The 208,390-nt window shown below is 39.0% G+C and overlaps 4 protein-coding genes and 1 long non-coding RNA gene across 9 annotated transcripts; 3 read left to right on the forward strand and 2 right to left on the reverse strand.

Annotated features, from left to right (window-relative positions):
- Positions 1-625: 625 nt before the first annotated feature.
- LOC124260729 (sodium/calcium exchanger 3-like) lies at positions 626-110,436 on the forward strand. The gene is given in 11 exon segments (XM_046695047.1): positions 626-2,721; positions 2,723-3,216; positions 68,090-68,190; positions 85,026-85,061; positions 86,988-87,112; positions 97,556-97,655; positions 103,352-103,363; positions 104,466-104,582; positions 106,298-106,456; positions 107,008-107,312; positions 107,314-110,436. Coding segments are annotated over 11 exon segments (2,823 nt in total). The 5' UTR covers positions 626-1,419; the 3' UTR covers positions 107,386-110,436.
- A 123-nt stretch (positions 110,437-110,559) lies between these two features.
- Positions 110,560-115,725, forward strand: LOC124260751. Its single transcript, XR_006894158.1, has 2 exons — positions 110,560-113,042; positions 115,240-115,725. It is a non-coding gene; the product is annotated as an uncharacterized LOC124260751 (long non-coding RNA).
- On the reverse strand, positions 115,678-124,415 carry LOC124260739 (trans-L-3-hydroxyproline dehydratase-like). Its single transcript, XM_046695056.1, is given in 6 exon segments — positions 115,678-116,229; positions 117,630-117,676; positions 117,679-117,768; positions 117,998-118,150; positions 118,908-119,427; positions 124,261-124,415. Coding segments are annotated over 5 exon segments (1,059 nt in total). The 5' UTR covers positions 119,413-119,427; positions 124,261-124,415; the 3' UTR covers positions 115,678-115,965.
- Positions 124,416-150,506: 26,091 nt separating this feature from the next.
- Positions 150,507-191,682, forward strand: LOC124260758. Of its 5 annotated transcripts, none has more exons than XM_046695081.1 (2): positions 150,507-151,141; positions 189,215-191,682. In XM_046695081.1, the coding sequence occupies exon 2, from the start codon at positions 189,282-189,284 to the stop codon at positions 189,903-189,905; it is 624 nt and encodes a 207-aa protein (XP_046551037.1). In that variant the 5' UTR covers positions 150,507-151,141; positions 189,215-189,281; the 3' UTR covers positions 189,906-191,682. The 5 variants fall into 5 exon arrangements, with proteins under 5 accessions (XP_046551037.1, XP_046551042.1, XP_046551050.1 ...); XM_046695086.1 differs by lacking the exon at positions 150,507-151,141 and adding an exon at positions 159,747-159,868; XM_046695094.1 differs by lacking the exon at positions 150,507-151,141 and adding an exon at positions 172,748-172,898.
- A 12,343-nt stretch (positions 191,683-204,025) lies between these two features.
- LOC124260790 lies at positions 204,026-207,310 on the reverse strand. Its single transcript, XM_046695111.1, has one exon. The coding sequence runs from the start codon at positions 206,617-206,619 to the stop codon at positions 205,336-205,338; it is 1,284 nt and encodes a 427-aa protein (XP_046551067.1). The 5' UTR covers positions 206,620-207,310; the 3' UTR covers positions 204,026-205,335.
- Positions 207,311-208,390: the final 1,080 nt, after the last annotated feature.

Raw genomic sequence — 208,390 nt, forward strand, 5'->3', positions numbered from 1 at the left:
TCCGTGGTACTTCTATTTTAGAGAAAGAAAACAAACAAATTACATGAACCTAAGATAATACTAACATCGAACGAATTTAGTTCTTTCAAAGCGTACTTCAGTCCAATATTGTTTAGATTAATACGCGTTATTACAAATATTACATACAATGCGTACTGCACTTTGAAGTCACCCCATGCTGCAACTTGTTGTTCGGACACACGCGCGCACGCACGCACGCACGCACGCACGCACGCAACATACACAACGTCCGAATGCACACATTACAAAACACCGCATTTAACACAAGGCGCAACAACCATGACACTCATTAACATATTTCCAACCAAATTTATAAGTTTAATAATCCATTACTCAAACGAACACAACGACGTTACATAATGCTGTCGATTATCCAAAATTAACAGTCAGTAATGTATAGCTCTTGTGAGTTTTACCATTCGTTACGTCACCTGGCTGAACGACATCTGGACTTCGGTAAATGCGATACCACATTTCCTGACAATAGGAGTTATCGTTCTTTGGCAAACCACCGCTAGGTGCAGATACACGATCGTCTGCACTCAAGGAATCGGTGGTGTAAGCGAGGGAAGAAGTAAGAGACACACGGCTGCTTCAAATGCCGTGGAACGGTAACGACGGGAATGCACAGTTTCTTCAAAGGATGAGTGGTGGATAGACACAGTGTGAACGTTCATAGCTTATAGATCGATGTTGTAGTTTACTCGTCAAGTTTCGTCTGCTACAGCTAGTAGTTGGAATATCATTCCTGTGTGCGCTATGTGTTTTTGACATCGAATTTATCGTCGACAGCCAGCGTTAACCCGCCAGTGTACTAGATGTTCACGATACAGACTCGTACACAAACGGACCCCAGCTTTGCTTGTACCAACGACTGCGGAGTGTTTTCCATGAACATGTAAATAGTAAGGCATGAGGTGTCGACTTGGTTACAACAGCTTGTGAAGGAGTGAGGCAGGTCTGTCTGCTGCAATATAACTGGAGTGGCGGCAAGTCGCCTGTGCCAAACTCTTCGCTACCTTACACGGTAGCTAGCGCCTTTGACTCGAGCTGTCTTTCTAAAGATAGATTTTCGCGTAGTATTACATGTGTAGTCTTACTAGTAAAGAGAAATCAGGACCTTGTGCTTTGGTCTCATTACTACTGATACCTGTGTATTGATTAAATTGACTTTTCATAAGAACGATAGGTACACACCAGCTTTTTCCCTTGGATAAAAACCAAATGTGCAAACCCAGCTATCGGACCTACTGAGAGTGGAAAACATACACACATGTTGTATATATATATATCAGTTTTTTGACTGAATGGATACTTGTGTTGTGTATTCTAAAGAGAAGCTCACTTAAGTATTTTTTTCTTTCTTACCAGAATTTCAACCATTCCAAACCTCTAATCATGGGTTTTATGAAATATTTGTCTGGATTTACGAGGAGCAAGGGTTCCTTGCAAGCAGGTATTGGGGTTGCATTTGTTTTCGCATTACTGCTAGACCTCACTTCAGTGTCTCTAGCTCAGTCATCTTCAACTACATCCCCAACTGCGCCTACATCTACAGCTACAGTTAATGTTACTGAAAAGGTATGTGACAGGGCAGCAACACCCTGCAAAAAAGGTGTTCTAATTCCTCTGTGGTCGCCAACTGGAGACCTAAGTGTTGGAGACAAAGCTGCCAGGGCAACAGTTTATATGACCGCAATTATTTACATGTTTTTGGGAGTATCCATTATTGCCGATCGCTTCATGGCTGCCATTGAAGTCATCACATCCAAAGAGAAAGAAGTGGTCATCAAGAAACCCAATGATGTGACCGCTGTTGTTAATGTTCGAATTTGGAATGAAACTGTCTCTAACTTGACTCTCATGGCTTTAGGATCATCAGCTCCTGAAATTTTGCTATCTATTATTGAAATATGTGGAAACCAATTCAAAGCAGGAGAGTTAGGTCCAAGTACAATTGTAGGAAGTGCTGCATTTAATTTATTTGTTATTATAGGTTTATGTGTATATTGTATCCCAAATGATGAAGTTCGGCGCATCAAACATCTGCGTGTATTTTTCATCACTGCAACATGGAGTGTGTTTGCGTATCTCTGGTTGTACTTCATCATTTCAATTTCATCCGTTGGAGTTGTTGATGTATGGGAAGCTGGACTAACTTTATTATTCTTTCCAGCCACTGTTGCAACAGCATATGTTGCTGACCGAAAAATCCTCATTTATAAATTTTTGTCCAAAAAGTATCGAACAGGCAAGAGGAAAGGTGTTGTTGTCCAAACAGAAGGAGATGCTGAAATGGCAGCAAATCCTGAAGATAATGTCCAGTTCAAAGGAATGGATTCTGAGGATTCTGACGTCAAGACCTTTGAACAACATAGAAATGAATTTATTGAAATAATGCGTGAGCTGAGGAAGAAAAATCCCAACATGGACATGAAAGCTCTGGAAGAAATGGCTGAATATGAAGCTGTAAACCGTGGACCTAAAAGCAGAGCATTCTACAGAATCCAGGCGACCAGAAAACTGACTGGTGGTGGCAATGTCATAAAAAAGGCTAAGATTGAACGACGGGCCAGTGTAGAAGATGTTAAGATTGATGTTCGTGGTGATCCCAACGTCACCAAGGTTTTCTTTGACCCAGGACACTACACTGTCATGGAAAATGTTGGTACCTTCAGTGTAACAGTCAGCAGGGAAGGAGGGGGACCTGAGTAAGACCCTCTATGTTGATTATAAGACTGAGGATGGCACTGCCAATGCAGGTTCTGACTACATGTATGCTGAAGGGACCTTGGTTTTCCAACCAGAGGATATCCACAAGCAGTTCCCAGTCACCATCCTTGATGATGACATTTTTGAAGAAGATGAACATTTCTACATCCGTCTCAGCAATCTACGACTGGGAGACTCGCAGGGCATGTTCGAAAGTGGAACACAGAATGCAAAGGCGGAGTTGGAGACACCGTTCATGGCAACTGTTATGATTCTTGACGATCACCCAGGTATCTTTCATTTTGACGAAACTGAAGCTACAGTTACTGAATCTGTTGGAGAGATGGGTGTTAGAGTTGTTCGGTCATCTGGAGCACGTGGAATAGTGAAAGTGCCGTTTCATACAGTCGATGGAACAGCAAAGGCTGGACGTGACTACGAAGTGGAATATGGTGAACTCACCTTCGATAATGATGCAACTGAGTAAGTCTTTCTTTGGATTTCTTTTCCCATTAATAAGCACCATTAACTGTTAATCTGATTGATATTAACATGGTATTTTCAGGACTTCTACAGATGATCGGTGTTAGTAGTCAGTTGTCATAGCTCAAACACGCTAAATGTTATGAACTCACATACTCGCCTTTGTATTTAAGGGTGGGGAATGAAAGAAACTTTCTGACAATGCTCATTTCAACAATTTCAACATTAATTCTTGGATGAATCCTGATACGTTTTCAATCCAAGTGAATAGATCCCAATACTGCAACAGTGTTTTAATGATTATACCCAATAACAAGACCTTTGTACCATATGCATGTTTGACGTCAGGTAGACGAACATGTTGATCTCATGGACCATTTCCTTCCTCAGGAACCCTAGAGTAGCCGGTAGGTTTTTATCAAAAGAAATATTGGCAAGACCAGAGAAAATGATATGCCAATTAGCCTTGCAGTCGGTATGACCCCAGCCGGCACAGGAGTCATAGGCAGTGTACAAGGACATCCTCAAAATGTGGAAAGCAATGAGATAAACAGCACCAATGATGAACAATGTAACTTCTTGGAAAATGTTAGTACTCCTGCCCACAAGATACCGGTGTCAGGTTCACGAACAGGCAGTAGACTAAATCTTGGTCACGTTATAAAGATACAGATGATCAAATGGGTAGTTTTGCCTCTTACAGATGTATGTATGCCTGGTAATGAACTTGTACAAGGTGTTTGTATTATGCCACAAGGACTAGCTTGGACTAGCATGGATTAACTAAAACAGACTTAGAATACTGCTTGAGAGCATCAGTCACCATTATAAAACAGAAAGTCAATGAAATGTCAGACCTGTTGACTTGGCTGCAGGGAATGTTTCATGTGTAAGCTGTTGTATTATGCTGTTGACCTTAACTTCACGTTTCCTTTACAACAGGACAACATATATCATGCAGAGTTCTTTATTTTTGTAATTCTTCTCTTGGTGTTTTTGCCATTTTGGAACATGCTACTTATTATTATGATGCAACAGTGAGTGTCTCTTTGAGGAGTCATTTGATATCATAGCAGTGACATTTGTGTCCCAATTACATCCCCAAATCATCCTGATCCAGCCCTGCTTTGCATGGACTGACCACAGTTACATAGTCTGTGTCACCTTATTGTTGATACCTGACTTTCAAAGTTTATCATAATTCAGGAGACTCTACAGTTCAGGTTCTAAGGAGTATTGTAAATACTGCAGGATGGACAAAGTGTTCTTCACAAACTTCACTGTGTGACTGTGTTGGGGGTGTAGGTGAACACTTTAACTATGGTGCTATGCCATCTTCCATAAGAAATGTAAAATAATTTCATATTTCCATTGTATCAAATGTGACAGAAGCAGACACTTATACATTGTCATCAGACTGTGATCTGTTAAATATTCATGTTGCAGTTGATTATATGAAGCAGTCAAGAGCAGTTGGTTAAAATGACTCTGTTGCAAGAAAATCTATCAGATGTATGAATTTGATTGAACAGTTTGGTACCTCTGTTGTCTGGTATATATGTGGTTTCATGAGGTAATCTGAAACAAGGTCACTTCATGAAAGGAATCTGTGGTCATTCAGTAAAGTTGTATTTCCTGTGAAGATTGTGCAAAAGGGATACATATGGGAAGTCTAGGCAGGTAGATCCCATGGAGTATCCCTGGGTATCACTGACCATGTGTTCAGTCATCATGACATCCACATTTAGCTTACAAGTTATTGATATTAATATACAAGTTTATGGACATTCTGTTTTAAGGACAGTTCATTTACAGTTGCTAGGATTTGTGCCTGTAGGAACTCATAGTAATGCTGACTGTTACAGGTATGTTGCTTAAAGAATATGATCAGGGATATATTGGATGAATATTGTGTCAAAATATGCCAGATTCCTGCTTCATGCGAAACTGATGTATTGTGTGGGTGAATAATCCAGGGTCGCCCCACAAATCATACACCTGACACATGGCTGTGTGTGCCTCGCTCTGATTTGTTGTTATCATCCCACAGAGAAATAAGGATACAAAGCTAAGTAATTCACCCTCCGCCCTCAGTCTCTTGTGGGACGGAGCTAATGCTGACATTTCCACAACATCTTGAGAAGGTGTTGGGATACTGCGCTGGTCATGAATAAACTGTTAGGTGCATTCCGAGACCGAAATAGATGAATATTCATTCTGTCCTATCAGTTGCTGTTATTGTTTTCCGCTTTCATTTCCTTCTACACTTTATATATAGGGGAAGTATATTATGACCTATCTATGCTATGTCATATTTGTCATTTTATATCAATAATGTGAATAAGTCACAAAATTAGCAGATAGCAGATAGCTCCAGAATTTCTGATTAGTCTCGTATCACATGACACCATAGTCATACCTGTTGGTCAATAATAAGACTTTAATGGAGGTAATGGTCTGTGTAGTTGGAATATCGCAAACAACCCCTTGCAAGCTGCATTGTTTAATGTAAAAGAGTATAACCAGTGTGCTAGCCAAATTGTACAAATAAACTGCTTAGATATTTTGGGAGATTGGAGAAGTTAAGCAAGCGATACATGAGGCTGCATGTTCCTGTAATTAAGGAAAGACAATGTTTTGCTCTCAAGGTATTAGTGTCTGAAGGGAATCCACGTTTTTTCTAGACAATGTCATTCCTGTTGAAGTGGTCCAGATTAACATATTTCTCAGTTAGAAGATGATTCTAACAGAGTAATGTTCTTGGTAAACATGTATATGTACCAAACTGTCAGTTTCAGACAGGGTAATGTTGTTGGGGTTTCCCTGCAAATAATACAATGCCCAGCAAAAACAACTTATAACTTAAAAGGTAAATAATCTTGTCTAGTGATGTTTCACTGCAAATTTGACGTCTCTGCTGACAAGGTCGTCTTCTGTTGTTTGTTCACGCGAAGTGATACAATGTTGTTTTCTTACCCCTGGAAAAAAGTTTGACGAAAGCGTAACCCATGGATAAGACGACCCCCTTCTACAGACTTCTTTTTTTGGTCCTGAAAATTCGGCTTATAGACTGTCATAAACGGTATGTATTGGCAAAATGCTGAACATGCAACACTGTCATTATTTGTCAGAGCATGCTAGATTGGTCTGGGGCAGTTACAGCTCTCTCAAACAGCAACATTATTTTTGTGAAGAGTTACGTCAATTGAGCACATGAGAATCCTGTCATCAAGTCCCATATTCGCCGTGTCGTTGACCGGTACCACTTTGGATGTTCCTCACACATTCAGCTTAGACACCAGGACAGAACCAAAACAACCGTTCACAGCAGAGTTAAAGCTGAGAAACTCACTGTTATGTGAATTATTGTCTATTGAAAATGTATATACAGATATTTACACTAACAAAATTGATATTTATGCAAACAAAATATGTTTATGGAAACTAGTTTTTGTTGAGAAACATAGTATCTTTTTAAGAATAGACAGATTTTGTAGATATATTTATGCATGAATGAATAATCTGAAGAGTTTGTAGATAAGATACCTTATGATAATCATGCTATTTTTGGGTGCTGTTGATAGCCTTACATAATATATACATGATGCGTAACCCATATTACCTATTGATGAGGATGTAACCTACAGGGATTAGCTATCAACAAGGTTAGGCCTTCTTCTTGCCTGCCAGAGCAGTGTCGTATAATGAGATTAACCTGAAAGCTAATCAAGTATTTAATGCATCAGTCAGATACTGTGTGGATTAGTCTTACTCCACAACTGGAGTCCAGTGTTGTACAGAACACTTTCAGCTGGTTGCCGTAACTTTATTATGCTGATAAAAACAAGGAAACTTCCTCATGGGAGACAGGAACTGATTATTGTTCTGGGGAAATCAAAACTTCATAGCAGATGGAAAAGACTTAAGCTTCAGTTTACTTCATTTGGGTTCACAGGTTATTTAAATGGAATGGATTATTGTGAAAAAACGTTTTAGTCAGGATTCTTTAAAGTCCATATTTTCTGAACACAATATTTAATATTTCATTCAAATGTGAATTTTTTTAAAGTATTACAGTGTTTTCTTGTTTATTAGTTAGTGCTCCATGTAACTGTACAAAACATTCACCAGTGTAACCTCATATTGAAAAATGAGGCCTATTAGTACAAGTCAATGTGATAAATTAAACATCAGTGAGAGCAGGGTTCTGTGTGTGGATGGTGCATCTGTATCAAAGACATATGGTAATAGTAATTCTTTGACTAGTATTGGCGAAGTGCATTAGTCTGAAATTACTGCTGTCGAAAATATTCTTTACTGATAACAGACCATGTATGCAGAAAGGTCCTGTGGTAAAGAATCACCTGAGGATGTATAAATATTAGAGCTGTGACGATATATCGTAGTATTGATAATCGTGATACTTTATCCAACGATAAATATATTGATACGTTTTTTTGTATCGTGATATGTATCGTTGACCTAAAAATTGTTAATTTCCACTAGATATTGACGGTTTTGTCAAAATTTACACTGTCACTTGCCATTAAAATAAGATTTTTTAAAGAACATAACTAAAGATAGCATATCGTGATATGCATTGAATCGAATCGTATCGTTCCAAGATATCGCGATACATATCGTATCGTGAAATTTCTGTATCGTCACACATGTAATAAATATGGAGTACAAACGGTCCATCAGTGTGCAGGCGACTGTGTTTCTGCAAACCTGGGTCATGACATGATTATAATATACAAATGTCTTCTAATGATCACTTATGGAGGAAATTAAATATTTCCTGTTTGCTTTCCCTCAGCTAGTGGGGCAAATCAATATGCAGCTACTAGCACTGATTGTCCAATATCCAGGAAAAGACTGTAGGTAACCTCTTTGGAGCTTTGGACCATGAGAAACTTGCTGTCAGTGTGTTTACCATGTCTAAGTATGAATGTAAACAATTATGCCTTAATAACTGATTGTTAAATTTTCACAAGAGTGAACATTTTATTTCTTATTTTGAATTTTTTTTAAAACTGTTCAAGACATATGTTTACATCATTAACTGATACACTTCTCATACACATAAATACTTGCTTTGACAAAGTATGAGTAATCTGTGTATTCCATCAGAAAGCAGCACACTTCGATTTTCCTCACCTGTAGGGAAGGTGGGGAAGCCTAGAGATGAAAGCATTCGCTCGTCACGCCGAAGACCTGAGTTCGATTCCCCAACCATACTCACTCTCTCGCTCTTCACCTGTCCTGGTTAGTGGGTGATTACTGCATCAGCAGTCTTGCAGCTATTTCCAGCGATCACCTGTAGGCATGTTTAAAATAATTAATAATGCAAAAATATCCAACGGGAGGTTTGGTATTGGTAAAGATATCGGGAATGATACCTAAATAGTCAATCTATTACAGCCTATTTTACAACTCCAGTTCAAGCTTATCATTGTTCAGAAGGTAAAAATTAGATTCTTTGTTTATTGTTTAATGCCACACTCAACAATATTGGCGTCAGTCTGTAAATAATCAAGTCTGGACCAGACAGTCCAGTTCTGGCATGTATGTACCAAATCCATGAGGTTGGAACCAGCCAAGTACTGGCATGTAAGTATTGGGAAACCTTGCATTTTTCAGGCCCCCTTAGACAATGTATGATGACCACTTGATCACCCACATACTGTTGCTATGTTGGTGCTTGTGTAATTCTCTATGACTGAGGCAGCTGATAGTCAGAAGAGTAAAACACCTTGGGAGGGTTTGGGTTTAGGAACTGGGACAATCTGAACTGGTGCCAAGTGTGAATGTTGCAAGATTATCATCAGAATGTACACCATATGGTGGGTGTTGAGCTGTTGAGAAAGCCAAATTGAGAGCTGGTCTGGCCAATGCAGCGTTTGATGGAAGCTGCCAGCACCAGGCAGAAGTAGATATTGACAGTTTCACTGTCCATACACATAGGCTGGGTGTTGTAATTAAATTAGGAGATGTTTTGGCAAATTTCATGAAGTCTTGACATGAAAATCACTGCAGGAGGACGTTAGGGGATGTGTACTCTGGCGGCGAGGCCATCTTGACAGCTTCAGTTCCTATTGTGTGTGCAAAATGAACATTGCATAGACTGCCAGAAGCCTTTGTCCAAAGTTTAACAAGCTTGTCAGACTGATCTATCACTGCTGCCTATATGCAGGATCATAATGGAAAGCAGCCCTCCTAAATGAGGTATTTTTAAAATAGATCATTGATGTATGTGAGTGGGGTCATTTAGAGTGTTGATGAAGGAAGCTTGCTTCAGAAATGGAAGATATTGCAGGTTTTCAATGTTCCCATGGAATATACTCTTAAAGCATGGATGTGAATGAGGGCAGCTGGAATGTATTGGAAAGTTATTAAGGCTGAAGGAGTTGTTGTCGGCATGGTTACTACAGACACCCCAGGTTTCTAAATACAGAAACGTACCCTAGCCAAAATCAGAATACAGAAACGTACCTTAGGACAAGTCCATTCCGCATTGTGCTGTTTTCTTATACAGAACTGTCATACAGCTGTATTAAATGAGTTTGATTTCGTTATATAAGAAACAAGAATACACAATAACTAATATTTTGCTATGGGCAATACCATTCATAATCAGTTGAATGGGTACCGCGTATGTTTCTGTACTTTTACTGTGTTTAGGGTACATTTGGGTAAACATGAACATACCTGGGGTACATATCTGTAGTACCTGTGCCGACAACAACCGCTTCATCAGTATTATGCTCACTGTGGTTGCAAGACACCTTGGGTGCCTTGCTGGGTTTAGACATGGTTTTTTTCAGAGCTCCAATAAATGTGTAGGCAACAAATACTGAACGAATGTTTAAAGAAGCATTTCAGAGACCATGACTTGGTTTTATTTATCATTAGTACCTCCTATTTGCAACAGTTGTGGTTGCAGGAACAGTGTTCAGGAGTCTGTAGGTTTGGAAATGTTACTTTCAAGATACCACTAGGAATAGGAATGGGCATGGTTTCTCACCACATGTAACAAGACTCATCACAAGTAACAAGACTCACCACAAGTAACAAGACTCACCACATGTAACACAACATCCAATCCAAGGTGGTGTGAAAGTGTCAGCTGTGGTATCAGTGGAAAAGACCTTGTCACAGTGGGTTCATGTAACATGGAACTTGTGTGATGTGAGAACCGCAGGTCCTGTAACAGAGTTGTTTTACTTGTGTGATGTGATAGGCTGTATATTGTGTGGATTAGCAGTTGTGAGTTGATACCAAACAGATGGAGCGGCAATGTATGTACGTTATTAGGACATTCACTCTTGCAGGGTGCGCTGTATACTTGCACAAGTCTCTTAGATAATAATGAATAATTTCTAAAAAAAATATAAACAACAGACTGGGGTCTGCTTGTCTAGACTTGTGTCTTTAAAAGATAGAATTACTATACATCCATGGGTTTAGCACTCAGTACAGCCTTGGAGCAAGGCTATGTATGCAACAATACACTTTTCTAATGATGCATATTGCAATATTGTTCATGTGTCCAGCTCGTTATGTAAACACAATACAGCATGTTTTGTTATCGTGTATGGTGTTATCTAAAATTCATTTAAAAGTGTTTTCCATCAAAATTCATTTATTAAACACCTGAAATGCAGATTTTTTTCTTATATTATGCCCATGAATACTGTGAACATGCATTGCATGCAGTGTGGACAAATTATATTGAACATGCTGTTATTCATTTAGATGCAAGCGTAGATTTATTGAATGTTAATATGCTATAGAGGTGCTATAGTCTTTGAGTGGCTATTTGATATAGCATGTTTTTTCAAATTAATTAAATTTACTGTTTGAAAGGATAGTCAGCACATGTTATATTACTTTGTGTCAGTTAATATGAATTCATTTCACATTTTAAAGGAAAGTATTAATTTTCCAGAATACAGTTCTTCTGTCACTGTCATGTGGTATCCTAATAAGCTTCCAGAATGTGAATCCCACTGCTTATGATATTGTATAGCCTTGAGCATGTTGAGGTAAACATTGTAGGTAGGTTCTGCTGTGTGTTTCTGCGTGGGATGTCTATGATTCCAGCGTTGAAACTCTGCCAGTATTAACATGAACCAGGTAACCGAAATAGACACAGGAATAGTATAGGTCAGAATGATCACTGCTACACTTGGGGATGTTTGTCAGTTCGCTAACCCCTTTAGCAGGACTTCTTCCTAGGTTCGATTAACCATTTGTGTGTATTGCAAATGTTAGCCGTCAGAAATGTGTGCATAGTTTGGGGTGTCTTGGATTCGGATAGGAATAGATGATGATCTAGAATTGAACAGGAGTGTATTTAAAATTAAACTGCCGCACACTTCAGAGATCATGAATCTTTTTTGTAGTAGCTTGTTCGATTAATGATGTGTGGGCAAAATGAGAAAAACACAAGGGTGTTCATACTGAAATGTTTATTTGTGACCAGTCTGGTAGATTGTTATTCAGTATTTTCTGTGTACCAATGCAGCTTAAAGGTTTTGCTCATACACTCATTAATTACCATTCTCACAGGATTTCTTCTAGAATGTTTATATGAATAGGATAAGTTAGGAAATATTGATTACCTGTCAACACAATATGTGAGAGCCTTGTCAACATGATACCATTTTGTTTTGCTCCAGGGTGTCTCAATACCAAGACTGTGTTAGGCTGGTGGAGAATATAAATTCATATTTTCATGTGGTGATTTCCTTGAAGTTTCACAGAATAAACAGTTATGGTAGGAATAAGCTACCTAGTGATTGAGGTCTGTGAGGGGAATTAATAAATCAAGTTACGATAAGCCTCCTTGATTAACCTGTCAAAGTAATTCATGAAAATGAGATTAACAAGAATTTTCATCAACTTCTATTAACTTGAAAGCTCAAAGGCACTAACCCTAACACATTCTAGTTGAAAGGAGAGAACATATGGTTGGTCTGTAACACAGTTAGGTATTCACCAGGCTGGGAGATAATTAGTGTTATTCAACATATAAGATAACCAGTTTGTAACATATTCTACTCTGTTGGTGTTTAATGGATTTTCAATGCCTGGTTTCCATCATGTGATTATGTTTCACATTGTTATACATTGTGTTTGAAACTGTTTTCCCTTTCATCCCTGGATCTAAACATGTGTACTGTGGTGTATCACAATGTTTGTTTGAACATATGTCAGTGAGAAACATTGTGGAATGAATATCATTTTTTATGCTGTTGTCAACAAAATTCAAGCTGTATCACCACAGCCTACTCCTAATCATGTCTGGGCTAGGGCTCTATGAGAAACTATCCAATATTGGTGGGATATGATGACACAAAGGCTACCTGGTTACACATTGTAACTACCACTTTAGTCACTTTTGCAAACAAGTGTTAAGATGTGAATTGCAAATGTGGGAAAAAACATACCTTTTCTGTTGATATGACCATGAATATCAATAATATGATCAAAGTGACATCACTTACTTATTATGTGCACATCTTTGAGCTTCTCTTGAGAAATACTGTAGTTGTCAAGGTCAGTCAACAGTTAATTCAAGATAAATGGTGCTAGAAGTACATGTAAAAAACTCGTTTCACACATCCTTTCATCATGTTAATGGGGACATTGATACAAAAACACAAAAATAGCATATATTTCAGCAATCCATAAAACTTGTGCACATCATCCACATACATATCATAATTACCGCACCTGACTTCTATCACTGTACATATGCACTCTCATCTGCATATCGCTCAGCTCATCTAGCAGTGTGGAGGCAGGAATTCTTTGCTGGGAGAATCTTGTAATCTGACGCTGCCATCATCCCTTTCTGCAGCATTCTGTGGCACATAGTATGCAAATGTTGCTGCGGAGACATAAGGGATTAGTTATTGTCATGTATCTCCTATGTAGATACACGCTGGTGCTGAACCATCAGACTCTATTCATCTAAAATGTGTCTTGTCAGTTGTTTTGTTGCAAGCAGCATGATTTAATTAGCCTGTTGTACTGTCAGTAAGTCTCAGCTCCCTATAAGGAAGGGTAGGTAGACAGGAGACCTGTGTCTTCCCAGGGAGAATGTCTACCTCCAGACTTGTGTCCTAGAGTTGGTTTTTATGACATTTGTCTCAGCTCTGCCATGTGGACATGCTCTTGTGGCCTATCTATTAATACAAGTGTGTTCTGGCTGTGTGTCAGATAAGTTTGTCACACAGCCAAAATGCTGCATATTTGATAATATATATTTGATGTTTTGAAAGATGCTTTCCATTGTATATAAATCTGTTACTGTTTGTTTTCAGTTAATGCATGATTGTGGGGTAGCCTAGTGGTTAAAGTGTTTGCTTGTCACACAGAAGACCTGGGTTCGATTCCCCACATGGGTACAATTTGTGAAGCCCATTTCTGGTGTTCCATTCTGTGATATTGCTGGAATATTGCTAAAAACGGCTTAAGACCATACTCACTCACACTCACTCACTCACTCACTCAGGCATGTATCAGTGTTTTACATGTTTAGGGACTGGTCATGTATTTTGTATGGTTCCTTACAGGGAATATTAGAGTACTGTACTACACTGCAAGATGTTATAATATATATTTTCTGTGTCCGTTCTATACATATACGTACTGGACGCACATTTCTGCGTCATGTAAAATCCTAGGTGACATTAAGAGTGGGTGGTTAGTTCATGATAAAGTGACACTGCAAATAACGATTAAGGGGGTGGGGGAGGGTTTGCAGACAGTTTTCACAACAATGAATATGAGAAAATGACAGTTCTTGGTTTTGAAACAAACAATTTATAAATTGGAACATTAATACAGGACTGGTATATATTATAGAAAGGTGGGTCATGAAAAATAATGCATGATGTTCGTGAAGAACATGGCAATATGTCATTTAACCTGACAAGTAATATGACAGTCGTTTGAACAATCTCATGTCTTCCACCCTCTCTCGTGCACATTGGTGAATGGACAAAATATGAAATAGAAAAGATTAATTTTAGATGAAGTTTCATACTCCTTTAATTTTCAGCCAACCTGAGGAATATTGACATAGAGCATGGATATACATGAACATGTACAAATAGGATATTTTGTTGTTCTGAACCAACCAATGACAGAGGAATATTGACATAGATCATGGCTATATATATAAACTGATTACAAGCAAGATCAATTGCATAATCAGTGTTTGCCCTAGGCATACAAATTTAGGAGTCATCATGACTCCCTGGTGTCATGAGAGGGAGTCATGGACATGTTTTGGGAGTCAACTTCTTTCATCAAGAGATCAACTGTTATTGTTTAACAACAACAGGTCCAAGTAAGGCAGGTCAGGTATTTAATCAGCACTGAGCAGTTAACTGGCAAACATTAAACGTAGTAGTTTTAAACAACAATAAATTACAATATGTACTCAAACTTAACTAAAGTAAAGTTATCTGAACTAACAGCCCAGGTCGAGCATTGCCTCAACAATGACGCCATATCCCCACCTGGTCATTTCCCCACCTCTTTGGAAAGCAGTGTTTTTATAACAATTACTGATCATAAGTTTTGAAATACATCTGAATGAACTTCCTACTTTTAACTGAGACTTTGATAACAAACATTTAACACCTCACTGTAAACAATTTCAAAATAAATAAAAAATCATGGACATGTAGAAAATAGGATACTTTGCGGTCTTTCCATGTTCAATAGAAAGTCACTATTTCACAGAAGTCAAGACAGCCATAGACCACTGGTGGCCTAACCAGGACTCTTCACTAAGGAATGTCTGTAGTTGACTTCCATGAATAATTTACTAGATTTGTCCGAGGAATGGAGTTTATAGTATATTCAACACAAAAGCCCAGTCAGTGTTGAATTAATCATGTTTCCTCAAGAAGCCCATTAGCACAGTTGAATGCAGATTTGTGTAGTCTTAATGCTTGTATAGGTTTTGTCATTCTGAGACAGTCCCGAGTGCCTGCCACACAATGTAGTGATGCAATCATGATCAGCTAGTATATGGACCAATGTAACAATCCTATCCCTGATCTTCCATGTGTTATTGCAATGAGAAATAATGCTTGGCTGTGTATGTGCCTGAAAAATAAGTGTGCAGGGATAGAAATACTTTTTTCTAAGTGTGCCTTTGGGCACGAGGAAGATATTTTAAATGTGCCTTTCAGAAATCAAGCATGCCCACATGTTTTTAGAATAAATGACTGTAGCAAGGATGATGATCATTTGAAATTCATTGTTAGTAAACAACAAATGTAACTAGTTTTCTGCTATCACTGATATGTCTTCTGTTTAAGATGGCTTTGTGAAAAAACAACCAGATTTGTTTACATCATCCATCATAATTCAAGTTATTTCCTGGGCGATAAAGTCAAGAAATGTTTTTACTTGGTTGTCATTTGTGCAAGTGTTTTGTTTTGGGGATTAAATGACTAAAGGGGAGTTATTTCTCTAAAAAATTAGGCGTGACATAAGGGCACCGGGAACATTTTTTATCCATGCCATTTCAATATTTACCGTGCCATGGCACACTAATATATGGGGTATTTCGAACCCTGGTGTGTAACGAGGATGATGTTTTTGATACTAGGACAAATGCTGTAATGAATGTTTAATCTAAAGCTGAATATCTCAAAGATTTGCCTGAAACTTATAATGTCTTTGTCATAATTTGAAATCATGATTTAATAATAATCTCTTGTGGCTGGAATTAGTAAATTTACATTGACATTAGTTATTTAAGAGCAGTTTGTGCATGAGAATAAAGAAATAATATGTTATAAACCATCTTTCTCAGTCGCCGTCATGTACGTCAGCCCCTCCTGAAAGGTGATGAGGAGGTAAACCCCTCAATATTCACAATCAAATATCCAACTGTTTGCATTGCAATAACTCATAAGAATAGCAATATACTATAAGTAAAATTTGTAAATAATATTTAACTATACTTTCAAGACAGATTCATTGAATGCACTTATATTATTAGGAATTAATTAGTCACAGACTTCATGATTGGATGGTTCGCTGCTCTGTACCGAACCAATCAATGAAAACACTAATAAGCTCTTTAAGCACTTTTTGTACAACATCTACTGAGACGTAGACGACTTGTAAGTATGACAACACTCACAAAGACGAACAGCTAAACGACATTAAGGTATCTTGGTGGCTCCAAAGGCATATATGTTTAGACATGATTGAAGGAGTGCATCCACAAGGTCGTTTTCCCAGTACATCACTCTCCGGGTCTGGCGTCAGTGACTGGTTGGCAGTATTCCTTATTGCATCAAGTTTTCAAACGAGGTGACTCCAGGATAAAGTTGTACTTCCAAGTATTGATTTTATGGGCAGTCAGTATGTTTTGGCTGACAGAAAACAGTTTAAAGGAGTAATGAAAAAGCTGTTCGAAGTGTATTTGTATTAATGATACTTTTTACAACCTAGGAAAGTACGTGTTTGCTTGTTATTTTACACATCAAAGTTTTCAACCCACCAAGTGCAATGAGACACAGTCAGCCAAATTGAACAAAGTGACCGGCCAATTCTTGTTAAGATCCTTCACTTTTACTAATCTTTTGGGCATACTAGGTGACCAGTCAACTGCCAATAAGTTTCTTCACCTTTTCTAGTAGTGGTGTGACGATTCATCGATACGCATCGATGCATCGATCAATGGGTCGCCGATACAGTGAATCGATACAAAGTCTTACATTGTCGTATATCCCGATACGTTACTTCAAACACAGGCAAAATGTAGCGCAAATAGGGTTGCGCATCAAAGAGAAAATGACCAGTCTTCCCAAATGCGAGCGAAGCGAGCAAAGGTTGGCAACGTGCTTCCCTCGCTTCGGTTCGAAAAATATTTTTAATGTCAAAATTAAATATCGCCATCATCAAATGTAGACACCCATGTCCTCAAAGAGTTGTGCTCTCTGATTTCCAACCTCATATTTAATAATTTCTCACGTACAATATATTTAATTCAACATTTAAAGCGCCAATCGTGGTATGTCAAATCGTTCTTCGCCTCCATTACCCCTGCCAGCTTCCGGTTCAACGGAGTTGAAGGAACAGGGGAGTTAAATTTTAATATGCTTTCATTTACCCGTTACGCCAGAAGTCTTTCTGTAGAATAAATGTTACGAAATTTCTAACAATAACGACAGCAGATAAGAAAAAACCCCAAGCAAGACATTTACACTTACCACCAGTTTAACGATAAAATTATACAATATGATACTTGTCACTCCGTCGAACCGGAAGCTCGCGGGTAATGGAGGCGAAGAACGATTTGACATGCCACAATTTGCGCTTAAAATGTTGTATTAAATATATTTTACGTGAGTAATTATTAAATATGAGGTTGGAAATCTGAGAGCACAACTCTGTCATTTAGTCATCATGATTCTACTAGTCTGAGCGACAAGCATGCTTCTGCTAGTCTTGAGAGACAAGCATTGGAAACCTTGGAACCAATCTGCTATGGCCTTCCCACATGAGCCTATTTACTCTGAGCAAACACTGAACCCTGATGATAGGTTGAACTCCTGTGCTGCAGGGAATGGATTTACACTGGGTATAAGACTAATGCCACAGCTACCTCACTGTGTTTCATGGGAAACATTTCCTCCGTACTGTAATGTAATGATACCTGTAGTCATGAACATGATGAAGCCTTTAAGTCCAATGTACCTTAACGTCAGTCATAAATGTTTAATGTCTTACCTATGAAAACTGAAATGAGAGAATGATTGCTCTACTGCAAATAGATCCAATTTCATTTATTATCGTTGCATTTCTCTTTTTTCTACCTATCAGTTGAGATTATAATGAGAGTGAAGGCACAGTCACAATAAAATGATGTTTATTTATTAATCTATTTATTGACAACTGTTAGTTGCTAATGAGGATTAATGACTGATTTTCAAAACATATATGACGCTATTATCAAATATTTATACCTTCAGTTCCACAAAAAAACTTTAATGGAGTGAGAGGCTCACAGAAAGGTCATGGCCAGGCTGTTTGAATTGTGTGGAAATAGTTCAAAAGGTTAAAAATTCAGACACATGGCAATATTTTGTTTTTACTTGTCTAGTGTCCACTTGCACAAAGCTATCTGTGTGCTACACTGATTGCAAGACCAACACTGTAACATAAACTTGTGCTTTGAGCAGGATATCTAGCCTGGAAAAGGCGCGTTATGAAATATAAATATTCTCATTATTATTATTATGATCGTATCCTGAAGATCTGTTTGTGCGAGTTGACCTTGGACTAGCTTGCTAGTGCTTGTGTTGAACCTTGAGTTTGAAAACATGGTGAGATGGGAAAACAGTATCTTTCTCTTTTGCACTTGTTTGAAAATTCTGCCAGTTTGTATTATATTGTTTATTAATTTGTGTTAAGGTCAGTGATGTTGCAATGACAGCATCATATCATGAGATCTGAACCTTGGCTTCCTCAAACCTTTACCATGTAACATTGGGTAAAGGGTTTAGATGGTACGTGAATATCAAATCAAGTTCCTTGCATAAAAATGATGAACCTCTTTGACCTATGCATGTGAAGCAATTTGTGAATGAATAATACTCCATGTGATCTTCTGATCATGTACATCATTATTGCTTGATGAATATGTACTGGTGTTTCCACTGTCTTATAGAATCTCAAATATGTTGTGAATGGACAAGTAGCACTCACAGTTGAGTGGGAGGAAGTGGATGTTTATGTGTGCTCAGGTGTGTTCCCACTCACTAGCTTGTACCTTAGTACTCGCAAATTGATCTCTTGAACTAAATGAATAATCCCCTACCCACAAGAAAGCATCTAAAGTGGTTGCGAAACTGAAAGAAAGTTGGTATATTTTTGATAGACATACTTATACAAATACGTCTTAAGTAGGTAAGTTTTTACAAAACTTTTCAACAGTAACTGTGTAATATAATAATCTGATTGGTTCTGGAACAAATTGTTTGGACGAATCAATTTGGAGGTATTTGTCGAGAAAATAATCTGTGGGAAACACTGAAATGAGTTTTTATCAAGGGGAGGAGTGTTTCACAAGACATATTGAATCTTGAGATATATTGAGATTCTTATCAAATTGAGAAGTGCTTATCATTGATTAGTTTCAGAAATTTCATAATACAGTATCAATTTCCTGGAATGCTGAGTGTTGAGGTAGCCTCTGGTGTCTGGAGGGGGCCCTCGAGACGAGATGAGCCCATGTCTGTGAGTCGTCGTATCGACCTGCTCACGCAACATTTATGATGCACAGATCACACACTCAGGCGTTATGTCTTTATCAACAAATGAGGGATCTGTTGAAGTGTTACCTATGTGATAGACGATAGTTCACTTATACTCATTCAAAATGAAATATTAAAATGAATTGTTGTTTTCCATAAGCTTCATGTTAAATATTTAAGATTCAGGAGTCCTTCCTCCCTCCCCTCCCCTTTCTTAAAACACCCCACCCCACCTCACATATTTCTTTATGAGGACAGTTCATATACGTTATTGAATATGAAGGCTCTGGTTGAAGGAAGGCATCTGACAAGGGTGACCAGCATGTCTGCTGATTCCAAACATCTCCAGCCAAATTCCAAAGACACCATGGTGGCCCCAGCATCTCAACAATCAAATCAATGCTGAACTTCCATAATGACATGGGCTACTTGTGCAGCAGGGTTTTGCCTTTTGGTTCAGACAGTTAGTTGAATGATGTATACCAGCAAGCATACATGTTTAATTCTTGGAGTGCTAGAATGGTAAATGGATGGAAATATTTACTTAATCTGCAGTAAAGGCTTTGAATGATTAACTATGGCAAAACTTTCATCTTTCAAGAAGAAATGGTTGCAATTTTCCTCCTTTCACAGATGGACTAGCAATAGTATATACATGGCTTGAGGGAGTATTGATTCCCTAGCTCCCAGCAACAGGGCCTGGTGGATGAGCTGCCAGTATAACATTGTTCTGACACAGTGTGTCATTATAAGGCCCATGCGCTATACAAGTAGGAATTGCTATTGGCAGTTCCATTCCCAGACTTCAAGATAGACATAAAATGAATTGACTACCATGGTATTTGCCAGATATTTGGGATCTTTATGAGAAAATAAATTTTGATAATTTTCCTTCTGTCCATTATTAATTACTGTCTTGTGGTGGTGGTAGTTCATCATTTATTCACATGAAGAATTTCTGAGTATTTGGTGTGGTGATACTTCTTAATGCTTCATGTCAGTATACCATCATAAGAACTGCCGTCAGTGAAAGGCTGTTATTGATGGCATTTTGAATAATGTCTTGTGATCATGATCGGACAATAATGGCCAGAATAGTTTCATGTATTCATTTCCTTACATTTCCTGTGCTGTTAATATCGTGGATACAATTAATGCCATATGAACCCATCATCAAATATGTCCAACTGCCTTTTATGTGGAACCTACAATACAACATATTTATGATTATTTAGATGTTGTAGGTGATGTAGGTGATGTAGGTGATGAGTCCTTCTTTTCAAGGTATCAGTGACAGCAGGCAACAGGTGTCTTCACAGGCTGCACCAGACATGGGTTCATCTCGACCCAGCGTCAGCCACTTGAGTGTGCAGTAGGACAATAGACTTGAAGTAAACTACTGTAAACAGCTGTAGTTACTGGAGAGTTCTACTTGCATTACCTGCCTGCCTTCTTGTATGTCATAATGTGCGTCATTCGAGTTGTTGATTGCCTTCAGAATCAGTCAACTATCAAAGGGAGAAATATGCTGTATCCTTGGAACTATGTTTAATGTGCCATGGTTTTGTGTCATGAGCGACCAGTGTGTTGATGGTGTATTGGTGTGGCTTAAGGAACTGTTCTGGTAATAATGAACATACACTGTCTGTTATCTCTGACACGGTTCCAATGGGGCGTTTCATTCATGAGGTTGTATTCTGAATGTTATGAATCTTGTGTTGAATATGAACAACAGACACAATATTTTGAAAGAGATTACAGTTAAGTCTCTAAAATATTTTTTGGGCAAATATGGCTTTTTAGAATTGTACGAGAGGTGTTCTTTTTTCAAGATTTTGAAACAAGCTGTTCAAAGGCATCTCTGTTTGTAACTTGTTGATGGCTGTGGTTGACATAAACCATGAGTTTCTGGTAGGACGAAGTGTATGCTCTACTTCATGAAGTGAAGAAGATTAACAACACATTGGATGTGGTTGGAGGTTTTGTCAAGGCTAAAAGTCTAATAATTAATATGGCCTTAAGTATATTGGTCATGGAGTAGATACCATTTGTCTAATTCTTATGGTTATTAATTTTGTCAAATCTTGTATAACAGAACTAGTCCATACAGTTTTCCATTAGTGGCTGTGACAGATTGGTTGGCCCTCTATCAGATGAAACAGAAGGAAATAGATGGATTGAATGTCAAACATGGGGAGTGTTCGTCCCATGTGTCTCCCACTGGTATAGATTATTCTCAGACTAGGGGTTGTTAATCTTAAGATGGACACAGTGCATATATGTACAGTTGTACTGAGTGAGAGGCATTTCAACAGTAGGCATTAGTTCAGTAATGGCTTCAGAGTTCTAATCAACTTAACATACCAACATACCAGTATTTAACAGGCCCAAGCCCACTGGGCTGGTTGTGGACCCTCTTGGCCCTGCGTCACGAACAATGGTAAAGATCTGAGACCTGCACAATCATAATCCTCAAAGCAGTGTTGATCCCCACTCGCTCACTCACTCACTCACTCATGAAACAATACAATGCTTCTATTTCCTTTGTAGTTTTAGTCAAACCATTCGACAAAATTGCTCATTGGCTGTAGCAGATTTGTTCTCATGTTTCTTATTTCAAAGTATCTCTTCCTTTCAAGCTGAGAATAATGGAAAGATGCAAATTTGTTTCAAACTATATTGTTTTTCATTTGTTTTTCAAGTTTAAAACAGAATTTGATGTGTGTCACTTTCATGATGAAAAAAAGGAATTGAAAAGGAACTGGATAAGGCTTATGTTTTGAAGTCAATCAAAGGTACCTTCATCTGTCATGCAGCTCTTGTTAATACTTCAAATTTAAAAACCATGATTTTTATGGAAGTCAACTAGTCCAATGTCTTTCTTTGCTGCGTGTTACTGATCCCAGAAGCTGTCGGAGATAATTTTTTGCCCCACAGAATACTTGAGGACAGAACAACAGAGGTATCGATCCTGTATTGATTTAGTTCTCTGACCAGGCTGGAGTTTCCCTTTGTGCTGCGTTGCATCCCTGAAAGAACTGGGCATACCAAAGTCAATGTGCAGTGGCTCGTTATCAAATATTTACAGTGTGCATAGAAGTTAAATATAGGAAAATTTATATGTTGCCAATTAACAGTATGGAGGTAATGAGGGAAACGTTTCAACGGAAAAGATTGAAAAGTCATGTTATTGGAGGCCAAGTGAACCATTTGCAGATTGCAAGATGAAGCACTTAGTACAGTTACATGGACTCAGTTTACTCTGTTCACTTTCTGCAGGAGAAATTGTGGAATCTTTTCTCTTGCAAATAATGCATATTTGTTTGTACTCCAGATGCTATTAGTACACAGGCTGAGGCATAATATTTGGATAAAATATCATCTTTATTTGGAAAGAGACCTTTTCAGAACTTTCAGATACTTTATGTACTACTCAGTTTAAGGACACAAAATTCTTTTATATTTTATCTCTGTCTTTAATTTCTGTTGAAAAGGTCAGTGAAGAAGAAGGTTTTTATAGTTTAGTTTTTGTTCTCTGCATCATCTAATGAAAGGCTGTTAAGATAACAGTTATTAGGATACCAGTTTTCAACAATGTTTCTCAACTTTTTACAAGTCTCTTGTTTCATGTTTGCTGCAATCATATGACATTTATAAAAATATAATAATTCATTATTCAGTAGTTAATTATTAATGTGAAATAGTTCTGGTTGAATTATTTATCATGGTGTTAAACTTTCTGATGTTTTGTGTGAATAGCTCATGAGCATGACTGACGTGAATCAAGGAATCATGTATCAGCTCTTGATAAGCATACATGGCTTTAGAGAGGACATAATCTGACAGATAAGCTGTGTTCATGATGCTGAAGGCATATCTTACATACTGTGAATATTTAATACAAAAATATATTTCTATTGTTATTGAAATTACATTTTTAAAAATTTTACATTTGAAAGAAATTTTATTTTGTCAGTGGGTCCTTCAAACCACTTAAACAGACGCTCGTTTTGGAAACTGTCAAGATACACATTTTTATATCAAAGGACCATGGAATGTTTCCATCCAATCAGATTGCTTGGTTTGTCTCCAGCTGATCATGGATTTATAAGTTGAACTGTCATATCACCAAGTCACTTTGTTATTCCCTTTTTTCAACTTTAACAGTGAGTGGAGTCATGTCAGCTCTTCATAAAATGGGGTGGTGGGGTAGCCTAGTGGTTAAAGCGTTCGCTCGTTACGCCGAAGACCCGGGTTCGAATCCCCACATGGGTACATTGTGTGAAGCCCATTTCTGGTGTCCCCACCGTGATATTGCTGGAATATTGCTAAAAGTGGCGTAAAACCAAACTCACTCACTCACTCACTCTTCATAAAATGAGCCTACTTTTGGTGTTTCCATGATGATATTATGCCGTGCCTTCTCTTTTGTGGTTTGTTTTAGCATGTAGTTTTTATTGGAGCTGTCGTATTGGAATTTTTTGTAATTAAAATATTGTGGTAGACAGTATACATGTAATTCTTTTGAAGTCAGTCTGTTCAGGGGATAAAAGCCAAGGCAGCGATGAGCAATAACCATTAGGACGTCCATATGGCACTACAAGAATTTCCATTACTTGCGAAACATTCTGACTGTTCTCAGTTTTGTTGATGCATGAAGCAACCCCACTTTGTTGAGATTATCCATTTACTAACAATGTAGACCTAGACAAGGACCCAGAACAGATCTGTTTTAGGCCAGCTGAAGCGGATTCTTGACTGCAAGGAACACAGTATGTTGCCCCTGTCATGAATTCACCAGATGATGTGAAAGTTCAAGTCATGGTCACAAGTTAGCACATTAACATCATATCTCAATCAAGAGTATGCTCAACAAGCCCAGAGGTTCACGCAGGCATGAAAATGGATTCCTGATGGCCCTTGGAGGTATAATAACATTGACCCAATAGTATAGAGTACCAAACCCCACTAGTCTAACTGCAGTCTTCCATACATGCTGAGAAAGGTGGACCAGGACTGTGGTATTTACTGTGAGAGGGGAAGTGATGGTTTGGCTTTTGGCTTCAGATTGATGAATGCAAGATGGTCCTGACCATCCAATATTTATCTTACTTGTCTGCAGTACAGTTTGCTTCCCACACTTTCCATGTTAGAGAAGATTAGCCGTGGAGGCATGGGATTACGATTCAGAGACTTGTACACTCATCTCAACCCTGCTGCTTTTTTACCAACTGTCTACAAGGGGTGCCTTTTTGAGAATAAGCTGCCAGGAAAAGCATTTTGTAACAGCTGCCTTTCACACAACTGGGGCTGTTTTTGGAGAGTCTTGAAATATTGAAGAGGGATTCTACCGAAAAAATGTCTGCCTGGCATGGTAACCACGTGACTATTGCTTCAGTCGGCAGCATGGGCCAAGAAAGATTATTCACAGCAGGAAACATGCTACAGTGTTATAGAGCCGTTGAAAAAGGCATATTTGCTTTCAGTTGTTAACCATGAATATTCTGGAATAATAAAATATTTTGTAATAATGAAATATTTTTAACATCAGATGCTGAATGTGTTAGATGACCATTGACTTGAGGACAATGATGTGTCCCCAGAATCACAATCTGTTCCGGATTGGCTAGTTTCACATTTTTAGTATCTATCATTATTCACTGCCAGAAAAGGACCTCTTGGCTCGCCATTGCGTAAACCTCTACAACCTAATCTTCAGTTCTATAAGCTTCTTTCATGCTTCTTCAGTGTACCATACAGTGTGTTTGTATGGAGATCTGTTATAACCATTCCTCAGGCACCGGACTGTTCCCCATATTCTTGTGTACACGTCTACCAGATGCACCATCGTTAGGATTATACATGCCATATTGTTCAGGATACTGGTGTAAACCTTCAGGTGTTCCAAATAGCCATTAGTCAGTTGTAGGGATTGATAAGTTGTGGGATATAATGCCATGTGTGCATAATTCTTGACTGATGGTTTGTAAATAATGTTGTCACGTTTATCATCACAGCAGTAATTAACTAAAAGGCTTCTAGTCTGACCAGCTTGTAACACCCTGCCTGGTGGTTTGCAGTTGCTTGTGTTCACATCGGGACATTGTGTTATGGCCTTTGTAGGGGCTGAACTGATGCGGAAAGTCATCACAAGTCACGACACAATGTGTATCATGCTATAGTTCCAGGACTGCATTGTGCTTGGATGCAGTATTGAATGATTAAATACATCACTCATGGATAGTGATAAATTCTATAATACAAGTCAATTTTTTTACATCTGATTGGCAGAAAGCAGTTGAATCAAGAGCAGAATGAATACTAGGTAGCTGAGTTGGGTATTCTGGTAATGTCATGACTGAAGTACTAAAACTGCCTTTCTGGACCAGTTAAAGCACTAGTATTAGTTGTGTTTGCTATTGTTTAGAAGCTCTTATTATTTACTATCATTGAATGCAAAGTATTTGCAACACAAAACACTCATACATTATTGATGTTTGGGTAATATTTATATACCCTACTTAACATTTGTGGTGACATGTAAACGTGTATGTTGCGCAATATGGTGTTATTATGATTGTATGGTTTGTGAGTCAACTGGCCTTGAACAACTAAACAATACTTAATATGAAAGTTTTGTGTATCGTTGCCTTTTTATCATTTCATGTGAAAAGAAGTCTAAATGTGATGATATGAAAAGAATATTAGACTGGTATTATTGTTGATTTCTGAGTGACTTTTATCATATGTATGGTATGAATAAGGCAGTGAATATTGATGTGGTATTATTCCAGAAAAAGATGTTTAAATTTGCGTCATCATGTTATTAAAAGTCCATCCATTTCAATTAACGTCATCTCATCTCCACATTGAAGTGCTACCACTGCCAGCCTCTCATTGTCTGACGTGGAATGAAGATGGATGGAGTGCTAAGGAATTAAATTTTCCATTTTATTCCGTTTTCAATGTTCACTGCATGAGCATAAGACAGGCAGATTCAGGGAATCTTATGCATGTGCAACCATGTTCTCACTCAAAAGAGTAATGAAAAACAGCCATACCATCTGTCATGGCTAGGTCTGAATTGATGTTCCCAAGTGTCGTGTTTGGTTCAATCCTTACAGCAATAAAACACATTGTATTTTGAACAATACTCTTTTTGTAAGTCCTAACAAATCCATGAAGCATGTCAAGTGGTAGCGTTTTGTTCCTTAGGTAGTTGTATTTGAACAGGACAAGACAGGTTACATGGACAGAGACAGATTCCTTAAACTGACTTCCTCAGCATCATGTAGTTCAGTATTGTCACTGTCAGTGTGCGGCTGGATGGTGCCACTGCAGGAAGTATATGGTTAAACATCTGGTGTTATCACTGGTTTGGGGTTTGGTGATCTTCCGTCTGTGATATTCAGTGGTATTGTGCCTTTTACACCCAATTAAATCAGTGACAGCAAATAATCAAATCGTTGATGTTTGTTATTCTCTGTTTTATATATATTGAATTCACTAAATAGTACAGTTGATACAACAACATAGGAATGGTATTGTTGCACTGAGGTGTCCTGTGTGTCTTTGAGGATATTACCCAGTCTGTTGTTTCTGTAGTTATCCACCAATACTGATGATCAATCACTAAGTTCTCATCATGCTATGGATGCTATTACATCAGTGCTGCTGAGGTAAGAAAACCTATGTAGACAGGACCAGGATTCGGTTGTACAAAACAACCTTAGCACTAAGACTACCTTAATCTATGGTAAGGTATGGGAGTTACGGCCACCTTAGCACTACGATCGCTATGTACAACGGTACCCATGTTGGTAGTACTTATAGGTTACATCTTTGGTGCTAATAGTATCCTTGGTCCCATTAGTATCTATTCTCAGCACTGAATCCATTTGCTTACCATGAGGTGACGTAAGGTTTAACTGGCAATGATTTAGTTTGATTTGTGCAAGCAGGTTCAGATATCGATTGTTCCAGTGAAAGTTTAATGCATGTTAATTGTTCTTTATATATCACAAGAATATCACGTTTTTTTAGGACTTGCATGAATAACAATCACAATTTTCCAACCACCAGATGATAATATGTGGTCATAGAGAAACTTGCACAAGCAGCACTTGACTGTGTTATGGTTAACGTTGTATAATGTGAGACAAGAACAAACCCTCCTTGGGGATCGGGTCAGTCCTGATTATGCCTCGCTTCAGGTGGAGGAAACTTGTTACTTTGTCTTGGAATGGGCAGCCATTGATCTTTGATTGGTGACCACTTGAGACTGATTTCTCTGCACAAGCTTAATGACCTTCAATACCATTCACTGATGACTGCCTATGTAGCATACAATGCTTGTGTTTGTATCAAAAACATCTCAATTATGAAAGCACTTTTCTTTTGGATAGGTGGACTTTTGTTCATAGTTGTCATCAATTTTGTTGAGTAATATCATTGATCTAATGGTATCAACTTTTCTGTTCAAGGTTTTATGCTCATGTCAGTATGGTGACGGTACACACTATTTGTAGGGCTCCAGATAATTTTTCAACATGAGGAGTATGTACTCCTTCTTTTTTCAATATAGGAGTACTGGAAAAACTTAAAGAGTACATTTCGATTACAGAATGGAATTTAATGGAGTATCAGTAAGCTTCTGTTTCATTTCATATATGCACCACAACATTGCTACTCTTGTGTAAACAGGTAGGAAAAACAATAAAACAAACAAAAATCAGTCTGTAAATGATTCTAAGACCGTACACCATTGCTGATTTCTAAATTATTTCCTACCGTATCGTGCATATATTTTATCCGTACATACACCAATACGGCCCTTATCTGGAGCCCTGATTTGTAAATTCCTACATCGTTACTTAGCTACAGAGTACATACTACAGAACAGGAAAGTTGCCACAAACTGTGTCTCCACTTTATGGATTATACAGCTGTTATCATTGCCATGTCTATTTCTCACTCATGAATTGCCGAGAGCAAATAATCCACTGTCAGACATCATTTCTTGCTGATCTTTCTTACCCCATTCTTGCTGATTTCATTGGCTGCTGTGAAGCTTTGTTTGAAAGAACATGGATGTTCTGTGCTATTGAGACAGTGAATGGTGTTTGATCTGGGGGTTAAGTACACCTTTTGAATGTCAAACTTGGACACCAAACTGAAACCTTGCTCCTGGTTGTTTGATGGGCACCCGCGCCATTAGGCATAGATTGTGTAAATTCCACTTGTCCAAATACTGATTAATTTTTCTGGGAAATGTCCTGATGGTATTGACTAATCAGTCCCCTTAGCTATAAGAGAAATAGTGTATATTTAAGGGGGCTCAGTTTGGTATTGTTGGCCTCAAGAAGTTCCATTTAACAAATTAACACTCCGTTTTTAATCTAAGTGGCGGTACAGATTTGCCAAGATTAACTGAATGACAACAAGAGCTTGGCAGATTGCATGTGACATTTTCTTGATCTTTGTAAGCATGGAAGTTAAACAATGTCTTTACCCAAATGTCTGTCAAATTTATTAACACAAATTGACCAAATCTTCAGGTATTGACATGGAAGTTTAAGAAGCTTAAAAGTATTTTCTACTGATCCTTTGAAACTTACTCTAGGGACTCAAAACCTTTACCCACTCTTCAGAAGATTGACTGAAAATGATCTAATTAAGATGGAATTAAACAACTAAGATGGAATGATCTGGAGCAAGAGCATTCCATTCATGACATGATGTGTGTATATTTTTTGCATTATGATAAAAACCATGTTACATTCATGAAAATATTTCATAGAAGTGATTTGTGAAAGTGGCAATAAACCCAAACTAGGACATGAGAATTTCCTCCAGCACAGGGAAGTTTAGTGTCACTGATATTCACTTACAAGGTTTGTCTCTTTGTGCCCACTGCTCTTATGTGTAGAAATCCATTTGTTCCTCCAACTCAGGAGTCGTCTAGTCTTCTGTAAACCCTTACCATACTCCTTAAGGCTTGTCAGTGTGTATGGGCACAGGCAAGGCAAGCGGGATGGTCTTATTGATGCCTCCCTGTGGTATAACATGGTCTAGGGCATTATGGATCCGTATAACATGGCCAACATACAGCCAGCTCTAAGCAGCACATGGATGGCCTCTAGATTGGATTAGGAGATTGCAGAATGCTTAATTTAAATAGTTGGACCATAATCTGACGATGCAATCTCTGAAATTTCAATACTGGCCATGGATGTGAAGAAGCCAATTTTGCTGATCGTGGTCTTCTTGCTTGAGTGTTCAGAAGGGGCAAGTTTAATGGGTTCTTAGCCGTCGGGTGCAGGTGGGAAGAAAGAGTTCAGATTATGTTTAGACATCAATTTTGATCTATAGATATGTGGTTTGTAATTTTCAAAATTGGAATCATTATTTTGATGAAAAGAAGGAGCAGGATCATGTAAGATTGGCTACTTCCATTACCTCAGCACAAATTGTCAGGATAAACATGTTTCAGTCATCTTTGAATTACTGAATCATCTCAATTTTCTGACGAATCATGTTTATGTGTAATAGGAAGGAAAGATTAAGGATATTGTAGAAGGTCTGTATTATGTAATTATTGATAAATATGTAAAGTGACATATAGAAGTTATCAGCAGCATTTACTGATGTCAAATCAATCACAGGGGGTCATTTTGCCTACCTTTCTGTCTCTGATATGATGCAGACAGTTTCCAGAAACTTTATTGATTTGCTTTAGAAGAGATCAAATCATCAATCACAATAAAGTCAATTTCAGATCCAAAAGTTGTTTTTGACAATGCTTTTGAGCCATACGTCAGCAAAACTTCAATAAAAGTGTCATGTATGAAATTGAATCTGACTGGACCAGATTACATTTGGAGAATATTTCAGGAAAAACACACACAGTAGATATACATCTGCATTTATTATATATATTATATTCATGATATATTATCATGTATTCCCAAGAGAAGTTAAAAAGCATGTGATTCCTTCATATTACCATAGTTAATCTATCATGCCATGTCAGATTGGCTGTGGTAATATGAACGAATCAGAAGTTCTTTAAATTCTCATGAGCAGTATGTTTATGTAGTCTGGAGCCATTAATGACAAAGGTTAAGAAGATAAGACTGTTTCATTCTGTACGAATATGGCTTGAATCAAGCGCTGTTTCATAACAGGTGATAGAGAGCGATGGCGTCAGAGGGGCTGGGGGAAACCTGGATTAGCAAGACATACAAGAAAATACTTTCTAGCTGATTGGAAAGAAAGTGTTTTAAAGATTGATTTGGGTCAGCGAAGCTGTTGTTGTGTGTACATTGGCTGTTACTGAAGACTTAGTCTAACACAGACTGGATGAGAAAATGCCAGCACATTTTACTTCTCATGCCTCTTAAAAACAAAGTTTCCAAGGCATGGAATTTATGCTCAAAACTTTTGTAGCTTAACTGTCACCATGCCAAAACAAAGGCTGAAAACAGAACAACCATTTGAGCAATTCTATTGAATTTTAGTCTCAAGTTATCCTGGAGGGCTATGGCTGGGAAATCAATTAAGTTTTTAGAACATTAAAATCCAACTTGATTTCCTTTCTGTTAAGGAATCATGTCAAGTTCTCATTGAAGAAACAGTATGGGGTAGCTCAAAGATGAAACATGTTGCATACAAATAGTGATGCATCTACTTGAAACAAATACAAGGATGGCACCACATTGCCGAGGCAGAGGGCATAGGACGGAACTTTCATTGTGATCAGACGATGAAGTATAAGCTGTTTTGATATTAGTGCTCTTGTGACATTTTGGTAGATTTTGAAATGTAATGGGAGGAAATTTGGTTAATAGGCATATCATGGATGGAATATTGCTGAGTGGTATTCAACAAAACTTGCTTCAGGTTTGTGGAGGAACCTTTCTGTGGATAATATAGATGAGTGACTTATAAGCATAAGAGGCATATAACACTTGCTATTCAAACCAGACTGTGTAGGTTGGAGCAGATGCTGAACCTTTTGCCCAAACCTTTTGCCATCACTGATTTCAATTATCTATTCAAGTGTTTTTCACTTCTATTGTATCTTGTTCTGAGTGAAATCTTTTTGTATCAGATATATACGGTTGGTTGTTCTCTGGATTTGACATTATATGTTATTTGTTAGTGTCTGATAATGAAATCACTGACAGTAGTTCATTATTCATATAGTTCAAGGATATGCCAGTTAGAAAACATCCACATGAAGCAAACATAATATTGATTTCAGAAGCCTACAGCAATGGTGAGTATTGGTGAGATCACTGTTTATATTTATGTCATATTTGTGACATCACAGCCGAGTATCTTGTCACTGCTTCTTCACTACAATGATGCAGACTGGGAAGGGGGTGGGCAGGGGATATAGCAATCAAAATGTCCACCAGTCTGTCTCCTGTCCTTTAGTTTTTTTCCAGAGCAGAACTCTTGAACTGTGGATTTCTTGTTGGAACTTTACTTCTTCTAAACTGGTACCTTTGTATGCATATTTTTATGAGAACATTAGTTTGACCTCACTAAGAAGTGCTTATTTTCTGAGCATCGCTCTAGAACCTTGAAACTTGTAATACAGATGAGTCTAAAGGTGGACTTTTGATGATTTTGGATGTTGGTAAATACACCATGCTTGTTATCTTCCCTGAACAGAAGGTATCTTATTAGTTGTATGCATTCTGCACCTGACCAGGGCGTATGGCATGTCTTTGTGACTAGTGTTTATGTGTACCAGATAGAGATATAAAACTTTGACACATTTTCATGAAATGTCTGCAAAATCGTCTTTTTATTTCAACGGTGATGTCAGAGACCTTCTGTTTCCAGACTAGCATAAGACCTTTGTGCACCACTCACTCAAACCTACATGATACACCTATTCATATTTGCCTGTCATAAAGATGAGGCAAGGCTGTCGTAAGTTGAAATCTATACCTCGTGTCATGCAATACAATTCAAGTAAAGGTAAGACTTGTTGTGTGTAGCAATCGATATCTAGATTACGATGTTGGGGACAAATGGTAGGTGTTCAGACAAAGGACAAAAGGGTGTCAGCTTTACCTAAATGTGGTAGTCCTGGCTGGAAGCAACATATGGCAAGGAAATTATATTTGCACTTTTGCAGCAGCTTTACAGATGGCAAACTAGCCCACACACCACAGACACAAATAGATGTTAAGCCAGAGAATAATATTTGCATTGATGTAAATTCTTGAAAGGCTGCACCAGTTACATGATGAGTTGTTTATATTACGAAGGAAAAATTATTTGTGGAGGCTTAGGTATATGCAAAAGCTTATTATGATATTACATTAAAGTGTACCTGGAGAAATCCCTCTATAGCCTGACATATGGGGGTTGAAATGGGGATAAATGTGTACGTTTTCATAAACAGCTGTTGTTCTGGCATCAGAGCTCTGCATTAGTTTGATGAGGAGTGTTATCTTTCCAGATGATTCTAGTGTTACCGATCAGCCTCACAGGAAGGAATTATATTAACTTCTAATGTAACTGTGTAACTGTGGATGTGTAATGAAAACAATACAGATTCATTTTGCCAATTTTCCTATTAGTGTTGATATTTGCTTTTCATCTGTAAAATGAAAATTCATATTAAAAAGATTTGGGTCAGGTTTAACCTGGAGTAACTGAAGGCAGGGATAATAGAAAAGGATAAATTCCTTTCCACTTTGGAAGAAAAACACAATGCTGACATGGTTATTTGAACCTGTGTCAGGACTCAATCTGAGCATTAAGAACTTGCATTTGTGCAACCTGAAACCACAATGTGCAACCTCATGTTTATACCAACTTACACTCAGTGCATGTTAATATTTGGCTGTTCAAAAAACACAAACTTAAGCGGGAACTAGAATGAAGAGGAACTGGCTTAGAGCATGATGACTACCCAGACAGTGATTCAATAATTGTTACTGTTTATATCATCTATAGTTGTGAAGTAATTGGTCATATCAGACCCAGAATAATTTTGTTAAAATGATGTTCTAAATCATAAATAACAAAAGTCAAGCATTACATACATGTTTTTGTTGAGCAGCTGCTGCTACCTGTTTTAGTCGGAGGCAACAAGGTTATTAGATGCCATTTCCTTAAATCGAGCCCTGCTGTATATGTTAACACTATACATGCACATCTGAGCTGGAACATTTGTTCTAGTACAGTTTATGTACATAAGTGAATGTGAACGAACAACTTGAACTGTACAGCTTGGAATACCTTCTCCACTTGTTACTTACAAGACTTCACATTTCTAATATATTTACAAAGGAAACAATAGGACAGTAGATAATGGACTTTCTCAGTGGTATAAACTATGTATACACTAAATCTGGTATGAATTATATATACTTTATGTCAGTAGTATGTATGAACTGTATCATACACTATATCAGCTTTATATAAGCTTTATATATATTGTGTCAGTAGTATGTATGAACTGTATCATACACTATATCAGCTTTATATAAGCTTTATATATACTGTGTCAGTAGTATGTATGAACTGTATCATACACTATATCAGCTTTATATAAGCTTTATATATATTGTGTCAGTGGTATGTATGAACTGTATCATACACTATATCAGCTTTATATAAGCTTTATATATATTGTGTCAGTGGTATGTATGAACTGTATCATACACTATATCAGCTTTATATAAGCTTTATATATACTGTGTCAGTGGTATGTATGAACTGTATCATACACTATATCAGCTTTATATAAGCTTTATATATATTGTGTCAGTGGTATATATGAACTGTATCATACACTATATCAGCTTTATATAAGCTTTATATATATTGTCTCAGTGGTATATATGAACTGTATCATACACTATATCAGCTTTATATAAGCTTTATATATATTGTGTCAGTGGTATGTATGAACTGTATCATACACTATATCAGCTTTATATAAGCTTTATATATATTGTGTCAGTGGTATGTATGAACTGTATCATACACTATATCAGCTTTATATAAGCTTTATATATACTGTGTCAGTGGTATGTATGAACTGTATCATACACTATATCAGCTTTATATAAGCTTTATATATACTGTGTCAGTAGTATGTATGAACTGTATCATACACTATATCAGCTTTATATAAGCTTTATATATATTGTCTCAGTGGTATGTATGAACTGTATCATACACTATATCAGCTTTATATAAGCTTTCTATATATTGTGTCAGTGGTATCAGATGATGTCCTTTACTGATGCTAGATGCAAATTCATTTGATTATAACCTTTGCTGTGTCAGCACCACTAAAGTAAACAACATGATTACTGAACCAAAATAATCAATGTGTGAATACCACTTGTTCTTGGTTTATGAAAAACAAGAGTTCAGATGATGGCTCAGCAGCACCGTTCATCAAATGATTCTGAAAAACAGTTTACTAAATCACACTGTGGCTCATCAAGGGGTCACACAATCTGTAGAGCAAGTAATTGATATGTCACGAACATGACTACGTGCCATGACAAACACAGTATATTGTGACTGACCAGCTTTAAATCAGTACTGTATTGCAGCGTGCAGTGTCCTGAAGCTGTGCATCATCTGTTCATATGTCTCACCTCTACTGACCTAAGTCACTGAAGCCATTGACCAGTGCTAAAGGAGTTTGTGCAGAAATTTTATCAAAATAATGTGATGTTTGTAAGGAAATATTGATTTCCAGCTTGGTACAGTGTCTTGAGAACAGGATATAATGCAGCACTGGGGACCACCGTTAAAGGAGGGATATCCATGCTTTTTAAACACTATTTGCAAGTTTAATAAGTACCATGATAATCAAAATGATTGTCTTGTATCCATTTATGCTGAAAAACCCAGATGAATTTATAATCACAGTTGATGAAGTTGATACTGTTTAAAGGTTATCTTTGAAAGCACCAATGATTGTAGGTTGCTGTAGTTCTTGATGCATACTTGCATCTCACTGAGAGATAAGATGAAGTATCATCAACACAATTGTATAGCTCAAGGAACATTTTGGTCAAGAAATATAGCTCTGAGCAATAAACTGAAAAAGCAACTTGTTATAGCACTGAATGAATGCCCGGAGTATACAGGGGGCTAGAGACATTTCTTGAGGAACAGCAGTTGTGATCATTGGCCACAACGTTGTTGTCGTAATTATGTCTGTCTACCTCTGCCTCTGAAACAGGATATTGAAATATTTTCATATTTTGAAATGTATATTCAAAACATATCTTCAGCAGCTGCATGTCTTAAATATGCAGTTGGTGTTCCTTATACGTTTGGAGACTGACATTTCATGATAATTCGTAACGCCTTCTCAGCGACTACCCAACCCAGACTTCACATCCTGAAATTATTGTATCAATAAAACTCGTTAGATCGCTTGTAATTCAGATGGTTACACCTTCAATAAAATCAATTCTGTCTTTTGAAAATCCTGAATCTCAGCATCAAGGTAGTGAAGGCGCCAGAAATCCAGTTTGGGCAGCCAGACCAGAAGGTGTAATCTCCATCACAGGAAATTGCTCTCAAAGAGTTTGATTACTCTGATTGGAGGTAAAACCATATAGTGGCAGTGCATCCTGATTTACCTATTTCTCCATGCATCTGAATCAAATTCTTCTAAAAAACTTAAAATGATAGTCATGTCTGACTTTCCACAACCTGCAAAGCTGAATTCTTGAGAAATGTATTTTCCAGTATGATAATTGCATCAATGTTGCAGTACCAACACTTTGCACAACGACAGATTGCTAAAAATCCAAGCTGATTATTGGTTCTTTTTTGTGAGTGTATTTTTGATTAAATCGTTTTCATGGTTTAGTGATTTATTAGTTGGATCTGGCGTTACTCACTGGTATGATATATTGTGAGGGCTATTTAGATGAAACAGCTGGTTGGCTGGCAAACACAATCAAGGGTACTACTTACTCAAGCGACACTGAATGCAGTATTCCATTACCTGTCGGATATAGTTTCAGAATTGATCAATTATCCATATTGATATTCATTTTCCACTCATTCAAAGTCAGCGATTTTAAGTCACATTTGACCAATAATTTAAAACAAACTATTAGGGCTACAGTTACATTGATGTATCCAATTTCCATCATGTAAATTGAAGTGTTGTTAATAATCAACAAGGTTATTTTCATTCCATCCAAAACACTGATTTAACTGTTTCTTTGAATTTAAAAATTATCCTTCCACACCATTACATACTGATGACCAGGACTGGTCATTACATAAGCCAATTGAGATGGACAGGTGAGGTAGGAGATTCGTTAATGACAGGTAGGTTTTTAAAGGTTTCTTGTCACAGCTCAGTCAAGTGCAATAGTCCAACTATTTATCAGAAGTTAACAAAAACCACAAAGTTCTAGCAGTACAGAATGGAAAGCACATGGATAATGCTTTACAGTACATATATTTTGGCAACCAAACCTTGTCAAGTGCATAATTTAAATAGATCTATTTGTTATGTCAGTCATTATGGTCAATTTAGGTTTCTCATGTTCGGTAAATGTTATTATATTTTGGATTACTTCAACTTGTCTACAAATTAGCAAGGGCTAACTCTACATGTAGACTGTTTCCTAGATCTTTATCTTTATTGGTGGCAGGTGACCAAGAAGCATGCCACATGTTCCTATGGATCAGATGTCTGATGCAGACATTTCAACATTAATGCTCCATAACACTTGTCTCACACTTGTCTACTGGATCATTTAATCAGCAAATATATTGTGTAATTAATGTGTCTGTTGACTGTGATGAAGTGCATGTGAGCAGTGAATGAAGTACCATCACATAAATACTGCAGTATGTATCTTATATGACATATTATTATCAGTATATCTCGGAACCTCATTAATTGGAATGCCAGAAAGTGCTTGATGCTTTGTTTCATCATGTATATGTCAAAAGGGGAGTCAGAACTGTGTTTTCTTAGTGAACGGAAATAGATGAATTTATGAGAAATTCACCATTGTCCTGAAGGGTGTATGCTGTGTGAACATCAGGAGGCCATGAAATTCATGAAACCTGCAGCCATTACACAGATATATTTGTGTATCAATGGAGTAATCATGTCCCCCTTTAGCAAACTTTGTATAATATTCACCAAGAAATCTTTTCCAGGATCAGCTTTGACATTTGACCTTTGAAACTCTAGCTCATTACTGTTATCTTTGACATTTCCATCTCATTTGAGACAATTGAGTATTGAGTAGGGGAAAGATATATGTTCTAGTTGAGTCTTGATGTTGTAAATGTCTGTATGCAAAAGAAGCAGTTTTGTTTAGTTTTCAGTCTCTAAGCTGCTGTATTCACTGTTCAACGTTTATTGCTCTTGTAACAGATGTATTATATCGTTTATCACACTTGACCACCATGCTTGCTGGCCTGTCATATTGCTGCATTCTCATCCTGAGACCAAAGGCCAGTACACAGCAACACCTGGTGGGGATGGAACCATATCTGGCTGTTTGTTTGCTGATGATGGGCACAGGCGTATTTCTGTGATTGATAAAGGAGAATATATCACAGCATTTGCAGTGGTCGGTCATGTTGCTCTCAGTCAGCCAGTGACCTGAGTCTTCATCCATGCATCAGGTTTCAAATAGCAGCTCAACATCATCTAGCATTGGTAGCTGTCAAACAGCAGTTTCGTATCATCTGGCTGTTGTAGCTGTCTAACAGTAGTTTCAGATCATCTGTCTGTGGTAGCTAACAGCAGCTTCAGATCATCTGTCTGTGGTAGCTAACAGTAGTTTCAGATCATATGTCTGTGGTAGCTAACAGTAGTTTCAGATCATCTGTCTGTGGTAGCTAACAGCAGTTTCAGATCATCTGTCTGTGGTAGCTAACAGTAGTTTCAGATCATCTGTCTGTGGTAGCTAACAGCAGTTTCAGATCATCTGTCTGTGGTAGCTAACAGCAGTTTCAGATCATCTGTCTGTGGTAGCTAACAGCAGTTTCAGATCATCTGTCTGTGGTAGCTAACAGTAGTTTCAGATCATCTGTCTGGTAGCTAACAACAGCTTCAGATCATCTGTCTGTGGTAGCTAACAGCAGTTTCAGATCATATGTCTGTGGTAGCTAACAACAGTTTCAGATCATCTGTCTGTGGTAGCTAACAGTAGTTTCAGATCATCTGTCTGTGGTAGCTAACAGCAGTTTCAGATCATCTGTCTGTGGTAGCTAACAGCAGTTTCAGATCATCTGTCTGTGGTAGCTAACAGCAGTTTCAGATCATCTGTCTGTGGTAGCTAACAGTAGTTTCAGATCATCTGTCTGGTAGCTAACAACAGCTTCAGATCATCTGTCTGTGGTAGCTAACAGTAGTTTCAGATCATCTGTCTGTGGTAGCTAACAGCAGTTTCAGATCATCTGTCTGTGGTAGCTAACAGCAGTTTCAGATCATCTGTCTGTGGTAGCTAACAGCAGTTTCAGATCATCTGTCTGTGGTAGCTAACAGTAGTTTCAGATCATCTGTCTGGTAGCTAACAACAGCTTCAGATCATCTGTCTGTGGTAGCTAACAGCAGTTTCAGATCATATGTCTGTGGTAGCTAACAACAGTTTCAGATCATCTGTCTGTGTGGTAGCTAACAGCAGTTTCAGATCATCTGTCTGTGGTAGCTAACAGAGATCATCTGTTTCAGATCATCTGTCTGTGGTAGCTAACAGTAGTTTCAGATCATCTGTCTGTGGTAGCTAACAGCAGTTTCAGATCATCTGTCTGTGGTAGCTAACAGCAGTTTCAGATCATCTGGCTGTGGTAGCTAACAGCAGTTTCAGATCATCTGTCTGTGGTAGCTAACAGCAGTTTCAGATCATCTGGCTGGTAGCTAACAACAGCTTCAGATCATCTGTCTGTGGTAGCTAACAGCAGTTTCAGATCATCTGGCTGGTAGCTAACAACAGCTTCAGATCATCTGTCTGTGGTAGCTAACAACAGCTTCATGTCGCTGTTGTAGTTGTCCAACAGTATCTCCACATCATCTTGCTGTTATATGTCAGCCATTAGTGTTCAGGTGTATTGTAATGCTCATAATATTTCAATAATAATGCAGCCTGAATTCTGATATTGCCATTCCATCAATAAGACCATTTATTCTGGGGGGAAATGGAACAATGACAATTTAAACCATTATTTTTGTTTTTCTTCTTTTTGTCTTGGCTGCATTAATGCAACAACTGACTGCTGCTTTAAGGCATCTGGAATCGGATTCTTGTTTGGATTTTAGATTTTTGTCACATAACTGTGTATTACGTTTCTTAAGTGAAAGAAAGACACTTGGCATTGTTGTTCATATGTAATCATAGTTGAACAACATGTTTAAGTAGTCCTTTAACCTTTCCTTAATTTAATCAGTATGGTTCCAATTACCAAGTTGCTTTTAGAAAAGCCAGACCTAATTGGTTTAGCTTTCAATAAATGTTCCTTTGTTCACAATGTCAGTTTGTGTTTCCTTCTCACTCAGCTGATCAGTTTAGTCTGTACCCATTAAAGTTTGTCTCGGTTTCAGAAAGTCAAATTGTTAGATTTCTCCATTGTGTCTTCTCTTCAGTTTCTATCACTAAATGATGAAGAATCCAATATACCTCATATAAATCACTTTTATAACTGGGATTCTACTAACTCAAGTGTGTCACCTTATGTCAAATGCATGAAGTGTCTTCTTCAACATCATAAAATATTGCAAGAAAATAGTGATGAAAAGCAACAATGATAGCAGTAGACATTTTACTTTATCTGTTTATGGACCTGGAAACAATTAGTATTTCTGATGACTGCTTCTGTTACCATGATGGACCTCTCCAGACAGTTACAAGGGAGATAATGACAGAAGCATGTGGTGGAGGAGTGAGTGCATATTCTCGAATGCCACTCCTGGAATCTCTGGCAGCAGTATGTACACGATGAAGGATACTACAGGAGAGTCTGTGTGTGTCTGTCTGTCTGCGTGCATGCGTGCGTGCTTGTCAAAGGACTTAAGTATGTCAACAGAATGGGCGACATTATTAAAGATTCAGTGGCAGGTATTTGCTTTGGCATAAATACTCCGATCAAAACAAGTAAGGATTGTGACTATTTTGGGGGATAGTTTTTGTCATGAATATTGACCACAACTTTCATGTTGAGTAGTATTTGTGTTCATTGTAGTATCATTACATTATTATTACATTGGTTCCTGATGGGCTAGATTTCTCAGATATGACTGACTGAGTGAGTTTGGTTTTACACCACTTTTAGCAATATTCCAGCAATATCACGGCGAGGGACACCAGAATTCTCAGATATGAACTAGTTGTAAGTAGGTTCGAGATTTGTTGTTTATGCAGTTCATTGATATCTGGGAGAATGCATTGCAGATAAATTTTCATGAGTGATATGCAGTGATGGTCTGATTAATTGAAATAATCGAAGATTGGTAACAATAACAAAACGACCAAGCAATCGATCATGTTGTCTCATAATCTAACACAAACAATTTTGGACCACTTGTTTGCAATAACAATATTTTTCAAAAGGTTGATTTTGTCTCAACATTGCATAAGCACTACAAGCTCGTTCGTAGTCATGATTAAGTTTATCTTAACAACTCCAGGAAATGTATGTTCCTAACACACTCGTCATCCTTTAAAGATGTGAAATTTTCAAATGCATTTTGTGCAATTTGCGAAAAAAAACCCGAGAGAACTACATGTTTTTTCTTTATTTTGTGCATTAGCAAACATAACCAGGAAAATTTGATAAATGATGCTAACCAATTATTTTCGATTATTGATCGGTTGTAATGAACCAATCACCAATTATGAGATTTACACCAATTCCCAACACTAGTGATATGCAATGCATACTGTTCATGCAAAATTGTGAAGTTGGCTAAGATAGTATTGAGGTGATGTGGTAATGGATTACTTGCACAATTCTTTTACTTATGTAGCATGTGCCAAGTTGCCCACTTTGAAAATGTGAGTCACTTAGAATGTTAATTATTCCTCACTTCATGTTTAGGTTTAGGTAGTACAGACAGAAAATGACCATTATAAACTATATCACCCTTTGAGAGTATATTGAATTTGCCATGTGGAGAATAAAGGGTATATCGTCTGTTCTTGCAAAACTGAGTGTTCCGATTCCATTAGGGACACATAGCTTATGTGTTACATTGATGTACATGTAAGACCATTATCATCACACTTTGTGGCCTGAATTATTGAAGAAATCCATGATGGAGCGTGTCCTCTGCTTAAGATGGAACAATTCTCCCGTATTTATTTATGCATGATTTGTCTTCCTTTAACATTTAACATGTGTGAAGTTGGAGATATATGACATATCTACCAGCACAAGGAGTAAGTGCATCATTAGTGTTGTCACATGTTCAAAATAGATTGATTGTATCAGACTGAGCAAATAGTCTTGGAGACTTTGTGACAGTAAATAGGCCTCATGATTTCATGCCTATCCCTCAATTTTTGATGACTGCATTGTGAAACTCCATTAAACTCCAGATTTCTGTGATGCAGCTGTATATGATCTTGACTGGGATGTAAAACTTTATCATTATTCACTCACTTACTCCTTGTGTCTGGCACGAGAACAGCCCTGGGTTTCAATGCCATATCTACCTCATGAATGTAGTGCTGATGATAATGCTCACTCTTTAAGCATTAACCTGTATCAGTTTACTTTGCTGGTGAATATTTCATGTACAGGAATTTATCATTTTTGCCATATGTGTTAAGTCTTCCAGTTGAAATTTTCCCATCAGCGTCTTGTGTGTGTTGTGTTATCATTAAACATATATGGTGTACTTGCACAGCTGATTATACCAATACAAGAGAAGAGAAATGGTCTCTTAACTAATGACTTCAGTGTAAATTGTCATATACTATGAAATGTATGTAAGTATAATCATTACCAGTGTGCAAGCAATAGGATATGGTTAAATCTGGGCACACAAAGTGGAGCACATGCTGGTATGTGTCTCATTGCACAAATTCTTATGTTTCTATTAGTTGAAAGGTTACCATGGCTACCAGATACATGTAATTATTAAGCAAGTCCCCATAATTTGGTTGGGGGAAGGATTCTTCCCCCTGGAACCCTGCAAGGAATGTTTATCTGGCACTCCTCTTTCATTCTGAGATGGGTCAGCTATTATGCTGAGTCCGCCTGTGAATTGATCCCACAGACAGGATTCCACTGACTCCCTGACTGCGTCCAGCAACATGGTGTTGTTTGCTTAATTTCATCTGTGAAGTCAAGGTTTTTACCTGAAGTAATGCGTTTATTGTTGCCATGGCGACCTATACCAAGTCAAGGTCATACACAGCTATTATTCATATGATACTGATCTGTCGTTTGTAAAGTGTAGTAGTTGCTGTCCGTCACGGCAATACAAATAGACGTGATGTAGTAACCACCCCCAGTAGTGGATATGGAGAACAAGTCATCCATTACGATGGAGCAGAATGAAGTACAGTTATATGTTTGTCTGGAATGTTTTATTGATGTATTTGTGTATATAGCAGTCAAATGTAATGTCAATGCAATATTAATTAACAGTAATTTGTTGAAAGACAGTATGGACAACATTTCAGAGGCAGAAGCATTACAGGGACAACAAACAGGGGCAGAAACATGATACTGGTGACCATGATTTATTGAAGTGACAAGCTTCCTCATCATCTGGGTCTCTTTACTCATTGCGATCTACTCTGTTTAGGGGTTACATACTGCTCAAGTGAAGTACAAACCATATGAGTCTTCACATCACATTAGTTCATCTGTCATGGTAAGAAGTTACAGAACTCACACTTCTGTCATATGACTTTAGTTGTTTTGCCATGCCATAGCATATTAACTATGTTCATGAGATAGAATCAGATATTCTTTAACGTCCCCTGAGAGGTATGTATTTCATTGATTGACTGTTTTATGATTGATCTGAAAGGTCGGAGGTCAACCTCTGAAACAGAGAACAGTGCATTGGATGCCAGCCACCTTGATACACGGCCAGATTTTCGAAGCTCTCTTAGCGCTAAGATAGTCGTAAGTGCCATACATTAACATTAACTTACGACAATCTTCGCTAAAGACAGCTTCGAAAATCTAGGCCCAGGACTGAAGTACAATAATTGCTGCATGTTTATCAAGAGCATAAACATGCTATATTCATTCTGATGGGGCTTGTAATGCATTATAGAAAATTAAAACAATTCTCCAGTACAATCATTGGTCATTAAAATCTCTGGCAATGTATAATAACGGTTGAAGTAAGATAATTTGAAACATGCTCCATCATGATGTCAAGATGAACATAGAGTGCAAGAGGCTATCAGAAAGCCATTATTCTCCGTCAGTCTCGGAGACATTCCTCTGTTGCAGTAATCATGCATGAAATTTGTGCACACAACCATAAGGTGTAAACCTTTTATTGGAAGCTTCAACATTAGCTTGGGACGTCTCTAGTTGTTGTCACGGTACATAAATACAGTGGTCTGTCTGTAAAGGAATTGTACCCTTTGTCTTGCTTTATGTTTTTTGCAGCTGTCTCTTTTTTGGCACTTTAGGATGTAAGTAATCCTTTGATATGCTAATTACCATCAAAAACTCTTCAATACCAGTGAGGAACTTATTTCCACTATCAATATGAGAATATTAGCAGAATAAGGTACCTATGCTAACCTGGAATGTTAACAGGTTAAGGTACCTATGCTAACCTAAAATGTTAACAGTTAAGGTACCTATGCTAACCTAGAATGTTAACAGGTTAAGGTACCTATGCTAACCTGGAATGTTAACAGGTTAAGGTACCTATGCTAACCTGGAATGTTAACAGGTTAAGGTACCTATGCTATGTGTGCAGATCTTGATGTTGGTTAAAGAAGGGAACGACGTTGTTCTAAAGAATGGTGTCACGGTAGTAAAGGGCATTCACTCTGCCACGACAAACTACCAGAGCGGTTTTGTGGTGATAACTGATCCCTCCCGACACCATAATGCTTCCTCCACCCCACCGATCTGTCACCACAACACAGTCCTGATGGTAACGTTCTCCCCGTTGACGCCATACCCGTAGACGCCCGTCAGCATTTCGCAAGTGAAAATGTGACTCGTCGGAGAACACAACACCATGCCAACGTTGTAACAACCACAAACGATGCTGTTCAGCCCATCGCAATTTGTGCTTTTCGTGTGTGTTGTGCATGAATTTTGTTGTTGTCATGTGATGTGTTCCATGATGTGTTTGGGCAATCCGTTCTTTACTGTACAGCATTATTTATTGTCTTTTGTGTTATTAACAACATTTCCAACGTTCATTTTCACTCTCAAAACAATCCTATTACCATATTTCAAAATTTACAAGTGGTTCGTTTTCAATGATGTTCAGTATATATAGTACAGAATGCTAAAACAAAATGGAAAGGTTATTCTAGAGCCTTCACCAGTGAGGCAATGTTAGGTTCCCGAATTTCCAAGTTTGAAGTTATGTTTAATTATTTATCACATGATTGTCAAGCTCTTCATGTCAGGGCTATACTGAAACAAAGTAAATATGAAGACGTGTCTAAAGGAAGAGCAAAACATGGCCAGAAAAAGCAACAAAATTGTTTCATTTTTTTCACAAGTGATATCATGCAATTTGGTGATGGTGGCTTCTGTACAAATGTAATTAACCATTCACCAAAGTAGTATACCTTCATGGGCAGTTCATTAAATATTCTCAAAATAAATATAGATTAAACCAAGTGAAATGTTTGTATTATTCAGTTGAATGTAAGGCCACAGTGAGAAATGCATTATGAACTGCGACTATGTAATCAAATTTATCCGAAAAAGAGCAACACCTGTTTGAAACATCATGTGTATTATTTACGTTAGGAATTTCAGTTAAGTAGGATTATTGGCGATGACATTTATGTTCCTTGCTTGAGCGTGAAACTCATGCAAGTTAAGATTAAACACAGACAGGTGCCATGATATATTTTCTTCAATTCCTTGGCTCGTGGTGATCTGAACACAAAGTCGATATCACGTGGCAATTTACAGCTCTCGGCTTGGTGAAATGAGGAGCATGGCCAGCCAATACAGAAGTGTGTTAATCTGAAGGATGTAAATATGGTAATCAGGACTTTTAATCCAAGTTGGTCCCAGCTCGATGCAATTGGAATCCACATCTAACCATCTTGTATTGATTAAGTTCAGATATTTTTTGCGACTCACACGCTTTGGATCAATTATCTAACCAATCATTTAGTTTTATATCAAGTAAATTGTTATTTTTTGAAGGAGTGTAAACTTTGTAAAAAAGATCTTATTTATTTTTGTGATTTAAATTACCAGTTTGCTTGACTTGACATTTCAAAGGTCAATATGTGATGAAAGATTACATGCTGTTCTATACCCAGTTGGAGTTTGCAGCAAAAGTCACGCACTATGAATCAATGCTTGTGAAAAGAAATCATTTTGATGAGCTCACAAATAGTTTGTGTGACATTTACTTTAAAGATTCTTTTTTTCCAATAAGACCCAGGAGTCTGGGTCCCCTACATGGACTCATTATGAAGGGATGGGTTTCTGAGCTGAAGGACTTTCTGGAGCTGATGGATCATCATTTGTCAAGCAGAGGGTATATTAATTTCCTAAAAAATATCATGATAAGGGTTTGTAGTTTAATTATGTAATTGTTTCCTGTCTTGTTGATGTCCTGATGTTAGATATGGTTGGTCTTAAAACGTGTACTGAAAGTGTTTTGAAAGTTGAGAAAAAAAGTCAAAAAGTCATCAAAGTACTTTAGTTTTAGAATTGGGACAGTAACATGCAGATCAAGAGAGTAGAATGTTTGATTGTGTTTTTGATAAACTGGAGAGAAAGAAACTTTTTGTGATTGCTGAAAAATCAAGGGAAAATTAAGACAGTGAAATACAGACAATGAGATTTAGGTATGTACCTACCTTTCTGTTTGTCAGAATCTTGGATGTTGGATAAGTGTCACTGTTACACTTAGTTTCAGGTATTGATATGGCAGGTTGACATGTATATACAGAAAATAATACTGTTGAATGTTTGCAAGAAATAGATACATTTGGAAACTGTGGCATTTATTTTGAGGATGGGAAGAGGGGAAAGGGCACCTGCTTGATGAATGTAGAAGGGGCACAACACAATCTGGCTACTTACTACCTGTGAAAAGGGGTACCTGTTTGATGAATGTTGATAGTACACCCCCACAAATTATGGCCACTACCCATTGGGGCACCTGATCAACTGTAGTTGTTTGAAGTAGAAGGCAATACAACTCAAACAGACAAGAATAGGAATAGCAGTCAGATTGGTAGCCTCCTCTGGGAGCTTCCAGGCTAGGAAAATACCCCCCTTTGTGTTGATGAGAATGTTGAGATGTGCAGTCAATGATGAAACTAGCTCCTTCTGGAGGAAGAATGTTCAGCTTCCTGCCCTTGCCATGAATGATCTGAATACAGACCACCATTGAATTACAGTGTTTCTAGGAAAATTGGTCCAAAATGAACCACATTTTTTATAAAGTTTACAGACTGACAAGAGAGGTTGTTTTCTGTAATGGATCCTTGAATCCTATTGTACTAGTAATATAGAGTGAGTGACTTAAGTTTTAGGCCGCTTTTAACAATATTCCAGCTATATCTCATGGCGGGGGACACCAAAAATGGGCTTCACACATTGTACCCATTTGGGGAATTGAACCCAGGTCTTCGGCGTGATGAGCAAATGCTTTAACCACTAGGCTACCCCACCGCCCCAGTAATATAGAGGAAGCTTGTCATTTTGTATTATGTGTGAGCCTAAAATATTAATGCAATAGGATCCCAGTGGTAAATTTGGGGGAGAAATGGTCCCTTGTATACCAATGCTGCTGACATGTAACTTACATGGATCTGTGTCGTAAGGTTTAGTAATGTGTGTGTGTGTGTGTGTGTGTGTGTGTGTGTGTGTGTGTGTGTGTGTGTGTGTGTGTGTGTGTGTGTGTGTGTGTGTGTGTGTGTGTGTGTGTGTGTGTGTGATGGAAGAATGTCTCCTCCCATTGGGTGGATTGTTGCTTATAATATCAATCACGGGATTGTTTGGTCAAGGATGATTATTTCATTGCTGTTGTCATAAAGCATGAATATTGCTGTCTGCATTTAACAACACTGACTCATTTGCTTTGAAAGTATGGCTCTGGGGATCTTGCAGAGTGAGGCACAAGCACTCGTGCGCTCTGGGCCTATAGCTGCTGCCATTGTATAGACATGTGTATAACAACATGGTATAACATTTTTGATTATGGAAGTGTTTTGTGTAGTAATGAAGTACTTATTCGCAAAAGGAAAAATGTCTTGTTTTCTTTTAGAGACACAACCAGGCATGTCCAGCCTACTTACCAAAGTGTAATTACAGTGGCACCACAACAGGCTTTTACATGAAAATAACAGACCATGAGCTAAGCTTGATTAGTTTCATTAACAGTTGCTGGCCACAGGATGCTGTGGAAGGAGAAGATAACCAGATGTGGAGAAGATGCACTGGCTTACATCTCCGAGATTGCTTGTCACTACATCTTCACATACAAATTGTCTAACATGTGTCTGGCACCTCTGTTGTGCTCAGCCGCAAATTTAATTACCTTCAAAGTTATGTTATTAGCAAAAAGTTTGAAAGTTTCACAAAGATAACGGTTAATGTACGAGTGATTACAGTGTAAGATCTCATATGAAGATGAATTATGTAAACTCGAGGAAGTAATGTGTGGGTACATTTAAGGAGTTTTCTATCTGTGACACTGATCTAGATGCTTTAAAGTGTGGCTGTTAGTTAAACTAAGATGCACTTACTAGCAGGTCAGCAACCCAAAATCTTTGACCTTAACTCCTGCTAGATTATTTGGAATTCCTATTTGGAGTCCCTAATTACATGTCTTTCAAATATATATATTTGGCAAATATTTTTATTAAGTTACCCTCCCATTTATTACACAAACAAATATGCTTTTTGAAGTATTCAATTTATTTTAAAACTGTAAGCAACATTTTGTCAGTGTATCACTGCTCTGTTTCAACTTGAATGTCGGTTAGCCAAATAAATCCCTGTCAGTATGCTTTTTGTATTGCCACAAATATATGACATTCACATGACAACATGTAGCGAATAGGTCGAGAATAGAAAGAATAGGTCGACTAAGGTTTTACTGGTAGACATTCCCTGGTGCATGCACTAAAACTGTCCCTCCACAGTGTTCCTGGAGGTCAACATTCTACATTAGTCACTCTGTATTATTCTGCAGTCATTTGTAACTTAATCTCTGAATATACAGTCAGTAAATCAGCATTATGTAGATGACATCTGTTGTTTATCAGTAGTCAAAGGTGAGAACTACTGGTCAAAGGTCAAGGACACACTACACTGAGATCATTAAGTTCAATCAGTTAACAGTCTCTGAGGAAAGCAATACCAGTTTTCCTTCCAGCATGATGTGTTGCAGCGTAGTTGTTGGGTGTTTTTAAACCTGAATCTGTGCTAAGTATCGCTAATGGTACCTGATTGCTAGGTGACTTATAAGATTGTTTCCTAGCTTTGAGAAGTAACCGCCTGAAGTTGTATATCAATGAATCTGAAAGGCACCACATTAGGGAACAAAGCGCAGAGATTCAATGGCTAAGTTGGACACTGATGACCTGTAATGTTTGACGTTATTGATTTGTGATTCATTCCTGCAGAAAGTCTTCTATTTAAGTGAGCCTGCAGTCCCGGCATGGGGAGATCATTCTGTGCTAGACTGTCATTATGGAATTTTATCAGAAGCTGGATGGACAATAGATATACCTTTTCCACTCATGTTTATTCCTGACTGTAAATGCTGAGTTCAAGTATCTTACCATTAGAGTATTGCAATACTGAAGGTATTATCGCTATGCATGGGATGGCCGATTTTGTACAAGTCTCTGAACGGGTTATTTTCACATATTTTCTTCCCATCTTCATGAAGCAAGTACTGGACAGCTGGAAGATCAAAAGTGTGGGTTGGTGGTGAGATCCTGAAAATGATTCCGGGGTACTTACCCAGTCGAGGAATAGGGTCGAAAGGGGGTGAAATACAACTTTGAGTAAACTGGACCTGAAATGAAAGCGGTGGTCTACACAGTATTGTTTAGTTATGCATGAGATAAAGCTATGACTTCCAAAATATTACATAAAATCAACAGTACCATACCTGCCAAAATCATACAGACCAATATGAAACCAACCGATATCTTACCTGCCACTATCATATCAGCCAATATGCCAATATTAAGTCGACCAGTATCTTACCTGCCACTATCATATCAGCCAATATGCCAATATTAAGCCGACCAGTATCTTACCAGCCAATATTAAACAGACCAATATCTTATCTGCCCATACCCTACTAGCCAATGTCACATTTTCCAATATCATACAACCAATTTTATACTGATAAATATCTTACTTGGCAGTATCGAATCAACCAATACCATACCAGCCAATATCATATCAACCAATATTATAACAGTCAATATAATACTGTAGGTGGAATCTTTTAAAATGTGTTTATGGTCTATATCTGTTTTGTGATGTGTTCAGTGTTTTGACTGTCCAAGACACACACATCCCAGGTGACATGAACCTGAACACCCCATGAACCTTTATTGTCATGATCAGATTGTTACACCTGATAGCATGACTCAGGTGAACAATGACATTTGGTATCACATTTTAATGGTTTATCTCTACAGGGATTGCATGGAATAATTTATCCCCAAAGAGCTTTGCTTGTTATATGGGGTGACTTTATGGACTGGATGGTGAAGCTGTGATTATACTGATAGCATATCATTATACCCATGACATGGATTGGTGTTCTTCATGTCAGTTACCTGTTTGCCTGGGCAAGACTTGATTGTCTACAGGAGGCCTCTCTCAAGGCTTGAAGAGTCTTGGGTGGGGCCAGAAACATTAAACAAGTCAAGAATTCCTATATCCAGAGTGATTAGCATTATTTGGGATGGAGTTATTTTATTGTGTGTACCATATACAGTTAGTTGAACAAGTGATAAAAATTTTCATGCACATGGGAGTTCCTGAATTCATAATATTATTACCACAGTTTATTGCTATGTTGTATATGAAACTACAACATCTCAAAGCCCCACATCGTATGTAGAGAGTCATAAAGACTTCTAACAGCATACTGTTATTGTATTACAGTGTATTCTAGGCGTGTGTGATATTGATCAATATTGATCGATACTGTCAACCAGCCCTTAGAGCACTGATGAACCAGCACACCTTGTTGTGGCCAGGCTGCATGGGAGGACATGTCCACGTTATATTCCTGTCCATCACACGGTTTATACACCACCAGCAGTATATTCCCGGTTATCCTCTTGATCCCACTGAGCTATTGGCAGCTCCTAATTCATCAAGTTGACTTCATTTGTGAAATATTTGAATTTATTACACTGAATTATTTAGTGTAGATTATGTTTGCATTCTCCTCATTAGTGCTAAACATTTTATCACTTCACTTTTGTCATACCTCATCTACTATAAGTGTGGTCATCTATCTAGTATATCATTCATACTTGGTGAATCTGACTCAGGTTTCACCTTCACTGGTTTACTGTCCCCTGCAAAATAATAAATAATAATAAATTCCCTCATGCAGATTTTGGGACATTATTACTTGTTTTGTATATCTTAGTCCTTTGGTTTCAGTGTAATTATTTAAAGAAGAATGCTGACAGTAACCTTTTTAGCAGCTCTCTTTGTTCCCATTGTAAACTGTTGACAACCTGTTCAGGTGAGCTACAGTACCCTGACACCATTTGTCCCCATTGGAATTATACAGTAAGAAAACAAAGTTACATCAATGGTCATCCTTAATGAAAGTTTAGGAATATATCTCTACAGCAATGACAAGAGAGCCTTGAAAGATGGCAGATGTGTTTTTACAGCTGTACAGTGAATTCCTGTAAATCAAAGAACACAGTATTGTAGTTTATGGGTGTCAGTGGACCAATCTCAGTAAACTGTATTTAGCTGGATGCCTACATCCCCCAACATCAAAGGACGTTCATGAATGGACATGAAGTGCTTCTGTCTTGTAGTGGCATGCCAGATTCCCCTGCCCCTGAGTCAGGGTAAACTGCTTCACTGTTTTTATTGATTAGTAATTTTGATGCAGAGAATGTTGTGGGGATTCAATTATCATCACTTGCAGTGTCTGTTTAACACTCTTGGCTCACAAACATGTCCGACCATCTCCCATTTGTATCACCTCTACAGCCTCATGCGTTCATGTTTCATTACATATCAAGGTATATAGGTCTCCTAGTCATATCTAGGGAATCAGCCTGTATGAAATCAAATCCTTCTTATATATCTAATTTGAGACAGATCAAGTTTCTTCCAGCAGTATTGTTGACCTGAATTGTCTTTGTGGTCATTTCCATCAGCATGTTTGGACTGTTAGGCCCACATTAGGAATCAATTTAGCTGGAATGAAACTACTTACCATAAACAGATTGTGTTGATTCTGAGTGATGACAGCTCAACCCTGCATGGCAGATATAATCATGCAAACGCTCTGGGTTGCTGATTGGAGTGCATGTTGACCGGGTGATTCTTCCCAAACCTTCATGCTGGACTAATGAGGTAGTGAGAGTCCACAGTGCTCCAACCTTCATGCTGGACTAATGAGGTAGTAAGAGTCTGCAGTGCTCCAACCTTCATGCTGGACTAATGAGGTAGTAAGAGTCCACAGTGCTCCAACCTTCATGCTGGACTAATGAGGTAGTGAGAGTCCACAGTGCTCCAACCTTCATGCTGGACTAATGAGGTAGTAAGAGTCCACAGTGCTCCAACCTTCATGCTGGACTAATGAGGTAGTAAGAGTCCACAGTGCTCCAACCTTCATGCTGGACTAATGAGGTAGTAAGAGTCCGCAGTGCTCCAACCTTCATGCTGGACTAATGAGGTAGTGAGAGTCCACAGTGCTCCAACCTTCATGCTGGACTAATGAGGTAGTGAGAGTCCACAGTGCTCCAACCTTCATGCTGGACTAATGAGGTAGTAAGAGTCTGGTCCAGTGCTCCAACCTTCATGCTGGACTAATGAGGTAGTAAGAGTCCACAGTGCTCCAACCTTCATGCTGGACTAATGAGGTAGTAAGAGTCCACAGTGCTCCAACCTTCATGCTGGACTAATGAGGTAGTAAGAGTCCACAGTGCTCCAACCTTCATGCTGGACTAATGAGGTAGTAAGAGTCCGCAGTGCTCCAACCTTCATGCTGGACTAATGAGGTAGTAAGAGTCCGCAGTGCTCCAACCTTCATGCTGGACTAATGAGGTAGTAAGAGTCCACAGTGCTCCAACCTTCATGCTGGACTAATGAGGTAGTAAGAGTGCACAGTGCTCCAACCTTCATGCTGGACTAATGAGGTAGTAAGAGTCCACAGTGCTCCAACCTTCATGCTGGACTAATGAGGTAGTAAGACTCCACAGTGCTCCAACCTTCATGCTGGACTAATGAGGTAGTGAGAGTCCACAGTGCTCCAACCTTCATGCTGGACTAATGAGGTAGTAGGAGTCCACAGTGCTCCAACCTTCATGCTGGACTAATGAGGTAGTAAGAGTCCACAGTGCTCCAACCTTCATGTATGGCAGTCAGGTGGCAGCAATTGTTCTTCAGGGTGGCAGATGGGTGAATAAAGGGTGATACTGTGACAACCTCAGACTAACGCTTAGTCTCTGAATATATATAATTTTGATTGTAACAAATAAACCCATTTAAATTGAATAAGAGACCCAGGGAGACCAGAGATTCAGCCTGAACCTGTCGAAATCTAGACATGCTTCATTTAGGGCTTTAGCATTTAGCATTGCAGGGCTGTATGGAAAATAATGTTGTTCAAGGACCTGTGCTATTGTACCAGCACTCACAGTCTGTCACAGTCCCTCTAACAGCTGTTTGCAGGCTCACTTCAACCAACTGCAACGTCACGTTATACCTTATGCAGTCGCTGACAATACGTCGGACCATAGATCCTTATTATTCAATGGATCAGAGTGTAAATTATCTCAACCAAATCTTTCAAAACTGCTGAAATTTATTAGTGCTAAGTAATGAATAATATAATGGCTCATAAGAATTAAACCTGTGTATAAAAACTACTATTTTTGAGGTTAGTGGTAACCGTTTAGTTTATCCCCAAGTTTGTCTTGGGAGAAGCAGACAAAATCAGTTTTAAAAACCTGATTGGTCTGAAGTCCAGCATAAGGCACTGTGAGGAAATGTCTTCTGAATGTAAGGAAATATTGTAGCATATATACCGAACAGTAGGACTTCATGGCCTAGATACCTTTGACTTTTAACTGTTCCATTAACAATTAATGTCTACAGGAACTGTATGATGGGAACTTCCCCACCTTCCACCCTGTCAAGTCCAATGGTATAGCTATCATGAGTCAGGAAATCTCAGATTCAGAGCTGACAATTGGAGAGTGTCCAAGTCTCTCCTTGCTTCCTTACCATGCCATCACATTCAAGTTGTTTCTTTTGCATGTAGAAGTGTGAAAATTCGGTAGAAAAAGATACAGAGTCCTACATTGATCAATTTTTAATCTCTATTGATTCCGATTTCACCTACAGGCTTGAGAATGGTAAGCCATGTCATTCTTATCTCATCTTCTTGAGCTCAGCTGTATTCGGGTTGTGATCTCCTTACATGTCAATAAAACTTGCATGAAGAATGTCCAGTAAAGCATCTTCTCTCTTATCATGTAATTTTACATCTAGTGCTATGCTCTTTAGCATTTGAAATGTGTCTGCTGGGCCACTGAACTACCCAGAAACACTAACTGTTACTGACACCAGTTCACAATGTCACATCCATTGGTGTGCAGATGAAAATAAAATAATATTCCTGAATTTTCCAAGTAATGCTTTTGGTTAAAGGTTTCCATGATTTAGAAACATATCATCTTTAAGCTACTTTGTAAAAAATCTACATTCTAACTGTAAGTTGGTTTGACTGGATGGTTGACCACTTAGAGGATGCACTGGTCCACAGATATTGTTACATACATAAACCTTGTTAGAGGTATTGTGCTATTTTTAGAAGAAACCACACATGGAAACAAGGTTTAATCTGATGGTATGCTGCAGTAAAATATTCATTTATTATATGCAGTGCCGTCCGGTAATTCTGCGCACCTAAGCACATCGATCGCAACATGGCAACTAACGTCTCTTATTTTTTGTGGTTTACGTGACTAAACATGTTGGTATGCATCATATTTACCTAGAAATAAAAGTTTTATTGACGACTATAAGATTCTAACATTGCATTATGCCATATGGTTGACCTTACCGGCCTTATGACGACATCGCTTGCTCTCCGGTAATTCTGCGCAGCAACTGATGCGCATAACATCCAGCTGGAGATCCGAAGTATGGGAGGTATTAGGGCCAGATTATTTTCAAAAATCACTTCATCAATGTAATGTGTTTCATATTAAATCCAATTATGAATAATGAAGAAAAAGGTTTAAAAGTCTGAAGAAAACGAATTTTCATTAAATTGTCAATTTATCTGTCAATTACTGTTATTTACTTACCTTTAGTGATTAAAAGCCAGTCCCTTGTAGAAATGTCCCAATTTCAAGCGTAAATGTGGTAGCAGACGATGTTTACCTTCGATAAGGAAGTATGCTATTTCAGCTGCGCAGAATTACTGGACGCGCAGAATAACCGGACTCGCTTGTATATTAGGGGTATATTTTGAGGATTTTTGCTTCTTCTTATTTACATAACTCCAAAATTTCAACAAATGAGGAGCCGATTGTTTCACAAGGTCAGTGTCTCGATCATAGGGAAGGCAGATCTAGTGAGTGAGTGAGTTTAGTTTTATGCCGCGTTTAGCAATATTCCGACAATATCATGGCAGGGGACACCAGAAAATGGGCTTAAGACATTGTACCCATGTGGGGATTCGAACTGGGGTCTTGGGTGTGACCACTTGGCTATCCCACCACCCGGGAGGCACATCCAGATACCTGATGTACATTGTGCTTGCTTGATGTGGTGATGCAAACTGGACAAGGATTATTCTGTTACACCCTACCCTTGCTTGTATGATGTGATACTAGCATACACTATGGATCAGGACAATGTATGTCCTTTGCATAACCTCCACCATTACCATGCTGTAACCTCCATGACCTACAGCTATTGACAAGTCCTGCTTTCAATAGCATACTTGAACTGTGGCTACACAGTCTCCGTGCTGTCAAGAGCTTCGTGGTACTGCTGAAAGAAACTGCTGTAGAATTGTGCCAATCTAATTTGAGGCCTTAAAAGAATCTTGAAGAACATGAAGGGAAAAAATAGTTTCTGTCAACAAACTCCACTTATGTTCAAAGCGTTCTGATATCTTCAGCAATGATTCTTTCACTCTTGTGGAGGCCTTGACTAGTTACTGTCTATGCATGTGTTTCTGAGATGAAGATATTAAAGTTGTGGTTTTATTTTTGCGGGGGCACAGTTGTTATGACATAGGGCTTCTGGGAAGTGTAATCTGGTTCCAGGCAGGGTACTTTGTATGAATTTCTGGTGTGTCCCACTAAGATACTGCTGAAATAAAAGAGAAAGCAGGTTAAGACTCTACTCCCTCATTTGATTAATTTACAACTTTATACAGTTGTAACTTAATACACAAATTCACTGGTATTTTTTCAGTCAATATTTATATTCAAACGGCAGATAAATGTAACCATCCACTGAAAGAAATATATGACAGAATTTGATATAACAATGCATTAATTACCATGCAACATAATCTGGAAACTCTGCCTAACCTTTCGGACAACCTTTAATCAACAAGCTGTTGGTTTTCATGGGAAACAAACCAGTTTTGTTTGATGATGTTTCAGAAGATTACCATTGCTAGGTGTTCAGTATACCAGACCTCTCTCACTCCTTAAAAGGATAGTGTACCATATCTAGGTTGTGATGAATAATACTCCCTGTTGTACCAACTCTCAAACCCCATCAAAGAATACATGGAAGAAATAACTGGATTCTGTTGATAACAGAAATCTTGATTGTAAAGGACATGTCTTGTGCATCTTTTTAAGTTTCAAATAATGTTACTAAATAATGATAATTATTGGGAGTCTTTCCATTTTAGATAACAAAAGGCACTTATCACGAGATGGACTAGTTCACCAGTTTAGCAACAAGTCCATCAAACAACACGGCAGGGAACATGATAGCTATTCTATATTGTTACCATCCTAATTAAATAGATTTAACGAGCAAGGGCTGTTGGAGACGTAGTAACTGGTGATTATTAGTATAAGAAGTATATAAAGTATTGAGTACTTGTGATAAAATAAACATTAACTTCATGATGAATCAATTGTGCTGGGTCTCCTAGACTGTGTGAAGTTTAGCAACTGACTTTAAGCCTGTGATAAAACATCAAAGACTACCAGCTTGAACCTCCTGAACGGCAGCAGGGAATGCTTCTGATGGACTGCTCTTGGCTGGCTACCACATATCAAATTGAGAGAAATGTTGCTCCAGCTTCAGACAGGTATTTCAATATGCATTTACACACCTGTCTGAAAGTTGGAACCGACATATCACCTGAGAGATATATTTGCAGTTATTGTTTACGAAAATAAGAACCTTAGACTGCTCTTACTGTATTGTCAGTGTGAAGTCATTACAGTAATATACCTACCTGTTAATTCAAAATCTGTATTTTGTTTTGCTTCCATCCAGTGCATTCAGAGTAATATGACCATTTACAGTAAAACGTGGAAGTGATCTGATGTTGTGCAGCGGCAGCAATGTGACGTGCATATGACGTGCATATGACACTTCATGAAACAAGTCTCTGTCTTGTGTACAGCAACCTATCTTTGTTAAGACTCTTACCTGAAACATCTTTTTTCGAATCAATAATGCATTATGTTGAATACACTCCTTACAGATCCATGTACTGAATGAACTGTAAGATTGCTAGAGCAGCACTGGATAACCAGAGCCTCCAGTTTATGCTGTCGGTGAGATTCTCAGGTACAAGAGAAAGACTGTTTTTGTAATCTGTCACCAGTATCTTGGTAATTGTTTCATTTGTCTGTAGATTAATGTTGAGTGTTACGTGGGTTTGAGGGATGGGGGAGTTATTGGTATGAAGGATGAATGTGTATTGGGGGACAGCTACAGTCCGGTTTGGCCATTACCAGGTGGGATAATGCCTACACCAACTGGTTCCTGGTACATTGGCAAAAGAATTGATCATGCTCACTTATGGTAATGAGGTGTGTGTGATGGTGTGTGTGCGTCCGTGCGTGCGTGCGTGTGTATGTGCATATGTTTCAATGGGGTAAACCCTGTTGGGATTCCAGGCTAAACTGGTTTACATGCTTGTCTGTGTTGGTTAATGATGATTGGGTTGTGACAATGTGCGGCCAGACTGTCAGTGTCATCAAGGCATGTGTGTGAGTGAGTGAATATGGTTTTATGCCGCTTTTAGCAATATCCAAGTAAAATCACAGTGGGGGACACCAGAAATGGGCTTCACACATTGTATCCATGTTAGGAATCAACCCAGGTCTTTGGCGTGACGAGCAAATGCTTTAACCACTAGGCTACCTCACCCCTGTGAAGGCGTGAAATGCTTACAGTCAATCATATCTGTGGTTTGCCTTTAGATACTGGTTGCCTTCATATATAGATGGCATATTGCTGACTGGCACAAAAAAACATCCAGTCACTCATATATTATGTCTTTCTTAGTCTCTGAGATGATGTACCAACCGGGGCGGTGGGGTAGCCTAATGGTTAAAGCGTTGGCTCGTCACGCTGAAGACCCGGGTTCGAATCCCCACATGGGTACAATGTGTGAAGCCCATTTCTGGTGTCCCCCGCCGTGATGTTGCTGGAATATTGCTAAAAGCGGCGTAAAACCAAACTCAGTCAGTCAGTTGATGTACCAACCACAAACATAATGATCAAAAGTCATTTAGAGATTTTGTCACATTTATATATTTATACTGTTCCTTGCTGTGTGTGGCCATGGAGCCCAACTCATTCAGGAAATCTTCCTCATTCTTCTGCCGAGACTTCACTCACTAGCAGTCAGTGTAAATGGTGTGCAGTGGATTCACCCAGTTCCAATTGGTGCAGGTTTACAGTTTCTTACATGACATGACAATACAGTAAACCATGAATGTGAATTTAGAGACCACTTTCACCATGTGATACACCCTGTTTGGGGAAATACAAATACATACAGTTGAATGGTTGTTGAAACCAGATAACATGAACCAAGGTAAAACCTGTTTTGCAAGTTCAGCTTGGTCATGTAGTTGCTGCCAACTTAAACAGAACTACACAAATTGTTACATGAGTTGTATAACATTCTTAGCATCTAAACTGGGAGAGGCTGATGTGAACAAACAGACCAAGTTATCTGCAACAGCTGGCACTGAAGGGTTCTATTCCTAGCCTTGTCTTCCTCATGCCCAGGTCACCAGGCTCCATCACCAGACAAACGCCACACACACCAACGGCATATTTTAGACTTCCCACCCAGATGATACCTCAGACAATGTAACTTCAATATGTTGGTTACAACAGACTTCGTCCTTAATGGCAATTTTGGAATGTTTATTCGGATAGAAATGGATCCTGAGTCTGTGAGAGCTTTGCAAACAAACCCTGATGTTAACAGCTGCTTGATAAAGCCAAGATTGATGTTACTGGCCCTCATGCCACAGACCTGTCACCATTCTTCTTATCTCAACTTACCTGTCACATTTGCAGATGAAAGCTTCACTCTCACTTTGATATGTGCTGCAAAACATTTAAAACCTTTTGATGAGATAAACATCTATATTCTAAAAATCTGCTTTGATCCACTGCTTGTGCTGATAATGGTAGGCATTGGATATGGTACAGTCTGGACATTTAAGGCATTAAATGTAGTTGTTATGTAGTGTGAATATGCTGTAAATATTCACCAAGAGAAATAACTTAGTGTCTTTACAAACTCATATAAGATAAGATAGGATAAGATATTCATTGAATAGCATTCCATGAGGTAACAGTTGCAATATTCTATAAACTACAAATATAAACACAGCATATATGTGAACATATATAAACATATATGTCCTTTTAGTCAGAATATTGAAATGATAAATTTTACGTTGAAATTGGATGGTTTGCATTTTAAAACAGAACGTTTGGGTCTTTTCGCAACTAATTGTTATTTGGGCTTTAAATAATCCATGTTACTTCATATTCACAAACTGTATTCTCCCAGTACTGTGGACGTAGGACACTATACATGTTATTCAACATGCCTTCCACTCATACCCAAGATATCAGCTTCAATGTTAGTGAGAGCACATATAATATTGGTAATAGCAAAAATAATTACTCTGGCAGTAGGTATGAGGCATAAACCCAAATGCGAATAACATGTGTTCCATATGCACACCTTAAAGAGACAAATGAAGCTTGGGTAACTTTGTGTTAAACAAATTGTTTGTGAATCAATAACTATTGACATGCTTACATTGATTTTTAACAAGGAATGTGTGTTTCAGTGTGATCAATAGATTAATGTAGACTTGACACGGGTGAAGTTTACACACTGTCTTGGGAGTTACCTGTAGGTTGGGACAAGCAAAATGCCATTATCAGAACATAGTGTTGGAAAGAATTCTAATGGGACATTGATATAACACAGTTAAAATATCTTCAGTGGGCTGTGTGAGTGTATGGTAGTGAGTGAGTGAGTGAAGGTCCACTCCATCAGATACTATAACATACAATCAGCCTCATCACAGAGTCAGATCGAGCTTAGTAGTTGTTTTAGATGTTTATGGATATTTCTATATCTCTGTGCCTACTGGGTTATATTTGTAGTTTATAGAATATTGCCACTGTTCCATTATGGAATGCTATGCAATAAATATCTTATCTTATCTTGACAATGGATTACTGAGTTCCAGGTTCCCATGATGGCTGAGAAGGCATTGACTTAGAGACATAATAGTGGAATATGACCTATAAATCAGAATCAGCTACATTGAATGCTGTCGGTAGTGTGTTTCATGCATCAGGCTGTGCCTCGTTGGTAAAATCTGTGTGCAGAAGGCTTGATGCCTAACATGTAGGACATGCTTCATATAATTTTATAATTTTAACCTAAATACTGCTACGCATAGCCAATCAGGGACAATATCATCTACGATTCTGTGAGCAGTGCTGTATTGGATTGTTTGATGGAACTGTCTGACATTTTAGAGTCCTTGATGGTTGGTTTGGAAGCATGCTACCCTTTAATGGCTGGATTTGATAACTGAAGTGGACGGTTGACCTTAGGCAGTACAATGATTGCTGCGGACAAGTTGAGCTGTGACAGCCAACAGTCAGGTCACATTGCAATGCTGTGGACTCAAGGGCACTTCACTTAGTTCTTCTTCTTCATAACAACTCATTTTTGGAATAAGAAAGTTAGGAGATGAAGACAGTTAGATAGTATCCATAGTGTTTATATTGCACGATGCCAATAATCTTTCCAAGAAATGATGTGAGGTTGAGGGGGAAAGAGTTAACTTCACTTAGTTCTTCTTCATAACAACTCATTTTTGGAATAAGAAAGTTAGGAGATGAAGACAGTTAGATAGTATCCATAGTGTTTATATTGCACGATGCCAATAATCTTTCCAAGAAATGATGTGAGGTTGAGGGGGAAAGAGTTAACCTGTAAACACAAGGCAAGGACAACTGTGCAAAACCCGTCAGTCACTCAACACTTTCCAGCATGACAGGCCAAGTGTTTGCCTGTGGCTGATATTGATCCCGACACATCCAGTGCCTGGTGTCACAGTGATGGGTGAACCGGGATGAGAACAGGTGGTCACAGTGATGTAAGGATGGTGACTGACCATCTGTTTGTGTTTGTGTCAGTAGAGGCTGTAGCATATGTCATGGTCACAATGGTTTTCCATATAATATAAATTGTAGCTATGACTGACTGACTGAGTTTGGTTTTAGGACGCTTTTAGCAATATTCCAGCAACATCACGGCGAGGAACACCAGAAATGGGCTTCACTCATTGTACCCATGTGGGGATTCGAACCCGGGTCTTCGGCGTGACGAGTCAACGCTTTCACCACTAGGCTATCCCACCGCCCCTTGTAGCTATGAACTAATCATTTACAAGAAAACATTATTCTTACCTTCAGTGATGCTTACCTTCAGTGAGACAATTATCCGTGGTTGAGGGGGTATTTTTTCAGTGACATACATAGTTTTGAAGGTACTTGCTTCTCTTTAGAGGGATATAACAGATACTATATGTGCCTGGATAATGTCCACCTTTTAAGTTAGATGCCATTGCCAACAGTTTGTTGATAAGCAAATATCTACAGCTAGACATATCTTATGGTAATATATTCCATAAGTAGGAAATGTATTGAGATACTTGAGACACATATTCAATGTACTCATGTATTTATTAATATTTATCTGAAACACTGTGGCAAATGTTGTATCTTAATCTGCTAGCATTTACGACGATGATTCTGTATATTCAATAGAGTATGAATCATTGTGTTTGCATGTTTCATGGGATAATTTGTTGAATGTTTCTTCTATTTATCAATAACTGAAACACAATGATGGTAAAGACTTTCAAATATTGATGAAATTCTGCTCAGGGCTGCGTTCAAGAATTGATTCAATCTATCTGAGAGAAAATCAATGCATTTGATAAATTGCACAAAATATGATAGCTTGATCCGAAGAAATATATGGATTGTTTACTCCACAGAACCTGTTTCATTGATGATGCCTTGACTATAAATAGTGGCTGGTAGCAACATTTGCATCAATCACACAAATTCCATTAAAGTCAAGCATGTTCTAGGGAACATCATGTCACTAGCTTTGCCTAATGTGCGCTCAGTTCTACTGTCTACACACAAAGCTGTTCCCATTTGCAAACATTCAGCATTAACGGCATGTATTCTACTTTGGCCTCAATATGAACTTAATGCTCAAAAGCCATAGTTTGTGCATTTCCGCCAACACGAAAATGGCAAAGCTCATCAAATTATCACCTTAGCAACAGCATCAATTGGAATTTATTCCACCTTAACCAGTTCCCAGGGTTCTTCTCGGTACACAGACTCCCTCTTTACTGCACATGGATCAGGTGAAGGAGAGTTCCAATTGATTGGTTATTGTGATTTTTTTGGTTGCCATTATCGAGAGAATAGTGAATGGAAACTATGTGTGTCATGTTTTATAAATCAATGTTCAAGATGAATTGACCTGATAAAATAGATCAAAAGGATGTAGATAACTATGTATTTGTGAAAAATATGTCTTTCTTATGACAGTTTACCTGTATTCATTTCCTCTCAGATCAATATATTTTTCAAATGGTGCAAAGTGGCTTTTGTCTGGCATCAAAACATGTCAGTTCACACAACTTCACATTAAACGAAACTGCATTCAGCTTGTACGAGTATTGATATGGGGTGTCTTCTCATGTTTAGATGTCACTGTTTTTTATTCTCTGTAATGAGGGATACATTTAGCTAGCAAATCTGCAGTCTAATTTGCTATCGATCCACAGGATGCTTTTTTTCATCCATTTGATATTAGTGGTCCATGATTCTGGAAATGAACTTTTTTCAATCCATTCCAACAAGGCAGCTGCCTCATTTTATTTTAACCCTTTTGGATACAGTGTGATTTATATTACTCTAATAAATATCATTTCCATATTTGTGACAGCATTTGATTGATATTCTATTAGATATTTGAGAAATATTGCAAATTTGTGCATCATTTCCATATATATCATGAGATATCGAAGAATTATAGTTCTAAGATCGATTTGGTGGTTTTGGTGGAGGCAATGGTAAGGTTAAACTGTATGGTGGAGAGAAATAGCTGATCATGCAAATGTGTTGGATACATGACTAGTCTACAATAAATATTAGTACACAGATTGTGATGTTACATATTTCTAGGACAGTCTAAGTAAACTTAGGCTCAGTTTTATTCATTACACTGCTATACTGAGTCTAACAAAACCTTGTGGAAGGTCGCGTCAGCTGACCTTTTCAATGGACCAATCAGAACACAGCTTACCAAATCACGAAAGCTGACATTCGCACATACCTTTTGAACTTTTACCTCGAAAAAGTTTTGTACCTGAACGATTCCGAATGCTATATTCCGTACGATCACTTCCGAGTGATGCACATGGAGCACGCCACAACAGTGAGCAAACAGTCCCTGAGAATAGCGTTTTGTCAGTATTCAAGGATGTCAGCTTGCGGAAATATTAGCTAATGATAGCCATGTCAACAGAAACCCAAAAGTGTATATTCTGCATGTCATATATCTGTGTTTTAAGCGGGTTTTCATTTGTTATGACATCAGTGTTTGCAACCGGGGAAGAGAAAATCCATTTTGTAAGTCCCGCCAAACCCTAAATAGTAGCTGTTGTCTGATTGTTTAAATCCGTTCAGCCGTCTCGGGTTTGATTGGACGGTCATAGGTCGCTCAAAGGTTACCTGACGCGACCTTCCACAAGGTTTTGTTAGACTCAGTATAGCAGTGTAACGAATAAAACTGAGCCTAAGTTTACTTAGACTGATTTCTAGGACTAACTGATGTATTCTGCTAGCAGAGTATTTAGTATTAACGTCACTGGCACCAGGACCAACAGTTTCAAAAGGAATTGAATGCCTCAATCAGTTGACTGAATGAGATCATAAGTTGAAGGCTAATTCTAGTGATTTATTGACTGCTGAAGGTTTGTCCACGGACCAGTAAGCTGTAGCAATGGTGATAGGTCAATGTTAGGCAGCTGAACATGACCAAAGTACTGCAACTGAAATAGTGAAATGCATATGGAGCCGACTCTAATCATTTAGTCGAGTTACCCTGAATGTAACATCTCACACATTGCATCAGGGATGAATGGTCACCCCCTGCTGGGACGTGGTGATCTATGTAACATTTATTGTATCTTTACAAAGACGAAGGAGTGTATCTCCCAAGGGATACAAGCCAGAATACCAGTACTTGCTGTTAGTCAATAGAGTTCTTGATTGGTGGGAGCTAATGAATGTCTGTGTCATGGCAATTTCTAGAATATCGTGCGACATAGGTGTCCCTGTTGTCTGAGGTGCTGGCCAGACCAACAACCTATGATTGTTGAATCCTTATCACAGTTACTGGTGAAGATCCGGGTTAGAACTGATCTTCAGTAACCCATGCTTGTCTCCCTGTGAAGATCCGGGTTGGAATTGATCTTCAGTAACCCATGCATGTTGTAAGAGGCGACTAACGGGATCTAGTGGTCAGACTCGCTGACTTGGTTACACATGTCATCAGTTCCCAATTGCGTAGATCAATGCTCATGCTGTTGATCACTTGATTGTCTGGTTCAGATTCGATTATTTATAGACTGCCGCCATATAGCTGGAATAGTGTAGCGTAAAACTAAACTCACTCACTCATTATCACAGTAACCATGCTTGTGGGTTTCACATTCGATATGTTGTGGTACAACTGGAATACAGTAGGCATTAAACCCAACTCACTCACTCACTCAAGAAAACTGTTGCAAAGTTGACACTAGCACTGATGGGGTTAGTAATAGCTTGCTCCTGTAGATGATGTGCGTATCAATTCTAGATCAATTCTCAATTCTATAGTAACCAGAATAGTATCATAGTAACCAGAATAGTTAGTAGAGTGTGAGCAAGAGATGAAATAAATGCTTTATTGTAAGGAAAACATTTTGGGCTCTAATGGAAATACTTGTGAATGATGACAGGGAATGGTATCATTTTGGATTCTGAAATGGTCAGTGTCATTAATACTCTGAATGTGGCCTCATGAATACCATTGTCCAAGTATTTAGTGAGAAGCAGTTACTATCACTGCTGGTCTTTTACTGTGTATTGCTTTACATTCTCAACATGATAATGATCCATTTGGCCAGTAGTGTGGATGTAGGTCAACCTACTTGTAGAGCATTCATTATTGGATAATCATGTTATCTGACTAATGCTTACTGGACAAAGACCCAATGGTTTATTGTTCTATTAGTAAATGACTTACACTGATGAATATTTGTCATCGACTCAGCTTATAGACATCAATCATGGCCTGATGGTCACAATAATTCTTTGTCATGGTAACCCAAACAGACATCACATGGTCCATGAAATATTGTGACAAATGGCATCATGTAAATCCATGAAAGTGCCCAAGGACCATGAAGTTCCGGCAGTAAGACAAAACGTTACTCAGGTTGATGTTACTCATAATCAATTCAACATGTACCATATCAATAATCAAGTCAATGTCTCTCATGTAGTTGATATTTCAGTTTAAGATGTGTATTTTATAATCTGTCATAGTGTTTGATATTATTGTGAAACACATAATGTGTGAGTCAGTGTTATATGAGCATCGGTTGTATAACAGACACACTAAAACAATTTGGCCTGTTCGCACCAGTTGTTAAAGAATCGTTGCCTGAGACCTGGTTGTTGCCTTTCTCTGCTTCAGTTATGTTCAAGTTGGAATCAATTTAATGATAAACCTTTCTTATTTAAACTATGGTAGACAATGACATACTGGCCTTATTTGAATAGTCAATACTCCCAAGCAAACTGCCAGTCTTTATCACCTTTCAACAAATATTTCCTGTCTTCTTCATTTGACATCCCACACATCATTTCCAATAACTGAATGAAATTACCAATCCCTGTACAGTGTAAGGTAAGTAGATGGTCTAGGATAGCCAACACAACAATAAAAGTCCATCACGATGAAGTTGATCGCCATGACACCACTTAATTGATATTGATTCGTGCTGTACTATGTATGCAAGTCACAGTGGAGACATCTTGCCTTGACATGTGCCAAAAGTGTCACAACAGCCATCATAGTATCAAGGCTGTACACACAATCCTTGTGCCAATAACTGTTTGTTTTATTGCTCTTGACACATAATCTATACTTCCATATATGGTAAGACTGAGGTCAGTGGACATTATCACTGATTTTATGTTGTTGACCTGAAATGTGGTGGAAAGTGTTCCATCCAAACATGTCCTGATATCATTGTGATATTGCTTAAAGAAGTGTGAACGACTTTGTCAGATGATCATATTGGTAGTAACTTGGCCATATATGGTCAGACATGGTTATACATGTATGTGTTACTGAATATGTGAGGCAAGGAGCGTATTAGCAAAATGTTTAGTATGCAGAAATAATGCGAGAAATGATATTTTACAGCTGTGTGCAGCTCACGCAGTTGTAGGCAGTAATTATCATCCGCGCAAACACAGGGAAATACTTGCCTGTATTTAGAGACATGAGCAAATGTAAAGTGGGACTTCAAGAGTTTTCATTAGTGACTATCCGCTAAGGACTTAAGACCCAAATCAGTTAAACCTTTATCAATACCAAATACGATAGAGAAGGAGAGCTCAGATTCCAGACTTACCTAGATCCCATTGATGGACCCAAAATACCACACTCACTTGTTCCAGTGAACATTTCAGTGTTAATTGTATCACTCCTTGCAGGGTATAGTGGGGGATTTGTCTCAACTTCTAAAGAAGCCCTTCTAAATTGTTTTTATTTTACGGAAACAAACATTAGTAAACGTGTAAATAGTTTGTCTTTCAGACCCTACTGAATAAATAACTGTGCCAACTCAAGTCTAGATCCATTTTGATCATTTTAGTTTAGGGATAAATGTTTTTAAATAAGAAGTTTTTTTATGGGGGTGATGGGGTATGGTGTGGCACGAAATGTCAGTTAAATGTATAGATGTATCTTGTACAGATGTAGCTTGACTGAAACAGTCTCCTTGACCTTCATTCACATTGAATTCTATCAATACTACAGGACATGTTTACCTGTTTAGTGAACAGCTGGCATTGTCATAAAAACCAAAACAAGATTTCTCAGTAAGCTTTCGGGGGCTTGCCACTTTCTTTTGTTTGTACTATGTCACTGATCGTGTGATGGAAAAAAGATGGAATACCAAAATAAAACCCGATGAAGAAAGTCATCAAGTCCTACTTTAAAGCTTAAGGACCTACAGCTATTAATACATGGCCTTGATGCATCATAGAGGGATTTTCTTTGTGTATGTCAGCAGCACAATGTTGTGATTAATTGTATATGACAAAACAAAGAAAAACGATTGAGAAAACATATTTTGGGTATCCCATGTTTTTGTTTCACTCAAGCTGCTTATAGGGTTTTACAGCCTTTGTTCGCATGACTTGTAATTGATTTTCCTTTACATTTCAGAATGAAACTTCTTTGTTTTTACAACTTTAATGTTTCACATGGTCACCGATGTTGATTTTGTTATTATTTGTTTCAGACAAGAGATAAGGATACGTATCATTGACGATGAAGAGTACGAGAAATCTGAAGTCTTCACTGTCATCCTGGATGAACCATACCTGGTTCGAAAAGGCTCAGGTAATGCTCAGTTTTCAATACAAACCTGTCGTATTCTACTGAAAAAATTTATAGGTGATTATGGTGGAAGTACTGCAATATATATTGGCCCTAAAGATATCAAAACATATATAAGAGATGAAAGAAACTTAAGATTACATGCATGACCTGCTTATATAAGTGTACATGGACTCTAATGACATATAAATTGTTGTTGTTTTTCAGTAGCATTGAATATACTTAATTAAAAATCTTCCATGCTATTACATAGCAGATAAGTACTTATTGTGTTTATATGAGTTCAAAATATTGATGAAGTGCTAAATATTGAATCCATGAACAGCTGTCTTCAGCCTTAGCACTAACACCTGTGTCTGTGCAGTCGTGTTGACATGATACTGTCATCGTTGCTATTCTGAGCATGTATCCTGTCTCAAGGACAACCCCTTGTGGTTGAAATCACTTGATTGTGGGTATTTGTTGTAGTACCCTGGTTATGAGTAAACAGATTGTGTTTTTATCTTCATTATCACCAAGACTATCCACAGCAAATCAAGCTAATCAATCCTTCATGTTGGTACACCCAATGGTGGTAGATAGCCACTAGTATCTTGATTTCTCATGCTCCCCACAATTATGTACCATGAGGTGAATGGCATAGTGGCTAGGCTGACATTGTGATTAAGCAGATAATGGAGCTGCTCCAGTGCTGGTTTATGTGGAAATGCTCAAACTGCTTTGTGTTTCACTCTCACAAAACATTCAATGATGTATCTTTGCAGAAATTTAAAGTATGACTTCCTGTAACACAATTTCTGGTGCCTGGAACATTTTCTTTTTTTTCTGATTCTGATTGATATGCAGTATTATGCAGTTGATTTATCAACTTCAAGCTTAAAACTTTTGATTGAATAGTGAATAATTTACTTGTCTTGAGCTTAAGTGCTTTACAAGTACATAACACTACCCTGGTCCATCGTAGCGCTAGCTGTGAGTCCATTCCTTTACTAACAACTATTGCATTAGTTTAGTAAGCTGTCATGGTTGCCCACATTTCATTCTGTAATGCTTAACATGAAGGACTTCATCAACTGGGAAGGATTTGCATGTCTAGCATCATGTTCTCACCAGGGAAAGATCTTTAGCTGCAGGATAGAGAGGAACTGGCTCATTGGCTTGTTAGGGTATATATCGACTGTTCTGTCACAGATCTGACAGGTCATTTAGTTGCTTCCTTCCTGAAGAGGGCTGAAAGGATATGTATTTATGTCAGAGGTGTAAAGATATGTTTTTATGTCAGAGGTGTAAAGATATGGTTTTATGTCAGAGGTGTAAAGATATGTATTTATGTCAGAGGTGTCGTTGGTTGGGGTGAGGATGCGTGAGCTGTGCGAGGTCATTTGTGAGCTCAGGGCGGTTGTTAGATGTGCGAGGTCGGTTGTGAGTTATCGAAGGTCTCCTTGTACAAAATATGGATGTAATGTGTATGGGGAATTTCAGGATTGATCAGTTAGGGTTTTATTAATGGAATGTCATCAGCAAACACCCTAACTGGTATGTAGGTGTTGTTATTTAATAGTCAGTGTATAACAGGAAAGAGTTATTGCCTGCCTGATACATGGAATGATGTCTGATGTAGACTCGTCATGAGCAGCCTCAGTTATTGCTGATGATGAGACTTTTCCACATTGCCCAGACTGTGCGCTTTTCCTTTAGGATATAGGTTTCAGTTTCAACCTACATACTGAACTAAATATATATTCTACTTTTGGGTAAAATGGATAAAACAAGCAGGAATTTTGCTTAACCTTAAAAGTGCTCGGACATTTTAATAAGACATCATAATTGCATGGTTAATGAAGGTTTTGAAACAACGCTTGTACTTGTGCATACATGCATCAAATTGTCTCTGGCATTTTGCCATTGTGTGGATGATTTTCGACTAAATCTTTTATTTAAGTCATTGATTTGACGTTAATGCTGTTAAAGTCACAATTGCACGATAGTTTTATTTCAAACTGAACAAGAAGTCACACAAGCAGGATTATTGTTCTAACTTTATCATTAGCTATTGCTGGCCTATTGCAGTTAGATGAAATCAAATTCCTACATAAAAGGGCGATGTAAAGCAAATTGAGTGCAACACAAAGACTTTGTTTCATTAGTCTATTGGGATTTCTCCTGAAATAATGAACTAAACAGTTTGTTAGTTCCCCAGCGTGTACATGACAGAGCAATGCTTCAGGAGGAATACACAGACAAAATTGGACACGTGTTTGGTTGCATGTTCTTCGTAAGGGGTCAATATTCTACTTATTGCATATATGCATCAGTTTAGATATGCCATAGGATCCAGACACTGCTTTTTCTTAGAGGTATGAAAATACTTATGAATATACATGGAAATGAATCTGGTATTTTAATCAAAAGAAACCTCAAAGCTTGCGAATGTAAATTGAACCTCATTCAAGGTTCTTAGTGAAAGGCATATGCATTAGACTGTTTGAGACAGATGTGTTCACAGATCCTGCAGGGTTTTTCTTGCAGATCTGTCAGCCCGTGTCTCACTTTCTAATGCTTATTCTCTCTTGTGTATGTCAATTTGGTTGACTTCTTTTACGGTGTGTCTTTTTAATTCACAGTGTTCCATAAAAAATCACTTACTTGTGCTTATCTGTTGCCAGCATTTGCAACAACTTTCCGAAGTATTTATGGCAGTATCTCAACTATTTCGCAGACACATTGGGATATTTAGTTCACTGTTTGTGATTACTTGAGTCTCTCTAAAAGTTCCTGAAACATATTTCCGTTGTCACTGTGACGATAGGGGCGTGTGTTGCTTAGAAACAGCATTAGAAAGACATAAAGGTGTAAAGACCCTACCCTAGTACTATATAAAATAAAGGGATGTAACGATCTCAATCAAAGTTAGATTTCACATGTAACATACTTGTGAGGCCCCATCAAGGCCTACAGATCGAAAGCTAGATGATTTCCCTACAAAATGAGCTATAAATGGTCACAATCAAATCATTATTTCAAAAGTTATACGTCACGACTCACCGAAAACAGCTACCTCTGCAATTCCAAGCCCAAATCATGGATCAGCCAAGACAGACAAAACTCACCTTTTAAATTTGTTTATTAATTCCAGCCACGTTGACAGCTCCTATGTAGGGCTAGATTCGATCGGCAGCGGTATTCCGCAGGTATAAAAAGTTGTTGCAACATCTACATATCATTTCCTCAACAGCAAGCAGGCATTTCTGCCAAAATTATTGGCAATCATGCTCACTTGTCTGCCATAGGTGACCTTGACATTCACAGGATCTCAATCTCTCCTTTTCAACTTAAATATTTAGTTCTTTTCTGTACCAAACTGATGTATTTTCAGAGACTAAGTGTTACTATGTAGTGGATCCTTTCCAATGTAAACAAATAGCTTTCTGACAGCTAAACCTCATTTATATGCACATGATCCAGTGAATTACATGTAGGAGAAATTTGTGTTGTATTTTGAAAAGGTAGACATCCCTCTACAGTTGGACAGGAGTTTCATTGAGTTGGATTGGTTAAGGGTTTTTCGCAACAGATTTGAAGAGTAAGGCAAAGCTGTAGATTTATGTAGAACCAGATGTATACCTCTGACCAAGAGCAGTAACCAGTTAATATCCAGTGTCACCACAAACAGTTACTTGCCCTCCTAGAAAGGAAGTATGAGAGGCTGTGACGGTGGGCAGGCTCACTGCTTGTATGGCTGTGAGAGTTACGTATAACGCTGCCGGTATGCATCATACTGGTACTAAAGATACAGCTGGTATTAGAGCGGGTATAGTATTGTTGACATATCTATTTACCAGAATTCACTTCTGTTACTTTTTGTCTTATGAAGGTGTGATCATAAAAGACTCTGTGTACCATTTGCTTGAGTTCTCAATGAATACAAACAAATACTGAAGTAATTGCATAAACTAAATGTGTCGAGAGTAACAACTGCTGTTTAATCAGTAACACAAAGAACTGTAGGCAATAGTAGAAAGTCAGCGACATCATCAAGCACAATTGCAACACAGGCTGTGCCAACCATAATACAAAAGACTGTCTGACTGAGTTTGGTTTTACGCCGCTTTTAGCAATATTCCAGCAACATCACGGCGGGGAACACCAGAAATGGGCTTCACACATTGTACCCATGTGGGGTAATACAAAAGAAACAGAAGTTAGTTAGTTAGCATGACTTCTTTCTTTATGGAAAGAAATCTGTGTTGAGGTTGTTTTCCAGTCAGCCTTTATGTCTTTTCTCAGTGGATGGACTGGGTAGCAGTGTGGTCACAGTTTTTGCCAAGGTCCTACTTTGAAATTTTCACATTGTTTCAAAATTTCACATGTCACATTTTATTAATCTGGTGTCCCCCACCATGTCTTTGTTGGAATACTGGTGAAGGTAAATACATAAAACTATACTCTGTCTCACTTATGGTGCACGAAGTAGTTCCCCCAAGCTGCCCTGCGATGTCAAGCAGATTGAAAGATAGCCACAGTGCTAGTGGGCACTGAAGGGAACTTGGATGGCATTTACTTCAATGGAAGTGACCATGCGAGTTGATTAATTCTCTTGTCCAGGATTCATGGTTTGGCATGGACATTGGATGGCGCTCTCTGTCACGGAAATATTGGCTTTCTGTTCAATCATTGGCAACCTCGTACATTTAATCTTGTGTCCATGAAGGACAAACAGTTTTATTTCATTCAGCTATCACCCCAGGTACAGGACTTGGGGCAGGGACAGTGCTGCGTGAGGGTAATGGAACTGGCAGTTGAGAACAGTGGTAGATCTGCTCAATATGTCTTACTTCAGAATCTGCTGATTGCCTGCCAGGTGTGTTTGAAAGACATTCTGGGACAGATTGGGCATCAATGCTTTATCAAAGAGACAGCTATTGATCAGATAATCTCTTATGTCTGCTGAGTAACAACATTAGCAGCAAAGTTTTTAGGGGTTAATGATTCTCTGATGTTTTGTGCATCACTGTCCGTCAACAATACTCAGTGTCATTCAAATCAGATGTGAGTTCCTGCTACTGTCATAATTTTGTACACATCCCATAACAGGACACGTCAAAATAGTCTTTGCAAAATTTGATTGACCAGTGAAAAGAATCAAGATTTGATACACATTTGCAGAAAGTTCTCTATCCAGAATTTGAAAACCTAAAAAGTAAAATACCTTTCAGGAATGTGTAAGATATACTGAAGGAACAAAATAAGAGATCACATGAAGTCACAAGTGTTCCTTTATTTCTTTCCAGGTTTCTTGACGAGCGTTGTATCGCATAGCTTGTGAAGAAACCTAGAAACAAATAAAGGAACACTTGTGGTATTTCATGTGATCCCTTATTTTTTTCCCTCAGTATATATATGAGATTGTATCCCTTCCCAAAAATCTCTTCCGTTTCAAATGTTTCAAATTTCACCTGTTCTAAAGCAAGAGATACATGAGGATTTTGAAAGGATAAAGTCATTTCTGTCGTATGAAATACTCTGTGTTAACCTTTTCAAGGTTGTATAGTTTGAAAACACCTTTTGACTGTCCCGTTAACAACCCAGTAAGCGACACTGTGATTGGTCCATTGAAAGGTCAATCTGCCGTGACCCATTATGGCATGTCCTCAGATCTTTGTTTAGCGGTAGCGAGGACTGAGATCTGATCTTAATGAGACTGAAACAATACTTGACCTTTTTAAGGATACACAGTAAAACCCTATTTAATCACCAGCTGTAAACTGCATAGAGGGATAAGTGTAGGAAGGCCTAAAGCATCATACAGACTGATGTGGTCTGTCTCAGTCCTTGAATCATTATTTCCTTCCCACCAACAGTTACTGTAGGGCACAAGCCCAGAATGAAGAAAAAGTACATTTGTACGGGTTGCAAACATGGTTTATTCTCAGGCTCTTCTTTTTCTAGTTTTTCAGAATTGATTTCAGTGTTAATCTATGACTTGATGCATAGACTGGACTGTGATTTGTATTCATTAAATATACACAGAAATTATTTTTCAAATTGAGTTTACAGTAGAACTTATGGAGTAAATGTTAAACTTTGACCTTGTAGCAAGTTATTGGTTAACGACATCTCATCTGGCATTGGTCTGTTTTGTATTAGCATTTACTGTTTAATAATATATACTACCCATCAAAAGTTTAGACTCACTAGTGTAAATGTAGCCACTTACTTGTCCACTGTTCTAAACTAGCTTTTTGCAAAATATTCCATACTGTTTAAAGGTACTGTTTAGTTATGAACTGGTGTATTGTAAAACATATTAGTAACATTGAAAAGATTATTGTCATGAGTTCAGTAAATGATTAAAATCTGTGAAAATTGGCGAATTCTTAACAAAACTTTACACCAAAACGAATCTGTTCACATGCACGACATTTGCTCATGCCTTTCGCAATTTGAAGCATCATCCTTGTGCAATTCATCTGCATAAGGTTTTCAGTTGGTTCCCCCAAGTTGGTGGAGCAATTCATCTTCGATGTAACCACATACATATACATAACATATAGTGAGTGCTTTAAGTGAGTCTAAACTTTTGATGGGTAGTATAGATATCACATGAAATATACTCTTTATTGACTTCATATTTCATCAAGGCATGGTGATTTATGCCATTATCTGTACAATCTAACAATGAAGTATATATCACTCAGTTGCCAGATTAATCAAGAGATTAATGTATGACCTTTCCTCCTTCTGAGAATAGCCAGGACTTGTGTAGGCAACAGTCATCCACCCTGGGGTAAATAGTATCAATTATATCCTCTCCTGGCATCGGGGTGTGTCTACAGTGAACAGGACAAGAACATCCCTGGTCATTAGCTCCTGGAAGCGGAGACAAAGCCTGAGTTTGTCTTTGCTGATAGGCAATATGTAAGTGGTATTTGTCCATCAGATGAGAGGTTCACGGAAGTCGAATGACCGATGCTCTTCTCTCGCGGCAGCTCTTGCACTATTTGATCACATATGCCAAAATGTCACCGCCTGATGAAACTCTGCAGGCCACATACTGGCTGGTTATACTGATGACAAATGGCAACATTGTGAAATATTGTCGTAGTAGGAAGAAATAACCTGTGGGTGTTATTGGTTTATATAAAGTTTATATAACAAGTACCAAGATAAAGTTGTCCTGAAGGTGTAGGTGGTATAACAGGGATTTACGGTTGATTTGAAATGGCAGGATATGATTCATATGTCATGTAGAAGGTTATAGTTAAAAACTTTGCAAGAAATGCTGGCTCAGTTGTTGTTGGGATTTACCACAGCAGCATGATCATGCTTGGCTCCACACACATCATGTGTTCCTTGTGCAACACTGACTTGAGAGTTCTCCAACATCATTGTAAGGTTATGTGCTTTGCTTTATTTATTGGCTCTCTACAGATATGAAGAAATACTTGTGTCCGGACAGCAGTACATTATCATGATTATAACCTAACCTTAAAAAATTGGATAAGATTTTTGTCTTCGAGGGAGTACATTTCTTATATTACCTTGCTTTTGTGAAAATAATTTACAGTGTATTTTCAGTTGAGTTTTCAAAGTGGAATATTTTAGACCATATGATCATGTCATTTTCCTGTGTGTTTTGCATTGGCCACAACCCCTAAATAGGCTCTGCTGAATCAATATTAATCTTGCAAGTTATGGTTTTAGTAATTTTATATCATGCAAGTATCTGCTTGCAAATCTATAAAGCATAGAAGTCTAGTTGAGAAACATAGTTCCCAGAACTAGCCAAACAATTGGAAATATCATGCAAATAAAATTGACAGGATTAAGATGTTTTATTACCAAAGCTGAATATAAATTCTCAGATATTCTCCACAGGGGATTTAGAGTTTGTAAATAGTTACCTTCAAGCGGAAAAGCTCCCCATTGTTTCTGGAAGAAAGGTGTGGAGTTTTCATCCGTAGATTCATCACTCTTTGTGATAATGCACTTGTAAGTTAATTGGCAAAACATTTGTACTTGTGTTCAGATTTTGCTTCTCGTTTTTCTGTGTATTCTGTACTGGATTTACTTCCTGAAGTGTTTAAGACCTCGTTTCTCACCATCTTGAGTAGTTATCCCAGTGGAAGTGGATTAGCTGCAGTGTGGTCTTAAGGCTCTCACTCACCAGCTCTGGTTTCACTATCTAGATCAATCTTTTTGTAGCCATTAATTCATCATGGCCAGTTCAAAATGGTTAGCAATGCACCCAGGGGTGATATTTGACTTCTGGTGCATAAGGTGTGTTCATTGAGTTATCAAGCACATTTACTACTCAGAGAGCAGATTTAGCCAATGCACACAGTCTGTATACAATGCTTTTAGAGGTGGTTACCATTAATATGGACTGTGATCTCAGCACAGGCCTAACTGCGCAAGACCCTAATGTTGGGCCTGGACTTGAGAATGAAATAATCAGGCCTTGGGGGAAATAGGAAAAATGAATTTTATACTTTTGGATGACTGCGTGGCCAGATGTAATCTGATGTACTGAATGTATTATAGACACCAGCAACAACATTTGTTGCTCAAGACTTCTTCAGAAAATAATATTTGTTTAAGTTGTAACCACACATCTTAGAGAGAAATCTGTTGAGGTGTGGCAGCCATGAGTGAAAAGAGAGTAGATGGAAACAGCATCAGTGAATTACCTCTTATTTATCAGGGATATTCACCTATACATGTTCACAAAAAAGTGCTGAATATGCCCAAATGCATGAATAGTTTAACTGCAAGATGATTACTTTCTACCAAACTATGTTCATTATCTTGGAACAACCCTCCTCTATAACCTGTCATGTCTTGTCTTGATGACAAGCTGTGGGTTTGCGCCTGCAGGGTACTCATGTGCATTGCAAGCACATACAAAGAAAATGTAAGTGAGTTTCAGAAACCCACACTGATCAATGGCTAGACACTGAGCCAGCGATGTCAGATGTCTGCAGGATGGAGTGATCCAGGCCATGTGGAAAAACCCTAGGAGTAGCTAATTCCATCTTCTACATCCTGACGGACTGGAATTACATTCTGGGTGCTATCACTCAGGTTTATTATTGTCAAACAGTGGATTGACTTGGCTGATTGCATCTCATTGTGCCCTGGTGGTGGTCACTGGTTTGTCTGGTCCAGGCATGTCAGTTATATGGCTGTAATATTGCTTAAACAACATTCATTCATTCACTCAATGATACGGGAATCCCATTTGTTTAGCTATCTGTTGTTACCACACATCAGTGTGATGAAACCAATAATGTATACCTATTAAAGTTCTGAAGAATACTATCCATTTGCAGCATGTGACATTCAATCAACAGTGTCTCACAGGAAAACTTGTGCTTTTGCTCAAATTAGCAAGATGATTGTATTTCCTGTGCACCTGCCATCAACACAAGAATTTGTAATTTATGGTCACACTAATTTCCTTCTTGCTATGACTTTCTGCACGTCATTCAAAACTGATCTTTCCTTGAAGTGCATTGGATTTCTTCTGGATTACAACAATCAATAGCAGTTATCATCCAAGTATTCCCTCATGTTTGCTTCACAACTAATTATCACTTTTTAAGTTTTGTAACTGATATTGAAGATAATTTCTAATAATGGACTTGATATTTATGTATTTCAATTATCAAGAAAGAACTTATGTTTGTATTTCACATGAATTGGATTTTTCAATGAGGGACCTCAGTGGGACTTATTGATTTAATCAACACTTGGATACTGAAAGATGCTGTGATACTCTCAGCAGACTAACTGGCCAACAAGTTAGATGGAGTTTATTGCGGTTTAGATACAAATTTCCTTCATACACTTAAGATACAGTTGGCTGTTAAGAATCCATTTCTGGAATGTAATGAAGATGCTATTATTGTTTGGGTACTACATTTCAAGAGAACAGTGGCAGTGCTGAAGTAGCTTTCTTGTGAACCAAGTATGGAGTAGCTTCATGTCATAACACTTGGAACCAGGTTCAGCCACTGAAAACATGTGCTGGACATTCTTGATGGGACATCTGTGTAGGTAGCAGGTTGTGGCTTTCTAGATTTGTTTGCCACAGTGTTCCTGTCAAGCTGTAGAAAGGGTATTGCTTCATGGACGAAAGTGCTCTTTTACTTGATCCATGGGTAGCTGGTGAGAGGTTGGTTGTGGCCACTAGAAAGCTGTGTTATATGTATTTCACAACTGCTTTTGATAACTTCCTCCTTGCTTAAGTGGCGTTTATGCTTGCTGAGGCGTGTACAGACCCCACAAGGTCAGTGGTGGGCAGTCTCGTGCTTAAGGTCCTTCATCAGAATTCTGTGGTAATTCTTCTGATGTGTGAAGTTGTTGTCTATTTCAGTGTGGGTGGGTGGGGGTGGGGTGGGGTGGGGAATCTACCATTGGGACCTGTCTTTCCAAGGTTTGACAGTTCGTTGTCTATTTCAGTGTGTGGGGGTGGAGGTGTGGGGTGGGGTGGGGGAATTTACCACTGGGACTTGTCTTTCCAAGGTTGACAGTATGCAAAGTATTCCATGGTACTGTGAAGTGATTATATTTATAGCACTTGCGAGAGAAGGTCGATATCATAATGGAACAGAATTTGGGAAGAGATTTGTACCATATATTGGCATAAGTGACCACTTTACTTTTCATTGGCTCATGCAGCTTATATTTCACATCTGTAATCATTTATGGACAGTGACAGTGCAGCACAAAACAAAATAGGGTGTGCAGAGTGCTTTTAGAGTATTGACATCTAGTACAAATGATCCACTCCACCCTAAACTGTGAGGTTTAAGACCAAGAGATCTGACTGTGATTCTTCATTGAGACACTTCTCATGTGTTTCTCGTGAAGGGTGTCTTGATCAATAGCCAAGATTCTAGGTATTTAGGCCCCTTCTTTTTCCCTATCATCTTCAAGCTGAGATGATTATTCATCTGCCACTGCAAAGTGGAGCAACCTTGCTCCCGTTTGCTGATATTCTCTCAATTGCTCTTGACTTCAACATTGTATGAAGTACTTTCTCATTAAATCTCTTTGACACAGTGATAAGGGTTTGACATCTTGGAGTGTGCTGTGGCCAATTCAGTGCTCAATGTTATTCATTTGGTTACATTTACAACCAGTTTTTCAAGAAAAATAATATAATCTCATTAAAAGCCCCTCTTAAAAAAAACGTCAGACAAAGAGTTTAAATCATCTTTTTGTACAAACAAGTCTTGGAAATTTGGATGCATAAAGATATAGGGTATAGATATAGTATTCTCTCATCACATCGAGGGCCTGGGTTGGATTTCCCAGTTTGGAGTGAAGTGTGTAAGCAGCATTGTTAAGCTGTGTGAAGTGTAGAGCCATACTCACATGCCCAGTACTAAATGATTTATTGGCCTCTGCCCTGACAAACACATTTATATTTAAACTTACACCAAAGTGTAAATTAGTGAATATTACAAATCAGTAATTCTGTAATTATTCATAACAGTGAAATATTATAGGGCAAGTAAAAAAGATATAAATATTTTCTCAGATGGAATTGTTTCTCCCATTTAGTAGTTACCCCACTATGTAGGGTCATCAGTTTGTGGTCTCAGAGATGATTAATGGTTGATGACAAAGGTGAATGGTTAAACCTATCTTAATTACTTTCACTGTCAACTTCAATGTTTTAAAATGTATGATTTCTTACATATTCATTGTGGTGCTCTTTTTCTGTAGCGTATAGAAGTTTTAGAAACTTAGCAGAAAATTCAACATCTCTGCAGTATTTGTAAGTAGCAAACAATCTATAGATTTCTGCAGCATAAGCAAAAAACTGTGCTGAAGAATTACATGGCATGTATAGGATTTCAAAGATAGAATGTATATCGGTAGAGCAAGGGACTGGATTGTGTATCAGGTGACTGATGATTTGTGTTTTAAAAGACTGCGTTTTAAATGTATCAGCAAACTATGAAAGGTATCACCTTACCTCAGTACATGAACCATTTCCTTCTTTACGTGGGTTGCTATGACTGGATTGTTTCGATAATAGGGTAATAGTTGCAGCCTGTGCACATACTCTGGCACCAGAATTTGCTGGCAGAAAGGTGTTGTTACTGCGGATGAGGCACGCAGTGGAACAATAACAGGCTAATTGTTCTTTTGTTTTTGTGTGGGGTAGATAACACAAACTATGAGGTAAAGTCATTAAAGGTATCTTTCACCAACACAGGTGTGAATGTAATCAACATAGTTATGTTACACATAGGTGTGTAAGAAAAGAGGACTATGCTATATTTGGGTAAAAATTGAAAAGTTTAGTTAACAATAACTAAATATTTCTTTACAAAGACTTTCAGTTGTTGTTTTACTGGATAATAGTTTACTTTCCATATTTGTAAATTTCATATACACCTGTCAAAGGTTTTTCCACCCACATTATTGTTGAATTACCAGCATTTGATTTAAGTTTTGATACTCCCCTTAAAAAATTCTAAGGTTGATCAAATCCTTAATCCTTGATGAGCATCAAATATGTTGGGTTAGTCAGTGATCAGACCCACAGAGTGACTGGTGGAAGATCTTATAAGCCTTGCAAGTGAATCTCCTGTGTAATAACTTATTGTCATGCAGAGAGTCTTTGAAGTCATCACAAGACTTTCATTTTGTCCTGAAGGTTTTCACAAAGGGAACTTCATGTGTCATGGCGAGTTCAAAAACTTGTCCATGTTCATCATGAGTGATGGAATTTTAATTATTAAAAACTTATCAAGTATTAATATTTGTGTGGGACCTTTACATGGTACTTAAAACAAAGTTAAGGACCTACTTATTCTTTCAAATGGCTGAACTGAATCTGTCATGCATTGACAAATTAACTCTAGTTATGGGAGTGAATCGGGTGGTCCTAAATGTGTTTTGAGTAGTATACCATACTATTACTTATGGACACTGAGAAACATTTTCTGAAGATGATTCATTTCATCACAGTGTTACGATACCTGTCTCTTCCAGGAATGTCATCCTTCTGTCAAGTGTGAACTTGTATTTTATTTTGGTTGAAAATTAAGATTGATCAGATCGTTTTCTTTTATTTGCAATCATTAGCACTGCTTCCTTGCAGTCTGATGAGATCCTCAATCAATTGAGCAGCATCACGTTTATCTGAAAATTGCCATCACATTTGGAGGAGCGAGCCATTAAATATCAGTCAATCAGCATCCCACATTGATGGTCCTTATTTCTCGTGGCAGTGCATTTGTTGGGAAATGGATCCAACTCGCCCAGATTTCATTTAAGACTAGTGGTTATATCAAGTACAGGAGACAAAAACAATTCCCCCTCTTGATTGTCACTGCTTCTTGTTGTCTAGCCCGGAGAAACACCAGTTGGTGTTTGTGGCAAAGTTCTCTTTCTAGTGAAGGAAAAACAACAGTGAAGAAATATAATTGTAGATTTCGGGACCAGTGTTTCCGTCTTCTCACTTGTCATTGCAAAATCTAAGAGACTGAGCTCTACAGAAGAGCACGAGCAGCAGCATACTATGATAACGTTTGATATTATTGGATTTGCAGACTGAAAAAATGCAATTTAGAATGTCAGTTGAATGCTGTTAAATATGAAATGCTTCAATACATTCACTGTGTTCAACTTCTTGTTCAACTTCTACAGTGTACATGTATGAGTACAATAAGGTCTGGCATGTGTTTTCCCTGTAGTTTCAGGTACTTCATGATTGAATGGCAACCTTCAGGTGTTATGTAAGGTGTTGATATTCTTGAAAAACATCTGTAGAATTCGAGTTCTGGTTCTTGTGGTATCAAGCACTTTAATTTTCTAAGAAAAATGCCATAAATTAGTGTATATGGTTTGTGCAACCTTGGACCTAAATCAATTCATGACCGACTTGCTTGAGGGAAACCTTTTGTCAAGTGTCTTCAAGGCCAGCCTGCTGTTTGCTGTGAGAAAGTAGTACAAGATGTGAGATGACTGTCAAGAGAAACTTCTGATTAGTTGTAAGTTTTAATGGATCGATGTAGGTAACCAAACATCACAGCTGTGAGAATGGTTGAAGAATATGTCTTAATGGTTCACATATGTAACACTTCTGAATGAATGACCTTCACTTCTGGATCCAATCTCACTGGAAGATTCATGAGAATTGTCTGCAGTTAATATGCCACATATTATACAAGCTGACTCAGGGGTGGAAATAACTTTAAAATTGCTAGTGTACTCCGATACAGTGGCACATGTAAAATCACTTGCCCTGATAATTTTTCCACTATACCGGCCTATTTTCTTGTTGATTTCTTAAATAAACAGCATAATTAACATTGGAAAGTCAACTGGACACTGGTACAGCACGATATGCAAATTTGCTTGCCCGACAGAAAAACCACTGGACTCGGACAGTCGGGCAATGGGTTATTTCCACCCCTGTGACTAATGCAGTCCAGCGAAGGCAGTTTAGTATTGAAACTGATAGATATATGCTGGTGTTTGTTTACAACAAGTACTTACTGTGTCCATTGTATGGGAACATAATGCACAAAGTAGAAACTTGTTAAAGCTTCATGAATTTATGTACCGGTAGTTAAGATAACTATCTTTTTCTTGAAGGAGGTAAGTTTTTATCTTTATTACAACCTGTGATATTCTTCTTAGCCTGGATCTATGTTTATTAGATACTGCACTAAAACTATTAATACAGAATGAGATCGACCCAGTTTGAAATGTTTGATTACTTTAGAAAGTGTACAGCAGTGATTAGACCTACTGTTATACTCAGCATGCCTGTTTTGTTAGATATTCCATGCAACAGATCTAGTAATTTATAACTATTTCTATCTCTATGTAAGTACATTTCTTGGTCAAGGTATTAACTGTAAACCGCACACATTCTTGGCAGAAGTTACAGTTTTATATTTTATTACTGTCATTAAGATTGTGTTTCTCGTTCAGTGAAGGGCTGGCAGGAGATATGGTTGCATCTTCTATAATTAACCCCAGATTGTGTCTTGCTTGGCAGGACTTTTCTGGAAGGCTGTACATTGTCATTAAAAGGAAATCTTCACAGTGTTGTGATAACTTAAAAAGATACAAAGTAAAGCAGATGTTTGTAGTTTGTCACAGTTCAAATTGAATATTCATTCTATTTTGCCTCAGTGTGATGAAGATTTGCTATGTTGATATATATATTATCAAAGGTAGCTTTTTCCACTTTTTGACAGGATTTCTTGTAGAGAAGTTAATAAGTACATGGATATTTTGCCAAGGGAGACTCGTTGGGTGCTTTGATGGCAGCTGTGCACCTTTTACATGAGATTATGAAAAAAATGTTCCTGAACATATTTCTGAAATGAGGAAACATCTTTTGACCTGGATTGGGCATTTTACTTTTAACAATTCTTTCGGAAATGAATAATGCTGCTTATTAGACAGTGTTAATATTTGAGAAGGTAAAGTTTTTTATATTGGTTGTTTGTTGTCTTTGAAATGTTATGGTGTGTCTTATGGAAATAGAAGAAAATGATGTTTATTGGACATGTAATTTCAAATACTTCATGTTTTCTTTGGCTGTGTGTTGCAGTACCATGCTACATTGTTTATATGCATTAAATGCTTTGTTTCACAGAGCACAGAAACTTGTGTTACCATCACCTGGAGCATTCTTCCTTTTGTACTGAAATAAATATCAACACGAGCAAGGTTGATTCTCAGCCTAGCACCTTAGGCCATTTTTGCACAATACATTTAGGTCACCATGGTTGATTTTGCACCTCCCACCTCAGCCTAAAGAACATGGTCACTTCACAGAATTGCCATATATGTATATAAGTATTATGATGTGCAGTGATTCTGGAAGTTATTAGAGGGCTGAGAGATGTGATAATTATGATGGATACTGGGGTATGGTGTGCCTGGCATGCTGAACAATGGCCGCCGTGGTTCCTTAAAGAATAACAATAGGGCTCCCATGAGATCAATAGCTTTTCTTCACTGATACCACCGTACTGGATACCATTGTTCTTCTATAGTAACGATCTTTGTCAAAGGAATGTTACATACAAGCAGTTCTAATGTATAGTATCTTTCCGTTTGATCTGTTGTCACCTATACACTTTTGTCCTTGTGATCCTGAACACTTTTCTCTGTATCATTAACTTTTTATATGGGAATTACATACTTGGTACACAGGACAGTGGAAGGAAAATGCATATATTTTTTTAATCGTTTGCACATACATTTTTGATTGATAATGGTTGAAAGAGTTCTCGACACAAGATTCATGGAGCATCCATGGGTCATCCTTGTCACTTACACCACCAACTCGCATATTCAAGTCCCATACCTTGTGAAACATTTATACAAACTTTGTAATTGCAGGATCCTCAAGAGTTATTTGAGAATTGATGTTCCATAAGAAATATTTGAAAGTCATTTCCCTGAGGAATTAACATTTTGAAAGATCATTGTTTTGCCTTGTCAGGTTTTATTGATGTATGATCTAGAATTTGTATTACATGTGACATCTATAACAATAAGTTCTGCTATTAGGAAATCACTGATGAGCACATACCTATTGTAGAGATGATAGCCAGGATCGTACTCTTCGGATTCATTATAATTTCTTGTATGATGTGACATAATTGCTTATATTTTCAGTTTTGATGGAATATTTACCAATAAGCCGAGAAAAAGACAGTTCAGCTGTTACTATTTCATGCTAATCAATGGTTAAGGAGAAATCTGTATGTCAAAATCATTTTCTGTTCATAACATAATATTAACACTGGAAGCAGTCAGCTTCACTGAAAAGTTCTAATTGATTTTAGACGAAGATTCTGACCAAGCAGAGTCTCCGGTAGCAGATAAGTATATGGGTGTGCCCTTGATAGTTGTATTGTTACTCTACCTGTAGCCCTAGCTCATGACATGCTACTGGCAATGCTTATAGCCTGCAAACTTCCACAGCACCCAGCTCCAATACGTTGAGCTGGCGCCGCCAGTATGGCATGGTTTGACGTTATTTTTTCAGTTTACCACAGCATTTTGATAGTGTTATTTTTTATGATTTTTTCCCACTTTAGAAATATTGTGTGTTTTACTTCAACTGGACAGTTACTGGTTGAGAAGACATCATTGTCGTGTGTTGTCTGTTTTGTTGTGTGTTGTCCTGTGTGCAGTTCAACATGGTGCACCTTTACAAGAAATGTACAGTTAGACTTTGGTGAAATAATCAATTCAATGCAAATTTAGTCTCAGTCAATGAATGAGTTTTTAACAATTTCTTGTAGCAGGAATTTCTTTAAATAACATTGACTTACTGCATCCTGTGCCATTTAGCTATTCAGCTTTAATAGCATGGCACCTTTTAGATGATATAGTTATAAGATATGCCTGAAATTCTTTTTTTTTGCCTTCAAAGGGTTTTTTATGTATATTTTTATTTGTTCAAACCTGAAATTACCTTTTCAAAAATGTTTGTATGTCAATTGTCAAGTGGTGCCATGTCTGTCTCCATGTTAATACCTGATGAAGACCAGTTGAGCACAGATCCAAACCGATAAGAGCTCATAGATGTACCATCAGTATTGTAGTGGAATGTTCATACACATGTTTATAGACATGGGGCGAGTATTTTGCACTAGGACCATAGACTTGTTTTTTTGCATGTTTACAATGAATATTTCCTTGTCTTTGTGTGTGTGATTTTCCCAGAACAGAGAAGAAAATACCTTACATTTCAGGGAATGTTTCGTGGGATGTTTGGTCAGGATTCTTGCAGTTTGTAAATTGCAAGTTTCTGTGTATTTTGTCTAAACCATTCTCTTGGTAATAATGTCATTATTCCAAACATTCCAAGCTTGAAAACTTTTTCTCCTTGCTCCATCTATGAGAAAATATTTTGATATTGCTGTCTTGAAACCCCCCCTTTTTGTTAATGAAATGCATCTTTCCATTTTCTTTATCACGTGAATGAAACCATCTTCAAGGTTCCTGTATTATTTCCAGATGTTGTTTGCATTTCCATTCTCAAACCTTTTAATGTATATGAATCAATAACAGTTTTCATCCCTATTCTATCAATCTTGCTGTAAGTGTCTCTGTAATTGTAATGATTATTTTCTTAACTCATCCTTATTTTCTTCCATGTGCTCAACCAAGCCTAAATGTTATGTTTTACTAATATCTCTTGACAGTTGTTCTGTTACTATGCCTGTGTTCCTAGCTCATAACTTGCTGACAATGCTTACTGTTTCTAAAAGTTCAATGACCATTCATCCAACGTCTGCTGCAGTAACAACTATTTCCAAATAACCCAGCTTTTTCAGACGTTTCAAACGGTTTGATTCCTCAAAAAGTGAATTAATGTTTTTCCAAAGGTTTTCAGCTTTTGTATTAACAACATCATATCATTTTGGGAGCAAGAAAATGAATTTTCTATTGGAATATAAATATATCATGAATGTATAAATACAGAAATCAAACTCTGTTTAAATTCTGTGCTTTTGGTCAAAGATGGCATAGTTTTGGTACTCATTTTGGTGCTCCGTAACGAGAGAGAAAATTAAGTGAATGTTATTGAAACTGATCTTTCATATCAAAATTATCAACGATCCATTGTGCATTTTCGGAATCAAACTTCAGCCCTCTCTTTGCTAACTCCTTTCCAGCCTTTCTTCTTATGAACTCTGTGTATTGTCACTGTAGAGATATGACAAACAGCGCAACCACATAATAGGAGACAGCATATGTCACACCTTCTTTCAACATGCTTGTTTTTGGTATTTTACTAGGTAAATACACTGATGAAAGAGTGACCAGTACTGAGGACCCCAGCCTTGCAGACATGGCCAAACCTAGGCTTGGAGATATTACCAACACGTCAGTCACAATTAAGGAATCTCTGGAGTTCAAGGTAACTAATTCGTTCTTAAGAAATTACAGCTCTCATGGTAAGTTCTTGATTTTAGCAATATTTATCAGAACAGGAAACATATAGTCAATATCAAAACCTTTATATTTTATTCAGATATGAAACTTTGTTGTCATGACAGTCTTTGTAGTCATTTGCATGCTGGAAAAATGAAAATTATGCAGATATGCTTACCCTTTTCGGGAACATCTGTTGTCATCAATTAATTTCTGTTGGCCATTCAATGTTCACACCCCGTGGAATCTGTTTCAACAGATAATCGAGATTGATTACTGTCTGACTTTGATGTTATGTTGAACTACTTCCTGTGGTTCTGTGGTTCTGGGTTGACTGAGGTCCAGGAGAATTCCATTTGTATCATGACTGAGATGTGGTAGGAGTTGTGTCAGGGTTTGTTTAGATGCACCAATGGTAGTTGTAGGTTACAAGTGACCGTTAGTAGCAAAGGATTATATTTTGTTTCTAGCTATGAACTAAACATGATATTGATTTTGGTGCTGCTGCTAGATCAAGGCTGAATGGCTGCTGAAACAGTTTGGCAAAACAAATGTCTGTGTCATGTACAGGTATAAAAGGAAAGTATTGATCTTTGTGTTACTGGTCTTAAGTTATTTTCAGCTTGTTAGTAACATTTGCTATGTGAATGTGTTGTTTCATCATTTCAATAACATTCACTGTCATGTCATTTTGAATGTGACCTTCATGAACAGCTCATGGCTTTACTCCAATGAAAACAAACAAGAACAATTACATATTCCATCAAAGTAGCACAGATTTCTTTGAAGTAGGGTGAACACAGAAGGAAAGAAAACACTGTTGTGTTGTTAGGATTTGATGAAACAAACTCACTTCCCCCAACAAGAAATTATATTTTTACCAGTTTTGGCAACTTTCAAGTCTGAATCCACCTTTGTCAAAGAGCTAGTAGAAACAGTGTGAGAAGCCATGTATTCAGATATTTAGATTTAGAATTTGACACAAAGAGCTGCCAATGTTAATTATTTTCAAAGCTTTGAAATGTTTTTGAACGTCCTTTGAACACATCAGCTTATTCAGCTTCTGCAGCTGTAAACTCTACTTCACCCAGCGAATCAAATATAAAACACTAGAGAACATTTCTGTTATCTGCTGGAAGAGATTTTCCTGGGAATGAAATGCAAAATAGCTTTGAAAATTACATGAATGGATCACTGAAAATCTGTGTTGACACTTGGTGTGTCTGAAAACAGTAAGCATGACCTGCCAACTATTGCCATCTACCTCAAGTTTTGAAATGCCTAATAAGTTATCTTCCATTACATTATGTATCGTACAGCATGAGTGAGTGAAGGTTGTTGAAAGACATATTCAGCTTATTTGTAGTAATATCATGTTTATTACCAATCTTGATCCGTCTCCACCAAAACATATGGGTATCCAAACTGTTTGAGAGGCATTCTAGAAGTTGTGAGCAATAGGAATGACAATATACTTGAAAACGGTATACGTATCTGTACCGAAACGTCGCTATTGTACAATAAAGAAGCTGATCATCCATAAAGACTTGTCATTCCTCTTGGTAACCAATTCTACACTATAAACCCCATATGGATTTCATTATAAAATCCTGCCCGTATTGGTTTTTTAAAGACAATACACTTTATATATGGCATTAGTTGGTCATTTGTCCACAATACTGCTCCCAGTCACTAAACCTCAAACATAGCCCCACTCTTGGTGTGCCTCTATACGTGTATATTCGGCTCACCTCAAACATAGCCCCACTCTTGGTGTGCCTATATACGTGTATATTCGGCTCACCTCAAACATAGCCCCACTCTTGGTGTGCCTCTATACGTGTATATTCGGCTCACCTCAAACGTAGCTCCCACTCTTGGTGTGCCACCTCAAACATACCCCACACTTGGTGTGTGCCTATATACGTGTATATTCGGCTCACCTCAAACATAGCCCCACACTTGGTGTGCCTCTATACGTGTACATTCGGCTCACCTCAAACATAGCCCCACACTTGGTGTGCCTCTATACGTGTGCTTTCGGCTCACCTCAAACGTAGCCCCGCACTTGGTGTGCCTCAATACGTGTATATTCAGCTCGCCTCAAACATAGCCCCACACTTGGTGTGCCTCTATAGGTGTATATTCGGCTCACCTCAAACATAGCCCCACACTTGGTGTGCCTCTATATGTGTATATTCGGCTCACCTCAAACATAGCCCCACACTTGGTGTGCCTCTATATGTGTATATTCGGCTCACCTCAAACATAGCCCCACACTTGGTGTGTCTCTATACGTGTATATTCGGCTCACTCATCCCTCAGTATGTGGGAGTTGCTCCATTGATATTTGCAATCCATCTCTGCCAGTGTTAGATGGACAATGGTACCAGTTTATTTGCTCAAAATGGGATACAGCTATCTCTCTATCCAAAATCAATTGCACAAGTCCGAGGATCGATATGTTTCGGATTTTTACTCAGCAGTGGCCAAGTGATTGCAGCGCCATCAACTCCAGGGCTTCCTTGCCAGCATCAGTTGTTTATGTTTCTCCAGTATCATGTTTTGAAGGGAGGAGGAATTGCCTTGCAATTAGATTTACCTAAGCCAGTGTGTTGTCTTTCACACTTCACAATCTAGCTGGTTTATTGGATAGCCTGAGGTGTTGAACTGACTAGCATTTAATTGTATCGATATCTAGCATCTTTAATAAACATTTTATGTCTTTTTGGCATGTTTGGCAAATCTTTGATGTCATATTGACACTCAACTTTTGGCAAAACAGAATTTGACAGTAGGCTAATATGGTAAAGTTTAAAACAACTTGACTTGTCAGTTGTGTCGAATTAGCCTGATTTGTGTGCTTGCTTGTGTTGTGTAAAACTCTTTTCCTTTTGTGGGCAGTGGGGTCACACTTAGGACCCGGGTTTGATTCCCCACATAGGCACAATGTGTAAAGCCTATTTCTGGTGTCCCCCGCCGTGATATTGCTTGAATATTGCTAAAAGCGGCATAAAACTGAACTCACTCACTTACTTTTCCTTTTGTTAAAAAATACTGTTGCGATGATGTGATAAGAAGTTTTATGAGCGTATGATGAAATCATTGATTACATTTCTTTTGTGATATCTTAAAAAAACATTTCCCTGTTTTCCATGTCCTTACGCTCTGATGCATATTCAGGGAAGTGCTTTCAGTACTGTCCTCACATACACTTCTCCCAGCAGAGAGACAGGTGAAGGATGGTTGGTTACCCAGGAACATCATTAACACACTCCTGGGATATATTCCTGTTGCATCTCCTGAAACACTGGAAATGGGTTGAACAATTGTTTCATGGTTTTCAGTTATATGCCATTTCCAATTTCAAACAGTCTAATTATCTTTTTTGAAACAGCACTCTCCCATGAAGACCCTCAATGTGCAATGAGTCATTTGCAGCTAGTTTCTCAAAAGATGCTCTTTGATTTCGATCCTCTGAGAAGTATATTTCTCTTTCACAACTTGATAAAGATGGTTGTTTTTCAATAGTTTTGTCATTCCCATAATGGCTTTGAACTGGCCCTAGAGATGGATTTGTCTTTGAAAATCAGCATTACATCGTCTATGCTCTTCGAAAGTACAGTCTTACATATGGGTAGTTGCCAAGAACATAGTAGTCAAGTCTTTGTGCTGGCAGTGGTTGCCTGCCTCTCGCCTTTGCTTGTGTGAAATACTTCCTTGATAAACAATGATTGATTTCTATTGCTTTCTCACTTTTTGTATCATTAGTTTCTTCTTGGAAGAAATTTAAATGATCTCATGCTAAATTATTTAAAAAACGTATGTTTATTTGTTTTATGTGACCAAGTTTTCGAATTACATTTGAGTACTGGCATGTGCAGACCAATATTTTCACTTGCCTTCACCTACTTCATCCTTCTTTCAATATTGACCTGTATCATAAATTGTAACTATGTAATGTGAATGACGGATTGCTTGTTTTTTAATTTGGTGCTATGACATTTTCTGTTTGTAAATAATAATGTAATGAATACATAATATAATGTAACATATATTTTGAAAAGAATCATTTGGATTTTGAAAAGACTCATTTGGATTTTGAATTTAAAACCTGTATGAGTGCAGGCTTGGTCTCATTGCTATATGGCTGGTATAATGCCGATGTGACGTAAAACTCAACCCAAGTCAACTGATCCTTCCTTCATTATGATGATGCCAGTTATACTTGGCCTTTGACAACCATCTTTGGTGTAAAATGCATCTTACTGGGCGGGGCCTAGATTTTCGAAGCTCTCTTAGCGCTACGATAGTCATAAGTGCCATATATTAACATTAACTTACGTCTATCTTAAATGCTAAGAGAGCTTCGAAAATCTAGGCCCTGGGTTGTTAGACTGTATGTCTTTGACATCCCATTTCCACACATTGAAGATGTCAATCACTGGATTGACTGGAATGGACTTGATAATTTACAGCCAGCCAGCATATAGCTGGAATATTGCTGATTGCAGTAATAACCAGCAAACAAACAGCTATTCCAACTTACGTATCCAATTTTCAAATAGTTGGTGATGTAAACTGGAAAATAGTAAAGGAACGCTTGAATTTTCCTGTGATCCTTTATTTGTTTCTCTCAGTATATATAAGGGCATTGACAAAACGACAAATTTACCCGCCTACTTGCCAAGAGAATCTTTAGCGGTCTGATTGGATGTTTCATTCCTGTAGTATAACTGTTACTGACTGACCTAAGTTTACTGGTAATTTGGCAATCATTCATGAATATTCATGTCAGAGGAATAGCTAGTCCAAAGCCCAGCACTTAGACACTCCAGTCAATGGGATAATCACTACCAGTTTCTGATGAATAAATATTTATCAGTGGTATATGTGTGAAAGATGTAATTACAAGCTAGAGACCTTATACTACTTAGGACTTTTAATAAGCATGTGAAATTACGCATTATCTAGATGATATATATGTATTTGTGAACCATGTGTCAAAGTTTCTGGACATCAGAATTTGGCAGAGCGTGTTTTCATTCATCATCCAAAATAAGGAATTCCTTAATTCAGCTGTTTTTAAGCCCACCATTTTTCCGAAGACTTTTGGCGTGTTATCTGAAAGCTTTTTGTTTAGCTGTGTACATTATCCCAACGAATGTGTGTCTTTCTACAATTTGCTCAGTTGTAATGCTGCATGGCCGCCATTTTAATAATATCATTATGGTAATTACGTAGACACATCTGTATGTATAAATGGGTACCTCAATGGTGAAATCTCATACATAACATCTTGTTCATGTTTATATAATCTTTTGTGAACTTTGACATTTTCATACATCTTGTCCGCCATATAGCTGGAATATTGCTGAGTGCGGCGTAAAACTAAACTCACTCATACATCTTGTATCAAACTGCAGGGACTATGTTGCATCAAATTACCTTTGCAATGGTTATATGACAAGGTCAGAGAAAGGGGTCATAGGTGTAAATGTAACCACCATAACATTTACATTCAGAATGATGCATATGCCAGTGAAGATTGTATAAATATTGGGAGGCATGACCTGGAATGTAATATGTGTAAATGTCAACACATTCAATGTTAATTGTGACTTTTATCACTGAACTATTCCATCTGCTATAAGTTATGCATAACTTCAACATTGCTCAGAAAATACTTAACACTTCATCCTGAGCTACATAGCTTTTGGCTGTATAAAAACATGACTCCCACGTCTTCCGCTTTATGCAATGAAATTTGCACAATACAGAAATAGAAGTCGTTACCTTAATTTCCAACAACGAAGGACATGTTTTGAAGCAAGAACCTAGGGCATATTTGTGTTTTTATGGCAATTTGTTGTGAATTTTGTGGCAGAGAGAGAGTAGGTTACCCAAATAGATTATGTAAAGCGAACATTGAAACTGAGGAAACAGGTATATTGGCTAATTTCTTTTACATCCAGTATATCTATCCAGGCAGAATTGTTTTGTCACTGGGGCAGAACAGTGCATATACATAGCACACAGCCCTGGCTGATGCTCTGGAATCTGTTTCATGCTTGTTTGATTCCTAAAGCAGATGTTCCCCTTGATAAAACAATCTTCCTGGAGCTGGATGTGCACCTCAGAAATACTCAGCATTGCAAAGTAACAAAAGTATGAAATCAGTTTTCGGAAGCAGCAGGTAATGTTTGGATGTATTGTATATCTATTTTATTTACACTGAAAGAAAGGGCACTACTCAAATATCCTCAAACCTAGTAAAATATATTTTATTACTTAAATCCCTGAACGGAGACAGGTTTTGATAAAGGACATAATCTAAATGTTAATGTGTTGGGTCCTTGAGGGGTATTCTGTAGATATTGCAGGTTGATTTCAATGAGGAGAAGAGAGGAGAGAATTAATGGCAAGAAAATGTACCCTTAGGCTTACACAACTTTAAGATCCTCTTCACTCTGTGGGGTTTGGAGTAGAATAGACTTGAAAACTAACTTGGTTAAAACTATGGTCATTGTGATGGAAATATGTGATTTATGTTTCATGTTTGTGTCACATGTCACTGATGAAGTAAGAATTTCCATTTATTTCTACTTAGTTCTTTCTGGCATACTGTTTGATGATGAAAAGTAATCGAGATATGTAACAGTAACAAAGTGATGCATAACATGTCCCTTCATCTTGTCTTTCTTGTGACCAAGATTAAAGAAAGAGTGTAAGTACATAGCCTAATGTATATCTGTAAGTACCTCAACAACATTTTGACAAATACAAAGCCAAAGTTGTTTTGTCTATGAGGTGAAGTCTGTTCCTTATTTCATCACTATGCCGACATATATGTTGTGAAGACAAGTCAGCCAGGCTCTTATCACCTACATTCAGAGGGTGCTGGTAACAATCTACAAGAAACAATTCTTGCACAGACACTGTTATCATAAGCCCATAACTTACCTTGAATATAGGGGTATGTGTGGTCAAATTGCCTGCCACACAGCAGTTTGCTTTCCTGAGTTGCATCGCTTAGATATACTACATCCTAATTGGACCCAGATTTGCCCGATTATGATTCTTGCTTTGTCAGCACTTCGTTACCTAAACGGTAAAGAACTGTGTGACTTGCTTTCCATTCAACTGGCAAGCCATAATATGATGCTTTGATATTATGATGAGGAAACTATTTTTTTTAGTGTGAAAAGAAACATTACATTTCCATTTTAATTTGTTTTACACAGAAATAGAGTTTGGATACTTATGTTGCCATTTCCAAAGCACAACACAAATTGTAGGTAACTATAACCTAAGTTTCTGGGTGCTGAGAATGTTTTAATTTAGACATTTCTAAATTTGACACATCAGTGACAAAAAAGGTGTCTGATGCAAAAAAAGAAAATTCCCATTCTGACAATTGACTAGCCTTTGCATGTGTTTGTGATGGATGCCACCGGTGGGCAGGATGCACTCACCTTTCCACAAACACCTGGGATCACCGCTGTTGGAATCTGGTTCCTAAATTCAAGCTCATGATAGTTGGAATCATAATTGTTTTAGCAGAGATTATTTATGGATGTATAAGGGGAGTTGTCGCTTTTATTAGCTGTAGCTATGGAGTAGAACCATTTTTATATTCTCCCTAGTCAGTTGCCAATAAAGTTATCAAAAGGACAGATCGTGAAGTGAATGTACATGCAATAACTGAGTTAAATGTCTGTACTGGTTGTGTCCTGTCACAGTTCCTCTGATAGAAGCCAGCCATGTGGCATCAGCTAAATACATCAACAATGCGGTATGTGAAGAGAAAACACTGTAGACTATATAGACCTTTATGAGGGTTGAGGAAACAGGATCATGCATCTAACACAGAGCTGGGAAGGTATGTCTGGATGGTATGGAGTGCGTAGCTGGTGGAAGAAGCTAGGCCATGATGAACAGAAGCAGCATGCTTGGAAAAGGAAATAAGGAGAAGAGCTTTGCACTGCTTTTAACAGTTCAGCCATCTTGTCATATGGCATAACACTATTTCAATATAAGTAAAGGGTCATTTTGGCTGTTGTCTCTTGGAAAGGTGTGAAAACTTCATGAAAGGGCTTAATTTGCGTTTGCGTTTTGATGACGAGTAAAAGTGTGAAGGTGGTACTTAGGTGTGGGGGCAGCTCTCTATTCTTGTACCATTATGCTACTTTTATTGTAGCATTTACATGGCTGCACGTGTAGGCTGACAGGGTATTGCAACACACTCTTGTCATATAGCCTCGGATGTTGCAAGCAAGCAAAGGGTAATAGACCATTACTGCAGTTAAGAACACTGCCAAATTGATGGGAAGATGAAGATTTGTCAGGAACATGAAGAAAAACATTTGTCAGGAACATGAAGATAAACATTTGTCAGGAACATGAAGCTAAACATTTGTCAGGAACATGAAGCTAAACATTTGTCAGGAACATGAAGCTAAACATTTGTCAGGAACATGAAGATAAACATTTGTCAGGAACATGAAGATAAACATTTGTCAGGAACATGAAGATAAACATTTGTCAGGAACATGAAGATAAACATTTGTCAGGAACATGAAGATAAACATTTGTCAGGAACTTGAGAACTTGTGATACACACATTCATGTGTGTATGTTAAAATTTAAAAAAATATTTATTGTTCATATGAGGATGTTTTCGTCCCTATATGAATTACAATTAACTGACTGACTTTCACTGTGAATGATTCCATTGCAGTATGAAACATCATTGTTTGAACATCTGCTCTTATGATCTTCAAACAATATTGACAAACTTTATTGATAACCACTTCTTTCATTATTACTGTGTTCCTCACTAGCTTATTGGTACTCATTAATGAGGTCTTGGAATGGCATGTGTGACTTATGGTTGCAGTGAGAGCATGCAAACAGGTGTGTTGTAGAATAAAATAGTGCAAATAGAGATGACATAAGCACATGTATGCTCAAATTGTTCTATGTTAAAATCTGTTTTAGTTTGGTTTCATTTGGTTAGGTTAGTTTAACGTAGTATTGACAGTAGATGAGAAAGGTCTGTTAAGTACTTCAGTAAATCAGCCACGGTAACAGACCATTGTAATATGTTTACATCCAGTACAGGAAGACACAATAGACATCATGGTCTGCATGATAGTGGAAACCTTCAAAGTTGTTCATGTACTGTGGCAATTATAAGTTTTGGTAATCATTGACCAAGCCAGAGATTGCTGTAGGCTATCGCAGTCAGTCCAGACGCTGATTGAGTTGATAGCTCCTGTCTGCATTTCCTTATTTTCTTCACAAGGATGGTTGTGGCAAGTCTTTTCCCAGTGTGAGGTGAACTGCTAACCGGTAGTTCAAGATAAAAGGGTCAAAACCACTTCTGTATGATGCATGCAGATAATTCTCAGGGTTTCCCAAGGAATGAGGAAGTATTTCATCAGTGTTTATGTCATTTCAAGAATGCAATCTCATGAAAGTAGCATCAAAATGTGTCAATCATGTGATTATGAAGGTAGTCATGTGACTATCCTGTTGTCTGTAAAACTGTAAGTCATGTGTACACGTATTGACATGCAGTGGTATAAAACTGTAAGTCATGTGTACACGTATTGACATGCAGTGGTATAAAACTGTAAGTCATGTGTACACGTATTGACATGCAGTGGTATAAAACTGTAAGTCATGTGTACACATATTGACATGCAGTGGTATAAAACTGTAAGTCATGTGTACACGTACTGACATGCAGTGGTATAAACACACGAGCAACTACTGTTTCACTTAACATCTTTGTTGTTACAATTCATAAACATCAAACACAGCAGTACAATGTTCTATGCAAGATTATTGTGTTCCTTACTAGTTAATTCTTACTCATTAATGAGGGGCATTAATGGCCTAGTGGGCTGAGGTGTTTCATTTAGCTGCGCAACTGCATCCTTTACTTGTGCGATGATCCTGATGCAGCATTAAGCAATAATCGCTCACTCACTCACTGTGCAATGATCTGCAGAATTGAGGGTTGAATAATGATTGTGATCTTTGGCCTTTCAGCACCATAACAGTGATCAGTTATGAACTGCAACACTTCCTCCCACGTTGTGTTGACACATTGTTATAACATACCCTAGTATGGTGACCTTACATTTCTCGCTAGCAATGTATGGTAGTCAGATATGATATTGTCAGTTTATATATCATAGTCAGATATTTTAGAGTTTAACTAATTTTTAGTAATTTTTAATACATATTGCTGGTTAATATATTGTCCTTTAATGACAGGTTTAAAAGTATAGTAATATTGTATAACTTGTTCAAGTTACAAAATTTCTGAATATTGATGATGTGATGTTAGGATTTAACTCACTCACTCAAAGAAGGTTAAACCCAGCTCACTCACTAATGATTGTCTGTTGCTTCCCAGAGTGTTGTGGACAAGCTGCTGAAGAAAGCCAATGTGTCCCTGGTTGTTGGAACATCGTCATGGAGGGAACAGTTCACAGAGGCCATCACTGTCAGCGCTGGTTAGTACTGCACTGATTTCACATCACTAACTCTTGTGCCTGTCAGCCTTGTAAGGAATCCCTCAAGCAAAGGCCATAATCATATTACTTGTTCGTGTTAAATGCACTTCTGCCATAATGAAATATGAACTGTCTTTTCAACTTTATCTGTTTTCCAACTCAAACTTTAGCTCTGTTCAGAATTCTTCAGACTGGAATGAATTATCAGATTGTCATTCTTATTCCAGAAAGTTAATGAAGGAGACGTATTGTTTTCATCATGCATATCTTTCAAAGCAAAAACATGAAAACTGAATGAGTCCTTTGGATATACTTATAACAACAGAATACAGCTGAATCTTAAATACATTTTATGATGATCTAAAGGGGTGATATTGAATAGTAACGAGCAGAAAAAATGCGACAAAAAAATTTATTCTGTAGACTTGATCCCACTATCAAAAAAAACGAAATACATTGTTTCTAGCCGCCATGGGTTGCCTCGTTGGTATGGAATTATCTCCCTTGGGTTCAGGGATGGCTTGATCACGTGACCTCGTTTCTAGCAGACGATACCGAAGCTTTACCATGACGTTACAAAACAACAGAAATCGACTCTTGGCATGTTATGAAGCAGGTATTACATCCGTTACTAGACTTGTGAAACTGACGGGACTGCATCGGACCTCTGTTTACCGAAATTTGAAGAAATTTGACGCAGGGCTAGGGACAGAGCGACAGACTGGATCGGGACGTCGTGCTACTCTTGGGGCAAATGACAGACGACGTATCGCGCGTCTCGCGGCGCAGTACCCAAACTGGTCTGCAAAACAGCTTGCTGTGAAGGCGTCAAGTCAAGGAACCCCTAAGGTATCAGAATGGACAATCAGAAGATCTTTAAAGCAATCTGGATATGTCAAGCGAGTGCGGAAGAAAGTTCCATTGATGACAACAGCACATATGGAGAAAAGGCTCGAGTGGTGCATGGAAATGCAGGGTACAGACTTTTCAAATGTGATTTTTACGGATGAATGAAAGTTTCAATTTCATAGGATCACAAGAAAGAGGGGGTCAAGAGGTGGAAGTAGCTGCAAAATGATTCAGAAGTTCTCATGGTTTGGGGTGGTATAGGCAAGCTCGGGGTAACGCCGCTGCTAACTATTACAGGAAGGATGGATTCACCCAAGTACTGTCAACTTATACAAGAAGGCATCGTGGAATCCCATATAGGACAGAGTGGAATACCTTTCAAACTTTTACAGGACAATGCACCTGTACACAAGTCAAGACAAACCTGTAACTGGTTTGAAACGAGTCATGTGACCTTACAGAAATTTCCAGCGTCATCACCACACCTGAACCCAATTGAAAATGTGTGGCAGATTATGAAGGACAAATTAGAAAAGTTGGAACCGAAGAGTGTCGTTGAGTGGTCTAATCTCATCAGTCAAATATGGGTGGACCTACCCCAGGACTACATAGACAATTTGATTGACAGCATGGGACGCCGTATTCAGCAGTGCATCGAGGGAAACGGTGGACTTACAGACTATTGACTTGCATAAATGTAAACTTCAGTATCCAGAGTGGATGTATGAAAAATATAACTGAATTTATCAGTAAATAAATTTTGAAACTACGTCTGTGAAAAGTCGCATTTTTTCTGCTTGTTACTGTACATGTTAATTCATATTGATGTATTTATGAAGTTTAGTGGTATATTATTTTGAGAGCTGACAATCAACACTGGTAGATTCTAGAGATGTGGCAGAAATGCTCTGATGATGTGGATTGAATTTACATCAAAACACCTAAAGAATTCCCCATGTGTACTCTTAATCAGCTACAGCAGCATGTTGTTCAGCTATTTTATCAATATGTATTTTCATATGAAATTGTTTTCATTTTACAAATTCTTTATTAACATGAATATCAGCCTTGTTTCTTTTTTTCTGTTTAAATGATTTGTAATGGAGGGAATTTTTAAGAGAAAGTTTCCGATTTTATTGACACTTAATCCTGTTATCATTTACAGAAGCTTGCGGGGGTAAATTCTTTTATCTAAGAAATAAGCATTGTATGGACCATCTAGGTTTCCGTGTGCATATGTATACAAGGTACTACCACTAACTGGTTATGGGTCACAAGGACTAATATTAGACAGCTTGCACCGTGTACTTAGAACCTGTCAATAACACTACTATAAATGATAATTCACTGTTTTCCTCAAGTCTACCACTGTATCCCAGTCAGCAGTGTCATCAATTACCATAGGATGGCTGCCAGCTAGGGACATTCTGCGGATGGTTTTACTGTTTACTATGGGTCTCCGTAGTTTTAGAAGCAAATTTCAGCAGTTTTTATCATTCTCATACAACAGATGTGTGTAGTAAAATCAAATGTTTGATTTTGTTGACTGGTTCATGTTGGTTAATGAAGTAATTGAAAATAATGTTTTCTAGTTGTACTTTGAAAACAAAATGATGTTTGGAAGACTATATCCTGAGTGTAAGCCATAGTCATTGTTATCAAAAGAGGTAAATATTTGAAAAAGTTCATGTTGTATTATAGTATAAGCTAGGAGCAAGTGTATTTGTGAACAATTTTGGTTTGAACAGAAAAGAAAGCGAAAACCGAGATGTGTAAAGGTGGGTATGCTGCCAAGTCACTGCAATGTGTGTACTATGTATTCATATATAAATGTATGTATACTGGATTATGTACCAGAAACTGTCAGTGTCAGAGATATGTACATAGATGTAGGTAGATATTGGAACTACATAGAATACATCGCAGAAGTTCAGTATTGTCATTGTCTTGTCATTATATGAATATACACAATATTCTGTACTTATGACACATTCACAGATGTAAGCTTGGCAACACACAACTATGTTGTGTCTTGCTGCAAACCCCTTCATTACAGATGTGTTCGAGCTCTGTAGTGTTTGGCCACAGAGCAAACCTGGTATATCAACCCCTCACAGACCAAAAGACCCAAAAGTCCCATTTTTAGTGTGTGCTGAAAGATTTTGTTTAATCCCTGAAAACTATTATTTCTAATCCTTACTGCAATATGACCATCATATTTTGTTCCAAACACATCCCTCTCGCTTTCCCTGTTTTGAGACCCGTATCTCCTCTACACCTTACATTTACCCTTGTGAATTATCACTGCATGTATATGTCCATCACATCATGTATAGTTAGACACTCAGAATAGAAATTCTGTAAGCAGTTGAGACAGTGGAAATTCATAGAAGTTTTTATCAAGTTTCAATAGCTATCACCTACACAGTAGCACTAGAATTAGATGTAGTGTGTAGAAACACCTCTAATGCACTGTAAGGATTGCTGACACAGCACTTTCTTATTAGGTATGGATTCAGAATATGAGACTGGTAAGTCAAAACATGGGTAGGTAGAGATATATTTCATCAAGTGCATATTGCATAGAAAAAGTTCAAATATGTTTTGCTACTTGGTACGTTAATGAGATCATTTCTTTACTAACAAACAGCTATGGTGTTATTAACGATACTGAATCATGGGTGGCCTATTTATTTTCATTAGGTCGCTCTAATTACTACTGACATTTTTCATGTGCTCTGATTCAAATGTCAAAAATAATTGCTTTCATGGGGATTTTTCATGTTATATTTAGGCTACATTGGTAACTTTTATACATGCTATTTGAAGGCAGTTTATGACTACTCCAGAATAGCAACCCATCATAGAATCAAATAGGTATAACTTCAATGAACATGTGATATATATATTGGAGCACATGAACAGAATGAGTCAACCTCTGGCAGTGAAACTATTCTAAGTCCTTTGATATCATCTAACCAATTCCTTTCCCTCTAACTGCCATATTCTGTCTACAAATATTGATATTATGGCAAAAGATTTCTGTCAATTGATATTCCTTTCTAGATGCTTTAAGTGTTTTAATCATTGATGCATTTTGGTAGGAGTTATGTTATTTGGAAAGTGCATGTAGGGACTCAGCTGTACACGGTGCACTGCTTGTTACCCATGGGATGAGAATTATTATGGGAGAAGTACTGATTATGTGACAGTGTAGCAGGTTCTGTCTGAAAGACAAAATTAAAACTTAGCAAAATACTTTATCAAAATACCTTATCAGGTACAATGATCAAATGATTCAGGTAAAAGGTGAGCTGCAGAACATCATACCTTTATTACTGTATGCCTCAATATTCTGATATTGAATAATTCTCCCATGCAAGCTACCCCTCAGTACGATATTTCCATCCCTAGGGAGAAGCCTCAGCATGCCACTAGCATAAATGTGTGTAGCTAGTTGTGGCATTGTGACTTCCCTGGATGTTGTATTTGCCAGCTGAAACAGTTCTACATACATGTTTTGTTACACATCTTTTGTACATACATTCTTTGTTTTGTTCATTCTGAAGTGATACATATAATTCTTATGAATTTGTTACATCAAATAGGACAATTTGGACAAGTTTATTGTGGAAAATATTATTGAACAGTGATTCCTTAGACAATTGCTCACTGGTGATACTTGTATGAAAATATGTAGTCCTCATGTAAACTGATGTACTGCCAGTAATGGTTTTGTCTCACATGCAATGGGGGCGGTGGGGTAGCCTAATGGTTAAAGCGTTGGCTCGTCATGCCGAAGACCCGGGTTCGAATCCCTACATGGGTACAATGTGTGAAGCCCATTTCTGGTGTCCCCCGCCGTGATGTTGCTGGAATATTGCTAAAAGCGGCGTAAAACCAAACTCAGTAAGTCAGTCAGTCACATGCAATGGTCCAGTTCGTCAGCAGTGTGAGTTCAATAAGAACACTAATTCAAGGCTTAATCAGGACTTTTGTAGGGCAAGTAGTATCTCTATAAATGTACAAACATGCCACTATAAGACTAAGTGCATTTTACACCACAGCCGGTTATATTCATACCATATCATAGGATATGTGACCAGGTGCCATTCTGAACTGATTCCACTCCCAACAATTCATGGCTTGAGTAATGTTAGTTTCACAGGGCAGTTATGTGTTCTGATTGTCGGGCTGTGGCCCTGCTTGTATGGTAACATGGGGACAGCAGTGTCAGAATAAGATTCACACAGATGTCATGGATCTATTTTCAGTGTCCCAGAGTAAGCCTTGAACTCCCTGTGAGCTAGCTATCCTCATATAATCCACCAAGGTTGTTTTGTATTGTCAGGCATCATCTATCTCTAGACAGTAGGCAGCAAAGTGTCTGGTGTACACACATATAACCACTGTAGTTACATGTTGGTGTTCAATGTTGTCAAAGTGGATGCTGAAAAATATTTATCACTCAAATTATGTTATGTCACAGAAGATGCTCAAAATAATAAATCACTCAAAGTTATCTTTTCTGTACATTTTCACACGCATGGCCCATGCAGTGCTTTTCCTTCAGCACCATATATACGATGAAGTAAGAATGTCTGTGGTAATTAATAATGTGAAGGTTATGTGATAATTATGGCTGCCTTTTACCATGGCAGAAATACCATTTTCTGACACTGAAATACATTTTACAGGAAGTCTTTGAAGACTTTGTTAAAGTGATTTATTACCCATTCACTAAGTATTATTATGCATTGAAGTGATAAAGAAATTGTATATAAACTGACTAAATCTGTGCCTGTTTTTCTCTCTCCATTCCTTACTGGTGCGCTCCTATCTCTTAGTAGGACAGCTTGGTAAGTCCTGAAACAGTGACCAGCTCACCAGTCTAGATGCTGAAATATTTGGTTGCAATTTTCATTTTCTTTGGATCATATCAACCCTGATTCAGGTTACTCTATTTCTGTTGATAGTTTTAATAGATATAGCTGAGGAGTATGTTGATTTCATTCTAGGAACATGTTCATATTTTAGAAACATGCAAAGTATTTTACGTGTGACATGTAGCCAGTGTTTCTTTCTTGAAGAGGTAGTTGATTTTCACTGTTTATATGTCTTTCTGTGACAAAAGCTTTACACTCTTTCTCTCTCTCTCCAGTAATAAGAAGTAATAGATCTACACACTCTTTCCTTCTGTCTCAAAGAGGTCCCTAATCTACTCCTACTTTCTCCTTCTGTGTGTTTTCATATCTTTAGTGTCAGTTTGATAGCTTCTATGTCAGTTCTGTAGTGCAGTATAACTCCATTGTAATGAACATGGTTTATGCACTCATATCAGCTATGAACCTTGAGAAATGTTATAGATAATAATAAACGAAGAAATTGCTGACAACTTAAACTCTAATACCATACACATTTTTCCCTAAACAAATGATAAACATTAAATATGCATACCATTATATGACATGCTGTTTCTCAGGTCGCAGTTGGATATGATGGTCTGTTTCAATTTGTTCTTTTTATTATATCTAAATTTGTAAAAAGCAGACTGAAGCCAATAAGATATACCACATATATCCTTTAAACGTTTGCATGTTCATTACTTTGAATTGACATGGGGATTTTTAACACTTATGAAGATGACAGTATGCATTTTGAATTATTTTCCATGAAAAGTTTATTCTTTGAAATGAGAGTTTATGTATTGTTGATATTCTGTTGTTGTGTAGTTAAATATGAGCACATGTATGTGGTAACTCCCATGATGCACCATGCAGGTATATCCCTGGTAAACTATGGTTTTCCCATGGGAACTGAACATGAAGACTACCGGAAGCAATCTTCTGCAGCTGAAACCAACTGATTGTAGTTTTTCATTACATCATTAACCTGGCACTTGCTAAAGCAACACTATTGGCTAATGTGACTGTCTTTGACATGTGTCTGTTGTGTCATCAGGTGATGAAGATGAGTCTGATGAAGATGCTGAGGAGAAGTTGCCCAGCTGTATGGACTATGTCATGCACTTCCTCACCCTCTTCTGGAAGGTCCTGTTCGCATGTGTGCCACCCACTGGTATGTTAAGTGTCTTTTTTAAACAATTAATGTATGTCAAATGTGTCTGGTGATTTTAATACTAATGGTATACATATATCACATTGTGGCTGAGGTTACAACTATGTCACATTGTTTCTGAGGGTACAACTATGTCACATTCTGTCTGAGGGTACAACTATGTCACATTCTGTCTGAGGGTACAACTATGTCACATTCTGTCTGAGGGTACAACAATGTCACATTCTGTCTGAGGGTACAACTATGTGGTGCAGATGTGATTATGTACAGGTTGCCTTCATGTAGCTGGAATAATTAAACAATTGAACAAAATTACATAAACTGTAACTGTATCTTCTATTACATAACGCAACAGTATATCAACTGTAATTGTAAATGTCATTGTCTCGTTTTCTGCGCAACAGGTATCCCATTAACTTGTGTATAATGTGAAATAAGTTTTTAAGGTATATGCTTTGTGCACTGTAGATGAAACCAAGGTATTTGAAATGGTTTATGGACATCATGCCCAGAATATCAGTGTTCCTCAATAATCGTGCAGTGGACAAATGTCATGGTTTGACATAGTGATACTGCGGAAGGCTTTTTCCCACTAGTGTTCTGGTACAATATGCATATTAATCAGCCTGTGCAAATATAGAATAATGATAGGACCATATCTTATGTTAGCTTAACTGCAGGAACTAAATACATCATGAGCCCAACCCATCCTTTACATAAATGTGGTAATGGACAACATGAAATTAACAGTTATTCATAGATCAGATAATGAGACATCATAAAGCTAAATTTACAGTCAGTAGAAGCCGCTGTAGGAAGACCACGCCTTGACAACTCATTGTTAAATAATTTAGAATGGATTTGATATCATTGTTCCTGATGCTGATAGTACATGTTCACTTTCGTCCTCAGCACTGAGGGAATGAGTATTGATAAGAGGACATTAATTGGAAATGTATTACAAAAGTTGCACAAGATTTTCTCCAGTTCCTTTGTACTTACCAGTGTATACGTATCTATAGATGTATATATATATGTGTATATATATTCACTGATAAGTACAAAGGAACTTTAAAATACATTGCACAAGATTATCTCCTGAGGAAGCTAAGCTTGCTTAATTGTCTTTTCTTTGTCATGTGCATAAGTGTTTGCTATGTGTCTACACACCCTCTTTCATTTAATGAATAATGTAATAACAAGGTACTTCACATTCATGTTTTTTATGTACAAATTTGGTGAGAGGCTCTTTGGTTTTCATAGGTGAGTCTGTAGCTAAATGTATTTTGTCTGCGTGTCGCAAGATCACCCCTGAAATGAATGAAATAGATACCAATATAAATGTCATAGTGATTTTGGCAACTTGTTGTAGCTGTATCCTCGTGAGAATGTCAGAGATATAGAAGTCATCGACACAAAGCAGATTATACATTCTTCCTTCAGATTTGTGCCAGGATAATTATTGAGTACAATTAGTGATAGAACTCCACTGTCCACCATATAGAGATTAGTCTTGTTTGGATCAAGCAAACCACATCAAGTAGGTTTAACATGGACCACACAGCAGCAGGTGGTCCATCCCTTATTCAGTCACCGTGCATGGGCTGCAGTGTACGGGATGTTTTATTATCAAGAACACCCACTAGGAAGCCAGCTTTTTAATGAATCTTGATTTATTTATTTTTACTCATGTGTACATTGCTATTTTGTTTCAGATTACTGGGGAGGTTGGGCATGTTTCCTTGTGTCCATCCTTGTCATTGGATTTCTGACTGCTATCATTGGAGATCTGGCCTCCAGTTTCGGCTGCACTGTGGGTCTAAAGGACTCTGTGACTGCTATCTCATTTGTTGCTCTTGGCACTAGTGTACCTGGTAAGATATCGATTATGTTTCAATCACCATGTATAATAATTGTATTTGATGAAGCAAACCACATGTCTGGGAAAGCGGTTATGATCATGTAAGAGTGTGTAAGTGTGCTGGTTAGGGTTGGGCTAACATGTAGTTAAAGTGCTGGCCCACTGAGATACCATCAAGATACCTGTGAAAAAATGTCTTTGTTTGTTTGCTTCTTGTATCTTAGCAAGGATTGGAAATTTTACTGGCCTGCAAAAATAAATTAAATTTGCTTTAAGGAATACTCAGTTCTTGTTGAAGTACAAGATTTGGTATTTGGATGTTGTTGTGAACTCTCATCTTTGAGTTTTGGCTGGTGGACTTATGGCTTATCTTCTCTCCTTGATGTACATTTAATATCATGATTTGATGTACAGCATTTAAAAAGACAGATATCAAATATCAAGATTTATTCAATTATGAAGTAAACTCCTCATATGTTATATCAACAGAGAAAGGTTAGAGATTTTGAAAGAACCAATCATCATTTTACTATGAGTACACTAATTATGGTTTCCATATTCCAGATACATTTGCTAGCAAAGTTGCAGCTGTCAATGACAAATATGCTGATTCTTCTGTGGGCAACGTGACCGGAAGTAATGCTGTTAACGTATTTCTTGGTATCGGAATTGCATGGACAATAGCAGCTGTTTACTGGGCGATAAAAGGAGAAGTTTTCAAGGTAGATCCCGGCTCCCTTGCAGTCTCAGTCACCGTATTCTGCTGCCTGGCAGTTGTTGCTATAGTCGTCCTGGTTGTGAGAAGACAACCATTTGTTGGAGGAGAACTTGGCGGGCCCAGCGAAATTCAAATATCCAACAGCTATCTTTCTCGTATCTCTATGGCTGATCTATCTTCTTATATCATCATTTGTTGCCTACTGCTACATCCCTAACTTCTAAGTCCCCTATGAATCCATATGTCCTGACAGACTCCTTGCCCCTAAGATGGTGGCTGAGCCAAGCGACTGAATATAATTCATGTGACTGGAGAGTGCTTGTCATGGTTGGCTGCCTTAGATCACATGATCTCAAGGAACAAGGCCTGTCAATCAGTCGTTCATGGAGTTCGGAAAATGAAAGATTTTAGGTTCAGAGGTGGTTTCAATTTCTCAAGGACTAAAGAGACCAAAGTATATATGGTAAAAGATGAATGAATGACCTTCTGTGAATTGTTCTGTTAGAAACAAGGAATTCTTTTTCATTCCTGCATGAAAATTTTGAGTTGACAGGTCTGAAAACTGTATTGGTGGCAGCACTGAATGATCATGTTGGATGTCCCGAAAATTGTTAATGTCTTCAGTGATTCGCATGTGAGCGCAGGCTGGAGTGTTGTCCTCTCAAAGTGAAACACAGATCTCTGTGTGCTCCAGTACCGAGAAGGGAAAGAGTGGAAGCTAACCTGAACATCACTGAATTGCATATTTGACATCGCCAAGGGAACTGACTGGTGATGACAATATGGCATCAGGGAAAGAGGGTAACTTGTCCTGAATGAAGAATGTGTGGATCAAGAATTGCATAGACAGGGCAAGAGTTTCCATGTCAAGCCGAGGGAACAATTCCTTTGTGCTAACAGAGCTGAGTGGTGATTCTGAAAGAACAAATGTTTTAGAGCCGTAGATTTATCTGTACATAGATCTATATTTATGTACGGTACACCATTTGCAAAAAAGTGGTTTTACATTATTCTAGAGTCCCATCACGATGAACAAGATTCAGCTAGGTGGGTTATCTCCCTTTACATTACCTCAGCTGTGGAAGGTGGCCTACATATCGACACCACATGACTTTTATGAAAGACAGCTGTTACCTGTTTGATGTGTCACTGCCTTTACTGCATTTGACCATAGTATACAAGGTGATGGAGGAGTGTAAAGTGAGAAACCACCTACTGCAGTACACGAAGCCATATATACATTGTGGTTCCCTAATGAGTGCAATCCTATCCAATTTTTGTTTCTATTTATATGTGAAGCATATTTTTTACTTTTGTTTCCAAGTATTTATACAACTATTTATCTATTTACCCTGTATTGACAGTGATATTTATAGGTGGTACCATGCCTGTACTAGTTCCCATATTAATATAAAATGCAAAATGTGCAAAAAGAGAATTTAGTCCTTCCAATTTAAGATCACATTGTTTCACGTCCATTATTAATTCCAAGCTCATATCCCATTTTGAAGTTGTACAATTGTCCATATTAAAACACATTGCCCATGAAAGTACACATGGACGTATTTCATTTTTTTCACAATTCTCACATTTTAGACGAATGTACAGAAACATGATAAAAAATACTTCATTTTAAGATTTTTAACCCATTTAATGTTATTGTATGAATCTTTCCAATTTGATGGTAGGATGTGATTTGTCCAAACATTGTTATTTTCCCCATAGTTTGTTTGAAATTGTGTGATTGCCTGAGGATGTTTAATTATCACTTCTACCTTCCTTGTTTGGCTTCTCACGTACAAAGTATAGTGAGGCCTCGATTTTCAAGTGCTGAGAAAGCACTGAGCTCCACACAAAAGACTGTGATGTTTATAGTTGTAAATAAGTTCACTTGATCGGTGGTAATGGTACAAACCCAACACCACTTCCTGTTTATCTCGTTTACCCATAACTCGGAAAATGTCTCATTTAAGTCCATTGTTTTCGTTTTACAGATCTTTTTATGAAGCTTCACAACCCTCAATTCTGTTTTATTCAATCATTACATTTATGAAATAATGTAGTTTAGTTTCCAACCATTTTGATTGTTTGCAGTAGCTCCCTGTGCACATTCCCTACCTCAGTAACCAAGGACGATACATAGTTATTTCCCCTTAGATCGTGCCATCTTCTTTGTAAAATGCTTGGGGAGTTGTCTGCCCTTTTATCCCTTTACTACACATAATGAAGGGCTACCTTTTCACAACAATAAAGCTCAGTTTGATGTTTCAATTGTATTTTCAAAATATTTTTTGTAAATTTTATGTTTGTTTGTCTCCTATTTTAATGGTATCTTTCAGATATTTTCACTTTTTGATGTTTTTGATTTAACACTACAGGGATCTTAAGTATTCATGGCAGTCCACTGAACCTTATTACAATTAGATTTTTGTTGGGAGTGTTTTGTTTGTCAAAGTATTTTCATGAGAATGTATAGTGTTCTCAAATTAGCATGCATTTGTTAGGGTTTATCCATCCCAGGGTTAAATTTTTCCCTCTTGCAGAATTTGCTGGTCTATTATCAGTATTTCTATAATTACCACTTGGTATTTGCAGTGGAACATGAAGAGATAGTGCTATAGATTGTATAGCTATCAAATCTTAGTTTCCAGGGAGCAAGAAAATGTTGGAATGTTTCAGATCAAATAAAGTATTCTCCTTAAATCAATGTGTGTATTCTCACCTTCAATAGACATCCTACAAAGTGTTTCTCTGCATCATCATCATTTCTTAGTCAAAAACTTAACAGGACATAACTTTTGAGAAATTGTTGAATTACACCAGAGTAAATGGTCTGTTTTAGATTTCAAAATTGATGTACCAAGGTCATTGAATTCTATTTTGATTTGTTTATCTTTAGAAATATTTAGTTTGATTATTCATTGCTTTTCGACTGGATATATTTAGGAAAGGTATACATTATTATAGATGTGAATACTTTGTTTACAAGAAGTGGGATAAGATTGGGTAATTTAGTTTCTTCTTTCAACATACTTACTCATTTTATATGTTCTTTTTACTCTGAAAATAAGTTATGGGGATCATTTTAACCATGTAAACATTTTGTACTTGATATCCATGTAGTGATTCTAATCCATTTGTCAATGATCTCAGTTTGCTCGTCATGTACAAGGTCTTAATCTGTTAAATGTCTGTTTGGATTCTGGGGAAGGAAGTGAGGAAGGTCTCTGCAATGTACTGGATAAGTGGGATAACAGTAATATGGAGAGGGTAAGTGGGATAACAGTAATATGGAGAGGGTAAGGATATAAAGAAGTGGGATAACAGTAATATGGAGAGGGTAAGGATATAAAGAAGTGGGATAACAGTAATATGGATATAAAGATAACAGTAATATGGAGAGGGTAAGGATATAAAGAAGTGGGATAACAGTAATATGGAGAGGGTAAGGATATAAAGAAGTGGGATAACAGTAATATGGAGAGGGTAAGGATATAAAGAAGTGGGATAACAGTAATATGGAGAGGGTAAGGATATAAAGAAGTGGGATAACAGTAATATGGAGAGGGTAAGGATATAAAGAAGTGGGATAACAGTAATATGGAGAGGGTAAGGATATAAAGAAGAAATGACATATCTATTGGAAATTCCTTCTGTTTCACACCATGATTTTATCTTTGCATTTATTTATACATTTTGGTAGGAATTCTTAGTGAATGTTTCAGGAGAATGTCATTTTTGGATCACGCAAATATATGTACGGCTAAGGCTTGTTCTTCAGACCAAAATACTTCTTATCAACAATGATGTTACGATTTTACATTATTCTTCTCCAGCATTATGAACTGTGCTTTACTATGGCAACACATACAGCTGCAGCGAACACTGGATACTCACAGTAGGTAAACAGTTGTGAAGTGTCATTTCAGGGTATTGTTAAGCTACATGAAAGCAACAGACTTTCTAAAGGGCTTACTCATCTCTTCACATATTCAGCAAATTGACTTAGTGTGGCTTTAGAATGACGAGAAAACTTTCATAGATGGAATTTTGTTTGCATTTTACGCCTCAATTGTACATATGTTACATAGACCACCCATAGTAAATATTTCTGTCTCAGAAAAGATTGTTATGAACACTTGTTATGTATTCAAATGCAACAATGTGAATTTGTGCCCTTTAAGTCTTCTTCGTCTTCTTTGAGTCCTTTACAGTGAAATTGTTTTTGTACATATGTAACATAGTTTGTGAGTATTGTCATGGTGGATTATATTGTAGGAATCATGGTTATGCTCACAAATTGCAACATGAATTGGGATATAAGATACCATAAGGATATTATCAACCATTCTTCAGGTGTTCATTTGATCAATTATTTTTTCAGGGTAAAGTTTGTTAAAATACTTATTCCATTTAACAAATGTTAGAGAAAACATTTTCAAAAAGGGTTTTCATCTTAACAGAGATGCAAGTTGTTATTTAGCTATGTGATTCAGCTTTAAAAAGACATGGTAGAAAAGTATCTTGTTGTGCCTCAGTATTAACAGAATCTTCGTAAGTACTTAAGTAATTTATACATAAAACTATGATATAGAAATTACACTACTTTCACTGTCACCTACTTCTTGCACAATACCAGTTGGGGTTCACACAATTCACTTGTTTTGTTTAATTAAATTGTTGGACAAACTTTAGCTGTATGGATTAAAGTGAAATACCTCACCTGTTTTCACTGAGCCATCATTCTGTTCACAAACTCAACTGGTGTGGCCACACAGCACTTTAAATATGTTCACATAAAATTGCTTAAATCAAAATTTAATTTCTCACTTTTAACTTGATAAATTATATTGTAAAAATTCAATCTATGCAAATATGCTATATACTTTGACAAAGAACCATGAGTGAATTGTTTACATTCTGACAGATACAATAGGCCTAGAAAGGTTAGTGCACTGGTGGGTATGTTTCACGTGTCTTTGTCTTATGGGTCTGAAGCAATAAGGCAAACCAGTATTTCTTCTTGTTGTCAGCTGGTGTTATTTACTTAAAGTGAAACTGCATTACTGCAGATTGCATCTGAAAAACATTTCTCATGCATTCTGTTAAATGCCATCATGTACAGCATTTCTTTCTGCTTACATTGCTGAAATTAGATGTAGGCGGATGAAATCAAACTTGTTTTTCTTCTTAAGGCAGACATGTAGAAATATGTGATACTATAGAGACCCACTGGGACCTTTGTTATTGTTGCTCTTTAATGTGATAATGTAATGATGGATTGATGACAAGCCAATGAAAACTATGTATTGTTATGAACAAATATGTATGCTTATCAACTGAGCACAAATTTTATAAACTGTTTTCTGCACAAGAAGAAATATATTCTAGCTATCGAGAATACATAGATTGTTAGAATTGATTTTTTTCTGTAGAGTTTATGTATTGTCAGTTATAGCATTCATAATATAAATTGCAACCCATCTCTCTCTTCGAGGTATTTTGATGGATGTGGTAATTAACTGTAAATTACAAACATTCTTTTATTGAAAGCAAGGAAAGATGAGATTATGGAGTAATTTACTGACAACATCATCACCCCAGCATCTCCTTTTCAGTAGTAGCAAACTTGACATAAAAATTATTATTATATTATGGGTTTATGTTAGGGTTAAACATATTCATGATATATCTCGTACTATGTTTGTTAAGATTAATTTAACAAGTTTTTGAATGTCACTGAAAGAGCCATTTTCAGCTTTAACAAAATTGAATGCCGAGTAAAGGCATTCTTAAGTGAACGCTATCTGTCATTGTTTTGGGGGTTGTAAGTCTGAAGACTCAAATTGCAGTTGTCGGCACAGAAGATTATTTAATCCAGGTTTATTTATATACATTTTGGTAGGAATTCTTAGTGAATGTTTCAGGAGAATGTCATTTTGGATCACATAAATATGTGTACGGCTAAGGCTTGTTCTTCAGACCAAAATACTTCTTATCAACAATGATGTTACGATTTTACATTATTCTTCTCCAGCATTATGAACTGTGCTTTACTATGGCAACACATACAGCTGCAGCGAACTCTGGATACTCACAGTAGGTAAACAGTTGTGAAGTGTCATTTCAGGGTATTGTTAAGCTACATGAAAGCAACAGACTTTCTAAAGGGCTTACTCATCTCTTCACATATTCAGCAAATTGACTTAGTGTGGCTTTAGAATGACGAGAAAACTTTCATAGATGGAATTTTGTTTGCATTTTACGCCTCAATTGTACATATGTTACATAGACCACCCATAGTAAATATTTCTGTCTCAGAAAAGATTGTTATGAACACTTGTTATGTATTCAAATGCAACAATGTGAATTTGTGCCCTTTAAGTCTTCTTCGTCTTCTTTGAGTCCTTTACAGTGAAATTGTTTTTGTACATATGTAACATAGTTTGTGAGTATTGTCATGGTGGATTATATTGTAGGAATCATGGTTATGCTCACAAATTGCAACATGAATTGGGATATAAGATACCATAAGGATATTATCAACCATTCTTCAGGTGTTCATTTGATCAATTATTTTTTCAGGGTAAAGTTTGTTAAAATACTTATTCCATTTAACAAATGTTAGAAAAACATTTTCAAAAGGGTTTTCATCTTAACAGAGATGCAAGTTGTTATTTAGCTATGTGATTCAGCTTTAAAAGACATGGTAGAAAAGTATCTTGTTGTGCCTCAGTATTAACAGAATCTTCGTAAGTACTTAAGTAATTTATACATAAAACTATGATATAGAAATTACACTACTTTCACTGTCACCTACTTCTTGCACAATACCAGTTGGGGTTCACACAATTCACTTGTTTTGTTTAATTAAATTGTTGGACAAACTTTAGCTGTATGGATTAAAGTGAAATACCTCACCTGTTTTCACTGAGCCATCATTCTGTTCACAAACTCAACTGGTGTGGCCACACAGCACTTTAAATATGTTCACATAAAATTGCTTAAATCAAAATTTAATTTCTCACTTTTAACTTGATAAATTATATTGTAAAAATTCAATCTATGCAAATATGCTATATACTTTGACAAAGAACCATGAGTGAATTGTTTACATTCTGACAGATACAATAGGCCTAGAAAGGTTAGTGCACTGGTGGGTATGTTTCACGTGTCTTTGTCTTATGGGTCTGAAGCAATAAGGCAAACCAGTATTTCTTCTTGTTGTCAGCTGGTGTTATTTACTTAAAGTGAAACTGCATTACTGCAGATTGCATCTGAAAAACATTTCTCATGCATTCTGTTAAATGCCGTCATGTACAGCATTTCTTTCTGCTTACATTGCTGAAATTAGATGTAGGCGGATGAAATCAAACTTGTTTTTCTTCTTAAGGCAGACATGTAGAAATATGTGATACTATAGAGACCCACTGGGACCTTTGTTATTGTTGCTCTTTAATGTGATAATGTAATGATGGATTGATGACAAGCCAATGAAAACTATGTATTGTTATGAACAAATATGTATGCTTATCAACTGAGCACAAATTTTATAAACTGTTTTCTGCACAAGAAGAAATATATTCTAGCTATCGAGAATACATAGATTGTTAGAATTGATTTTTTCTGTAGAGTTTATGTATTGTCAGTTATAGCATTCATAATATAAATTGCAACCCATCTCTCTCTTTGAGGTATTTTGATGGATGTGGTAATTAACTGTAAATTACAAACATTCTTTTATTGAAAGCAAGGAAAAATGAGATTATGGAGTAATTTACTGACAACATCATCACCCCAGCATCTCCTTTTCAGTAGTAGCAAACTTGACATAAAAATTATTATTATATTATGGGTTTATGTTAGGGTTAAACATATTCATGATATATCTCGTACTATGTTTGTTAAGATTAATTTAACAAGTTTTTGAATGTCACTGAAAGAGCCATTTTCAGCTTTAACAAAATTGAATGCCGAGTAAAGGCATTCTTAAGTGAACACTATCTGTCATTGTTTTGGGGGTTGTAAGTCTGAAGACTCAAATTGCAGTTGTCGGCACAGAAGATTATTTAATCCAGGTTTCTTTATATATTGCTTATTTTTAATGAAGTAGAAAAATCTGAAATTTCCACAAATGTTGCAGTTTCTGAGAAATGCAATATCTGTACAATAGGATAATGCCAAAAGACATATTAAGGAAGGAAGCTGACTTAACCATTACTCTTTTTGTGGACAATGTCTCTGAATGTAAATCATTTTCAACTGTATCTTTTACGTAAGCAGCAAATAAGTTATCTTCTGTAATTTAAACATGATAGATGATGTGTAATTGCTGCAAGGTAATTTTGTAGCTGTGTCGACAATGATGCTAGAAATGCCAGCAAGCATCAACCATCCATCCCAAGGACAGGTGCTTGAATCTCTCCTTACCTCACAGTCGTTTTGTCTCTGCCTCCCATTCCATCAATGTTTACCATGGATAGGTATTGTGGTGTTTGGTACTCCAAATTATTAACAAGTCTGATATTGTTTTTATTGTCTTTTGAATAAAGGGTTGAAAGCTTTCCTGTCTCTGTTACTTTGCTTTTAAACATTTTGTTATACAATGAAATGTGACATGGACAAACAAAATAATTCAGTGTATTTACAATTAGTAGACACCTACTATTAATGAACCATCACAGAATGGTTTCTGCTAAAATACAACTCCTCAGCTCCTTATGCAGTACTGAACATCATGGAGTCATCGGGTGTTTCATTTATTGATACTGTCTCCTGTATAAGCACACTAAACCCATAGTGTCCTACAGCACCAGGAAGCCGTGGCCAAGTCTGTCCTCTCTCTCCAAGGTGAATGTGTTGGATCCTGTGTAGTAAGCTTTTCCACCAACTTCCACCACAACAGCCTTGAATTCCCCACAGGTCACTTCCTGTACAGCCTTCCCTGTAAAGACACTACCTGTGGCCCCGCTCTCAAAGGTGCGACTCTGACCTGGACCAATGTGACCTTTGAAGTACTGGAGAGCAATTCGTGCAGTGACACCTGACCCACACGGAGAACGGTCAACCTGGGGTGAAAGAAATTAAGTGTTGGTTTAGACGCTAACAATATTTATAGCAGCAGTAAATCAGAAAATCCTTCACAGTGTAATTATCTTTTTATACAGTTCAAGGAATCCCTTTCAGAATACTTCAGTGCAAACCTGTGTTTGTATGTATTGTTACAGAATCGTAGCCCATCATGACCAGAGAGCAAGCACATTTGCTACTATGTATTAGTGCCACCTTGCAAATGTCCTTAGTGCCAGCCAAAGTCTGCTCAGCAGGACATGGAATCAAAACCAGATTGGCAGTGACATGCAGGTGTTTGACAGGTTCCAGCACACTGTGGGAAAACAGCCTGATCCAGGCTGCAGCAAGACCTCATCACATCATTACTGCCACAAGACTCTGAAATAACCGTGGAATGCCAGGTTAAAGCCAACCTTAATGTTTATGGCTAGTTGTGAGGCCGGTTTCCAGTTCCAGGGGGCATGCATTCGTATTCTACTGACCAATACTCTCAGTCAGACACATTTGGATAAGACACACTAGCACACGCGATTCCAAAATCACAGAACGTGACCACTACGGCGGGGACATATCATGATTTAGAATGGGATCATTAGAACTTGAACCTACTTCCATGTCATACATTTGGACATGATGTGCTACAGGGACGATACTTCAATGTGTACGCTGTACTGTATGCTACAGGGACGACACTTCAATGTGTACGCTGTACTGTATGCAAGGGTAATCAGATCGGACATGATCCTCATGGACGATAATGCATCTCCTCACCGTGTCATGTTGTATTTTTCCAGCAGGAGACCATTGTCTCAGTGGCACGTCTATCCTTTTCTCGCTATTTTAACAGATGCACACAATTTGACTTATTACCATTTATGGTGGTGATCCACAAAGCAAACTCTGAGTAGTATTATATATATTATATTATATATCGTCAAACCAATACAGCTTCAACTCGGAGGCATATTGAAACCAAGAACTGGCACCATCCAGTGTGTCTGGAATAAAATGTCATTTCCCAACAGACCAGTACTAATTTGGTCGGAGCGACCCACTGAACAAACGTCTATCAGTTCTTAGGGTCAACAAGCTAGTTAGTGGTTTCTGTTTATGCAGTGAAGTACATTAGGACCAACACCACAAGGCAATAGATCCAACCTTGCAACTGAGTTTACGTGCCCGTGTATATTCACCAATGTGGTAAACATCACCGATCTATGACAACGACTCCACAGGTTCCCATTACCTAAATAGCTAACTTACATTAAATGCAGTTGGAATTCGACACTTTCATCCCATTGGTTGGTCTTCCCCAAGTCCCGATGACAGCCCAGCCCGATACGACTGTACCTATAGGCTAAAAGTAAAGCTATAAATTAACTCGATCACAGCTTACCTGTCTGTCAGCGAAGACGCACACGTTGGCAGTAGCTTTGTTGGCAAGGCATCTTTGCCGTCAGTGATGATGGTGCCGTACAAGAACGCCAGGTCATCACTGTCGGGATGGGAGATTGACAACGTCGACTTCACTGCTTCTGTGTGGAGAGTATTGGTTGATTTTTAAAAAGTTTAAAAAATCCATTCATTAATGGCCTCTGTTTTCTAGTAGATTTGACGTCGCTATGGAGAGCGGAACGTCGGTGGTTTGATCCATGACCGTATCAAACTGAAAGCTGTTAGTAGATGGTGCCTGTTACTCTGTGATTTGGTTCTCAGCTTAAATTCTTTGAATCAAACAGTTTATAAGATAAACCGTCCACATACCAGATACAGCATGAGCTGCTTCTATCACAGCTTGCATTGGTGATGACTTCAAGGTGACGCCGACGTTACTGTCAGTGACGAAGGCGTAGAAAGCGCCCCCATAGCTAACATCAACAGTCTGCATGGAGTACCCAGGCACGTCAACTTTGAGACCTGGTAAAGGACTATTTAATCTGAGGAGAAGTATAATAAGTTGGACATGGTTTATGTATTGAAATGCTATGGTAGTTTCACTCTTTTATTTAAAGTCAGTTTTGAGTCTTATTACAATTGGCCCCTTCACTGTGATCGCGTGAGGTGTTAGCCAATAAGCATCGAGGCTTGGGACTAGCGAACCTTATTCAGACCAGCCTATGTGACTTCTTTACCTCGAAAAAACCCGAAAGCGACAACCTCTGTACGTAAATAATTAGAACCATTATATTTCTGTTATGGAAACAAGTTTCCCAAATTCGTCTCTTATGGTCCAATGAGTTTGGTTAACAATAGGACATTTTTCAGTTATTCCTTTAAGACACAAATTTTTCTACAAAAGAGGATCCAAACAATATGCTTCTACATTCACTACATCCAGCGAATGCTTTGGGTGTAAACTTTATTGCATCTAGTTCTGCGTATTTAAAAATAAGTCAAAGCCCTCAAAACAACCCCACTTTTTATCAAGAAGATCAAAAGCAGTTGACGAGACCTTGTCACTCATACTAGTCTGTCTCACAGTCCCCTAACCGCGTGTTTTCTCTTCCGCCTGTACAAAAGCAATAAATGAAGTAAGTCTAGGTTTCCTCAGGTTCTGAATCTCCTATCTCACTGTGGCTCCATTTAAATATAAATGGTTATGTTGTTTCTATCAATATACATGTATATGTTTTCAAAGACTGAGTGTTAGCCTACAGTCACATTGCAATTATACCTGCGGCAAATAGGAACGATGGCACGCTCTTGAATCTGACCGCCCCGGTTCTCCCCGTGTCACAGCCCGATCCCCCGGGCTGGTACTCCACAAAAGCCTCCACTAGTCCACAGGGACACTGTATTCCCACCCTAGTTTCCGGACTGGTGGGGTTCTTCACGAAACCATGGTCAATTGCATATCTCCCCAATGCAATGACGGCATGGCCACACATGGTGCTGTAGCCTTCGTTGTGCATGAAGATTGCTCCAATGTCTGCTCCCTCCACGTCCGGGGTCACCAGAAGGACCCCGTACATGTCAAAATGACCTCTTGGTTCAAACATCAAAAGTTTACGATAATGGTCAAAGTGTTCCTTAAGATACCTCCTCTTGTCCAGAATGGTTGCCCCTTTGAGTTGTGGAAATCCCGAGGTGATGATCCTCAAGGGTTCTCCTGCAGTGTGCATCTCAGTGGTGATGATCTGCACATCTTCTTGAAAAGATGACTGGAAAGACGATGCCATCTTAGGTGCAGAATACTGGAGAATTAAAAATTAAAAATTAAAACATAAAATATTTATTACCTATTCTGTGTTGCCGTTGAGTATGCTATCGTTATGTGGCAGTATACACTGTAAGGCAGTATATATTGTATATTGTAAGGGTATATTTGATGAGTGGTTAACATGTTGAATTTTGAGTGGTGCCTTAGGTGAAACGTTTAGGTGCTGGTGGTTGTATAGTTTAAAGGCGACATGGGTTTACATTATGCCTTCTTACGCACAAACTGTACATAAACTGGTTGGTAGTGGCAACATCCCACACTTGTTGCCAACAAATAGATTTCAATAAAACAGTCTCAAAATCTTTAGGGCTTGGATCTAATAAATCAGCTTCAGTATAATGTAATCCAGATTTGTCCAAATCATCTGCGTGTCTCATTCCCATGTTTTCCAACAGGTACTGGAACCCAAACAGTATCGTATGCAATGTACTTCGTGTTTGGAAATGTATCCAATTTTAATATCTGACAAATAAAGTCCTTACTGCATCCATTTACACCAGCTTCTACAGCTTTAATTGCTGCAATGTAACGATAATTGCTTCATGTCCATGTCTCAGGGAGTGCAAAATGGACAAAGGTTCAGCTGCAAAACTGAAACAAGGGTAGCTGAACACCATAGCGATGGAGAAATCGGGTATCCAACAGACCCCAGCAGTGCGATCATTAGATGGTTCTTTGGATGCGTCAAAAGGATTGGATTACTACTCAAATTATGTTTGGTCCATCTTATTCACAATTAAATTGAGCTCAAAACTCTACCAAGGCCCTAGCAGAAACGATGGGGTGTGACAGGCGGAGAAGGAGGATACACTGGATTACAATTGTAAAGACTTAGTTTATGAAATACATTTCAATAGATTGATGATCTTGTAACATGTTACACAAATGCGTTGTATGGTGTGACCATGTTAATCTGTGATCAAAATAAACACCGAGACGTTTGAACACTGACACTGGTTCCAATTTATGGTGCCGAGGGTAAGATTCATAATATAGGTGATTTTACGTCTTGTGACTGGGATATCTTAAACCCGCATTTATAACACCAAGTACTGATTTTATTTAAGCAGGTTTGGATAGACTCTTAAGACAAACTGAAATTGACCACACACAACCCCTCCCAACAAAAGAAAACCCGCAAAAAAACCTCCAACATAGAAACAACAACCAAAAAAACAACAAAAAACAACCAAAAAAAAGAAAAGAAAAAAGGTTACAAAACAATTCCACTTAAAAAAGGTTACCTCTAATTCCACAATTTGAAAAGCAAACTTGGCCTCCAAATTACGCCATGAGCCTTTTCGATATACAGAAAGACACAAGATATAACTTTGTGTTTCAGTTTCCAGACGAACATACTGATCAAAACATGAGCGTACGCATCTGAATCATGACTGGATTTGGTTAAGAAGCTCATTTCGTTCAAGATGATAGTTCATGCGATAAGTTACTACTGGTCTATATGATGCAAGAAGCGATGGGTCATTTTAAGGCATGTCTCCATGTCTTGGGTAAGGATCCTGAGCACCAAGATAAAGATCCCGAATAACAGCTCTAGCAGAACCTGGTATATGTACAGAAGAAACCACTCCTACTCGGGTTTACTAGAGATTGTGAACCCTGAGAGTCGGGAACATCCCGAGGACCCGTGAACCCTGAGAGGAGGGATGTTCCAGACTCTCAGGGTTCACAATCTCTAGTAAACCCGAGTAGGAGTGGTTTCCCCGACTTATCAACCGTTTTTGCGTAAAATATCTTTTAAAATAATATATAACGATCGACAACAATACGCCCCGAGCAGAACAACATTGATGGGACAGCACGCAAATGATGGAACAGCCGGTTTCAACTGGGATGCGACGGGCAGCCAACACCTTGCCTTGCACGCGCAATGCACGTGTGTCCTGCACGTGCGCTTCCCGCACTACCCGTCCTGTGAGGAACACACGTTTCATACTGACAAACAATCTCATTCTTCACAGCGATCCTTCGTAGCCTAATGGATAAAACCGCCAAGTTCGAGAGCGAAGGGTTAAAGTTTCGAAACCAGTTATCGCCTCTATATATTGGAAGTTTTCAATACTGTGATATTTACTGAATACTCTGAATCAAGTGATTGGGGTTGATGGAGTAGCCCTGCAATGGTTTACATCATACCCATACAGCCGATACCAAGCTGTTGCTGTCCAGAATGCGAGCTCAAGTAAGTCACTTCTCAAGTTTGGAGTGCCGCAAGGATCTGTCTTTGGGCCTATTTTATTCATGTTATACACATCTGTCTTTGGAAATCTAATCCTCTATCATGAATGTGGGCCATCACAGTTATGCTGATGATACTCAGTTGATGAAAGCATTCTTTCCAAAGGATTCTCAGTCTGCAGTTGATCAGATTAAGATTTGCACAAACAAGATTCAGTGTTGGATGGATGTTAACATGCTGAAACTCAACACTGATAAAACAGAAGCCATGTTAGTCGGGACTTGTAAGAACAGGAAGACAGCAAATATATCAACAATATGTGTTGGAGATTCTCATGTCCAGGTATCAGACTGTGTCAGGAACCTTCTCGACAGTGACCTCTCAATGGAGCATCATGTTAGCATGATCTGCATTTTCACTTGAGAAATATTGGCAGTATCAGACATCTCCTGACCACTAACGCCGCTCACATGCTGGTCAGAAGCCTAGTCCTATCTAAACTGGACTACTGTAATAGTCTGTTGGTTAACATCTCACAGGAACAGTTCTCCAGACTACAGAGGATACAGAACATGGCGGCAAGGATTGTGTCCAGGACAAAGAAATCCGCGCACATAACACCTGTGCTCATCAATTTACATTGGCTCCCTGTACAGGCACGTGTGCAGTTCAAGCTATTGGTATTGGCATACCAATGTTACCATGGATCAGCCCCATCATATCTTGTCGAACTCACACAAGTGTATAAACCGTCCAGAGTCCTTCGTTCTGCAGACCAGCACCTCTTTCACATTCCAAAGACTAGCTTGAAACGATTTGTCCGAAGATCTTTCAATTATAATGCTGCAGTTCTATGAACAAACTCTCAACAGAACTCAAAGAACTCAAAACACTCTCGCTTTTCAAGTCTCAGCTAAAATCATATATCTTCCGACAGTCATACCTGGACTAAAATCTACTGCCTTGTGTTTATGTCCCATTGACAGAGATAATATTGTAGTATATTTGTAGCGCTATGACCATACACATAGTGTATGGAGTTGGCGCCATATAAATGAACTCATTAGGTCTTCAGACGAAAGTCTTGAAGACCTACTGTTATTATCCGAATATTATGTATTACAGATTAAAGATGAAAATGCAGCAGAGAGGGTTCGGGTGATCCTGGCACAGTCAATCAATCAGTTTATTGCATGAAGGCCAGAGGCCCATATACAAAATAAATATGTATAATATGTACAACATATACAACATGCGACACACACGTTACATTGAATCTCTTCTCAATATAAGCGCGTGATAAAAAAATAGAGCTACCTTATATTGTAATAGGGATGCTTTACATGAAAGTATTGAATACAGTTTTGTAGCATTAATATTTGATTGTAGCCATTGTGGAAAATACAGTTGCCTTAAATCACTATATGCAGGACAAAGAAATAGAAAGTGTAATTCATTCTCTACAGTATTACAAAATGGACAGAACCTTTGTGATTTTATAATAGATGAATATCTTCCTTGATTGATATATAAATCATTTAGGCCAAGTCTCAGGCGTATGAAAACATTACGAAGCTTTTTACTACGTAAGTTGTATAGATACGACTCAGGTTCAAGTAAAGATTTAAACTCACGATAACAATCATATCTTGAACTTTCATATAAAGATGAATGCCAGTCTTGTTTAAAGATATCGATAGCCCTGGTACGAAAGAGTTTGATAAATGCATTAACGTCGCCCAGGGTTTGGGATAGCCAAACAAATCCAAAGCCGTATCTAAACAAAAGATTACAAATACGGGTTGCCCAAGTATTTTTACCAATATTATCAAGATGGACAATCATATTGTAGGTTTTTGGGCAGACGATGTTCTGGCATATTTATTACTTTACACCAGTACTTTAAACAGCGAGAGTAAGAAATTATGTACAAAGGAAATCTCCCACATTCACCGTACACCATATTATTAGGGGTAGACATCCCAACATTTAAAAACCTTTTACATGCAAGAAGGTGAACCTTTTCAATGGCATAAAATTCCTTATTGCCCCAAATTTCAGACCCATAAAGAAGAATAGGCTGTACTTGGGAATCAAACAATTTGAAAAATATATTGGGACCAACAACCCCCAACTTTGGTATAGCAGAGAGCAATTGAAGTAGGGCCCTTTTCCCTCTAATTGCCAAATTAATAATGGATTTATTCAGATTTAGTGTATGTGTAAACAGTATCCCTAGATATTTATATTCGTTAACAACAGTCATACGTTCACATTTAAAGTACCACTTTTCTGTAGCTGCCGTTGGACCACCCTTAAGGAAAACAACAATTTTGGTCTTTTCAAGATTAACATCAAGTCGCCAGTTATCTGAATAAGATGAAAGTGTATCAATTTGTCTCTGAAGGCCAATAACAGTACTTGACATAAGGATCACATCGTCGGCAAAAAGCAAATATTGTCTCTGTTTTTGTCTCACAACGATATTTCCATGCAGACACATACCAGTAGTTAAAATGATTATGAATATTTTTAAAGGAAACTTTGGGGATATATGCAACAACATCTGCTAAACAGACTGGAACAGTTTTTTCCATGAAAACTTACATTTCCGTGGAGCAGTTGAGTGGCCAAACTTGTTTTCAAAAATGCGAAAATGGGTGACGTCAGCGGTTCCGCTTTGGGGACCTCTGTGGGCTAAAGCACACACATTTTTGTAAAAGTAACATCATTTCTTTACTTCTCAGTGGTTACTAGACCTAAAAAAATAGGCAAAAAAATATCTCTTATATACTCATGCCAATAATGGTTGTCACCCCCTTCAAAAAATTTTAATTGAAGAGGGTGTGTGGGGGGTTGGGGTGGGGAGGGGGGTGACAACCATTATTGGCATGAGTATATTTAAAAATTGGTCTGCGGTCCCTACTGTGGTTACTTCCACAATTACGACATTTGGATATATTTTTTAATAGTGTTTTATATACCGCATACAGGATTACTATTTCTACACCGTCTGACACTTGTAACATCTAATAGCTGCTTGGAGTCAGACTCACGTCAAAGGATTGATGATACATCTTGACATGGTCAAGTGAGTGGGGGTTTGAAAATGGTATCTCCTTTTCATTTCCACGCATAAGTCGTTGGGCATGTTTTACCTGTTGACCCTTTAGTTGCTCAGCTACCACATTCACATCTGTGTCAACATAGGAAATAATATCCTCAGATTCACTATAAGACTATTCAGGACCGAACTCTTAAACACAAACGTCACAGATTTTTAAGCTACATTCAGTGCAAGTTTTTCAGCCGTCCTGCAGAGAATCACCAAATCTAACTTTTCCAGTTTTTTCATGTGCTGTACATCGCCAATGTTTTGGTGGTTTTTTCAATTATATCTCGGGCCATAGCAATTGGAAATTTAGTCCCGTGTCAACAGAAGTGAATATGACAACAGAAGTTACTATGACAACAGATGTGACTGGCACTCTTGTTTTTGCTTCCAACGTTTGGATATCATCGACTCGTATCTCCCGGAAATCTCTCGAGGTTTCCTCAAATGAGGCAGAATGAATATCATCATCCTCGTCCCCATCAGCGTCGCTTTCCACATCGAAATATTACTTTGACCAATCTGAGATGTCATAACTACTCGTAGTCAGCATATAACTAGACGACTTTGCACTATACCAAGGTGTGCTCGACGTCTAGCCGGCGAATTCAAGTTCTTTGACGCACTTCACTAGGCAGAGAGGCACTATGGATTCAGGCATAAACGAGGGTAGAAACTCAACCTATCGACTAATACATGTGCATGGATTGATAAAACTTTCATTTATCTTCAAAACGAAACACTTACCTCTTCTGAAAACTACTCATTTTATTACTTAAATGACCTGGGCCCCGATCCACAAAGCGTTCGTAACGTTACGACCTGTCGTAACTCTATTGTTTATCATAGACATGCAAATGTCGTAGCGCTACGAACGTTTTGTGGATCGGGACCCTGAAACATAGAGACCCCACCTACTTTCTACCATTTGTCGGCAATACTGTTATGGTAATTAGCGGTTGAATAAAAAGTGGAAACGCATTAAAACGTATTTAGGAACAAATAGAAACTGCTAAAAGTTCGTCCCCCTTCCTCAGGCTTCAGAGCGTCATGTAATCACGGTCCGTTTGATACGATTCCTTTTTTGATACCACTGCTAATCACCATAACCAAAATGGTCGACAAATGGTGGAATGTTGGTGGGGTCTTTATGTTTCAGGTCATTTAGTAATAAAGTGAGTCGTTTTTAGTGGAGGTAAGTGTCTCGTTTTGAAGACGATTGTTTGTTTTAGTAATGCATGCACATGCATTAGTCGATAGGTTGAGTCTTCATTCTTGTTTTTGTCTAAAACTGTTCCGCTCAAATTTCTTGCGGAAAGGTGCGTCAAAGAAAATGCACTCGCCGTATAAACTCTATGTAGGCCTTGTCTGGAATACGTGTTTATTCATATGAACTAAACTACTCGAGGCGACACTGCGAAAAAACAGAGGCCTCATAGTGTCCTTGCGAAAGAATGTATTACACAAACATAGCAAAATACGCCGATATTTGACACTAACTATTCTTACAATGACTTACCTTAGCCAATATAAACCAAACATACCAATAAATATCAAATCCTGCAAGCCCTAAAAGCAGAGCGGCACGTACGTCCGATCTCGTCGACGGCCCCGGTGAAATTTCAGCGCTTAAGTTAGAGTGACCTCCCTTTGTCGTTAACATTCATACCGCTTGATACTGTGAGGAGCTTGATTATGCACACTTGTTGATTCGAGCCGTTTTTTCGTTCGTATCCACCCTGCGAGGCGATGAATCTAACGTCTGCCTTCGACTTACCTGCTTGCCTAAACTACAGTCGGAAATGTTATTTTGCCCGTAAGGCCAGATAAACTATTCACAGACGGTTGTAACTACCGATCCACCTACCTGTGGATTGAAGTGTTTCAGTCACAATTAAGGAGTCTTATCAACAATTTTACAGGAAAAAGATTCGAACGAAATCAGGAAGTTGAGACTATTCAAAGTCAAATGATGGAAGTAAGTAACGTAACGCCTGTTGTATTTGGGATTACACTTTCTCAGTATGTAACGGGCTATAGACATGTGTGTATGCGACTCCTTTTTGAAAATACCAATATATAGTCTTCACAAAACGTCAAATCCATTATCTTGAGACTAAAATTAACCCTATATTGAAGACATCGCAGAAACACCCACACAAATAATTCTCTGCGAGGAAACACCTCGCCCTGGGTTTCCACTTCAAGGGATCCTCATGCGAACGTAGAAAATCCCCTTCTAGTCACATCCACCATGTCATCAGGTGTCAAAAATACAATCATTTCCCCCTCATGCCTTTGTGAATGTCAAGTCATAGCGCTTTCGTGCTTCAGCTAATCAGGAGTCAGCTTTTGTAGAGAAAATCTTCAGAGATACGAGTTGATCACCGACTTGAAACTAAAAAGCGAGCTTTAACTGCACAATACTTTTACCCGCCATTAACCCGAATATCAAGTTTCTGTGAACCGTTAAATTACATCTCGTTAACTTGGAAAAGCAATTGATTTTGTTGTTGATAAGCAACTGACTCTGTTCAAAGATGGAAAATTATTGGTATGCGGTATACCATTGAGGGCTATTGCAGGAGATGTAGGTTGTCATTCATCGACTATCAGCCGATTGGTCAGAAAACATCAGCAAAGTAATGGCAGTAAGTAAAGTGAGGTTTGGATGAGTTCCTTTGCTATGCGTAATGGTAATACATAGACCCTACTGAAAAAAATGGGATGTTGCGATACTATCATTCATGTGTATTAAAGACGTTCTTGTAACGAGCAATGGATAATGATGCAGCTCCTCGATATCTATCCGTATCTACAGAAAGCCTTTCACTTAACGTATCAGTCTACAGTGAGCTTGCTACTCAACGCCTCAGTTACTGTTGATCTTGGAAACAAGTTAGCACCGGTCCAGGACGCTAATCTCTAGATTGCTTTGGTACGGAGGTCATGCGTCGATGAGCTTAAATCATACACACACTGTTTCTCCTTGGCCAGAAGTGTGATGTGAATATATCATGACAGTTGAAAGTCTTCTTGACCCTGACATTCTCTTCCCCTGTTGAACCCTTCCGTCTTCTGACATTGGTAAATGAACGCCATCATAACGTGAAACCATGTCTGCATGCAGCGCTCGAAATTAACCACTCGGACCAACAGCTTTTGTTTTCTGCAGGTCCTTATAGCCGACAGCCTTTTCATCCCCAATAACTAAGAGCATTATTTCCATATTAAAATACAGGGCCTACACATTCTGATCAGGACCCACAACTTTTTATGGTTCTGGGTCGTTAGTGCCGGCAGCTTTTCAGGGTTAAGGGCAAACACTGTCTGCATGGGTGATTTTAGATACTTACGATGACACAAACTCGTTTGTATAACTGAGAATACCTATGTCCATTTGAATCCTGCAGAAATATGTTGCATGGTTCCGAGGATATTTGGTTCAAATATAAGCTTGCTATACGTACACTGTTAGCGGTACACAAAGTCCTTCGTAATCCCCCGGCTGTGTACTTCTCAGTCACCATGAGTAAATAGTGTTAAACAGTTTACAAAAGGTTAACTACTGAATATAATATGTGTTATTATGTGTAACATAGAGATTTGGTAGTGGAGGTTGGTGCGACACTACCTGTAACCCATAGGCCTGGGTTGGAGGTGTTGTGACGTCATCTGTTTGCTTGTTTGTTGTTTAACGACGCACTCATCAATATGTCGGCTATATGACGGCGGTCTGTACATAATAGAGTGTATGCCAGAACATCCAGTCACTGACACCGTGAGCATCAGTACCATCAGATGCATCAATCAAGGCAGCGAACCTGACCTGCGCTATCAGTCGCCTCTCACAATAGGCCGCATGGCGTCCAGTAGGACATTCCTAAATCTGATCTGATCTATCAATGCAAAACCGTACATACATATACCTTAAGACAATTTGGGGAATCGAACAAGATATGTAATATCCTCTTGCAGTCGAGGATGTTGTGATACAATGAATAATAACGAGATCTGGACAGTCCTAGAATTGGTTGCAATTGAACGTCAACAGTTGAAGACTAATGAGGTTACAAACATGCTACATCACATTTTCCGTCAGATTACATTTCATTTTCTAAGTGGCCCCTTTATACAAAAATATCTAACTGCTGAAACAAACACGCCAGCAATTTAGTGTGTGGTCCATGACTTTCGGGGCAGATTACCACCATTATTTTCCTCACCACCACGCCTCACATAGGGCTTGATGATTCACGGAGCTCATGGATTTCGATCTGTGCCAATGAGAAGAAACTGGAGCACGCACTGAGCGTGGTAATAATGATTACTGACTCAAAGTACTTACTAAAAAGCAAACTCAAGGGAACGTGACGCCTTAGCACTGATTTTTTGTATGGATCTGTAACTTACACCGTTCCTGTCTCAATAGGAAGACGTCGGTTCTTGTCATGTTTGGGAAAACTTATTGGCGTCAATATTCAGGGGTTTGGTTGAGAGGTTCCGGGGCATTCTACTCACATAAACGTTGAGGTTCCAGGATTCTAGGGTCGATGTGATGACGCCAGTGCTTTTTCATTGCCTTGATATATTTTAGGCGATTAGGTTCATTTGTATTGTAAATCAATTTACGTGGCGAGTTGATGTGGAATTGGGTTAGCTCCCTGTAGGCAATTATTGCACTTATACCTACTTGAACCTGTGTGGGGGTCAGTCTGTGTGGCTAGTCTTGTGCCCGTCCGGACGTATGGGGGTTTCAAAGTGCTAACTTACCGAGATACCATCTCATGGTTTTAACATGGATTTTTAGTATTTAACATCATACCGCCAGCGAGAATAACAGGCCTTCTTTTAACCCTTAAACCTGTTCAGTGGTGACGCTGCGCACAAAGTGGCCAATCGGCACTACGAACGAGGTTGACTACAGTCTTACAACTTGATTCTTTATTAAACTAAACAGCAGGGCCTTGATTTTCAAAGCTTCTTAGAGCTAAGATAGTCGTAAGTTAATGTTAATGTATGACACTTACGACTATCTTTGCGCTAAGACAGCTTCGAAAATCTAGGCCCAGATGTAGATCGGTCTAACGGTTCAGTGACGACCCTGTTGCTGGCCAGTCCCACACGTAGCAACATAACAAGGACTTGTCTGTTTGTCGTGGAATGTATCGCTCACAATTAGTCCAGCTAGATGATGGCGGTCTGTAAAAGACTGACCACCTGTCTTCGTCAGACGGATATCAGGGTCTTAGGACTAAGGTGATCGTACCTCCCATTACCACTGTCGTAGCGCTAAGGTTGTTTTGTACAACGACACCCAGGACGCCAAAGGCCACCACACCGAGAAGTAGTTTTCCTTTAAACATGGTTCATGCTGTTGTGTTTTTGTTCGAGACGTTTGGAGTTACTCGCTGTGCCGTTTTCAGACGGTCTTCGGAAAAGAGTAATATTGTTTTTCGCCGTATCAATAGTGGTTATGGCCACAACCAGTAACGGAGACAAAGCCGAGAAACAACATACCTTGGTGGCTGCCTTGAAAGACATAGATGTAAGAAACGAGAACACTGGGGATCCGATGGTCAAAATAGCGGATGGTTATGGATGGAAAACGAGTTCAGTTCGTCACATTTCTACAGCTGGGTAATTGCTTGTCTGCAGGGGCGTAGCTACCAGTGTGAAAATAGCCTGGCTTACACATGATTGTTGCTAAAAAGGTTGGGCAAGCCCTCACTACTATCTTAATATAAAGCTTTGCTATCGGGCTTACATAAAAAAATTGGCTTGCCATACGCCTGGTCTGGACCAGACTCATCTTGACGACGATGACTGGAGCTGCTCGCGAATAACCAAGACCATGGCATCATTGTAAATAAAGTACTGTCGGACAAAACACTGTTCTTAGGCTGTTACTCTGTATCCTTAAAATTGACACAATTGCAAATAGCATATGTCGAAATAACCCACATCGGCCTAACTGGGCGTTCAGTGGGATGCGTAACAGGATATCCAGAAAAGCATGCTTAGGCTACTCGTAAAATCGCTCAAAACTACGAATAGCTGCTGAAAACAATAGATCAGACAATTAGGTCGTTCAGCCTGGTATGACGACGGCCCGTCGACTCACCTGGCATGAAGTGCATGTGCTGCCTACAGGCACAAGGGGTCATCTCAAAGATATTCTATGCTTTTTCTTGAGCGCTGAATATGTCTCATCTATTGATTAACATCTCACGTGTCTTTCTTTCATAAAGTTTATGTTGAGAGATGTAAAAGAGTATGATACCCATAGAAAAGCTGAAATCAGCCATCGTATTAAATGTCTCAAAATATATAGGTTGCATGTCCACCCGAAGACCGACAGGACTGGATATTATTTGTAAATTGTTATGACAAGCCGTTTACTTCCCCAGTTTAATTCTCCCAAAGGATTATCATTCTTATCTTAGCTGATATCTCTATCCCCCAGCCCGATCCCAACAACCGTCTTCGTCACCCATCCTGGTTTCGCTATTGAGACGACCCCTCCTATCTGTTTGATTTTATAGTGATAGTGAGACTCCATGGTAGCTACATCCTTAATAGTTTCAGTATTAAAGTTATCATTTTTTACGTCAGCTATCGTTTATAATGAAGGTAAGTCTAATTTCAAAATGGGTATTTAAAAAGTGTCCTTTGTAATGCAATATCATCGCACTCTAATTTGCATGAAACCATGGTCTGTTCCAAATAATTCGCTTTGGACTTAAAAAACCCGCATTGCTCATTTCTGCACTAATCTCTCATCAGTAAAGTCCTTTTTACGTTTCCTATCTCCCTGCCACTGAGATTGTAGTTAGGCCGAACTTAGTTTAACAGATATTTCACACTTTCGCATAATAACTACATAAATTGTAGATATAAATGTGAAAAAACAACATTTTTTCTATTTCCGACAGTACTTTAGCTGCCGCCTTGCACAGTTTTTCTATATCTTCAGTCGAACAAACATATATCATACATTATATTGTATATACCACGGCACTATAATATTGAACAGTTTCGTACCGGAAGAGGCCTTAAAAGTTTGCCTTAAAATTTCAAGCATGTTTTAATCTGACAATTCTTTACTAACCATTATTCATGTGAACTTTGACGACAACCATTTAGTTGTCTAGATACGTGGCCTTGGTGTTTGTGGGAGAAAGTCTGGAAACAGCCCATTCTCATATTGCCACTGAAAGGGGCGTTAACGCACTCTGAGACAAAAGCCAGAGAAACCTCTCCAAAGCGAGTCTGTGCAATGTGGCGTTATGGGTGCATGGGTAGGTTGTGGGTGGAGCGTCGGGGTGAACATGCATCAATGGTAATCATAGGAATTTGCTTGCCTTGGTCCCCCAATTCCGACGTGCAACCAGTCAACTGTGGCCATTTGAGGAGAATGTTTAATAAGGGAGGCAACTCAGGTAGACACACGTCGGCTGATTGCCTCAAGCCCCCATAAAATAATGCATTGGGAACAAACGGGACTTCAAACCCCCCACCCCCGATCCGCCAATGAAACTAGTACTTTGTGTGATTTGTTAAAATTGACTGATCTTGACAATGTTGTTGCACGAACAGGCCGCTATACAAGGAACTGAGCCGCTATACAAGGAACTGAGGCTGTCGGGTCTCTACGTTCAATTCTGAAAACTCCGAGATGTGTCTGTGACGCTGAAGGGGTCGTTGTCGGCACAGGTACTACAGAAATGTACCCCAGGTACCTTTCTATACAGAAAGGTACCCTAGCCAAAGTAAATGTACAGAATCGTACCCTAGGACGATCCCATTCTGCATCGCGATGAGCGCTAAACCTGTTTCTCGAACGCGTACTAAAAATTATTCCTGCCTGTCAAACCGCGGAAATATTCAACATGGCAGTGCGTGTTTGTCAGGAGGAACTATATACCTTCCTTCCGCTGTCAGTTATAAAATATCAGACAATCGATTTTTCTTGAGCATGACGTCCCCTGTAGTCCGTTTTACAGAAAATTGAAAGCTGTCTACAATGGGGGTGACATACTTCGTACATATCCAGCGCTGTTCTCTCAGGAGCGAAACTTTTTAAGTTTTGGGTGTCCTGAGAGCCGTTTCCAAATCGTTCCCACCAACAGCTGTCGTAAATGAACATGGGAAATCGTCATCATCTTCTTGATCGGAACTCTCATACTGTCGAATGAGTTCCATATTCGATTGCGTTAGAATACAAAGTGAATACTCGGCGAATACATTTCTGTAGTACCTGTGCCGACAACGACTCCTTCAGCCATACTGACCTAGTTATGAACTCCGGATTTCATCAAATATATAACACAAAGGCCTGCTGCTGTCTGTGGGCTGATGGACGCCTTCGAATCATCAGCGAGTAACTAAGCACGATTTGCCCATACTTACCGGTCGATCAAGTTGAACAATCCTATGATTTTCATATACCACGTGAGGCTCTTGTACAGCTATGACAGGCAGTCAGTGAAACTTAATACTGGCTACAGAAAACAGTTAATACGTGAGAACAGAGGCTGGGGCATCACAAACTGCTGCTGACATCAGGAGATAGTCTGTGTCACAGTCCCTGAACCACATTAATTTCCCTACTGCCAAGCCCTCTCTGCAGTGCTAAAGCCCTAAATAAAGCAAGTCTAGATTTCCTCAGGTTCTGAATCTCTGGTCTCCCTAGGGCTCCTTTTCAGTATAACTGGGCTTGTTTGCTACTATCAAAATTATATATATTCAGAGACTAAGCCTTAGTCTAATCAGGAGAGTGCATGGTTCTCCACTGGGAGCACAGCCCTTCTTACACTCTGGGTAATGCAGAAACTGCAGTGTTGGGGAGTCATATTCTCCATGGTTGGTTCGACGAAGACTAGCGTTTAGTCTCTGAATATATAAAATTTGGATAGAAACAAACAATTCCTTTTAAATTAAAGGAGCCCTAGTGGGATGGGAGATTCAGCACCTGAGGAAATCTAAACTTGCTTCATTTAGGACTTTAGCTATGGAGGAAGGGCTGGACAGAGGGGGCAATACTGCGGTTCAGGGACTGTGAGATTCCTGATCTTCCTGCACAGAAAAGCAACAGGCCTGTAGTACAGTTATACATGTATACATATAATTTAGGCAGTAGACATTTAACAAAGTAAATCATTTCAGTGTAAAAACGCGTGTACATGGACAATCGAACGGTTGGCTTGCATGGTTTAACAAAGATACAGACGTACAGATGTTATGTTGTACAAAATAATAGCTTTATAAATACTTGGTTCTCAAAGAGTGGTAAGTTGGACATACGCAGAGAAAATTATAGTTATCTTTGATTAAATTTAAAATACACAGTTTACAGATTCTTTTTTCCATTTTGAGCCTATATATCTGCCTGTTTCTATGAATAAATCATGATATGAGCAGCGGAATCTAGCACGAGTAGTTCTATATTTTCTCACATTTAAAGTTCATGAATACATTTATGTAAAGATAGTTTAAACAATTTGTTACAGAGACCGTTATTTGACAGAGATAAGTGATCGGTCCAGGTCTGACTATACATATCAGTGGTTTTATTGATACCAGAAACTGGGGTTGTGAGTGTATACGCTGCTCATACCACATAATACCAGTTCCAGCAGGGAACAGTTACTGTTTCCCATTGTCATCACAAAGCACCGTCATGTTATAACATGTTTTCGGTAATCCGTAGTACGCATATTCACTATTCTTAACCAAGACTTTCATTTGCGATTCTATAAACAAAGACAACCTACCTCATTCACCATAAACCATTATATTCAATATGCTAGTCTTTACAGATAGAAATCTCTTACATGCATACACATGGACTTTTCTATTCCATCGAAAGTCCCTAGATCTTGGAACCGCCTCCGTGGTGTAGTGGTTAGAGCGTCCGCCCGGAGAGCGGAAGGTCGCGGGTTCGATCCCCGACCGCGTCAAACCTAAAGACGTTAAAATATGGTACTTGTTGGTCCCTGTCTGGCGCTAGGCATTAATGGGTACAACAAGGACTGGTCGGCTCGGAGTCAGTATAATGTGTCTGAGTGGGTTATTCATTCTTCACTGCGGCATGGTATCCCAGTGGGCTAGCACTATAAAACCAGCTTAAGTCTGGGCTAGTACAAGCAGCCGCACATACACATACACACGCATGCACGTCGTCATATGAGCGAAATATTCTCAAGCACGACGTAAAACCCAATTTCACCTCACCTCACCCCAGATCTTGGTGCCATGTAACACTATTAGACTAATCTCGGCATAAAAATCTTGAAAAAAGAGTCGTGAGACAAGTCGCATCATATATCCATATACCTTATTATGCCTATCAACATTTTCTTTGTTTCTTTCGATACTTGTGTCGTATATAGTGACCAGAAGAGATGATTTGTGAAATTTACACCTAAATATTTAGAAGAGTTAGTAGTTTCTATAACATAACCTTTGTAGTACCATTTTTAACATAAGATCAACTTTTCCACCACTTTTGAAAACAATTCTTTTAGTTTTGTCTCTATTGACGATGAGTTTCCACTCATTGCTTCATTCTTCCAATTCATTATCACATTTTATGGCCACGTTTTGTACTTGAGAAAAAGATAATATCGTCAGCAAATAATAACAACAACAATAGAATTGTGTCACGATGTAACTGGATACCATTGGTGCAGTTATCTTGAATCTGATTTGCCAGATCGTTGATAAAGAAAGATCACCAAATGGACGCCACGTTGGCTTTTGAAAGTATTAGATAATAGTTGTTTCTGACACATATCATGCATACATTGTCATGTACACTGGGTAAATGTTTGCTCATTTTACATCTGACACTGTGATCATCTAGTCGATTCTTTCTGGGTACAGTGTCAAATGCCTTTGCAAAAGCAACAAAAAGAACGTAGAACTTGACACCTTTGTTATTTAGATATTTGCGTACAATTGAATGTAGAATAAATATATTACCTATTGCGTAACCTTCCCTGAAACCATCTTGAGATTCTGATTTGTTATCGAGAGTTTCAGCCCAGAAGACAAGCCTTATATTTGTCATACATATAAATATCTTACTGAAAATACAGAGTTATGCTTCTATGATTATTTGAGTTATTCAAATCACCTTGCTTATGAATAGGGACACTAATGCCAAGTGACCATGAATAAGAGAAATACCCATTTTCAAAGATCATTTTATACAACAGTTCTAAATGGGGCAGTAATCCAGGTGATTTGTTGACCTTTAGTATATCAGTAATATGTCTGTTTGGATCTGTCGGATTCATTGATTTTAATATCGCTTCTTTGAAATGATTTTCTGTGTCAGTTTTTAGTATAGACCAAAATTGTGTATAGTCGTTAATGCTATTTGAAGATATTGTAGTTTCATTTTGAAATACTCATTTCGTTTTTGTTTGTATATTGAGTTCTACCTATTTCTACTGCACTGATATTTCTCTAAAGAATGAGAATCCTTAGTTTTTGGAAAATTATTCAAACATCTGCACCTTTCCTTTTTCAATTTATCACACTCTTTCTCATGCCAAGTCCTAACACTGATTCTTCTTGTACCCTAGTACCAGTTTGTGTTTCCATGTGACAGGCGGCCGTACTTAAAGTCTCCACAATAAACTCACTGCTATTATCGACGTTTGTGAATACTACATGTACTGACTTATTAAGTAATTCCTTTCATATTTTGTAGAGAAAGTTCCAGTTTATCGTTGTCCCGTGTGAATTTATATGATCTGTTATCAATAGCTGACCGGTACGTGAGGCGTGACCTCGTCATCAGGTTGACAGTCATGTGAGAGGCAATCCCACAATATCAGTGAACTCCAGTCAAACGGTACTTGCTCCAAGATATTCAGTTGTAAATATACAATATTGCTGCGGCACCAGAAGACGAGCTCGGCCATCAGTCATGAACAAAAGACATTGACTTATGTCCGACCACTGGACCCTTCCCCATGACTTGCCACCAACGTGGAGGGGACGCTATATTTGCTTATCGACAGCGGAATCAATTGCTTTTCCAAGTTATCGAGATGTAAGAGCAGTTTGCTGAAAATTGATATTTGCGCAATGACGGTTACACGTGTTACACATGATGCTCTCCTCTTAGTTGGGGGTTAAAATCACAGATGTTGCGATACTTTTTTCAGTGTGTATATTTGGTTTAAGCAACACACAGCGTTGATAAATTAAATGCAAGGTATTAATTTGATGTAAGCAAGATAACTGCCTGTCGTCACGGTCTTTCACTGGCTGGCAGAGTCACGGGAACGATAAACCAGCAAGTTTCTGAAATGTTTATGAAAACCGAACAATTGAGATACGTTTGTAATCTCCCCACTTAAGTTCCCCTGTGCTATATCATTGGTCCCTACTTCTACGTTGATCCACACATTAAAACATGGTTTGAATATTGTCCACGTTCATACAACTGACACAGAACTTACTCCCTCCATAAAATAGAATTGTCTGTTGGTACGACGCGTGCTGAGGGATCGAACCACGTACCGCTAGACAAGGTGGGCGGTCCCGCTGCCTACTACATCTCCCTGCTAGATGGTGCCGTATGATATAGAGAAGACGTATTGCACACATCATACTGAAGACGATTATTTACTGATGTGTTTAACAAGAGTGTAACATCTTCATGGTACATAAACATGAGCTAACAAAAACTACCTTCAGTCGTTTAAACTCTAAGTTACTACATACATGATCGTTTAGTGACTCGAACTCATAAATGTATAGCCCTGTCGTTTAAAAACTGAAACACAGAGTCCTTTATTTCATCAGGACTAACCGGCTCACGTTACAACAGTTTTCTACATAAACATATCTTCCGGATAAAGTCCCAATATCACAGCATGTAGGAGTCGTAAAATAGTTCATCTTTCAGTGTGAATGTTGAATGAACACTCCCACGTGTTCTAAATGCTTGTTTAAAATTAATCTTCCAGCAACGTAAGAACGCATAGTGTTTTGTTTACGTTCACGTTAGTACGCTAATGTCGAGTGCAGATGTAAACAGAAATTTCAGCATGTAAACATGTTTGTGATCTGCTAATTCATTCAGGAGGGGTGCCACATAGTCCTTAATATCCTATAAAAGTTTCGCATCATTATCGCTACTGAAAAATAGCTTAACGTCTTTTAGTTTGGCCATTATACATTGCGAAACCATTTTTCTTGGCAAGTAGGTTGTAAAGCCGTGTGATGGCCCAGTAGGTGTAATAGAACTGTTTATACCCCTCGTGGGCATGCTTTACCTCCTACTATGTTAACAAATGTAAATAAGTTCGGTTGAAAACATCCGTCTTTGCAACCTAACATTCTTCTCCATGCACTCCCAGAACCCGGCGACGACTATTAGAATCGTTTTGTCTGCAATAAAGAGAAGGAATCTACCCTTTCATTGACTGTTCACCAGTGACTAAAAGACATTCACAGACACATTGTACGAGTAACATGGTAAGAGGTAGTAGGTCACCCTGACGCACTCCTAGGTTCTATAAAGGGTTTGCTAAAGGGGGTAGTTGTTCATGAAATCATCATTCTGTATCGGGCAGTGGAACATTGAGGTGGCGGAATAGCTGTGGCTCAGAGGTACAGACTCATAGAGGAACTGTTTATCAACAGTTCATTGGAAGAGACAGTGAATTTGGCATACATTTACACTGTTCCATGTAAGGTTAATGTGACTTCAAATTCGTTTGTATAGGGACTTTCAGATCAGAAGATCTACACGTGGAGTGAAAAATAAGATAACTGCTATTTTACCTCTGTGGTGACATCATTCTTGGAATCGAACTATTTCTATCATCCAATGGAAAGAAGAGATTCTTCAAAACTTGTTTAATGCACTTGTTTGAAGGAATGCTCATAAGCAATTAACAAACGATTACAACATCATTAAGTATTAGATCTTACACAGCGCTCGTGAAGACATATTTCTGGCATCATGTATGATGTATTCGCGGACGACAAGTGTAAGAAATTTGCATCTAGCTGTTTGAATCGGGAGTTGAAGAGTCATCAGAAGAACTGTGTTCAGGATCGGCTTCTACTAGAGTCCAACAGCAGGTTTGACAGGAGCCACAGAAAGGAATCCAAGACACAAACGTTCATCAGGGAGGGGATAAAAAAGGAGCAAGGCTCCATAGTGACACGGACTCCTTCTATCTCCGAATGGATGAAACAACACCAGCGTCACATGGACGCCTGGAAGGAGCAGGAGAGACAGAGACTCGAAAATAGACACAGGTACGTCTAGATCATAGACACATGCCTTCTCGTCCCTTCCGGGGGCGGTGGGGTAGCCTAGTGGTTAAAGCGTTGGCTCGTCACGCCGAAGACCCGGGTTCGAATTCCACATGGGTACAATGTGTAAAGCCCATTTCTTGTGTCCCCCGCCGTGATGTTGCTGGAATATTGCTAAAGGCGGCGTAAAACCAAACTCAGTCAGTCAGTCTGGTCCCTTCCGTCTACATAAACACCTCCCTATCTCAGGAATAGACATAAATATGACAAAATATGCGTATGCCCTAAATACAAATTCGTAGACAAATACGCATCCAGCAACTTGCGAGAGTAAAGGCATGATGGACCGTCATTGATCTTCTGAAGGTGTAAATACACAACATGTACACTTAGCACGTATGAGACAAAATATTACAAACGTTACCAAGACGTTACGTGGCTGAAACACTGCTAACTTAAGTCTAAAACACATTAATATAACAATGTCCTGTAATTTCTGCTTTTTTTGCCACCTACAGACATGGGTGTATACTTTACTGTATCCCTCAGTACATTAACGCTGGAATAAATAAAACGTAAACCCAATGTTATTGTTTATTCTTGAAACTACAAAGTACTTCGTTTCAATCAGCGCAGGTTTGTTAGCCATATGTCATGTTTTGAAACAGGTACCTCATTGCTTGTATTGCCTTGCAGGTACATGATCCGACAGTACAGGATACCAAGGCTCAAATCGTTAGATTCCACCGGGATGTCCATGAATGGAACAGATCCCATTGGAAAGGTCCAAGATCCGGAGGAGTCAGGAGATCTTGCAGAAGGTGCTGAAGACTATATCTCGTCTTCTGCCCTGCGGAGAACCAAGAGTGACACGAGGAGTCGCCCCAAAACCTCAGGGACAAGGCTCAGAAGACGAACAAGTGTGAACACAGAGTCGAGGTCAGCCAGGTACCCCCGAAGGTGTTCCACTTCGATGGATATGGCTCATCTATTGGAAGACATTTTCTGATTGGTATGAAGACGATTTATGACTGATGTGAACACTTCTTATGACCTATGACAATTCAGAGTCAAGTACCTACAATTGACAGTTTGTGTATCAAGTGTATCATCTGGAGAACCGTGACAATATCCCATTGTGAAACTTGACAATATCATCATGAAAACGTGTATGTGCCATGCTGTATGTATTGGTGCTGACACCATCTACCTCACTTACTCAGGGAGACCAGCTGGGAGAGTAACTGTCCAGTGAATAGGACCCTGATACTTCTTTAACCATCAATATGTTCTTCGTTGACTACTACCTTACCGACAATACTGCATTATCAAATGATGTCGTTGTTTATTAATTAAAAACGTATTTAACACTTCCTTGTATTTTATTTTTCTGTCTTTCATGCCGCTATACTGAACCCGGGGAACACCAAACTCTTTTTACACATTAAAACTTTTGTAAACTACCTACGATCCTTTTCAGCCTCAAATGCTTTAAATGATCATCAGTTGTGGCCTTTCATTTTGAGTGAGTGTATATTGATTAGTGTCAATAGTATTCCAGTTGTTTGAGCAGCAGGGTTGGATTGTTACGTGGAGAGCATTTTCCAAATTTGACGCATCACAACAAAATGTATATCCCTCGTAATCACCTATTTTCATGTTCGTGTTTTTCTCAGGCTGGGCTGTCCTTCCGTGTGTTTGTACCGCTGGAGGGGCAGGATACGCTTACGTGTTCACCCACACAATCATAATGATTTGGTCGCGATTCATACAGTAACCTACAATTAATCATAAGGCATATATTTGAAAGTCCATAACATTGTAATGATAGATGAGAAATACCGTTACACAACACTGCTATGTTGCAACAGCAAAACCCCTTGTTTCGTAGTTACCGTTTCCTGTTAGCAAAGGTTCGAGTTATTGAATATTTTGTAATTTATTATAACACTTAGATAAGCATGGTCTGAACGATTTGTTCCATGTCTACGGTGTCACACTGTATGAATATTGACCCCAATATGGGTATATTCATAGTGCGCAATTTTAATTTAGAGTGTGAAAACAAGTCACGTGACATCAATCTCTTTGTAGGTTTCTAGGGGGTCATTGACATGGACACACGGTGTGTACTTCTGTCCCACCCTTTGACCCAAGGTGCGCCTGGTACCTACTATAGTTCCACATACCGCAGGCATTGACGGGTTGGGTAGCCAGTGGAGGAAATAAAGAGTGTGAGGTCAGTGCTGAAGACTCACGTTTGTATTCAATTGATTTATGGGTTTTTCGTTTACGATGGGTTGATAAGTTATGAATGAACTTATACATTTTGTCTATTCTTGCATAGTTGTTTGTAGGTTTATATGAGTAAGCTTTGGCGACAGCCCATCAGTAGAGGAGCAATATGAAAGCAAAGTTTCACAGAATGACATTTAATACATTGTATACATGATTTGGGCAAGGTTGTAGGTGTGACAAGCTAATCCTTTAACCATTGGGCCACAACACCATCTCCCTACGCGTGCAACCTATCGGTAACCAGGGTGATTTCTGTTTGGAGTTGATTTTCTTGAATTATATTTTCTTTTCATTTCTTTTTCTATCTAAGCCCTTTTTCGAAAACTATGCAATCTGTGTTTCCAGAAACTAATCAGACATCAAATATCAATCGCAAACCTGTCTTCAGTTCTCATACATTATCATGATTGGATTTAATGTCTTGTTTCTTTTGGTTCATGTTTTAATGCGGCAGATTATATATCACTCAAAGAATGTTAGAGAACACCCAATTCTTCATATTACCATTGTGTAAAACCTATAGCATTTTTCTTCCACAAACCCCTTGTTCTATAGTGCTTCACTTGATCTGTCAAAACCCGATTCTCCTATATTACCATAGTTTATCTTCCACAAACCCATTGTTCTATAGTGCTTCAGTTCATCTGTCAAAACACCATTCTCCTATATTACCATAGTTTATCTTCCACAAACCCCTTGTTCTATAGTACCTCAGCTCATCTGCAAGAACCCCATTCTTCTATATTACCATAGTTTATCTTCCACAAACCCATTGTTCTATAGTAGCTCAGCTCATCTGTCAAAACCCGATTCTCCTATATTACCATAGTCTATCTTCCACAAACCCATTGTTTTATAGTACCTCAGCTCATCTGTCAAAACCCGATTCTCCTATATTACCATAGTTTATCTTCCACAAACCCCTTGTTCTATAGTGCTTCAGTTCATCTGTCAAAACACCATTCTCCTATATTACCATAGTTTATCTTCCACAAACCCCTTGTTCTATAGTACCTCAGCTCATCTGTTTATCACAAACCCATTGTTCTATAGTACCTCCTCATCTGTCAAAACCCGATTCTCCTATATTACCATAGTTTATCTTCCACAAACCCATTGTTCTATAGTACCTCAGCTCATCTGTCAAAGCCCGATTCTCCTATATTACCATAGTCTATCTTCCACAAACCCCTTGTTCTATAGTACCTCAGCTCATCTGTCAAAACCCGATTCTCCTATATTACCATAGTCTATCTTCCACAAACCCCTTGTTCTATAGTACCTCAGCTCATCTGTCAAAACCCGATTCTCCTATATTACCATAGTTTATCTTCCACAAACCCCTTGTTCTATAGTACCTCAGCTCATCTGCAAGAACCCCATTCTTCTATATTACCATAGTTTATCTTCCACAAACCCCTTGTTCTATAGTTTTATCTTCCACAAACCCCTTGTTCTATAGTACCTCAGCTCATCTGTCAAAACCCGATTCTCCTACATTACCATAGTTTATCTTCCACAAACCCATTGTTCTATAGTAGCTCAGCTCATCTGTCAAAACCCGATTCTCCTATATTACCATAGTTTATCTTCCACAAACCCCTTGTTCTATAGTACCTCAGCTCATCTGTCAAAACCCGATTCTCCTATATTACCATAGTCCATCTTCCACAAACCCCTTGTTCTATAGTAGCTCAGCTCATCTGTCAAAACCCGATTCTCCTATATTACCATAGTCTATCTTCCACAAACCCATTGTTCTATAGTACCTCAGCTCATCTGCAAGAACCCCATTCTTCTATATTACCATAGTTTATCTTCCACAAACCCATTGTTCTATAGTAGCTCAGCTCATCTGTCAAAACCCGATTCTCCTATATTACCATGCCAGTATTTGTGGATCATGTGAGCAGTTCAACACAAAAATGTAACAGAGCACAGGTATGGAGATAACGGGTGGATGTTAGTGATGTTATAAATGGTATGTAAAATGTTGTGACATAAAAAGAACAATTAAATACTTAAGAAAGCACACTTTCGCCCTGAACTATTATATTTAAGTACGAGGAAGCTTGCGTCCGAGTGCATTAACGTTATAACAGTGTATGAAATAAGGCCCGTCCGACCGCCCGAGACGAGCTAGATTTCTACCGGACGGTCTAATTTTACCGTTAGCCAGCCCGATGGACGGGTGTAAAAAATATTCAGAAAACGTGTCCACTGGCACTGTTTATGTAGTATTTAAGAAGGACAGGTAAAATCTCTTCTGGGCTGGTTACCAGCCCAAATGTCTGGCTGGGTTTTTGGCTTATTTCATACACTGGTTATACTAGTTCAGGGCGAAAGTGTTCTTTATTACACTGTACATGGTGGTAGAGGGAACTGTATTTCTTTTCAAAGATGCCAAGTTTAATACATTCTAAGGATAATTACGATTAATTTAAGGCAGAAAACAAACGACGGTGTCGGTGACCTAAATTAAGAATCCTCGCACAGGCCTAACTGGCGCGCTGTTCTATTGATGTGTCTGCCCCCCTACGTTAAGACGAACGTTACCAGAAAAAACAAATGATAACATTTTGATGACGGTTTACGTTCGGATTAACTATATTCTCTAAATTATTTTAATTACATCTGTGATTAACGTAAACCATATGGGGCAATATGAACGTCGCATTTCTACTGCCAGCAATCACTCCAGTAAGTCTGACCATCACGTCCAGCCTAGTTCAATCCCACCATGTATAATGATATCCTTCCAATAGGTTCTTATGTGTTGTTATATATATATATTCATTGATGGTAATTTCTCCAGTAACAGACGCTTGCGTTCTGTTCACAGATGTATGGTACATACTAAATTTTATAATAGCGTGAACACACGTCTATATCAGACAAGCGATCAACAGTTCTACATTTAGAGGTGTCAGCTGATTTAGATTTTGAAAAGCCTTTAAGATTCTTACTCACGCTTTGCTTGAACCTAATCTGGTCATTATAGACTTTGGTAGTATCATTTTTATTCAACGCACGTAGTTCACAATTTGGTTTGTGGGTGATTCAGAAGGTCAGGTGTTGTTGATTACATACGTAATCTCTGTCCATGGACACGTGTCCATGTGTTGTGGCTGGATGATCAGGTGACTGGCATCCCCCAGTGACGTGTACACGTGTACATGTGTTGTGGCTGGATGATCAGGTGACTGGCATCCCCCAGTGACGTGTACACGTGTACATGTGTTGTGGCTGGATGATCAGGTGACTGGCGTCCCCCAGTGACGTGTACACGTGTACATGTGTTGTGGCTGGATGATCAGGTGACTTGCATCCCCCAGTGACCTGTACACTAGGCTGGAGTTTCACGCCTTGGCGACAGTTTGATGCCGTTTTGTGCAATATGTCACGGCCCGCCAACTTCATGCAGAAGAAGGTCGTGGGTCGTAGACGTTTGCAGACCCGATGCAAATGATGGGCATGGTGGTGGATCCGGACATGCCTAAGGGCCATAACTCTTCCAGACCTTACACGATCAGGCCACCAGAAAGCACGGACCAAGAGAAAGACGCCCCACTCTATGTTTGCATTTAAAGTGCTGTCACTGTACACAAGTGCGCGTTTTGTTTAAGCTGCCAACCGCTGTTGTCCTTGTCTAACACTCATCAGTTGACATGTCTTCTTGATGTACAACTCATACACACCACTCACTCGATCAGACAACCCCCTGACCTAAACCACGAGCTACCGACAGCTGTTCTGCACCAGCCACCCACAGCGCAACAATAACCCAGGGTGTGGGAAGCGTACGTTAAATCATGCACTTCTCAGCCGATTCCAGATGTTTGATGTAAGTGGGTCAGACAAGGACATGGCTCCTCAAGAATTACCACAGACTTCGAATATCTGACTGAACAGCAGGTATTTAGACATAAGTCAATGGTTTATGTCGTAGTTTTGGTCACCAGAATTAGGTTAAAACTGCGTCTTGGTTATGAGTAAGTAAGCTGCCTTCTGAAAGGAATAAATCATGGTATTTTAAGATCCGGGTTAGAATATTGATCTTCAGTAAACCATGCTTGTCGTAAGAGGTGACTTACCGGATCGAATGGTCAGGCTCGCTGACTTGGTTGACACATGTCATCGGTTCCCAGTTGCGCAGATCGATGCTCATGCTGTTAATCCCTGGATTGTCTGGCCCAGACTCAATTATTTCCAGACCGCCGCCATATAGCTGGGATATTGCGGTGTACAACTAAACTCATTCACTAATAAATCATGGTGTATTCACAGCATTGGTGTGGAAACCACGGTAGCTCAGTATTTTAGACCAAATTTTCAGTGGTGACCAGGTACCGAAGAGCGTGGCTCCGAATAGGACTCAAAGAATATGTTTGATCCACGAGGCAGCATTAAGGTGATTTCTCGTTCTGAATGTGAATTTATTGTCACTAAGGAATACTTTTATGAACGATGATTTATTTACGTACTTCTAGCGTCCCAAACGCCGACACCCAAGAACTGTGATGGGCAATTTAACATCAACAGTATCACATTGAAATACTGAAGAGCGATAAGAATTTCTTTCTTTTGGCATGAACATTCCACAATCATTGTTGTCGCGTTTTCTATAATATCTATTCTACATTGACCTTGTTTTAACACACACACGAACATGATTGGGAAGCTGTAACATAAAACACTGAAGCAAAATGATTTTATGGTAACAAAAAACTGTGACGAGTTCAACTGGAGTCTTGCCATGACCTCGACTTACATCCAAGGTCGGCTGGGGCGGTGGGGTAGCCTAGTGGTTAAAGCGATCGCTCGTTACGCCGAACACCCGGGTTCGATTTCCCACATGGGTACAACGTGTGAAGCCCATTTCTGGTGTCCCCCGTCGTGATATTGCTGGAATATTGCTAAATTCACTCACTCACTCCAAGGTCAGTTAGTGATAAAGCCACTTATATAGCTGAACTTACATAGCCGCAGGGACATGCGCTAAGCGCATACAACATGATGGACATGTTAATAGGTTAATAGTCATATGTCTTATCCAACCGTGCCCATTTTCTGCTGGGTGAACAGAGGCAAGTTTGAACAAACTCACTGGCCTAAGGTAAGACCGCATGTGTACTTCTTTGTGGGGCAGGACAGAAGCCCTAGAAACTGACAGGAGTCAAGCTGCCAAACACGGTCACCCATCCGAGGACTCTCCGTGACCAATGATTGATTAACTTCAACTGATTTGGGGCCTGGGCTCATGAGCTCATACACCAGGTGGTTCTTTTGACAGAACACATTTCAGAATAGGTAATAAATTGTACAGGTTGTAAATCTAGCCTTGTCACAATCACGTGGAAGTTGAGGCATTCATAAATCATGTTTTCAAGTCCTTGGCGGTAACATCAGATCCTGTAAGAAGCTGTTGAGAGGACCATGCAGTCAAAGGGGCTTGACATGCCAAACTGGAAGCAGAAATTCCTCCGGACTTAAAACCCAACGATGTGATTACAAATAACATATGTACAAGAACTTACTTCTTCTACATCGTTTTCGAGGGGTATGCGAAGGCCACGGTCGTCTATGCGAACCAAGGGCCGACAAAGATGAACAATGTGCTTAAACTCATTATATCAGAATGAAGATAGGCGGACTGACAGTACCTATCGATTCAGTACGTTATGGTTTTAAGCGAGGTGTGAGTAAACCGTCAAATATACCGTTTGGTGTGAAAGATCAGTTACGGTAATCGAATATTCACAATATTTTAGTTTCTGAAGACGTTGGCTCCCAAAGAAAGGGTTCGGCTGTTTTATCTGTATCTCATTCTGAGAGGGATGTGTAATTTAAAAGGGGTATTTACAGTGAACGCTGTCGAATGTTTCCTCGAACCTACATCGGGGGTTGAACTTATATTCAAATATTTTCTTAAGGAAGCGAAGGGTATCATAAAAAATTATATATGCAATTGTTGACGGCAAGCATCCAATGCAAGACTGATCAAATTTGATACATGTAGTTTGCACGTGTTGCAACCTGTAGCCACAAACACGTGCGTGATGTGTGAAGTTGGCCACCCTCCAACTACTGCACATTCCTACTACACGCATTGTACTGGTATCTACAACACCATACAATGTTACCATATGTTACCGTACCCCCACCCAGTGTTACCGTATCACCATACGCTGTTACCGTATCACCATACAATGTTACCATATGCTACAGTACCCCCACCCAGTGTTACCACATCACCATACACTGTTACCGTATCACCATACAATGTTACCATATGCTACAGTACCCTCACCCAGTGTTACCGTATCACCATACGCTGTTACCGTATCACCACACACTGTTACCATATGCTACAGTACCCCCACCCAGTGTTACCACATCACCATACACTGTTACCGTATCACCATACAATGTTAATGTACAGTACCCAGTGTTACCGTATCACCACACACTGTTACCATAGTGTTACCGTATCACATCACCATACACTGTTACCGTTACCATACAATGTTAACATATATCACCCCCACTCAGTGTTATCGTATCACCATACGCTGTTACCGTATCATCACACACTGTTACCATATGTTACAGTACCCCCACCCAGTGTTACCGTATCACCACACACTGTTACCGTATCACCACACAATGTTACCATATGCTACAGTACCCCCACCCAGTGTTACCGTATCACCATACAATGTTACCATATGCTACAGTACCCCCACCAAGTGTTACCGTATCACCACAAAATGTTACCATATGCTACAGTACTCCCCGTGTTACCGTATCACCACACAATGTTACCATATGCTACAGTACCCCACCCAGTGTTACCGTATCACCACACAATGTTACCATATGTTACAGTACCCCACCCAGTGTAACCGTATCACCATACACTGTTACCATATGTACAGTACCCCACCCAGTATTACCTATCACCAATGTTACCATATGCACAGTACCCCCACCCACCGTTTACCATATCACCATACAATGTTACCATATGCTACAGTACCCCCACCCAGTCTTACCGTATCATACACTGTTACATCACCATACACTGTTACCATATGCTACAGTACCCCACCCAGTGTTACCCACCATACACGTTACCATATGTGTTACCCAGTGTTACATCACCATACAATGTTGTTACCGTATGCTACACTGTTACCATATGCTACAGTACCCCGTACCCAGTGTTACCGTATCACCATACCCAGTCTGTTACCATATGCTATGCTACAGTACCCCACCCAGTGTTACCGTATCACCATACACGTTACCATATGCTACAGTACCCCCCACCCAGTGTTACCCCACCATACAATGTTACCATATATACAGTACCCCACCCAGTGTTACCGTATCACCACCAATGTTACCATATGCTACAGTACCCCCACCCAGTGTTACCGTATCACCACAATGTTACCATCTGCGGCCCACACCTGTTACCATATGCTACCGTATGCCCCACTCATTGTTACCGTATCACCATACAATGTTACCATATGCTACAACATCAGTGTTACCGTATCACCAATACAATGTTACCATATGCTAACCCCCATCAGTGTTACCGTATTCTGCACACTGTTACCATATGCTACAGTACCCCATAATAACCGTATCACCAATACAATGTTACCATATGCTACAGTACAGTTGCCATATCACAATACCCACTGTTACCATATCTCACCCTGTGTTACCGTATCACCACACAATGTTACCAAATCTGCGGCCAGTGTTAACATATAAACATCAGTGTTGACGTCTGCACTAAATATAACCATACATGTATTCTGCAATAAAATAATAACCATCTGCAGCCGGTGCCCATTGTCTCAAACCCACTGTTACCAAGTGTTAGCAGATCCCACTACCCTCCACAATGGGTTTCTGCAGCCGGTCCCTTGTTACAGCATGTAGTCAGGCACCCTTCAAGGTGTTCCGTACCATGTAGTCGGATAGTGCGGATACTGGGAGCATATCTGCAGCCAGTGGTACCCTGCAGCGTTACCTTATGACCGTGTGTGATTACGACCACCCAGTATTACTATATCCCCACACAATATTACCTTATCACCACCTGATATTACCATATCACCATCAAATATTACTTCATCACCATTCAATATCATCACTAAATATTACTACATCACCACCACCAACCATTACCAGATCACCATCCAATATTACTATGTCACCAACCTATGTTATATCACCACCATAAATTACTATAACACCATCCAATATTACCTTATCACCAGCCAATATTACTATATCACCACTCAATATATCAACACCAAATATTACTACATCACCACCATTCAATATAATTATATCACCACCACCAACCATTACCAGATCACCATCCAATATTACTATGTCACCAACCTATGTTATATCACCACCATAAATTACTATGTCACCATCCAGTATTACTATCTAACCACTCAGTATCGCCACCAAATATTACTACATCACCACCATTCAATATTATTATATCACCACCACCAACCATTACCAGATCACCACCAAATATTACTACATCACCACCATTCAATATTTCCATATCACCACCCGATATGACCATATCACCACCCGATATTACCATTCACAACCAAATATTACTATATCACCGCTCAATATCACCACCCAATATTCCTACATCACCTAAATATTCACTCACTCACCCACCCACCTAACTCTACGTGTTCTGACAAATATCACCACCGCACAAATTAAACCCAGACATTTATGACCTGTATTGAGTATGCTATTCGATTCATCCAGACGATGCTATGGTTACTTTTCTCCTTCCTGGTGGCAATTTAATTCGATACCTATTGAAAAGAATCGATCATAGATCCAATTTCTCAAGCGCAATATTGCAGCAAGCAGCGACCACTAAGCATTGTCGTCAACATTTTTACCAACCGAATTGATCTACAAAACGTCACGGCTGAAAGGAGCTTTTCAAGCCCTTGATAAAGCGCCAAGGCCTGTAAAAAAATGCATAGCCATATAATTTACTTCAATTAAAAATATAAAGTATTGACAGGACTATTTGAAAATAAATACTAGAAGCATCCAATGACCATACTAGCCGTAGAATGTTTTATACCGAGACCGTCGCAGGCTAGGCAATCTTTAACCACTGATTATAGTGTGCAGTACTCTAGGTAAATGCAGCGGTCCCGGTAAGGCGGTGTGAACCATTCAACGGACTTGGCGACATACAAAGATCAACATGCATGTAGAGTCGACTTGGCATTGATTTCATTGAAAGTGTTATCTCGTCCCGGGTAGCGTACACAGAAAACCATTGTCAACAGCGCCAGGCTAATAATGAGATTTTCGCGCAGATACAATTCAGTATTTCTATAAACTACTCCATAAACCTGTGCTCGGATAAGACGCAGCGAAATTCCCCCAGCCGTCCGAACAGAGCCGACATGTACTAGTCAACAAGGGATATTCGCTGACCAGTAGTTGCCTGTGTGGAAGTGGACCTGATGGTATGGATTTCTGATTCGGTGTGAGACAAAGCGATCACTGAGAGTGCTCCGCCCTTGACTCTTTACACTAGGAAACGGGCAATAGAGCTACTGACTTTTACTTAGCAATCAGTGGACCTGTTTGCAGGTGTTGGATTGTATTAGGTACATGTCACCACCTTAAGTGAAAAAGTTAGAGCTGTTGGCACCTGTTGAAGTGAAGGCATAAAGCACAGGGTGGAGTGTAGTTTGAAGAAAGGTAAGAGATGTGTATCAACATAATAATTTTTCATCTTTGCCAAAAAACTAAATGTGTTTTAGTTCATCATTGAAACATATATTTTAACAGGCATATCACTTTGGAGAGAAATGCTTTGTGAGGTTTGCAAAGTTGCACATGTCTTTCGTATGTCATTCTTATAGTTGCTCGTTTTTAGATCTTAAAATAAACATGAAAATACTTGATCGTTCCAGTTTTACAGAAACGTTTTATAGAATGCTCTGCTTCAGATCCATAAACGTTTATGGAATTTGTCTGATCTGGGTGACCTGGCAACATTATCCGTAATTTGGTCCCGTTCTAAAGAGAACAGTTCTCCCTAAAATATTCGAAAACTTCACCCATCGAGTTTGTCAGTGAAAACAAAAATATGAACTTAACACATTATTCACTCCCATATAAATTCTTTTTCAGACCTAGATTAATTTGATTTATTACCAGAAAGATTAAATATGCATCCTGTGTCAACAAGACGTGGCTCACCCTAAGTCAGTTCAGTGTACGGTGTGCGAAAGTGAATAGTTCAATATCCATAAAACAATCAGGGTACACGGGAAATTCTAAGATGCCATTTGTGCAAATATTCTCCTGTTCATAATGAAACCATAAACATTTATCTGAAAGTTTAAATATTCTACTCACCAGGACAATTGAAAGTTGTATAGCAACCTGTGTTTCTATAGAACTGTTTTGCTACCAACGTCATTCAACAAAAGGCCTGTGAGTACATTCTGTCAATGTGTGTTAAAACGTCACAGTTAAAACCCGTGATCGCATATACGATAGATCTAACGATGCGATACAGCAAACAGACGCGAGTGTAAGTATCCAACAAGTTAAATAATCAATAAGGATATGAATAAATCAAGCCTGGGAATACATTATCTCCACCTCTGTGTCAATATTTGTACTGTTTAGTAAACTATATTCTATAAGAAAGTTATATGTGGCTTTTAGGCTCTTTTGTTTGCTCGATAGGTAAATGTTGATCTAGCTAAATACATGTGATCCCAATGAGGCATCATATATACCGCTGCAGCTATCTGTGCCGTAGCGAATTCATCAAAAATGGTGTCAATGTATTAAATCAGGTACCACTCTCTGGCATGCTAACTGACTTTTTATGAGGAATGTGAAATCTACAAGGCAATGATTACTCTAAGGGTATAGATACAATGTTAAAGTTTCCAACATAATACTCTAAGGGCATAGATACAATGTTAAAGTTTCCAACATAATACTCTAAGGGCATAGATACAATGTTAAAGTTTCCAACATAATACTCTAAGGGCATAGATACAATGTTAAAGTGTCCAACATAATACTCTAAGGGCATAGATACAATGTTAAAGTTTCCAACATAATACTCTAAGGGCATAGATACAATGTTAAAGATTACAACATAATACTCTAAGGGCATAGATACAATGTTAAAGTTTACAACATAATACTCTAAGGGCATAGATACAATGTTAAAGTTTCCAACATAATACTCTAAGGGCATAGACACAATGTTAAAGTTTCCAACATAATACTCTAAGGGCATAGATACAATGTTAAAGTTTCCAACATAATACTCTAAGGGCATAACAATGTTAAAGTGTCCAACATAATACTCTAAGTGCATAGATACAATGTTAAAGTTTCCAACATAATACTCTAAGGGCATAGATACAATGTTAAAGTTTCCAACATAATACTCTAAGGGCATAGATACAATGTTAAAGTTTCCAACACAATACTCTTTTCTCCGTTTGGACATTTTGCATTTAGCAACGAAGCTCTTGTTTTCCCTAAGAGAAAAGTGATTATGAGTACAGTCAACCCAATGTCACTATGTTAAAGTGAGTGATCATAAGATAATCTCTACTAAAGAATGGAATGGAGTTATCATTCCTCTACATAAAAACGGAGACGCTCATTTAACATCGAACTATCGCGGCATCACAATTAATAGTGGCTTTGCAAAAGTGTTTTCATCTGTATTGAATAACTGACATATTTTTTTCCTTGTTCATGGAAGATCTCAAAATGAAGCTCCAAGAAAACGTCGATAGTGGTCTTTGGATTGAAAATGTCAATCTGTTCCTTATATTGTTTGCTGATGGCATGATCTTGTTTGCTGAATCGCCGAGTGGACTTCAACACTCTCTGGATAGTTTGTATGAATACTGTAGTGACTGGGGCCTACACGTTAACATTATGAAGACAAAAGTGATGATTTTCCGCAAAAAAGACGAAAATTAAACCAGGATGAGCATTGGTATATTAATACTATGCCGCTTGAGATTGTAGATAAATTTAACTACTTAGGTAACATGATTACATACACAGGTAATTTCAGATTTACTCAAAAATTGTTAGCTGGTAAAAGTTCAAAAGCTATGAATGTTCTGCTCCATAACATTAGAAATTATCACCTTTCTGCTAAAACATGTTGTGGTCTGTTTGATTCATTTGTTACATCTTCTATGCACCAGGTTGTGAAGTCTGGGGTTTGCACATCACAACTGAAACTGAGCGTGTACATTTAAAATTTTGTAAAAATATCCTTAAAGTTCATCACAATGTTACTAATATGGCTGTATATGGTGAACTAGGTCGGTTTCCTTTGTATATTAATAGATATTTAATGGTTGTAAAATACTGGTTCAAACAGCAATGTACATCAAATTGTCTCCTTAAAATAATCTATGAGTTGCTGTTGTCACAGTGTAATAATGGCGTCAAAAACTGGGTGTTCCATGTTAAAAATGTTTTATTTATATATGGTTTTGGATATGTTTGGTGTGACCCAGGATTTGTTGACGCTAGTACGTTTTGTTGTCATTTTAAGCAACGCTTAATTGATTGTTTTATTCAAAAATGGCATCATGACATTACTTCAAGTAGTACATTATGACTATACAGTAATATCAAAAGTGTATTTGGATATGAGTTATACTTAGATGCTTTACATCCAATCACTGTTAGGTATTTAACTATGTTACGAATTTCGTGTCATAATTAAAAATTGAAACTGGGCGTTATGAAAATATTGATCGGGAGAAAAGATATTGTATCTACTGTAAAGAAAATAATGTAAATGTAATTGAAGATGAATACCATTTCGTTTTAATTTGCCCAAAACATACAGTACATCGAAAACAGGTGATTAAACCTTATTTTTGGAAGAAACCAAGTATGTTGAAATTTTTGGAATTATTAAGAAACACATCTAAAGATATTATTGCAAAATTATGTAAATACATGAAGTTATGCATGCAAGTACCGAAATGTTTTGTCCAGCCTCCTTTTGTAAATGTAAAAAATATGTATATTTCAATGGATAACCATATTCTATCATGTATGCAGTGTATTTACTGAAAAAACAATCGAACTATCGAAACAATCGACTAAAAGCCGAGTCCATTCTAAGATTCCGACTACATGACCATGTGTCTCGGAATCATGGTAAACTAGTAATGCTACACGTGTGTGTGTGGTGTGTGTGGTGTGGTGTGTGTGGTGTGGTGTGTGTGGTGTGTGTGTGGTGTGGGTGTGTGTGTGTGTGTGTGTGTGTGTGTGTGTGTGTGTGTGTGTGTGTGTGTGTGTGTGTGTGTGTGTGTGTGTGTGTGTGTGTGTGTGTGTGTGTGGATAATGGGTTACATAAACATCACAATACAGACATTATTGTTAATATACGGAATACACCTTTTTCGCAGTGAGTTGGGTGTAACATAAATGAACAAGGTAACAATTTCGATACAAACTGAATACGTGTATTAAGGGAATGTGCAAGCTGTGACAAGTAATTTGATCTATTGAATGGAGTTTGAAGAACGTTTATATAAATTTTAATATTGCTGTGAACAGCGTGCTCTCAGTGTACGATATCCCTATGTGTGTTGTTGGGTGGGGCTGTGTGTGTGTGTGTGTTGTTTGGTGTGTGTGTGTTGCTTGGTGGGGCCGTGTGTGCGTGTTGTTTGGTGGGGCCGTGTGTGTGTGTGTTGTTTGGTGGGGCCGTGTGTATGTGTGTGTTGTTTGGTGGGGCCGTGTGTGTGTGTGTGTGTGTGTGTGTGTGTTGTTTGGTCGGGCCGTGTGTGTGTGTTGTGTGGTGGGGCAGTGTGTGTGTGTGTATGTTGTTTGGTGGGGCCGTGTGTGTGTGTGTGTTTTGGTGGGGCCGTGTGTGTGTGTTGTTTGGTGGGGCCGTGTGTGTGTGTGTGCTTGGTGGGGCCGTGTGTGTGTGTGTTGCTTGGTGGGGCCGTGTGTGTTGTTTGGTGGCGCCGCCGTGTGTGTATGTTGTTTGGTGGCGCCGTGTGTGTGTGTGTTGCTTGGTGGGGCCGTGTGTGTGTGTGTGTTGTTTTTGGTGGGGCCGTGTGTGTATGTTGTTTAGTGGGGCCGTGTGTGTGTTGTTGTTTGGTGGGGCCGTGTGTGTGTGTGTGTTTTTTGGTGGGGCCGTGTGTGTGTGTGTGTGTTGTTCTGTGGCGCCGTGTGTGTGTGTTGTTTGGTGGGGCCGTTGTGTGTTGTTTGGTGGGGCCGTGTGTGTGTGTGTTGCTTGGTGGGGCCGTGTGTGTGTGTTGCTTGGTGGGGCCATGTGTGTGTGTGTTGTTTTTGGTGGGGCCGTGTGTGTGTGTGTGTGTTGCTTGGTGGGGCCGTGTGTGTGTGTGTGTGTGTGTTTGGTGGCGCCGTGTGTGTGTTTTGCCGAGGGGTTATGTGTGCGTGTTGCTGGGTGGGGTCTTTTTGTGTGTTTTGATCGGTGAGGTCTTTTTGTGTTTGTTTCTGGGTGGGATCTTTTTGTGTGTGTTGCTGAGTGGGGTCTTTTTGTGTGTGTTGCTAGGTGGGGCTGGGTAAACCAATACATTCAACGATCACTGCTTATTATTCTGAGAATCAGTTTGGGGAACCGGACAAATGATGCGACATGAAATTTTGGTAACCACAAAGATATAATGTGACTCAAACCACAGATGAGGATTTGACACCGGAAACATGCCATGGTAATGACGTTTTTCTGTGGCCGAAAAGAACCGGATTGACTCAGATATCTGCTGATGGAATTAATAACAGCACCTGTAGTGCCGTGATAGTCTCTCTGCCATGATCGTTGTCACGATGTAGAATAACATTAACTCCGTACACGACAAATCCAGGTACAGCTGTGCTGTTCGCATGGTTACGGTAATCGGATGTAAAAACAAACAGCTCATCAGTCGTTTGATGGCATATATGTTTAGCAAATGAAGGGTATTAGGTCCACGGTCGTCCATTATGTATGTCTGTAAATCCTTACTACATTTCTGATGTCCTCTCGCATGGCCCATCTCGTGGTCAGATGACAGTATGAAGAAATATTGTGTAGAAACACTGGAAATTTAATAATTTAAAATAATGTAATGTAATAAGAAACATAGCACAAAAATATTTACTTGGAAGATGGAAAATATCTTCTGATTTTCGTTGTGCGGTGTTTTTGAATAGACATAAAATGTCGGATAGAAGAATCTATGTTTGATGGGGCTGACACAGAATGAACAAGCATTGTTATTCGATGATTATTTATTTGTTCGGTTGTCATAGGTATAACATTCATCATATTTCTGTATTTCTCTCCCCAAAAAGGTTTAGTAACGCTTTGATAACTCATGTATTTTCTTAGTAAAAGCTAGTTTTCAAGTATATACTTTCTGTTGTTACGTTGCGCATGCCCGTCCTTCGAGACGTTGTCCTGCACAACATTGTGGAGGTGTGATAATGACGTTGGTATCTATCACACAAAGTGTCATGTGTACATCCGACTGCCTCAACACACTCCCGACAATGTCCATGACTAAATCTGTGATCTACACATTCGATCAAGCTTAGATATACAGTTGTTATATTTACCCTACAGGCAAATAATACGTTACATTACCACATTGATAACCATCCTCTATCTATCTGTGTTTACAATCCGTACATATGTAATCATATTCGCAGACGTCACAACGTCAGCACACACCAACGTGAACAATGTGTGACACGCACGACTTATTGGGGGCCGTTCGGGTACATTCGTTGTAATCATATTCTCACAAATTTCCAGATTTCTACCACGATAGTGTTCCATTGTGTACGGGCACCTTGTACGAGGTGAGCTAGGTATTCAGCAACTAAGGCGCTTGTTCCTCAAGTAATACCAGATTAGCTGATACGGTCCGTGCAAAGCGAAAGGAACGTGTTTCCAACTGTGATTCAATTGTGCGCTAGAAACTGATATTTTCATATCCTGCTGACCTGGGTTACTGATAAGAATATAATACTTCATGATATAAACATACACCATATTAGCATATAGTTTGAGTTATGATCAAGGAATATCTTTCAGTCTTCACGCAGTAGATATCATCTATAGTAACAATGCAGATTTGAAATCAGTCCTTGGGAAATCTGCTTTTGATATTATTAAATAAGCTAAATCAGCATATTAATTGACTTATTTTGTAGTAATGGCAGCTATGGTGGTATGACGTTGACAAGTGCAGATGTTTTCAAGACTGGCTGTCCTCAAGACATGGGAGGATGCCTCTGGCGTATTCTGCGACCCATAGTGTCCCAAACATGCTCTATGGGCTTGAGGTCTGGACTCCTGGCGGGCCGCTTGTTGAAATTTGGTTCAACAACCCTGTCTAGGATGTCAGTGACTTTCGTCCGACCACTGGATTGTTCCCCATGACCTCAAATTCCAATGACGTTGAGCTTGACATCACGCTAGTCATGATGGTTTGTGTTGTGGGGATAACAACGGATGTCTGATAGGTCGTCTGTTTCTGTTACCGACCAATTTGAAGCGATATCGGACCGTTCTGTTGGCCAAACGACGTAGTGGAAGCCACTGTTTTAACACGCCACTTGACATGAACTGATTGGGTCTTATGATTCTAAAAAAGACTGTGTCCTCCTGGAGTTTAGTTTTACGCCGCACTCAGCAATATTATAGCTATATGGCGGTGGTCTGTAAGTAATCGAGTCTGGACCAGACAATCCAGTGATTAACAGCATGAGCATCGATCTGCGCAATTGGGAACCGATGACATGTGTCAACCAAGTCAGCGAGTCTGACCACCCGATCCTCTTACAACAAGCATGGGTTACTGAAGATCAATTCTAACCCGGACCTTCACGGAGAGACAAGCATGGGTTACTGAAGGTACATCCAACCCGGACCTTCATGGGGAGACAAGCATGGGTTACTGACGGTACATTCTAACCCGGACCTTCACGGGGAGACAAGCATGGGTTACTGACGGTACATTCTAACCCGGACCTTCACGGGGATACAAGCATGGGTTACTGACGATACATTCTAACCCGGACCTTCACGGGGATACAAGCATGGGTTACTGACGGTACATTCTAACCCGGAAGTTCACGAGGAGACAAGCATGGGTTACTGAAGGTACATTCTAACCCGGACCTTCACGGGTCGTAGTCGACCTGAACGCTGACGGCCCTTAACGCAATCACTTTGCTGATGTTTTCTGGCCAATCAACTGACAGTCGGTAGAGAACAACCAATATCTCCTGCAATAGCCTTCAGTGATATGCCAGCATTCCGCATACCAATAGCTTGCCATCTTTGAGCAGTTTCAATTGGGGAGGCTCCATGTTTGCTTATCAACATCAAAATCAATTGATTGTCCAAGTTATCGAGTTGTAAGAATACTGTTTACTGAAACTTGATACATTTATATATTTGCTAAATGGCGGGGTACACATACTGTACATGATGCTCACCTTTGATCGTATATAAAATCAATGTAGGGTTAAAATAACCATACAGACATAATAATGTATATGAATGGCTACATAGGGGTTACACACATACTTGTTGTGATACATATTTTCCAGGTGTATACATACACAGCGTTTCAGGGCCTTTGATCACGTGTATGGAGACGCGACAAGGAGCACTGAAGGCACTGACACCTTGTGTATAAATATACTGTTATCCACAGTACTACTCAGCGTCATGCTGACATCAACTCAATACCTATAAAGACTGGTATGACCACATCAAACAAGGTGTATGAAACTTTGATGAAATGAAAATGTGTGAGCTCAATATAAATATTCGCACTACGTGAACGGATTATATGAGTGAGTGAGTGAGTTTAGTTTTACGCCGCACTCAGCAATATTCCAGCTATATGGCGGCGGTCTGTAAATAATCGAATCTGGACCAGATAATCCAGTGATCAACAGCATGAGCATCGATCTGCGCAATTGGGAACCGATGACATGTGTCAACCGAGTCAGCGAAACTGACCACCCGATCCCGTTAGTCGCCTCTTACAACAAGCATAGTCGCCTTTTATGGCAAGCACATGGGTTGGTGAAGACCTATTCTACCCCGGATCTTCACGCGTCCGGATTATATGAAAATGACAAGATCATGTCAAGATATTCCAGCTCACTGTTAAGGGAATTATATGACTTTCACGTCAGCTCGACTGTGGAGGAAATCTCGCATATATGAATGGAATTACCCAGATGCAGTGATATATATAGGGATAAAATATTCATTCACTTGGCTGCAGTGCAGAAGCATCCTCAAAGCGTTTAAACCAACAGTTTCAGAATCAGTGGGTGGCAGTTTACTTTCTGCAGTAGAACTGAAGGTAATAGAATCCAGGTCTCCGATATGTAAGCTTGAACTTCAGTGAGACTGGCAAGACTAGCAGCAAGGTAAATATTTAAATGTTCCGTCTCAGTCATTGATGAAACTTAAATGTGCCAGCGTTGCACAGTTGAACAACAGTGACTCTGGTCGTAGGTGACTTCTGTCTGCCTGGTTAAACCACGCGTAGTTCAGCAGTGTAACATCGCACAGTAGACAGGGTGGAAGTGACCAGGTTAAAGAGATGCCCCCTTATGGTAAGTTATGCTGTATTCTAGCTAGCGCAGTGATAACCTTTACTTTGCATTTGAACTCTGGTGACAGACATACGACTATACCCAGTCTATGTCCTAGGTTCTGTACTTAGCATGGCGACCGGCCAGTGTCCGGGGTAGGAGATGGGAGTGGGAATGCTTGGTGGGGTCGGAGTGTGGGTAGACATCTAATCCTTGGGGTTTTGTTACAAACAATACATTTTCGGTTTTCTTGCATTCTCTGCTTCACGACAGACTATGCATATCGATGAGTAGAAGACAAGTGTCTGCTTAATAGGCCATATCTTTTCACAGCACGTTTTAAGTCTTTAAGATCGATCAATCACTTCTACTATCACTCACTAACCCTGTTCCCTTATACCCCGTTAATCAACACACATTCTTTGGTTGTGACAATACTCAGTTCTAAAGTGCTGTTTTCATTTTACTATGCTTACTTTATATCTTCTTGGGATCAACGTCTCATTTACTTTGCCGAGGAAGTGGTTTTGCTAAGCTGCGTATTTTCTCAAGAGGTTTATATCAATTTATTGAATACTTTGATCGATTTACCGCCGTACGTATGTGTGTACCATCGAGAGTTATTACTGATAACCCATTTAATGGATGTCAATGAATATTTGCGGTGTAAATGAACAAGACAATTAAATGACCATGTCTTACTGACAGATACAGTATATGGCAAACGTGTAGGTACACAGTAATATCAAAGTTCATGGTACTTTCTGTGTTGGGAAACCTTGATAATTATATGCACATGTGACCTTAAAACGATACAGGTGAATAATTTTAAAACATCTCATTACAAGCATGCATGATGGGACATGTCCGGATTGCACCCACAATGAATGATTCGGTTAACTACTTGTTTGGACATGCCACTTATACACATATTAAAACATTATGTTTACTGCTTAGAAACTTTCATTTCATGTGGAATATTGAGGTACTACAAAAGCCATGCAAACAGTGAAACAAGCACTAACATCTTATCCAATCACATTATCATTATAACAATCGTTGTTTTGCTGACGCAAAATGTTTATAAAAATAACGTTGAATTAATAATGAATGTTTTAGAATTTACACACACATAAAAACCTTTCTTAGACAACAAACACTTAATTTCTTCGACAATCAATACAAAAATGTCAGAGAAGCAAGTTTAAAACTTTATGTGATTGTCTCTCCACCATTCCCAGCGGTACGGCAACCATACACCCTTTGTTTGCGGTTAGTGCAGCTTTCCATGCATCTCTGCCAGCGCCATGCTCACTGCGGAGGTCGATAATTGTCCTACATTATAAACTACACATTGACGTCTCCAGATGAACTGGAATTGAACCCTACACTTTCATTACGTGCTTAATACAGGATTGGAATTGTGCAATAAATTATGTTATCAATGAGTTTTGATCACGTGATACCATAAAATATAGTTTGCATGTTGACAACGTTCCTCGTAGTGTCAGTTGGGTCTCTCAATAAATCAGTCGTGGTCTTTGAAAGGTGGGCTCTTCTGTCAGACGGTAAAAGAAGCAGTTAATGTCTATGTTTTTTGTAGAATGTATCTTGAAAAGTGAATCGCGGTCTTAACCCACCCACTCAAGTAAATATAAATCTAATTGACCCACGTTAGAATCTACCGAGACACGCGGACTGTTAAACCCAGAACAAATAGCAGCTTCTATGTCTTCGGGAATGTACTTGACTTAACGTGGTTTCTTGACGGTCAAACACAGTACTGTTAATGAACTGGAACTGTTCTTCCATGCTGTAACTGTTAACGTGTAAACAACCGCTTGTTGCCGCTCCTGGTTCCATTAGAATGTTATATAACTCAGAGAGGTTGTTTTAATAGGGAGTAAGCTTTAATCACCTTGTGTAACTTTCTCATTACAATATCAGTTTAAAGTGTATGTTACATGAATAACGGGTCCCATGAATAACTTATTGTACGCAGACCTGTGACTTGCGTTGCGTTAGTGTTGACTAACGGGGAATGTTGTAAGTTGGCCTAACACCACTAGAAGCCCGAGCGCCTTGTGTTGACCAACATTCTGCCTTGTTGATCACAGCTGGGTCAGCAGAATGAGTGCTGGTAGCGGAGCTGCAGATATTTACAACCAACAGCGTCTGTCGTAACAATAAACACTAGAACACTCTTATATACAAGACACAATAAAAACATTATACTGCCGTGCAGAAAGGAGAAAACAAGGAAAAAGGCTAGTCCATGGTGCTGCACATGATAGGGTATTACAGCTGTGTGTTGTGTGTTTTACCCACTGTTTTCAGTAACGGTTTGCTAACGTTTGTAATTGTTTGGTTGAATACAGTTTTCAAGACTTGGTGTATCCTGTTCTTTCCCCCGTTATTTCACTTTATGCTTCTGTTGGTATGATCTTTTATCGTCATTTTGGTTGGACTCGGCGTCAGACACAAGATCATCCCATCCTATTATTCTCAGGAGCAACAACTGTGTGATGGACAGAACGAGCGGTGATGTGGATCTTTCTGTTGAATTTTATATTTTAAAGTTTGACTCAAGTTGTATCTTAAATCCGTTCCATATTTTCTTCGTGTATCAAGGGATCATTTCTGGTTACAAAAGTGAGTGAGTGAGTGTTCCCGCTATTTATAATCTATATCTTGTTTTCAAATAATTTTTTCAGAAGTGCTTAACTCCAGCCATCACATAATATTAGCCGTAACTGTAGCGTCTTAGGGACAGAAGCATGTAAAAGCCCATCAGCCCAACACTGACTTGACGCAAGGGTTTCTAATTTTATTGAATGAAATTCATGAATGTTTTTGTAAACACTATTGCATGAAAACCGTTACAGAATAATTGATATTGTATTGGTACCTAAAGCCTCTTGACGATGAATATCAAACAGCCGTGTTGTCAATACCAGACGGCTAAATTGCCATACTCTACTCAGGACGACAATGTCGGTTACACCGAGGAAGTAGGTTACCTCATTGATATTGCCGGCACTGACGCTGACGGCTATAGAGAAGCGACGTTACATAATGCTAGATGTATTTTCCTAAGGGATATGAACGACGCATTACTTGGCCAATAAAACCTAATCATAGCGCCATTCGCGTGAAGAAGGATTTGAAATGTCAAGACTGTGTACCTCGATTCAGCGTGTATGATCAAGGACTGACAGCACAGAGATCGACATTCTGCAGGAGACACTTATCTACCTGATGATAATGACAATAAATAGACTGATACCAATAACGATGAATTATATACAGTTGAGCACCGTTGTCTCGATATTCATGTGACCAAGAAACAATATCGAGTTATCCGAACTTCGAGACATCCGACCAGGGCATATCATCACACATCACTATGAAAGACAACACAACAAAATGTAGATTTCATGTCTGTTTATTTCATGTATATATATTTACTTACTCACGGGGATCGCAGCTTATGTTATAGTGTCCATCTTGAATTATACAAAGGTTGGATTTATTCAACGGACGAAACGAAGAATTCTGAAAGTTTAGATTGACGGGCATTTGGTAGTGGCATGAAAGCGATAGTAGCTAACCACTCTCGATACAACACAATAGCTTTCAAATTGACTCCTAATCCATATCTCTCAGTCCGCAATTTAGAAACAACTCAACAAGCACATGCTAGTCACGTGTTTGCACAAAACCCTCATTGGATTCTCAGCATGTTTTGATTTAAAACTATAACCCGTTATCAGTAGTGTTTAGTCGTAACAGCGAGTACTTCCTAATTAATTCCTTCTTAGTTAATCCTAATTAAATAACAAACAACTGACACCTTCAACTCAATTAGCCCTAATTAGTTTACACTACCGCATCCCTTTGATCAGGGAGACTATATAAGAGTAGAGTATCCCTGCTTTGATTCATGCCGTATCGTGTGTTAACGTGTGGAAACCTCAGTTCAGAGGGATACTTGCCTATGAAAGGTAGGTGAATATCGAGTTTCTTCGCAAATATCGAGTTAAAATTTTGCTTGTTGGGATCATGTAATTATATCGAGATATCCGAAATATCGAAACATCCGTATCGAGTTAAACGAGCTAGAATAATGATAAACTATGAAGGATTTTGCCGGGACCGAGATGTTATATTGAGACAACCGATATCGAGTTATCAGAGTTCGACACAACGGTGCTCGACTGTATCATGTCCTATATTTAAACGCACAGCTTGATACCATTCTTTACTTGATCTACAAAGCATACGCAACACAAGAAAACATCGTAGACAAACAGTTACTTATTAATCTTAAGCCAGACGTTTTTGTGCACCTCTTGATGACTAAACTTGATAGACAATGTACCGCGAATGGCTTCTCTCAAGACAATGGTCTAATAACGGGGTATATGCCCTGTTAAGACTCAATCTTTCATCCACAAATAAGACCTAGGCATAAAATATCCAGACATGGGGAAAGACTCAGGTAACATTAATCATCTTAGACTACACTCTTAAGAAAAGGAGACGCAAAGTGATCTTGAGAATATTGGACTCATGTAGCTGCGGCAAATACAAATGTATTATTTCCTTCCAAAATGGCATCCTTGTGTGATTGTTAACTGCTTCAACGCCAAAACACGGCATTTTTAACTTTCAACCTTGTTTTAGAAGTGTTGGAAGAAATATTCGCCAAAACGTCACCAAGAAAACATGCAAAGCAAAATGCGCGTGCAAGTAAGCGGAAAAGCATGCGGTATCGATCACTATAAAAGACAAACGTTGTGTTTAAATTTGTCATTCGTGTTTGCTTTGAAAAGAGGAAATCATCATGCCACGACTGAGTGCCGCCAATAGAAACATCGCCATAGGCCGCCTTGAAGCTGGGGAGTCGCAGTCTGCAGTTGCCCTACATTTCAATGTTCATCAGAGCACCATATCTCACCTTTGGGATCGTTTCCTGCAGACCAATTCCGCCAAAGATCGCCCGAGAAGCGACCATCCAAGAGTTACCACCGAAGCCCAGGACTGCTACATCCGGGTTGCTCACTTGCGTCATCGTCTTGTCACAGCTGTGGCGACTGCACAACGCATCCCTGCTTTGAGAAGAATTTCCAACCAAACTGTCAGGAACGATTGCCTAAAGTGGGGATTCGACCAAACAGGCCAGTTGTCGCCCCTGTTTTGAGAGACTTCAATCGGCGCAATCGCGCGCGCTGGTGCCGTAGAGTCCGGAACTTTGTCAGATCCTGAACAATAAACACTGTCATATATCCTGAATAATAAACACTGTCATATATCCTGAATAATAAACACTGTCATATATCCTGAATAATAAACACTGTCATATATCCTGAATAATAAACACTGTCATATATCCTGAATAATAAACACTGTCATATGTCCTGAATAATAAACACTGTCATATATCCTGAATAATAAACACTGTCATATATCCTGAATAATAAACACTGTCATATATCCTGAATAATAAACACTGTCATATATCCTGAATAATAAACACTGTAATATATCCTGAATAATAAACGCTGTCATATATCCTGAATAATAAACACTGTCATATATAAACTGAATGATAAACACTGTCATATATCCTGAATAATAAACACTGGCATATACTCCTGAATAATAAACACTGTCATATATCCTGAATAATAAACCCTGTCATATATCCTGAATAATAAACACTAACATTTATCCTGGAATAATAAACACTTGCATATATCCTGAATAATAAACACTGTCATATATCCTGAATAATAAACGCTGTCATATATCCTGAATAATAAACGCTGTCATATATCCTGAATAATGAACGCTGTCATATATCCTGAATAATAAACACTGCCATATATCCGGAATAATAAACACTAACATATATCCAGAATAATAAACACTGTAATATATCCTGAATAATAAACGCTGTCATATATCCTGAATAATGAATGCTGTCATAATCCTGAATAATATGACACTTTACTATCGGAATAAACACTAACAAACATCCAGAATAATAAACCCGGAATAATAAACACTGACATATATCCTGAATTATAAACACTGTAATATACCCTAAATGATAAACGCTGTCATATATTCGGAGCAATAAACACTAACATATACACGGAATAATAAACACTGTCATATGCCTTGAATTATAAAAACTGGCATTTACCCGGAATACATTTACACAGTCAGATATCCTAAATAATAAACCCTGTCATATATCTGGAATAATAAACACTAACATATATCAGGAATAATAAACACTTGCATATACCCGGAACAATAAACACTGTCATTTACCCGGACTAATAGACAATGGCATATACCCGGAATAATAAACACTGGCATATATCCGGAATAAAAGACACCGTCATGTACCCGGTATGGCCAACACTGATACAACTGATAAATAATCCTTGGCATACAGCATGAACAGCAAACAGTTTGTCGGTACTTCAAACATTGTCATACACTCGGTACTTCAAACATTGTGATACCCTCGGTACTTCAAACATTGTGATACCCTCGGTACTTCAAACATTGTCATACGCTCGGTACTTCAAACATTGTCATACACTCGGTACTTCAAACATTGTGGATCCGTGAAGGTCCAGGTTAGAATATTGGTCCACAGTAACCCATGCTTGTCGTAAGAGGCGACTAACGGGATCGGATGGTCAGGCTCGCTGACTTGGTGGACACATGTCTTCGGTTCCCAATTGCGCTGATCGATGTTCATGATGTTGATCACTGGATTGTCTTGTCCAGACTCGATTATTTACAGACCGCTGCCATTTAGCTCGAATATTGTTGAGTGCAGCGTAAAACTCAACTCACTCACTCACTCAAACATTGTGATACACTCGGTACTTCAAACATTGTCATATACTCCGTACTTCAAACATTGTCACACAAGCGGTACTTCAAACACTGTGATACACTCGGTACTTCAAACATTGTCATACACTCAGTACTTCAAACATTGTGATACACTCGGTACTTCAAATATTGTGATACACTCGGTACTTCAAACACTGTGATACGCTTGGTACTTCAAACATTGTCATACACTCGATACTTCAAACACTGTCATACTCTCGATACTTCAAACATTGTCATACATTGTCATACTCTCGATACTTCAAACATTGTTATACACTCGGTACTTCAAACACTGTCATACTATCGATACTTCGAACACTGGCATACACTCGGTACTTCAAACACTGTCATACTATCGATACTTCGAACACTGGCATACGCTTGATACTCCAAACACTGTCATACTCTCGGTACTTCAAAGATTGTGATACACTCGGTACTTCAAAGATTGAATACACTCGGTACTTCAAACATTGTCATACGCTCGGTACTTCAAACACTGTCATACACTCGGTACTTCAAACATTGCCATACAGAAGGTACTTCAAACATTGCCATACAGAAGGTACTTCAAACATTGTGATACACTCCGTACTTCAAACATTGTCATACTCTCGGTACCTCAAACATTGTGATACTCTCGGTACTTCAAACATTGTGATACACTCCGTACTTCAAACATTGTCATACACTAGTACTTCAAACATTGTGATACACTCGGTACTTCAAATATTGTGATACACTCGGTACTTCAAACATTGTGATACACTCGGTACTTCAAACATTGTGATACACTCGGTACTTCAAACATTGTCATACACTAGTACTTCAAACATTGTGATACACTCGGTCCTTCAAATATTGTGATACTCTCGGTACTTCAAACATTGTCATACACTCGGTACTTCAAACGTTGTCATACACTCGGTACCTCAAACATTGTCATACACTAGTACTTCAAACATTGTGATACACTCGGTACTTCAAACATGGTCATACACTCGGTAGTTCAAACATTGTGATACACTCAGTACTTCAAACATTGTGATACACTCGGTACTTCAAACATTGTGATACCCTCGGTACTTCAAACATTGTAATACTCTCGGTACTTCAAACACTGCCCTATACTTCTGGAATGGAGATATAATGTGCCCTGTCATATCGAAGATGTAATCAGGAGTCAGCTGAATGTGTCACCTCTTTAACACCGGCTAATGATGCCGTTTGTTGTTGAAGGGCGTTAATAGTTCACCGTGTCACGGCCATGCATTATTCATTCGTGATCTACTTCAACATATCAGCTAGTGCGACGTTCAATATACAACTCACTTCCGAGTGTGATTTATTGAAGACTGTATAAGGAGAGGAACGTGTCATGCAAAGTCCTCATTACAACCCTGGCCTTGTCAATTACAACTTACATCAAAGGCATCATTAAAAATATCGCTAACATCGCGAACCACTTAACATATCTACGACCGGCCTTCACCTTAACAAATCGCAGTGAAATATTTGCAGGTGAAAATAGATCACTAGCTGATTGCTGTGTAAGCATAATAATGAAAAAGTTCAGCACTGAATTATGGATAAACGAGGTTCCTCCATTCCCGTAGTTTTATCACACGGAAGTGTCCGCAATAAACGTGTTCTCTTATTATTGTAAGAAATATCGTGGTTAAAGAAGAAGTAAGAAAGGTTCTTACATAAGGGGATCTATTATGTGAGTAAGCGAGAAATGCTTTAGCTTTATCACTTCAGGCTGTCAACAATCGAGCTTGAACATGGCCCAGTGTTTGATATCGTAACGGACGTTCCAGCCGTCGGAGAATCAGTCAAGTTACCTGGACTTACCGACCAAAAAATTTGGCACCTCTTATGAGAAGACTACAGGTTACTGAAGGCTGATTCTATCCTGCATTACAACCTGGTCCGACCTTGAAAGATAGAAAATGTGTATTGGGTGGCCTAAATACAATCATAGTACCATTGAAGGTTAAACGTCTCTTAGCTAAGCTTAATAAGAAAACCCAGGCCGTACTGATATTCTTATTCCTACCACAGTAACAAACACAAGAAAAGCTGATAATACGATACATGTAAAACATAAACCAGACAAGTGAAATAACCCTGGCCATTATACGACCTGGCCTATACTATTAAAGAGTATTACATATTTTTATTTACGATAACGAAGGAAGTGGAGGAGGAAGATATTGATTCATTCTGTATACCTCATATGTATACAGAATCATTGTATTCAGCGTCGTTGTATTAACAGTGGTTACGTGTATGTAATGTAGAGACATCTGGGTCAGTGAAGCCTGGAAATGTGGGCGGACTATTGTAATGCCAACTGTACTGTTATACTGTTATGCATCTCCCGTTGTACTAAATAATGCATGTTCTGAAGATATGTATTGTTAATCTATATGATTGAGATAAGGTTGTTTCAAGGTAGTCTTTAGGGTTAAATCTCATAGCAGGTTATACTCTTAACTGCCTTTGGACACTTCTACATCCTAGTTGATAACCCTCATGACATTTGCTGCAGCGTCAACCATTCCAGATTATATTTTATATTAAACCTCCTGTTTATTGTAAAAAGTGTTTATATGTAGTGAGTTCCGTTTGAACAACGCCTTTGGCAGTTCCACTATATCACCGTGCATCAGGTTAACTGGAGGAAGTCATGCACGTCACTGATGTTTACCAATATGGTGAAGCAGGCATGGTTCTTACACACCAAACCTCGCTGTCAGGGGAATGAAGAATTTAGGATTCCTCTCAGAGAACTGTGTCATGGAACACAAGACCCCCTTCGTCCTTACTGATACCTTGAAGCTGTCAACTATATCCCTGGCAACGTTGACACACACACGGTTGCTGGACGGTACGACACTTCCGGTCCAGGTCCAGGTCGAGGTCGAGGTGCAGGTACATGCACGTGTACGTGTACTGCACAAAATGCTTTGCAGTGAACTCATGCATGTATTGCAACAGCTGCATGTATAGACAGGGAGAGGTTAGGCAGGACATGCTTTACCCCATCGTGAACACATGGTATCATCACTGATTTCAGCCATCCGTTAGGTTGTATTATACGCCTGTTGGATTGTGACTAATTATTCGTCAGCGCTGACGTTTTCGGTCAATAACAAAGTGAACATATCGTTCTAATAACTACAACATAATAGTTTATTATGCATAGGATTATCAAATGACACGAGACGCACGCGGCATAGTATCTGTATCGGTTGTTTGAGCGTGGGTTCATACCAGTGTGACTGCTCCAAGGAAGTGAACTCAACACGCATGGTGCCCGATATGTACTTCAAGTTGTCGGTCGCATGTTGCGACAACACTGATGAAATGTTAATATCAACCAAATGCTAGCAATCGATCGCTATTCCGACGACAAAAATAGACACGTGTTGTCTTATTGGAGGAACTATTTTGTCACATCGATATACGAGTAAAGGTATATGTCCATTCACAATTCACTGTCATGCAAATGTCAGATGAACAACGCATATGCCAGACACCTTTCATCTTATGCAAAATGCTGCCCAACGCATTCAATGTCAACTGACAATGTCAGTGTAACCTTACAACTAATATGTCATAAAACTAATATATCGACATACCGTACACTTCAAACATGTTAAATGACATTCAACCCATGCCTTATACAACTAATATGTCGAACAGTCGACATACCGTACACTTCAAACATCTTACACAACATACAACCCATGCCTTATACAACTAATATGTCGAACAGTCGACATACCGTACACTTCAAACATCTTACACGACATACAATCCATGCCTTATACAACTAATGTGTCATTCAGTCGACATACCGTACACTTCAAACATCTTACACGACATACAACCCATGCCTTATACAACTAATATGTCATTCAGTCGACATACCGTACACTTCAAACATCTTACACGACATACAACCCATGCCTTATACAACTAATGTGTCATTCAGTCGACATACCGTACACTTCAAACATCTTACACGACATACAACCCATGCCTTATACAACTAATATGTCGAACAGTCGACATACCGTACACTTCAAACATCTTACACGACATACAACCCATGCCTTATACAACTAATATGTCGAACAGTCGACATACCGTACACTTCAAACATCTTACACAACATACAACCCATGCCTTATACAACTAATATGTCGAACAGTCGACATACCGTACATTTCAAACATCTTACACAACATACAACCCATGCCTTATACAACTAATGTGTCATACAGTCGACATACCGTACACTTCAAACATCTTACACGACATTCAACCCATGCCTTATACAACTAATATGTCGAACAGTCGACATACCGTACACTTCAAACATCTTACACAACATACAACCCATACCTTATACAACTAATATGTCATACAGTCGACATACCGTACACTTCAAACATGTTACACGACATTCAACCCATGCCTTATACAACTAATATGTCGAACAGTCGACATACCGTACACTTCAAACATCTTACACAACATACAACCCATACCTTATACAACTAATATGTCATACAGTCGACATACCGTACACTTCAAACATGTTACACGACATTCAACCCATGCCTTATACAACTAATGTGTCATACAGTCGACATACCGTACACTTCAAACATCTTACACGACATACAACCCATGCCTTATACAACTAATATGTCATACAGTCGACATACCGTACACTTCAAACATCTTACACGACATACAACCCATGCCTTATACAACTAATATGTCATACAGTCGACATACCGTGCACTTCAAACATCTTACGACATACAACCCATGCCTTATACAACTAATATGTCATACAGTCGACATACCGTACACTTCAAACATCTTACGACATACAATCCATGCCTTATACAACTAATGTGTCATTCAGTCGACATACCGTACACTTCAAACATCTTACGACATTCAACCCATGCCTTATACAACTAATGTGTCATACAGTCGACATACCGTACACTTCAAACATCTTACACGACATACAACCCATGCCTTATACAACTAATGTGTCATACAGTCGACATACCGTACACTTCAAACATGTTACACGACATTCAACCCATGCCTTATACAACTAATGTGTCATTCAGTCGACATACCGTACACTTCAAACACGTCACACGACATACAACCCATACCTTATACAACTAATGTGTCATTCAGTCGACATACCGTACACTTCAAACATGTTCCACGACGTACATCAGATTGTGATAGGGAAATATGTATATTTTCAAACTTAAAACCTACCGATTTAATAGTATAAGATTAATGGTGTTATCCATGATCTCGTGTCGTTGTTCATTAACATATGCTGCGTGTATGTTCAAGTCAATGTTTCTGAGAAATATGCTGTTTGAACCAGATTTAGAGTAACATACGGTTAACAATGACGTCATGAAACAACACGACGCTGATCATTCTCCTACTGTAAAGCAAAATTGAAAGGCAGTGATTTGTTCTGCTTCGCACTCTAAGTACAATCGACTGGCCACTGGATCCACGGAGCCCAGTAGGCATGGCGCAAGCTCTAGTCTCGCGGAATCTCGATGCCATCATTCATAACGTGCTTAGCTACAAGATGGAGGTGCCATTGTCAAGGAATGTAAACAAGAGACTACGGAATGCTCCCCAGTCGATGCTCCACGCAGCAACCGACGCTGTGCTAAGTATTGTAAGTGGCTGTGTTACATCATACTCTACACATTGATCTGACTGGGAAGCGCTTCTGCACTTCAAGTGAGTTTAACGTTTTATGGACACCTTACATACCATCATGCTGTCATTAAACAGCAAACACTCAGACGCATATTGATCGACGTGTATATACTCCAGAAATGCCCCGCTAAAACCGGCTCAGAGTGTAAGTACTGAACAATACTCTTTATGAAAGAAATCGCTGACCCAAATAGTTTTTATATAAAACCTGATATAGACGTCATAACTGTCGCATATCGGAACTTATAATCTACCCGTTTTGAAAATGTTGTGTATTAAAATCATGAGGAAGGTGTTCTTATTTTTGTGTTAATTCCAGACTGCTTCACATTGAGTTTTATTTACTTTTAGAACGAAGAGGGTCCAAAATATGTGACTGTAAATGTCTTTTGATGAGGGAAAGGGTTTTGTTGCTAATATCTTCTGTTCTTATTTGACTAAAGACGCTACAGTCAATGCGTGACACGGATCCATAATGCCAATGTGTAACAAGGTACATAATTACACTACTGTATTCATCTCTCAAATAGAGTCTGAAAGTTTTTGAACATTGATAACGTGACACAACCTGTTCCCGGCAGATGACTTCGTTAAGCAATTCCTTATATTGTCAACTGGAAGTAGAAAGTGTAAACGCCAGATCGGAATACAAGTCCGATTTAGGATTTCTAACAGCCCATCTACAGTAAAGAAAACACCAGTTGATTATATGAAGTCAAGACAGCGGGCATATGTTGTTTATTGCCGGGGTGGTAGACTCCGCTACGGTTGTTGTGTCCATCATGTTTAACTGTTTGTACATATACATGTCTATGGACGTGTATAAATGTGTAAATCTGTGAGTTAGATGTACATATACATGTCTATGGACGTGTATACATGTGTATATCTGTGAGTTAGATGTACATATCACCTGACTGTTTTATTCAGTGTGAGCGCATGTGAAATACTGTTCAAAGGCGGCGCCACATCAATTTGACTCACTCATACATATTCCGCAGGATGTGTTCATTTACCTGCACCACACCACAGCTTCTAACCAGTCGTCTTGTGACTGCTATGGAGTATTTCTTTACCTGTGTACTGGCACCAGTGAAACAATCCAATACAGTGTATAGGTAATGCACTCTCCGCCACGTGGATCTATAAACGCTGACATTTTCCGTTATAAAACCTGCCACCTACTTACTGCACTTGCCGCACAACATCAACGTGTTGGACCCTGGTGTAAATAAGTGCAAGTTATGTCAAAATGAACTCGTTCCCAGAACTTAAGAATTTCATGTGGTGTCACATTACAAGGCCTTGACAGGTTCCATACACGATAGTGATGATGGAATATCCGCTCTTCTGTTGGCATTGTGGTAAACCTCATGGAATAATACGGTTTGTAAATGTCAGTTCGCCGGAGAAGGAATCAAGATCTGATATATAATTAATGATTTTATTAATGTGGGAAAGTACGGTTTGCAGACCCCAGACAAAGGTGCGCTAAGTTCAAGGTGTAATGTTCCAAAGATTCGGGATGAACTTTCACCTCTCCCTCAAATCAGTTGTTAGAAAACGCGTAAATAATAAACGGTTTGTTATGAAAACCATTAGGTCGGTGGAATAAATCAAAATAGAAAAACATGAATATGTTAATTTTAAACGATCAGCTAAATTTGTGTACGTCAAATGAAAGGACGAAGACTTGAAGGGAATTGTAATAGGCTTTGTTACTGAACAATGTGAGATTATTTCCAGTTTGTTTAGTGTTACATTACCCAATGGAAAGAGGTTAAAGTTCACTTATACCGCTGTTACTGGTGCTTAGTCAGCCATCAAAGAATACTTCTACATGTATTTTGTAAAATGTAATTTGATTTATAAGTTTTTAAATTAGTAAAATACATATTCGCAGTGGACACGATTGCTGATTGATGTCTTAGACATTTTTTCCTTAAAATTAAAAACACCCAACCAAACCGAATATTTCAACATGCGGCTGTTAACATATTTCTTCCAACATCCTTCAATGAATGAATTTAGATTTACACAAAATGGCCAGCAAAGGATTAGTTTCTACAACTGCTGCAGGAATGTGTGGTGGATATATAGACAAATACAATTTACAAACAGGGTTTGTCTCACTAACAATATGCCATTTTGTATTCTAAGCCAGAGGCATATACGTTCATCAATAAATGATTCGAATACGATTGCGCCAGTCAGCGCCATGGCCATTACCCGGTAACGCCAGGACGGCCACCTGTGATTCTACCCAAACCCCTCCTACACTTCCCGATTCCTAGAACGGTCACAATCAACAGCCTCGTTATACATGTCTGCTCTCTTCCTAAACACGGTTTTGTCATTGTGGACTGTTGATGTTAGTGGCTTGTCGTGTTTTATCAACCCTTAGCTGCGAGCGTTGGCGATACCACAGACTTTGAAAGCCAAATCCGCCCCAGGCTTAAGATATTTTCAAGGGTTGTTAAAGGGTTGCACGGTGTACTGGGTACAAGTGATTTTCTATGTCAGGTTAGTTTTTCAATTCTGGTTGGATTCAAGTGCTCTGACATCGGAAGGTACACTAAATGAAATGGAACATCAATGTTTTCACTTTTCTCTAATGATTCTAGTTCTCCTGCAAACCCTGCTGTAATTGACCAACGTGGAATGTCTGTTTATGGTCCTGTAGCGTTTCTATTTGTTGACGAGTTAATCATTTCATATTAGAATTCTGAAAATTTGAAAAGAGAAGATATTTCAAGCTTTGGGTGATGACACTCTCACAATGAAATAACAGGTAGGAGAAACTATTGCGTGTCCAGTTTTGTCATCGCTGCAGATGTTTTGTCTGTGTAGATGAAGTACGGAGTTTATGGAGTGGGTTGGGGCGTGGTGGTGTTGGTGTGGTGTGGTGTGGTGTGTCATGTGAACGCTGACTGTGCATTTTAAATGTTTTGAGTTATCGGTTCAGACTGAACTGGACTGAACTATGCGTCCTCGCTATCAGAACATAGGTCATGGTTTTGTGAGTTCACCATCACACTATCTTGTGTTCGACATACCTTACTCACTAGCCCTGGTTTCGAGATTGAATCAGCACTTAGTCACTGACATCGATAATTTGAAATCCGAGTTTAAAAACAAAGGCCATGCGCCGTAACAAAGATTGTCGGTATGTCTGACATTCTGACAATTGTTAGTATATCTGACCCATGGGTAAGACCCTTTAGGTACAGATACGAGCTGCAGGAACGCCGAACAGGCCAATCTGCTAAACATGGCACATAAATCATGATTATTGTTTATAAGTGACACTATATCCCAACAGATCAATGCATGATTGCAGTAATAATCTCGGCAAACTTAATTAATGAGGGCGAAGCAGAAAGGACCATGAACATTATTTTGCTCTCGACAACGACGTTTCGACATAGCTGTGAATATATACAGGAATATACAATGCTACCTGTTTTGATGGAATGTGCTGTAGATCACATCTTAAGCTAATGAGTATGTTCTGTTTACTTAAAAGTGCCGTAGTATTTTCTGTTTACTTAAAATGCCTTAGTGTGCCAGGACTATGGAAGATCAAGGGAGTAGGATGTTGATTTATGTCTTGTATTTTTCTTAGAGAGGAATATATAATGGTTTGTTTGATGATTGCTTCAAGAGAAATATTTCAGTCGAGTTTCAAGTCCAGACATACCAGTTTACACGGCCTGATATGTTAAAGCTGTGTATAATGGCACGAAACTCACTCACCCTATCACTTATTGCTCCATCACTCGATACCCTATTCGCCACAACAGAAGACCAGTCGGTATTAATGTAGTTTAGATAACGAAATTTTTTAATGTGGTTTAGATAACGAAATTTTGAAGATGAAATCTCATTTCATGCAAATGTACCTTGTCACAGAATCAAGTCAACAGTCTCAGATACCGATAATGCAGGATAAGTCGTACGCTTATCAAGCCAAACTTCAGCAAGATTTAACAACACTTTGTCAGTCACAATGAAATCCCCCAAACACCGGTATGAATTCCCCAAAGTTGTATGTCGCAAGTCGCGTCAACACTATCACACATCTTGATTGATAGGGATCGAAATGAGCTTGGTTCCTGCTGACATATCATCGATATCACCATTGTCCAGGGGAATGAGGGGATCTAGGGGATAGGGGAAGCACGTGGACGGCAGGTACTTGACCGCTGCCGTACGTGTGGATCTTGCGGCGGATGTCTCCATGTGTTCGCCTACAGGTGGGACATGTCTCCATGTATTTGCCTACAGATGGAGTATATATCCATGTGTTTGCCTACAGGTTGTGTATGTCTCCATGTGTGCGCATACAGGTGGTGGATGTCTCAATGTATACGTCTACAGATGGAGTATGTCTCTATGTGTTCACCTACAGGTGATATATGACTCCACGTGTTCGCCTACAGGTGGCGTATGTCTCCATGTGTTCGCTTCAGGCGATGTATGTCTGACTGCTAGAATATAACCGTACACTTCACATGTGCCTAACGACATACCTATTTACTGGAAGTTGTGTGCGTGTTGCAGAACTACAACTTTTGTAATATGGTTGCCTACCGTGTAACCCTTGTAATATGGTTGCCTACCTTGCAGCCTTTGTAATAAGGTTGCCTACCTTGCAGCCTTTGTAATATAGTTGCCTACCTTGCAACCTTTGTAATATGGTTGCCTCCCTGGCAACCTTTGTAATATGGTTGCCTACCTTGCAACCTTTGTAATATAGTTGCCTACCTTGTAACCCTTGTAATATGGTTGCCTACGAACCTATGTAATATGGTTGCCTACAAAGTAACCTTTGAAATATGGTTGCCTACCTTGCAACCTTTGTAATAAGGTTGCTTACCTTGCAACCTTTGTAATATGGTTGCCTACGAACCTATGTAATATAACCTTTGTTGCCTACCCTTGTAATATGGTTGCCTACCTTTGTAATATGGTTGCCTAACTTGTAACCCTTGTGATATGGTTGCCTACCTTGTAACCTATGTAATATGGTTGCCTACATAGTAACCTTTGTAATATGGTTGCCTACGTTTTAACCATTGTAATATGGTGGCCTACCTTGTAAGCTATGTAATATGGTTGCCTACATTGTAACCTTTGTAATATGGTTGCCTACCTTGTAACCTTTGTAATATGGTTGCCTACATTGTAACCCTTGTAATATGGTTGCCTACCTTGTAACCTATGTAATATGGTTGCCTACCTTGCAACCTTCATGGGCTGTTGTGTACGCTATCCTTCACGAAATGCATGGCTGCATTCAACGATCAATGTGACTTCCATCTTAACCCAGTGTAGCTAAATATGCACATTACATCATTCACACCCCATTAACACTGCATCACAGACATGACGTCTACTTCATCAACGTCTCGCTACGTGTGCGTGTGCAGCATGTACATTACATCTAACAGCTTGGCTGTGGCTCTGTTCACCCACGCAATTCCTTGTCAATTGTCGACGCCAAGCCGGGTCCAGAGTGTGTGACTCGACGCTTGCTGTCTAGTGGGATTGTGGAGAAGTTCCACCTGCGACATAAACCTCTCTTATCGGATAAGGACAGGGGCGGGGAACACTGCTAATTGCAAATCATGCAGCTAAAAATATCTACGAGTAATCATTTTCTTTGATGTGTCAATCTCGCACTAATTGCTGCGGCTTCTAATTTTAGATTGATGAGGGTTTATGATTCAGCATCATCGATTTCATCGTAATCAAGAGGACAGTGTCTTTCATTCAAGCTAGTTGTGATTGTCCTAATCAATAACTCCATTTTAGACATGAATAGATGTTAATACATGAAACAAAGTCCATGAACGGGCTTGTGCGAAGATCCTTCTTCTCTTCCATTCGTAAATGATCATACCACATCGACTTCCCACTTCGCTCTACCCTGCCGTTTTTCTCCTCGTATCCTGGGCCTTCCTATAAGGTATACAGTTGGATTCTACGACCGCAGCAACAGGAGAACCTGTACAAGCACACAAAGCCCCGGGTCTGACCGCCAGCCCGCCTGTCTCCCTCCCCTCAAAGAAAGTGATTATAACCATGACTGTAGCAGTACTACACCTCGACCGACACAACCCAGTAAATAGTTGTATGATAGGTAGCAAAGATATACAGCCATCCAGGGCAGGCTCGGAGCTTTTCTTGTCAGGTAGCCGTACCTTAATTCTCATTATCTGTATAGCCATCCAGGGAATCAATCATGATTGGCGTTATGTCCAAGATTTTGTGATCAATTATATTTATATGGGACTTAACGTAGCTGATTGAGGAGGCTTCCACGGTACAGCTGCCAGTAAGTCAGTGAGGAGCGCTGTGGGAGGCACGGGGCTGTAGGCGCGACATGGTAACCGCGGAGCACAGGTGTGGAGGGGTAGGAGGCGTCCACCGGGTGAGTAAATCAGGACTAGGGTGGTGCATAGGGTGGGACATAGGGTGGGGCAGGTAGGTGTCATGGCTGCTCATGTGTGCGGTGGCAAGACCAGAGATGGGAGGAACAGTCGTTTCGTTGGGCTGTGAACATACATGTGGGTTATCGGGTTGTTACTTGAAGGAAAGTAGTCACTGAATTTGGAAAAAAAACATACAGAATGGGAAAATGGATGGAGGTAAAGACGGGGTTGAGTAGTCCCAGAGAGAAGCTGAGAGTTGGTGTCGTCACCTGTCGATGAACAGGGTAGCTTCACATAATGCCGGTAGGTGTGTCGATGTACAGGGTGGATTCACACAATACGTGTAGATGTGTCGATGTACAGGGTAGATTCACAATATACCGGTAGATGTGTCGATGTACAGGGTGGATTCACACAATACGTGTAGATGTGTCGATGAACAGGGTGGATTCACACAATACCGGTAGATGTGTCGATGTACAGGGAAGATTCACACAATACGTGTAGATGTGTCGATATACAGGGTAGATTCACACAATACGTGTAGATGTGTCGATGTACAGGGTAGATTCACACAATACGTGTAGATATGTCGATATACAGGGTAGATTCACACAATACGTGTAGATGTGTCGATGTACAGGGTAGTTTCATTACACAGATGTGTCGATATATATTTACACAATACGTGTAGATGTGTCGATGTACAGGGTAGATTCACACAATACGTGTAGATGTGTCGATGTACAGGGTAGATTCACACAATACGTGTAGATGTGTCGATATACAGGGTAGATTCACACAATACGTGTAGATATGTCGATGTACAGGGTAGATTCACACAATACGTGTAGATGTGTCGATGTACAGGGTAGTTTCACACAATACGTGTAGATGTGTCGATGTACAGGGTAGATTCACACAATACATATAGATGTGTCGATGTATAGCGTAGATTCACACAATACCGGTAGATGTGTCGATATACAGGGTATATTCACACAATACGTGTAGATGTGTCGATATACAGGGTAAATGTATACACCTGTGAACACTGTGTAGATACATACACCTGTCAACACTGTGTATATACGTACACCCGTCAACACTGTATATACGTACACCTGTCAACACTGTGTAGATACCTCAACACCTGTATATACACCTGTCAACACTGTGTATATACCACCTGTAAACACCTGTCAACACTGTGTATATACATACACCTGTCAACACTGTGTATATACATACCGCCTATACACCTGTCAACTGTGTGTATATGCACACCTGTACACTGTGTATACACGTACACCTGTCAACACTGTGTATATACATACACCTGTCAACACTGTGTAGATACCACCTGCATACCTGTCATACACCTGTCACACCTACACTGTGTATACACACCTGTCAACACTGTGTATATACACCTGTCAACACTGTGAATACTGTGTCAACACTGTGTATATACATACACCTGTCAACACTGTGTAGATACCTACACCTGTCAACACTGTGTAGATACCTACACCTACATACACCTGTCAACACTGTGTATATACGTACACCTGTCAACACTGTGTATATACATACACCTGTCAACACTGTGTAGATACATACACCTGTCAACACTGTGTATATACGTACACCTGTCAACACTGTGTAGATACATACACCTGTCAACACTATATATATACATACACCTGTCAACACTGTGTATATACATACACGTGATAACCTGTGAACACTGTGTAGATACATACACCTGTCAACACTATATACATGTAGATACATATCAATGAGCATCATTGGGAAGAACTGTCTGGGAAGATACAGTATGTAATGATGGCCGTCTTACTGGGGCAGTGAATGATTCAGGTAGGGTTTACATATATCCCATGCGAACCTAGTTTGTGTGAAGTGCGTTTTATGCTGTGTTAAGCATCATTGCAGTAATTCTGCAAGAACACAAAAATGGGAGAAGAGATTTGTGGTCATGTGTGGTCCAATATACACTCATGTACCCTAGTCTTGCAACATATGTTGTATTTGGGATATTACTTTCTCATTAAAGTACACATTCTAGTACAGTTGGGGGTTGAGTTCCATCAGGGAATCAAACCCACACTCTCAGAATGAGGCACCTAATCGCCCCTAGTCTGGTTTAACAGAAACAATGAACTATTGTGAACATCATTTATGTTGCTGATATGGCTTTAATTGCTGATTGTGAAAGTTGCTACATTTTGAAATAGATATGGCACAGAGGTCAATACGGCTCAATATATGTCGTGATCTTTAGTAATGTTGATTACTGAAATATATCTGAGATATGACAACAGAGGCGTTCGCATGTGAAACTGTAACATATTATAGATATTTTGGAATTGCCTGCACTTTTGTTGAAGGTGTGTAGCATAAAATGCACTGTTTCCTGTGTATTCTCTACCGAAAGAACAGCATTCTACACAAAGACAAACTGAGAAGAAAATAGCTCATATATTTATTTTATAGCTCCGACATTTGGGATTTCGCGTATTGGCAAATATCACTGCTTTGTGAAGTTGAAAGGCAGCATTACTTGTGTTAAACATTCCCACGGTACCTCAGGTGGCGTTTGGTATCTTTAGGTCGACATAGACGTAATTGTTATAAAATGCTAGGGGTAATGGAAACGATAGCATGCTGATGGAAACGATAGCATAACTCGTGCATCCACAATTAAATTTATCTCTTGAGTCGTAATTGCTCAAGGGGCGGTGGGGTAGCCTAATGGTTAAGGCGTTCGCTCGTCACGCCAAAGAAACGGGTTCGATTCCCCACATGGGTACAATGTGTTAAGCCCATTTCTGGTGTCCCCCGCCGTGATATTGCTGGAATATTGCTAAAAGCGGCGTAAAACCAAACTCACTCACTCACTCACTTAATTGCTCAATATTGTGCAAATGCAAAAATATTGATCACTTTGTTGAACGTTGAAATGGTATACACAAGAAGCATCAAATTTGGAAATGTGTACCATAAACGTATTTGAAAACTTACTGGGCCTTCATTGCTGTATGATGACTAAACAACGTCTGAGCAAGAAATCTTGTTAGAGGAAGAAGGTTTGGCTTGTACTTCAAAAGTTGTGACATGTAATCGCCAAAGACTGGAGCTGCTGGAATATTGCTTGAAGTAATGTGACAATTGTCTTACAGTGATTCATAGACACATGCGGTTTCGCGAGTCTCGTATTTCTGGTTCAGTGGAAACCAGTGGAAGGGATTTATGTGTTTAAATAATAGTGGACGATATCAGATTTTCTTGTTTGATGTTTCCTTGTTTTGGTTTTACTAATGACAGAAAGATACGTGACAGCTGTGCGATGAAGCCGACCTCGCCACAATCTCCGTCTTATGTTGCTATGTAATGACAGCTGCTCTGTACCCCTGTGCTCCCCGCCGTTTGTTGTAGGTTGTACACAAAATGCATATAATGAACTACTGTTATAATGAACTACTGTTATAATGAACTAAAACTTGAGTTCGTCATATCCATAGTTTACTGCATTTCCGCTTAGAAAAAATATGTTGCATTGTGATAAAAATGGACGAAATGTTCCAGTTATTTTTACACAGTTAAAGTTATAAGGATCTCAAGGCAAAATAAGGATCTCAAGGCACTGAAGGCATGAACCTAAGATGGTCATTTATATGTGTGCCGTATCAGCTAGGAATTATCGCACAGTGCAGATACGTGTAGGGCTTGCGCAACAACATCCTAAAACCTTTCATTATCTTCTTCTGACATAAATGGATCATTTGTCATACCGACAAGTTAACCAAATTTGCTGGTCCAATTACATCCTTTCCAACCCCGAAATGGGAAGATGCCAACACAATACAACGTCCAATCAAGTGTAACCTATTCCTCAATCACTCAGAAATGGAAATATAAAAATCGATGAATGACGGAGAAGTAAATGAGTCCAGGTTGTTTATTTCACATTTCCCCGGAGTGAATTGCAACTACATACGGCAGGCGCGACACTTAATTGACACTACGGAGGGCTACATGAACAGGAAATTCATTTCCGAGCATATTTTTTGCATCAACTTTACCAGTTCATTTGTCAGGAAAATATGCAAAGTCACTATGCATTTCCACGATCAATAGCATCCTGGTTTGTGGCATATACTCGGTGACATAGACACTCGCGTATACACGGTGAAATAGACACTCGCGTATACACGGTGAAATAGACACTCGTGTATACACAATGAAATAGACACCGGCGTATACATGGTGAAACAGACAGTGGCGTATACATCGTGAAATAGACACGGGGTACACACAGTGAAATAGACACTGGCGTATACACGGTGTGACACTGGCGTATACACGGTGAAACAGACACCGGGGTATACACGGTGTGACACTGGCGTATACACGGTGAACTGTGAAATACACACTGGGGTACACACAGTGAAATAGACACTGCCGTATACCCGGTGAAACAGACACTGGGGTACACACGGTGAAACAGACCCCAGGGTATAGACGGTGAAATAGACACTGGTGTATACACGGTGAAATAGACACTGGGGTACACACGGTGAAACAGACCCCAGGGTATGGACGGTGAAACAGACACTGGCGTACATACGGTGAACTAGACACTGGCTTATACATGGTGAACAAGACAATGGCGTAGACACGGTGAAAACTATACTGGCGTATACATGGTGAACTAGACATTGGTGTATACATGGTGAAACAGACACTGGTGTATACACGGTGAAATATACACCGAGGTACACACGGTGAAAGAGACACTGGCGTATACATGTTGAAATAAACACCGGGGTACACACGGTGAAATAGACACTTGAGTATACATGGTGAAATAGACACCGGGGTACACCGGGGTACACATGGTGAAATAGACACTGGGGTACACACAGTTAAATAGACACTGGCGTATACACGGTTTGACACTGGCGTATACACGGTGAAACAGACACCGGCGTATACATGGTGAACTAGACACTGGCGTATACACAGTGAAATATACAACAGGGTATACACGGTGAAATAGACAACGGGGTATACATGGTGAAATAGAGAACAGGGTATACACTGTGAAATAGGCACTGGTATATACATGGTGAAATAGACACTGGCGTATACACGGTGAGCTAAACACAGGGGTATACACGGTGCAATATATACTGGCATATACACTCGCATATACAGGGTGAAATTGACACCGGCGTAAACACGGTGAAATTGACACCGGGGTATACACGGTGAAATATACACTGGCGTATACACGGTGAAATTGTCACCAGTGTACACACGGTGAAATAGAGACATTGATATGGTCATATAGTTACAGTGGAGTAAACAAATACCATCGTCCATGGTCTCAGCATTAGTCCGTGTTTCACCTTTCGTGGGACGCAAAACAAGGTCGATATCGAGCGTTTTAGTGTTCACTATGACATACGTAGTTAATATAACAATGCATGTATTGACAAATACTTCCCCCAGGCTTCTCTAAACATAGAAATACGATTTACGTCCTCTCTTTAAACAGAGTACCTCGATTTTGAAATATAACAGCATTGTGGGGTGTGTTTTTATCGCGGTTAACAAAGTAACAGTTCGGTATAAACAGATTAATTTAAACAGATGCTACAAAATAAATACATCATATTGACATTGGTTGTAACATTATAGAATGGCCTTTGCCATTGAAGTTATTCATGTAAGTAATGGACATGAGTATTTGTGTTGACATCAGGGTCCCTCAGTGTGTTGACTTTAGGGTTTAATTAGGGTTTTATTATATGCTGACATCGAGGTTTCTTAGTACGTTTCGTGTTGAATGTCATTGGATGTGGAAAACTGCGAAGACTGTTTTCAATTCAGTTGTTATATTTGTCCTTTGTCTAGGAAATATTTTGGAATTTGACATATATTTATTCCTGATCTCGAGCGTTCGGACTCCAGGCCTTCACAGGACACACTCCTTTTGTTGAGTACGTCTTTGGTATTCAGTTACACCAGTGGTTCAACATTCAACTGAAACAATGACGTGCGAAGCCGAAATAGTTTGTCCGATTAAGTCTGGGACGCCAAAGATTTGACATTATTTATCTTAGAAATTAAATATTTTCCTGTAAATGAATCTGTTTAAGTACACTCATTATATTAATGCATGCTTATGCTCAAACGAACGCTGTTTGAAACGGAGGACATTTACATGTGGAGGATATGTAAGTTCTGAAAATGTAATGTTATATAAACAACATATATAATGTGTTCGAGATGTAAAAGAGATATTAAGACAAAGTATAGAGAGAACTGACTCACTGAGAAATGTTAAATAAATAGAAGGGGTGAGCGCGCACACAGACACACACTCATAGTTACATTTTTTCATCCGTGAAGAGATCGCCTGTTCAGAAACATAAATCTGTACAAAAGCGCGTGATTCACACTCCGGCTCAGTAATGGCGGCGCATGTTGTGCTGGCCGCACCATTATATTATGCTAAGTCATCGCTACGCGGAGTCTCCGGATTGTGGATAATGACTGACTGACTGAGTTTGGTTTTACGCCGCTTTTAGCAGTATTCCAGCAACATCACGGCGGGGGACACCAGAAATGGGCTTCACACATTGTACCCATGTGGGGATTCGAACCCGGGTCTTCGGCGTGACGAGCAAACGCTTTAATCATTAGGCTACCCCACCGCCCCGTGGATAATGCACTGCCGGAACTAGTTTCAGAAATAATTTTGAAAACTCAACACTTCTGGGCTTGTTCAATGGCATTGCGTATGTGAATAGCAGTGCATGAGAGGAGCTTATGCATACATGTACACTCGATCACCCCAGCAACACTGTTGCTTGGCCGATGTCACTTGGCATTGTGACGTCATAGGGTATTGTGACGTGTTTGTAAACTTTGTTTTGCTGAATTCCAAAGGTAGGCCGTTGTATGGTAGAAATCAATACATGGATCGATCAATATTTATGTGTCTGACCTCATATGACGGTGAAAATTCACAAGCTAGATTATAGTTTGATGTAAACTTTTATTTTCAAGCTTTAAACGGCAAGAAATAAATATCTGATATCCTAATATATATCTACGATCTCTCGTGTCATACTCGTGAATACTTTAGTATCTGTTGCTCGTCAAGTGCCGTCAATATTCACTCGTTTTATAAAGCTGACTTAACACAACAGCTACAGTCTGTTTGCAGTGAAAACGCACCGATGAATTTCACTTTAAACAAAAAAGTAAATAAAATAAAGTGAAACTAAGACTGCGAATCCTCATAATTTTACCTTGCCAATTGAACATTTAAATCTCAGAATTTTATTCATCTTAGGATAAAAGTTATTTAACAAACGATCACAAATTCATTATTGGTTTGTAGTACAAGGGGGTAAGCGTAGTAGTTGGAACAGTGAAACAAATGCACGTGCATTTCGTGATGAGCGTAACTTAGACCAACCCTTCTTGTTCTCGGTGCATACGCCCATGCTATACAAACCAATAATAGCGGTTTGAAACCATGATCGTTTGTTAAACAACTTTTATAAATTCTGAGATTTAAATGTTCAATTGGCAAGGCAAAATTACGAGGATTCGCAATCTTAATTTCAAATTATTCGATTTACTGTTTTGTTTAAAGTGAAATTCATCGGTACGTTTTCACTGCAAACAGACTATAGTTTAGTTTTCTATACACAATACCGTACAGTGGGACCCCGTTTAACCGGACCGCAATTACCGGGAAATATGGCTTGTATAGCTACAGGACGAAATATCAATAGAAACTTACACCTGACACAGTTGCACCTCTTTTTATCAGAATCAATATACGAGTGCTAAACTGTACATGCGTGCTAACTGTGAGAGTTTGTGTTTTGTTGTACAGACGATAACGGTAAAGACTAATGTCAAAGATCAAACAGCAATTTATCTTCCCGCTGAGTACAAAGTGACAGTTGAAAGCTGGAGAGATACCGTGAATGTTTATGTTTCAAATGCTATGGGAATGTTTGCGTACTCCAACTAATCCATGTTTAAACAATGACACAAATGTTGGATTGCATTTCAATATCTCGGAATACATTTGACAGGGGCCTCTTATCCATGCTGATTTATTGTGTTTGTGTTTCCAGGCAAAATGACACTAACGAACCATTAACGTTTTTAAAAAAACAAGTGATGTTTTCACATTGGTTTTCCTTTTAGAATACGAGTGGTTCGATTGAAATATTTATCAGTATCCCCGCACATGCAAATATTGTCCCATATATTGAGGCAATAAAAGGATCTGTCATAATCTCTCTTATACAAGAAAGTAATAACATGTTCTGAAACTCAACAGATATCGCTGTTGTGAAAAACACGAAAAGGCGAGAAGGTCTACTCAAGTAGTCTATGTGATTGTAACGCGAATCTACAATCTTTAAAAACACTTCATTCAACCACCTGATTCCACTTTTTTTAAAAACGTAGTTCAGTAATTAAGATACTTAAAGGACCAGATGGCAACCCCGTTTAGGCGGCAGTAGTTGTCTCGGCAGGATGACGTGCACATCTAGTTTACAGCGTGTTTGAGGAGTTTCCTAACTGGCTATAAAGTCACCGTTTTAAAGTTTTCCTGTTATTCGACAAGCCATCACTGATTAACTATTCATGACTACAAGTATCACCATTAATGATAAAGCATAAAGGAGTCTACGAATCCCATTTTCTAGTGACGAACAAGATTGATCTTGACACAAAATACCTCTCTTTTACGTACATCGTCAAATATTTACTGTGATTATCATCACTCAAGTGGCCAGCTTTTCAGTAAAGTTTTGTCCCTAAATCAGAGGAACATCCACTTCTCCACTGAACCTAGAAACAATTGAAATAACTGAAACCTAACAAGATGATTAGAGTTGAGTTTTACGCCGCACTCAGCAATATTCCAGCTATATATCGGCGGTCTGTAAGTAATCGAATCTGGCCCAGACAGTCCAGTGATCAACAGCATGAGCATCGATCTACGCAATTGGGAACCGATGACATGTGTCAACCAAGTCAGCGAGCCTGACCACCCGATCCCGTTAGTCTCCTGTTACGATAAGCATGGGTTACTGAAGATCAATTCTAACCCGGATCTTCACCGGTAGATGATGTTTAGAACTAGAACTGGTATGAACAAAACTACCTAATCGATCAATCTGTATTTGTGATACCGTTATGCCATAGTACATAGTCTCAAGGTGTTACAAATTAATTACTGTTAAATTGCTGACTGTGCATCATGAACTCACGGTAAAAAGGCTGACTAAAGAGATCGATGATCGGAAATATCGTTGATGCTAAGAATTAGTCTATTTGAAAACTGTGTCATCGATAATATCGTATATAAACTATTCGGATGAAATATAGTTTTAATTTACGCGCACAGTAAGTTTGGTGTTTATTCATGGGCAACTTCTAACTTATGCTCAATACGCTGTTTTATTTTGGTAATCCATGCATTAATGTGTTGCCACTCACCAGTGATGAGTTTATTGCTTTCAAATATCTTTGGAATGTTTGGTTACTTCTCCGATATTTATCGATAATGGTTCGATATTTGGTTAACGATCGTCGATCTCTATGACGTATATCGACAGCCAGACCTGCATGTTATTCTACTGTAGCTCCCACTGTTCAGGAGTCAGTGATATACCTTTACACTGCTGACTGTACGGGACTCTGTAATATACTATACATGTGCAGATACCTCTCATTCAAAGGGGCTGTGGGTAATCTAGTGGTTAAAGCGTTCGCTCGTCGCGCCGAAGGCCCGGGTTTGACTCTCCACATGGGTACAATGTGAAGCCCATATCTGGTTCCCTCGCCCTGATATTGCTGGAATATTGCTAAAACGACCTATGACCATACTCACTCACTCACTCTCATCCACAAGGAATCAAAGAAAGAAACAACAGAATACCCTCTATTGTTTCAGATGACGCCTCAAACTGCTGCAGCTACTGTATGAAGATGCCGTGTTCAGCGTAACGACGACGACGACGATGGAGAGACACCAAGGTATGTGTCCCCACAGGGCGACATCCCCCGTCTATGTCCCCGAGAAGAAGGTGAGACGCCGACGCAACGACCCAGGGACAGAGGAGATTATTAGATTCGTCCGAGAGTTCCAGCTGGAAAAACAGCCAACCCTTCTCCGTCTTCAACGTCGCGCACCCCTACCTGGCATCGGCGAAGTTGCGCCGGCTGTCTCAGACTCTGGCTACGTTGAGAGGACAGAGGTATCGGACAGTGATGATGACCCTATGTTGGACAGTGAAATAGCCGCCATTGAGGACAATGCTAAGTCACTCCGTCGGACTGGGTCTTACCTGAGACTGAAGTCTGATTCTCAGTTCAAGAGACGATCGTCTGTTAATTCTAGATCGTATCAACATCTTCCGTCCAAATCTGTCGGCCGAACAAAGTTCGCGACGGAGAGTATGTACAATTCGTTTGGCGGACTTCGTCTAGCGCGGCAGAATACGTTAGTGAAGCAGCTTCCACCAATCAGAAGGCAGGAAATACCTGAGAGGCCTTCAGCCCCGTCACCAAGTGTCACTCCGCCGCTTCCCGGAGAGGACCTAGATTCTGCAGGTGAACCGGTTGACTTCATAGATCCGGCGTAGTGATTTCAAATTTGCTCCGCCTGTCATTACGACAACAAACAGTGAACGCTGACCATTGCAGCTTTACAGCGGTATGTTGCTCTAAGAATATGTGAACGAAGTAACGCCTAGTGTTTCGTACATACGCCAAGCAGTGTTGCACAGCAATCAAGGTGTTTCTTTCTCTTTCCGTGCAACGGCACCCAATTATGAAAGGGACGTAACTCAAGGATACCATTACTATGCCGATGATGACCCATAAATAATACTGATACTACTAAAGCTACTGAAACGTAAGATAGGAACACGTATTATACAAGGCAGTCCAGTTGGTTGTGTGGATCGTATACATGGGAACTGTGGCGTTCTAGCCCAGTCGGCAAACGTCAGCTCGTCACATCATGGCGGCACAAGTTGAACTGTCATGTTGAACTGTCAGTGCAGAGGAAACTACGACGATACAAGGATCTAGATGTCTGACCTTCCTTCGTGTGTACGGCCCTTTTCACAAAGCTCTCGTAAGACTAAGATATCGTAACTTTTCTTGTAGCATTCGTACTTCCTATACTGTAACATTGACTTACGATAGTCATAGCGCTACGAGAGCTTTGTGAAACCGGGCCCAGGACAGGACGCCTATTACACACATGTCAGCGCTATCACCCTGTTTCAGTCAAATAACTATGAAGTATTATCACAGTATTCACTTTGGGTTTGATAAAACACCAACAGACTCTATATTCATGCGTAATGTGTCATATTTCAACAACCTCAGACAGCAATGTGATATTAAACTTCAGATATTTCACGGCATGGTTATGCAATCGTATATTGCGGAAGTTTCTAATGCGCAGACTCGCTTCTTTAACATAGAATCTAAGGAATTCAGCTTTGTAGACAGATTAAGTTTTCATGAAACGATGAATCTTTGTCTCATCTATCAACAACCTCAGAAAAAACATGTGATATTAGTTATTAATGCCTCTTCGGCCTGACCCTATTCTACATAGGTTACCAATGAGCCTTCATGCTCTCAGTGTTATTGTTGACTGTACAAACACATGTGGGATGCATGCGACCACTGACCATTTGGTACAGGAAGTAGGATATGTGTAGACATATGTGTGTAGACGAGTGAAGTGGAATCGTGTGGAAAACTATTTCCTTATTTGGAGATGGAAAAAATATTTAATGACTATAAATCAAAATGGTGGACTTATGAACTCATAGTGTCATACTGAAACTGAACATAAATATTGTAATAAACATCGCTTGGCTTGTACCGGAGACGACGCAAGAAACTGTTCTTGAGGATAAATATTTGAGTAAGCGCTGCTCAGTTAAACTGGCTTCATTATGAGTATTGCGATGCCGCTGATGGAGCTGTTACTACCACAACAATATGTCCGGCCAGTCAAAACGACAAGTCGGGGAACGTAACTACGACGATCTCCGTGCTTATGGTGGATCCGTAGGTTGTTCCGGCAGCACACGATGGGTTACGATTGATCAAGATGCATCCTTATAAGGTTGTGACCTCTTTCCAATGTATGTTTTGGGATCGACTATTTGTGCTGGAATGTGCTTGTTTGTGGAGAAACCAGTGATATGTTGAAAGGACAACGCAATTTTATCTGTCTACCTCAAGTTGTTCACTTGTATCAGTGCCATGCATATTTTCATAGATCGTTTGTACGCGTTTGCAGGTAATAGAAAGGCAACAGGTGTATTTCATGGGATCATGTATAATGATGATCGTTTGCATTCTTACATACTATTTAATAAATGTTCATACGCTGCTGTGTTGTGTCATATACGATGTGTTTCCCATTAAGGGAATAAGTGAATGTCGTACAGTTGAATAAATTGCACGTTTCACTAATTAAAGCGACATGGAGTCGATCAATCGAGACGTCGTAAATTGGAATCACTTTTATGAAAATTGTCATTTGTATTCTATTTTGGCATTTATAAATTACTAATTAGCCATTGTTGATCTATAATGATCAGTTAAATTGTCTACACAAACGCAGCAGATGTCCTGATGATGAATTCAATGAGTAAAGTATCTCTGAAGAGAATTTTTATTGACCAGGTTTCAATTAATATTTCTGAACACACTCGAGACAAATTACTTCCATTCTAAATACATAACCTACCAATCTTCGACACTATACAACATTCGACATATGAAAATGTTGCAGTAGACGGCAGCTTCATGGATCATACTGTTCGCTGCCAGGAATCTGATGTGTCCAGAATACCAAGGTTACTCTCTATGTTGATGGGATAACGGTTACGCGATGTTTGAAGTTCAGTGTATGTGTTTTACGGCCATGGAATTCCGTAAACTCCACGTCGCTTGAATGTACACTGCATCTAGATTGTATGTCTCAGTCGGATGGATATCCTATGTACCCAATCGGAAGAGTCACAAAGGTGAACGCAATTTGACAACTTCCGTGGAGAGTAACCCAAAACGGGTTTCAGTACGTGAGAGCAGAATTGGAACACTCCACTGAGATCCAGAAGACGCCCCAGAAAAACCTTGCTCTTCAAAGATGCGGCATGAGACGTGATTAAGACAGTTATACACAAGAAGTTAAATGTATCATCCACGGCTCATGTTAGATATGCAAAACAACCTGTTTGGAATACTTTACATGTAAGCGAAACAAGTGCTGGGATATATACAAATACACAAAGAACCTAATTAAGCACACCCTGTATTTTTGCACTGATATGTTTTCAACAAGTACATAAAACATCTCGTTTTCTGACCCGTAAGATCCTTTGACTCATAAAAAACGACAAAATGATTGGAATCCATGTTGATTTCATGATGATAATTGCTCATTTAAAAAAACAACAACACTGATTTTCATACAAAACCATGTCTGTACAAGTATGGCCCTGTAATGTTGGATATTGAATTTATTGGTGAATGTGAACATTTAAAATGTCATTTTGCGTGTCTTACATGATTCAATGTCAATACTGAGTGTAACCTCCATGTGACTGTATGACAGCCAGCACTCTCCTAATCATACCCCTTGTCAGCCTCCTGATCCTCTGAAGGGGCAGTCTACGCCATTCCTCGTGTTAAGCAGTTTCCATATGGGCTAGGTTCTGCACAGGAGGATCCCTTTGTTGCACACGACAACCAATCATGTCCCAGATATGGCTCCAAAGGCTTAAGATCGTGGCTCATTCAATCGTGAGATATGTCAGGGGTGCTTAACTATGTTCTCTCTGTACATATATCTCTGGAACACTCTTTATAATGTAGGGTATATTCGAAAATGCTAATAGAAGTACAAGTGATTGTATTAGATGGATAGGAAGAAGGAGACACAAGGAGAAACATAACAGTGGGAAAAACCCGATGTTAGCAGCGTATTGTAATGACGCAAACAAGCAAGAAAGACGACAGGGTTTGAACTAAAGAGTTTAGATGAGAGGATGGCTTCATCAGTGACGGGTGGTGAAACATTTGTCCATAGGGCTTATTGTTTTGTTCCTCGTCAATCTCCCATGGATCTGAGGGAGTCTTGTCCACTCCTCGAGCAGCGCCAAGGCAAGTTCGGCTAACGTAGCTGGTCGGCGAGACGTCCTCCCGTAATGTGCCAGATGTGCTCGCTCTGTGGGGGAATGTCGCGGTCAGGATTCTGGTGATGTTTCCATAAAAGTGCTCATTTACAGTGGGTGCTATACCCAGGAAACGGGGTTTCCTGTCGCGCCTGCGATTAACAACGTTTTCTATAGCTGCATTAGTTTGCTGTATAATATTCCAGATATTACACGGCGACCTGTAACTATTCCAGATATAACTCGGCGACCTGTAAATATTCCAGATATAACACGGCGACCTGTAACTATTCCAGATATAACACGGCGACCTGTAAATATTCCAGATATAACGCGGCGACCTGTAAATATTCCAGATATAACGCGGCGACCTGTAACTATATACCAGATATAACGCGGCGACCTGTAAATATTCCAGATATAACACGGCGACCTGTAACTATTCCAGATATAACACGGCGACCTGTAAATATTCCAGATATAACACGGCGACCTGTAAATATTCCAGATATAACACGGCGACCTGTAAATATTCCAGATATAACACGGCGACCTGTAAATATTCCAGATATAACACGGCGACCTGTAACTATTCCAGATATAACACGGCGACCTGTAACTATTCCAGATATAACACGGCGACCTGTAACTATTCCAGATATAACACGGCGACCTGTAACTATTCCAGATATAACACGGCGACCTGTAACTATTCCAGATATAACACGGCGACCTGTAACTATTCCAGATATAACACGGCGACCTGTAAATATTCCAGATATAACACGGCGACCTGTAAATATTATTCCAGACATAACACGGGCGACCTGTAAATATTCCAGATATAACACTGTAACCTGTAAATATTCCAGATATAACACGGCGACCTGTAAATATTCCAGATATAACACGGCGACCTGTAACTATTCCAGATATTACACGGCGACCTGTAACTATTCCAGATATAACACGGCGACCTGTAACTATTCCAGATATAACACGGCGACCTGTAACTATTCCAGATATAACACGGCGACCTGTAACTATTCCAGATATAACGGCGGCGACCTGTAACTATTCCACGCGGCGACCTGTAAATATTCAGATATAACACGGCGACCTGTAAATATTCCAGACATAACACGTCGACCTGTAAATATTCCAGATATAACACGGCGACCTGTAACTATTAACACGGCGAGATATTCCAACACGGCGACCTGTAACTATTCCAGATATATAACTAACAGATATAACACGGCGACCTGTAACTATTTCAGTCTTTGTCAGACCATCCAGTGATTGGCCATCCAGCTGTCAAGTCGCCAAGACTCTTAGATCCAGTTGGTCGCATCTTACGACCAAAAACAGGTAGGCTTGGGACCAGTTCCAACCGGAAATTTAACCCACCTATACATACAGTTTCTTGTGAGGCATTAAATTCAAGATTAAGACAATATACACAGAAACGCATTCAGATGTTGTCATATGGGTTATCGTATGACATTATCACATGGACCGTATCACAAAGTCGCCTGACTCCTGTCATACCATGTAACTGATCTAGAGAGTGTCTGTAAACCTGTTGATATCTGACAGAAGATCGGAATTATCAGCTATGCAGTAACAAAGAGGCCGTAAAGCTGTGTGTGCAGTATGAGTAGATACTAATCACACACTGGCGGAGTGTGTAATTGGGACAGCGGAGGTCCTCGTGAACAGGTTCGATAGGAGTCGGAGTTGGAGTCGGGTTGGCTCGAGAAACTGGTGTTGATAGGATGGAAGACTCCCAGTGGCCCTTATCACTATCGTCGATATCAAATAGATAGTCAACAAGCCTCCCGACCTCTTCCAAGAATCGGTACTTACCAGACAAATAACACTGTGGTTCCTCATTCACTGAATGGGGAATCAGTTTTATGAGTTATCATGAATAATATCTTGCTGACACGTTAACACAATGACTTGACTATATATAAATGTACACAATAAAACCATTTATATGCTCATAAGTGGTGTCTGATAATAGCAGAGTTCATCGCACGACTATTCAGTCTCAGAATCAAATGATGATACCAGATATTTGCGAAAATGGAAGCAAGGAGTGAGTGAGTATGGTTTTACGCCGCTTTTAGCAATATTCCAGGAATACCCTGGCGGGGACACCAGAAATGAGCTTCACACATTTTACCCATGTGGGAATCGAACCCGGGCCTTCGGCGAACGCTTTAACCACTACCCCGGGAAACAAGGAAGGACAACCTCAAGAAATGTTTCGACAAAGAACTGATCCCCAAGTGAAAAGGTCGAGACAAACTCCAGTGGGCCGTGACGTAACAAGCGACGAGGTTGATCTAATCGGTGTGTAAAACATGTAATCAGTTATCAACAGGTCCGGAACGACTGCCGCGCGATGAGCTATGCCTGAAATGAGCGGCTTATTGATGATTTATAGACAGCAGGTCTATGATAAAAATGGTTTAGCACTCTTTAAACACAACAATCAGCCGTGACACCGCAAACCGTTTCTGGTTTTCCAACGCTTCGATGACGCCATATAAGGTTCCATATGTCGTTTTAAAGGCGCAGGTCCTATTTCAGGTAATGTCAAAGGTGTACATGATTATACACATTCATGTTGACATGACGTAATGATCAACTTGATAGATTCCTCCATTTGTAATATGGTTCTGGAAGAACGTTTAAAGCCGTAGTTTAATCAATGTTCCACATATAACCAGTGCAAGGGTCGGGGCGCTTCAGCAGCAGTATCGGTGCAGTGGGAATATATACTAGCCACATAAAGAAACTGTGCACACAGAAAATGCCTTCAGAATTGGAATACAACACAGCAAAGACGAAATGATGTAGACACTATATTACTGTCATTACTGTTTCGATAACGCCTGACCCATGCAGATATCGTGTTACGATGGCATTGGAAGTGTGCTGCCACCTGTTGTTGGCTCATTCCTGCTCGAACCATTCCAATGTCTTCATGACGTGGAGCAGATGTTAATCTTGGCATGATGTGCATGTGACTTCTCATGTGAATTGGTGAACGTTTGAATGACCAAAGATCAAGCTTTCGACAGTGACAGCAATTTCAGAGTTTCACATGTTGTGTGCATCTGTACGGGCTGCACGTGCAGTAACACATTGCAAGGCCTTAGGCCAACGTCAATGACGTCACGTTGCCTGGCACGTGCATGAGCGTTTGTTTGTCTCCAATACTTGCTATGTTCACAAATGTATTTATGTATAAATACGCTGTGTGCCTGTATTTATATTTTCTGTGTGCACAGTTTCTTTATGTGGCCAGTATAGTATATTACTTAGCCTGGCCTAACTTAGTGTGAGTAGCGGGAGGACAGTATGTGTGTGAACAGAGGTCAGATTGAGGGTAGTGTGAAGGTGACGTAATTGTGAAGTGAGGTCAGATTGAGACAGGGTGAAGGTGACGTGAAAGTGACGTGAGGTCAGATTGAGGTCAGTGTGATTGTGACGTGAGGTCAGACTGAGGGCAGTGTGAAGGTGACGTAATTGCGAAGTGAGGTCAGATTGAGACAGGGTGAAGGTGACGTGAAAGTGACGTGATGGTGACATGACATCAGATTGAGGGCAGTGTGAAGGTGACGTGAGGTCAGATTGAGGGCAGTGTGAAGGTGACGTGAGGTCAGATAGAGGGCAGTATGATGGTGACGTGAGGTCAGATTTAGGGCAGTGTGAAGGTGACGTGAAGGTGACGTGAGGTCAGATAGAGGGCAGTGTGATGGTGACGTGAGGTCAGATTGAGGGCAGTGTGAAGGTGACGTGAAGGTGACGTGAGGTCAGATTGAGGGCAGTGTGAAGGTGACGTGAGGTCAGCTTGAGGGCAGTGTGAAGGTGACGTGATTGTGAAGTGAGGTCAGATTGAGAGCAGTGTGATTGTGAAGTGAGGTGAGATGGAGGGCAGTGTGATGGTGACGTGAGGTCAGATTGAGGGCAGTGTGAAGGTGACGTGATTGTGACGTGAAGTCAGATTAATGATAATAATAATAATAATAATCTACTTCTATAGCGCCGAGTTCCAGCTAGGCTGCTCACAGGCGCTTGTGCAGTTCAGTCTATTTCATTTGAAATAGATGTGTCTTTAAATGTTTTCGAAAAGTTTGTAGACTTGGGGCGGATTTTAGCGACATAGGGAGGTTGTTCCGTAGCATGGAAGCTGCACATTCAAAGCAGCGGTCCCCGTATTTGGTCCTGGATGGTCTGGTGATAAGCAGATCTTTATCTTGTGATCTAAGGGTTCTTGTTGGTCTATGGTTGTTAAGAAGAGATGACAAGTAAGATGGAGCAGTGTTGGTCTTCAGGCACTTGTAGATAATGGTAAGCACCTTGAATTTTATGCGTCTGGCAACAGGTAGCCAATGCAGTTCTCTTAACCTGGGGGTGATGTGGTCTCTTCGAGGACAACGAGTTATTATCCTGGCGGCTGTGTTTTGTATAACCTGGAGTCGATGAACCAGGGAAGCTGTTATCCCAAACAAAAGTAAATTGGCATAGTCAAGGCGAGATTTTGGCGGTTTCATCTGAAAGATATCGTCTTAGTTTACCAATCTGATGAAGATGATAGTAAGAAGACTGGCACATTTGGGTGACCTGCTTGTTCATGGTCATGGGGGAGTCAAAAACAACTCCTAGATTCTTCACTTGGGAAGAGGCAGGCACATTCACAGGTCCAATATTGACTGAGAATTCTGTCATACGTTCCTGTAAGTGCTTTGGCCCAGCAATGAATACTTCCGTTTTGTTGTCATTTAGTTTGAGAAAGTTAATTCTCATCCAAGTTCTGATGTCACTGATGCAGCTTTCCAGCTTCATTATCTTGTCCTGAAGTGATGCAATCCTGGAGGCGATACAGCTCTGGGTGTCATCTGCAAAGCACTGGAAGTCAATGCAGTGGTTCCGGAAAACATCACCAAGTGGCAACATATAGATGGTAAACAAGAGTGGTCCAAGGACTGAACCCTGTGGAACGCCATATGATAACCACCTTTCTTCTGACACGGCCTCACCCACTTTCACTGACTGAGTTCTGTTTTTTAGATATGACTCAAGCCACATCAATGCTGGTCCGGTGATACCAACAGTCTTCTCAAGTCGAGACAGAAGGATACTGTGGTCTATTGTATCGAAGGCTGCTGACAGGTCTAGTAGAACAAGAAGTACTACTCTCTGATTGTCGAGATGAGAAAGGATGTCATTTTGCACACGAAGGAGTGCTGTTTCTGTACTGTGGTGTTCTCTATAGGCAGACTGGAACTCTTCCATAATTTTTTCCCAGATGTTCTTTGATTTAGATTGCTACAATCTTCTCAAGTCCCTTTGATAGAAATGGTAGGTTAGACACCGGCCTATAATTTCTAATGTCATTTGGATCAAGTGAAGTTTTCTTGATAAGTGGACGAATAAGAGCCATTTTGAATGTGCTTGGTACTTCAGATGCAGCCAGCGATGTATTGAACATGGCCACTAACGTAGGTGAGATAGAGTCCAATGCAGATTGTAAGATCCATGTTGGGATCGGATCTAATTCACATGACTTTGATGGACTCTTCTTTATTATGCGTGCTATCTCACTTTCTGATGTTGGTCTGATGGTACTAAAGCACTGTCCATTGAACTTTTTATCTGGAGTTATTATGTTCGGTTGGTTCTGTTGTAGGTCGACACGGATGTTCTCAATCTTGGTATTGAAGAAATCAGCAAAACGATTCGCAAGATCCAGTTCACTGTTATGATTAGGCAGAATGGCAGATTGAGGTCAGTGTGATGGTGACGTGAGGTCAGATTGAGGGCAGTGTGAAGGTGACGTAATTGTGAAGTGAGGTCAGATAGAGGGCAGTGTGAAGGGGGTGTGATGGTGAAGCGAGGTCAGATTGAGGGCACTGTGAACGTGACTTGAGGTCAGACTTAGGGCAGTGTGAAGATGACGTGATGGTGACTTGTGAAGGTGACGTGATGGTGACGTGAGGTCAGATTGTGGGCAGCGTCAATCTAACATCACGTCACTATCACGTCAACGCGGTAGTTAAAATTTTAGATTCATGTAACGATAATAAAAATGCAAAAGCTTTCTGGGCAGAAGTGAAGTTTCATATCAGAAAGCCTCCAGTAACATTTTCAACTATACTCATGCCAATAATGGCTGTCACCCCCTTCAATTTTTGTAATTGGAGAGGGGGTGTGGGATGGGGGTGTGAGGTGTGTTTTGGGTTGGGGTGGGGAGGGGGGTGACAACCATTATTGGCATGAGTATATTAGTGTTGCACAATGGATTGAATATTTTAAGGCTGTGCTGAACATTACTGAAAATGTAATAGATAAGGATTTTGTTGCATTTTGTAGCAGTGTCGTCACAGAACATGAAGATGTGAATTGTAATGTTTGTAATGATCAGGATATCAACACTTTGAACAGTGATGTTACGGTAGAAGAGGTCTTAAGTGCAACTGATGCCTTGACATGTGGCAAAGCAGCTGGTCCCGATGGTATCCTGCCCGAAATGTTAAAGTGTGGTAAAAATATCTTACTTCCTTATCTCCTTACTGTTTTCAATAATATATTTAGAAGTAGTATTTTTCCAGATCAGTGGTCCAGAAGTATTATCTTTCCACTCCACAAGAAAGGAAGCGTTCATTATGTCAACAACTTTCGTGGTATTTCACTCATGGACATTTGTGGCAAGGTTTTTACACAAGTTTTGAATAACAGATTAAAATCTTTGTAGACTTGTATGATAAATATCCAGAGTGTCAAGCTGGCTTTCGGAAGGGGTATTCTACGGTTGATAATATGTTTACTCTCCAGTCTCTAGTACAGAAATACTTATCTAAATCAAAAGGAAGGTTTTATTGTCTATTTGTCGATTTTCAAAAGGCTTTTGATTCCGTCAACAGGGAACTTTTGTGGTATGTCCTTTATTCAAATGATATTCTTGGTAAAGTTTTTACTATCATTAAGGACATGTATTCAAAAACTTTGGCCTCTGTTAAAATATCTAGGAGCAATTTCACGGATTATTTCAATTGTTTCAGTGGTGTTAGACAAGGATGCATTTTAAGTCCTCTCTTATTTTCATTGTTCATAAACCAGCTGGAAAATGACATTCAGCATTTCGGTGGCAGGGGGATCTTTGTTCATGAAGATTTATTAGAGTTCTTTATACTTCTCTATGCTGATGATTTATGAATTTTTGCAGATTCTGTTCTCGAGTTACAAAAGAAAATAGACGTTTTACACACGTTTTGTAACAAATGGGGCTTAAGAGTCAATTTAGATAAGACTTAAATAATGTTTTTTCGAAATGGTGGCAAATTAAGGAAATATGAAAAATGGAAACTGGGCGATGTCCCAATCAAGATATCAACCTACTATTGTTATCTCGGTATCATTTGTCCAAAACTGTACAAACATTAGTCCAGAAAGCTACTAAAGCTGTGGTTTCCATTCATCAACTAAGTTATAAACTTCGTAATATTTCTCCAAAGGTTCTGTTTAAAATGTTTGACTCACAAATCAAACCAATAATTCTGTATGGTTCAGAGATTTGGGGTGTCCGCCAGTGGTTGTTTCTTGAACTGCGGGGTCCTGTGGAAATCTGTGCATGGTGACACCATCGCCCGACTCCTAGGAGCAATTGACGACAAGCAACGATTCGGCATGTCGTCGTTGATGTCGAGAAATCATCAAAATGATGAACGTGCTACACACTTTCTATACAACTAACTGAAAATCGTTCCTCATATGACGTCACTGCAGTGCTCTGGCGACAGAGTTACGTAACCTGTCTGTGGTTTCGTTGGCGGGCGAGAGTGAAACAGGCGACTTTTTGGCAACTTTTAATCGCTCGGTATTAATTAACCACAAGTTTTTTAAGAATGAATTTGGTGTTCCGCATAAGTCTAACCACAAATCTTTCATATGTAATAGTTAAAAGAATACAAAAAACTAAGTTTATTTGTTCTTTAAGCTAAATTTTGTAAATTTGTTTTGGGGGTTGGCTCCTAATCTACCAATGTTGCTGTATTGGGCGAATGTGGCCGTTATGGTATTTACGTAGTTACATATGTCAGATGTATAAGATACTGGTTGAAACTTCTTAATATGTCTCAAAACAGGTACCCCAAACAGTGTTATAGTATGTTAGTAGGTTTAGATGCAGCTGGTAGGGAAACTTGGGTTACTCATATTAAGCATCTATTGTATTCTCTAGGTTTTGGAATAGTTTGGCAATACCAAGGTGTTGGTGATGTGGGTTGCTTTATAAATGAATTTAGGCTTAGGGTTAAAGATTGTTATACTCAAACATGGTATTCTGAGGTGTCAAACTGTTCCAAACTACATTTGTATGCAGAGTTCAAAGTGTCCCTCCTTCCCGAGCTATACCTAAGCAGTTTACGTAAAGAATACGCACGCATGCTTACCTTGTTCAGAATCGGCGAACTCGATATAATAATAATACATAATATTCAAATGTTCCCAAAGTGTGCACCTTGACTTAATGTGATCGATCAAGCCTGATGTCGTTCGGCAGCCATACAGCAGGAACATTGCCGCGTTAAATAACAAACAAACAAGCACAATGCCGTTCATTGGATAGGGTGCTTGGGTGTGTGAATTATATTTTGGAAACTTTGATTAAAATGATTAAACACGACTTCCATAACAACTATTGATCGAATTACAACACTGTGTATCAATATACTGCATAATGACAGAATGTCTTGGTTGTCATGAGTTTGTTACCGTGACTCGAATCCTTCATTATTTCCGACATATTGTAAAGAAACACCCTTCTTTTTGGATAATGTGTACATATTTACTTAATTACTACATTTCGTTCACCCACGTCATAGAGGGCGCTGAATAGCTTAGTGGAGAAAGTGTTCTCTCATCAGACCTTCTGTTCTCTGCAAGGGTGCTCTGTGTAAAGCTATTACCCGTGTCCCCAGCCGTCATGTGATCTGAACATTGATGAAAGCAGCAGAAAACCACTTTGGTAATTGTTATGACAATGCAAATATCAGATTCACACATATGCCAATACTTGATAATGATCTGTTCGTGTTTATTCCCAATGTCGTTTGCACTTCCACATCGTGTTTTAATCTTCAAATGGAGTACTGATCAACAGTAAAATATAATTTTAAATAATTTTACTACTAATGCATATTTCATATAACACTTATTCCAATAGAATAATTAAACATGAATTTTCGACTACGTAGTCATTACCGTTCACCTTTAACAATTACAACACAGTTTACAGATGGCAAATAACAATCATTCACAGCCCGGAAACACAAGAGTGTATATTACCTATCGCCTAAGACCCCCCGTGGTAAAACTATCTATTACCAAAGCATTGTCTATTTATTAGCACCTGTCGTATATCTACTCTGTCAAAGGATTTAAGCTCGACTGCGCACACATACAAGCGTGGATTTCAGGTATGGGAACATGGTGGCCTGCATTGTTGAAATCAAAGAATTGTTTTTTCATTTTCATCACGATATTCGGGTTGTATAAAAATGAAGATAATGATTACATAGTAAAACCCCGTTAATCCGGGGGATATAGTGCAATACCTGCTCTGACGCACACAGTGCTTATACAGACTTATATGATCCATATGAATAACAGATAGTAAATAGAAACACTTGACCTCATTGTTGCCATGGAGACTGTATTTGCTGATTTCATTACGTGCTACAAGAATGCATGAATGCCTGTACATCCCCTTATATTTGGTAAAACTACAAAGGTTAAAAAGGGAGAATCTTTAATTATTTTTGTTAAAAAGAATATTTTCTTCAGTCGACGCTTCTAAACTAACATTTTAAAGGAGAGTCAAACACCTGTTAGTTGCAATCATTAGTTTGTAGAACAACCGGCATGTCTTCGGGACAATTAACATGCTTTTGTAAAACCAGAGGACAAGTGTTTCTGTTCTAAAAATAGTAATCCAGTCGCAAGGCGTCTATGTTTCTGTTTTATCATTTATATTTAATGTGACTTATGAAATATTTGTCATGAACATTTTATCATCATCAACATAACATGTGTTTGTAACAGCGGCGATGACACTCTATTTCGCTGCCTAAAGCTGCGTACCTGAGACGTGCTAAAACAATAAATGTAATTTTGAATCCCCCCCCCTCTCTCTCTCTCTCTCTCTCTCTGTCTCTCTCTCATACACACACACAGAGAGAGAGAGAGAGAGAGAGAGAGAGAGGGAGAGAGAGGGAGAGAGAGAGGGGGGGATTCAAGTGAGAGACACTTCGAACCAAAGGGGGGTATCCTTTATGTCCATATCCAACTATATAACGTACGTCACACAAAACGTTATTCACGTGCCATATTCACGTGCATGTGTTTAGAGGTTTTCGAATTACAATTTCCCGGTTAAACAGGTATGACCTGAAAACAACAATTGAACAATTGAAGGGCTGTTCAATGTTTCCATTCAGCCATCGGTCCAGGGACATTGTCGAACAAACACTTCACAATTTACATGCTCGAGTCGTAATCAAATACGACCATTTATCAAAATCAGTCTATCACAGTGTATGCATATCACAGATATATTCGCTGTGTAACATTTTCCCGAGGTCAATGCACATTTTAATAAATCATCAATATCAAGTATTTCAAGCAGGTTCAAATATTTGGTATATTTGTAGGAAATCAAGGTAACTAAACATGTATAGTAATGATTGTGCTACATTTCCAAACTAGATTTGTGACCAATAACACATGCATTGTCTTTTGTAAGGCTCATCACAAAATTCACAGAGTAACAGCAAAATATAAGAAAACATTGTGTCGTGATCTGGTACTGTTTGAAAGGAAAGGATAAATTATGATCCACGAGCCTTGAACGATTTAAGAAAGGGACAAAGCGTTAACCAAAGAAATGTTATTATGGAATTACCAGCCGTGTTCATATAAATGAACGATAACACCCAAACACCTATTATTACACTGTAAGAGTAAAACGTTCGAGAGACGTAGGTACAACTATAGTGTCAAAACATCATACTCAGTGAATCAGTTCCTCCCAGTTTCAAGCCATACCTTTACTTTATCGTATAATTAGTTCGAACATGGAAGTGTGAGAAATAATTGAATACGTCCGATACGGTTGGTATACCTTTCGATGTGTTCGTCCTTTCCTGCACAAGATAGACACGCAATATGTCCCAGCATTCAGGCAATCTGCTCTGTGGGTCTGGGATGTACACGGTGGTAAAGTGAACGCAACAACGTTTCTTCATCACATGTGCTTACAAGGTTATTCCAATACCACACAGACATTCGGCGTCATGAACGACATTTGACGTCGTTGTCAACATTCGGTGTGGTGGTCCTACTGATCAACGATTGGTCCTGAGAATATGAAGAAATTGCATTTGTTGAAGTCTCGTGGAAAATCCAAGTCGAGAACTTCGAGTAGATCGTGAGGGCTCATTTGTAAGACGGACTATCTGAAATTGCCCCAGTTGATTATCTATTGCAATAAAAAAAACAGCATCATGAACAGCAAATATCTTTTGAGGCGATATAACATCATAGAGTCTATAGAGTCCTTATCAATCTAATAACGGCACTCCGCTTGTTTCGCACTGTTGATTACTCGAGTTATGTTCGATATTCACGGGGGCTTCCTGTTTCTTATAGGCAATCCAATCTGCAGTGAATATCCTCCCATTTTAAAAATCAATATCAGACAATAACGACACCGTTGTTGTTATAGTAAATGCAGTGTTGTCCTTATAACCAATAGTAAATAGTGGTATCAGTATACACAGTGGTGTAATTATACCATGGCCTCTTTGCCATAGCATAAGAGATCCCGCTCCGGCACTGTCTTCTTCAGTGAAGCCTCCAATGGGGGAAGCTTCATCACAGCAACAGGCTGCGTTCGGTCTGATATCATGTTCAAAGATGCTCTCCCGGAAGACTTGGACACGTCTCCATATTTCCGAGTCTTCTTGGATCCAGAAATGGGCCTCCGGATGCCTCCTAGAGAAGGTTCCCCAGAAGATGCGTGTAAAGGCGCTGGACGTCGAAGACCACAAATACCCGAGGATGACTCTGGCTGGTTTTGTAAAGGGTGACTATCGACAGACAGGATGTTTCTGGAAGGCCTTGATGCCCTATCTGCATATTTACCTCTCTCTGCGAAAGATGTAGACCTTCCAACTGGCCTACTTTGAATAGCGCGGCCTTGGTCATATGACAGAGAGGGTGATCTGTCCAGGGTCCCCTGTTCAACCGTAGATATTTTCCTAGGAGACGGTCGAGGAGTTAGGTTTGATGGAGAAGGAGCGTGAGAAAGTTCTGATTTTACACTGTCTCTCCTCTCGAGGGAATCACCAAACCCGTGGACTCCAGTTCTTCGGAAAAGAGGATCCACCTTGACATTTGAAATTCTCTTCCGCTGTCTGTTCACCTCGGCGTCGTCTGTCCGTGGAGACTGCGGAACGTGAATGCTGGATTCGGGCACGAGGGTTCGTCTGCTTCGGGCAGAAAAAGACACTATGCTTGATTTTGGACGAGACGATTTCACAGAAGCTACATCAAATTCAGTAGCTTGTTTCGTATCACAAGAATTATCATCCACATTACCCCTCACATAGGTCCTAGCATTCATAGATTTATGTCTAGTGAGTTTAGATTTCGGGGTCTTTTCCTCGTAACGCATATTGCAGTCCCCGAAATCAGAGTCGCTAGAAAAGTCAGAACATTGCTCCTCCAAACGAAATCCGATCGAGGTTTTGGATCGGCCACTTTTTTGCTTTCTCAGAGTCTTTTTCACCGGTTTGACATCTAGTTCCGCCACCGAGGATGCGTCACTTCCGGCTATACTCCAGTTATCACTGTCGTTCCCGTCGTCCTGCTTCGGGGTTTCATTCAGGTCAAATTCCTTGAATTTAGAATTCAGTGCCTCTTGGTCCTTCAATAGTCGAAGAATCTGTTCTGCTTTGCTTCGCCGATACCCTTGGCTCAACCTCAACAAAATGGAGTCCGATTTTGAGGCACCATCGGCTTCACCGTCCAACCTACGTTCCTCTCTTATAGTCTCCATGGCTTTGTTCATGGATTTCCTTTTCACTTACTTCAAGGAAATGTTTATCCTTTGGTGTGCATTCGGGGTAAAATCAATTACAACTTGAAAGTCCCACAATCACGAAAATTCACATTGTCAGAACTAGCACAGTTCCGTGCTAGATGTGATCAGGAGTACTCACCCAAAGGCATGTGTGTTAATCCTCGAGTCGGATAAATCGTTTTCTTGGCAAAGGTCTCAGGCCTACCCAGCATAACACACGTCAGGAGCTCATAGAATTATTCATAGCTCATATAACCAAAGCCCGTCGAAGAATTGGCAAAGGCACAATTTCACAATGAATCCAAGTCGACATCACTGGTAGAATTCATTCGTAATTTTTCACAAAATGTGCATACATATCTCGTCGCAATAAACCTCTGTCAAAAACGAAACACTGCCAAGTCTCACTTCGCCAACTGTCGTCTGCTCACACTCATTCAAACGGGATCTTCCTTGTCGCCTGCTGGATAGTTGAAATCACGTTCTCGTGTCTCACAAATTAAAACCACCTATAGGCCGACCTGTCCGTTGCCTGATAGGCGTTCATATTCATCGAAACACCAAACACAAACACGTTCCCTGTCCCAACAAAATTCGCCGGGACTGTGTTATGGGCCGTTGCATGTAGTGTGTTGTACGCCGCGTGAACGGGTCGCTATGGCGTGTAAGGTACACATTGCTAATCTATAGCTTTGCTTGTCGTCAGGTACTTGCCTATGGGTCTGTACGCAACTGTCGGTACCAGATTAACAGCGTAAGGCGGCTATACAACGTTAAGCGCTGTAAGCTCAAAGCCCACTAATATCACGACTGAGACTTAGGAGTTATTGGCCGGCTCTGTTTCATACAATGCCCCGATTGTCGAAATAGAAATAAATCGGTTTTCATCAGCGAGAGGCATAGCGGATAAAAGCATGTTTCTGAGCTTTCCCCCTGTTAGACCAGGACGTAAATTAACTTTTGTTATTTAATCTACCTGTAATGTTTTACAATAACTTCTTTCAGTAATTAGGCATGTATATTTAAGGTAGTTTGAACATTCAGTGGATTTTCCGTATTTGTTTTTTCTGACTGTACAAGTCTATTTACGGTGAATGGCTGCTGGTGAGATTATAGGTGGGACAATGGGCAGTCTAGTGAAGACTTCATTAAATTCAGTAAAACCCACTTTGTTTGTCAGTGAACCCAAAATGTAATACGTACATATATAGAGTAATGATACCCAAATCATAGCAGGTGGTGTCTCAGTTTCAAGTCAGTGCTTACAGCATCAAGACCAGTATGAGACTTTGTATAGGATTAAGGATACTGTGGGTAGTTTGTCTCCTTACTTTCATAATTGTCGTGTAATGACAATATTGGGGATACTTGCAGCATACAGCCCATAAATACGTGTTCTATGTTCATCACAATGTCAGTGTTTTAACCCTCAGCCCGAGAGTTGAAAAATGTCTCATGGGTTCTACTGTGGGGATGCACTGGCGGCTGGGGGTGTTGAGTTGTTATTCACTTGTGGGGGTGTTGAGGTGTTAGGTTGTTGAAACGTTAGGGTGACGGGGTGTCGAGGTGTTAGGCTGTTGGAGCGTTAGGGTGACGGGGTGTCGAGGTGTTGGGTTATTGGAACGTTAGGGTGACGGGGTGTCGAGGTGTTAGGTTGTTGGAGCGTTAGGGTGACGGGGTGTTGAGGTGTTAGGTTGTTGGAACGTTAGGGTGACGGGGTGTCGAGGTGCTAGGTTGTTGGAGCGTTAGGGTTACGGGG

Source organism: Haliotis rubra, unplaced genomic scaffold, assembly GCF_003918875.1.
Source record: "Haliotis rubra isolate DU_JTF1 unplaced genomic scaffold, ASM391887v1 Scf119, whole genome shotgun sequence".
NCBI classification, from domain to species: domain Eukaryota; kingdom Metazoa; phylum Mollusca; class Gastropoda; order Lepetellida; family Haliotidae; genus Haliotis; species Haliotis rubra.

Excerpts from the sequence above, each read along its gene's own strand:
- LOC124260790 (XM_046695111.1), bottom strand. The coding sequence starts at position 206,619 with ATGAACAAAGCCATGGAGACTATAAGAGAGGAACGTAGGTTGGACGGT.
- LOC124260758 (XM_046695081.1), top strand. The coding sequence starts at position 189,282 with ATGGAGAGACACCAAGGTATGTGTCCCCACAGGGCGACATCCCCCGTC.